This window comes from Macaca fascicularis, chromosome 17, assembly GCF_037993035.2.
Source record: "Macaca fascicularis isolate 582-1 chromosome 17, T2T-MFA8v1.1".
Lineage (NCBI taxonomy): Eukaryota > Metazoa > Chordata > Mammalia > Primates > Cercopithecidae > Macaca > Macaca fascicularis.
Window position 1 is genome coordinate 4957619 of NC_088391.1, and position 288358 is coordinate 5245976.

At 41.5% G+C, this 288358-nt stretch overlaps 3 protein-coding genes and 3 long non-coding RNA genes across 17 annotated transcripts; 3 read left to right on the plus strand and 3 right to left on the minus strand.

Annotated features, from left to right (window-relative positions):
• The first annotated feature begins 1296 nt into the window (after positions 1-1296).
• On the plus strand, positions 1297-9109 carry LOC102119794 (uncharacterized). The gene is made up of 4 exons (XR_006693576.2): positions 1297-1497; positions 5093-5130; positions 5469-6724; positions 8358-9109. It is a non-coding gene; the product is annotated as an uncharacterized lncRNA (long non-coding RNA).
• A 5328-nt stretch (positions 9110-14437) lies between these two features.
• Positions 14438-127457, plus strand: RNF17 (ring finger protein 17). Its single transcript, XM_005585492.4, has 37 exons — positions 14438-14584; positions 17739-17833; positions 25282-25373; positions 29025-29136; positions 30404-30484; positions 32568-32668; positions 41775-41946; positions 43128-43204; positions 43473-43547; positions 46805-47112; positions 48241-48330; positions 50211-50369; positions 53449-53638; positions 54424-54592; positions 57093-57283; positions 58993-59134; positions 74707-74860; positions 79381-79496; positions 80754-80874; positions 88926-89046; positions 90624-90851; positions 91523-91673; positions 91831-91949; positions 97256-97358; positions 98374-98489; positions 100773-101062; positions 106217-106380; positions 108480-108599; positions 109917-109997; positions 112373-112498; positions 113656-113715; positions 116181-116297; positions 118142-118310; positions 121641-121776; positions 124500-124689; positions 126701-126808; positions 127262-127457. Exons 1-36 carry the CDS (start codon positions 14455-14457, stop codon positions 126797-126799), a joined length of 4965 nt encoding a protein of 1654 aa, XP_005585549.3. The 5' UTR covers positions 14438-14454; the 3' UTR covers positions 126800-126808; positions 127262-127457.
• Positions 127458-130066: 2609 nt separating this feature from the next.
• On the minus strand, positions 130067-173007 carry CPAP (centrosome assembly and centriole elongation protein). Of its 8 annotated transcripts, XR_012426767.1 has the most exons (18): positions 171216-171316; positions 161744-162248; positions 161082-161205; positions 158906-159202; positions 156848-156956; positions 155924-156026; positions 154171-155791; positions 152746-152878; positions 147992-148157; positions 139482-139706; positions 136249-136333; positions 133291-133403; positions 132634-132698; positions 132326-132436; positions 131374-131514; positions 131212-131296; positions 131017-131137; positions 130067-130397 (listed from the first exon to the last, which is right to left on the minus strand). XR_012426767.1 is itself a non-coding variant. In XM_015439075.4 (17 exons), exons 2-17 carry the CDS (start codon positions 162185-162187, stop codon positions 130205-130207), a joined length of 4023 nt encoding a protein of 1340 aa, XP_015294561.3. In that variant the 5' UTR covers positions 162188-162248; positions 172950-173007; the 3' UTR covers positions 130067-130204. The 8 variants fall into 8 exon arrangements, 6 of the variants coding, with proteins under 6 accessions (XP_015294561.3, XP_005585557.3, XP_073877836.1 ...); XM_015439075.4 differs by lacking the exons at positions 133291-133403; positions 171216-171316 and adding an exon at positions 172950-173007; XM_005585500.4 differs by lacking the exon at positions 133291-133403.
• Positions 173008-187004: 13997 nt separating this feature from the next.
• On the plus strand, positions 187005-280561 carry PARP4 (poly(ADP-ribose) polymerase family member 4). Of its 5 annotated transcripts, XM_045377211.3 has the most exons (34): positions 187005-187057; positions 194675-194807; positions 196631-196832; positions 198126-198192; positions 199083-199158; positions 200257-200370; positions 203454-203603; positions 204436-204573; positions 205577-205750; positions 207285-207445; positions 212539-212676; positions 214408-214503; positions 220310-220493; positions 220725-220881; positions 222982-223106; positions 225246-225377; positions 226455-226541; positions 235915-236079; positions 236731-236777; positions 236926-237004; positions 238348-238485; positions 239590-239785; positions 241148-241215; positions 242491-242678; positions 244521-244620; positions 247108-247278; positions 247532-247612; positions 257082-257162; positions 258131-258226; positions 258837-258959; positions 266301-267359; positions 270143-270242; positions 274829-274961; positions 280173-280561. In XM_045377211.3, exons 2-34 carry the CDS (start codon positions 194676-194678, stop codon positions 280366-280368), a joined length of 5154 nt encoding a protein of 1717 aa, XP_045233146.2. In that variant the 5' UTR covers positions 187005-187057; position 194675; the 3' UTR covers positions 280369-280561. The 5 variants fall into 5 exon arrangements, 2 of the variants coding, with proteins under 2 accessions (XP_045233146.2, XP_073877834.1); XR_012426764.1 differs by lacking the exon at positions 244521-244620; XR_012426765.1 differs by lacking the exon at positions 241148-241215.
• On the minus strand, positions 256597-287017 carry LOC123569823 (uncharacterized). The gene is made up of 4 exons (XR_010582511.2): positions 286809-287017; positions 275134-275369; positions 272377-272479; positions 256597-256720 (listed from the first exon to the last, which is right to left on the minus strand). It is a non-coding gene; the product is annotated as an uncharacterized lncRNA (long non-coding RNA).
• Positions 257089-266353, minus strand: LOC135968067 (uncharacterized). The gene is made up of 3 exons (XR_010582512.2): positions 266276-266353; positions 261776-261882; positions 257089-257225 (listed from the first exon to the last, which is right to left on the minus strand). It is a non-coding gene; the product is annotated as an uncharacterized lncRNA (long non-coding RNA).
• Positions 287018-288358: the final 1341 nt, after the last annotated feature.

Here is a 288358-nt window from a genome sequence, read left to right on the forward strand (position 1 = left end):
AATCTCTGCCTTCTCGGGGTTGCCCTCAGTGTCGCTGCTGAAGAGGCCTCCGTCCTCCTGGTCCTTGCTGTGCGGGTCCCACGTCACTGCGTTCTCCTTGAGGTGCCGGCGGGCGTTGGTGAAGCTGGTGGAGACTGGCGTGAGGGTCATCATGGGCAGGGAAGGGTCTTCTCCTTCCTGAATTTGGAAAGCCAGGCCAAGGCCCTCGTTCTTGAGAGCTGCGCTCCCTCCTGCGCGTGGGGAGAGCAGGGAGGCGGGGACAGGAGACCTGAGCCCCTGGGCGCCTCTCCCACGTGTCCCCCAGTCCCAACACTGGACCTCTTCAGGTTCCCCGCAGAGAGGCCTCGTTCCCAGGCCGGGTGCGCCGCGCAGCGGTGAAAGCCGCCTTCGCAGCCCGCAGGCGACCAATGGGTGCCGTTGGCTTTCGCCCGGAGGAGGGGACGGGCGTGGGGGCACTGGCTGCGGCGGAGCGCGGCGGGGTAGCGGTGGGGGTCGTGCGGTGGTTATGGAGGGGGTCCATCCGCCAGCCCTGGGCTCTGGGCCAGCTGCGGAGACCGGAGTTTTTCCCCAGCACGGAGCCGCGCAGGCCGGCGACCCCGCCCCAGGGCTCTACTGCTGGGACAGCGCCCGCGGCGCCGCTCCCGCCCCTCTTCAGCGCAGTCTGCGCCTCTCGCTGGGCCTCGCCAGCTCGCAGTGCGCGTTTATGCTGCGGTAAACGCACTGAAGGAACGCACAGCTTATCTCATAGGGTTTTGAACTGATTTTCGGTACGCCAGCTGGGGTGTGCTTTGCCCATTTCCGATCCTGTTTCCAGAGAACACAGCTGCTTAGACAATCTGTTATCTTCGCGTCCTGCCTTCCTTTTGGCGCCAGAACATCCTAGAGATCAGGGGCCTCTCCCATGCCCTGGAACCATCCTCTCACTGTGCTGCTCTTCCTTGGTGCCCACAACAGAGCTCCCGAAGGCAGGCCTGGATCAGGGGCGACTGGGGCCCTGAAGTGAGATGGAGCAAGGCAGAGCGACCCTCGGGAGAGGGGCATGGGGCGGCCCTGTGCTTTAGACTCAGTACCCTGTGGCTTGAGGAGGTGACACTGTGTCGAAGTGCGGGTGAAGGGAGGACGGCTGAAGGTACATGCGGTCCCCGGGACCTCACAAACTCCGCTGACGCGGGTCACACCGGGGCCTTAGCTACGGCGGGGCGAGGCGGGGCGAGGCGGGGCGAGGCGGGGCGAGGCGGGGCGAGGCGGGGCGAGGCGGGGCGAGGCGGGGCGAGGCGGGGCGAGGCGCCCTGCGGCAGACAGGCGCGCTCCCTTCTGGGCGAGCAGGTGCGAGGCGCGCGCCATGGAACGGCCCTTAGCTGAGTTTCGGTTTGCGCGCAAACTGCCTGCCTGGCGGCCCAACGCAGCGTTTCCAGCCGGGACGCACAAACCTCGGGAGAGAAGGTGGAAGCCGCAGCGACTCTAAAGGCAGCCCCCGGCTGACTAAAGCTGTTCTTGGTACGGAAACCGAGGCCCCAGGGCCCTACCCAGCCTGATTCAGGTGAAAGGAGGGAAGCCTCGGCCGGGTACCGGCGTCGGAGCCACTGTCGGACCTGGCCCTGCTGCCGGGGCGGGTCTGCTGGGCCTCCCTCCCGCTCCGGGCTAGACCTGATGTCTCCTGCCTCTCGCGTCCGCACTGATCTGGGCTTTAACATTTTCTTTCCAGCCCGCGAACCACGCAGCTCTGGATTCCAGGCAGGAAGCGAGGGTCAGGGTCCTGGAAGAAAGCACCCCTGTCCTTGAATTATTCACCCCGAATTGAATTATCATGACACCCTGTGGCTTTGGGAAACCTCTCCACAACCAAGTGGAGCCACAGCCCTCGGCTAATGAGGGTAGAAGGTGGAATTAGATACTGATCAAAAGTGGCAGTAATTAAGGCTTCGTTTGATTTACACCTGGGGCACATGCGGCTCGTAGCCTAGATAGCCGGTGACTTAGAAATGGGTTTGAATAGAAAATCTACAAAAGTGTGTTAGCTGTAACTGCCGGTGGTGGCAGAAGCTTGTTCAAGACAAAAACAACAACAAAAAGGATTTAGTGTAGCCTTTTCACACGTAATTTAATTATTTTGGTAATCTCTTTTTTTTTTTTTTTTTTTTTTTGAGACGGAGTCTCGCTCTGTCGCCCAGCCCAGGCTGGAGTGCAGTGGCGCGATCTCGGCTCACTGCAAGCTCCGCCTCCCGGGTTCACGCCATTCTCCTGCCTCAGCCTCCCGAGTAGCTGGGACTACAGGCGCCCACAACCGCGCCCGGCTAATTTTTTTGTAATTTTTAGTAGAGACGGGGTTTCACCGTGGTCTCGATCTCCTGACCTTGTGATCCGCCCGTCTCGGCCTCCCAAAGTGCTGGGATTACAGGCGTGAGCCACCGCGCCCGGCCTTATTTTGGTAATCTCTTATTTTGCAGATTTAATTTGCATCCTTTTGTGTTTTCATTTGGTTTTAACTCACGAGTAAAATGGTAAGGTGACTTGCAGTGAGACTGAAATGTCTCCGTGGAGATACAGGACAAAACATATTAAGGGATAAGTGTTTTGCAACAATCTGTGCCAAGGGTTTGTTCCTCACAAGTGTAATAAGAACTAAAAGGTTTTTATTTTTTATTTTATTTTATTTATTTACTTATTTATTTATTTATTTATTTTGAGACAGAGTCTCACTCTGTCGCCCAGGCTGGAGCGCAACGAATGGCGTGATCTTGGCCCACTGCAACCTCTGCCTTCCAGGTCCAAGCAATTCTCCTGCCTCAGCCTCCTGAGTAGCTGGGAGGTACACACCAGGTAGTGTGCCACCATGCCCAGCTAATTTTTTTGTACTTTTTAAATAGAAACAGGGTTTCACCATGTTGGCCAGGCTGGTCTTGAACTCCTGACCTCAAGTGATCCACCCGCCTCAGCCTCCCAAAGTGCTGGGATTATGGGTATGAGCCACTGCGCCCAGCCAAGATTCCTTTTAAAATTAAAATGTACTGGAAGAGAAGTGTACCTTGCTCACCTTAAAATTATTTCCCTTAAGTTCATCTATTTTTGCACAACATTTGATATGAGGGAATTTTTTAAAATTACTGAACCTATTGTTACTCAATTTTGATTTGATATTCTCAGCAATATATGAGATTCCAGGTGACTTGCAGAAAGGTGAAAAGAAGGCAGCAGCACAGTTCAAACATTAGAACATTAGAACTTGCTTTTTTCTTTTTTTTTTTTTTTTTTTTTTTTTTTTTTTTTTTTGAGACTGGGTCTCACTCTGTCATTCAGGCTGGAGGGCTGTGGTGTGATCTCGGCTCACTGCAACCTCCCCTCCCGGGTTCAAGCAATTCTCCTACCTCAGCCTCCCAAGTAGCTGGGACTACAGGTGTGTACCACCAAACACAGCTGGTCTAGAACTTTCTGAGTAAAACAATTGCTTAAGATTTTAGAATCAATTTCCCTTATTCTTTTTCTCTTTGCAGTTAAAAAACAATGTCTAACCCACGCAATGAGCTTTTGACTATATACCTCATTTCAAAAGGAATATGAGATCATTGAGTTGGACCCAGAGAAACTGAACTCAGAGAAAACTTCCATTATCGAGAACCCAAAAGCTGATGGCCAGACAAAAGGATGAGAGGAAATGCTGGACCTCCAGTTTGTTATTAATTGCTCTTTTTTGTTTTGTTTTTTTATTGAGGTGGAGTCTCTCTCTTTCACCTAGGCTGGAGTGCAGTGGTGCCATGTTGGCTCACTGCAACCTCTGCTGTCCAGGTTCAAATGATTCTTGTGCCTCAGCCTCCCGAGTAGCTAGGACTACATGCATGTGACACCACGCCCAGGTAGTTTTTTTCTATTTTTGGTAGAGACGGGGTTTCACCATGTTGGTCAGGCTGGTCTCAAACTCCTTACCTTAGGTGATCCACCTGCCTTGGCCTCCCGAAGTCACCGTGCCTGGCCAATTGCTCTGTTTTTCATAAGGGACTCTGCCTTAAGCTCATTTTCATTGACCTATCATTTCTGGTTTGCTCTGGTGTGAAAATTCTCATTAATTTTTTTCTTCAGATTATCTCTAGTTCAGAAAAAATAAAATTATAAAATTTACAATTCATGTGACATAATTTTGATGGCATACTGTGGCCTGTCAGAGATTTCTTTAACATTCCTTTTTGTTTGTTTAGTTTTGGCTTTTGGTTTAAAGAGTTTGTTGAAACATGATTTGTATACTATAGAATGTATCTTTTAACATACAGTTCAAAGATTATTAGTAAATTTACTGAGTCATGCAACCATCACTACAGTCCAACTTTAGAACATTTTCATCACTCCAAGAAGATGCGTCATGCCCATTAGCAGTCACTACACATTTCCAGCCCCAGCCCTATGCAAACATTAATCTACTTTCTGTCTCTATACATTTGTGTATTCCAGATGTTTCATGTAAATGGAATTATACAGTATGGTAAACATATTTTTCATCTACTTATTTTTATATTCAACTAGGTTCAACATGTAGCCATAACCAAATATTTAAATTTTCTCTCTGGAAGCTTGAAAATATTTATTTTTCTTGATACTTACTTCTCCTTCTGATTTCTGTTTTCTATACTGAAACAGTCTTTTAAATGATTGCATTCATTGATTAATTCCTTATTTTTCTCTTCTAGAAGACCTTCTTTTTCACTCTCGAAACAGCAGCTTTGGATATTAATTACTATTTGTTCATTATCCCCTTTCTTATGAGCACCATCTAGTTGCTGTTCAAGCAACAGATTTTCATGTTGTAGTTGAGATATCCGCTCCTCTAATAGTCTCGCTTTCCTTTATTTGATGCTGTGTTTGGCTTAGGTCCTTTGGCACACTTTTTTTTTTTTTTTTTTTTTTTGAGTTAAAAGATAACAATTAGTTACTGAACAACTTTCTAAAGCTGGAATTAAATTCAATACCCTAAAAAGTAAACTCCATGAGACAAGAAGTTCTCACAGATAATTTTGTATTGTTCAGACGGCCAAATTAAGTCATCAAGGCCATCCCTAAAATGTGTTCGCTTTTTGACCTTTTTCTTTTGATGCTTTCTTTGCAGGCCTGTCATACTTTCTCCTTCCTAGGAAATTGCTGATGGTAGGTTTTCGCATCTTGTCTTTGTTGCATTGATCCATCATCGTCAGCAGATGTACTATTATATAGGTTTTCTGATACCTCTATTTTTTTTTTTTTTTACTTTTGTGCTGCTTCCTCCTTCAACCTGTGGTTATTTATTTTCACTTTTCTCAGGCCTTTCTTGTTCTTCCTCTGAAGTCACTTCTAAGTCTTGTTCTGCTCTAGATGTTTGTACATCCTTTCTTTTTACTGCATTCCTCACAACAGACTTTTCCATTTCAGTGGTAGGCTTCAAGGAAAGATGTTTTACAGGAGGCCCTTCTCCTTTTACCATATTTTTTCTTCTTTTTTATATAAAGGTTCAAGTAAAGACTCTGAAGCAGTCTCAGGGTTATACTACTTGGTAGTAAAAGTCAAGTCTTCATTATCTAGTTTACGGCATGAATCAACACACAGTTCTTTGAAATACTTAATGCAGATTCGTCAGAACTCCCTGAATCTTCTACACTTGCTCCTCCTTTTTTCAAACTTGCATTCTTAGATGCTTCTGGATCGTCATTTTGAAGACCATTTTCAAGTATCTTTTTTTATGTTGCAAAATTTGTTGTTGAATGCTAGTCAAAGCACCAGAAATTGCATAATTGTTTGCTGTCTGTACGTACATATTTTGAATAAAGACAGTAATATTTTGTTGAAGAATGCCGACTATACCTAATGAGCCATAATGTACAGCAGGCATGAGGACTGTTTCTCCCAACCTATCAACAGCATGTACATTTGCTTGTCACCAAAAATTCCAGCATTTGCTGTCTTTTGCAAACTGCAGCAAGTAAACGTGGTGTGTTTCCATCATTGTTCAGCACTTCAATATCCATATCACGGGAAAGTAGTTTTTCTACCAGGAATGTACTCTCATTATAGGACAGCACAGTGGAGAGCAGTGTTGCCGTAGATATCCACGTTCCGGCAGAATGATGCCACAAATCTCTTCCTGGCGATGTACAACCTTCTCAAAGGCGTCCCATTTTGTTTGTCACCAATGTCAATGTGGTATTTTCAGTTCACCAGGAGAGTCCCCACTTCCACATGGCCATTAGCACAGGCCAAATGTACAGCAGCCCTGTCCATCCACAGCTGAAGGGATAAAGAAACTGCCATACAGATACACACAGAATATGCTTCAGTCATAAAGCTTTAGGAAATCCTGTCATCCACAGCCACATGGAGAAACCCAGAGGACATTAGGTCCAAGAAAATGAGCCTGGTGGAGAAAGTCCCACACTGCATGATCTCAGGCATGTGGACTCCTAAAAGCTTTATCTACTGCCCGTCCACAGATGAAGGGATCAAGAAACTCTAATATATATTCACAAAGAGATAGTCTTTGGCCATCAAGATAATTAAAGGATGTCATCTGGAGGAACACAGACGGCCCGCCGAGGCTGCAGCTGCCTTGTCCTGCACTGTGGATGGAAGCCACTGTTCTGACAAGAGGCTGAGCTTAGGTGGTAATGCTTGCTACTGCTGTGCAACCAGGTTCCTGACAGGCCCGGGACGATACTGGTCCAGGGGTGGGGGACCCCTGCTCCAGATGACAGCCAGAGTAGTCTTAAATGTAAGTTGGATTGTTGGTTCCCTGCTTAGACCTTTAGCCATTTCCCATTTCCAGAATCTTTGGTGTGGCCTGCCTGGCCCTACTTAATCTGGCTTCTGCCCTCTCACTCTCCCTCCTTAGCCCCCATCATCTCATGCTACTCCCCCTCGCCCAGGCACTGCCCGGATATGTTCTTCTCCTTGGGCAAGAAGTACTGTGCATGCAGGTCAAATCTGAAAGGGACATTTCTTTCCTTAACGAGTGTCAGGGATTGGGGATGTGACTGATGATATAAGGGGCCCTCCAATCAGACTTTCCAGTCTAACCAAGAAGATAATAATTACAATGTTGATGCTAAAAAAGAAGATTCTGGCAAAATAGAACTTCTGAAGCATCATAAATCAGATGACTAATATTTGTGATCCCTTTTTAAATTTTCACGTGAAGAAGAATAGGGGATGTAACCGAAGAAATGAACTAAAAGTTCTTCTCTGTATTGAGAACCTAAGTGTGGGATGCTGTGTTTGGCTCTGGAAACACGTGGCCTCCTGGTACTTAATAAACAATTTACCTCCTGGTACTTAATCACACATGACCTGTATTAAAAGAGACACTTCAGTGCTGAATAGTTTGGTGCTCAAAGGGCAGGAGAGCCAGTTAGTGCTTGGAGAGGCATAGGGGGAAACCCTACCTGATGGCCAGGGACGTTGGGACTGAGTCAGTCCATGAACTGTGCTTGCCTGGGAGAAAGACAAGGAGTTGAGGGAGAGGAGATGGAGGCAATTCTAGGCCTGAGATGGGTCTGAGGATATCTGTGGGTAATAAGACCAATTAAGCTAGAGTAGAAGGGTCATTTGTGGAGCAAAAGATTGTGGATTGTGTTATACATGGAATTTCTTAGGCCACTGTGGCTTTTTAGTAGATAATGAAATCAATATAGAGGATCTTGTCCCCCATTAAAAATGTTTTGTTTTGTTTTGTTTTTTTGAGATGGAGTCTTGCTCTGTTGCCCAGGCTGGAGTACAATGGAGTACAGATTCTTTTAAAAAACACAAGTTAAAGATTGTGACAGAAATATGAAAACTAGCCGGGCATGGTGGCTCATGCTTGTAATCCCAGCACTTTGGGAGCCTGAGGCGGGTGGATCATCTGGGGTCAGGAGTTTGAGACCAGCCTGGCCAATCTGGTGAAACCCCGTCTCTACTAAAAATACAAAAATTAGCTGCGCTCGGTGGCAGGCATCTGTAATCTCAGGTACTCAGGAGGCTGAGGCAGGAGAATCACTTGAACCTGGGAGGTGGAGTCTGCAGTGAGCCGAGGTTGCACCATTGCACTCCAGCCTGGGCGACAGAGCGAGACTGTCTCAAAAAAAAAAAAAAAAAAAAAAGAAGAAAAGAAAAAAGAAATTATTAAACCTGTCTTAGTTTTGGTTCTTGGTTTAATCCAGTTCAAACTGGTCTAAGACAAACTAAAGGAATTCATAATAAGGACGTAAGAGTTTTGGTTTTGCTTTTGTTTTTTTCACAGACCCCAAGATTAGACATGCAGGCCAGGTCTCACATGTAAAGAATCAGAACACCTTTAGAAAGGCAAGCAGCGCCTCTCTGTTTCTTGCCTCTGCATCTCTGTGTGCTTTTGTTTCATTTTCTTTCAGGACCTTGTGCTGTGCACGAAGGTGGTATGCAATCAGAAGACGTCTGAGGAGACAAGTATACGTCTCCCACCACAACATTATATGATGCTTGGAGTAAAAACAGTCATCCCTGTTTCTACCTACAATTGTATTATTCAATAAAGATTGCTGCCAGACATGGTGGCTCATACCTGTAGTCCTAGCATTTTGGGAGGCCGAGGCCGGGCAGATCGCTTGAGACCAGGATTTGAGACTAGCCTGGACAACATGGTGAGCCCCCATCTCTGCAGAAATAAAATAAAATAAAATTAGCCAGGTGTGGTGGCCTGTGCCTATAGCCTCAGCTACTTGGGAGGCTGAGGCAGGAGAATAGCTTGAGCCCTGGAGGTCCAGGCAACAGTGAGCCATGATGGCGGCACTGCACTCCAAATTGGGTGACAGAGTGAGACCCTGTCAAAAAAAAAAAAAAAAAAAGATTGCATTATTCAATCTTTTTTCCCATATATAATTTATATAGTTACATAATTACATTCTAGTATTTGCATATACTGAGAACTACATATAATTTAGAATTATGCTGTTTTCACTTGTATATCACCTACATTTCCCTATATAGATATATAACATCTCTATTTGTCCTTTTCCACTTGACTGCTATGTTTCTCAGATTGATATACTGTGATCTCCTAAGCCAGTTACAGATTGATATGGATTTAAATTACTTCCTATTTTCTGTTTTATAAACAATAAACACTGTTATGATATAGTTTTCATTTTTGTTTGGTTTTTGATCATTTCCTGTGGAAGTATTCTCAAAGCTGAAATTGCTGAATTAGTGGGAATGAACATGGCTGTGTCTTTTTAAACGTTTTGTCAGCTTACTCTCAAAAAAGATTACACCAATAGGTATTGCCACTAGCAGTAGTTACGAGTTTGTCTCACCATGATTACAAATTTTCCCAAATTGGTAGCTTATTCACACTGATTGGAACATATGAGTTGTTCAATATTTTAGAATATGTTTATGGGAAAGCCCTTGAATAGATTAAGCAAGAACATATAAATATGTAATAAATTCCATACTGGAATACATCAGTGATCCTTCTAGCTCTGCATCTTGAAACCTAGTTAAGCTCTTTTATGTTGAATTCACCCTGATAGAGTTTTGGAAAATACTTGCTTTTTACTTCTGAAAGTTTTTGCAAAGGATTAAGTTTTGTTTTTCTGAAAAGTTTTGTCTCTGAAATTTTCTGCCTAGACTTTGGACAAGGTGTTCTATTAATTGTCAAATGCAATAGAATTTAATCACATTTTCCTTTCTAGGTTACTTTATAAGGTGTTCCTACAGGTCATAAAAAAATGCCCACAAGGAGCCAAATTACTTTATTCATGGGTCTAATATTGCTTTATAGTATTGCTATATAGGTTTAGATAATTATGTTGTTTTACCTTCAGTAGTCATATTTTGGTTATAGGTAAAGTCATTCCTAGTTAAAATAGTATGCAAAGCAAACATTTGAAATCACCATTATTCAACATGTTTTGCTATTACTTACAAGTAACAATTTACATTATTTTAATGTTGTAAATAGTTGTGGAATTTAGTCATTTTCTGTGTATTGAATTAATTACTGGCATTAAATAAGTATCTTCTCTCTTCAGTAGCTTAACTCATTTCCTGAATCTACCCATTTAATATCATGCTTTTGATTGGTAAAGTCACACATAAATATCTATTTTACTTTTTATAATATAATGTCATAAAAATAGGGAAGATTTTCTGACAGACATTAGCCAACTGGTGACATTTTTAGTGAGTGCCAAAAAGTAATATATGAATATATGAAACATCAAATGTTTAGCATAAACTTTATAAATAGCAGAAATTATTAGTAGAAGAAATTACATATTGTCTGCTAAAATAAAGATTAAAAATTGACTATATGAAAAAATATAGTTTCTTGAGCTGATCAAATAAATTGATTATAATTCTTCCTTGTTTTCTGTGTCTGTGGAAGTCATAGTAAAGCCAAAAAATGTATACCTTGAATTATGTTGGTTTTTTTTTTCCTTTATTGCTCAGTTTACATACATTTTTGTCCTCCTTTGAACTTACTTTCTCCAGACTTGGGTATGTCATGGGCATAAATCAAACCACTCAGATCCACTTCTGGAGGTTGATGTTGGTTTTCAAGCAGGTCCTTGTGGCATCTGTTCCCTTTCCATTGCTAGTCAGTACAGAGCTCACCTAAAAGCTACCAACCAGATAAAAGCTTCTGATGCAAAGAATTTGACAACCCATTAGCTAGAAAACTAGTTCCTGAATAACTTAAAATCGACCGAAGCCTTCCCCCATATGTAACATTGTTCTGCCATTCCCTTCATTTTTGCAGTCCTCCTCTGTATAGCCTTGGAAAACAGATCGGTGGGGTAGCAGTGAAAGACATCATGATACCAAATAGAAACAAGGACTTGGAAGACACACTGGACCTCTTAATTTCCAGGCCACTTGACAGTAGATACAGTTCCTTACAAAAGAACATGGCTTGATATTGGGAAAAGAGGGTGCTGGAGATGAGGGAAGATGAATTAGCCACCAAGACAGTTCACCTTGCAATTCAATCATTTAGATCTAATTGAAGAATGATTGTTGCCATGTTCCAGAACAAGAATGAAAGCCGTATTCCACAATGAAATGGCGAATTCATATCTTCTGTGTTAGATTCTAGGAAAAAAGGAAGTAAAAGAAATACAGAAAGGTCCTTGATTCACACCTTTCATCCCTCCCCATCTGCGCTTTATTCTTCCTAACTATAAATCCCATGCTGAAATTCTACTGTACTCAATAAACATATAATCATATTCAGGACTCTGCCAAGACAATATTATTCTTTTTTTTTTTTTTTTTCTTGAGACGGAGTTTCACTCTGTCACCCAGGCTGCAGTGCAGTGGTGTGATTTTGGCTCACTGCAACCTCTGCCTCCCAGGTTGAAGCAAGTCTCCTGCCTCAGCCTCCCGAGTAGGTGGGACTACAGGTGTGTGCCACCATGCCTGGTTAATTTTTGTATTTTTAATACAGACAGGATTTCACCATGTTAGCCAGGCTGGTCTCAAACTCCTGACCTCAGGCAATCCATCGGCCTCCCCTCCCAAAGTGCTGAGATTACAGGCATGAGTCACTGTGCTTGGCCAACAATATTCTTAAGTTTAAAGAACATATAATAGTTGGAAAAATTTATGAGCAGAAATATTTTAGAGGATATTTTGTTATATAGTATTTCTATAAATGTTCTCAAAATAAAATTTTGAATGACAATGCTTTCTGTATTTCCTCTTCTCTAGTTGGGCGGTTCTGTGAACATAAAACATCCCCTCCTGCTCTGATGTTTCGCTTTTTATATAGTTTGGATTAGTGTCCCCACCCAAATCTCATGTGGAATTGTAATCCCCAACCTTGGAGTTGGGGCCTGGTGCAGGTGATTGGATCATGGGGGTGGATTCTTCATGAAAGGTTTAGCACCACCCCTTTGGTGCTGTCTCCTGATAGTGTTCTCATGAGGTCTTCCTCCTGCTGCCACCATGTAAGACACAGCAGCTTCCCCTCACTTTCCACCATGATTGTAAGTTGCCTGGGGCCTCCCCGGAAGAAGCCACTATGCTTCCTGTAAAGCCTGCATAACCATGAGCCGATTAAAACTCCCTTATTTGTAAATTACCCAGTTCCAGGTATTTCTTTATAGCAGTGTGAGAATGGATTAATAAAACTTTCCAGGAAGATCATTTCATTCCCCACTCTTTGCCTCTTTCCATCTGCCCTTTATTCTTTATTGATTCCCCTGGTCTCTGACCACCCACCTCAAGTTTTTACCATATTTATTTTATAATCAATTGTTCCATGCGTTATCATGCTATAATATAAACACTTTTTATGATAATAGACATCATGACTAATAACTTCTGTTATAATAATGAGGATATCTGAAAAACATATTTTAAAAACAGATACACCATAGATATGACATCAATGGCTGGTGTAAGAAGAAGGTTCTAATTGGAAGCTGATACAGGAGATCAGTTTGTCTCAGAGCACTTAGTAACCTGAACCTCACCCAATACAAAGCACAAAGGTTGAAGAAGTGATAGCCCTTTTAGTGAGCTACCAGGGATTAACCACTAAATTTTAGTACCATTGCATATGGTATTTGTATATTGTATCTCTGAGTTCTGTGAGCCAAAGAAGAAAAGATTGATTTTTGGAGCAAGCATCTTTACCATGACTAGGCAAAATAAAAAAGAAATAGAAGTTAGAGTTGATAGATGTCCACTATCAAAAACAACTTACATTTGGCTGGGCATGGTGGCTCACGCCTGTAATCCCAGCACTTTGGGAGGCTGAGGTGGGCGGATCAAGAGGTCAGGAGATCCAAGACCATCCTGGCCAACATGGTGAAGCCCCGTCTCTACTAAAATACAAAAAATTAGCCGGGTGTGGTGGTGCGCACCTGATGTCCCAGCTACTAACGTGGGAGGCTGAGCCAGGGGAATCACTCGAACCTGGGCAGTAGAGGTTGCAGTGCACTGAGATTGCACCACTGCACTCCAGTCTGGGCGACATCTTAAAAAAAAAAAAAAAAGAAAAGAAAATGAGGAATATGGGCAGGCTTTATTCTTAGCAGCAAAAGGCAACTGTGCCACCTCCAGGTGTTTTGTCTGAAATACACCTGCCACCTTTCTACCAGATTACTTCATTCCTTGCTCACAAAACGTGTCATGCACTCTACTGCTAGTTCAAACTCCTCAGCCTGACACTCGAGATTCTCTGAAATTCTTCCCTGACATACCTCTCCAAAGAAGCTTACTTTAAGGAAACTCATACTCTGGCTAAATGGTGTTTAAATTCTCAAGAAGCCACTGTGTCTTCCGTCTACCTTCCCTCGCATCTACCTTCCCTCGCTGACGTGGTCTTTATTCTTCAAATCCCTTATTTCTTGTTTACTCCTATAAGTACTACCTACGTTGTAAGGTCTAGTGCAAACCCTATATCCTCTAGGAAGACTTTTCATACCACCGTAGACCATACTGACTTCATTTCTTCAGAAGGCAGTAATTCTTTTGTTTGTTTGTTTTTGAGATGGAGTCTCGCTCTGTCGCCCAGGCTGGAGTGCAGTGGCGCGATCTCAGCTCACTGCAAGCTCCGCCTCCCAGGTTCACGCCATTCTCCTGCCTCAGCTTCCTGGGTAGCTGGGACTACAGGCGCCCACCGCCACTCCTGGCTAATTTTTATTTTTATTTTTATTTTTAGTAGAGATGGGGTTTCACCATGTTAGCCATGATGGTCTTGATCTACTGAGCTCGTGATCCGCCTGCCTGGGCCTCCCAAAGGGCTGGGATTACAGGCGTGAGCCACCGTGCCCGGCCCAGAAGGCAGTAATTCTTATTATCTCTAACACACGTCAGGCATATAACACTTAGCTATTTTGGCGGAAGTTACTGGGTTTTTTTTAAATGGAGTTATATACCTCTCAAGCAGAATCCTGTTAGTTCATACATTCTTAACATCCCCAACCACTCTCGGCCCTCTGCCTTGTATGTTACTAGGCTCAACAGCAGTTAGTAATGATGAGCACTCCTTAATTTGAAAGCGTTCACTGCATCTACCCCAACAATGGCTACTGATGAGCTTCTCCACTCCAGCTCCTATTAGCCAAGCCCTGGATGCCCCCAGCACACAGGTTTAGGGCTTCTGGCCCTGACACATAATAGGGAAAGGGGACTGCTTCAATACAGATGATTATTATTTATAAAGTCACTCACAATGTAAGTAATAATATGCGACATTTTAATTTGTGATGATTAAAGGCGCTAAAGTGGTGACTCTTTGGGTAGAATGTAAAAGTGAACTGCCCTTAACGGCCACAAGGCGCCCCTTCTAGGAGTGGTACCTCCCAGGATAACGGAAAACAGCCCCAGCCCTATCAGGAGCAAGCTTGGGGGCGGGCTTTAACCTCCCGGCCCACTGTTTGGCTAGCTGCAGGTGCTGGCCTCCAGTGATTGGTTGCTGCCGCGAGGGCTGCCGGGACTAGCACTCGGCGGTTGTTCCAGAAGAAGAAGACAGCGATGGCGGCAGAGCCTTCGAAGACTGGGCCTTCCCGGTCTGCCTACCAGCGGATGGGGAGGAAGAGTCAGCACTGGGGTGCCGCTGACATCCAGTGCACCAGGTGTGGAAGGAGGGTATCCAGAGCATCCGGTGAGGAACCCAAGGGCCCACCTAGCGGGGAGGCAGCCTGGAGGGAGGGCTGGGGGCCAGGTGAGCTGGTGGGCGCGTGAGGCTTGCTCAGCTGCATCCAATCCTGGTGTCCCGGAAACTGCGTCACAGGCCTCCTGCAGCTGCCCCAAAAGGGCCGTGTTTGGGTTGGTTAGGGCGGCACCTGGCACCTTTCACGGCTTTCTCCACTTCCCCATCCAGGCCTCATCGACCCTCCAGCCGGGAGGATGGGGGCCTGGGTGACTTTAATCTACCCCTCACATGGCAGGTTAGCGGGTTCATGCAAAAGTAGACGTAAGTTGTAGCCCATTGTTTTGTCATGAAGAAGGAACGAAAGTTGATTTTCTTGTGTAGTTTTTGTTGTAGGAGTAACAAGTAGACCACTGTGAAATGGTTTTGGATTTTGTTGTTAGCGTTTTTTTGTTTCTGTGGGGTTTTGTTTGTTTGTTTGTTTTTTACATTATGGCTCACATTGGCCTAAAGCACTGTTTGGAAAATGATAGTTTCTTTTGTGCACCTTGTGTTGTGTGTGTGTGTTGGTCTTTATACGTGAAGGGAAAAATACACTGCATTACTATTGGTCTGTTCATCTATAATCTACTCAAGTGATCACAGGTTCAAGTTATTTATTTTTTTTATTAGTTTTTTTTTTTCTTTGAGATGGAGTCTTGCTTTGTCACCCAGGCTGGAGTGCAGTGGCGCGATCTCTGCTCACTGAAAGCTGCACCTCCCGGGTTCACGCCATTCTCCTGCTCTCAGCCTCCCGAATAGCTGGGAGTACAGGCTCCCGCCACCACGCCCAGCTAATTTTTTGTATATTTAGTAGAGACGGGGTTTCACCGTGTTAGCCAGGATGGTCTCGATTTCCTGACCTGGTGATCCGCCAATCTTGGCCTCCCAAAGTGCTGGGATTACAGGCGTGAGCCACCGCGCCCAGCTGATTCAAGTTATTTTAATGTAACTTAAAATACCTGGAGCTACTGAAAATTCATATTACCTGGTGTAATTGTTTATACTTTAAAAGTTAGGGTCATTCGATCAGTTTTCTCATTCTTGTCAAGATGGACTCTGAGATGTGAGCCTCTGCAGAAAAAGTTGTGATTTCAGTGGAGAACCAAGTTTCTCCTACTTGGGGTTTGATCACTGCTACCGTTACGTAGAAAATCTCCATTTTTGAATGAAATTAGAATTATGGAATAAAGTTCTAGAACACAACCTTCTAAAATGAGTACTTCTTTCATACATTAGTATTATGCTTAGAAAAACTAAGTTGGAGAAGTAGTGGTTATGTGTATAGAATCCTGAAAGTGCTTTTTAAGGTGTAATATACCACAAGTTATTTTGAGTTATTCAGTATCAGAAATTTTATAGTAACAGATAAGTGTTTTTATTTCTTTGGCGATGTTATCTCTGGAAGTTAAATAGGGCTTTAAAATTTACCATGGTTGTAAGCAAGTTTCAGGTATTTCAGTTGGCTGGGAAACTTGTAAAGTTTTTTAAAAAATAAAATAAATTCAAGGCCGGGCACAGTGGCTCACGCCTGTAGTTCCAGCACTTTGGGAGGCCTAGGTGGGTGGATCACTTGAGGTCAGGAGATCAAGACCAGCCTGGGTAACATGGGGAAACCCTATCTTTACTAAAAATTAAAAAAAAATTAGCCAGGCATGCTGGCGCACACCTGTAATCTCAGCTACTCCGGAGGCCGAGGCAGGAGAATCGCGTGAACTCAGGAGGCGGAATTGACAGTGAACCGAGATCGTGGTCCATCTCAGAATGAATGAATGAATAAATAAATAAAATTAATGCAATTATTATAATTCAGCAAGAACTCTGTAATTATTTTGCTAGTAAAAGATGACTGATTTTTATCTAGCTTTTTTCCCTTTTTGTTTTCTTGCAAAACTTAAAAAATGACAGCCTTTTGAAATTATGTAGCTAAAACAAATGTTGTTTATTATAAACTTCAAATTCTTTTTTTTTTTTTTTTTTTTTGAGACGGAGTCTCGCTGTGTCGCCCAGGCTGGAGTGCAGTGGCGCGATCTCGGCTCACTGCAAGCTCCGCCTCCCGGGTTCACGCCATTCTCCCGCCTCAGCCTCCGAGTAGCTGGGACTACAGGCGCCCGCCACCACGCCCGGCTAGTTTTTTGTATTTTTAGTAGAGACGGGGTTTCACCATGTTAGCCAGGATGGTCTGGATCTCCTGACCTCGTGATCCACCCGCCTCGGCCTCCCAAAGTGCTGGGATTACAGGCTTGAGCCACCGCGCCCGGCCTTAAACTTCAAATTCTTAGAGCATTTAATCATGATATTAGGTTTTCCATCAAGTTATGATATTTCCTTTCATAAATGCTAAGTTTGTGAGTTGTGGGTGTGTGATAATAGTAGCATCTGGCTTCTGGCCTTTCCAATGTCTTAAGTAATTCTAAGAGCACGGTCTTGCCAGTGTCTCATTTTGGCCACCGTTTTGGCCCTTCTTGACCACTTCACAGGATGGGAAATATAAAGTAGTAGATGGCAGTATGGTCAGTCAGGTAGAATGTTAGACTTGGAAACAGAACTAGATTGGAGTCTGGATTATACCATTTAGTTAACCAAATCTCCAAAATGCTATTTCATCTCTAGCCCATTTAACTGTAATATTTACAAATAACAAAATAAAATGTGTCAGAGCACAGATTCAAAGTATTCTAGGTACAAAATAGCTATCTGAATTAATGCAGTTGCTATTACATAGCTCTTTTTGGTTTTTCTTCTTGATTTTTCTTCCTCCTGACCTGAATAGTTGGTTACTCTTGATTTATATTCAATAAGTCAACCATTTCAAACTCTAGTAGGTATCTTTTCCTGTACAGTAGGATCCTCTTTGAATTTCCCTTTGATCAGTATTGCCCATTCAACATTAACACACCGTGGGCAGTTTAATCACAATAGAATTTCATCAGTAAAATTAGCCGGGTGTATTGGAACACACCTGTAGTCCCAGCTACTTGGGAAGCTGAAGTAGGAGGATCCCTTGAGCCCCAGAGGTGGAGGCCGCAGTGAGCTGGTGCCACTGCACTCCAGCCTGGGCAACAGAGCAAGACCCTGTTGCAATAATAATAGTCATCAAAATAATAATTAAGAATTTCATGAATAGGTCACCACTGTGAACTTCAATGTGGACATGCTTTTTGTGAACTATGCTTGTTAATGACTGAAGAATGCACCACAATTGTATGCCCTGATTGTGAGGTAAGTTTTATAATTTTTCAGATGAAACATATCACAACCTAATGTTAATGGTAAAGATACTACAGTAGTAAAAAATGCTGCTAGTTAGAAATTTAAAACTTGGCTGGGCATGGTGGCTGACGCCTGTATTTGGAGAGTGAGGCGGGCAGATCAAGAGATCAAGAGATTGAGACCATCCTGGCCAACATGGGGAAACCCGTCTCTACTAAAAATATAAAAATTAGCTGGGCCTGGTGGCGCACACCTGTAGTCCCAGCTTCTTGGTAGCCTGAAGCAGGAGAATTGTTTGAACCTGGGAGTTGGAGGCTGCAGTGAGCCAGGATTGCACCACTGCGCTCCAGTCTGGCGACAGAGCAAGACTCCGTCTCAAAAAAAACAAAACAAAAAACTAAAAACTTGCATTTTGCTGCTGAATCTTTAAGCAAACCTAACAAAAGATGAAACTTTTTCTATCCATTTTATAATTGTTTAAAGTGACCAGGAAAAATAAAAGGCTAAAGTCATGCACTTATTGGCCTACATATTTTGATTCTTTGGTGACTTCTGTGGAAAATTACATCTTTTGTTTATTTTAATGGTGTATATTCCTTTAAAAACCCTAGCCCCTGTTTTGCCCACCAATCCATGCAGCAAATTTTGAACTCTGCCTGCCCGTCAACCTTTGTATGTCATCAAATATACATTTGTGGAGATGCCATTCTATAACAAGGTAGAGAAGCAAAACTACTGCCTAAAATTTTTACTTCAGAAGCACTAAAAACCAATTCCATTAAGACTGAAATCTGTCCATAAGAATGAGATCAAATTAAGGATGTAAAATACAATTTACTTGATATCCTATTCATTTAATACACTTGTAAGTGTAGTTCAGTTTATATAGTATGTTCCTGCCAAGTTGACTCAAGCTGTTAATTCTTTTTTTTTTTGTTTTGAGTTGGAGTCTCACTGTCCTCCAGGCTGGAGTGCAGTGACCCAGTCTTGGCTCACTGCAACCTCCACCTCCCAGGTTCAAGTGATTCTCCTGCCTCAGCCTCCCGAGTAGCTGGGACTACAGGTGTGTGCCACCACGCCTGGCTAATTTTTAGTATTTTAGTAGAGAGGGGGTTTCACCGTATTAGCCAGGATGGTCTCTTGACCTGCTCTGTCTTATCTCCTAGGATTGCTAAGAATCAAATCTGAATCTCTTGACCTCGTGATCAGCCCACCTTGGCCTCCCAAAGTGCTGGGATTACAGGCATGAGCCACCGCGCCCAGCCAAGCTGTAAATTCTTAATGTTTTACTGGATAAATCAGATGATAAGGCTTTGTATCATTTGTTTTCTGTGGAAGTGTGGCAGACCCTATGGAGGCACAAGACCTAGAATGCAGTTCTCATTCTGTCAGTCTAGGCTGGGTTTCCTCATTTGTGAGATGGATATAATACCTGCTCTGTCTTATCTCCTAGGATTGCTAAGAATCAAATCTGAATTATGTAAAAGTTCTCTCTAAGCTTCCAGACTACTAAAATAACCCTTCATTGTTTAGGTTTGAATGAACTGGCTTGCAGCTTAAATATGGTTTAAAAAAACCCAAACCATATATTGTAATTAATGAAAGTTTAAATTGTAACCAAAAATTACATATTAGAAGCTGCCTATTTTGTGGGAAATTCTTAACCTCTTCCCTTTTTTTTTGACGTGGGGCTCCTTAAACATGGCTGGCTATGTGGTTAAGATGAAGTGAACCCCCCTCCTGTGGTTGTGGTGGTAGATCCCTGATGGATTCAGTCTTGTGGGTGAAGAATAAGTGAAGGGAAAGGAAAGGAGGAGGCAGCTGGAACTGTCTGTGTCCATATCCGTCCTGTTCTAATATTTAAAAAAAAAAAAAAAGACTTGGCAAATGATTTCACATTTAATATTCTTAAATCATTATACTTGTATTATTTTTGGGATTTTGGATAATGTGTGGGAGTGTTAATAGTGTGTTTACAAATACTAATTTTGATTTTAAAGTTGTGATAAATCTATTTTGTATCATTGACTAGTTTTGTTCTAAGAACCTTTTACTTTTAGAGATAAGTGACCTGTCCCATCTTCCATTCTTATTCCCTCATCCCCTCACCCACCTACTATTAGCCCAGGTAATTGACAAGTGACTATATTCGCATTCTTCAGACACACTGGTGAGCTGGGCCCTATTAAAAGAAGTCATTCAAGAAACCTTCCTGAAATTGTTACCACTCTTTTTAAACTTTAGATTTGTATTATTACCTAATATTTATTTGGAATAAGATATTCAGAGAATGGAAGAATCTAGTTTAAATTTAGTGAAGTCTGAATTTATGGAATATTTGAGGAATGTAGTTTATTACATTTGAATGAGGTAGCTTCCCCAAAAAAGTGAGATTTAGGTTCCTGTATTCACGTTAGACTTATAATTCATCTTTAACTTCGAACGCCTAGGTAATGCCGTTTATTTCAAACGTAAGCCTAAAATCCATTCAAGATTAATAGGTATCCTTTTGTTCTTATTTCTGAGTTTGGGCGAATGTCCTTTTATTTGACAGTCTTTATTTTTGATAGTTGAATGGTTTTTGATAACATCCCTTCTCTGCTATTGATTGATGTTAATGGTTAATCTTTTTATAATTTTGCACAGCAAAATGACAGATTTTTATTCAAGAGTAGGATCATACCTAGGTGCTGTTTTAGACATACTGGCATTTTATTAACTTTTGGACCTGAGTCTAAAATACATTGGGCCATGAAGAAAGGATAAATCATCCAATCAATAGATAATTAACATATGCTAAAATCCCATGATTGGAAATATTAATAATATAAAAATTAGAAATATAAACTAGAAAGAAATACAGATAATTGTGTAATCTTGGATAGGAAAGCATTGCTAAGCATATCAAATATAAATCAGAAACTGTAGAATAAATGCTTGTTAAATGTGACCACAGTTTTTCATTTACAAGCAACAAAAGCAGGCAAAACACCATCATAAATAAAATTTAAATGACAAGCTGTAGGGGCAAAAGAAAACCTTTATTATATATGTTACAAGTTAAGAGTCTTTCTGCAGTTTTTACTTAAAATCTTTTAAATCAATGTATTCAATACTTCCCTAAACTATCTGGAAGAAATGTCCTGCATCAAATCTGCTGATGATAGCATTAACCTCTTATTATGAAATGCTAAGCCAAAGTGTAATGAACTAGGAGGTATATAGAAATTAAGTTTTTAAACCCCAATTTTTTTGGGAAAAGGGACTTAAAATACCATTCAGTTCAGTGAGATTTGTTAAAAGTAACCAAATTAATAATACATGGCCACAAGTCGATGGTTTTAAGTACATGATACTTGAAACCTTGAAAGAACATCCTCTTCCCCACCAAAGATGTATATTTCACAAAAATGGGAGACTATAACAATTGGTAGTCTACTTTGTTTCTTTTAGCAACATTCATCTATTCTCATGAAAATAAGCACTATAATTTTCTTAACTAATCTCTTTATTGATAAACATTTAGTTTAAAAAATTTTTCACTATAATTGTGTACAATTCCTCAGCCTCATCTCCATCAGTAGATTCTATAATTTCTAACTCCAAAATAAATTCATATTTTGGGCTTGTTATATTTGTTTTAGTGTTTTGGCAATTTGATGTGAAAAAATGGCTGTTTCCTTGTTGTAAATTGTAATTCCCTCATGACCAATGAAGTTGAGCAACTTTTCGTATGTTTGACTTATCAGTGCCTTTTCTGTGTGGATCTTTAACAGATCTTTTCAGATCCTTTGGATCTTTTCCTTTTGAATTGTCTTTTTCCTGACTTGTTTGTTGTTTGCTTTTTCTGGAGACAGGGTCTTGCTCTGTTGCCCAGACTGGAGTGCAGTGATGTGATCACAGCTCACTGCAACCTTAACCTCTCCAGCTGAAGCAGTCCTCCGACCTCAACCAGCCCAGTAGTAGCTGGGACTATGGGGGAGTAACCACTGCACCCAGATAATTTTTTTTTTTTTGGAAGAGGTGGATCCTTGCTATGTTGCCTCGGCTGGTCCCGCTTCAGCCTCCCAAAGTGCTGAGATTACAGGTATTAACCACTGTATCCAGCCTGTCTTTTTCCTAAGTTGTGAGAGTACTTTATGTGATAGCAATATTAACATTTCATCCTGTGTAACGATTTTCTCCCAGCCTCTCACTTTTGATTTTGTTGCATTTAGCCATTCAGAAATGTTTCTTAACTAGTCATTTTTACCCCTGCTTCATGAATTCTAGGTGGGTTTTCTTTTTTGTTTTGTTTTGGTTTTTTTTTTCTGACTAGGCAGACCTTCCTAACTCAAAGTTACATATATATCTTCAATACTTATGTTTTTTTAAAAAAGTGTATGTTGGCCAAGCTCATGCCTGTAATCCCAGCACTTCGGGAGGCTGAGGTGGGTGGATCACATGAGGTCAGGAGTCGAGAACAGCCTGAATAACATGGAGAAACCCCATCTCTACTAAAAATACCAAATTAGCCAGACATGGTCGTGCATGCCTGTAATCTCAGATACTTGGGAGGCTGAGGCAGGAGAATCGCTTGAACCCAGGAGGCGGAGGTTGCAGTGAGCCGAGATCACACTATTGCACTCCAGCCTGGGCAACAAGAGCGAAACTCCATCTGAAGAAAAAAAAAAAGGGAGGGAGGTATATGTTTAATTATTTTATATTTTATGTGATGTAAGGTGCGGGTATACCTTTATTCTTCAGAATGATTGGCTGATTTTGTCATACCTTTTATTGAGTAATCCTTCTTCCATTTAATTGAAATCCCACTTGTATTCTATATTAAGTTCTCATAGAGAGTTGGGTCTGTTTCAAGGCTTTGTTCTACTGATTTATTGTGCTAGCATCCAGTGTTTTAATTATTACAGTAGTATTATAATAGTCTTATTAATTGGTGGAATAAATTTATGCTGAATTATATGTTAAAGTTTTTGCAGTTTTTGTACAATATATTTTTCCATATGTATTTTAGAATTGTATTAATTTCATATTAGATGATTCAGTCTTTGTCTCCAGGAACCTGGTATGATTCTCCATTTTTTTTGTTCTTGTTTTATGACCTCTAGCCAGGTGCGATTTTTTTTTTTAAGGTTTTCTTTACTTAGAGCTTATAGTTTTCTTGTTAAATTTTCCTAAATAACAGGAAAAGAAACAGATAACCCCATTAAAAAGTGGGCTAAAGGACATGAACAGACACTTCTTAAAAGACATACATGCAGACAACAAATATGAAAAAATGCTCACATCACTTATCAGAGAAATGCAAATCAAAACCACAATGAGATACCATCTCACAGCAGAATGGCTATTATTAAAAAGTCGAAAACTAACAGATGTTGTCAAGGTTGTGGAGAAAAGAGAATCCTTATAGACTGTTGATGGGAATGCAAATCAGCCCCTGTGGAAAGCAGTTTGGAGATTTCTCAAAGAACTAATAGAATGATCATTTGACTCAGCCATTCTATTATTGGGTATATACACAAAGGAAAATAAATTATTCTACCAAAAAGATACCTGTACTCATATGGTTATCACAGTATCGTTCACAATAGCAAATACATGGAATCAGCCTACGTGTCCCATCGTTGGTGGGTTGAATAAAGAAAATGTTGTACATATACACCACAGAATACTATGCAGCCATTAAAAAGAATGAAATAATGTCGTTTACAGCAACATGAATGCAGCTGAAGGCCATTATCCTAAGCAAATTAATGCAGAAACAGAAAATCAAGTACCACATTTTCACTTACAAGTGGGAGCTAAACATTGGCCATACATGGACATAAACATGGAAACAATAGACACTGGGGACTGCTAGAGAGAGGGAGGCAAGGGCAGAAAAACTTTCTGTTGGGTTCTGTGCTCACTGTTTGGGTCATGGGATCAACAGAAGCCCAGACCTTAGCATCATGCCCTACACCCTTGCCACAAACCTGTACACGTACCCCCTGAATCTAAAATTTTAAAGAAAGAAAAAGATAGTTTAACATCGTGGCTTATCCTTTAATTTATTGAGTGAAGATAAAGGACATACTTCAGCTTTACTTAATTTCCTTTCCTTTCTTTCTTGTATTATATTGTGAGGTTTCAATGAGATAGTTTGCCCAGTATATAGGACTTAGACACCCAAAGAATGATGTTGCATTTCCTTCTGCCTACTTCATTTTTCTTTCAGGTATCAGTTCATGATCTTGAGTGGCTTTTAAAATATGTGGAAAAAAATCAGAGACCACAGGACCTCAAATAAATGAACATAACAAAACTGTTCTCAGAAAAAAGTCAACCATGAACTATCCAATTTTCTTCCATTTCTAACTGCATTTTACTTGAACACTCTCTCGAGCAGGGATTTTTCTTCATCTAGTGTCTGTGGGCCACAGGGGACTTTAGGAATTCTATTGAACCACATGATTAAAAAAGTTTTAAATTGGCCGGGCGCTCAAGCCTGTAATCCCAGCACTTTGGGAGGCTGAGACGGGCGAATCACGAAGTCAGGAGATCAAGGCTATCCTGGCTAACACGGTGAAACCCCGTCTCTACTAAAAATACAAAAAAATTAGCCGGGCATAGTGGCGGGTGCCTGTAGTCCCAGCTACTCGGGAGGCTGAGGCAGGAGAATGGCATGAACCTGGGAGGCGGAGCTTGCAGTGAGCCGAGATCATGCCACTGCACTCCAGCCTGGGTGACAGAGCGAGACTCCGTCTCCAAAAAAAAAAAAAAAAAAAGTTTTAAATTAAATATTTTAGAGTTTTGAACATATATTACTAATTTTTATTCCTTTTTTTTGAAGTAGGGTCTAGCTCTTTCACCCAGGCTGGGGTGCAGTGGTGCAATCTTAGCTCACTGCAACCTCCACACCCTGCCCCTCCAGGTTCAAGTGATTCTCCTGCCTCAGTCTCCCGAGTAGCTGGGATTACAGGCACCCGCCACCATGCCTGGTTAATTTTTGTATTTTTTGTGGAGAGGGGGTTTTGCCATGTTGGCCAGGCTGGTGTTGAACTCCTGATCTCCGGTGATCCACGCGCCTCAGCCTCCCAAAGTCCCAGGATTACAGGCGTGAGCCCTCATGCCTGGCCTAAAATTTTTAAAGTAAAATTGAAAGTATAGCTAGTATTTGCTTTAGAGTTATGGTAGAATGAAGTGTTTTGGTCAATTAACTAAAAATTAATAATTGATTATTAATAATTAATTGACCAAGCTTAGTTAACTAATTCCTGATTGCTTCCAAAAATTAAAATGGGTCAAAACCTCATAAAAGCACAGTTTTCTCCTTAATTTACGGGGGATTTCAGGATCTTAAAGTTATCATTAACTTTATGAACAGCACACTTAAATAGTTATTTAGGTTCTGGATAAACAGAATTTATTGGATGACTTTCTTTGTTTTTTTTAAACCCTTATTTTGTCCTAAGGTTGCTACAGCTGTAAATACTAGACAAGGCTGCTATGCAATGGCTGGATATGTTAAAGAAGACTCCGTAATGGAAAAACGGCAGCCTAAGACGTATGTTCCATGTGTACTTATTTGAGTATTTAAAGTAAATGTGTTACTGAAATAGTTTTGGAATTATTGATAAAATGTCATTCTTAAATCTGCATTTCTAACCTACTGTTTATGGAATGCTCTTTAAGTTCATACTTCATCTTAGCTGTCAGTGGAATGGAGACTCCAGCTCTTTAAAGAAGAAGCATTTGTTTGTCCTTATTTAAAGAAAGAAAGAATGTTAATGATTACCACATCAAGAAAGGCTGAGAGTATACTGGCTAAAGTTACTTGTGCTGGATGAAAGGAAGTTATAGAGAAAAAAAAAAGTAACTTAGTTCTCTCTTGATTCTTTTTAAAAATTTTTAGAATTCGGCCGGGCGCGGTGGCTCAAGCCTGTAATCCCAGCACTTTGGGAGGCCGAGACGGGCGGATCACGAGGTCAGGAGATCGAGACCATCCTGGCTAACACGGTGAAACCCCGTCTCTACTAAAAAAAATACAAAAAACTAGCCGGGCGAGGTGGCGGGCGCCTGTAGTCCCAGCTACTCGGGAGGCTGAGGCAGGAGAATGGTCTAAACCCGGGAGGCGGAGCTTGCAGTGAGCTGAGATCCGGCCACTGCACCCCAGCCTGGGCGACAGAGCAAGACTCTGTCTCAAAAAAAAAAAAAAAAAAAAATTTTTTTTAGAATTCTAAGTTTTTTTAGAGACAGGGTCTCACTTTGTCACCTAGGCTGGAGTGCAGTGGTTTTGATCATGGCTCACTGCAGCCTCAGACTCCTGGGCTCAGGCTAGCCTCTCACCTCAGCCTCTGGAGTATCTAGGACTGCAGGCATGCACCACCATGCACAGCCAGTTTTTAAATTTTTTTTGTAGATGTGGAGTCTCATTGTGTTGCCCAACCTGGTCTCAAACTCCTGGCTTTAAGGGATCCTTCTGCCTCAGCCTCTCAAAGTGCTGGGATTACAGCCGTGAGCCACTGCACCCAGCTTGTCTTGATTCTTGAAAGTAGTGCAAGTATAGTACAATGGAAGACTTTGTGAAGGGTTGGTTTGAGAAGTGATTTATAGAAGGAAAAATAATACCTTTGGGGTTCTTTCATTCATTTTCCCATTCTTGTATAAACCTTTACATATGTATGCATTAATAGATTCTCTTTTTGAATTAGTAATTTTTTAAAAATACACCCAGCTAGAGATGAGTACCTATGTTACTGATTATTTCACCTAATTATTAATGCTTCTGTATGTCTTTCCCTGCTAGTCTGTAAGCCCCTTTAAAAGAATGGACCACATTTTATTCCTCTTTATATCTCTGGTTTGGGACACAGAGTAAACATGTAATGTTTATTACAGTACATGTTTGATTTTTGCAGCTTTTTAAGTGTTAAAGGATCTTCAGATCAATTTCCTGGAACTGTACTCCGATGGTAATTTGTATATAACTTAACTTTTTAAAGCATATTTAATGTGGTAAGTAGACAATGCAAGAAATAAAAAATAGGATTCTTTCAAGGAAGAATCTCATGTGGAACTTTCCAATTTTGTTAGTGGCACCAAGTATTTATAGATTAGCCCAGTTCCTTCTATTGCATTCGTTTTACTTCCTGCAGATTCTGACTTCCATAGTATCTCCTGTATCCATAACCTATCTTCATTTCTGCTGCCTTATTTAATTCTCATGTTCTTTTGTGTAGCTCCTTGTCAGACTCTTCCTTAACACTATAGTTGTTCATTAAGTATTCAATTAAAGTTCAAAATTATTCAGTCTAGAATCCCTGGCACTTCCCATTACCACTGTAGCTTCTCTTTCCAGACTTAAATGAGTACTTAGAAAAAAACAAAAGAATTGTTGTAGCCATTTTCTTGGGTGGTAAAACCACTTAGCTAAAGTCTGACAGCTGGTCATTCACAGAACCAGAATGTAAACCTAGGTTTATTGAATACCGGTACTGCTCCCAACTCCTATACCACTGGTCACTTCCTCCATGAAATCTGTGTAGAGTTATTAGAATAAATTTTGTAGAATCGTTCTGGCTCATCATATGAGTCCCCATGGAGTAGCCATTTTATCAAATTTAGGGTTCCCAAATTTGAACACCTACACGAATTAAGCAGATAACTTTTATTGGGTGAGGTCGACTGAGTTTAAACAATGAGTGGTGAGGATTGCGGTAGATGACAAGGGCTCACCCCCTCCAAAGGAGGCAGTTCCTACTCAGCTGTAGCCAATTATTATTATGTGTTAAGACCAACCCAATGTTGCCACATCTTTTTTTTCTCAAGACAAACCCGAGATCTGCACTTCTGTGTGAAATTTTCTGACACATGATGCGAGTCAAACCAGGTTGTACTCTTATCTAGATATGTATAATGTCTGTTAGAGTTGCAAAGTGAAATTTTACTTTCAGAGGTATATGAATCCATCTTAACCAGAAAGTACCCAAATTTGTTCCAAATAACCATTTAAAAAATTAAATTTATGTCAATTATACCTATTTTAGAAACTGCTGTTCTCTAAGATACAGTTTGGTTTTAAATGGTTGTATATTTTTGAATTATAGTAATCCTTTACTCATTTCTTTACTGATTTGTTTTTAGTATTTTGAAACAGAAATTCAATAATGGAATCCTTAGGGCTAATGCACTCATGTTTTTAAGAACATGAATATTCACTTTTCAGAGAATAGAATGTTTAAAAATTATATGGCATAGTATTTTTTCTCTGTAAGAATAACATTTAAACATCATAGTTTCTTCCATAAGCTATAAGCTGATGATTAACTCGGCAAACACTAGTTACTGTGTGCTAGCCAATATGGTGATGTAAAGATAAAAATAGCTGGACATGATGGCTCAGGCCTTTAATTGCAGCACTCTGAGAGGCTGAGGTGGGAGGATCACTTGAGTCCAGGAGTTCGAGACCAGCCTGGCCAATACAGTGAAACCCCATCTCTAAAATAGATAAATTAATAAATAAAACTCTGGCTTCTACAGACTAGAGAATGCACCAAACTTTTTCTTTGCGATTAACTTGCTTAGTTAAATTCATTACCTTTTTTTAATTCTACAGACTTGTTAAGTACCTTCTTTTTAATAGCTGGCATTTGAACGTATAAACACTTACTTTAATTGATAAGCTTATCACATTTCAGTGATTATCAACGTTTGTACCAAAAAATACCATGAAAGGACCAGTAATTAAGAAATTGAAATGCAATATATACTTTAAGCCATTATTTTTGGAATTAATTCACTAGACATGTTCTTATAAATCATACGAGTTATTTTTCATGGTAAAAATTGAATATAAGATTAAAACCATTACATTAAGTTGGTATTTAAAATAATGTACTTGGGCCAGGCACAGTGGCTCACGCCTGTAATCCCAGCACTTTGGGAGGCCAAAGCGGTTGGATCGCTTGAGCTTAGGATTTTGAGACCAGCCTGGGCAACATTTTGAAATCTCATCTCTACAAAAAATATAGAAGTTAGCTGAGTGTGGTGGCACATGCCTGTGATCCCAGCTACTTGGGAGGCTGAGGTGGAATGATCGCTGGAGCCTGGAAAGTCGAGGCTGCCATGAGCCATGATGGTGCCACTGCCCTCCAGCCAGGGTGACAGAGAAAGATCCTGTCTCAAAAAATGAAATAATATACTTGATACTTTTCAGGATAAAGAATTGTTCTCAGGACTTTAAGAAGACTGCTGATCAGCTAACTACTGGTTTAGAACGTTCAGCCTCCACACACAGGACTGTTTTGAACTCATCATCTGTAATGTTGGTATGAAAAATGTTGGTCATGAAGTATGATGAAGGCAAACATTTGACTTTGTCTCTAGTAGCTCAACTTTCTTCTCCTATAATTATAGATTCTTTTGGAAGTTTATAGGTAACAGAAGTAAACCCACCCTCCTACTTGAATCTCTTTTGTTCCATGCTTAGACAGTTCTCTTTTCTTCCAAGGCAGCCATTTCTACCTTTGACTGACTCTGTTTCAATGTTCTTGATATTTACTGTGTGTAGCTTCTTCTCTTTGAAACTAGTTATTGAATCCAGGTTCTGTGAAACATATAGAGCACAAGTTTTTAAATTTTAAATGTGATTTTTCACTTATTTTAGTGGCAACCAAAAGGCCTAATTACATTTGTTGTTGTTAATGTTATTGCCGAAGATTGAATTTTACCTTTTATCTACTCCTAATAACTTTAATGTATTAAGATTAGAAATAGAACAAACTCCAAAATGATGTTGAGTGAAGTATTAAGTTTTTGTGTTGAGATCATTAATGGAGGCCAAGCGCAGAGGCTCATGCCTGTAATCCCAGCACTTTGGGAGACCAAGACAGGCAGATCACTTGAGGCCAGGAATTCAAGACCAACCTGGCCGACATGGCGAAACCCCATCTCAACTAAAAGTACAAAAATTAGCTGGATGTGGTGATGTGGTGGCACACACCTGTAATTCCAGTTACTTGCAAGGCTGAGGCATGAGAATCGCTTGAACCTGGGAGGCAGAAGTTGCAATAAGTCGAGATAGCACCACTGCACTCCAGCCTGTGCGACAGTGAGACTCTGTCTCAAAAAAAAAAAAAATAATAATAATCATTAATGGGCTGGGGAAGGGGAGAAAGCACTTTAATCTTGCTAACTTTTCTTTCAAGTATAAATCTTAATGGAGTCAAATTATAATATTTTTTCCTTAACTATAATTTTTATATGTATACATGTATTGCTATGATAAATTGTTCAAGGTAGTTTTAAGTTAAAAAGATGATTACAAGGCATTATCCCATTAAAAAAAATCTTTAGGAAAAAAATCTGGAATGGTCTAACTAAAGCTCTAAAATATGAATGGTTTTTATCTCCAGGTTAGCAGGATTGAATATCATTTTTGTTGCTTGTTTTCACTTTTCTGTAGTGAGTCTATGTTGCTTTTGTAACCAAAATGGTAGCCTGAGTTTTTTGCAACTGTAATATATATATATATATATATATATAGGCATCTGTTTTTTAGTTTTATATTTGTATATGATTCCCCTCCCTTCTTAGGACACTAACACTGCAGAAGAAATTGATGAAGCGTTGACTACAGCACATCATAATTTTGAACAATTAAGCATTGCTGGAAAAGTAAGCACTTTGCAGGATTAAATTCTATCATGAAGTGAAGCACGTCCTCTTTAAGTGTGTACATTTGGATATGTTACCACTGAGGTTAGAGCTTAGCACTGAGTTATTAAGCATGATAATTTAAAAAAGAATGGAAAACTTTTCCCATGGCCTGCCAAAATTGGTCTTGCAGCATTGTTGTGCTAGGAACTTAATAAAATTCAAGCTTTAATAAGGAACTATGACTTCTACTTGCTGTGAGCTGAATTTTGTCTCAGAAGCATTGCAGATTATCTTTTCAACATTTGCTCGTTGTTTGGCTATATCCCCCTTTTGTGAGAAAGTCTCTTTCTCTCTTCCTACTCCACCTTCCAAAAGAGACTCTCTCATTTGGTGACACAAAACAAGTTCTTCAGCACCTAGCAACAAAATTTACAATTAAGGAGTTCAAAAGGTCATAGCTGATTATGTTGTGGCTGCTTTTTTGCATAGAAGGACAAGACATTTTCGATTGGCTAAGAGTCACTATCAAAAGTCGTTTCTCAAGAGGAATGAGATATACGATAAAAGTATTAAGATAGAAGAGTTGTGAGAGAAAAAAACAACATTGAGAGAAAAGGGGAAAAATAATGTCACCTGTGATAAGCAATAATTAGTACCAGATATAGTGGAGAAGAGCAAATCAGTGGTAAATTAACTGGAGGTTAGGACTTCAGTATCTGAATTTGGGAGAGTGGGGACACAATCCAACTGAAAACAGAGTATTCTCTAGCCCTCAGTATTCATGTCCTTCTCAATGCAAGATACATTCACCCCATCCTGACATCCCCAAAAGTTTAACCCATTCTAGCATCAATTGTAAGTATAAAAATCTCACCTGGGCTGGCTCACTTGGTCACGCCTGTGATCCCAGCACTTTGGAAGCCAAGGCAGGAGTTCAAAACCAGTCTGGTCAACATGGCTAAACCCCATCTCTATTACAAATTCAAAAATTAGCTAAGCGTGGTGGCACACACCTGTAGTTCCAGGTACTGGGGAGGGTGAGGCACGAGAATTGCTTGAAGCTGGGAGACGGAGGTTGCTGTGAGCCAAGATCATGCCATCACATTTCAGCCTGGTTGATGGAGTAAAACTCTGTCTCAGAAAAAAAAAAAAAATTAAAAATTAATAAAAATTGAAATCTCACCTTCTAAGTCACGTATGGGTGAAGACATGATATCCAATTCTTCCTAGGGCGAAATTCCTCTCCAACTATGAGCCTGTGAAATGAGACAAGAACTTACTTGCTTCTAAAATACATTGGTGAAACAGGAATAAGATAGACATTCCACATTCCCATTCTAAATTGGAAGAATCAGAAGGAAAGAGGAGGTCATGGATGTAAACAACAGTACTTAAAACTTCAAAAAATACTAAGATTGTGTAATACTTAACATTTTAATTCAAGTATGGTTTCTAAGGTTTTTTTTAATCCAGGGAGTCCTATCAAAGAGAAATTCAGCTACTTAAAATGACTTGTTTCCTGTAATGATAAAAAGGAATAAGAAAAAAACTTAGGACACTCATCAGTGGATTTTTTTTGGGTCTTGTTGCTGTATTATCAGTAAAAAATGTCAGCAAGGCCAGGTGGGGTGGCTCACACCTGTAATCCCAGTGCTTTGGGAGGCCAAGACAGGAGGATCACTTGAAGCCAGGAGTTCACAACCAGCCTGGGCAACATAATGAGACCTTGTTCCTCCGCCCTGCCAAAAAAAAATTAGTTGGACACGGAGCTGTGTGCCTGTAGTCATTGCTACTCAGAAGGCCAAGGCAGGAGGATCCCTTGAGCCCAGGAGTTCAAGGTTACAGTGAGCTATGCTCAGCCTACTGCACTCCAACCTGGGTAACCAAGTGAGACCCTGTCTCAGTAAAACAAACAAAAGGATATGATCTTACTTACAAATAGTAAAATTTAAAGTTGAACCCTGTGACTTACTCTATTTATATTATTATCTAATTACCTCATGTTGTTTTGAAGAGTCTAAAAAGTACCTTTTACTTTCAAAATTCTGTGAGTTCTACAAAATAATTCCAAAAGTAAGTCTTCGTCTTGTTTTTTTTCCAGGCGCTTGAACACATGCAGAAGCAAACGATAGAGGAGAGAGAGAGAGTTACAGAAGTTGTGGAGAAACAGTTTGACCAGCTTTTGGCTTTTTTTGATTCCAGGTAGTAACTTAAGAATCTAGACTCACTGAAACTGAAGTTTCTAACACTAACTTGTCATTGTATTCCTTTGTTTAGAATGAAGTAATGGGTAACTTTTAAACAAGTTTGGAAGTTGGTAGTCCTTACAGACTGATCTTTACAACTTCAAAATGAAAAATAATGTGTAAGCTTTTAAAAACTTTGGCTATTTACCTTCTGGTGCTGAAGCTAATGGTTGTTTGTTTGAGATGATCTTGCTCTGTTGCCGAGGCTGGGGTGCAATGGTGTGATAATAGCTCACGGTAACCTCAAACTCCTGGGCTGAAGTGAACCTCCCACCTCAGCCTTCAAAGTAGTTGGAACTACAGGCCCACACCACCACATCCAGCTACTTTTGTGGTTTTGTTGTTGTTGTTTTTTGTTTTCCGAGACAAGGCTCTCACTACATTGTCCAGGCTGGTCCCAAACTCCTGGCCTCAAGAGGTCATCCTGCCTCAGCCTCCTGAAGTGCTGAGATTACAGGTGTACAGCGCCGTGCCCAGCTGAAGCTGTTAACTGTTAAAGAAAAGAAGCTTGGGCCAGGTGTGGTGGCTTACACATGTAGGATTACACAGTGATCATCCTGTCTAAGCTACTTTGAGAGGCTGAGATGGGAGGATCCTTGAGCTCAGGAGTTTGAGACCAGTCTGGGCAACACAGTAAGACTCTATCTGTACAAAAAAAGAAAAAATCAGCCGGGCATTGTGCACATTACTGTAGTCCCAGCTACGTGGGAAGCTGAGGTGGGAGGATTGCTTGAGCCCAAGAGATCAAGGCTGCAGTGAGTGGGGATCCTGCAATACACTCCAGCCTGAATGACAAAGCAAGACCCCCACCTCAAAAAAGTAAATAAGCTTCTGACTTAAAGCAGTTAGCACAGAAAAAGATTTTCATAACCTGAATTATGTTGTGGAATTCTGTATACTTGGGAAAATACATAATTTTTTATACATAGTTCTGTCATTTAGTCATGTGCTTTTTTGCAACAGAGCAGAACCCTAATAGGCATTGCTAAATACCTTAAACTATTATATATTCATCACCTATTTAGAAAGCCATTTGACATATATTATCTTTGCTCACATGACGGAGGTACAGTAGATATTCCCTCCATTATGCATTTCAAGAAACAAGCTCTTAAAAATTGTAACATGCTAGGCCAGGTGCAGTGGCTCACGCCTGTAATTCCAGGACTTTGGGAGGGCGAGGCGGGCGGATCACAAGGTCAGGAGATCGAGACCATCCCGGCTAACACAGTGAAACCTCGTGTCTACTAAAAATACAAAAAATTAGCTGGGCGTGGTGGCGGGCGCCTGTAGTCCCAGCTACTTGGGAGGCTGAGGCAGGAGAACGGCGTGAACCTGGGAGGTGGAGCTTGCAGTGAGCTGAGATTGCGCCACTGCACTCCAGCCTGGGTGACAGAGCGAGACTCTGTCTCAAAAATAAATAAATAAATAAGATAAAAAAAATTGTAACATGCTCAAGGTAATATATTTAGTAATGCTATTTGTCCATTTGACTCTTAAATCAGTGGTTTTAAAAAAAATTTCCTAGCCAGGCATGGTGGCTTACACCTGTAATCCCAGCACTTTTGGGAGGTTGAGGCTAGCAGTTCACCTGAGGTCAGGAGTTCAAGACCAGCCCCTGCCCAGCATGGCAAAACCCTGTCTCTACTAAAAGTACAAAAAATTAGCCCGGTGTGGTGGCGGGCACCTGTAATCCTAGCTACTCGGGAGGCTGAGGCAGTAGAATTGCTTGAACTCGGGAGGAGGAGGTTGCAGTGAGCCGTGATTGCACCACTGCGCTCCAGCCTGGGTGACAAGAACAAAACTCTGTCTCAAAAAAAAAAAAAAAATTCCTAAGGATGCCTAGAACATAGGCTCAATCTATGAATGAATTTGTTGATACTCTATTCTCCATGTTGGTGCAATCTCACATTTGGTCTTTAGTTATAACATTCAAGTAATAGGTCATGTGCGTGAGTTTATTTTGTTACAGTAGTCAAATACACATTACGCAAATTACCTTTTAACTATTTTTTTTTCTTGGAAAGGTAATTATATTTTTTTCCTTTTAAGTGTTCTTAAGCATACAGTTTAGTCAGTTTAGTGGTATGTGATAATTCTGTTTAACTTTTTTTTTTTTTTTTTTTGAGACGGAGTCGCACTCTGTCACCCAGACTGGAGTGCAGTGACATGATCTCGGCTCACTGCAACCTCCGCCTCCCAGGTTCAAGGGATTCTTCTGCTTCAGCCTCCCGAGTAGCTGGGACTACAGGCGTGTGCCACCACGCTGACTAATTTTTTGTATTTTCAGTACAGATGAGATTTCACCATGTTAGCCAGGATAGTCTCGATTTCCTGACCTTGTGATGCACCTGCCTTGGCCTCCCAAAATGCTGGGATTACAGGCATGAGCCACTATACCCGGCCCCTTTTTTTTTTTTTTTTTTTTAAATACAAACTCTAACTCTGTCACCCAGGCTGGAGTACGGTGGCGCAACCTCAGACTCCCAGGCTCAAGAGATCCTCCCACCTTAGACTCCAGAGTACCTGGGACTATAGGCGTATACCACCACACCCGTCTAATTTTTGTTTTGTAGTGATGTGAGGTCTTGCTATGTTGCCAGGACTGGTCTCAAACTCTTGGGCTCAAGCCATCTTCCCACCTCGGCCTTCCAAAGCACTGGGATTATAGGCGTCAACCACTGTGCCTGGCCTGTGTTTAACTTTTTAAGGAACTGCCAAACTGATTTCCACAATGGTTGTATATACCATTTTACTTTCCCACCAGCAATATACTACAGTTCTCATTTCTGTACACCCTTACCAACACTTATTTTTTGTTGTTCTTTTTTTTATGGTAGCCATTCTAATGAGTGTGAAATGGAATATCATTATGGTGTGGTCTGTATTTTCCTAATGACTGATAATGTGCATCATTTATGTGCTTATCAGCCATTTATGTGTCTTTGATGAAGTAGTCAAGTTTTTTGTTCATTTCTGAATTGAATCATTTACTTTGTTGCTATTGGGTTGTAGCAATTCTTTGTATATTTTGGATATTAAATTTTTGTCTATATGACTTAAAATTATTTTCTCCCATTTGTAGGTTGTCTTTTCACTCTCTTGATAATGTCCTTTGATCCACAAAAATTTTTAATTTTATGAAGTCCAGTTTATTGTTTATTTTGTTGCTTGTGCTTTTGGTGTCATAATTCAAGATATGATTGCCAAATCTAACATCACGACGCCTTTTCCCTATGTTTTCTTTTTTATTTATTTATTTATTTATTTTATTTATTTATTTTTTTTGAGACGGAGTCTTGCTGTGCTGCCCAGGCTGCAGTGTGGTGGTGTGATCTCGACTCACTGCAAGCTCCGCCTCTCGGGTTTACGCCATTCTCCTGCCTCAGCCTCTTTCGTAGCTGGGACTACAGGTGCCCGCCACCACACCCGGCTAATTTTTTGTATTTTTAGTAGAGATGGGGTTTCGCTGTGTTAGCCAGGATGGTCTCGATCTCCTGACCTTGTGATCCGCCTGCCTTGGGCTCCCAAAGTGCTGGGATTATAGGCATGAGCCACCGTGCCCGGCCTGTTTTCTTTTAAGAGTTTTATAGTTCTTACATTTAGGTCTTTGATCCATCTTTTTAGTTAATTTTTGTTTATGGTATAAGGTAAGGATCCAGCTTCATCCTTTTGAATTGGATATCCTGTTTTCCAGGCACTATTTGTTGAAAAGATTGTCCTTTCCCCCACTGAATGTTCTTGGCACCCTTGTCCAAAATGAGCTCACCGTATATGTGAAGGATTATTTCTGGGATTTTTGTTTTATTCTGTTGTTCTGTATGTCTTTCCTGATGCTAGTACCATGCTGTTTTGATTACTGTTGTTTTGTAGTAAGTTTTAAAATCAGAATGTGTGAGTCCTACAACTTTGTTTCTTTTCAAGATTGTCTCTCAGGGTCTCTTAAGATTTCATGTGACTTTCAGGATGGACTTTCAATTTTCATAAAAAAATGTCATTGAGATTTTGTTAGGGATTGCATTGAGTTGTAGATCACTTTGTGTAGTATTGAAATATTAACAATAATAAGTTTTCCAATCTATGCCCATAGGATGTCTTCTCGTTTATTCATGTCTTTAATTTCTTTCAGTAATTTCATATACAAGTCTTTCGCTTCCTTTGTTTATTCTTATTTTATTTCTTTTGATGCTATTGTAAAAGGGATTGTTTCCTTAATTTTATTTTGGGATTATTCATTATTACTGTGTAGAAACACACCTTATTTTTATATGTTGATTTTTGTATCCTTTTTTGTTGAATGCATTTATTAGCTTTACTATTATTTTATGGCATCTTTAGGGTTTTCTACATGTAAGATCATGTCATCTGCAAATAAAATATTTTATTTCCTACCAAAAGATGATTTTACTTCTTCCTTTCCAATTTGAATGCCTTATTTCTTTTTCTTGTCTAATTGCTTTGGCTAGAACTTTGATTACTGTGTTGCACAGAAGTAGCAAAAGCAGGTATGTCTTGTTCCTAATGTTACAAGAAAAGCTTTCAGTCTTCACCATTGAGTATCATGTTCTCTATGGATTTTTCCATATAGGGTCTTTATTATGGTGAGGTAGTTGTCTTCTAGTTTAAGTGGTTTTATCATGAAAATGTGTTGAATTATGTCAGGTCCTTTTTCTGCATCAATTGAAACAACTACTTGCGTTTTTTGCTTTTTTTCTGTTAATGTGGTGTGTTACATCAATCACATGTTGATGTTTGTATGTTGAACTATTCTTGCTTTCCAGGAATAAATCCCCCTCGGTCATGGTGTATAATTCTCTTACTATACTGTTGAATTTGGTTTGTTAGTTCATCTGAGGACTTTCTATCAATAGTTATAAATGATACTGGTCTACAGTTTTCTTTGGTGTCTTTGTGTGATTTTGGCATTGGTAGTTTTGGCCTCACATTCGTGCCTCTTCAAGTATTTTGGAAGAGTTTGAGGAGGATTGGTGTTGATTATTACATGTTTGGTACAATTTACCAGTAAAGCTATCTGGTCCAAGGCTAAATTTTGTTGGGAGGTTTTTTGATTACTGATTCTATCTCGTTAGTCTTAAGTCTGTACAGATTTTTTAATACTTTTATGAGTCAGTTGTGATAGGTTATGTGTTTCTGGGAATTTGTCCATTTCACCTAGGTTATATAGTTTATGTACAGTTGTTCATAATAGTCTTTTAATCTTCTTTATTTCTGTAAAATTGATAGTAATGTACCCAATTTATTTCTGATTATAGTAATTTGTTTTTTCTTTTCTTTCTTTTTTTTTTGAGGTGGAGTCTCGCTCTGTCACCCAGGCTGGAGTGCAGTGGCATGATCTCGGCTCACTGGAACCTCTGTCTCCCGGGTTCAGGTGATTCTCCTGCCTTAGCCTCCTGAGTAACTGGGACTACAGGCACCTGCCGCCGTGCCCAGCTATTTTTTTTTTTTTTTTGGTATTTTTAGTAGAGACGGGGTTTCACTGTGTTAGCCAGGATGGTCTCGATCTCCTGACCTTGTCATCCGTCTGCCTCGGCTTCCCAAAGTGCTGGGATTACAGGTGTGAGCCATCACACATGACCTGATTCTCTTTTCTTTTTCTTTTTTTATTATTGTTATACTTTAAGTTCTAGGGTTCATGTGCACAACATGCAGGTTTGTTACATATGTATACATGTGCCATATTGGTGTGTGCACCCATTAACTCATCATTTACATTAGGTATATCTCCTAATGCTATCCCTCCCCCCTCACCCCTCCCCTGATTCTCTTTTCTTAGTGTGACTATACGTTTGTTAATTCTAATCTTGAAGACAAACTTTGGCTTTCGTTTTTCTCTTTTGTGTATTTATCTCCTCTCTCATCTTTATTTCCTTCCTTCTGCTTTGAGTTTAGTTTGGTCTTTTTCTAGTTATTTATGGTATATAGTTAGGTTGTTCATTTGCAAGCTCCTTTTTAAATGTGAGTATTTACAGCTATAAATTTCCCTCAGCATTGCTTTCATCGCATCCCATAAATTTTGTGTTCTTGCTGCATTTGTCCCAGATAATTTCCTAATTTCCCTTGTGATTTATTCTTTGACCTGTTGGGATTTAGGAGTATATTGTTTAATTTTTACATGTTCATTAATCTTCTGGGTTTTTTTTTCTGGTGTTTCTAGGTCATTCCATTGTAGTCAGAAAAGATACCTTGAAGGATTTCAGTCTTTAAGTTTATTAAGACTTATAATAAATGTTAATGAACATTAAACATTAGTCAGCATGGTCTAACATATGTTCTGTCTCAAAATGTTACATGCACACTGGAGGAAAATGTTTATCCTCATGTTGTTGGGTATAGTGTTCTAAATATGTCTGTTGGGTCCCATCAGTCTATAGTGTTGCCCAAGTAATTTATTGCTTTATTGATTCTGCACTGGTTGTTTTATCCATTATTGAAAGGGGGATATTGGAGTCTCTAATGATTATTGTAGACATGTCTGTTTTTCCCTTTAATTCTGCAGGTATTTGCTTTATATGTTTTGGGGTTCTAGTGTTGGTACATATATGCTTAAAATTGTTACATTAAAGTCTGTTTTGCCTAAAATTAGTAGAGCCACCCCAGCTTTTTAAATTATCGACATGTATTGTCTTTTTCCATCCTTTCATTTTCAACCTCTCTCTGTCTTTAGACCTAAAGTGAAATTTTTGTGACTGCATATAGTTGGGTCATATTTTTTATCCATTCTTCAGATTTGTGCCTTTGGATTGGAGTTTAATTTATTTATACTTAAAATACTGATAAGGAAGGATTTTTGCCATTTGGTTTGTTTTCTGTATGTTTTATGGCTTTATTTGTTGTTGCTTATTTCCTTCATTGCTGCCTTTCTTTGTGTTTACTTAATTTTTTCTTTTGTAGTCACAAATTTTGATTCCCTTCTCAATTCTTTTTGTGCATATTCTGTAAATAGTTTCTGTGGTTACCCATCAGGATTACATATGACATCCTGAAGTTATAACAATCTGTTTTGAGTAGACAGCTTAACTTTAGTTGCATGTAAAACCTCTACTGCTTTACGTATCTGCTCCCCTTTATTTTTTCGATGTCACAGATTACATTCCTCTATATTGTATACCCATTAAGATAGATTGATATTTTGCATATTTGTCCTTTAAATTCTATAGAAAATAAAAAGTAGAATTATAAATAAAAATTACACTAATATTGGTTTTTATGTTTGCCCATGTATTTACCTTTACCAGAGATGTTTTTATCATTGTATGGGCTTTGAGTTACTGTGTAGCCTTCTTTCACATTAACATGAAGGACTTTCATTAGTATTTCTTATAGGGAAAGTCTACTGGTAATGAACTCCTTCAGCTTTCGTTTATCTGGGGATGTTTTAATTTCTCCTTCACTTTTGAAGAATACTTTGACAGCTTTTTTTCTTTTGGTGCTTTTAATATACATTGCCTTTGGACCTCCAAGGTTTCTGCTGAGAAGTTGGCTGATAATCTTATTGAGGATCCCTTGTACTGGACAAATTGCATTGTTCTTGCTGCTTGCAGGATTCTCTTTGTCCTTCAGCAGTTGGTGTTCCTTGAGCTTATAGATTTATAGATTCATGTCTCATCAAATTTTGGAAGGTTTTTTGCCATTATTTCTTCAAATAATTTCTGTCTCTTTTAATGTGATTCCTATAATATATACATTAGTCTGCTTGATAGTGACCCACAAGTACCTTAGACTTTGTTCACTTCTCTTCATTGTTGTTTTTATTTTTTTCAGGCTTCATTATCTTAATTGTCCTATATTCAAGTTGGCTCATGCTTTCCTTCTGCCTGTCCAAATCTGCAGTAGAACCTTTGGTGGATTTTTAAAGTTACAATTACTGCAGGGTTTTCAATACAATCTGTAGAATTTCTGTTTGGCTATTTTATATAATTTCTCTATGTTGATATTATCATTTTGTCCCCTAGATCATTTTTCTGATTATTCTGTAGTTTTGTTTTGTTTTGTTTTTTTGTGAGACGGAGTCTTGCTCTGTCCCCCAGGCTGGAGTGCAGTGGCGCAATCTCAGCTCACTGCAAGCTCCGCCTCCTGGGTTTACGCCATTCTCCTGCCTCAGCCTCCCGAGTAGCTGGGACTACAGGCGCCTGCTACCTCGCCCTGCTAGTTTTTTGTATTTTTTTTAGTAGAGATGGGGTTTCACCGTGTTAGCCAGGATAGTCTCGATCTCCTGACCTCGTGATCTTCCCGTCTCGGCCTCCCAAAGTGCTGGGATTACAGGCTTGAGCCACCACGCCCGGCCCTGTAGTTCTTTATCTATGTTTTCCTTTAGCTCTTCAGGCATATTGAAGACAGTTGTTTTAAGCCTGTCTATTGAGTCCAGTGCCTGCGCTGCTTTGAGAACTGTTTTTACTATTCTGTTTTCTTCCTTTGAATGAGCATGTTTTTCTGTTCCTTTGTGTGCCTTGTGGTATTTTTGTTGAAACTGGGCATTTGAGAAAATAGCCACCTTCCCCAGTCTTTGCAGCTGGCTCTTAATGTAACAGTCCTTCACTGAGTGGTTGTGTGTGCCCTGAGCCTTGAGATCAGCCTGAGGTCAGGCTTAAGATCTTCTCAGATGTTTTCTGAGCATGCATCTTGCCTGGGCCTCAGTGTGGCGTGGCTTTTTCAATTCCCCTGTATGTACAACTGCTTTTATATGTCTTAATGTCCTAAAGAGTCTGAGCTCAGATTCTCCTCCTGGCCTTAGATGGTCTATTGTATGTCTCTACTTATGATCTCCTGCCTTCTACAAAATTTGCTTTTCTCTAATTAGCTGTAATACATTTTAGCTGTAATACATTTCAGTTCGATTTAATACCTCACTTACCATGTTATATGTTAATTTTATCAACAAGTAGAAGTACCCTTTCAGATAGAGTTCAGTTACTGTGTGCCTCATTTAACCGTATTATGTAAAATTCATCAACTACTGAACTTACTCTTCAAGATACTATAGATCTGCTTTTCTGTAAATATTTATGAAATACTGCAAAATAACTCTGGAATCTTAAATGAAGGAAAAAGAACTTGTGTGAAGAATTTGCAAGAACTACTGATGATTATCTATCAAATTTAATAAAGGCTAAAAGCTACATTGAAGAGAAAAAAAATAATTTGAATGCAGCTATGAACATAGCAAGAGCATTACAATTATCACCTTCTCTGAGAACGTACTGTGACCTGAAGCAGGTAATTTAATAGTTTACAATGTGAGTTATGTCTGTGGTAGCTTATTTTACATGCTTTGGAATATATTTAAGACAAGAATTTGTTTTTCAGATTATCCTAACCTATATTATTGTTTAGAATTCTAAATTGATGACAATATAGGTTAGGATAATCTAAGTTATAATAAGATAATGTTTGAAATCTAAGACAAACATTGTAAAATTTATATGGCCTTTTGTTATTTTTGACTAGTTAGGGAAATAGTGCAGTTAAGTCTTTGTAACACTTGATCTGAGAGCAAGTAAGGTGACATTGAGGTTAAAGTTTAGGTTTCGAGGACACCTGAATAAAAAAATGAGGACAAATAAGGGTAGCAAACTGAATGGGACTCTGTTTTGTTCACATTAACAATTTAGGTATGGCTGTCAACTCTTAACTTTAAAATTTAATTCAGAATCCTAGTCAACTTTCTCTTCCCATTCCATCCCAAAATGTGCAAGTCAAGAGACAGCTTCAGCCATCTCCTATCATCTAATCATGTGCCTAAGGGGCAAAATTGGGCAAAAAACCAAAAAATGTTTCTGATAGTTTGACAGGACAAGAGTAATCACAGGTATTTGCTGAGTTCTGCCTCACTCCATAAGGGCACAGATCTTGGCTGTAGTCACCTTTGACTCTTCAGAATCTCACTCCCCACGGCTAATCAGATGTATAGAAGAGACGCCATTAGTTTACCCGCCTCCAAAGTCTCTAACGTTAAATGAAAGGATTTGCCATGACCCTACTTGGCTAGGTGTCCCAGGCTTTAGTTCCAAAACAATAGTAGTCGTTTCCTGTGAATTACACGTGTGACACTAGAAAAAAGTGATAACATTTGGTCTTTATCCTAGTTAATCTAGTTAAGAAAATAGGGCAAAAAAGGAGAAAACACTTGAAGATAGCAGTGCAGTTGCAAAATCAATCTGATCAGTTTTCTCTGATCATGTAACTCTGACTTATTTCTTAGTGTCTATTGTTACCTTTTATACATATCTCCAAAATGCATAAACACTTATTTGTATCCCTTTGAGTGTCCCAAATTGGACCTGAATGCATTATTAATGAAATACCTAAAAGATACAATTTTACTTCTAAAATCTTACTGTTCAGCAATATTTGTGATAAGATTCACACATGAATGATTTTTTTTTTTTTAATTCTAGATTATCCGGACTTTGAAGTTAACATCAGATAGTGAATTAGCACAAGTTAGTTCTCCAAAACTAAGGAACCCTCCCAGGTGAGTAAGTCGTGGTTCAGGAGACAATAACAAGTATAAAGATGTGCTAGAACTTAAATGTATTAAAATAGCAAGTAATAATAAATTGAAATTTTGGGTCACAAATGTTTACCAAGTTAGCAACCAAATTAAGTATAGTCTGTGCTAATTTAGAAAGTTATTTAAATGTTTCCTTTTCAATTCATTAATGTCAGCAACTGATTTTTGTTTAGAGAACTTAGTAAATTTGTATTAGGACATTTATGTGTATGTTAATGTTTTATTATAGGTTGAGTGTGAATTGCAGTGAGATCATCTGTATGTTCAACAATATGGGAAAGATTGAATTTGGGGACTCAGCAAAGTAAGTATAAGCATGGTAACATGCCATTAATGTCTGATAGTACCTACATTATCTAAGAGACAGAAAAATTGATGTTTAGTGTAATTCAAAAGCTGAAAAATAAAGGACAAAATAGTTCCTATAGTTAAATTCTATGTATAATATTTTTTAAAAGGCCAAGAAGGTATCAGTATTCAGCAATATACATGTCAAAGTTATCTTTGAGATTGATTTAGTCAGCAAGCACTGAACACTGCTAGGCACTAACTAACACCCTAGATACTGAGATAAATGTCAAAGAAATTACAATAAGTAGAGGAAGAAGGGCATGTAAACAATAAAATGCATAATTGCTAGGGTAGTGTATGCAGAATTTACTTGAGGTGCAAAGCAAAGGAATGATCATTTCTTCCTGGGGTAACAGGACTTGGAAAGGTATTTTCTTTTCCCATATCTATTAAAATTAAGTAGCAAGTAGAAAGGAGGAGAAAAAGGAAGTAGGCATCTTATGGGCAGTGAATATATGGGCAGTGAAATAGCATGCTAGGTTCAGGGAATGGTGTATATAATTCCATTCTCTATGTCCCCAAGGATACATAGATTCTAAGTCCTAAAGACTTTGTATGCTGTCTAATGATGTTTGAACCTTATGATCCATGCTGTCCAATGTGGTGGCTATTTAAATTTAAACATAAATTAATTAAAACGAAATAGAATTAAAATCCAGTTCCTCAGTTCCATTAGCCCACATTTCAAGTGCTCAGTAGCCACATATCGTTAGTGACTACCTGTCTTATTCTATTTGTGCTACTATAACAAAGTTTAAAAAGAACAGATGTTGTTTATTATTCTGTAATTTACAAAGAACAGGTGTTTATTTGCTTGCAGTCCTGGCGGCTGAGAAGCCCAAGATCAGAGTGCTGGCAGCTTTGGTTTTGGTGAGGGCTCTGATCTCTGCTTTAAGATAGCACCTTGAATGCTGTGCCCGCACGTGGCAGAAAGCATGGAAGAGGGAAAAGGGACAAATAACTGTCCTCCCACGGTGGAAGAGCAGAAGAGCGAAGAAGGGCCTAAGCTAGTTCTGTCCAGACTTGTTGTAAAGCACAAATCCATTCCTGAGGGCACAGCCCTCATTACTTGATTATTAATTTCCCCAAAGGCCCCACCTCTTAATATCACCACAATGGGAATTAAGTTTCAACATGAATTTTGAAACATTTGGACCAAAGCACTGCTATATTAGACAGTGCGGCCTCTTTCCATTATCACTAAAAGTTCTGTTGTACAGTAGAGTTCTAGGCAGTAGAAAGCCACTAAAAGGTTTTAAGCATGAAAGTAAAAATAATTAGATTACATTTTTTAAGGATAATTCTGGTGGCCATTTGGGGGATTATTTGGGGTAAGAGGATGTTAGTGAAGGCTGAAGGATCACTTAGGCCATCATATCGGTAGACTCAGCAAATCATGAGAACTAAAACTTAGCTAATAGTACTGGATAGGGACTGAGAATAGATATGACAAATGCAAAATAGGGAAAATTAATAAAACTTAGTAATGTTTGAATGTGAGGCATGAGGAAAAGGGAAGCATCATCAATGGTTTGTTTACAGGGCTCGCTTTGGTGACTAAGTCGGTGGATTGTGGTATTATTCATCAAGATTAGGAATACAGGAAGAAAAGTAAGTTGGGAGGGGGAAGATAGTATGTTGAGTACTTACTGTTTACCAGCTTTCTGGGGAGAAATATGTACAGCTTAATTGTATATGAATGCTGAAACTTAGGAGAACTTGGACTTGATTCTGTCTGGGTTTAGGGGTAATGAGAATATAGATGTAGAAACCCCCCATAAAGAAGTAAGTTGGTTCATTGTAGGTGGATTGTTTCCAATGGAAATGGTCTCCCGAGAGAAGCGTCACATCTGTTACCTTAGGGAACAAATTAGTCTGGCTCACAGTATTACCATTTCAGAAGCACATAGGATGATGTATACTCTAAGCCAGGTAAATTCATACAAGCCGAGGTCACAGAACTGATGTGTAGTCAAAATGCCAGTTCGTTAACTTAATGGGTAAATACAATTGTAAACAGGGACTAGAACTGAGGAGCTAACTTGTCAGAAGTTACTTTTTTTGTAATCATTTTTGATTAAAGGGAATAAAATTAATCAAATAGCTTAATAGAATTAGGCTGAGATAGCTGATGAGATTCCTCTCCATCAGAGGGAAGACTTTGCCAGAGGAAGTGGAATACCAGTCCTTCGGCTCAGTCGTATTTCTCCATGCTTGGGAGAGCCCTGCCCCAGATTTACTTTTATAACTTGACTTTATGCTTACATGGATAACCAACAACCTTTGCAATCAATATGTTCTTCTTGACATTTTTACAACTTGAATATGGTTACAATCAAGCATTTCTAAGACACTAAAAACTACTCTGCCTCTTCAAGAATCTGTACTGATCTTCTGCTTTACATTTAACTCTGAGAGCTGCCTTTTAAATTCTTTCTTAGTTTTTAGGGAAAGTATTACTGTAACCTGCATGTACTGATTACAAATGATAGTTAAACTACGGGTTTGCACAGTAAGAGCAGGTATTCAAACAGGTCAAGGACAGTACCCTGGAAAGATACTAAAATTTAAAGCAGGGAAAGGGTAATCTGTAAAAGAACTTGAGACGGAGCAGACAGAAGTTGAAGGGGAACAGAAGTGGTGTCGTACAAGTCAAAGCAGAGGTTTATGACACTGGAGCTGATTAATAATGTTGAATGTCTCAGGTCTAATAAAAGTTATGAAAAGAGATATTTAGATTGCAAGGTTGTGTACATATATATGACTCTCAGGTATTTGGACTTCAACATATATCAATTTTACTTAGTTAAATGTATGTCCTCTGTTGGAAGAGGCAGATAAACATGTATCATTGCTAAGCCCAACTGGCTTTGTTGGTTGTTATTTCCACAGTGCCTTGTTAAACAGTGATCTGTGAATAAGCTAAATCCATCATGGAATAGCTAAAATATAAACTTCATGAAACCCAATCTTATCTCATTGTAAAATTTCTATACTTGTAGATTTGATAGCCTAAAAACCACCTGGGTATGTGGAGAAAATAGAAAAATATGGAGTAGAATGGATAAATAACTGGCAGTGGGTTAGTGGCTATTGAATAATCATGCCCAAAAGATTCAGATTAATGGCCATGGTGGAAGTTTCTAGTGACTTATGGTTGTACCATATACCTCTGTATTCATAAGCTTATGTCTCTGCATTTTTAAACAGATGTTATCCCCAAGAAAATGAAATTAGACAGAATATTCAAAAGAAATATAATAACAAAAAGGGACTTTCTTGTTATGATACATACCCACCACTAGAAAAGAAAAAGGTTGACATGTCTGTCGTAACCAATGAAGCACCACCACCTCCTTTGCAACCTGAGACAAATGATGTACATTTAGAAGCAAAAATCTTCCAGCCACAGAAAGACGTTGTTGCAACAGCATCCTCTAAAACCATTGCTGTGTTACCTCAGATGGGATCTAGCCCTGATGTGATAATTGAAGAAATTATTGAAGATAACATGGAAAGTAAGTAAAAATGCAAAAGCAGGAGGGAAACATCTTGTATCTGTAATTAGACACAGTTGGTACCTTTTTCGACCATGCATTTAATGAAACATAATTGCTGTTATAATCTTTTTTTTCTCTTTTTTTTTTTGAAATGGAGTCTCACTCTGTTGCCCAGGCTGGAGTACAGTGACTGGATCTCGGCTCACTGCAAGCTCCGCGTCCCAAGTTTACGCCATTCTCCTGCCTCAGCCTCCCGAGTAGCTGGGATTACAGGCGCCCGCCACCTCGCCTGGCTAGTTTTTTTGTATTTTTTTAGTAGAGATGGGGTTTCACTGTGTTAGCCAGGATGGTCTCGATCTCCTGACCTCGTGATACGCCCGTCTTGGCCTCCCAAAGTGCTGGGATTACAGGCTTGAGCCACCACGCCCGGCCTGTTATAATCTTATTCCTCATTATGAGTTAAAACCTGTTCATTCCATGCCCCTCCCCTCACATTTTCCAGAGCTGGATAATTTTTATTTTTGATGCAGTAATATAGCTAACCTCTGAGGTATAAATTAATATCTGGTTTAATTAGGGTATTTTGAGATTTTTTAGTGTTCTCACATATAAGCCTTGTATAAAAGATATAAATAAATGAGAGAGATGTGATTTGTGGACATAGTCTTATTACTTTCTTTGAATTAAGAACATCTTCAATCTTTGTTATGAGATTTAATATAAACTATCATGATTGTAATGTTGTCTATTTTATAACATTTAAATATATCACAGTTGTATTTAATTACATTTCCCATGTCAGTATTCTTTCCATTAACATGGAGTGAGATACTCTACTATGTAGTTTTACACTGATAGTCTCCTTTAAGACCATTTTTCAAGATCAGCTTTTATTTTCCCCTACCTGTTGTGTATTTTATTGGTTGACTCTCCAGAATTACATTTTTAAAAACACACTTCTTTCCACTGTATTATCATTGTTGTCTCAATTACTTAAGATACCTGTAATAACTTTATTCACTGATACAATGGGTGTTGCCATTCTAGTATTTTGCCAGTTTCAGTACAGGTTTTTAAAAACTAGCATGTCATTGTTAACATTAACATAGTTAGTACAAGTTGTCTTTATTTCTTATTTTGATGAAGCATGCAGCACCGATGATCTTGGGGAGACACCTAGATATCCAAAAAAGCCGCTTCAGAAAAACTCATCTGTTCCTTTTGGATCAAAAGCAGGTACTGTAACAACTGTCTGAGCTTGATGTAGTGGAGTTTACTGTATGTGTAGTAACTCTTACCTCGTGTGAGGTAGTAAGTAAAGTGAATTTCACTGATAACTAAAACATATTACTTTCTAATGTTAAAAGTTTTAATTCTGGGGCCAGACACCATGGCTCACACCTGTAATCGCAGCACTTTGGGAGGCCGAGGCGGGTGGATGATTTGAGCTTAGGAGTTCGAAACCAGCCTGGACAACATGGTGAACCCTGTCTCTACAAAGAAATACAAAAACATAAGTGGGTGTGGTGGTGCGCAGCTGTGGTCTCAGCTATTCAGGAGGCTGAGGTAGGAGGATCACTTGAGCCTGGGAGGCGGAGGTTGCAATGAGCTGAGGTCACACCACTGCACTCCACCCTGGGTAACAGAGTGAGACCTCATCTCGAATGAATGAATAAATGAATGTTTTGACTCTGGCAGAAATATTACCCCCAACAAAAAAATATTTTTTGAGACAGAGTCTTATTCTGTTTCCCAGGCTGGAATGCAGTGGCATGATCTTGGCTCACTGCAACCTCCTCAGGCTCAAATGATTCTCGTGCCTCAGCCTCCGGAGTAGCTGGGATTATAGGCATGCACCACCACGCTCAGCTAATTTTTGTATTTTTAGTAGAGATGGAGTTTCACCATGTCGGCTAGGCTGGTCTCAAACTCCTGTCCTCAAACGATCCTCCCTCCTTGGCCTTCCAAAGTGCTAGGATTATAAGCGTGAGCCATCGTGCCCAGCTAGGAATATTTCCAAAATTTATGCTTCTCTCAGATATCACCCCAGTTGTATGTATTTGTCTTTTTACCTCACCCTAAATATGGGCATTATTCTTTATATTTTCTATTGGATAGTTAAAATGATGCATTTGTTCAGTTTCTGTCATCTGTCTATACTTGGCTATATTCATTTCTACTCCTCCTAGTCTTTGTTTTTTAAACAGTTTTACCATGTAAACATTTACGTCATTCAAAAATTAAATATATATTAAAATATTATGTGAAACTTCCCCCCATCCTACTCCCATTCTATTCAGTGTCTCCATCTCTTCCAGATTTTCCTTATGCATTTACAAATAAACACACACAAATTATTTTTCCAACCTTCTCTCTCCCTCTCTCTCTCTATGTGGACAGCGGGGGTTCTTTTTTATACACAAAATGCAGCATACCACTGTTTTGTTTTTTGCATTCCTTCCTTAACATTATACTTTGGAGATCTTTTCATAATAGTGAAGACACTTGGCTTAAGAAAATTTTCTGACTGTCTTTACCTCTACTTGCCCCACCGAAAAGCCCGCACGTTCCCCTAAATGCTGCTTAGTGCTTCGGCTTTGCCTAAACATTTTTTCACATCTGATTTATAAGACTAACCTGATTTATAAGACTTGGGAGTCAGAGTGGCTATGAGCTGTATTGGTTCTATAGGTAGGGTATAGATGGAAGTGGCTTTTATAGGCTATCCTAGAAACCTAATCATTATCAGTAGGGGTTCTGAGTTCCAAATATGTTCATAAATAAACTGAACTTTTGTAATACAGTAGAGTTACAGCATATACGCAGACTTTAGAATCTTAACTATTACATGGACTATGATTCCACTTATTTAGCATATTTTGCAAGTAATATGAAGTATTTATAGTTCAGGTTACTAAAGAATTCATTGTTGAAAGTGATCCATTTGTTTTATCAATCATTTAGTGCTTGGACTACTTCCTGGGGCCTACGTGCAGTATTCCCAGAGTTCACAATGCCATAAGACACTCTTTTAGAGGCTATTAGCAGTTGTTCAGCTTTTGTGAATTATTTTCTAACTCATGATTTATTAACGTGGTTTAAACATTTTTATCCAGGTTCCGCAGAGCTAGTTTTTGTAAGCCATGTAATAGATCCTTGCCATTTCTACATTCGGAAGTATTCACAAATCAAAGACGCAAAAGTACTGGAGAAGAAGGTGAATGAATTTTGCAATAGGAGTTCACACCTTGATCCTTCAGACATTTTGGAACTAGGTAATGAAATATTAGTCCAAGTTAAAATATCAAATTTATTTAAATATTATAATAACTTGGCCAACCCACATAAGACTTGTTATAATATAGATTTTTACTCTTAAGTTCATTTGTTAGTAAGCATGAAAGTTTTAGGATTATTTAACATAAATTATTTAGGCAAATTAGCTAAGGATTAAGATGGAATGTTGGCGTATTTTTAGAGTGAAATATGTACAGAAACTCCATTACATATTAGGGCGAATTGCTTTTAAAACTACAAAACCTGTAACAGGTTATGTAGCCTGTCCCCTTGTCTCCATGAAGAACTGTGCCTCTAAGATGATTCTTTTTGTGTAACTCCAGTCTCTTGCTCGCCGTTGTGAGTGTTGGGGCTAGCATTGAGCACCTGAGATTCAGGAGACCCGTGGCACCCATTCCCAGTGCCCTACAGAGACTAATAGCAAATTCAGTCAGTCTTTTAATTGTGAGGACATGTGAATTTGCCATGCTTCAGGCTTTTGTTACGAGTATTTTTCTTATAACGTTGTTGACTGAATTTGATTGTACCTTAAAATATGATGAAGCTATGATTCGTTTGTATTAATAGAGTATTTTTCTCATTATGTTAATAGCAGTCAATACCTATGTGTAACTAATACTGAAAGTGTTTTATCTGTCTAGTCTTGATTGATAAGTTGTTTAAAAGTGTGATTCACTCTCAGCTCATCTGTATAGCCTTTCAGGATATCAGAAGAGTAGGATCATCATATACTTTGACAAAAATGAATAGTAATTCTAAAACTTAAAAAATAACATTTATTTTATGCCATGTGAGCTAGGAATATTAGGTTGTTAGTATCTAAGTGGAGGAAAGTGTAGTACTGAATTTAATTTTTGTGGTTGCAGATAATATGTCTAAAATGTAATACATGCCAAAAATAGCTGATTTTCAGAAAATGTTCTAAGAAAGCCAAAAGGCTGTGCTTTAAGTTGTTAATGATAATTATGTTGGCAAGGTAAATATAGCTGATTAAAACACTCATATTTTGAGAAATTAGTGATAAGGAAAGAAACGTGAATTGTTGATTTAGGAAAGGAGAGTATCCTCTTGTTCCCTTTTCCTGCCTCTGTACTTCATTATGAAGAACAATAAATGGCTTCAGCAGACTTTTATCCATTGAAAGAAAGAATAGTTTTATAAATATATACAGCAGGTCTTCAAATAACATCTCATTATAATTTTGATGAGAAAAAATCAATTCCTGGTTTGGGCAAATGTCTGTGTTGAGTTTGCACATTCTGCCCGTGTCTGTGTGGGTTTTTTCAGGTACTCTGGTTTCCTTGCACATCCTAAAGATGCACACATTAGGTTAATTGATGTGTCTACATTGTTCCAGTCTGAGTGGCGGGTGGGGGGTGTGGAGGGGAGGAGGGAGAGAGAGAGAGTGTGTGTGTGTTTACCCTGCGACGGAATGGTGTTCTGATCAGAATGGGTTCCTACCTTGTGCCCTGAACTGCCTGAATAGGCTTTAGCCACCCTCGACTCTAGAATAAGCGAGTTGGAGAATGAATAAATACATATATATTATCATAAAATTCATAAAGTATTTGATAACTATACAAATGCATGACAATAAATCATGCAGTACAAAAGCGCTCTGTGAATCCACCTTATTTATGATTGTTTTTGAACTGTGACGCCAGGAGGTACTCCTCACAATTCTCACTTTGCAAGCTGTAATTCTTTGAGTTAACCCACTACCACTATGACTGCCATCACTCACTGATTCACCAAAAATTGAATAAATATCTTTCTTGTTCATCTTTCTTAAATGTACGTGTAGCTCACACTTGTTTCAGTATTTAATATTAGAAGTGTTTGGGGTCTTTATAAGTTTGATGATATTTTTGTGACCAGAAATACATGTGGAAACTTAACTCTTGTTTATATTAATAAGCCTGTGTGGTAAGATTGGTTTTGTTATGCCATTTTGCTTAAAGTCACAGTTTCTAAGAATGTATCAATGACATTAAGTGGGGATTTACTATATTTTAAAACTAAGAATGTTGGTACAGTAGTGTAGCAAAATAAGAGAAGGGTCACTGACAAACTGACGACCAAACGTTTTGGTAGGACTTAAAAGGCTGCCTATAATGTGCTTTTCAACTATTCCTGTTGTTATTAGTGTATACAGAGGAGATTACACAGCATCTCTCTGTATATAATCAGTGATCAGAGTTTACCAGATTATTTCCAAAATATGTAGTTTAAATGGGCTCTAAGACTACCTGAGTTCTCCTGCTACTTCTTCTAAGTAGCCATGTGAGTTGGGCTAGATTAGTTTTTCTTCCTCAGTTTCCTCACTTATATGATGGAAACACTACCTTCGTAGGGCTGTTGTGGGGAGTAAGTGAATTCAGACAAAACAGAACATTTCTGAGCTCATAGTAAGCATTCACCTGTGGGCCTTTTTTTGTTTGTTTGATCTTCTTTTTTCCTGGTTATTAATTTGTAATCCAACTGGTCCCTGCAAAGGTCTTCCTCTACTGCTGAGTCCTTAATTCATCTTCCCTCTTCTCTGAACACCACTGGGTGCCAATTAATTTTGGCATTTCACAAGCTGCCTTTCATTGTTTTACTCTCACTCTCCTTTACAAAGAGAAGACAATTGTTTCTTCTCTCATTACGAACTTCAGTATGTGTTTGTCAGTAAGTGTACATGTGTACATGCACAAGGACAGATGGTATTGCTTGTAAGTACAGTGTAATTGTGGTAATTTGCTTGTCTGTATTCCTTTCTTGAGCTTCTTGATGGCAAGACAGTCTCATTCATCTTTGTTCTTATTGCTGATGAAGCAGGTCCTCATTAAGTGACTGCTAACTTAGTATTTGGATGTTTATCTCCCTATTTAGCTTGTTTCTGTATAACAGAAACTATCATAATATGCTGTATTATATCTTCATAGCACTTGAACACAGTGGTATATCATCAGTAAATAAATGAATTAAGACTTTCGTGGTAGAACTAACGTGTCTGTAAACTTACTAAATGTCTTTCTTGATAAATGTTGATAATGATTTGTTTCCCTCATTTAGGTGCAAGAATATTTGTCAACAGTATTAAAAATGGAATGTGGTGTCGAGGAACTATCACAGAATTAATTCCAATAGAGGGTAAAAATACCAGAAAACCTTGTAGCCCAACCAGATTATTTGTCCATGAAGTTGCACTAATACAAATATTCATGGTAGATTTTGGAAATTCTGAAGTCCTGATTGTCACAGGGTATGATATTTTATAATATGTATTCTTGGCCTGCTTAGAAACATTTTGGAGGAAGGTGGAGTCAAAGGATAAAGGAAATTAGAGGTAGAGAGAGTAATTTGTCATTCTTAACTTCCAAGACACGTTTTATTATTTTGCTCCACAGTTGTCTTGATACGTAAAATTTTATCATTTACCAGTATTACTAGATGGAGAGCTTAGAAAAGGAATTCCAAACTTAAGTACTCTTCTTATGTCACTTCTAAGCGGGGAATAATACACAAACTAATTCTTTCAAATAAAATGTTACAGTTAGCTACAGATGATTGAGTTAAATTTTTAATCAGACTTCTGTAATTTCATTAATGTTTTTTAAAGTGTCATGCTGTCTGACTCAGTGTCAGTATTTTAAATGGTTTTCTCTGTCTTCTAGGAAAATAATACAAACTGCTATGTTTCTGTAGTAAGGACCAGTATTAACCATAGCATGATCGCTTAGTGGTTATAGCTTTATAAATAAATAGATTTATATGGGGGGAAGTGTCATTGTCTCCTGTAAGCTCAGATTGAATGAATAGATGAAAGTACAAATGTGGCTGAGATTTCATTCTGTGGAGGAAAACAGTCTCTCTGCTTATAGAAGCTAAACTAAATCTATATAGTAAGAAAGTGTGAATTTGGAATATAACTTTCTAAAAAGTGTAACTTAAGAAAAATTATACTTAGAAATGCATACCTTCTGTGGGGGAAAACACATTTAAGTTTGAAACTTTACTTTTAATAAATATTACTTGAATTTCTCCTAGAGTTGTTGATACCCATGTGAGACCGGAACACTCTGCTAAACAACATATTGCACTAAATGATTTATGTCTGATTCTAAGGAAATCTGAACCATATATTGAAGGGCTGCTAAAAGACATCCAGCCGTTAGCACAACCATGCTCATTGAAAGACATTGTTCCACAGAATTCAGTAAGTGAGACTTTATTTTTTCCTTCAGAGGCTATTACAATTGTAGCTATGTGTTGCCAATTAGATTGCTAAGTATAGTCTCAGGGAACCACTAATCTTGGTAAATACATAGTGCATATTAAACTATTATTTCTTTTTTTTTTTTTTTTTTTTTTTGAGACGGAGTCTCGCTCTGTCGCCCAGGCTGGAGTGCAGTGGCCGGATCTCAGCTCACTGCAAGCTCCGCCTCCTGGGTTCACGCCATTCTCCTGCCTCAGCCTCCCAAGGAGCTGGGACCACAGGCGCCGCCACCTCGCCCGGCTAGTTTTTTGTATTTCTTAATAGAGACGGGGTTTCACCGTGTTAGCCAGGATGGTTTTGATCTCCTGACCTCGTGATCCGCCCGTCTCGGCCTCCCAAAGTGCTGGGATTACAGGCTTGAGCCACCGCGCCCGGCCTAAACTATTATTTCTAATAGAAAAGGAAATGAACTTCAGTTTCCACAATTGAAAATATTTTTAATGGGAAATTGAGTTGAATAAGCATATATTAACATAATGATTGGTTAAGAATCCAAGCAAACCAGTAATTTTGGAGTCAACTGTCCAGAGAAATAAGTTTGTGGTGTGGTGTGTGTTTCTCTACAGTATTTTCTTATTTCCATTGCCCTTTATTACTCTATTTAATGGCCATATTGCATTCTGCATTTTGTATTATTTATGAAAATCTGTTCTCCAGCAAGACTGTAAACTCTTTTTTTTTTTTTTTTTGAGACGGAATCTCGCTCTGTCACCCAGGCTGGAGTGCAGTGGCCGGATCTCAGCTCACTGCAAGCTCCGCCTCCCGGGTTCACGCCATTCTCCTGCCTCAGCCTCCCGAGTAGCTGGGACTACAGGCGCCCGCCACCTCGCCCGGCTAGTTGTTTGTCTTTTTTAGTAGAGACGGGGTTTCACCGTGTTAACCAGGATGGTCTCGATCTCCCGACCTCGTGATCCGCCCGTCTCGGCCTCCCAAAGTGCTGGGATTACAGGCTTGAGCCACCGCGCCCGGCCTGTAAACTCTTAAGAGACAGAAATTGTAACAATACATGTTAAGCAGTTCTATTCTTACAAGGTCTGTGAGAGCAGGAGTCTGTCTTTGCTCATCGTTGTATTCCCAGCATTTAGCAGATCACCTGCCACATAGAAGGCATTCAACACATATTTGAAATAACAAATAAGTTAATAAAAAAAGGAAACACAGAAGTAATAGCACTGGTGTTTTCTTTAAAATGGTGTTTTGTTTTTAATTTTCTCTTTTTTAACTTCTTGCATTTTTTACACTGAGTGGATTTTACATTTATAATCATAAAAAGTTCAGAAAGCTATTCTCTTTTTTGTTTTTAAGGAATTTCTGGTTTTGATCATGAATTTACTTTCGATATGGTACTTAAATGTTCAAAGATCAAGATAAAAACTTTTTTGGCTGGGTGTGGTGGCCCAAGGCTGTAATTCCAGCACTTTAGGAGGCTGAAGTGGGAGGATTGCTTGGGTTCAGGAGTTTGAGACCAGCCTGGGCAACATGGCGAGACCCTGTCTACCAAAAATACAAAAATTAGCCAGGCATGGTGATACACCATGGAGGCTGATGTGGAAGGATCGCTTGAGCTTGGGAGGCAGAGATTGCATGAGCTGAGATTATGCCACTGCGTACCGGTCTGGGTGACAGAGTAAGACCCTGTCTCAAAAGAAAATTTTTTTGCCCAGTGAGTGGATTTTTTTTTTTTAAATCACTTAAGTAGCATAAATCTTATGTATTGCTAGTAATGGAAACTGGATTAACTGATGATGATTGTAAATTTTTAAATTTTTTTTAGCCATACCTATATTTTCAAAATTACCTTTTGAATTTTCATCTAAGTGGAAAACAGAATACTTATTTCTTTCATTTTGAGATCTTTGTTTATAACCTTCATATTCCTATCCAAAAGTAAAACTAAATTCTAAAGTAAAACCTCGAGAATATATTTATAAAGTGAAGGTATATGCACATTGCACATTCATAAAGACTGCCCCTAAGTTTGTGGCCCTGGCTGTTTCTTTTTTTCTTTCTTTTCTTTTTTTCTTTTTTTGACATGGGGTCTTGTTCTGTCACCCAGACTGGAGTGCAGTGGCACCATCTGGGCTCCCTGCAACCTCTGCCTCTCGGGTTCAAGCAATCCCCTGCCTCAGCCTCCCGAATAGCTGGGATTAAAGGCACCCGCCACCATGCCCGGCTAATTTTTGTATTTTTTGTAGAGACAGGGTTTCACCATCTTGGCCAGGCTGGTCTTGAACTCCTGCCCACCTCGGCCTTGCAAAGTACCGGGATTACAGGCGTGAGCCACCACACCCGGCCTTCCCTGGCTGTTTCTTAATGTCTGTGGTTGGTTCATTTTGCTCACAGTTGCGTCTGTGGTTGGTACAGACCTAAATCCAGAACATTGTAACATTAGAGACACTTATAATTACTAATTACTATGGAATTTTACTTTTTTGCCCAGAATGAAGGCTGGGAAGAGGAAGCTAAAGTGGAATTTTTGAAAATGGTTAATAACAAGGCTGTTTCAATGAAAGTTTTTAGAGAAGAAGATGGTGTGCTTATTGTAGATCTGCAAAAACCACCACCAAATAAAATAAGCAGTGATATGCCTGTGTCTCTTAGAGATGCACTAGTTTTTATGGAACTAGCCAAGTAAGTAACTTATTAAAACTTAAATATTCTTTGAGATTATAGCTGTAAATAAGTAGCAGACTTTGCCTTTAAAAACCATGTCTCTAAAGTAAACTTAACATACCTGAAGTTAAAAATACTGCTTTTAAACTTTTCTAAGTACAGTTGTTGTCTGTGAAAACTGGATTCAGATCATTGGATTTAAGAAAATAGGCTGGACAGGGCGGCTCCTAACTGTAATTCTAGCTCTGTGGGAGGCCGAGGAGGGAGGATTCCTTGGGGTCATGAGTTTGAGACCAGCCTGGGCAACATAGCTAGACCTCATCTCTACAAAGACATACAGAAAGAAATTAACCAGGCCTGGGGGCCTGCACCTGTAGTCCAGCTTCTCCGGTCAGGAGTGAGGTGGGAGGTTTGTTGAGCCCAGGAGTTTGAGCTGTGCTCTTGTCACTGTACTCCAGGTTGGGTGACAGAGTAAGACCCTGTCTGTAAAGAAAAAAGAAAATTAGAAAAATTAGAGAAATTAAGGTAGCTCAAAATATAAAGTATGTGTAAATAACTAACATCTTTTGAACTCTTGATAACTTTATAAGCAGCTGTATGAGGGTTTCAAGAATTATAGCTTAACTTTTCCTAAATTTTCCTAAATTTTCTAGCCTTTGTAATGAGTTCATGATCACTACCCTATATTTAATGTATGAATCTAGAACAGATGTTTAAAGTTTATTTGTCCATCATTTCTTTTTGTTTGTTTGAGACAGAGTCACCCAGGCTGGAGTGTAGTAGCACAGCCTCAGCTCACTGAAACCTCTGCCTCCCAGGTTCAGGTGATTCTCATGCCTCAGCCTTCCAAGTAACTGGAATTACGGGCACACATCACCACTCCTGGCTAATTTTTGTGTTTTTAGTAGAGACAGGGTTTCACCGTGATGTCCAGGCTGGTCTTGAACTCCTGCCCACCTTGGCCTTCCAAAGTGCTGGGATTACAGACGTGAGACACAGTGCCCTGCCTGTCCATCATTTCTGATGACTTAAGTAACCATAGAGGTAGTCAAAGATTCTAATTTTTACCCTGGATGATTGGGAATGGAACCCAAGCAGGTTCCATTCTAGAAAAATAAAAGTCGTCTTGGAGCTGGAGGGGGCCACAGAGACCCTTCAGCTGACATCACCAATTGCTACCACAGACCACAGATATCAATGTAACACAAAGAACAGAAGCAGCTTTGAATCTAAGTGTGATGTGAAAGCCCAGCTCTAAAGTTTTGAGACTTGATACCTTTTTAACCTGGTTTGATAATTGAAGACAATACCGAGAAATATTAGAAGAAAGAAATTAGAAGATGAATGCTTTTGGTAAATAAGTCAGTACATGTGCAACTCCTTCCTTTAGATCAAGTCACTGAGAGAAGAGAGATTAAGAAAATGGCTTGGCCAGGTATGGTGGCTTACACCTGTATCCCAGCACTTCGGGAGGCCAAGACAGTAAGATCGCCTGAGCCCAGGAGTTCAGGGTCAACCTGGGCAATGTAGGGAGACCCTGTCCCTACAAAAATTAGCCAGGTGTGGTGGCATGCCCCTGTGGTTCCAGCTACTTGGGAGGCTGAGGTGGGAGGATTGCTTGAGCCTAGAAGGGTAGAGGCTGCAGTGAGCCATGATCACACCACTGCACTCCAGGCTGGGTGACAAGGTGAGACCCTGCTTACGCTTTTCATTATGCTTTTAATTAGGTTTAAGTCACAATCACTAAGAAGTCATTTTGAAAAAAATACTGCTTTACACTATCATCCACCTATTTTGCCTAAAGAAATGACAGATGTTTCAGTAACGGTTTGTCATATAAATAGTCCTGGAGATTTCTATCTTCAGTTGGTAAGTATATAATGTGTTTTTAAATGAAGTTTTTAAATTTTAATTAGACGTGTATAACAAGAATGAGTGTCTACTGTTAATTTTAGTTAGAGCAAACATACCACTGTTAATCTTCCGTACATTTAAATTTCTTAGTCGTTGCAACTTCAGACAAGTTCACATGATTATCATAAATTGAAAGAACAGTGAAGGATAATTAATGTATAAATGTTTCTTGCTACCTTCTGAAATCTGGAGACTAGGAAAGCATATAGAGTTAGGAAATAGAAATATAATGATAAAGTTTTTCTAACCTGTACATCTGAAAATTTGCTGATTATTAGGTGTTTTCTGAATTTGAACACAAAATAGACACAGATTAAAGGCATTTTGTATTGAACTTTGGATGTGTGACTGATACATGTAGATAGTAACAATAATAGTTCATCCTTATTGATTTCTGGGTGCTTTATATGATTTCACTCATCATAAGGCCCTTAAGACTTTAAGTGAATTAACTAATTAATCTTTGCACAATCCTGTGAGAAAGACACTGTTGTCTCCATGTGAATGTGGGGACCCTAACCACAGAGATGAAGCATCTTGCAACTGTGTGAAGGCTACACAGCTCTGAAAGGGTAGAGCCAGGATTGACCTAGGCTGTGCAGCCTCAGAACCTGTCATCTCAAGCATGTCAGCACCGCATCACACCGTAGTGGCTCCTCAGATGAGTTGTGGAGTCGGCTTATCTAAGTTAGGGTTTGCATTTATTCCTTTTGTTGATTTTTTACAGTGTCTTTTATGGTAAAATATACCTAACATAATTTTATAGTTTTTAATAATTGTTCAGTATACGATTCCAGTGCCATTAAGGACATGAAGTGTTGTGCCTCCATTTCCAGAGCTTTTTATTTATCTCAAACAAAAGCCCTGTACCTATGAAACAATCACCATTTGTTCTCCCCTAGTCCCTGAGGAACTTCTGTTCTACTTTCTGTCTCTCTGAAATTGCCTATTCTAGGTACCTCCTAAGTGAAATCATATACAGTGTTTCTTTTTGGATCTGGCTTCTTTCACTTCAACTTAATGTTTTCAAGGTTCGTATTATGTAGGATGTATCAGAATTTCATTCATTTATATGGCTGCATGATATTCTATGTATGGATATACTACATTTTGTTTATCCATTGATCTGTTGATGGCCATTTGGATTGTTTCCACCTTTTGGCCTATGTGAATAATGCTGTTATGGACACTGGCATAAAAGTATCCATTTGGGTCTCTGCTTTTAGTTCGTCTGGTATGTATAATATCTAGGAATGTTTGCTGGATTATATGGTAATTTTATGTTTAACTTTTTGGGGAACTGCCAAACTATTTTCCATAGCAGCTGCAGTTTTACATTCTTACCAGCAATCCACAAGGTTCCAATTTCTCCACACCCTCATGAACACTTGGTTTTTTTCTTTTTTTATTATTGTTATACTTTAAGGTCTGGGATACATGTGCAGAACATGCAGGTTTGTTACATAGATATACATGTGCCATGGTGGTTTGCTGCACCCATCCCCGTCATCTACATTAGGTATTTCTTCTAATGCTATCCCTCCCCTTGTCTCTACCCCACAACAGGCCCCGGTGTGTGATGTTCCCTCCCCGTGTCCAGGTGTTCTCATTGTTTAACTCCCACTTACGACTGAACATGTGGTGTTTGATTTTCTGTTCCTGTGTTAGCTTGCTGAGAATGTCCCTGCAAAGGATGTGACTTACCCTTTAAAGTCTGCATGGTATTCCATGGTGTATATGTGCCATATTTTCTTTATCCAGTCTATCATTGATGGACATTTGGGTTGGTTCCAAGTCTTTGCTATTGTGAATAGTGCTGCAATAAACATACATGTGTATGTGTCTTTTTTATTTTTATTTTTATTTTTTGAGACGGAGTCTCGCTCTGTCGCCCAGGCTGGAGTGTAGCGGCTGGATCTCGGCTCACTGCAAGCTCCGCCTCCTGGGTTCACGCCATTCTCCTGCCTCAGCCTCCCGAGTAGCTGGGACTACAGGCGCCTGCCACCTCGCCCAGCTAGTTTTTTTGTATTTTTTTTTAGTAGAGACGGGGTTTCTCCGTGTTAGCCAAGATGGTCTCGATCTCCTGACCTTGTGATCCCCCCGTCTTGGCCTCCCAAAGTGCTGGGATTACAGGCTTGAGCCACCGTGCCCGGCCGTATGTGTTTTTATAGTAGAATGATTTCTAATCCTTTCGGTATATACCCAGTATTGGGATTGCTGGGTCAAATGGATTTCTGGTTCTAGATCCTTGAGGAATCGCCACACTGGTTGAACTAATTTACAGTCCCACCAACAGTATAAAAGCGTTCCTGTTTCTCCACATCCTCTCCAGCACCTGTTGTTTCCTGACTTTTTAATGATCACCATTCTAACTGGCGTGAGATGGTATTTCATCGTGCTTTTGATTTGCATTTCTCTAGTGACCAGTGATGATGAGCTTTTTTTCGTATGTTTGTTGGTCGCATCAGTGTCTTCTTTTGAATAATAGCATTCTTAGTAAGTGTGAAGTGGTGTCACTTTGTGATTTTGATCTGCATTTCCCTAATGGCCGGCGATACTGAACATCTTTACATGTCCTTATTTATTGACCATTTGTGTATCTTTGAAGAAATAGCCATTCTAGTCATTTATCCATTTATTTTTTTAAATTTTTAAAACTTGTTGTTGTTTTTTTATTTTTTAAACACAGGGCTTCACTCTGTCGCCCAGGCTAGAATGCAGTGGCATGATCGTAAGCTCACTGCAGCCTCAATCTCCTAGGCTCAAGGGATCCTCTAGCCTCAGCCTCCCATATTGCTAGTACTACAGGCACACACACCACACCTGGCTAATTATTATTTTGTAGACACAGGGTCTCGCTAGGTAACCCAGGCTGACCTTGAACTCCTGGGCCAGAGTGATCCTCCCACTTTGGCCTCCCAAAGTGCTGAGATTACAAGCATGATTCACCATGCCAAACCCTTTGTCCATTTTTTAAATTGGGTTGTTTATTTTGCTGCTGGATTGTAGGAGTTTTATGTATTCTAGATACTAAATTCTTATGAGATATATGACTTACAAATGCAGTTGATCCTTGAACAAGTGGTGGTGGTGGATACCAACACCTGTGCAGTCAAAAATCTGTGTGTAACTTAATTTTTTTTTTCCTTTCTTGAGACAAGGTCCAGCACTGTTGCTTAGGATGGAGTGCAGTGGCAAGATCGTAGCTAACTACAGCCTGTAACTCCTGGATTGAAGTAGTCTCCTGTCTCAGCCTCCCAAGTAGCTAGGACTACAGGCATGCACCACACCTCGAAATTTTTTTTTTTTTTTTTTTTTTAGAGACAGGGTCTTGCTATGTTGTCCAGGTTGGTTTTGAACTCCTGGTCTCAAACAGTCCTCCTGCCTCAGCCTCCCAAAGTGCTGAGATTACAGGCATGAGCCTCAACGCTCAGTCTGCTTATAACTTTTGATTTCCACAAAACTTTACTAATAGCCTACTGTTGATTAGAAGCCTTAATAATATTTAAACAGCTAACATATATTTTGTATATGTATTTGATACTGTATTCTTAAAGTAAGCTAGAGAAAAGAGTTATTAAAAATCATAAAGAGAAAATATATTTACTATTCATTAACTGAATGTGGATCATTATACAAGTCTTCATGCCCATCATCTTTGTGTTGAATAGACTGAGGAAGAGCAGGAGTTGCTCTTGCTGTCTCAGGGCTGGCAGAGGTGGAAAAAATTCGCACATAATTGGAACTGTACAGTTCACACCCGTGTTCCAAGACTGGCCGTATTTTCTCCCATTTTGTGGGTTGTCTTTTCACTTTCTTGATAGTGTCCTTTGTTCCACAAGTTTTTAATTTTATGAAGACCAATTTAATTATTATTTCTTTTGTTTCTTGTGCTTTTGGTGTCATATCCAAGATGTCATTACCAAATCTGACATCATGTTTCTTCCCTGTACTTACTTCTAAGAGTTTTATAGGTTTAGATCTTTGATTCATTTTGAGTTAATTTTTGTACAAAGTATAAGGTAAGGGCCCAGCTTCATTATTTTGAGTTGGATATCCAGTTTTCCCAGCACTATTCGTTGAAAAGACTGTCCTTTCGCCATTGAGTGGTATTGGCACCCTTGTTAAAAGTGAAAGTTTATTTCTGAGCTTTCTATTTTATTCCATGTGTCTGTGTGTCTGTCCTTAGGTCAGTACTGTTTTGATTACTGTAGTTGTGTTGTAACTTTTGAAATCACAACGTGTGAGTCTTCCAACTTTGTTCTTTTTCAAGATTGTTTTGGTTACTCAGTGTCTCTTAAGATTCCACGTGACTTTTAGGATGGATTTTTCTATTTCTCCAAGAAATACAGTATGATATTGAGTATGATATTATCATTTGCTAATGTATTGAAACACAACTGATTTTTACATGTTAATTTTGTGTCCAGCAGCTTTGCTGAATTAATTTGTTCTGACAAGTGAGAGAGAGGGTGTGTGTGTATGTAATTTGGGGTCATTTTCTCATGTATAAGATCGTGTCATCTATGAACAGAGAAATGTCATTGGGATTTTAATAGGGATTACATTGAATTGTAAATCATTTTGGATAGCATGGACATCTTAACAATTTTAACTCTTATCCATGAACACTGGATTTTTATCATTTATTTAGATTTTATTTAATATCTTTCAAAGTTTTGTGTGGCTTTCAGCGTATCAATTTTTGGCCTCTTTGGTCAAGTTTATTCCTAATTCTTCTTTTAGATGCTGTTGTAAGTGGAACTGCTTTTTAAATTTCCTCTTCAATTTGCTCATTTGCTAATGTATTAAAACAACTGATTTTTACATGTGAATTTTGTGTCTGGCAACTGCGGAATTAATTTGGTAGCCCTAACGGGGTGTGGGTGTGTGTGTGTGTGTGTGTGTGTGTGTGTGTGTGTGTGTAATTTGGGGGAGGTTTCTTACATAGAAGATCATGTCATCCATGAACAGATATGTATACTTTTTCCTTTCAGGATGCCTTTTGTCTTTTTCTTACCTAATGCCTCTGGCTAAGATTTCCGATATCATGTTGAATACAAGATGAAAAAGCAGGCTTCCTCGTTTTATTCCTGTCTTAGGGGAAAAGCATTTGTCTTTGACCATTGAGTTTGATATTATCTGTGGGTTTTTCCCAAATGACCTTTACTATGTGAAGTAAGTTTCCTTCTGTCTCTTGTTTATTGAGTGTTTTTATCATGAAAGGGTCTTCAATTTTTCAGATTCTTTTTTGCAACAATTGAGATGATCATGTTTCGGTCTTTCCTCCTTCATCCTGTCAATGTGGTATATTACGTTGATTTTGGATTTTGTTTTATTTTCTTGTTTGTTTGTTTTGAGACAGGGTCTCCCTCAGTTGCCCAGGCTGGAATGCTGTGGTATGATCTCAGCTCACAGCAACCTTTGCCTCCTGGACTCAAGCAGTCCTCCCGCCTCAGCCCTCTGAGTTGCTGAGACCAAAGGCGCACACCACCACACCAGGCTAATTTTTAAAATTCTTTTGTTTTGTATATTTGAGATCTCACTATGTTACACAGGCTGGTCTCAAACTCCTGAGCTGAAGTGATCCTTTCACATCAGCCACCCAAAGTGCTGGGAGTATAGGCATGGGCCTGCTGCGTTGATTTTCATATGTCATTATCCTTGTGTTTTAGAAATAAATCCCACTAGATAAAGATGTATAATCTTTTTATCACAAATTTGTTTAACATCATTGTTGCTTTGGCATCCATTTTTAGGCCTAACATAAGTTGTTTGAAACCGAGTCATACCACCTCACCTTTGGCTTACTTAAAACTTTCCCTCCCCATGTGGCTGTTTGCAGTGTGGGTCACTTGTTCTACATCTCACTGACCCAGCATACCCCATAGCTGCTTACCACAATAAAACCAGAGTCAACACCAGAGTCATGCAAATAATTTCCCCCCTTTATGCATATTTTCTTTAAATTAGCCAATTCACAACCCCTGCTGGAAAGCCTTAAGAGATAATGCCTGTGGACCTTAATAATAACAGAATTCCATAGATTCACTCTTACCTGTGATTAGCAAAATGCTTCTTTTATTTCATGTGTTTTGTTTTGCTGTCTCTGTGTCTCACCTGACTGACATACACGTACCTAACTTTCCTCCCACTGTCTTAGAGAGTGGCTCTCTTGGTAGGAATAAACCAGACACAGGTCAGACAAGAACCACGAGGGCATCTGCTAGTATAAACAGGTTTCCTGTGAGACGTACACTTGGTCACAGGTCAGGCAACAAGGCATTGGCCCATTCACCAAGGTAAAGAAGTATCCTCTTTGGATTTACTGTAAACATCAGTGACCACCTCCTCTAGAACCTTGTCAGGGCAGGGTAGAGTTCATGGCCACTCTCCAGAGAGAGACCCGAAGACCAAGTTAGAAGAAAACAAAATCTCTTAATATGCTGAATTTGGTTTATTAGTATTTTGTTGAGGATATTTGCATCCGTATTGACAAGGGATATTGATCTGTAATTTTCTTATAGTGTCTTAATATGGCTTGGTTATGAGGGTAATGCAGCCTCTTAGAGTTAGTATTCCTCCATCTTTTAGTTTTTTGGAAGAATTTGAGATGGAATGGTGTTAATTCTTCCGTAAATGTTTGGTAGAATTCAGCAGTGAAACTTATCTGGTCCAGGGCTTTTCATGTGTAGGTGGTTTTTGAATCCTTTTTGAACCTCTTTACTAATTATAAGTCTACTCGGATTTTCTAATTTATGAGTCAGTCTTGGAAGGTTGTGTGTTTCTAGGAGTCTGTCCATTTCGTGTAGATTATCCAGTTTGTTGGCATACAATTGTTTACAATAATCTCTCATAATTTTTTACTTCTTGGCTGGACGTGGTGGCTCACACCTGTAATCCCAGTACGTTTGAAGGCCAAGCTGGGTGGATCACTTGAGGTCAGTAGTTTGAGACCAGCCTGGTCAACATGTCGAAACCCTGTCTCTACTAAAAATACAAAAATTAGTCAGGTGTGGTAATAGGCACCTGTAGTCCCAGCTACTTGGGAGGCCGAGGCAGGAGAATCGCTTGAACCCGGGAGGTGGAAGTTGCAGTGAGATGAGATTGTGCCACTGCACTCCAGCCTGGGTGACAGCAAGACTTCATCTCAAAAAAATAATAATTTTTTTTCCTTAAAATTGATAGTACTGTCTCCACTTTTATTTCTCATTTTATTAACTTGAGACTTCTCTTTTCTAGTTATTCTAGCTACAGATTTGTCAGTTTTGCTGATCTTTTCAAATAATCGACTTTTGGCTTTATTGATGTTGTTTCTTTATCCTGTCTTATTTATTTTTGCTCTAATCTTTATTATTTCTTATGCTACTTTTGGGTAATTTTCTCTTTTTTCATTGTCTTATGGCATATAGTTAGGTTGTTAATTTGCAATATTTTAAAATTGTGTGTGTAGCTGTAAGTTTCCCTGTTAGCACTGTTTTATTGCATCTCATGAGTTTGGTATGTTGTGTTTTCATTTTCATTTGTCTTGAAGCATTTATTCTTTGACCTGTTGGTAGTTTGTGGTGTTTAATTTGTACATGTTTGAATTTTGCAGTTTTTTGTTTTTGATTTCCAGTTTCCTTTCATTGTCATAGAGACAAATACATTTTATGATTTCAATTTTTTGAAATTTATTAAGACTTTTTTGTGGCCTAACATATGGTCTATTCTGAGAATGTTCTAAGTGGCCTTGTATGAAAAAAAAAAAGGTATATTTTACTGTTGGCTAGAGTGTTTTGTGTATGTCTGTTAGGATCTGTTAGTTTACGGTGTTGTTCAAGTCTTCTGTTTCCTTATTGATACTCTGTCTGGATGTTTTATCCAATGTTGAAAGTGGAATATTAAAGTCTTCTATTATTACTATTGGACTATTTTTTCTTTCAGTTCTGTCAATGTTTGCTTCATATATTTGGGTCTTCGATGTGTACTGCATAATTGCTTATAATTGTTATATCTTACTGGTGAATTGGCCTTTTTGTCAATTTATAATGTCCTTTCTCTCTTGTAAGAATTTTTTATTTAAAGTCTGTTTTGCCTGATACCAGTAAAGCCATCTCAGATCTCTCTTGATTACTATTTGCATGGAGTATTTTCTTCCATCCTTTGACTTTCAACCTGTGTATGGCATAAGGTATAAAGTGTGTCTCTCGTGAACAGCATGTAGTTGGATCATGTTTTTTTTTTTTTTAATTCATTCTGCCAATCTTTGTCTTTTAATTGGAGAGTTTAATCAATTTACATTTAAAGTAATTATTGATGAGGAAAGACTTCTGCCATTTGCTGTTTTCTGTATCTTATCACTCTTTTATTCCTCTTTCCCCCATTAGAGCCCTCTTTTGTGTTTAGTTGCTTTTTTCTTTTTAGTATGATGTATTTTTTAAAATCTCGTTTGTAGTTGTGTTAAAAAAACATAAAATTTATTATCGTAACCATTTTTTAGTGTAACTTCAGTAGTGTTAACCATATTCATATTACCATGCAATAGATTTCTAGAGCACTTCCATCTTGCAAACTAAAGCTATACTCATTGAACAACAACATATTTCTTCCTGCTTCCAACCTCTGGCCAGCACAATATTACTTCTGCGTTTTTATGAATTTTACTGTGTTAGATACCTTGTATAAGTGGACTCAGGCAGCATTTGTTTTTCTGTGACTGGCTTATTTTACTTATAATAATGTCCTAAAGATTCATCCATGTTGGCCGGGCGCGGTGGCTCAAGCCTGTAATCTCAGCACTTTGGGAGGCCGAGACGGGCGGATCACGAGGTCAGGAGATCGAGACTATCCTGGCTAACCCGGTGAAACCCCGTCTCTACTAAAAAATACAAAAAACTAGCCGGGCGAGGCAGCGGGCACCTGTAGTCCCAGCTACTCGGGAGGCTGAGGCAGGAGAATGGCGTAAACCCGGGAGGCGGAGCTTGCAGTGAGCTGAGATCCGGCCACTGCACTCCCGCCTGGGCGACAAAGTGAGACTCCGTCTCAAAAAAAAAAAAAAAAAAAAAAAAAGATTCATCCATGTTATAAGCATTGATAGAATTTCCTGTTTTAAGGCTGCATAATACTTTTTTTATGTATATACTACATGTTAAAAATCCCTTCATTTGTCAGTGAACATTTGGATTGTCTGCTGTAATGAACATGGATATTGCAAATGTTATAGTATTAGGTTTTGCTTCCCTTCTTGTTTCCTTTTTGTGTTTATCTTGTAGACTATTTTTTATCGTTAACATGGAGATTACATATAACATCCTAAAGTTATAACAATCCAATGTGAGTTAATCGAACATAATTTTAACTTCACGAAAAACTGTACTTCTCTGCAGCTGTTTTTCCAGTATTTTTGATGTCACAAATTAATCTCTATACTCTGTGTGCTCAATAACATAGATTTGTAATTTATACATTTGTCTTTTAAATCCTGTAGAAAATAAAGTAGAATTATAAACCAAAATTGCAATAATACTGACTTTCCCATTTACCCATGTATTTACCTTAACCAGAGATCTTAATATCCTCATGTGACTTTGAGGTACTGTCTAGTGTCCTCTCATTGCAACCTGAAGGACTTCCATTACCGTTTCTTACAGGGCAGGTCTAGTGGTAATAGAGTCCCTCAACCCTTGTTTATCTGGGACTGTCTTAATTTTTCTCATATTTTTGAAGGCTAGTTTTGCCAAATGTATAATTTTCAGTTGACAGGTTGTTTTTTTCTTTGGTACATCATATATCTCTCTCTCTTCCCATTTCCTTCTGGCTGGCTTCCAAGATTTCTTTTTTGTCTTTTTTTTTTTTTTTTTTTTTTGAGACAGAGTCTTGCTGTCTTGCCCAGACTGGAGGCACTAGCACGATCTCTGCTCACTGCAGTCTCTGCCTCCTGGGTTCAATTGATTCTCCTGCCCCAGCCTCCCTAGTAGCTGGGATTACAGGTGCGCACCTCCATGCCTGGCTAATTTTTATATTTTTAGTATAGACAGGGTTTCTTTTTTTTTTTTTTTTTTTTTTTTTTGAGACAGAGTCTTGCTGTCTTGCCCAGACTGGAGGCACTAGCACGATCTCTGCTCACTGCAGTCTCTGCCTCCTGGGTTCAATTGATTCTCCTGCCCCAGCCTCCCTAGTAGCTGGGATTACAGGTGCGCACCTCCATGCCTGGCTAATTTTTATATTTTTAGTATAGACAGGGTTTCACCATGTTAGCCAGGCTGGTCTAGAACTCCTGACCTCAGATGATCTGCCTGCCTTGGCCTCCCAAAGTGCTGAGATTATAGGCATAAGCCACTGCACCTGGCCTTTTTTTTTTTTGGAGATGGAGTTTTGCTCTGTCACCCAGGCTAGAGTACAGTGGTGTGATCTTGGCTCACTGCAACCTCTGCCTCCCAGGTTCAAGCAATTCTCATGTGTAAGCCTCCTGAGTAGCGGGGACTACAGGTGCCCACCACCATGCCCGGTTAATTTTTGTATTTTCAGTGGAGATAGGGTTTGGCTATGTTGGCCAAGCTGATCTCAAGCTCCTGACCTCAAGTGATCGCCCACCTCGGCCTCCCAAAGTGCTGGGATTACAATCATGAGCCCCCGCTCCCGGCCTGGCCTCCAAGATTTCTAATATGAGAGATTGACTTATAATCTTCTTGAGTCTCTTTGTATAAGACATGTTGCATCTCTTTTGCTGCGTTCCAGATTTTCTTTTTGGCTTTGCCTTTTTAGAGTTTGATTATGTGTCTTGGTGTATGACTCTTTGGGTTTATCCTATTTGGAGTCTAATAGTGTCTTAGTTCCCTGGAGCTGCTATAACAAATTACTATTAATTGGGTAGCTTAAACAACAGAATTTATTGTCAACAGTTTTGGAGTCTAGAAGTATGAGATCAGTTTGTCAGAAGAGTTGATTTCTTTTGAGGGGTGTGAGGGAAAATCCATTTCATCTCTGTGCTTCAGATTTTGGTGGTTTGCTGGCAATCTTTTGTGGACCTTGGCCTTTGCTGTATCACCCTGATCTCTCCCTTCATCTTCACATGGAGTTCTTCTTGTATATTTGTCTCTGTACCCGAATTTTGCCATTTTTATAAAGATATTAATCATATTGAATTGGGGCCTATCTTAATGACCTCATTTTAACATGATTATAAGGACCCTATATCCAAATAAGGTCATATTTGAGACACTGGAGCTTATAGCTCTCCGGCATATCTTTGAGGGAAGATACAAATCAACTCCTAACATTAGACTTCTTGGGTTGGTAGATTCATGTCTTTCTTTAAATTGGGGACATTTAATGCCATTTTAAAAAATAATTTTTTGCCTGTTTGTCTCTCTCTTCCTTCTGTGACTTCCATAATGTCTGTGTTGGTTCACTTGAGTCCCTTAGGCTTTGTTCACTTCTCTCCATTCTTTTTCTTTCTGCTTCTCAGACTCGATATGTAAATTTTCCTGTCTTCAAGTTCACTGATTATTTTTCTTCTTTTCACTCAATGCTGCTTTTGAACCCCTCTACTGAATTTTTTCTCCTTAGTTATTATACTTTTGAGCTCCAGAATTTCCTTTTTATAATTTGTATCACTTGTTGATATTCTCATTTTATTCATATATCATTTCCCCAAATTTCTTTAGTTCTTTGTTTTCCCTTAGCCCTTTTAACATATTTAAGACAGTTGAGTAGTTTTGATTCGCCTTTTTTTTTTCTGGTTGCACATGTCTGCATCTTCTTTATTAAAAGATATTTCAGAAAATATTGAAGCAGCTTCCTTGTCATCTCGTGCCAAGAAAGTTAAGGACATGGACACACATGTGGAGTTTAGGAGTGGAGGTTTAATATGCAGAAGAAAAAGAAGGGAGAACAGCTCTGTCTCTAGTGAGAGAGAGAGGGGCTTCTGAAAGGGAAAGACTGGCTGTCGGTGGATGTGCCGGATTTTATAGGCAGGTTTAAGGAGGTCATGTCTGATTACATAGGGCCCACAGATTGGTTCAGTCAGGTTTGATGTTTACCTAGCATGCCAGAAAGACTGGCCACCCTACCCTAATCTTATAATGCAAATGGACTTACCACTCGACTGGCACCATCTTGCGTGCTCCTTACTGTACATGTGGCTGACAAGGAGAGAAGGGAGGATGGAGCCACCATTTTAAACAGGTTTGGCACAACTGCTGGTATCTGTGTCTGCAGCTCAATTTTACAGGCTGCTGTTTCTTAGAAAATGATTTGGGGGCTGCTTTTCACTAAACAGGAAAACCTTGCTGAGGACTCCTTCCTGTATTCTCACTATCTGCCTAAGCAATTTCTTTTTTGTTGTTTTTGTTTTTGTTTTTGTTTTTTTTTTGAGATGGAGTCTTGCTGTGTCACCCTGGCTGAGTGCAGTGGCACGATCTTGGCTCACTGCAACCTTCACCTCCCAGGTTCAAGCAATTCTCCTGCCTCAGCCTCCCGAGTAGCTGGGATTACATGCGTGCACCACCACACCTGACTAATGTTGTATTTTTAGTAGAGATGGGGTTTCGCCATGTTGGCCAGGCTGGTCTCAAACTTCTGACCTCAGGTGATCCACCCGCCTGGGCCTCCCAAAGTGCTGGGATTTTAGGCATCAGCTACTGCACCTAGCCTCAGTAATTTCTTTTTAACTCCTATATCAATATGAAATGAAACCTAAAGGATCATGAATGTAAAATGAAGTGACAGAGGTCCCTGATGCAGTGACACACAAACTCCTGATATCAGTCAGTACCTGCAAGCCCTATTCAGTCCCCTTTCAGGATTACTGCTTACTTCTGGTTTTCAGTGAGGTCAGGAATTCTTGACACTTTGTGTCTGATCTTTACAGTTAGTTTCATGCTTTCATATGTTTTCATGTTAATGTCCTTTCATTTCAACTTTAAGAACTTATAGAATTTCTTGTAAGGCAGGTATAGTGGTGATGAACTCCCATAGCTCTTGTTTGGGATTAAAAGAGTTGTGCTTTTTTTAAAAAAAAAAAACAAACAGAAAACAAAAAAATGGAGTCTGGCTCTGTCGCCCACTCTGGAGTGCAGTGGCATGATCTCAGCTCACTGCAACCTCCACCTCCCAGGTTCAAGCAATTCTCCTGCCTCAGCCTCCCAAGTAGCTGGGATTATAGGTATCTGCCACCACGCCAGGGTAATTTTTGTATTTTTAATAAAGACGGAGTCTTACCATGTTGCTGGTCTTGAACTCCTGACCTCGTGATCTGCCCACCTCGGCCTCCCAAAGTGCTGGGATTACAGGTGTGAGCCACCACGCCCGGCCAAGAGAGTTGTTTTAAAAGCTGTAGTAGTTAATTTGTTTTGGTACTTTTCCAAACTGTTTCAAAGACCGTTGTTCCTTGTCATGTGTGATCACTGAAGTCCATTGTTTCTTTGGCTTGTGTTCAGCTAATGATTGACAGAGTTTCTTGAATGTCAGGAGCTGAAACAAACAAGAGACAGAGAAAGAGGAAGGTGCCTCTTTCCTAGACTTTGCAGACTAGCTCTTTGGTGGGCATTTCTTCGCCATTTAGATAGGCTGAGCCTAGGAGTCAGCCTGAGGTCAAAGTTAAAGTCTTTTCATTTCTTTTCTGGGCATGCATCTTGTCAGGGCAGACATGTGGCTTTGTAAACTCTACCATATATATGACTGCTTTTGAATGTCCTAATTTTGTAAAGATTCTCACCCCAGATTCTCCTCCTGGCCTTAGTATGTTTCTATTAATAAACTCCCCTTCCAAGCAGCTGCACTTATGCTCCCCTTTGCCAGTTTTACAAGTGGTCCCTACAATTCTTCCTGCCTGTGTTCTAAGTTATGTGAAGCAAAAACTAACTGTTTGCATCAGTCATGTAGGTATCTCCCAGACTTAGGATACATATACCCAGTAATTTGCATATAAGTTCTGGTCTGTTCCTTCTGATTCAAGGGAGGGAACTGAGAACTAGATTGCCACTGCTTAAGACCAGGACCATTGTCATTCTGGGAAGAGGGTAGGGTGAGGGCGAGTAAAAATACCACAAAACTTTCCTGCCGTTTAGAAAATTGCTTTTACTTCATTAGGCTTCTTGGTTACTATAAACTTTGGATTGCTTTCTAGAGATCTGATCTAATAAAGTTGGTTAAGACACTTTCTCATTTTTTCAATGTTTCTGTATTGGAACAAGAACTTAAAGCTTCCTAATCTGCTATTTTGTTGGCGTCATTCCTCTGCTGAATTTTTAAGTGTTCACCCTGGCGTACCTGTTACTGGAAGAATTTGTATAATAGCTACTTAGAAATGAAAGTTAAAAGAAAAGTAGTTTTAGAGTAATTTAAATGAAATAAGATAGGGATTCAGAAAATTTTCACTTTCATCATTATACTCACAAGAAAAAATTCATTTTTTCCATTGAAATGGATTTCAGAATATTTTTAACATTAATAATTGGTATTTGAAGAAATAAACTTATAATCCTTGATTTTTTTGGTAGTATAGGAAACTTTAGAAACTATTTTTTGATTATACCAGATAGCATCATTTAATAAAAGTCTGTATTACTAAAGAATGCAGTCATTCCACAAACCCTACTGAATTATTGTTGATTTAAGGAAGAATTATCAATTCACATTAAGATGGATGGTTGATAATAAACTGGATATTCATATAATGCCAAAGTAGCTCCACATAAATTCTTAAGACTTGGTTATTACAAGGGCGTAAACAGAACTACACATCGAGAGGGGTCAAGATCATCACTGCAATCAGTAAATGAATTTTAGCATATTAGTAGTCATTAAGTATTAGGCCTTGATGTGTTGCAACCTGAGTGAGAAAAAGCCACCTATGACACAGTCTAGCCAAAAAGATTTGCCTTGGATCCATCAAACCCTTAGTAGTAACTTTCAGCCTTTTGAAAATTCAGCAGATAGACCTTACTCCATGGAGGAATAAGCTAAATAGCAGCATGAGGATATAACCACATAAATCCGTAAGGTATGGGGCATTCTGCAGAAAAATTAGCTGACTGTCTTCAACAAGACATGTTCATTAAAAGTAGAGGACTGTGCTAGATTATAAAAGAGTTATGGAGATAACAGTCAGAAGCAGTATATAATCTTAGTTTGTAATGGGTTTGGATCAGTTAAGGAAAACTAAATGTGACCTAGAAATACTAGTTACTGAAACAGAAAAAGTGAGAAATGATAGAAAAATGTAAGTGATTGTGTATGTGGTAAAGTCTAGTTTTGGTAAAAACAAATATACAGGGAGTGTGTGTGTGTATGTATAGAAAAATGTCTTGAAGAATATATACACTAAGTTATCTGGCAGAATGTGACTTTATTTTTATGTCTGTACTAATTTTCTATACTGGTTCTGCAATACAATTTTGTAAAATAAATTACATAACACAATTGATAGATTTACATTCAAGTTTTAATGTTTTATAATTTCAGTGACAGTGCTTGTAATTCATTCAACACTTAACATTTTAAGTTTCTGTGAAATGACAGTGCTTTATCCCTTTATTTGCTAGATAGAGGGCCTGGATTTTTTATTTCTGTTAAAGACAATCGAGGAATTCTATAAAAATGAAGCTGGAGAAAATCTGGAAATCCTCTGTCCAGTTCAAGATCAAGTCTGTGTAGCTAAATTCGAAGATGGAATTTGGTACCGAGCAAAAGTTATCGGTAGGAGAATGCATGCTGTTTCTACAGGGAAATGTTATACTTCAAAACTAATATCATTTGAGTTGGTACCAGTTCAGTCTTGGAAGTAATATTATTTGATCTTACCATTTGCTCTGTCATCTCTCTTTAGAAAGCTAGTGATAATGTTGAAAGGTGAATTTATCTCCTGAGATTTTGTTTGACTTGACTAGAACTTAACCATTGGGAATCTTGCTGGAAAAGTAGTATAGATAGAACAAAGCAACAGAAATTAATTATTCAAAAACCGGTGAACTCTAGCTTCATGTTGACTGTTTGTCTGTCCCATGCTATTTTGATTGTCAAGGTACAAATTAAAGGTAAGTCCTTTGTGTCCTTTCTGCTTCCCTTCAATTTTAATATATTCTTCTTTCCTGGGAATTATTGACCGAACTACTAGTTTTCTTGGTGTATTTTTTCTACTTTTTATACATCCTCCTTAAGTAATTGATTCAACTTATGAAATAATGGGAAGAATAAAAAGTGGGATTGAAGACAGAAGATTTATGAAAATGGAGGTATTAGCAACAAAAATAGTAAAGTTAATTATTCCCCCGCATTGACTAAGACAGAACATTACAGACTAAGCTTTTGTGGGTTATTAAATTAGATATACCATAGGCAGTTTAACCCATTGTGTTGTTTATTTTACATTCTTTCTAGTTTGTAAATATGTCTTTTTATTATTGAAAGGGTGAAAGGCTGGGTGTGGTGGCTCATACCTGTAAATCCCAGTACTTTGGGAGGCTGAGGTGGGCAGATCGCTTGAGGTCAAGCGTTCGAGACTAGCCTGGCCAACATGGCAAAACCCCGTCTGTACTAAAAATAAAAAGTTAGCCAGGCGTGGTGGTGTGTGCTTGTAAGCCCAGCTACTCAGGAGACTGAGACACGAGAATCACTTGGTCCCGGGAGGCGGAGGTTGCAGTGAGCCAGGATTGCGCCATTGTGCCACTGTACTCCAGCCTGGGTGACAGAGCAAGACTCTGTCTCAAAAAAAAAGGCCGGGTGCGATGGCTCATGCTTATAATCCCAGCTCTTTGGGAGGCCAAGGCGGGCGGATCACCTGAGGTTGGGAGTTCAAGACCAGCCTGACCAACATGGAGAAACCTCGTGTCTACTAAAAATACAAAATTAGCTGGGCGTGGTGGTGCATGCCTGTAATCCCAGCTGCTTAGGAGGCTGAGGCAGGAGAATCACTTGAACCCAGGAGGCAGAGGTTGCAGTGAGCCAAGATTGTGCCATTGTACTCCAGCCTGGGCAACAAGAACGAAACTCTGTCTCAAGGAAAAAAAAAAAAGAGAAGTCGCCCAGCTAATTTTTTGTGTTTTCAGTAGAGACAGGATTTTGCCACGTTAGTTGGGCTGGTCTCAAACTCCTGACTTCAAGTGATCTGCCCGCCTCAGTCTCCCACTCCCAAAGGATTGGGATTACAGGCGTGAGCCACTGTGCTCGACAATTTTTTTTAATTTAATTTGATACTGTTTAAAATGTTTTTTCCATTATTAAGGTAATCTAAGATCTTTACAAGTTTCTCCTAATATATAATCAGTTCTGTTTTTGTCAAAACTATTCTTGCAACCTGAATTTTCTATCCTTCATTTGTCACCATTGATTTTAATTTTGTTAGTGGTTAGTGACTTGAACTAAAAATTTTCAAATGTGGTTCTTATGAATGTCTTAGTCTGTTTTGTGCTGGTGTAATAAAATACTACAGACTGGGTAGTTTATAAACAATAGAAATTTATTTCTCAGTTCTAGAGTCTAAAAAGTCTAAGATCAAGGCACTGTTTTGTTGAGGGCTTAGTCTCTGTTTCCGAGATGATGCCTTGTTGCTGCATCCTCCAGAGCGGACGGATGCTGTGTCCTCTGATGCCAGAGGTTCGAAAAAGGAAGGCAAGCTCCCTTCACCACGCCCTTTTATAAGGGCACCTAATCCTATTTATGAGGGCAGAGCCCTCATGACTCAGTCACCTCCCAGGTACTGCTGCATTAGGGATCAAGTTTCAACATGAATTTTGGAGACAAAAACGTTCCAACGATTGCAATGAAGATACCACTGTATAGTTTGGTAAATATCTTTGGAGCAGACAAAGGCATTTTTCATGACACTAAGGACTTCGCAACTGCTTTTCAAATTAGGATTATTGGCTTGAAAATGTTAACTATTTGGTGAACAATAAGGCCTCTGAAATCTTTGAGTAGTAACATTTGGGGAAGATGGAGTGTCCATGGTGCTCATTCTGCTGCTTCTTCATTTCTGTTAGCACCACTTTTGGGGATACTAATAGAAATGTATGTGTGATTTGTGTGGTCCATTTTCCTGTATCTTCTGTGGCCCTGTTGAACTCCACCTTGAAGATGATACTTGTTTTGGTGAATAGTAGCTCTTTTGCTTTTTATCTGCCTAATTTAAAAGTTAATGCTAAAAGACACACTCCACTTCCCTCCTCGAAGGCAATTACTTTTCATTCTTTCAGCTATTTTGTTGTTTACTTGTGTTCCTTCTTTTACTAATATGTAATACTTCACTTGACACTTCAATTTTAGATATTACCTGTTATTCTGTCAGACAAGTTTTGGATCTCCATAGCCCTTTTGTCCTCCTTTTTCTCTTTTCTATAGTTATATCACAATTTTTCATTAAATTCGTACTCTGTGTAAATAAAGCCATAAAGTATACTTCGTTTAATTCTATTGTGAGTTCATATTTCACTTTATTTTCTTTTAATTTGTAAGTGTATTTTTAGTAGTTCAAAACTATTTTCCATATGATTAGACTCTTCAGATGAATGTTAGTATGATTTTTTTTTTTTTTCTTAAAGCATGAAAACATCCTTTTTGAGACGGTCTTACTCTGTCATCCAGGCCAGAGTGCAGTGGAACATGATCATGGCTCACTGCAACCTCTGCTTCCTGGGCTCAAGCAATCCTCCCACCTCAACCCCCAGGTTAACCGGGGCTACAGGCACTTGCCACCACGCCTGGCTAATTTATATATATATTTTTGTAGAGATGGGGTCAAACTCCTAGGCTCAAGTGATCCTTCTGCCTCTGCCTCCCAAAGCACTGAGATTACAGGTGTGAGCCATCACATGTAGCCAGAAACATCCTGTATCTTCTCCAGTTGGGCTGCTTACCCCCTAGGCTTACTACACATTTTTTATTCTTGATATTTATTTCAGTTGGCCATAGGCCATATACTTCATTGTTCTCCAGTATTGGATCCCTTGTTTTCTGGATGCCATGTTTACCTCTTCAGTTTAATTCCCTTTTTCGCATGGAGCCATCTTCCCATAGTTTCTCCAGAGAACATAAATGGGGAAATTTGAGACCTTCCATGCCTGACTCTGTTCTTATTTGATAATTTAGATAAAACAATAACATTCTTTAAATTACTTTCCATATCCATCTATTTGTTTAAAACTACATTTCCATTCAGAGACTTTAGGAAGAGTAAGAATCTAATAGCATTGGTAGAATTGAGAACATCCTTCTAGCAAGGGGATTCCAGTGGAAGTGGGGAGAGATTACCCTCTCTTTTGGCTTTATAATAACATGTATCTTCTCAATTATCATGGATATCCCCTACCATAGGGCCTGTGTTTGAAGTGTCATCTTGAGTGAGTGCCAGTGCTGTGTCACTTGCTTCTACTTCTGCCAAGGAGCAGAGAATACTGGACTTTTTTCCATATTGAAATGATATATACTGTGTTAGTCTTTAACTTCGAAAACCATGTATTTTGAGTATTTTCAAAAAGGTTAGTGTGTGATGTCTTTTTAAAAACTTCTCTGTGTTTGAAACTTCCAGAGACGACTTTAAAGTATAGAGAGTAGACTGATATAGAGGTCTCTCTCTACTTGTTTTTTTGCAATATGCCCCAAGTACAATATTTTCTCAAAATTTCACAGATATTGTTATATGAATGAATCTTTAGTTTGTTGAATCTTTTGCCTTGTTTGATCACCTATTTTGACTGACAATAAACATGTATTAAGTGTTTACCTTGTACCTTTTGCTTTTTAAATCCTTCAAAAACATCTCATGAAATTAGATTATATTGGTATACCCATTTTGCAGATGAAGTAATGAGGCTTAGAGAGAAAAAATAACTTGCTCAGGGTAATATCTTAGAGATATTAATTAGCTTGCTTTAGGTCACATAGAATTTTAGTGATGGAGCTAGTGTTGTAAACTGGTCAGACTGACTCAAAGCCTAATTCTTAACTTTTAAGTCATACCACCTGCCATATGATTTTGTTATCCTAATTTTGGCTATCCTTTGTATATTTAAAACATACTAGTTTTTCATTCTTGCAAGTCTGCATTATGGATGATTTCAAGGTTCACATATTTGAAATTTTTTTACATTTTAAAAAGTATTAAGTTTGTATATTGAAGCTAAAAGTATTCTAATCCCGTTGGCTATAAACCAGTCGAAATTTTTCTAGATAATTCTGTTTCCTTTCCAAGTTTGTAATTTCTAATTTCATAATTTTTCAAGGATTGCCTGGACATCAGGAAGTTGAAGTTAAATATGTGGACTTTGGTAATACTGCAAAAATAACAATTAAAGACGTGCGTAAAATAAAGGATGAGTTTCTGACTGCCCCAGAGAAGGTAATCTGTTATTTCTAGGGCCAGAATATCAGCACAAATATGGAAGTCTTTTTAGAAGCTGTTGTCACCATAGAAATGTTAACTACCATTTTTGTCTAGTTTCTGATACAGGGACTGTAGATAAATGTTGCTATGGTTACTACTGAAGAAATAGTATGTATATCATGGCAAATAAGCATATTAAACATTAATTTGGTGTATTTGTGTCTTAAATACTTGTTGGCAGCTTTTAATATATCATTTTGAGATCATATATTGTGGTAAGAGTCATGTTCATGATATATCAAGTTAAAAATGCTTATCTCAGAAGTACTTCTACTGTGATCACATTTATGCCTAAGTATATATGTGTATACAATAGGGAAGCCTGGGAGAATATGTAAAAAACTGAACCTTGTTTATCTCTGGGGAGTAGTAGTATTCTGAAAGAAGGATGAGAAGGGGCCTTATTTTCTAATTTATATACTGTCTGTTGTGTGAGTTGTTTTTAAGCTGTGTTTTTCATTTTAGGAAATGTGTAGTATTATAGAAAAACATTTTAAAATACAAATGAGCAGGCCGGGCACAGTGGCTCATGCCTGTAATCCCAGCACTTTGGGAGGCTGAGGGCGGGGAGATCATGAGCTCAGGAATTCGAGACTAGCCTGGCCAACATGATGAAACCCCGTCTCTACTAAAAAGATACAAAAAATTAGCCGGGTGTGGTGGCGTGTGCCTGTAATCCCAGTTACTTGGGAGGCTGAGGCAGGAGAATTGCTTGAACCCGGGAGGCGGAGGTTACAGTAAGCCGAGATCACGCCTTTGCACTCCAGCTTGGGTGACAGGGCGAGACTCGGTCTCAAAAAAAAAAAAAAAAATTACAATGAGCAAAAGGGAGAATCACTCAGAATCATTGTTCAATATTTTTGTTATCTATACTTTCAGATGCATCTTTTGTGCTTTCAGCAGTTATAAAATCAGACTATAAATTATCCTGTAACCTTCCTTTTACAAGTAATTAATGTATCATAAGTGTCTATAATGAATGCTTGTTATTCCAGTATGTGAATGTGCAACAGTTCATTCAGCCACTCTGCTTTCAGTGATTTGTGTTTATAAAGTACTTTTACAGACATCTTCACACATGATTTGATTATTTCTAATATGTATTAAATTCAGACGTAAAGATTAGTTTTGTACACACTTAAATAAAACTTGAATTCTAAAGTAGGTAGAAATTAAATTTTTTTCTTAATGGTGAAACTTTGTCTGACCCAGGCAATTAAATGTAAGTTGGCCTACATTGAACCATATAAAAGGACAATGCAGTGGTCCAAAGAAGCTAAAGAAAAATTTGAAGACAAGGCTCAAGATAAATTTATGACATGTTCAATTATCAGTAAGTTCCATTTTTACTTGCTATGTAATCACATATGATTTTAAATAACATGAATAACATTTGTCAAATCTTAGAATAAATTCAGTGTGCCATCAGTAGTAGTGGTGAGAGATAAGATTTGTTGAGTATTAGGTACAATGGAATTATATCTTTTGTGGACTCTAAAGTCATCAGGACAAAAATCACCATAAAAGATCAAGTCACCCTTGACATGGCCCCTTGAAGGCCCTAAAGCCAGGAATTAGCTTCTTTTATTTGTTTGCATTTTTGTTAGGACTCTGTCCGTGTCCTTGACATAGTGGATGCTAACGTTTAATATCCAGGAAAGTGAGGGGAGGTGGGACATGATTGACAAATAGCTTTTCTTTGCCTCGCTGGCTTAAGCGAATTCGACTGTGGGTTCTCAGCATAATTTGAAAAAAGTTATTCCTTTTTTGGAGCAGTTGGGCCCAAAATAGAGTCTGACCACTAGCCCACAATTTTCTAACATAACAAGTTGTGAAAATCAACAGTTCAGTAGCAAAATTGGTTCTGAATTGGCATGAGGCTATATATAGTCTTTATCTCGTTTGTAGTGAATATTCTTATTTTACTTCAAGGTAATGTTTGTTTATGGGCTGCTGCCCCAGACTCTGCTGGGGGTATTAGATACACATACAGGATAGGTGCCAAGTAGCTTTTCTTGTTAGAAGAATTTTGAATTCTGAAACATGCCTGGCCCCAAGGGTTTTAGATAGGGGGATTGGGAATCTGGTTTGGTTTTTTTGTTTTTTGAGACAGGGTTTCATTTTGTCACCCAAGCTGTAGTACAATGATGTGAACAATGCCTCACTGCAGCCTCAACCTCCAGGGCTCAAGTGATCCTCCTGCCTTAGCCTCCCATGTAGCTGGGACCACAGGCACATGCCACTATGGCCAGCTAAGTTTTAAATATTTTTTGTAGAGATGAGATCTTACTTCGTTGCTCAGGCCAGTCTCGAACTTGTGGGCTCAAGCAATCCTCCCTTCTTGGCCTCCCAAAGTGCTGGGATTACAGGTGTGAGCCACTCTGCCTGACCAGGAATCTGTTTTTCATCTGATATTTTGATCAGTTCCAAAGCTGTAACACACACTGGCTGGGTTGGGCTTAATGAATAGTAGTGCAGGATGTATGAGACCATGTTTACTTAGCATAGATGTGTAGGACTTTCAGGGGTAGTTTTTACTGTATTCATGTCTTTCTTTTATCGTAAGACTATTGGACTATTCACTGTGAGGAAACTGGAGTTTAGAAAGTCATAACCTAGAAATGATAGTATTATCTCTGATAACTTATTTACTTCAGAGCAAGAAATTGTTCTAAAGAAATAGTGTCATTTAAGAGGAATGTGATTATACAGACTGTATCTTAGGCTATAGAAGTTTTCTATCTAGCTTCTCTGAAATAAACAAATGAATTAGTCCTTGAACAGTCCCTACTGATTTTGAAGTAACTTTAACCTGAGAGACCCATAGGTGGTTCACATCACAGGACTCTGTGCAGACAACCCCCAGTACCAGTCCAGGACCAGGTAGACTCTCTGGGTGGCTAGATCTAGAAAGAGACAACAATCCCTGTAGTTCAGCTCACAGGAAGCCACATCCATAGGAAAAGGGGAAGAGTACTGCATCAAGGGAACACCCTGTGAGACAAAAAAATCTGAACAACAATCTTCAGCCTTAGACTTTCCCTCTGAGAGAACCTATCCAAATGAGAAAGAACCAGAAAACCAACCCTAGTAATATGACAAGGCTCTTCAACAGCCCCTCAAAATCACATTAGTTCAGCAGCAGTGGATCCAAACCAAGAAGTAGTCCCTGATTTACCTGAAAAATAATTCAGAAGGTTATTAAGCTAATCAGGAGAGAAGGCGAAACCCAATGCAAGGAAATCCAAAAAACAATGTAAGAAGTGAAAGGAGAAATATTCAGGGAAATAGCTTAAAACAATAAAAAATTCAGGAAGCTTTGGACACACTTTTAGAAATGCGAAATGTTCTGGAAAGTCTCAGCAATGGAACAAGTAGAAGAAAGAAATTCAGAGCTTGAAAACAAGGTCTTCGAATTAACCCAATCCAACAGAGACAAGGAAAAAAGAATAAGAAAATAAGAGCAAAGCCTTCAAGAAGTCTGGGATTATGTTAAACGACCAAACCATAGAATTCTCTTCTTCCTCAGGAAAACATATTTAGGGAAAGAATTGAGGAAAACTTCCCCAGCCTTGCTAGAGACCTAGACATCCAAATGCAAGAAGTGCAAAGCTTGGAAAACATATTTGGGGGAATAATCAAGGAAAACTTCCCAGGCCTTGCTAGAGACCTAGACATCCAAATACAAGAAGCATGAAGACCTGGGAAATTCATCACAAAAAGATCTTTGCCTAGACACATTGTCATCAGGTTATCCAAAGTTAAGGATCTGAAGAGCTGTGAGAAGCACTAGGTAACCTATAAAGGAAAACCTATCAGATTACCAGCAGGTTTATCAGCAGAAACCCTACAAGCTGGAAGGGATTGGGTCCCTATCTTCAACCTCCTCAAACAAAACAATTTATCAGCCAAAAATTTTCTTTCCAGTGAAACTAAGCATCATATATGAAGGAAAGATACAGTCTTTTTCAGACAAATAAAGGCTGAGACAATTTGCCATTACCAAGCCACCACTGCAAGAACTGCTAAAATTTTGGAGCTCTAAATCTTGAAACAAATCCTGGAAACACATCAAAACTGAATCTCTTCAGAGCATAAATCACACCAGACCTGTAAAACAGAAATACAAGTTAAAAGGCAAAAACAAAAAAAACCAAAGTACACAGGCAACAAAGATCACCATGAATGCAATGGTACTCATATTTTAATGTTAACATTGAATGTGAATGACCTAAATGCTCATGCTCACATAAGAGACACAGAACCACAGAATAGATAAGAACTCACCAATCAACCATCTCCTGCCTTCAGGAGACTCACATAACACGTAAGGACTCACATAAACTTGAACTAAAGGGATGGGAAAAGGCATTTCATGCAAATAGACACCAAAAACAAGCAAGGGTAGTTATTCTTATATCAGACGAAACAAAGCAATGGCAGTTGAAGGAGACAGAGAGGAACATTGTATAATGGTAAACGGCCTTGTCCAACAGGAAAATATCATACTTTTAAATATATATGCACCTAACACTGGAGCTTCCAAATTTATAAGACAATTACTAATAGACCTAAGAAATGAGATAGACAGCAACACAATAATAGTAGGGGACTTCAGTATTCCACTGACATTATTAGACAGGTCATCAAGACAGTCAACAAAGAATGGATTAAAGCTATACCTTGGAACAAATGGACTTAACAGATATATACGGAACATTTCATCTAACAACCATAAAATACCCATTCTGTTCAACAGCGTATGGAAATTTCTAAGACCATATGACCTCAATAAATTTAAGAAAATTGAAATTATATCAAGCACTGTCTCAGACCACAGTGGAAGAAAACTGGAAATCAAAAGGAACCTTCGAAACCATGCAAATACATGGAAATTAACCTGCTCCTGAATGAGCATTGGATCAAAAACAAAATCAAGATGGAAATTAAAAATTTCTTCAAACTGAATGACATAATGACACAACCTATCAAAACCTCTGGGTTACAGCAAAGGCAGGTGCTGAGAGGAACGTTCCTAGCCCTAAATACATACATCAAAAAGACTGAAAGAGCATAAACTGACACTCTAAGGTCACATCTCAAGGACTAGAGAAACAAGAACAAACCAAACCTAAACCTGTCAGAAGAAATAACTAAGGTCAGAGCAGAACTAAATGAAATTGATTGAAACAAACAAAAATACAAAAGATAAACAAAAAACTGGTTATTTGAAAAGGTAAATAAAATTGATAGACCATTAGCAAGATTAACCAAGAAGATGAGAGAAAATCCAAATAACCTCACTAACAAACGAAGCAGGAGATATTACAACGGACACCACTGAAATACAAAAGATCATTCAAGGCTACTATGAACACTTTTATGCACCTAAACTAGAAAACCCAGAAGAGATGGATAAATTCTGGAAAAATACAACCCTCCTAGCTTAAATCAGGAGGAATTAGATATCCTGAACAGACCAACCCCAAGCAGCAAGATTGAAATGGTAATTTAAAAATTACCAACAAAAAAAAGTTCAGGACCAGATGGATTCACAGCAGAATTCTACCAGACAATCAAAGAATTGGTACTAATCCTTTTGACACTATTCCACAAGATAGAGAAAGAAGGAACCTTCCGTAATTCATTCTATGAAGCCAGCATTACCCTAATACCAAAGCCGGGAAGGGCACAACCAAGAAAGAAAACTATAGACTGATATCCTTCATGAACATAGGTGTTAAAATCCTTAACAAAATAGTAGCTAACCGAATCCAACAACATATCAATAAAGTAATCCATGATCCAGTGAGTTTCATACCAGGGATGCAGGGATGTAACATATGCAAGTCAATAAATGTGATACACCATGTAAACAGAATTAAAAACAAAAATCACATGATCTCAATAGATGCAGAAAAAGCATTCAACAAAATCCAGCATCCCTTTATGCTTAAAACTCTCAGGAATTCGGCGTACAAGGGACATACCTTAATGTATTAAAAGCCATCTATGACAAACCTACAGCCGACGTAATATTGAATGGGGAAAAGTTGAAAGCATTCCCTCTGAGAAGTGGAACTAGACAAGGATGCCCACTCTTACCTCTCCTCTTCAACATAGTATTGGAAGTCCTAGCCACAGCAGTCAGACAAGAGAAAGAAATAAAGGGCATCCAAATCGGTAAAGAAAAAGTTAAACTGTCACTGTTTGCTGATGATACGATCGTTTACCTTGAAAACTCTAAGGACTCCTCAAGAAAGCTCCTAGAACTGATAAAATAATTCATCGAAGTTTCCAGATACAAAATAAATGTACACAAATCAGTAGCTCTTCTGTACCCCAACAGCAACCAAGCGGAGAATCAAATCAAGAACTCAACCCGTTTTACAATAGCTGCAAAAAAATAAAAAACTTAGGAATATAACAAACCAAGAAGTCAAGACTGGAAAACTACAAAATACTGCTGAAAGAACTCATAGAGGACACAAACAAATGGAAACACATCCCATGGATGTGTAGAATCAATATTGGATGGGTAGAATCCATCTGATTCTACCATATTCCAATGGTACCCATATTAATGGGTAGAATCAATATTGTGAAAATGAACATACTGTCAAAAGCAATCTACAAATTCAATGCAATCTCCATCAAAATACCACCATCATTCTTCACAGAATTAGAAAAACAATTCTAAAATTCATATGGAACCAAAAAAGAGCCCACATAACCAAAGCAAGACTAAGCAAAAAGAACAAATTTGGAGGCATTACAATACCTGATTTCAAACTATGCTATAAGGCCATAGTCACCAAAACAGTGTGGTACTGGTACAAAAATAGGCACATAGACCAATGAAACAGAATAGAGAACCCAGAAATAAACCCGAATACTTACAGCCACTGATCTTTGACAAGGCAAACAAAAACATAAAGTGGGGAAAGGACACCCTTTTCAACAAATGATGCTAGGATAATTGGCTAGCCTCAGTAAGAGAATGAAACTGGATCCTCATCTCTCACCTTATATGAAAATCAACTCAAGACTGATTAAAGACTGAAATCTAAGAATGGAAATATAAAAATTCTAGAAGATACCATTGGAAAAACCCTTCTAGACATTGGGTTAGGCAAGGATTTCATAACCAAGAACCCGAAAGCAAATGCAATAAAAGCAAACATACATAGCTGGGACCTAATTGAACTAAAGAGCTTTTGCACGGCAAAAGGAATAGTCAGCAGAGTAAACAGACAACCCACAGAGTGGGAGAAAATCTTCACAATCTATGCATCTGACAAAGGACTAATATCCAGAATCTACAATGACCTCAAATCAGTAAGAAAAAGACAATTTCATCAAAAAGTGGGCTAAGGACATGGATAGACAATTCTCCAAAGAAGATATACAAATGACCAAAAAGGTACGAAAAAATGCTCAACATCGCTAATGATCAGGGAAATGCAAATCAAAACTACAATGCGATGCCCCCTCACTCCTGCAAAAATGGCCATAATAAAAAAATCAGAAAACAGTTGATATGTGGGTGGGGTGAACAGGGAACACTTCTACACTGCTGGTGGGATTGTAAACTAGTACAGCTGCTATGGAAAACTGTGGAGATTCCTTAAAGAACTAAAAGTAGAACTACCATTTGATCCAGCCTTCCCACTGCTAGGTATCTACCCAGAGGAAAAGAAGTCATTATTCAAAAAAGACACTTGCACACGCATGTTTATAGCAGCACAATTCACAATTGCAAAATCGTGGAACCAACCCAAATGCCCATCGATCAATGAGTGGATAAAGAAACTGTGAGAGAGATATATATATATATATATATATATACACACACACACACACACACACACGAATGTGAATGATGGAATACTACTGCACAGCCATAAAAAGGAATGAATTAACAGCATTTGCAGTGACTTGGATGAGATTGGAGACTGTTATTTTAAGTGAAATAACTCAGGAATGGAAAACCAATAATCATACATTCTCACTGATATGTGGGAGCTAAGCTATGAGGAGGCAAAGGAATGGACTTTGGGGACTTGAGGGTAAAGTGGGAGGGGTGTGAAGGATAAAAGACTACAAATATGGTGCAGTATATACTGTTTGGGTGATGGGTGCACCAGAATCTCACAAATCACCACTAAAGAACTTATTCATTTAGCCAAATACCACCTGTACCCCTATAACTTAATGGAAAAAAAATTTAAAAACCTTTTAAATGTATACTGTTATAACTCTTATAACTTGGTTAATATAGAATGTTGCTGTTGGTAATGGTTATCTTTTTATTTAGAATCATTCTGACTAGCAGCTACCAGCTGGAAAGGCATAGGCATATACGGATCTCAGTGCATTTTTTAGATATGTTTTCTAAAGAAATTTCTATCATATTTCAGATACTTATTGACCAATGTCCCTGTGCAGTGTACCATAAATAAGTAAACACACATGAGACGCAAGCCTTACACTCATTTAACTTCCAGTCTAGTTTAAGAAATAGATCTGATAAACAAAAAGAATTAAAAGTTAGATAGTTTGTCCTAAAAAACACAGGGACAGCAAAAAGTTCTAGTTAATTGAGGGCTCTAGATTGAGTTTTTCTTGTTTTAAACTTTGCGCCATTTTTATAAAAGCTGTAAACCTTTGCAGATGATCACTGGCCTGAGTTAACTTTCATTCACCTTGGTCCTCCTGGAACTTGGTTGAGTTCCATAAAAACAATTAAGAATACAACAGAACACTTCTTCAAATGAATGTATTTATATTTTTCTGAATCTAAAAGCTTTGAACTGATTTCTTTATATAATGGCACACAGTAACCTAAAATAAAATGTTCACTAATTTGTATATGTTACAGATAACACTGACAATTCATTTATATCTGCAAAATGCTACTTTAACTCCTAGCCACTATGACGTTATTCTACAAGAAATGTCATGTATGCAAATGAAAGAAATTAAGTTTCCAATTTTTTAAAAATTGCCTCATTTAGGCCGGGTGCAGTGGCTCAGGCCTGTAATCCCAGCACTTTGGGAGGCCAAGGTGGGTAGATCATTTGAGGTCAGGAGTTCGAGACCAGCCTGGCCAACATGGTGAAACCCCGTCTCTACTAAAAATACAAAAAAAAAAATGAGCTGGGCGTGGTGGCACATGTCTGTAGTCCCAGCAACTCGGGAGGCTGAGATAGGAGAATCACTTGAATCCAGGAGGCCGAGGTTGCAGTGAGCCGAGATTGCACCACTGCACTCCAGCCTGGGTGACAGACTAAGACTCTGTCTCCAAAAAAAAAAAAAAAAAAGCCTCATTTTGTATATTTTGTGACATCTTTCTTTCCCCAAATTTTCTTAATGGTTTCACAGAAATTCTGGAAGATAATGTGCTCTTAGTTGAGCTGTTTGATTCTCTTGGTGTTCCTGAAATGACAACTACCAGTATTAATGACCAGCTAGTCAAAGAGGGCCTAGCATCTTATGAAATAGGGTAAGTAGATATGTAAACTTTCATTGTTAGTTCATGTTCATATGTAACATTGTAATTGCAAGAAGGGAAACTGGCATATCGTTCCCCATTGGAGATGTGCTTAGACTGTAGACCTGGGAATTTTCCCTGTCCTGGACCAGAAAAAATAGAAAATAATTGAAGTCATTAATCTAATGAGGACTAGAGTGACTTTTCCCTCCATTACTAAGAAACTCAGAAACCAAGAGAAAGGCTCCTTGAGAATGCTTCTAAGGAAAGGAGACTGGTGTCTTATTTCTGCTTAGGAAGCCCCTTGTGACTGATTGAGAAAAGAATTCGGAAGAGAAATGGTAGGATGGAGAATAAGCGTAGTGGTAGAGTAGCTTACATTTCCATTTGTAGAAATGTTAATTTTCCGGGATTCAAGTGGATACTTGGAATGATAACCAGGCTTGGGCCATTGTGCTAATACTTACCCCAGACAGGCTCGTGGTTAGGGTGACCCCAGAAGCAGAAGAGTAGAGTGGTAGCAAGGACAGGTGGGAGGGTTTTGAGGTCAAGACAAAGAATTCTTCCACAGTAGGGACTTGTGTAGTGGGAGTGGCCCTGGAGGAGGCTGAGGTGGGCGGATCACTTAAGAAGAGTTTGAGACCAACCTGTCCAATATGTTGTAACCGTCTCTACTGAAAATACAAAGATTAGCTGGGCATGGTGGCGTGCACCTATAGTCCCAGCTACTTGGGAGGCTGAGGCAGAAAAATCACTTGAACCCGGGAGGCGGAGGTTGCAGTGAGCTGAGATTGTGCCACTGCACTCCAGCCTGGGTGACAGAGCGAGACTCTGTCTTAAAAAGAAAAAAGAAAGCCAGTATTCCGATAGCACCCACACGTGATGCCTGTCAGCATAAGCCAAAGAAGTAGTGACACCCCATAGAGGCCTGCCGTGACTCATACTAGTGTTAATGATCTGTGGCCATGCTTTCCTGCTCACTCTCATGCTGGAGGAGCTAGAATCAGTAGCTTTTCCACTATAGGTCTCAAATGAGAGCGGAAAAGAAATGAGAATAAACATTCAAATTAATGTTGGTCTGGGCTGGGCACAGTGGCTCACGCCTGAAATCCCATCACTTTGGGAGGCTGAGGCAGGCAGATCATGAGGTCAGGAGTTGGAGACCATCCTGGCCAATATGGTGAAACTCTGCCTCTACTAAAAATACAAAAAATTAATGGGGCATGGTGGCGGGTGCCTATAATCCCAGCTACTTGGGAGGCTGAGGCAGGAGAACTGCTTGAACCCGGGAGGTGGAGGCTGCAGTGAGCCAAGATCATCTCACTACACTTCAGCCTGGGTGACAGAGTGAGACTCCATTTAAAAAAAAAATTTTTTTTTTGGACTGAATCTTCTCCTTTCTTTTTAAAGTCAGGGTTATTGAAGTATAACTTATGTACAGTAAAAAGTTACCCGTTTTAGGTCCACAGTTAAATGAATTTTGACAAAAATAGTCATGTAAGCATCATCACAGTCGAGATATAGACCTGAGCAAATGCAAACAAATATTTTGCATACAATTCTTTTCATTAACTTTTGTTGTTTTTCAGGTACATCCTGAAAGATAATTCTCAAAAGCATATCGAAGTTTGGGATCCTTCTCCAGAAGAAATTATTTCAAATGAAGTACACAATTTAAACCCTGTGTCTGCAAAATCTCTCCCTAATGAGAATTTTCAGTCACTTTATAATAAGGAATTGCCTGTGCATATCTGTAATGTAATATCTCCTGAGAAGATTTATGTTCAGTGGTTGTTAACTGAAAACTTACTTAATAGGTATATATATTATATATAAGGAAAATATTGCAAATGATTTTATTCTTTATACTGTTTCAAATATCTAGAAGTCATAAATATAGATTTTACAAGCAAAATTATTTTAAGTTGTCTCTCAGCTAGTTAGAAGTATGAAAATAGGATATCTGTTGGCTTATTTCCCCTGTATTAGAATTTATTCATTCTACAAATACTTACTGAGGACCTACTTTATGACAACCAGTATTGTAAGTGTTAGGGATACCCTGGTATAAAACATAGACAAATCTTTGTTGTCATGTAACTTCAACTCTAGTAGAGGGAGAGAGAGTGAACAAATAAAATTTTTAGTGTGGCAGATGGTGATAAGGGAAATAGAAAAAATGAAATATTTGGGGAGGAAGGCACTTTTAGGAAGGTCAAAGAAGACCTCAGAGACAGCGACATTTGAAACGGGCCTCAAAGAAGGAGGGAGGGAGGTAAGCCACATGAGTGTCTGAGGGAAGTTTCTCTCAGGCAGAAGGAAAAGCTAGTTCAAAAACCTGAGGAAGAAATACACTTGTACATTCAAGGAAAAGCAAGGTGTCCAGCTTGGCTGGAGTGGAATGAGCAAGTGGGGATAGTAGAAAACATGTAGCCAGAGAATTATATACGAAAAGGTTTGGAAAGTTAAATATTTTTTATCTCTGTAGTTTAGAAGAAAAGATGATAGCTGCCTATGAAAACTCAAAATGGGAACCTGTTAAATGGGAAAATGATATGCACTGTGCTGTTAAGATCCAAGATAAAAATCAGTGGCGAAGAGGCCAGATCATCAGAATGGTTACAGACACATTGGTAGAGGTAAATTGCAGAGTTAAAAGTATAATTGTGAAGGTGAATGCATTTTTTATTTTTTTCCCCCAGAGTTAAAACAGTTTTCATTGAGTGTTTCAGTTTGCCAAAAAAATATTTCCAAGTGTTGTTTGTCTGTAGACTTAAAAAGTTATTATTTTCTTAGGTCTTGCTGTATGACGTGGGTGTTGAACTAGTAGTGAATGTTGACTGTTTAAGAAAACTTCAAGAAAATCTAAAGACAATGGGAAGACTCTCTTTGGAATGTTCTCTGGTAGACATAAGGTAGTTTTTAGCTCAGTAATTTTCTCATTATTTTAAATATTATTTTTAGATGGGTTCCTGTCAGTTTTAATTTTGCTAAGATATTCTGGAATTTTCCTAAAATCTAGTTAATTTTGGACTTTAAGAGGGGAAGAGAAAAGTTGGGAGCACATAAATTTAGTGGCATTAAGAAATAAGAGATTGGTGAGTGTGAAAGTATCGAGATAGAAATCAAACTGTTGAATATTAAAAAATTTTACTTTGAGGAACAACAAACACAAAAATAAATTGTATAAGTTTAAAATTGCATAGAAAGCTAAAAATATGTAAATTACCAAAAAGTCAATTTGTAAAGGATTCTGGGAAAATGACAGAACAGTTTGTCTGCTGGAATCCCACTATAAAAACAGCAACTTGGATAGTGAAACAGAAGACTACAGAGTCAATATCTACAGCAAAATCAGATGACAAGTTACTTCTGTGAGCCCTCAAATATTAGCAGGTGGGGTACACCATGAACCAGGACCTTTATAGTATCAACATTTGCATGGGAGGATTTGGAAGCAAGGCAGACTAGGATTCCAACAGCTCTGAGAATAGGAATCGGCAATGGTATTTCACTAGTTATGCAGGCCGATCTGAGAACAGCAGCCAAAACTAATGGATAAGGCAGGACGCAGTTCTTATCTGAATGCAAGAAAGAGGTCTGTAAATGTGCAGACCTTTCTATCCCATGATACTGGAGTCTTTTTAGCCACATAACCTCTTAAAAGTAAACTGAAACTCCTTTCCATGACCCCACACTGAGAAGAAATTGCTGGTAATAGAGTTCAATTTGAGCAAGATAAGCAGTGAAGCAAAGAAAAGAAACAATCTAGAAGAAAGGAGGGGAAAGGCCAGGTGAGGTGGCTCACACCTGTAATCCCAGCACTTTGGAACACCAAGGCAGGAAGATCACTTGAGGCCAGAGTTCAAGGCTGCAGTGAGCTATGATTGTGCTACTACATTCCAGCCTGACACAGTGGTTTTTTAACCTGTTTTTTAACCTAAATACAGAATTTTACAGTTATTCCTGCCACATTTCTTCTAATTGGTTTTGAAGCTCAGATATTTGATTTTGTTATTCCATGTCTAGGCTGCCCCGTCTAATGTTGTATTATCTGTAAATTTGAAAGCGTACCTCTGTCAGAGTTGTAGTCTACAGTTTATGAGCTAACTCCAACTAATATGCACTTGGCCTGCAGAATGTTTTTTGAACTTTGACATATTAACTGTTTAAAAAACTAGTAAATTTCACATAAAAATTTGAGTTTCTTTTATTGGCAAAAATTGGATATCTAGCCTCTAAGGTAATAATATTACCAAAAATAACTGGCCTTCCCCCAGAGGTTCAGAACAGTTGTTAACTTTTGTTAAATAAATCCTGGCTGCTATTCACGATAGAATACTAGATAAAATTGTACATATTGGAAACAGTTCTATCATTAAGTCTACTGGCAGATTGTTTGCTATTGCTTTGATACCACAGTTACCCAAATCACTTGGGGTAGCTTGTAGTTCTAGACCAGGGTGTCCAATCTTTTGGTTTCTCTGGGCCACGTTGGAAGAAGAATTATTGTCTTGGGCCACACATAAAATACACTGACAGTAATAATAGCTGATGAGCTAAAAAAAATTGCGAAAAAATGTCATAATGTTTTTAAAAAGTTTATGAATTTGTGTTGGGCTGCATTCAAAGCTGTCCTGGGCCACGTGCAGGCTGGACAAGCTTGTTTTAGATTGTCTCAAATTTGATCACTGACTTGAAGCCAATTGCATGTTATTTGGCTAAAAGACATATGCACATACACACACTTAGATATACATATATGTGCAGGCTTTTCAGGCATGGATTATAAATAGGAATATTAAAAATCTGTTTACCAATAAAGCCAAAAGATCCCAAAGACCCTTTCAACATTATTATAAAAACTTTAATGAACCTTTAAGAAATTAAAATACTGGTTTATCTAGCTTACTTATATCTTATCTGCAAGGATCTCATGAGAGAACTCCAGATACACTATACAATATACCTTAACATTTATTGTCTACTAGGATAGGCATTGTATGATGTGCTTTACGTGTGTTAGTTTAGTTCTCACAATAGTACCGACGTGGAACTATTATCATCTCCATATTACAATTGAAGAAACTTCATGATGAGAAATTAAGTACCTTATCCAAAGTTATTTATATAAATCTAGCATTGGTTTGATTTATCTGTTTTGAAACCTGATCTTTTTATTTTGTTTGTTTGTTTATGTATTTATTTATTTACTTTTTGAGACAGAGTCTCCCTCTGTTGCCCAGGCTGGAGTGCAGTGGCGTCATCTTGGCTCACTGCAACCTCTGTCTCCCAGATTCGAGCGATTCTCACACCTCAGCTTCCTGAGTAGCTGGAATTACAGGCGTGCGCCACCATGCCTGGCTAATTTTTATAATTTTAGTAGAGATGGGGTTTCACCATGTTGGCCAGGCTGGTCTCAAATTCCTGACCTCAAGTGATCCACCTGCCTCGGCCTCCCAAAGTGCTGGGATTATGACGTGAATCACCATGCCCGGCCTAAAAATTGATATTATAATAGGGTAGCGTTTTTTTTATTTGTTTTATTCCTTAGAGATCCTTGTTCTAATATGAATGATTCTAATATGAATCCTTCTTCTTAATGACCCATTTCTGTAATCTTACAGGCACCTCTTCTATTGTCTGTGATCACTGATGGTGACAATGGGACACTGTAAATCTTTCCAGTGCCCTGGAATAGAAATCTCAGCTCATATACTATATAAATCCTATCTTAGTTTTCACTTTGACATTAAATAGTTCAATCAGAATAATTGAACAGAATTATATCAGTCCCTTAATTGTGCCTAACAATACAGAGAATGTGTTTCTGTACATACTTCAAATGGTATCTTATGGACTGGAATGGAACACCATTGTCATTTTAAAAGCCTAATAATAGCTAACCTTTAAGAACTTCTGGGACCTGCATTAATGGTCTTAAATACACTATTTCACTTAATCCTGACAACAAATCTTAAAGATATAGATACTATTTATAGGTAAGGAAATTGAATCTTCAAGAGGTTAAGCATTTTATTATCCAGATAAAATCATCTGCTGACTGTTGAGTTGGGTTATAAACAAGGTCTGATCCCAGAAGCGGAACTCTAACCGCTGTTTTCCTGTCATTTTAAGAAATCCCTTTAAATAGATTGTTCTTAGGGTGATAAAATAGATATTACACTCAGTTCACCCTTTTACCATTCCTAAGTGTACAGTTCTATGACATTAAGAACATTCACGGCTGGGTGCGGTGGCTCATGGCTGTAAACCCAGCACTTGGGAGGCTGAGGCAGGCAGATCATTTGAGGTCAGGAGTTCAAGACCAGCTTGGCCAACATGATGAAACCTCCTCTCTACTAAAAATGTAAAAATTAGCTGGGCGTGGTGGTGAGCACCTGTCATCCCAGCTACTCGGGAGGCTGAGGTAGGGAGAATTGTTTGAACCCAGGAGGCAGAAGTTGCAGTGAGCCTAGATTGTGCCACTGTACTCCAGCCTGGGCGACAGACTGTCTCAAAAAAAAATAACAAAACAAAAAAAATCACATTGATGTATAGCATTTACCACCATTTCATCTTAAGAACTTTTTCATCTTCCCTAACTGCAATTCTGTATTCATACATTTTTTAAATGTTAAATTATTATTTATATCCACAATAGATCAATGGACAACCTTGATGTTACATTGATTTATACTTATATACCATCATAATAAATAAACCATAACTGGTTCCAAGAGTTCCTAACAATTTAAGCTTCTTAGCACATAAGAACTCTCCCTGGGCTTTACAATAAGTAGTATAGCACGTTCACGAAATCTTTGTGGCCAAGTTACGTGCCCAGTTGATTTGGTTAGTTCACTCATATAAGCCATGTTACTGTGAAGAGATTGACCAGGCAAAGCTGAGTGTGGTGGCATACATCTTTAGCCCCAGCTACTCAGGAGACCAAGATGGGAGGATCTGTTGAGCCTATGAGTTTAAGGCCAGCCTGGGCAACATAGTGAGGTCTTGTTTCTTTAAAAAAAAAAAAAAAAAAAAAAAATTGACCAGAATTAATTGTTTATTCAGTTAATGGGTTAGCTCAATGAAACTCTGGAACTAGAAACCATAGGAGAGCCTGTAGAGCCTGCAGTATGTTATCTGTAATCTCTTCTGTGTTACTAATTCCTTATTCGTGGGGATAGATTTGCTGGTTCGAGATATCTAAGGCAAAAGCTTGTCCAGCCTACAGCCCATGGGCCACATGCAGCCCAGGACAGCTTTGAATGCAGCCCAACACACATTTGTACACTTTCTTAAACAGTATGAAATTTTTTTGATTTTTTTTTTTTTTTTTTTTTTTTTTTTAGCTCATCAGCTATATTAGTGAATTTTATGTGTGGCCCAAAACAATTCTTCCAGTGTGGCCCAGGGAAGCCAAAAGATTGGACACCTCTGCAATCACTCAGTTCCAACTCTGCAGACTAAAATGGATGATGAAATCGGATACTCTGCATTTCATTTATCTGTCAAATATTTTTTGAGCATTTTTTAAAACTGTGCATTACTGTCTTGACAGTATTTGCTGAAAGCTTAGGCTATGATGCTGCTAAATTTTGGTCATTTAAAACTATTACCACATCTATCAGATAATGTAAAAAATTTTGTTCAATCAGTAATTAAAATTTCTGGTATTTCTGATATTTATGGGTAGCAATTCAAGTTAGATTTGAAATCCAAAGAACTTCCAAAAATGGGCAGTGGGATCATCATTACAAAGAGACTTTTTTCTTTCTATTAAATATTTCTGGAATGGCTCCTATGTGCCAGGCACTATGCTAGTCATTAGGGAATATGATGATGCACATAATACATCATCACTCCTGTTCTCTTGGAGTTTACAGTCTAGTTGACATGTATGAAATGTATATAATGACTTAAAAAGTATTTAAAATACACCTGTTTTTTACAGGTCCTCAATGTAGCTGCAGAAAAGATACACATAAATAAGTTAACATGTAATATGGGCCCTCAGTAAAATAGAGGGATGAAAAAAGGCTATGAAAATGAGGGGAAAATTGTAAAAATAATGTGAATCCATGTTTAAATTGTTTTTTTACTACATATAGTTGGCTCAAGCTATGAGTGTATATATGTGTAAATATAGTGTTTTTTTGTATATTTCACTATTGTATGCTATTTTTATAAAACAAGTTGCCACTGTTTTCTGTTGTAGACCAGCTGGTGGGAGTGACAAGTGGACAGCAACAGCTTGTGACTGTCTTTCATTGTACCTGACTGGAGCTGTAGCAACTATAATCTTACAGGTGGATAGTGAGGTAACAAGTTACAAGAGATATGTGCTGATGATCTCATTAGTGTTTCCATCAATTCCATTTGTTTTCTTTCTTGTAGAGAAAATAGCAGCCAACTATTTGGATTTTGTTACAAATTTTGTTGCTTTTATTTCAAAGTATAAGAGGCATATATCTTTTCAGACCACTTCAACAATATTCTTTGCTTTCTTTTTTCTAATTTAAATGTTTTATTACGTTAATGAGTAGAATTTTCTTTAATTCATTTTATTTTTACTATTTATGTGCTTTCTCCAGTTTTATACCTTTTTCCGTATGAAGCAGAATATATGTTTTGTAGTTCTTTCGCTTTTTGTAGGAGAAAAAAGGCACACCTTGGAAAATATATTTTGATTCTCTACTTTACAGAGAATACAAGAGAATAAAGAAACTTGTTAACTGATGTTGTATTCCTCACTTCCCAACTCTCCATTCTGTGACTGGAAAAAAGTTTCCAGTTTGATGTTTTTTCTTTAATTTCACCTTGACATTGAGGTCTTCCTGATGCGTTTCACAGAATAACTCTCTGTGCCACTCTCTTCCATGCTGTTTGCTTTTTTTGAGATGGAGTTTCACTCTTGTGGCCCAGGCTGGAGTGCAATGGCGCAATCTCGGCTCACCGCAATCTCCGCCTCCCGGGTTCAGGGGATTCTCCTGCCTCAGCTTCCTGAGTAGCTGAGACTACAGGCATGTGCCACCACGCCTGGGTAATTCCATATTTTCTGTAAAGACGGGGTTTCTCCATGTTGGTCAGGCTGGTCTCAAACTCCCGACCTCAACTGATCCGCCTGCCTTGGCCTCTCGAAGTGCTGGGATTACAGGCATGAGCCACCGCACTCGGCCCAGTGCTATTTTTTGATGTGTTTGGATATCAAAATTACTCAGTTGGGAATATTTCTTGCTTAAATAAATGTAGAAGAAATGCCTGTGAAATGTACATTGTTTATATGAAGATTTCATTTTGGTGTTTCATATTTACTCTGCTCTTAAATCACTGCAGGAAAACAACACAACATGGCCATTACCTGTGAAAATTTTCTGCAGAGATGAAAAAGGAGAGCGTGTCGATGTTTCTAAATATTTGATTAAAAAGGGTTTGGCTTTGAGAGAAAGGAGGTATAGACTTTTTAAAAAAATTTTGACATCAGTTTGTGATGGATGCCTCTGAGTTGCATGTGCAAATCTCCTTACTTGTGCTTTCAAGTCTGAATTGCATCTTGTTTGCTCTTAAGGATTTATAAACTGACCCTGAGGAGCCAGCTCAGAAATAGATTCCTTCAGTATTGCTCATTTCATTATTCAGGCACATCAGTTCTTGCACACTTAAGCCCCTTTACTGACATACTTTTATTATTTCCCCTCACCTTTGACATTTACACTGTAAACCAAAGAAAAAGAACAATGTAGTGGATACCAGATCTGAGCCCTTTGGTATCCTTTGCTTAAACATAAATGTGTAGGCTTTATTTTAGAAATTCTGGTAGGTATATACCTACTGGATGTATTTGTATGAAATGTAAATGTATTTATATGAAACAGGATGAGTAACAAATAAGTAATTGAACAGTATTTATATTTACAGATCCTTTCCGGTTCAGTGTTTGGAGTTTAAGCACCTTTGGTCCAGGGACAGGATCAGGATATGGTTGTGACCCTAGCTTAATCTTGTCTCTCTCTTTCTTTCTTTCCTTTTTTTCTTTTTTTGAGACAGAGTCTTGCTCTGTTGCCCAGGCTAGAGTGCAGTGGCGTGATTTCGGCTCACTGCAAGCTCTGCCTCCTGGGTTCACACCATTCTCCTGCCTCAGCCTCCCAAATAGCTGGGTCTACAGGTGCTCACCACCACGCCTGGCTGATTTTTTGTATTTTTAGTAGAGACAGGGTTTCACTGTGTTATCCAGGATGGTCTTGATCTCCTGACCTCGTGATCCGCCCACCTCAGCCTCCCAAAGTGCTGGGATTACAGGCATGAGCCACCACGCCAAGCCTCTATTCTCTCTCTTTCCAGAGACATAGAGGTATGTTGGAATTGGAGACACAAGTCCCAAGTAGCCACTTTGTACCATACGTGGCCAGATCACCATAGATGTGTTTGCCTTAACTTATATCTTACCTTATTCAGAACAAGGACCCCAGTCCTGATGAAATGGAAAGAGAATTTGAAGTCAGAAAGAAAGTGGGACATGAGGCTAGATATGGGAGATGCGGCCTGGGTTGCCCGGGCTTTGGCATACAACTAATTGCTTTGACTTTAGGCCAAAGCAATTCCTTGATAGAAGAAATGTTAGAATGGAAAATGCTAGGCAAGTTAATACTGCTGACATTGTCTGCTACCAGTTGTTACATTCTTTACTGTTTTTGTAGACTTAAACTACTAGCTATCTTAAGGTGGCGGTGGGTTGGGGGACTGGCGGGGTATTTGAGGAATTATGTGGCTGTTTCGTCAATACTTTGTTTCCCTTTATTGATTGATTGGTTGATTGATTGAGACAGAGTCTCGCTCTATTGCCAAGGCCTGAGTGCAGTGCTGTGATGTCAGCTCACTGCAACCTCTGCCTCCTGGGTTCAAGCGATTCTCACACCTCAGCCTCCCAAGTAGCTGGGATTACAGACATGTGCCACCATGCCCGGCTAATTTTTGTATTTGTAGTAAAGACAGGGTTTCACCATGTTGGCCAGGCTGGTCTCGAACTCCTGACCTCAGGTGGTCTTCCCGCCTCAGCCTCCCAAAGTGCTGGGATTATAGGCGCAAGCCACCATGCCCGGCCTTTATTTCCTTTTAAAAGTACGGGAGATGAGAAGAAATAGAAACTTGCCATAATTCCCCTAAAACACAGTCAATATTAATATTTCCTTCTAAGGTTTTATTTTTTTGTACAATAGGGGTACCTATTTTTTTTTAACTGGAAGAGAATAATATAAAGTAGAAAAACTGAGTAAATATAGCATATTACCACTAACACCTAATATATGAATAGTACTTTATTGTTTTTTAAGAGACTCATGTTTTCTTTGTATTTATGGATGCTAATAGCTTACCAGATGTCTGTTCTATGTGTGGACTAAATTGATAAATTGAAATCATCTTAAAGGTGTTGTATCTTCTAGTAATATTGAATTCATTGTACAATACTTGAGATATACACACGAAATTTTAAGAGAGCATAGTCTGTAAATATAGAAATTTAAAACATTTACTTAAATTTTTATTGCTTTTTCTCATCAGTCTCATAATTTAAAGTAGTTTTAATTTTAACTTAAGTTATGCTAGTTTTTATGTAACAAATTAGAGCAAATATTTTCTTTCAATTTCATGTATATCTGAAGGATTCTTTTTATGTTGTTTTACCCAGAATTTTATATTTGTTCATGTTTAGATGTGTTCTTTTTTGGATGTTACAGAATTAATAAATTAGATAACAGCCATTCATTATCTGAGAAGTCTCTGGAAGTCCCCCTGGAACAAGAAGATTCAGTAGTTACTAACTGTATTAAAACTAACTTTGACCCTGACAAGAAAACTGCGGATATAATCAGTGAACAGAAAGTATCTGAATTTCAGGAGGAAATTCTAGAACCAAGAACCGCTAGAGGGTATAAACCACCAGCTATTCCTAACATGAAAGTATTTGAGGCAACAGTCAGCTGTGTTGGTGATGATGGAACTATATTTGTGGTACCTAAACTATCAGGTGAGACTTTGTATGTTATGTAGGCTCTAGTTCTCTAAGAACGACAGGGATTGAAATACTGTGGGCAGCCTCTTTGAACGTTATTTTCACAAGGTTGTTAGGAGAACTAAGTGATTTCACACAATGCATGCAAAGTGCTTTTAACACATAAAAATCATTTAGTGCAGTTTTTCATTATTCTAACATAGCAGTGTTGTTTAATTATAATTATGTGAGTGCTATTCTCAGTATAAGAAGAAAGGAATTTGGAATTTTCATTTCCCACTATTATGGCAGATTGAACAACTCTCCCAAATAAGTCAGATCAGATGCCAATTTTTTAAAAATTAACATTTACTGAGTTGGCATGAAAGTAAAGAACATACCAAGCTCCAAAACAAAGTGAAATCACACACTGGGAGGTAAGCATGTTGCCAAAGAAGGCAATCACTCTAGAGTTGCTTCATAACTGTAGAACCTTGAGCAACTTTGATAACTACACGAAGTTAAAGGAAAAGGAAATAAAGGTCCAGGCCCTTTTACTCACAGTGGGAAATGTAGTAGGAATTCCTCACATGGAGATGGGATCCCAAAGGATGATGCCCACAGTGGGTCAATGTGCTGATCACATTAAAAATGACTAAAAGAGTTCAAATGAATTTTTTAAAGTTACTATAAAATGTTATTAATGTGAAAGAGTATAAAATGTATTATTTAAATAACAACATTAAGATGAGTAGCCATATACACATTGCCCATGATAAGAAGCAGCATCACCAGAACCTAAGCAGACTTGTGTGGCCCCACTTGGTCATGTCTCCTGTTTTGCCACCCACGATATAGCCACTTACCTGAATTTGCTAATTATCATTTCCTGTGTGCATCACTAAACAAATTTTTTAGGTTTTCCATCTTTCAAACTTTATGTAACCAGAACCAAAATGTACATATTCTTTTGTGACTTTTCATCAAATTGTTTGAGATTTGTCCACCTTGGTGCATCTCACTATATTTCATTCATTTTTTAATGAATTAATTCCTTTTTTAAATGAATTAACAGCATTTCCATGAATGATTATATCTCAGTATCTGTTCTATTGATGGACACGTATGTTTCTAGATTTTCTGTGATTACAAAAAATCCTACTGTGAACATTCTTGTACCTGTGTCTTGTTACACAGAGGCAAAATTTTTCTCGGGCACATAATCTAGTGAACAGAATTGTTGATCATTGGCCGGGCACGGTGGCTCATGTCTGTCATCCCAGCACTTTGGGAGGCCAAGGTGGGTGGATCACGAGGTCAGGAGTTTGAGACCAGCCTGGCCAACATGATGAAACCCCATCTCTACTAAAAATACAAAAATTAGCTGGGCGTGGTGGCACACACCTGTAATCCCAGCTACTCAAGAGGCTGAGGCAGGAGAATCACTTGAACCCGGGAGGCAGAGGTTGCAGTGAGCCCAGATCATGCCACTGCTTTCCAGCCTAGGCAATAGAGTGAGTGAGACTCCATTTTAAAAAAATGGTGGATCATTTCTAGGTAATGTCAAATTGTTTTTCAAAGTTGTTTGTAACAGTTTACACTCATCACCGCCAGTGCATGAAGAGTCTCATTACCCCACATCCTTGCTAACACTTAGTAAGGTCAGATTAAGTTCTACCAATCCTAGTGGATGTGAAATTGTCTCTCACTATGGCTTTAATAAATATTTCCTTCTTATGGGGTAGACATCATTTCTTGTATTTGAGTCATTTGTATTTCTGTGGTTTTGGAATGCCTGTCCATGTCTTTGCTTACTTTCCATTAAGTCATTGCTTTCTGATTCATAGTTCTTAATATATCCTGAATACTTACCCTTCTTGGTTTTTATGTGTTCCAGATATTTTCTCTCAGTTTCTTACTTGTCTTTTCAGTGTCTTTTGGGAGTTTCTGGATGAACAGAAGGTCTTAATGTAATTTTATCAATCTTCTTTGTTTTTTGGTTTTGTATCTCATTTTAAATCCTTTCTTGGGCCAGGCACAGTGGTTCATGCCTATAATCCCAGCACTTTTGAGAGGCCTAGTTGGGTGGATCACAAGGTCAGGAGTTTCAAACCAGCCTGGCCAATATGATGAAACCCGGTCTCTACTAAAAATACAAAAATTAGCTGGGCGTGGTGGCGGGCACCTGTAGTCCCAGCTGCTCAGGAGGCTGAGGCAGAAGAATCGCTTGAACCCGGGAAGTGGAGGTTGCAGCTGTGAGCCGAGATTCCGTCACTGCACTCCAGCCTGGGTGACAGATCAATAGTCCATCTCAAAAAAAAAAAAAATCCTTTCTTACTGTGATATCAGAAAGCTATTTCATTAGATGATCTTGTAAAAAGTGTTTATGGTTTTAGTTTTCACATAATGTATAAGCTATCCTGGAATTGAGTTTTTGGTAGATACGGAAAAGAGATCCAGTTTTTTTAATAGGTTTAGTCAGTAGTCCCAGCTCATCTGCTTAATACTCCACACATTCCCCACTGATCTGCAGTGCCAACTTTGTCAAAGATTAAGATTCCAGGGCCGGGCGCGGTGGCTCAAGCCTGTAATCCCAGCACTTTGGGAGGCCGAGACGGACGGATCACGAGGTCAGGAGATCGAGACCATCCTGGCTAACACGGTGAAACCCCGTCTCTACTAAAAAATACAAAAAACTAGCCGGGCGAGGTGGCGGGCGCCTGTAGTCCCAGCTACTCGGGAGGCTGAGGCAGGAGAATGGCGTAAACCTGGGAGGCGGAGCTTGCAGTGAGCTTAGATCCAGCCACTGCACTCCAGCCTGGGCGACAGAGCGAGACTCCGTCTCGGAAAAAAAAAAAAAAAAAAAAAGATTCCATATGTGTGTGAGTTGTTTCTGAATTTTCTGTTCTGTGTTAATGCTATTTATCCCTACACCAACACCAGTTTTTTCCTGAATATAGCCTATACTACTTTTACTATGTATACAAGTTACTTTGTTGTATATCCTGTAACGCTTGAAATCCACTGGATTTCTTGTTCTTCTTTAGGTGCATCTTGGCTCCTTAAATCGTGTGTTTTCTTCACTATACCCTGTTGTTTCTGTGGGACACACTGTGTGCAGAGTGTTGCAAGGTCACAAAGCAAAGGCAAAGTTAGGCTAGAGATGAGGAAGGGTAACTTTTTTGAGACACGCTGCAAACCCCATGGCTTTGGAAATATAGATAGATATGGACAGGAAAAAACACTGGAAGACGTTTTTAGAGTTAGGAGCTTTAGGGAAAGAACTTGTACAGAGGTAGGCATAGATAAGACAAAGGGGTTCAGCCTGGCTGGAAGAATAGAAGTAATGAAGTTTGGTAAGAATAAGGGAGTTAGGTATATGATGAAGTAGTTGTGTTTTTAGCATCATGATATATGAGGGCTGCCACTCAGTATTTTACTCTTTCCTCCATGATTTCAGTATTTTTGTGCATCTGTAAACCTTGGGATCCTTGAGAATATAAAAATCCTGGAGCCCCATTTTTTTGTATACGTGAGAGTGGCAATGGCACATGTGGTTGGCAGAATTTAGAACTTAGGCCACCAGTGATGATATAGACATCCTCAGTACTCTCCCATCATGGAAGAGAAGCAACATGAAACCAGCTTTATAGGCTGCTAAAATGACTGTTAGATCAGGACTAGCATAAATTAACCTGCTTTCCACCATTGTGTCTCCCTTATTTTCCTCACCTTGGGACTAAGATGCTGGAGATGTGGGTAGAGGGTTTCCAGATTTGTAAGACCTGTCACTTAGACAAGTTTGGAGGCTCTCTATGAAAACAGAATGCAGGCTGGGTGCGGTGGCTCACACCTGTAATCTCAGCACTTTAGGTCAAGGCGGGAAGATTGCCTAAGCCCAGGAGTTCGCGACCAGGCTGGGCAACATGGTGAGACCCCATCACTACAAAACATGCAAAAATGAGTTGGGCATGGTGGTGCATGCCTTGGGTCTCAGCTACTCAGGAAACCGAGGTAGGAGGATTGCTTGAGCCCAGGAGGTCAAGGCTGTAGTGAGCTGCGTTCATGCCACTGAACTCCAGCCCGGGCAGCAGAGTGACACCTTGTCTCATTTTCTAAAAATAAAATAAATACAGAAGTTTATATTTCTTGAGAATGAGAAAAGAAATCACAACAAATGACTGGAACTTTAGGAACCTTTGAGAATATTCAGGTCCCTCCTGAGATTTTTAGGCTTGTGTGCAAATGCTTCCTGACTATAACCTGGGCCCATCGGAGTAGTTGATAACTATAGCACTCGTAGGGCTTAGTGTCATTAGCTCCTAGTTAGTACCTGTGGATAAGGGTATGGTAGCTGTGAATTTACTGAAAATTTTCTCTCATTTGTTGATCTCCTAAATACATTTTTAAATTTGAAAGACAGAATAAAATGGGTACAATTGGCTGTTCTAGAAAAAATAACGTTTGAGACCTGTAGTAATAGTACTTAACCCAGGAACTTTGCTTGACATGTATAAATAGTCATTGTTCAAACTAGTAGCCTGTTATCTGCCAGGCAGTGTGCTGGATGCTTTACATCTAATCTTCCTGCAGTGCTTGATGATGCTGACAGGTACTGTTATTCCCGGAAGATGCTGTTACGCCCAGAATAGGTGGTGTTATTTTGGAAGGATAAACTGAGGCTTATTGGAGGTAAGGGAACTAACCACCCAAGATCACACAACTGCCGTAAGATTGGAATGCTGACTGACTCCAGAGCTTGCCTTCTGTGGTATCCGTTATGGATATATGTGGAAATCATGGGCCAATTAGCAATAAAAGCAAAATTGAAATTTTAATTTGTATCCCCATCATTATACTGTATCTGAGCATCAAGTAATATATAACCTGTGTTCTGTTTTACTTAGGGCTGTCAAACTGACCCTATTTTGAATTGGTAGTACTTTCGTATTAGGCTAGCTGGTATGTATTTAGAGCTCCTTATGATATTTGTACTCTCAAAATATAAGCAAAGATCATAATATTGTTTATATGCTGTTACTAGTATGTTTTAAAACGCACACAGATTTTTACCAAAGTTGTGTTTTGGAGACTGATTTTTAACTGTACTACTGAAGAGATGAAGTCATTAAATTGACAAATGATAGGGAATTTTCCTTAATGCTTTCTATCCTTAACACTTTTTTTCAGAATTTGAGCTAATCAAAATGACAAATGAAATTCAAAGTAATTTAAAATGCCTTGGTCTTTTGGAGCCTTATTTCTGGAAAAAAGGAGAAGCATGTGCAGTAAGAGGATCCGATACTCTGTGGTATCGTGGCAAGGTGATGGAGGTTGTAGGTGGCGCCGTCCGAGTGAGTCTCATGTTCTTTCATGACTATTCTAAGGTTAAATGCTGTAGCATTAAATAGTCTTTTGCATTTGAACACAAGAAAATTGGATTAAAACATCTTTTGATGAAAATCATGTAGGAACATCAGTTATGTTATACTTTTGTTTGTAATAATTTTTTGTGTTATTTGCAAATATATTTAGTAACCTGAATAAGCAAAAAATAGGGAGAGATTTGATCATTGGTTAATGGATGGACCACTGAGTTACAATTGGTAGCCCTGTTTCCACACATAGTATTAAGTAAAAGAGTGTTTTCCAGTATGTTAAATATCTCACTAGCAAATTTGTTTATGGCCCAGTTAGTTTTTCAGAATAACGACTAATTTACCTTTCCAGAATAATGAGATAACTAACACTCAGGTTTCATTCAAAATCTTCAAAAATAGCTATATCCTTTGAAAGATATGTGTGCGTGTGTGTGTGTGTATATATACACGTGTGTGTGTATATATACACGTGTGTGTGTGTGTGGAAAACTTTAGTTTCAATTGGAGTGAGGGGAGGAAAAGCTTAAGTGAAAAAGTGTTTTGTTTCCACCTGGACAGGAGTTTATTTTCTGTTTGATGATGATACCTAATGATTACATAGCACTTCAGGTTTTTTAGCTTCCTTCACCTATATGCATTTGTATTTTATAATTTGTTTACACTTATCCTAGACATAGATTATTATTCCCATTTTACTAAAAAGAAAATTGAAATTTAGGTTCAGTGACCTGCCAGGGTCACTGGGTAGTAATGCTAGAGTTAATATCCAAGCATCTGATTCCTGAACTTCTGATTCTAAGTCTTACGCTTTTTCTATTGAACTACAAACTTTTAATGGTTTTCATAGAAGTAAAATAGTTTCAAATTTGGGGTGAGTACTTAAACATCTGGATAGTTACAGGGGTTATCCGAGCAACTTGAATGTATGTGCAAAGTGACATACATTCACCTATACATACATTTGAGTTGCTCACATAACCCCTGACCTTTTTTTCTTTACAAAGGTAAAATGAAATTCAGTATTCATCAAGTTATCATACTTCATGAACTTTACATTTGTAGAATCAAAATAAATAAGATGGTGAACTTTTATAAAAACTCTCCTGCTGTCCAAATACCTGTTTATTTTAACTTACTTAAAAGAACTTTGATAGTTTAATCATCACCTTTTATTTTTTTCATGTGGTCACTTTACATTTTTAGTATGCACAATGGATTTTTCATTTCTTAACCTGGTATCTTTTAAAGTTTATCCTGTAATTCACATTAAGAAATAAACATCTCATGAAACCATACCTTAATTATCTGTGAGGTATTCAGACATTTTTGTTTAATTCTATTTTATTTTTTAATGGTAATTGCCAAGCAAATCCAATTAAACAGTCATATGTTCATTTCCTTATGTTGGGACAGAAGAAATAGTTTATTGGCATTCCTTATTCTTAAGACAATTTAGAAATTGAATTATCAAAATTAAAGCATTTCAAAAAGGGATTGTTCTTGAGGAATTTGTAAATCCAATAAAACCCAGTTTTTTTCAAAAAAAGTCTGATGGGTTATGTGTAAGAAAACCTTTTTTACCATGAGGTTTGATACACTATCGGAAGAGGGAGTAAATACAGTATTGCTTTTTTTTCCTGGGAATTTTAAAAATCCATATTTTGAACTTCTCATGATGTCTTTTATTTTTTTTGAAACAAGTTCTTTCTCTGTCACCAGGCTTAGAGTGCAGTGGCACAGTCACAGCTCATTGTAGCCTTGACCTCCCGGGCTTAGGCAATCCTCCCACCTCAGCATCCTGAGTAGCCGGGACTACAGGCCCACACCACCACAGCCAGCTGATTTTGGTATTTTTGGTAGAGATGGGGTCTTGCCATGTTCCCAAGGCTAGTCTCAAACTCTTGGGCTCAAGCAATCCACCTACCTCTGGCTCCCAAAGTGCTGGGATTACAGGCATGAGCCACCAAGCCTGGCCTATCTTTTTACTTTTTTTTCAAATAACAGGAAATTCCCTTTGTCCCCTAGCTTTTAACAATAAATTTTAACTGTGAATTTTATTTGGCCTGTTTCAGGTACAATATTTAGATCATGGATTCACTGAAAAGATTCCACAGTGCCATCTTTACCCTATTTTGCTGTATCCTGATATACCCCAGTTCTGTATTCCTTGTCAGCTCCATAATACCACACCTGTGAGTACATAATAATTTGTGGGATGATTAATTTTAAATATTAGTTTTTACTAATTTTTTTTAGAAATATTTAGAATGTAAAATGAAATTTCAGTTGTAACAAAAAAGTAATACAACACCAACAAATAAATTGCTAAGACAGCTAAACAGCCTTTATGAAGACAGTTACAAAATTAAACTGAAGGCTGTAAAACATGTGAATAAATGAAGAGATATGTTCATAAGTGGGAAGGTATAAGATTGCAAAAGTTTATTTTTTTATCAAATGAAATTACAACAAACTTGAAGCTGGAGATCAGATAAAAGAGTGCCTTATTCTGTTTTGCTGCGTAACAAATTAAGCTGAGACATAGTGGTCTAAAACAACAATAAACTTTCATTATCTCATACCGTTTCTGTGGTTCAGGGATTAGGAGTGGCTTAGCTGGGTTTTTTTGACAGAGGATCTGTATTAGTCCATTTTCACACTGCTGTAAAGATACTACGTAGCTAAACCTGGGTAATTTATGAAGAAAAGAGGGTTAATTGACTCACAGTTCTCCGTGGTTGATGAGGCATTAGGAAACTTAGACAGTTGTTGTGGAAGGTGAAGGAGAAGCACATACCTTCTTCACAAGGTTGCAGGAGAAAAAGAGATTGAAGGGGAAACTGCCAAACTCTTTCAAAACCGTAGCTCTGTGAGAACTCAGTCAGCGTGGGGGAAGCTGCCCCATGATCCAGTCCCCTCCCACCAGGTTCCTCTCTCCACACATGGGGATCACAATTCAAGATAAGATTTGGGTGGGGACACAGCCAAACCGTATCATGGTCCCTTCTGATACTGCCATCAAGATGTCCACCGTAAGTGTAGTCACCTGAAGGATCAGCTGGGGACAGAGGGTCCACTTGAGATGGTTGATGCATATTGCTTTGGCAGGAAGCCTCACTTCCTTTCCATGTGAACCTCTCCGCGCATAAAAACGTAACAATCACTATTCCTTAATGAATACACACTGCAGGTCTTGTACAAGCACTGCATTGGCATATTGGTCTTTTAAAAAAGTTTTACATGTAATATTTTTAAATGTAGGATGTGTGTGTGTGTTTTCTCACCTCTGGCTGAACAGGTTTATATTTTTAAAGCATAAAATGAGTACTCAAATTATTCATTTTTAAATGTTTTTATCATGTACCTATGATATTCTCTGAGAACTGCTTGTGTATTTTGTACTACTCTCCGATATTATTTGTTTATGGCTACTTTTGTATATCTTAATTTGCTTCCTGATCTTATTTTATGAAAGCATAAAAGAATCTGAGTTTATTAATCCCAAATAGGTTGGGAATGTCTGGCAACCAGATGCAATAGAAGTTCTTCAACAACTGCTTTCAAAGAGAGAGGTGGACATTCACGTCATGGTAATTTCAAGTATATATAGGTGGTATAAATTATTTGCCATAAAATATTATAATTAACATAATTTCAGGGATATTTTTGATAAGCAATGGTATATACCTTCTTATGGTGAATACTTGTTAGCATAAAAGAAACTACCAGTTTGGTTCCTAGGCTTGCTTTAAATAAGCCTGATTTTGAACAAGCTCCTGAGAACTTTCATAACCATTAAAGTCACTAATATGAAAGATTCTTTGTTAACAGCTTGTTTTGTTACAGGGAGCGGTATTAAATTGTTGGGCATGTTTATATGTAGCAGTTTCCAAGATGGTGCGGAACACTCAGCACTGTCTTAGGTACAGGCAGTTCAGGGAGTCTATCACGATCTGTGTCCTCAAAGCACATATCTGGTTAGTGCAACAAGACAAAAACCTAGAACATTTGCACTACAAAGTAACATGCCAAGAGCCAAGTGATTGGTTAAAAAAAAAAAAAAATTGGTAAATGTAATAGGAATTTAGAGATTGTGAGAATTGAGGTAGCCCTTAAAGATAGTAATGTTCTCCTGACTGGGGAAATGAAATGCACAAAGGTACAGAGAGACGTTTTAGGGAAAGGGTATAACTGTTGGACTCGAATAGTGGAGGTTTTGTGAGGAGTAGTGGTAGTGAATAGCATTCAGGAGAGGTAGGGGCCAGTTGGCGAGGTTGGTAGGGACAGCCTCAGTGGAGGTTTCTGAGCAGTGAGGTAATGAGATCAACCTGCAGCTGCTATGTTTGCAGGACCCGAGTGGGAAGATATATGGTAAGGAAAGTATTTCTGTATTAAAGGATGATGATAGAGTGATAAAAACCTAAAGGAGGCACAGACTCACTTAAATAAGAAAGTAGCTTTTGTTAGTACTGAGAGTCCCTCCCTGGTTACTTAGTCTCCATGGCAAGTCGCTGAAATATGGTAGAGATTGAAATTTTTAGTTTGTCTAGACAGCTTTCATTGCTGTTTTGCTTGACACAGAAGAACAGCTTGTGGTATAGCAAAGGCTGCCAGGTGTCTCAGAGACCATGAATGTGCATTCTACACAACCCAACTGACAGCAGGCCTTGCCCAGACTCACTCCTCTCACTTGTACACAAAGGGAGATGCTGACCGAGGGCCTCTTAGGTGCTAGCCTCTGCTGTAGGTCTGGACACACAGCTGGGGGGCTCAGCAGTAAGAAATCTGTGCCTTTCTAAAGCTTCCATTTCAGTGGTGGGAAAGAGAAAATAAACTATGAGGAATATTAGATAGTGATGGGTGCTAAGAGAAAAAAAACAAAGCAGGAAAGGCTGATAGGAATGGCATGGCTAGGGAGGAGGTTCCACTTTAAACATGCATCTGGGAAGATGTCACTGCAAAGGTAACATTTGAGTCAAGACCCTAAAATGGTTAGAGGACAGACCACATGGGTGCAGGGAGAAGAGTGCTGAGGCAGGAGCAGGGCTAGGCAGGAGGGGACTGCATTGGCAGAAGACTGAATGATAAGAAGAGAGAGGACAAGATCTGCTGGGAGGCAGCAACCATAATTCAGTGAGGAGCAGTAAAACAGTGAGGAGCAGTGAGTTTGGACAAAGGTGGTATCAGTGCAAATGAAGAGAATTGCTGTGGGTCAGCTTATCAGTTAGGGACACATTCAGTACCCAGTAGACTGTTCCGAGTCCCGCCAATTTTGGATTTTTAAATGAAACTTTATTTCTCCACCTCTGAACGTAACCTTTTCTTTCTCTTTCTACGTAGTGTAATTTGTTAGTATCATCTAAAGGCGATGTATTTGGGAATTGGGATTATATATAACTTAGTTATTTTGTGGTGAATAACTAGAAAACTCTAATGACTTGTAAGTGTATGTCACATAAACCAAAGTAGTAGTATTACTCCCTTATAGCATGTCAAAATACCAGGAAGAAAATTCTTTTTTTTTTTTTTTTTTTTTGAGACAGAGTCTCGCTGTGTCTCCCAGGCTGGAGTGCAGTGGCGTGATCTCGGCTCACTGCAAGCTCCGCCTCCCGGGTTCACGCCATTCTCCCGCCTCAGCCTCCCAAGTAGCTGGAACTACAGGCGCCCGCCACCACGCCCGGCCAGTTTTTTGTATTTTTAGTAGAGACGGGGTTTCACCATGTTAGCCAGGATAGCCTCGATCTCCTGACCTCGTGATCCACCCGCCTCGGCCTCCCAAAGTGCTGGGATTACAGGCTTGAGCCACCGCGCCCGGCCAGAAAATTCTATGAAATGAGTCACTAGCCAAACTGTCTAGTTAATACTGTTATATTGTCAGAAGCTAAATTTAATATTTGCTGACTATAAAAATGTCATCAAATGGAGTTTATTTTTATAATAATAACCTTTATTGAACTTTAAATAGGAATTACCTAAAAATCCGTGGGAGAAATTGTCTATTCACCTCTATTTTGATGGAATGTCACTTTCTTATTTTATGGCATACTATAAATACTGTACTTCTGAACATACTGAGGAGATGTTGAAAGAAGTAAGTGAACTATTTTTCTATAAAAATCTAAAGTGTAGAACAGACTAGTTAAAATGTCACATTTTGTCTTACACTATGTCTTAAATATGATTCTACATATCTGATCTATTAAGAGAGTCTAGAGGACTTACACATTTTTGCTGAGAAAGATAAATAAGACTGTGTCATGCTTTATAAGTGTCCTGTAAAAGACTTTAATTACATTAAGATTCAATCAGTGTTTCTGTACCTTCAAACCTAGTGTGATGCCCATGCTATTAAGTGTTGTTTGAATGTAGGGATGCACGTTCTAAAATCTCTATAGAATTCAATACCAGAAGAGGGCTCTTGCTCCAGGTCAAATATTTTTTCCTTTTACTTGACACAAAAGCCATGTATTACAAAATTTCTCTCATTTGCCTTCTCACAGGAAACCCAGAGGCACATTTTGAACTTAGCTTCCATTACTGGCTCATTCCTTGCCTGGTGCTTCTGTGGTTTAGTGCTTTAAAAACTATAGCCTGTTACAAGATATGGTTTCACATTTCAAGCTGCTATAAATCTTTTATAGGAATAGATTTTGCATCATTATATTTTATATCACAAGATATTTTTATTTCTAGAGTTGCAGTCTACTTTTTAGACTTTTTATATTCATTTTGGTGATAGTACACAACCAAACATTGTTCCATGGATAAAGAAAACTACTTTCTTCTCTCAAATAGAAATTGTGCTATAACTTTGTACCTGTAATCCTCACTGCCAGCTTTTTCTTTAAAGCAGAGGTGTGGTTGTGGGTGAGTGGGGGGTGTGTGTGTGTGTGTGTGTAAAAGAGGTTCCGTCCGTTATTAAACAAGTTTTATAAAGATTACTTAGTCTTTCTGTTCTAGTTGTACTATTCACTGTGAACATTTTAAAGGGAAAGGTAAGACCTCCCACTCTTACAATAAATGAATTAGCATTGACATACATGTGTTAACATACATTTGAAGTTTCTGATTGTTGAAAACTTAAGATGGTGAGATTATTCAGAACATTAGATTTTCCTGTAATTGATCTGAAATTAACAAATGAATACCAACAAGAAAATGCACCCAGTTTTTGTGGGGATGAAATATGGAAAGTACCTTAAAACAATATAGCTAAAGGTGATTTTACTCAATACTATATTATTTCAGAAACCAAGATCAGATCATGATAAAAAGTATGAAGAGGAACAGTGGGAAATAAGGTTTGAGGTAAGTAACAATCCAAGTATTTTGGAAACTTTGGACACTTCATTAATACAAAGGATCTGATACAGGACAGAAAGAGCTTTCTTTTATAACAGTTTTATTGAAATATTATTGATATATCATAGAATTTACCTATTGAATATACAGTTCAGTGGTGTTCAATATTGTTCACTGTTTTGTAACCATCACCACTATCTATTTCCAGAACATTTTATCCCCCCCAAAAGAAGCCCTGTACCAGCTGCAGTCATTCTGCATTCTTCCTTCCCTAACTTCACGACTTCTGTCCCTATGGATTTGCTTATCCTGTACATTTCATATAAATGGAATCGTATAATATGTGGTCCTTTGTCACTGGCTTTTCACTTAGCATAACGTTTTCAAGGTTCATCCATGTTGTGTGTAACAGTGCTTCACTCCTTATTGCTGAATCACATTCCACTGGATGGATATGTTTTGTTTACCCTTCATCTGTGGGTGGACACTGGATTGTTTCCGCCTTATGGTGATTGCGAGTAATGCTACTGTCTGATCAGGTACAAGTTTTTATGTAGACATTTGTTTTCCCTTCATTAGGGTATACACCTAGTAGTGGAATTACTGAGTCTATGGTAACTATGTTTAACATTCTAAAGATCTCCAAGACTGTTTTCCAAAGTGGCAGCATCATTTTACATGCATGCCAGTAGGGTGTGTGTAAGGACCCCCTTTTTTCCACTTCCTCACCAAATTACTACTTGTAATCTGTTTTTCTAGCCATTTTAGGATAGGCGTGAAGTGGCATATCATTGTCGACTTGATATGCTTGTCCTGGTGATTAGTATTGTTGAGCATCTTTTCATGTACCTATTGGCCATTTATAAATATATATATATATATTTTTTTTTTTTTTTTTTGAGAAATCCCTTCAAATCAGTTCCCCATTTTTATTTGGGTTATTTATCTTTTCATTGTTGAGCTCTAACAGTTCTTTATAATTATGCATGCAAGTACCTTATCAAATATATGATTGCAAATATTTTCTTTTATTCTGTGGGTTGTCTTTTCACATTAACGGATTTGAGAGAGTCTTGCTCCATTGCCCAGGCTGGTGTTGGACTCCGGGCCTCAAGCAGCCCTCCTGCCTTTTTGCAGAGTAGCTGGAACTAAAGGCATGGACCCCCACAGCCAGCTTTCTTTTCACTTTTTTGATAGTGTCCTTTTAAGTACCAAAGTTTTTAATTTTGATGAAGTCCAGTTTATCTGTTTGTTTTCTTTTATCACTTGGACTTTTTTTGTGCAGGAAGAGTTTACTTAAGTAAACCTTTGTAATTTATGAAAATAACATAACCTTATTGTAAATTGCCTATTACTTACTTAAAAAGTTCAACAAATTTCAACAGTGGCTGATCACTTTTTGCTGAATTTTCCTAGGTTCAAACTTTTTTTTGTTTTGTCTACCAGTTTGAAAACATTAAATAGTAATAAATTAACCTACAAATTTGAATATGATGGTTTTACTTAAGATAATTACCTTATTCTTGAAGAATAAGAACTTTTTATGAAGATATTGTGCCGGGCGCGGTGGCTCACGCCTGTAATCCCAGCACTTTGGGAAGCTGAGGCAGGTGGATCACAAGGTCCAGAGATCAAGACTATCCTGGCTAACATGGTAAAACCCTGTCTCTACTAAAAAAAAAAAAAAAAATACAAAAAAATTAGCTGGGCGTGGTGGCAGGCACGTGTAGTCCCAGCTACTCAGGAGGCTGAGGCAGGAGAATGGCGTGAACCCAGGAGGCAGAGCTTGCAGTAAGCTGAGATCGCACCGTTGCACTCCAGCCTGGGTGACAGAGTGAGATTCAGTCTCAATAAATAAATAAATAAATAAATAAATATATTGCTTGTATTTGCAGAAAAACATGCACCACATTTTTATACACATTTGCTTTTAACAGTTACTAGGTGCCATGGTCGTCTTGGGAATCACATAACTGTAGTATTCCTTATGCTTTCATGGGGCTTAAGAGAAAGCACACCATTCTGATGATTTTAACTTAAATTTTCTTTTAGCATTTCATGTATTATTTTAGTTTTTATTAGAAAGTACTTAAATACTGCAAAAATGTATAAAAGGAAGAGGGATGTGTTCCTCATTCTGCACCTCAAACACCGCAGCCCTCATTGGTGGCAGTTAATATTAACTATTCTTCTAGAATTGTATGTGTATGTGTAGATAATATGCATATCAATAAACATACATGCATTTTTTTGCACAAAACGCTTTAGAATTAGAGGACAAAAGAATACTAAAGATCTTTGATTGTCATCACATTTTGGTCCTACTGTAACAAAATCATTTTATGGTGTTCAGTATTTAAGAGAGCTTGCTTTCTGCTAATTCAAAACTAAATTGGCACCGTCATGAATTTTTATAATGTAATAGATTTTCATCCTCATTCTGAAATTTGAATTTTTCTGTGGTGTTTTAGGAATTGCTTTCGTCTGAAACAGACACTCCTCTTTTACCACCATATTTGTCTTCATCTCTGCCTTCCCCAGGAGAACTCTGTGCTGTTCAAGTCAAGCACGTTGTCTCACCTAATGAAGTATGTGATCTAAATGATTAGTTGGTGATGAAAAACATAACAATCTATCTTGGTCTTAAACACCAGAAGTGACTCTTCACTTCTCTATCTTCCTGATTTCAAATGTTGCAAATTCGTGATCTCTAGTTTGCCCCACCCTATAATACCCTCTTCAGATATTTGTTAATATTTAAGGCAAGTGTTTTTTAAGGACCTACTGGGTTCCCAGTGTTATGCTGCTTTATTCAATGTTATGCTCATATCCGATATTTAGATTTTTAAGGTGGAACCGTTTCTATCTATGAAATCTTAAACATCTTGCTTTCCTTCCTCTTCCCGCATTGAACTCTTCCACTTAACCACCTGGCTGACACTGTGTCCCACTTAACTAGGTTGGTCTGCCTCCCCTTAGGGTATAGCTCCATGTTGTTCATTGAGGTATCCCCAGAACCTAGAGTAGCGCCTGGTAAATACTAGGCACCTGGTGAATATTGATTGAATGATGAATAAAGGCACTGAAAGTTCAATTACTTGTCCTTGGCTAACAAAGAGAGGAAGAAATAAGTAGCTTCAGCAGCTCCTTCATAGGCCATTCTCTCACAGGCAGGGGAAGGATTTGCTTTCTAATTTCATCAGAGAGCAGAGTAAGTAGCATGTTATGCTGTATGTAGTTGCTAAACAACTATTGCTGGTTTTGGTAATTTTGCTTATTTATTGCTGCATCACAATTTACCCCTAAACTTAGCAGCTTAATACAAACACACATGAGGGTCAGGAGTCTGGGAGATGCTGAGTTAGGCACTCTAGCTCAGGCTCTCAGGAGGTTGCAGCCATGATGTTGGCAGGGGCTGCAGAAACCACTTTCGAAAAGACTCACATGGCACCACCTGGAAGGCTCTGTTTCCTGCCTGTGGCCTCTCCGATTGTCTGCTTGCAGCATGGCTGTGGCTTCCTGGCACATGAGATCCCTGGGACAGCTCTACCAAGACAGAAGCTACATGTCCTTATATGCCAGTCTCAGGAGTCACACACTGTCACTATAGTTGTGTGGTTTTTTCTATTTGTTTGTTTGTTTTGAGATAGAGGACACGTTTTGTCATCCAGGCTGGAGAGTGCAGTGACATAAACATAGCTCACTGAAGCCTTAATTTCCCAGGCTCAAGCATTCCTCCTGCCTTGGGCTCCCGAGCAGCTGGGACTACAGGTGTGTACTACCATGCCCAGCTAATTATGATTACTACTACTGTTATTATTATTAAACAGAGTCTTGCTCTGTCTCCCAGGCTGGGGTGCAGTGGTGCGATCTCAGTTCACTGCAAGCTCCACCTCCCGGGTTCATGCCATTCTCCTGCCTCAGCCTCCAGAGTATCGAGACTACAGGCGGCCGCCACCACGTGCGGCTAATTTTTGTTTTGCATTTTTAGTGGAGACGAGGTTTCACCATGTTAGCCAGGATGGTCTCGATCTCCTGACCTCGTGATTCACTCCCCCCCCCCCGGCCTCCCAAAGTGCTGGGATTACAGGCGTGAGCCACCGCGCCCAGCCTCAGGATTTTGATTCTTAGTAGAGATGCGGTCTCACTGTGTTACTCAGGCTGGTCTTGAACTCATGAGCTCAAGTGATCCTCCCACCTCAGCCTTCCAAAGTGCTGGGATTATAGGCATGAACCTCCATGCCCAGCCTAATCGTGTTGTCTTGATCACAAGATAAGTGTGGTAGGATGTGGGAAGGAATAGGAGGTGAATATCAGGAGGTGTAGAGGTCTCTGGGGGCATCCCTGGAGGCTGTCTGCCACAGTAATTTTGTCCACATAAATGCTTGAAATTCCAGAATCTGAAAGTTTTCCTTTCCTTCTCCCCACTTAGGTGTATATTTGCCTTGATTCTATAGAAACTTGTAACCACTCTAACCAGCATAGTGACACAGATGATAGTGGAGTCAGCGGGGAATCGGAATCCGAGAGCCTTGATGAAGCACTGCAGAGGGTTAATAAGAAGGTAGAGGCACTTCCTCCTCTGACGGATTTTAGAACAGGTATACTTACTACATTTGAATGAAACAGGATACTTAATAAAACTTGGATTTTGTTTTAATGGGCTGATGACCTTGGGCTCTCTCTAATGTTGACATTTGTCTTGTATTCACTTTACATGCATGATTTCCTGGAATCCTCGAGATGCCCAGAAGATGACCTCTTTCTCATTTTCTAGATAAGGAAGGTGAACTCAGAGACATTAGTAAACTCCCTTGGGGGGCACGTTCACGTTGCACAAGTGAGACGGTGTTGGAAAAGTGCATAAAGATTATTTTCTGAGTTTGAGGTTATCAGTAGCTGAAGTTGGAAGAGTTGTCATTCAGACCTTAATGGTCATCATTTTAATTACAAGCCACCTACGATAATCGTGAGGTGGAGGCTCAAAATATGACCTGTTCTGTCAGGTCAGATTTCTACTCTTTGATCTTTTCAGTCCATTCTTCCCATCTTTATTAAATGTGTGTGGCTCTCCTCTGAGGAAGATGTGTCCGGTTACTGCAGTATGTCATAGGGATGTATTCTTGATATTTTAGCAAAGGAAAAACCATCATCTTCATGTCTTACCAGTATTCCGTGAGTTTTGTGTTTGGTTTTTGAGACAGAGTCTTGTTTTGTTGCCCGAGCTGGAGTGCAGTGATGTGATCTCGGCTCACTGCAACCTCCTGCTCCCGGGTTCAAGCGATTCTCCTGCCTCAGCCTCCCAAGTAGTTGGGATTACAGGTGCGTGCCACCATGCCCAGCCAATTTTTGTATTTTTACTAGAGATGGGATTTCCCCATGTTAACCAGGCTGGTGTCAAGCTCCTGAACTCAAGTGAACTGCCCACCTTGGTCTCCCAAAATGCTAGGATTATAGGCATGAGCCAACTTGCCCAGCCTTTTTTTTTTTTTTTTTTTTTTGAGACGGAGTCTTGCTCTGTCACCCAGGCTGGAGTGCAGTGGTGCTCACTGCAACCTCCGCCTCCTGGGCTCAAGCAGTCCTCCTACCTCAGCCTCCTGAGTAGCTAGGATTACAGGCATGTACCACTATGCCCAGCTAATTTTTGTATTTTTCGTAGAGACGGGGTTTCACCATCTTGGCCTGTCTGGTCTCAAATTCCTGACTTTGTGATCCACCTGCCTCGGCCTCCCAAAGTGCTGGGATTACAGGCGTGAGCCACTGCGCCCGGCCCAGATGAGATTCTTTATTGTTTCACTGATGACTTTTTTTTTTTTTTTTTTTTTTTGAGACAGTTTCACTCTTGTTGCCCAGGCTGCTGGAGTGCAATGGCTCAGTGTCGGCTCACTGCAACTTGTGCCTCCCACGTTCAGCGATTCTCCTGCCTCACCCTCCCAAGTAGCTGGGATTACAGGCACGTACCACCTCGCCTGGCTAATTTTGTATTTTTAGTAGAGATGGGGTTTCTCCATGTTGGTCAGACTGGTCTCGAACTCCTGACCTCTGGTGATCTGCCCACCTCGGCCTCCCAAAGTGCTGGGATTAAAGGCATGAGCCTCCGTTCCTGGCCCTGATGAATTTATATATGAAAGAAATTGTCTATAACTCTTTAATTAAAATCACTTGAAATAAAAATCTTTATTCATTAGTCATGTATTTCAATGTCACTTGCCCACAAATAGAATTCTCTGTGAAATTACATAAAAAGCGTATGACATAAGGAAGTAGAACAAGATAGGAAACTGAGGCACATGCCATCACTCTGAAATCTAAGGATGTACAAAGGGAAGTGTATACCGTACTAATTTTTCCACAGTTTAACTCAAGCCTAGCACTCATTAGTACACTTTTTTTTTTTTACTGAGCTTGTGTCAGGTACCATGTTAGGAATACAAACAACAGTTCTGCACTCAAGAACAAGTGCTCTAAGCAGAGAAGAGACAGATAAACCAAGTAGAGTATGAAAAGAATAGCTTCTCTTAAAGGAGTGTGTGTAATGCTGTAGAATCAGGGAAAGCAGTGATCAGTTGTTAGGGCTTTGTTGGTCATGTTGGAGCTGGGCTTTGAAAGAAGAATGATAACTGCTCAAGGCAATGAATACCCTAAAAACTGTCAGAATGTTTTCTTGATGTTTATGATAAACATCATAAAAAAAGAAGGGCTCAGGAAAACACTCTAGATGAGGGGGATAGTCATAAGCTAAATAGAAGGATCAAAATTTTAAGTAATCCTGTTTAGGTAACTCATTGAGGAAATGTGGTAGAAGTTGTTTGGGAGAACAAACAACTGAAGACGCCTGTAAATTGTAATAAGGACTTGATATTACAGGCAGTTAAGGTGTACCATTAAAGAATTTTAAATAAGAGCAATGTAATTGCATTTTTAAAAATTTAATTCTGGTGGTCCCACAGCAAATGAATGGGAGGACAGAATGGAAGGCAGGAACAGCAAATAGTTATCATCCTTTGCCAAAGATGATGGCCCACGCTAGAAGAGACTAGGGGAGTATCAGAAGTTGGGGCAGTGGCAATATGAGCTAATAAGCTCATAATAAGAATACAAGAACTAGCAACTGAGAATGGGAGAAGTGCCTTTATTTAGTGAACAAAGACTTACAAAATACGAACAGAGAAAGAGAAGCCAACATAAGGCCAACTGTTTAGTGTTTAATTCTGGATGGTGAGCATATATTTGTTACATTTTCTTCTTTGTACTTTTCTGTATTAAACATTTTTGATACATAATTGTATATATTTATGGGGTACATGTGATATTACATGCATAGAGTGTGTAATTATCAAGACAATAGGGTATTCATCACCTCGAGCAGTTACTTCTATGTGTTGGGAACATTTCAAGACTTCTGGTTAATCTGAAATATACAATCCATTGTTGTGAACTAGGTACCTTACTCTGCTATCAAATATTGGAACTTATTCCTTCCAACTATATGTTTGTACCTATCAACCAACCTTCTTCATCCCCCAACCCCAAACACATGTATATTTGCCTTTTATGGCCTCGTGTGACCATTAATCTACTTGTTATCCTCATGAGATGCACTTTTTTAGCTCTCATATGAGTGAGAACATGCGATACTTGTTTTTCTGTGCTTGTCTTAGTTAATATAATGATCCATCCATGTTACTGCAAATAACAGGATTCCATTCTTTTTTATGGCCAAATAGTATTCCATTGTGTATATAATTAGCACATTTTCTTTATTCATTCATCTGTTGATGGACACCTGGGTTGATTCCATATATTGGCTATTGTGAGTAGTGCTGCAACAAACATGGGGTGCAGGTAGCCCTTTGATATGCTGATTTCCTTTGGATTAAAAATATTTAATAAAAGACCATATGACTTTTTCCCTTTTTCTGTCTTTCCAGAAATGCCTTGCCTTGCAGAATATGATGATGGCTTATGGTATAGAGCGAAGATTGTTTCCATTAAAGAATTTAATCCTTTATCTATCCTAGTACAATTTGTTGATTATGGATCAACTGCAAAGCTGACATTAAACAGGTTGAAAATAAATGTCGGGGTGTTGAATTAGGTTTCTTTTTTTAAAAAATAGTTTTCTTATTGAGAATATTTTGTCTCTTTTAAAAGAAAAGGGTTAATCTAAGGCTGTTTATAAATTGGGAATTTTTATCGAGTTAAAGTATACATAAAATTTGCCATTTTAGCTTTTTTATTTTCCTGAGATGGAGTTTTGCTCTGTCGCCCAGGCTGGAGTATAGTGATGCAATCTCGGCTCCCTGCAACCTCCGCCTCCCAGGTTCAAGTGATTCTCCTGCCTCAGCGTCCCTAGTAGCTGGAATTACAGGTGCCTGCCACCATCCCAGCTGATGTTTTTATATTTTTAATAGAGACGGGATTTCGCCATGTTGGCCAGGCTGGTCTCGAACTCCTGACCTCCGGTTATCCCCCCGCCTCAGCCTCCCTAAGTGCTGGGATTACAGGCGTGAGCCACCACACCTGGCCCATTTTAGCTATTTTTAAGTATAATAACTGGCATTAAATACATTCACAAGGTTATACAACTGCCACCACTTTCCACTTCCAGAACAATTTTGTTATTCCAAACAGAAACCCTGTACCTATTAAATAATAAGATCATAGTCCATTCTCACCTAATCCCTAGTAACCCATGGTCTCCTGTCTCTGAACTTGCCTGTTCTTGGTACCTCATATAAGTAAATTCATACAGCATTTGTCCTTTTGTGTTGGCTTATTTCAATAGCATAATTTTTAAAGATTCATCCATGTTGTAGCATGTGTCAGAATTTACTTCTTAAGGCTGAATAATATTCCATTATATATATGAGGGGGTCTTCAAAAAGTTCATGGAAAATGCATACTATGAAAAAACTGCATGGATTTCAAAAATTTTTCACCAAAATTTTGCTAACTTGTTCTAACATGTCTGAACAGGATCTTATTTGAGACACTAAAAAGGGTAAGTGCAACATGAATTCTGCTCATATTGAAACAACAACAAACATCAAATTTATGGTGAAGCTTGGGTGGAGGAATGGTGATACCATTTTTGCTTTTTAAAAACTTTATGGAAACAGTGCCCCAAAGAAAGCAGTTTACAAATGGATAACTTGTTTTATGAAGGGATAAGATGATGTTGAAGATGAAGCCCGTAGCAGTAGTCCTTCCACATCAATTTGTGAGGAAAAAAAAATGAATCTTGTTCATGCCCTAATTGAAGAGGACTGACAACAGCAGAAATAACAGCCAGCAGCAAAGACGTTTCAGTTGGTTCAGCTTATACAATGCTGACTGAAAGAGTTGAGGAAACTCTCCACTCAGTGGATGCCAAACCTGTTGGACCCAGCTCAGCTGCAGAGAGGAGCAGAGCTTTCAGTGGAAACTGTAGACAAGCAGGATGAGGACCCTGAAGCATTTCTTCAAAGAACTGCAATTGCAGATGAAACGTGACTTTACCAGTGTGATCCTGAAGGCAGGGCACAGTGAAAACAAGAGGCGGAAGTGGTCCGGTCAGAAATGGACTGGTCAAGAGCAAAGGTCATGGCAACCATTTGTTTTTTCTTTTTTGGATGCCGAAGGCATTTTGCTTGCCGGCTTTCTGGAAAGGCAAAGAATGACAACATCTTCTTAGGAGTGTTTGAGAAAGTTGGTCAAAGCTTTAGCAGGAAAACGCCTGGGAAAGCTTCACCAGAGTCCTTCACCACCACAGTGCTCCTGCTCATTCCTCTCATCAAACAAGGGCGATTTTGCAAGAGTTTTACCTAAATCATTAGGCATCCACTTTACAGTCCTGATGTGGCCCTTTCTAGATTGTTTTTTGTTTCCTAATCTTAAAAAGTATTTAAAGGGCACCCATTTTTCTCCAGTTAATAATGTAAGAAAGATCACATTGACATGGTTATATTCCCAGGACCCTCAGTTCTTAAGGGATGGACTAAAGGGCTGTTATCATAGCTTACAAATGTGTCATGGTCTTGATGGAACTTATGTTGAGAAATAAAGTTTACATTTTTTATTTTCATCTTAATTTCATCTTTCCATGAACTTTTTGAAGCCCCCTCATACAGTGTATACTACATCTCATTTATCCCTTCCCTGGAAGGTGGAACTTGGGTTGCTGCCCACTTTTGGCTCTTGTGGATAATGCTTCTATGAACGTGGGTGTACATTTATATCTTTGAGTACCTTCTCTCAGTTATTTTGGGTATATACCCAGAAATGGAACTGCTGGATCATATGGTCTATCCTAATTTTTGAGGAACCTCCATGCTCTTTCCCACAGTGGCTGCACTATTTTACATTCTCACTAAGAGCACAAAGGTTCCAGTTCCTGCACATCCTCACCAGCACTTGTGGTTTTGTTGTTTTATAGTAGTCATCTAGTAGGTGTGAGGTGGAATCTCACTTTGGATTTGATTTGCATTTCCCTCATGATTAGTGATGTTGAACATCCTGTCATGTGCTCGCTGGTCATTTGTAGATCTTTAATGTCCATGTTTATGTATGTTTTCTCCCATTCTGTAGGTTGCCTTTTTGCTCTGTTGTATCCTTTGATACACAGAAGTTTAATTTTTTAAGAAGTCCATTTTATCTGATTTTTCTCATTTCCTGTGCTTTTGGGGTCGTATCCAAAATAATCGCTGTAAAATCCAATGTTACAAAGCTTTTCCCTTATGCTTTCTTTCTAAGAATTGTATAGTTTCAGCTGGAAGAGAATTTTAATTTAAGAATTTCTTTTGTGACAGACTGTGCCAAATTCCTCCTCATCTTATGCGGTATCCAGCTCGAGCCATAAAGGTTCTCTTGGCAGGGTTTAAACCTCCCTTAAGGGACCTAGGGGAGACAAGAATACCATATTGTCCCAAATGGAGTATGGAGGCACTGTGGGCTATGATAGACTGTCTTCAAGGAAAACAGCTTTATGCTGTGTCCATGGTAAGTGTCTCAACCGGCCACAATTATTGTAAAGCTATTTCTGTGTCCACACTTTGTCAAGTGTTTCTATGCAATGTCTACATGCAAGAGTATACTGAAGCATATAAAGCTATATAGGATATAGTTTATATGTATAGCTTTACATATACATATAAAGCTTAATTTTAAGGCTTGTTAAAATGTCTTAGTTTATGTTTAACAAACTGCTTACCCCTATGGTGATATAAAATATCATTTATGTAATTAATAAAATGCTCAAGATGACTATCCCATAATTAATTTATAATAGGGAAACAAATATGCAAACAATTAGTGTGAGGTTGAATGAAATAAGTACTATAACAGAGCTATAGCTAACTTTGTGGGTGGGGGAAGTGTGAGAAGAAATGATTATTTGCATCTGGAGAGGTCAGGAGAGGGTGTTTGAGCTGCTGCTTAGAAGCCACTCAAGTATTTAACTGAATAAGTAAAACAGGAACGTGGCATTTCACCTGCATTCTAAAAGAAGCGTGGGAAAGAATGGTAGTTCTGGTCATTATAGAAAGGCTTGAATTATACTAATTGTACTAGTCTCATAATTGTACTACTTTTGAATTATTTGATATAGTAGAACCTGCATCAAAAGGTCAACTAAAAAACTCCAGACTGTTTCCTGTAAATGTTTTCTTGTTCTGAGGCTCAGCATGTCACAGTAGCCCACAGACAGAATCTGGCCTGTACCTTGTTTTATTTAGCATAGTGTTTTAAAATTGGAAATCTTACCCAGGAAGTCTGTATTTCTGGCCCTGATTAGATATTCTAAAAACTAGGAATCCTGGGTCTTCCCATCCCCCTGAAATGGCAGTCAGCTGAAAGCGTAGCAACAGCCCCTTAGACGGGAACGTGTAACGTGACGTTCAGTTCACCTAGTCCTCACTGCTGGTGTGCATCTCAACCTGCTTCCCTCCTTTGTGATTCCTGCCTGGTGCCACGATTTGGGGATTCCTGACACACTGGCTATGACACAGATGAGCTCATAATCAGTCAGCATGGTTCCTGGAAAGTGCTTTTTGAAAATCCCTGTATATATGCTATTGCATGTGCAGAGTGGTATGACTAGCTCATCCAGGCTTTCTCTCAACCTAGTGAAAATACAGACAGGGCAAGTATTTCTTATAGATATGTATTTTTTCACTTCTCTAATATTCAAAATTTTGTGAGTATATGAGGATAATCAGAACCATAGATATATGAGAGGATTTATTAAGGGAACTGGCTCACACAATCACAGGTGAAGTCCTATGATAGGCTGTATGCAAGCTGGAGAACCAGAGAAGCTGGTAGCCTGGGTCAGTCTGGAGGCCTCAGAACTAGGGAAGCTGACAATGCAGTTGCTAGTCCGAGGCCAAAGAGCCCCTGGGAGGTCACTGGTGCAAGTCCTACAGCCCAAAAGCCAAAGAATCTGGAGGCTGATGTCCGAGGGGAGGAGGAGAAAAGGTGTCCCCTACTCAGGAAGGAGAGCAGAGAACCCCCTTTCTGCCTGTTTGTCTCCCAGCCACCTGGATGTCCCTTGCCCACATGGAGAGTGGGTCTTCCTCTGTCCACTGATTTAGCACCAGTCTCCTCTGAAAACACCTTCACAGACACACCTAGAAATGCTTCACCAGCCATCGAGGCATCCCTCAATCCAGCGAAGTTAACAACTAATATTAACCATCACTGTCAGTTTATGCATAAAGGTATAATGCTGTGTGTGGAATGCAAATGACCTGTAACAAGGGATGGTGGTGGCAAAGCCCCCTGGCTTCATTTAGGAAAACCTTGTGAGAAGGAATTTAAATAGAGCAGAAGAATGGAAAGAATGGGGTTTTGCAAGAAACCACCACAGATGCCTTTTGGAAGCATAGAGTATAAAATTATCAATAGGCCCCTGAGAGAACGCCTTTTTCCACCTGTGTGAATGGCCAGATGTGAGAGGGAAAAGGCAGCCAAGACATACTGTTTTCTTGACAACTGTATCTTTTAATTTTAGGCTCCGGCACCAGAACAGATAGTGACATTATATGACGAAGAGCAGCATCCAGTTCATATGCCATTAGTAGAAATGGGGCTTGCAGATAAAGATGAATAACGCCTAAGTGTAAGTTCTTGTTCTATTCATAGCATAAGGCATGGGACTAGTGGAGATTAATGCTAGATTGATCAGAAAAGCATCCATGGATTTTCCTTGATTTCTCAAAGGAATGACAGCAACGCTCCCCAAGAATCTCTTCCAGATTTCTTCATAGGCCTTCTCACCTAGTCAGCACTAGTATCAAAGAGGCCCCTATCTGTAAGGACGTTTGGATGGGCTGTCATGACTCTCACAGTACCAGGGTACATGGGGACAGCAGGAGAGAGTGGGCACTGTAAGTAAAGCACATAAATACCCGCTAAGCACACAGAACTACTGAGCAGCCACCATCCTCATACCAAGTTACTGAAGTACGTGGGTAGCCAGCTAACTTTTTAATCTTGTCCATAAGGAATGATTCAGCTAGACTTGCACATTTACATTAAGTAAAGGTTTAAAATAACACATTTTGTTTTTCAGGTATACAGTGCAGAGCATCTATAGAAGCTTAGAAGAAAGTTTTCTGTTATGTTTAGACTATGTCTTACATTTAGACTATTTCAGGCTTAATTTTCTTAACTTGTTCAGCAATAGTGCTTTACCTCTCCTCATTTTTACATATCGAGCTGTTAGGAATTGTGTGGAAAAAAAAAGTTAATAAATGTTTGCTTCCAAACATTTGCTTGTTTTATTTTACCATAATTTCAAAATGAAATAGCTAAGACACATGAAAAAAATTTATTCATTTTATACGTAATGATTCAGCTTAAGAAGTAAGACATTAGTATGAAAAAGCTGCTCCCAAGCACATTCTCCCTGCATTCTGTAGAAGTGTATTAGTATGTTCTTACACTGATAGAACTGCCTGCGACTGGGTAATTTAGAAAGGAAAGAGGTTTAATTGACTCTCAGATACACATGGCTGGGGAGGCCTCAGGAAACTTAACAAACATGGCAGAAGGTGAAGGGGAAGCAAATCACCTTCTTCACAAGGTGGCAGCAGGGAGAAATGCAAAGCAAAGCGGGGGAGACATCCCTTATAAAACCATCAGATCTTGTCAGAACTCATTATCATGAGAACAATTGGAGATTTTGGGTGGGACCACAGCCAACCATATTAAGAGGTAAATACTACTGTTATGATTTGGTGTTTATCATTCATATAAAGGTCTATATAATTTTACTACATATGAATGCATCCATAAATGATACAGTATTGCTCTGTGTATTTTTTAATGTATCTGCTGTCACACAATCATCTTTTATTTTCTATTTTGTTTGCTATTTATCCATGTTGGTATGTGTAACTCAATTCACTTTTACTGCTGTATCCATCCGTGCACATAATTTATCCTGATACTCCTTTACCAGTTTTTTTCTCATAAATATTCCTTTAGGAGCCTTGTATACATGAGCAGTTTTCTAGTACATACAGTGATGGAATTTGCTGGGTCATGGGGTTACTCTACTTTTACAATTACTTTCCAACTACTTTTTTGCTTTCTGAACAGTATATTCTGCCAGTTTATCCCACCACTGGTTGTCTGAGCTCCGTGTCAGCACTTGGTGTCGCCAGACTGTTGCCAGTGGTATTAGTAAGAAAAGGTATCTCACTGCGTTATCTCGTTGAATATGCATTCACTGGTTTATTAGCTGGTGACCATTCTGTCACTTGTTTATTGCTTGTTCATATTTTGTCTATTTTTCTATTGAATTATTTGCAATTTTCTTTTTTTTTTTTTTTTTTTTTTTTGAGACGGAGTCTCACGCTGTTGCCCAGGCTGGAGTGCAGTGGCGCGATCTCGGCTCACTGCAAGCTCCGCCTCCCGGATTCCCGCCATTCTCCTGCCTCAGCCTCCTGAGTAGCTGGGACTACAGGCGCCCGCCACCGCGCCCGGCTAATTTTTTGTATTTTTAGTAGAGACGGGGTTTCACTGTGGTCTCGATCTCCTGACCTTGTGATCCGCCCGCCTCGGCCTCCCAAAGTGCTGGGATTACAGGCTTGAGCCACCGCGCCCGGCTTATTTGCAATTTTCTTACTGATTTGTAGAAACGATATATTCTAATCATCCCTGATCCGTTGTATGTCTTCGAGTCTGGGGCTTGCCTTTCCCGTTTTGTAATATCATTTGACAGAAATGTTCACTCATTTAGCAACATTTTTTCCTTTTTTTTTTTTTTCCCCCTTTGAGATAAGAGTCTCACTCTCACCTAGACTGGAGTGCAGTGGCATGGTCTCAGCTCATTGCAATCTCCGCCTCCTGGGTTCAAGCGATTGTCCTACCTCCCAAGTAGCTGAGATTACAGGCATGCACCACCACACCCAGTTAATTTTTGTATTTTTAGTAGAGACAGGGTTTCACCATGTTGGCCAGGCTGGTCTCGAACTCCTGGCCTCAAGTGATCTGCCAACTTTCGCCTCCCAAAGTGCTGGGATTACAGGCATAAGCCACCATGCCTGGCCTATCAATGTTTTCCTTTAAGGTTTGTGCTTTTTGTCTCATTTAAAAACCCTTACCTCTTCTGAGATAGATTATATACATATATATATATGTACTTTCTTTGAAAAGTTTTATTTTTCATATTGTTAAGTCACCTGGAATTGATAGATTTCATTAACAAAACCTGATTCATGGTGTATGTGACAGGTAAGGTCTGTCTAGACCAATCTGTAATTATATAAAGTTACAAGTAGGTGACTTGCCCATCCTTCAGGGACATCTTGCCTCCATGAGGCTACAGTAATCTCACTGTGATAAGATGAAGGTAGTGGAGGTCCATGGGTTAACACCGGCTACTCATCGTTCATGCCCCTTCTCCTCTCAGGTGTCCCATTTTGAGACATTACAGTGTCTGCCTTGTTATAACTTTTCTCCCCACTATGATTACTACTGGTTGTATGTGACCTATTTATATTCATCCACTGGTGTAACTCCCCATTCTATTATAATTAATGAACCTGTGTAGTAGATCAAATGCTTTAATTTTGGTACTAACTGAACATAGTAATATTTTGGCTACAGAGACGTGTTTACTCCTTGAGTACACTTTCTGTGCAAGTCCAGTGCTCTATGGCTGATGTGCCTGTGGGACATCTATGTAATGTACTTCCTGTACTTCTTGGTTTTTATAGCCATTTCTAACCAATAAACACACCCACTTATTGTAAAAACCTGTACACAGTTCCTAAAGAGTAAAAATGCTTTCCTTACTCTGTTGAAAGGCAGGCTAGGTGAATTATAAATGACAGCTATCATTGCATTTCAAAGAATATAAAAATGAAGATGCCACAGGATAAACATTTATTTTAGAATCCAATCTTTTCCCCACACATACACAATAAATTAAACGGAATCCACAATAAATGTACATTTTTTAACAAGAAAAATCAGTTACTGTTACTTCATGATCACACAGGGATCGTCACAGCTCCGTGTCCATTAGCACATTACCCTCCTTGTCCTTAACTCTTATCCGACCAGATCTGTACTTCGTTTCTTGATGACCGTTTGCATATACGGTTTTAACAGTGCCATCTGGGTATTCCCGTCTCTTGAACTGGGCAGTATGTAGTTCTCTTTGGCCATTATTAAACTCTATGAGTTTGTTGCCATCACTGTAAAATTTAAAATAGAATTTCTTTAAAAAAATAGAAAATAGGCAACAGGAAAACTATTGAAAAGTAGCCTTTTGATTCTGGCAGCTACTTCTGGAGACATCCCTTGGTTCTTTCCCCTGTACAATTGTGATTTTCTTCAGTGGTTCTGCTTCATGGTGCTAGTTCCAATTATCAGATTAGCATTTACATGTACCTGTTAAAAGCTTGTTTTAATAATTTATATTTTCACCACAAAATGCTTAGGGATTTTTTTAAACTTGTGTTCTTCCTCTTGTTTGTTATATGAAAATGGGCCCTTCTTTCACACATTTAAAAACCATCTGAGTGCTTGCTCTGTATCAGGTGGGGAAGACAGCCATTCCTGGGAAGGGGCATGATCAAACTTAAAATCTGTTTTGAAAGAATGGAACGAAAAAGCATCAAGTTGACTGCTTGACATGCCTATGGGACATTCATTCAAACTGAACCCCCTAATATGGATGTCGTGTGTCATCAGAAATGCAAGGCTGGGGCACCTTCTGAGCACAGTGAACAGCTGTCACACCGAGTGGTTTTTCTGTGAACATAATGGTGTCATACCGTTGTGCTCTGACAATTGAACATAATGCTGTCATACCGTTGTACTCTGACAATTGTACCATCTGGGAAAATGCTTTCTTCTTGTCCATCAGGAAATAAGTTTTTAACAGTCTGGTCAGGAAACGTGATTTCTTTTCTTCCATCTGGGAAATGTTTTTCTGTTTAAAAAGTTACAATAAATATTTTTTGAAGGAAGGGAAGAATTTAATGAGAGGGTGAAACAAGTTTGTACCTATTTGTCCACTTGAGAAATGTAAGACTTCCAGTCCCTCCGGGTACGTTGTGTGAGTGGTCTGGGCAGCTGCGTAGTAGTAGATCTGTAAAGACACACAGTCAGTCTGCCTTTTCTCCCGAGATGGTTAAGCTGTGGAGGAGAACGCCTCTGGACACATACCACTCTCTGGTCTGGCATGACCTGCTTCACATCACCATTAAAGAAAGTGACGGTGATGGTCTTCCCATCTGCACTCACTTCCTTCCGAGTTCCATTGGGAAACAGTATAACACGACACCCATTCTTATAAACCTTTTCCACCTAAAAAAACACAAGATTGTCACCTAAGGAAGATTTTCTCCTGACCAAGATATGCCTAATTCTCCTCCCAACTGCCGATTTTGAATTTCTTTGTAATAAAATGTAAAACATTCCCTCAAAAGATCCTTTATTTCATCAGAAGTAGCAAACTCGTGATTTTCTAATGTTCTCATTCCTTTCCATGTATTAGCTGGAATTCATCTAAAAAAAACCTTCCCTTATCAATGATTTGTTACCCTAAAGTAGACGTACAGGAAAGTCTAACTACTACTTTTGACTGTTGCTCTTTGTCCTTCTGTCACTCCTCAAGGATAGCAGTGAACTCTAACCCTATAATTTCAATAGAAATGGACCAGTTTAGGGTATTTGAAAAGTAAATTTTCCATAAACCTGAGGGAAAAATTCCCTCATCACCTCTAACCTGTATATATCCCTTTCCTCCTCATTCCCTTTAGCTGGAACCCCCAGGCAGTTTTCCCACTAAGAAACTTTCCTAAGCATAAGAATAAAACTGTGTTGGCTGGAGACGGGGAGAGAGGCCCCCGATTCAGGATCAGTGTAAGAAAGGCTGCAAGAAAGGAAGACCTAGAATGAACTGAAGCTTTTAAGAAGTGCCAAGGATTACAAAGGCTTTGGAGTAAGAACAAAAATCATACAGCGATTGTATGCCTCCTTTTGCTGAATCTCTGAACGAGAAATGGCATCTAAAGGCAAGTTATCCAAAGAGCCCTTATTTTAGATTCTATGTGTTTCAACTATTTTAACCAATGTTTATTTTTTTTAGAATTCATTATTTCAAAAAAATTTTAACCTTTCCATCAGGATGACTGATTTCTCCCTGTGTGTTGTGCTCTTCCTCTTCCTCTTTATATTCAGGATCTGGGAAGTTCAGTGGTTCAGGTGGCTCCCTGGGAGAGGCAGCCTGTAAGCACAAGACATTTTAGCAGCTCAAACCTCCTCTTACTTCCGAAGCCAGATTCTGATACTAGTGTTTACAAAATATAACATTTATAATGTTAAGTAAAAACTCTTTTACTTATGGCTTAGAAACTTAAGTCTATTCACACATTGATTTCAAGCCTGAGTAATGTATGTTTGAATATATAAAAACAGATTTACTTGTCCCTTATCCGAATTGCCTAAATCACGAGGAGGTGCAGACTTGGATCTTCGAGGTGGATTGCCTATTAGAATAAAATTGTCAGAGTTAGATTTAACAGTTAATTGAAAATTTTACTAGTATGATCAAACATTTCCTTAGTTCCTATCCTGTGAACTGCTGTCCTTTATCCATTAGTTAAGGATGTCTTAATGTTTTTCTTTACTAATTTGTAGTTCTCTGACACAGGTACTCAAGTCCTAGATGTCCAAGACAATATCTGTTCTCAGAGTTTACAATCCTGGGGAAGAGACAGGTGATCAAACAGCCTGACAGACAGACCCAAATGTATTTCAGAGACAATCACAAGGTGTAAGGTGCAGATAAAAGGCATCTAACACCTGTGGAATTTGGCTTCACCAAATAATGGGGTATTTAGTTAAAACATAAATGCCCTTGTGGCTGTGGTGTAAACTTTCTATAATATGACCAGCACACCAATCACATACTGTACCAGCAACACATACATTACAAAATAAACACACCTCCACCAACAACAAAGTGAGGTGAATCTCTCAAAATACACTGAAGTGCCAGTATTTTCATCCTGTGTGCCAATTCATATTGTAAACACTCAACTTGGAAGGGTCTCGAGCAAGTGCCAGAATCTGACCTACATGTTAAAAAGTGTAACGGAGCTGGATGTTACAGGAGAATGGCCTGAAGGAGGAGAGCGAAGGCAGGCGGTCAGCCAACAAGCTGCCGGGCGTGTGAGGCGGCTGTGCTGTGCCTGTGAGACAGGAATGGTTCCATTACACCACGGGAAACGACTGATTTGTAGGTCCCAAACTGCCACACATCAGCAATTTCATGATTCAGTGTAACTAACAGATCCAGAAAATAACATCCAAAGGATCAGTCTAGGGACTGCTGGGAGTGGATGGTAAAGGATAACAGAAAAAGTACTCGGAGTACACAGGCGTCTGGGCTTGAGCCAAGGGGCAGATGGCAGACAAGGCTCTGGGGGACAGCAGGAGTGCTCTGTTTGGGATGACACAAGAATGTCAAGCTTCACCCCCAGAGGTTATCTGTGCAAAGTTAACTATGACTAAAGCTGTATGACGTCATTTCTCATAACCACCTCTACAGAAAAGACTAGAATAATATTCCCATTTTATAGGCAAGAAAACCAAGGCTAAGTGGTTAAATAACCTGCCAAGGTTGTCAACTAATAAAAGGCAGAACCAGGCTGCAAAGCCACTGTATATCAAATTTAATTCTTCTCAGGCTGATTATGAACTAACTTTAACTTGAACCCCAAGTATCCACCAACTAGGCAGGATAAGGAGAGGTGACTGTGGGCATGGACAGGCTCCAGGTGCAAGCACACTGTCCAGAGGACTGTGTGAACCCACCTTGGAAAGTGGGGACAGAGGAAGCTAGGGGGTATACAGTGCCGAAATAGCTGGGTGGGTACTAGGGGAGGGATGTTGATGACCCCAAGAGAGGGAAAGAACTAAGAAGCACAGCCCAAAGGGAAAAGCTGAAAGTGAACTACTTTAAGAATGTAGGTTCATCAAAAGATACTATAAAGAGCAAAAAGACAAGCCACGAACCAGGAGAAGATACTGATTTGCAATATATGTAGGTTAAAAATATACCACTTATACCAGGGGGCCCCAAGCCCCGCCATATACCGGTCTGGGGCCTGTAGGAACTGGGCCACACAGCAGGAGACGAGCAGCGGGTGGGCGAGCCAGCAAAGCTTCACCGGTATTTACAGCAGCGCCCCATCACTCGCATTACCACCTGAGCGCCGCCTCCTTCTGTCAGATCAGCAGCGGCATTAGATTCTCGCAGGAGCAAGAGCCCTATTGTGAACTGCATGTGCGCGGGATCTAGGTTGGGGGCTCCTTGTGAGAATCTAATTAATGCCTGATGATCTCTCACTGTCTCCCATCACCCCCAGATGGGACCGTCTAACTGCAGGAAAACAGGCTCAGGGCTCCCCCTGATTCTACGTTATGGTGAGTCAAAATTATTTCATTATATGTTACAATGTAATAATATTAGAATTAAAGTGCACAATAAATTTAATATGCTGAATCATCCCAAAACCATCCCCCTTCCCCCAGTCCATGCAAAAATTGTCTTCCACAAAACTGGTCCCTGATGCCAAAAAGGCTGGGGACTGCTAATGTATACTACCAAAGTGAGCGCATGCTATTGGAAAATGGCACCAACAGACTTGCTTAGTGCAGAGTTGCTACAAATCTTCCATTTGTAAAAAACCACAGTATCTGAGGGCGCAATGAAGCAGAGCACGAGAACATGAGTATGCCATGAAGAGAAGCCATGGACTCCACGGAGGGCAGCTCTGGGCTGCCACTAATCTATGTCTTTAAGCAGGTGGTGGTAACCCAAGTATTTGCTTTGTAATTGTCAAATTGCATATATCTTTTCTAAATTTATTTCACGAAAATAATTTTTTAAAATTCCAGATTAAAAACTCAGATGTGAATGCAAAAGCGCACAGAAGAAAATGGTGTACTTACGGCCTGAGGATTGAGAAGAATTAAAGTCATGAAAACCAAAACCTATTTTAAAAGACTGGTAAAGTCAACATTACAAGGAAAAACGTTAAAAAACACAAACTGAAAAACTGAACCCAGATTGGGAGAAAATATTAGCAGTCCTTGTAACTGACAAAGGATTAGTATGCAGAATAATTATAAGGAGAAAACACACACACACACACACACATCCAAAATTTTAAATGGACAAAGGCACAGGCAGTTCACAAAAGGGGAACCTCAAATGCTGACTGAATGTAAAAAATGCTCACAGGGCCTTACCAGCTCACGGAATGAACCATCATTTTATATCAACTGGCCAGAATTTTGAAGTCTGGCCAGATCAAGTGTTTGCAAGTATGAAGAGCATACTCTGCTGACAGTAAAAAACTGGTACCACCATGGTGCAGAGCAAAGGGAAAACCTCCAGCTGACACGGCCCGGCATCTTCCTCTTCACATGTATCCTAGAGAAGCCACAGGATCAAGACACGCTCTGCAGCCCTCCTCATTAGCATCAAACCTACCTGCCCCTCAGCAGGAATGCTGACGCCATCTCTATAGCTACTAAACTCAATCCACTGGAGGGTCTGTGTGTGAAGATGGGTAAGTCATATGGTATTGAGAGAAAAATTGCAGAAGGACACACAGAATATGAAACAATACCACAAGCTTGAGTGTCCCTTACCCAAAATGCTTGCGAACAGTGTTGCAGATCTCCATTTTTTTCCCCAAGTTTTGAAATATTTGCAAATACTTACTGGTTGAGCATCCCTAATCCACATTCAGAATGCTACAATGAATGTTTCCTTTGAGCATCATTCTTGCCTTCAGAAAGTTTCAGATTTGGGATGCTAAACCAGTATATCAATTTATGAACACAACATGGTAAAAGAATTTAAAAAAAATAAGCATGGGCCATTATCAGGACAGAAATTAACTGGGGGAATAAGATGATGCAGAGGAGCTTCAATTACATTTACAATGTTTTATTAAGTTGGGTATAAACTCTTTATTCTTTACATTCTGAAATGTTTTGTAAAAAGATCATGCAGCCTCTTACCTTGCATTGGAAGATAATTTTTCTTGTATTTTTCTACCTGGGTTCCTGAAGAAATCTGATTGTTTTGAAATCGAACAGATGTGTTCTATAGCATAAGAGAATTTTTTATTTAAAATGAGTGTTAGTCTATTAATACACTAAGTAAAACTAATAAAACTCAGCTAGTGATGAGAACGCCGTGGGTTTTGTTTATTCATATTATTTTCATTTATACAATAGACCAAAACAAGCTGTTATTTAGGAATCCCTACACGCGCGCGCACACGCACGCTCCTTTTGACAAACATTCAAGTGAGGACACAGCAGGCAAGGTAACCTGAACCATCTCCTCTCACCATTACAGAGCAGGGTGCTCCCCACTCACACTCCCCCCAGGACAGTCCAGCTGAGCCCAGCTCTCCCCGAGACCACCACGAGCACTCCCTGTGAGGATGAGGTGGGGTGAGTCCTCTCTGCATCCCACCTCCATTTCTGGCCAAATCAAGCCCCAATACTACTTGCCCCAGCCCCCACCAGGTCCCTGCCTGCCAGATGATGCTTCCAGTGCTGTCCTTCTTGGTGTCCTACCTCAGTGGTCAACCCTAGAACTTGTTATTATCAATACTATCAACGTCTGCAATTATCAATAACCACAAAATTATTAATTTCAAGGCATTCTACTTACAAAAATCCAGAAGGTGGGGCATTCTAGAAAATAATCAGCCTGGTCTCTTCAAAAGTTAATGCAATTTAATAAAATGCTAAAGCATTTAGGGGTGAGATGCCATGATTCCTACAACTACCTTCAAATGGTTCAGTGAAACAGGCAGAACTATGGCAAAATGTTCCTAGTGGTTGAATCCAAGTGGGTACCCAGGTGTTAACTGCACATTCTTTCCCCTATTCTCTATTTTGGGAAGCTTTCACACTAAAAGGTAGGGGGCGGCGAGGAGCAGAATGCTACTTTCTCACTACTCTCCCGTCTTTGCAGCTCATTCTGTTAATTCCCTGGCCCTGACCACGCTCACAGCCGACAGACATGGCCCTGCGGGTCCTCGACCCCCAGTGCTTGCCATGTCCTGAAAGCCTCCGGGCCCACACTGTCCTCTTGCAGCTAAAGTATGCTCCGCAGCAGGCACTCTTGTCACACACACTGTTAGCTTCCCTCCCTCTGCTCACTTGGTGGCATTCACTTGGATGACCACAAGCTAAGAACAACATACGTGCAATTCTCGTTTTAAAATTTCAGTCTCTGACCCAGGTGGGCCCAGGTACAGCCATGAATCACTCTATTACCCCAGCCTCTGCTTTTGTTCACACAGATGACCTCTGGCTTTCTGTATCTCCTCCCCTCCTGCCACCTCCGCCCTCACAGAAGCCCAGGCTGTGCCTGCACCTCCCGCCTCTGGGCATGAAGGCCATTGCCTGGCCACAGCCTGCCCTCCACTCCCTGCCTGGACCCAGCTCCTCTCACTTCGCCAAGTGTGGTGCTTCTGCAATTCTTCCACTTCCTCCTGCATCGATATCTTCCTCTCCACTGAATCAGTCCAACCACTACACAAACACCTGTTAATTTTACCATCTTAAAAACAAAACATTTTCCCTATGGCCACTACCCTCATGTCCTTAATTTACTGCAAAACTACAAAGCTGTTATCTGCTCCCAGCCAATCAGGCTTTCCTCTTCAACACTCCAGGGAAACAGACCTTCTCAAGGCCCACAGTTCCTCCCACCTGGTAAACCCCACGGCCGGTTTCAGTCCTCTGAGCTGCTGCCACACCCGACACAGGCGGCCACTCTCCTCCTTGCAGCCTTTTCTTCACTTGTTCTCAGGACACCACACGGCCTCCTGGCTCCTGCTCTCTGGCTGCTCACCCACGCCTCCCTGCCTACTCACAGCCCTGCTGCCTCTCCCTGCCCCGTGCTGTATCACACATCGGATGACCCCGGGTGTCTGTCCCCAACCGGAGCCTGTGCTGCCGTGTGCAGCTGCCTAGTCGGATCTCCCGTGTGTCTTGTAGGCATTTCAATGTCCCCTGTCCAAGCCTGAGTTCCTGGTGGCCATGTGCTCCCTTCTTGCAGTTGCTCCTAGTCAGTGGCACCTTCGTGAGACCAACACACAAAACTAAGTTGAGGCCATTCCTGACTCCTTCCTTGATGTCACCACCAACCACACACACAGCTCAACGACAAACACGACTGCTTCTCTCCACCCGCCACCGCCACCCGGTCCCCCGAGCCCTACCGCGTGCCTGCTGTTGCCCACGCTCCCTTCCACCTGTTCCTGGTCTACAGCAGTCAGAGGTAAAGAGGCCTGGCCACCGTTTATTCAGAGCCCTCCAGACTCCCCCTCACTCAAAAAATGCCCAGGTGCATGCTGCCATCTGTTAGGACTCCCATCCACCGCCCACTGTCCCATCCCACCCCAAGGGCTGGCCCACCGCTCCTCGCCCATACTCCGATTGCCCCGTCCCAGGCCCACTCAGGCGCGGCTACAGCCTGGGGCTCCTCTGCAGGCTCAGGCGGCCACCCAGCCACTCCTCACGGCCACCCAGCCACTCCTCACATGCGCTTCCCAGGCCGTCCCACCCAGATGGTGACGCCACTCCACCGCCCTGCTTCTCCTGGTCTCATCACCATCTCACACACCACACGTTTTATTATTTGACTTATTACAGTCTTTCTTCCACCACTGGAATGTAAGCTTCATAAGGGTAAGGAATTTTGTCTGTTCACTGCTGTACCCCAAGCGCCTAACGCAGTGCCTGGCACACCCTGGTTGTTCACAAAGATGAATGAAAGACCAATTACTTGATTAAAAAGGGTCATATGCGTGCAACTCTCGGCCAAAATCTCCCCTGGTTTGTTTTAACAGAGATGATCTGCCTACTGTAGCAAACCTCCTCCACAGGAATTAGAGAAATGAGTCTGCCAAGTACCCGTGTATAGCAACGCTTGGACAATCTTTTTAGTTGTGGTAAAATAGGTATCACATAAAATTCACCGTCTTCGGCATGTTTAGGTGCACACTTCAGTGGCATTAAGGATCTCTGGGGTATACTGCAACCATCGCCCTCCCTCCAGCTCCAGGACACTTTTCATCTTACAAGACGGAAACTATCCATGTTCACAGTCCCTCCCCACTGCCCCCCAGCCCCTGGCAGCCCCATTCTACTTTCTGACTCTATGAATTTGAACGCTCAGATACTGAAGCTCCCCCGGCCTGACACAACCCACTGGCCTCCCCGCCTACCGCGAGCTTGTCCTTCTTCTCCACCTCAAGGCTGCGCTCTACGGCTTCTGCTCTTTTCCAGGCATCCAGTCGGAATCTTTCCATCACTTTTATTTCTTCCCTGAGGTCTGTGTTCTCTCTGACTAACATTTCTATCTGGCTTCTGAGACGGCCGTGTGTACTTGACCATTTGGTTTCCTTTCTTTTCAAATCTTCCCGTAAATCTGCTATTTGCTGTTTTAAAGTCTCTCAAAAAAAAAAAAAACAAAAAAAAAACAAAAAACAAAAAACATTACTACATTACCAGAATTAAGACAACAGAATAGACAGCCAGCAATGAAACAGAATAGCCAGCCAGAAAGGGAAGGCTTAGTCAGCAGACGACATTCTAAGACCACTGCGGTTTTCAGCAGCGAGAGGAGGGGATCAGAGTCTCACCACAGACCATCAGCAAACCTAATTCCAGAAGCCAGGAGAAAGGAAGGCAGACAGCATATGGGAGCTAACAGCAGAAAACTGCCATGACCTAGGAAAGACCTCACCTGAGCTATTAACCGAAAGGGATCCATGGGGGAGATCCGGAAAAGAAGAAATGCAACAGGAACTCATGAATAAGTGAAGGAAGAGTAGAGCTAAAGAATAAAAGATTCCAAAGTCAAAACTACCTGCCCTGAAAACTATCTGAAATTCATGAGAAGAAATAAATTTCCAAAAAATTGGTTGTTTTAGAGAGACTAAAATAAGGGGAAATGTCTAAAAGCAATTCGAGATCACGTGCAGCTGCAAGTGAAAGCGACTGACTGCAAGCCAAGGAAGGAGTAGGGCACCGAAGCCCATGAGTGGCGAGGCAGCGGGCGTGGCCCGGCCCATGACCTGCACCCAGTAACCCCTGCGGCAGCCACCCGGCGGCCTGGTGAGGATAGGGAGGACATCCGGGCCCCACCATAGAGGGCATGGACTTTGGATTGGGTGACATCAAGGTTCACGTCCGAGTTTTCTGACTTGAAAGCTTAAAACAAGGTCCACAACCTCCATGAACATCAGGTTTCCCATTTGTGAGACGGATTATGACCAATAAATGAAAACTTTCTGGTAAGCATTTTTATCCTGCAGGAAGATGGATTTCATACTAAAATGGTAAAATATAAGTCTAAATGGATGCAGAATTCAAGAGCAATTAATATTTACAAAATATCTGTTATCAGGCACTGTCACAGGCCCTTGCAATACTAAGAACAAAGCTCTATCTGATGAGGCTCACTCTGCCAGAGACAGTGGGAGGGTGATGGGAGGGTGGCCGGGGCAGGTGAGGGGGTGACGGGAGAGTGGGAGGGTGGCCGGGGCAGGTGAGGGGGTGACGGGAGAGTGTGGGAAGGTGGCCGGGGCAGGTGAGGGGGTGACGGGAGAGTGGGAGGGTGGCCGGGGCAGGTGAGGGGGTGACGGGAGAGTGGGAGGGTGGCCGGGGCAGGTGAGGGGGTGACGGGAGAGTGGGAGAGTGGCCGGGGCAGGTGAGGGGGTGACGGGAGAGTGGGAGGGTGGCCGGGGCAGGTGAGGGGGTGACGGGAGAGTGGGAGGGTGGCCGGGGCAGGTGAGGGGGTGACGGGAGAGTGGGAGGGTGGCCGGGGCAGGTGAGGGGGTGACGGGAGAGTGGGAGGGTGGCCGGGGCAGGTGAGGGGGTGACGGGAGAGTGGGAGAGTGGGAGGGTGGCCGGGGCAGGTGAGGGGGTGACGGGAGAGTGGGAGGGTGGCCGGGGCAGGTGAGGGGGTGACGGGAGAGTGGGAAGGTGGCCGGGGCAGGTGAGGGGGTGACGGGAGAGTGGGAGGGTGGCCGGGGCAGGTGAGGGGGTGACGGGAAAGTGTGGGAGGGTGGCCGGGGCAGGTGAGGGGGGTGACGGGAAAGTGTGGGAAGGTGGCTGGGGCAGGTGAGGGGGTGACGGGAAAGTGTGGGAGGGTGGCCGGGGGAGGTGAGGGGGTGACAGGAGAGTGGGAGAGTGGCCGGGGCAGGTGAGGGGGTGACGGGAGAGTGGGAGGGTGGCCGGGGCAGGTGAGGGGGTGACGGGAGAGTGGGAGGGTGGCCGGGGCAGGTGAGGGGGTGACGGGAGAGTGGGAGGGTGGCCGGGGCAGGTGAGGGGGTGACGGGAGAGTGGGAGGGTGGCCGGGGCAGGTGAGGGGGTGACGGGAGAGTAGCCAGAGAAGGTGAGGTGACAGGGCTGTGCGGGGAGGCAGCATGACATAAGCTGGGTGTCACTGAACATAGCTGGGGGAGGCAGCGCGTGTGGGAAGCAACAGGAGGGTGCCTGGCACTATGCCAGCACTGCAAGGGACCAGCACAGGTGACAAGTAAATGGCAGGAGGACTGGCCAGGGACAGGAAGGGGAAAGAGGCCCAATCACATAGGGACTGAGGGTCTTAGAGGAAGGCAGGCAGAGGCACACGGAGGTGTCTGAGCAGAGGGGATCCGCTGTCACCTGGAGCGACGCCACAGGGACTGGGTGAGAGCAGAGGCCAAGTCATTAACCCAGAGGTGGCAACTGGAATCTGAGTGGACTTTGTGTCAGAACAGCATGGAGTGGAAGAGCAAGAGAAGCCTCGAGAATGATTCGAGGCCTGTGGCCCAAGCACAGGGGAGGATGGCAGCAGGATGGACACCGGCAGACGGCTGCCGACGAGGCCTGGGGTTCGTGGTCCGGGTGGGCACAAGGACTCGCCAGGGGCCGTGTCAGTGCCATAGAATGACCAGAGGCCATGCCGCAGGGCGTGTGGCAAAAGAGCTGGTGACGTCTGGAGATCCAGGCACAGTGAATACGGGCAAGGCTTTTAAGTTTTGCTGCAAAGGAAAACACAGAGAGGGCTGCGGGGTTGGGTGAGTTGTTTGAAGAAACGCCAGCAGGCAGTAAAGACAGGAAGGGTGGGGAGAACGCGTGGTGGAGACAGAAGGTGGAGGCGGAGAGTGGGCTCCGTGGGCTGGACACGGGGATGGACTGGGTGGAGGATGAGACGCCCTCGGGGTGCAGAGGGAGGGAGAGGCCGCAGCCAGCGGGCGGAGACCCTGGGGAGGGGGGAGAGGAAGAGAAGGGAGCCCCTAGGCTGGGGGACTGGTGAGGGTCCAGACCCAGACAGATGGGAGACGAGCCGGGAGGAGAAAGGGGCAGCAGGAAACGACCTGTGGGGTGAAGCCAGTAGGCCTGGCTGGCGGGGGGGATCCGCGGCTGGGGAGCAGACTTCCGGCACAGCGCGAAAGCTCCGAGGCGTGGCCGGGAAATCTCGAGGTCCCCCAGCGTCATTACACCCTGCAGCGGCTCCACGTCCTGCTGGCCAGGCCCCGGTGAGCACAGCTGAGAGCCTGCGCTGTGAAAACGGGAAGAAAGGGCAGGAGCCAAGGCAGGGAAGACTCAGGGGACTCCCGACCTGCAGAAGGCTGTCAGCCTCCACAGGCTCTACACGCAGAGCGGCCCGGCTCCTGCAGCGCAGCGGATGCCAGACCAGAGCAGGTTTAAAAAAGAAAGCCAAGGCCGGGCGCGGTGGCTCAAGCCTGTAATCCCAGCACTTCGGGAGGCCAAGACGGGCGGATCACGAGGTCAGGAGATGGAGACCATCCTGGCTGACATGATGAAAGCCTGTCTCTACTAAACACACACACACACACACAGCCGGGTGCGACACACACACACACCCTGGCTGACATCATGAAACCCTGTCTCTACTAAACACACACACACACACAATTAGCCAGGCGCGGCGCACACACACACACACACACACCAGACACACACCCCTGGCTGACATCATGAAACCCTGTCTCTACTAAACACACACACACACACAATTAGCCAGGCGCGGCGCACACACACACACACACACACCAGACACACACCCCTGGCTGACATCATGAAACCCTGTCTCTACTAAACACACACACACACACAATTAGCCAGGCGCGGCGCACACACACACACACACACACACACACACCCTGGCTGACATGATGAAACCCTTTCTCTACTAAACACACACACACACACAGCCAGGTGCGACACACACACACACCCTGGCTGACATGATGAAACCCTGTCTCTACTAAACACACACACACACACACACACACACACACACACAATTAGCCGGGCGCGGCGCACATACGCACAGAGCTGGGTGCGGCACACACACACACACACATCCCCTGGCTGACATGAAACCCTGTCTCTACTAAACACACAAACACACACACAATTAGCCGGGCGCGGCGCGCGCGCGCACACACACACACACACACACACACACACACACACACACGCACGCACGCGCCGGTATTCCCAGCTACTCAAGAGGCTGAGGCAGGAGAATGTCGTGAACCCAGGAGGCAGAGCTTGCAGTGAGCCGAGATAGCGCCGCTGCATTCCACCCTGGGTGACACAGCGAGACTGTTTCAAAAAAAAAAAAGAAAAGAAAAAGAAAAAGGAAAGAAAGAAAGCCAAAACCAAATAGTCTTAAATAACCCGTTGTTCCAGAAAGCAGTGCTCTCAAAACGCCAAGGGCAGCGCTAAGTGGCAAGGGAGCCATGGATTTAAAGGGGCTCCCCCACTGGTCAAGTTGGGACCACTTAAATATCAAAATGGAAAATTTATAATTAATTAAAATAACCTGTGTGAAAAGCTATGACTCAGTAACGATGAATGTAAATGCCAGGAAGGCAGAAATGGCTAACTCATCATCAATTCCTCAATGATTACAAGTGTCTAGTACATAAGGGGTTCTCTTTAAATGTACTGAAAGAATACCCAAAATAAAATAATATTTTTTAACATAACTGTAATGTAAAGGAAGGTTAAATATGCCCTCCCCTTAATTTTGGGATGATTTAATAGAGTATCAAAAAACATAGGTTTGTTTTTCTATGAAGTATATATCTGTTTTTAAAGTATATTTTTGCACAGAAGTAGAGAGAAAGGTAAATATGGGGAGCTATGAATAAGCCAAACCGTGTAAGGAAGAAAAGGAACTGCACCAAAACCAGCAAGAAATAATGAATACCCAGGACCACACATGATAACCAGTATGAACTGGTTCCAAAACTTCAATCAACACCAGAAATCATATAAACCAACAAAGGCGAGCTCAAGAATGAGTTCCTGAAGAGGGAAGGCAACTCACCAGCCCAGCCCCTCATCACCCAACAAGCCCACTGATGGGCACAGCCCAGAGCTGCCAGCAGTGAGGATGTGCCCAGTCCTGCACGGTGCGGTGTGGCAGCCACCAGCCAGCCACAGGTGGCTACTAAGTCCTGGAAATGTAGCTAATGGGAATGAGAAGCTGACTTTTCAATTTACCTCTAATTATTTAAATGGAAATAGCCACACAGGGATAAGAGCTAGCAGCCTGGACTGCAGAGCCTGAGAATCAGAGAACACGTCGTGTGAGGGAAAGGCACCAAGTTGCAAGAAAAGAATACTCACGGCCGGGCGCGGTGGCTCAAGCCTGTAATCCCAGCACTTTGGGAGGCCGAGACGGGCGGATCACGAGGTCAGGAGATCGAGACCATCCTGGCTAACATGGTGAAACCCTGTCTCTACTAAAAAATACAAAAAAACTAGCCAGGTGAGGGGGCGGGCACCTGTAGTCCCAGCTACTCGGGAGGCTGAGGCAGGAGAATGGCGGGAACCCGGGAGGCGGAGCTTGCAGTGAGCTGAGATCGCGCCACTGCACTCCAGCCTGGGCGACAGTGCGAGACTCCGTCTCAAAAAAAAAAAGAAAGAGAAAACCCACGTTATTCACCTAACAAAGTACAACAACAAAAAGAAGTGTTTGCTCTGGTTTGAATCACCTTGAAAGAAGCAGTCAGGATCAGAGGTATGAGAAACAGCAGAAGGAAAACAATCTATCTCATAACCTTGGATCAGTGATCTAAGGAGGTTATTTATTTTTTCCCTTCGGATCTGGTAAGATTTTCATAACACAGCAAGGTATTTAAAATATCTCTAATTCTAGGAGATCCAGAAAGAAAAATGAAATGACAAACCCATCATGTATTTTAGAATAGGCTATGGTTTTTAATTCAGTTAAGTTTTCTGAGAGCAGAATTTGTTATAACTACTGTTTCAAGTATATGGCTTGTTCACCAAAAACAGCCATATTAAATTTGTAACTATAATTCAGATTGTTTAAAAGAAATTCAATTAAGTTTAATATCAATTTTTAACCTCTTACCTATCAAGCAGAGAACAAAAAACCCTCTAAGAATTGCTAGTAAAACTAAAAATTAATTAGCCAGCCATGGTGGTGGGCACCTATAATCCCAGCTACTTGAGGGGCTGAGGCAGGAGAATCGCTTGAACCTGGGAGATGGAAGTTGCAGTGAGCTGAAATTTAGCCCCTGCACTCCAGTCTGGGCTATGAAGTGTTTCAAAAAATAAAAATAAAAAATAAAACTGAACTAAAATTTGGCATGATGTTTATGGAGGGATAATCTGGCAATTTGTATCAATGTACATACCTTTAACCTCAACATCTCACTTGTAGGAATCCATCCTAGAGATATACTCCAGGACATAAGCTACATGAGGACAGGGATTGATTGGTTTTGTTCACTGCTGCATTCCCAGTACATGCCTGCTACACAGCAGGTCCTCAGTAGCCATGTGCTGAATGAGTAAGTGGGAGAATGATTGTGAGAGGTCATATATGCACAAAGTTATTCAGTACAGCCCTTCTTGGATTCTTGTAAACAGAAAAAGAACAGAAATACATAGTGCTTAGGTGAGTAAATTATGGCACATACTACAATTCTATACAATAATAAAACAAATAAAGATGTTCTGTTAAGATACATCATGATTTCAGTAGACTATCATTAATGTTTTAAAAAAAACACCACGAATATATGTATGTACTTTCTAAGAATTTCTCTGGAAAGATATGAGATTGATAACACTGGCTGCCTCAAGAGAGGTGAATTACAATGCAAACAAACCAACTGTAAAGATACCAAGCAACTGGAAAATCTGAATATGGACTAAGAATTCATTGATACTATAAATTTTGTTATAGGTGTGACAAAGGTATAATTCCCCCCACCCCGCTCAGTGGACGGAGTCTCACTCTGTCACCCAGGCTGGAGTGCAGGAGCATGATCTTGGCTCACTGCAACCTCCTCCTCCTGGGTTCAAGAGGTTCTCCTGCCTCAGCCTCCCATGTACCTGGGACTACAGGCGCACCACCACACCTAATTGTTTTGTATTTTTCGTAGAGATGGAGATTTGCCATGCTGGCCAGGCTGGTCTCAAACTCCTGACCTCAAGTCATCTGCCTGCCTCGGCTCCCAGAGTGCTGGGATTATAGGAGTGAGCCACCGCCCCCAGTCAATAGTCTTATTTTTTTAAAGGTGTCTTTCTCAGAGAAACATACTAGACTATGTATAGGTGAAATGAGCAGATGTCTGGGATTTCACTTTTTAAATTCCAGATTAAAAAGCAAAAAAAAGAGTACGAGGCAAGAGAGATGAAATTAGAAAGACAAAATGATACCTTTATGTATTTTTGAAATTTTCCATAATAAAAAATTGTTTTCAAAAAACAACTGAACAGGTGGCCAGGGCAAGGGTGAGGGAGAAATTTCACCACACATCTTTTTGTAACTTTTGAATGATAATATACTTATATTACCTTTTGAAACAAAAGTTTTAATATTGCCAACATCTAACATATTAGAGTTAATAAACTAAGTATTAACCAAAACATAATAGTACGTTTCTTCCCACAAAAATTAAGAGAGAATTAAAGACCCTGAGCACCGTGCTGTTCAATAACTCAAGGTGTAGGTGTGCAGACCAGGATGGCTACACGAGACAGGAAGAAAGCAAAGGAAGGAACTCAGAAATGCTAGTAATTAAAATACAGACAGTGGAGTTTCCATTTTATGCTAGAAGCAATGGATAGCCATTTAAAATTTCTCTTTTGATAAGTCTTAACTTTGATGAAGTCCAATATATTCATTGTTTCTTTTATAGTTGTGTCTTCTCTTAGAAATCTTCGCATATGCCAATGTTGTAAGTAGATTCACCTATTTTTTTCTAGAAGGTTTATAGTTTTAACATGTCCATTTCTAACTATGAAATGAACAGGACTGATAATCTGGCCTATCAGTTTATAAGTTTTAGAATTAAAGACCTGGTTATTTATGGTCGTAAATTATGATAAATGAACAGAACTAACAGTATTTGGTGGTATGTGGTAGGTCAAAAAGATTAACACAACATTATGCCGGTGAATTTCCAGCTCCAGGCTTGTTAATTCATCTATGATATTATCACGGTCTTTTCTAGGAAGCCTTTACTAGTAAGAAAAGAACTGTTATCTTCTACTCTTTAAAACTCAAGACTACAGAAGACATTCCTGATGCACTGTCTCAGACAGATTATTTGCTGAATGAATGAATGATGGATTGATACAGGTTTGCTATGACATAAGAAATAACTGAGATTCTTACAAGATTGTCACCTTTACTAACTTACATGAATATAACAAAGAGCTAGCATACCTGTATTTCTTCACGTTCCTTTTTATCTGGAAAAGTTCTTGCAGCTGTAGAATACTTTTCAAAAACTTTACGTTCCTTTTGTAGCTTCCTCATTTCCTCCTTTTTAAACTCTTCTATTCGAGCTAATTCTTTTGCTTTCTGTTGTTCAAAGTCTGCAATTTCTTTCCTAAAATGACCAAATTATGTTATCACCTAAGGAGACCATCTTGGTGCGGTGATGTGCAGGACCTGCTGACAGGCTAGTAACTGCTAGTCCCGGTGAATTCATCTTCAATCCAGAGGCCTGAAATAACAGCCAATCCACTCACCAAAGCATTCGTCCAACAAGCATTCACTGGGTGCCTACGATGAATCAGGCATTCTACAAGGTGGTGAGGAAACCACAGGGAAAAAAACAAACATTCTAGCTGGCACAGTGGTTTATGCCTGTAATCCCAAAACTGGGAGGCTGAGGCAGGCCTGAGTCCAGGAATTCAAGGTTGCAGTGAGCTGTGATCGCCTGGGCAACAGAGAGAGACTCTGTCTCAAAAAAAAAAAAAAAAATTATTCCCATGCAGCTTCTTACATTCTAAAGGAAGACAGATGATAATAAAGAAGGTAAATAAGTACATGGAATATTAGAAGCATTAAAGAGAAATAAAGCAAGGCAGAAGTTTAGGAAATATCAGAATGGGAGGGTGAAACTGCATGTGAGGGTTATCCTGCTGAGATAATATGAGGGGTTCTCTTGCTGAGATAACATGAAGGAAACCTGAAGAGAATGAGAGAGGCGGTCACAAGGGTGTCCACACACAGCAGTGCAGGCAGAGGGTGCGGCAAGTGCCAAAGCCCTGAGGCAGGAATGTGGCTGAGGTGTTCAAAGAACAGCCAGGAGGCCAGTGTGGCTAAAACAGAGTGAGCAAAGGATGGGTAGCAGGAGAAGGTGTCAAAAAAGGAAACAGCCCAGGCACGGTGGCTCACTCCTGTAATCCCAGCACTTTGGGAGGCCGAGGCGGGCAGATCAGGTCAGCAGCTGGACCTGAGGTCAGTTCGAGACCAGCCTGACCAACATGGAGAAACCCCCGTCTCTCCTGAAAATACAAGATTAGCCGGGCATGGTGGTGCATGCCTGTAATCCCAGCTACTCAAGAGGCTGAGGCAGGAGAATCGCTTGAACCTGGGAGGTGGAGGTTGCAGTGAGCCGAGCTCACGCCATTGCACTCCAGCCTGGGCAACAAGAGTGAAACTACATCTCCAAAAAAAAAAGGAGGTGGCCTTGATCAGATGAACTACCCAAACACAGGATGGCTATGGATGTGTGTGAAGAGCACAGACATGGGCAGCAGAGAGACCTACTAGGAAACAATTTTAATAACCAGGGAAAGCCAATGGGGCCCTGGTCGAGAGTGGCAGCTCTGAGGCAGTGAAGCAGTCGGGTTAGAAACGGACTGAGAGAGCAAGAGAAGACTCAAGCACGACTCCAAGATTTTCCACTGGCCAAATGAAGAGCAGACTCTCATGCCGAGACAGGGAAGAAGAAGAGAAAAGTAAGTTCAGGAGGGAACGTCAGGAGCTCACTTTTTCTAAATGATCAATTTAAACATTCATCAGCTCTCCAGGTAGAGACAACAACGAGGCAGTGGGATAGGAGATGTGGGTGAGAGATCTGGATCTGGGGCATAACAGCATTTAAAGCCTCGACACTGGACAAGTCTCTCCCTGCCTCACTGGAGGGACAGCAGACAGATAAGATACTCTTACTGACTAAATATGCAAAAGGTCGACAGTGTGCACACAATCATATAGTCAAAGCAAACACTGGGGGAGGAATACTTGTGGCACATTTGAGAAAGTTTAGTATCCTGAAAAATGAGCAAAGGTCACAAAGAAAGTTACGAAGTAAACACAAATGACCGCTAAATATTAAAGCATGCTCAACTTTATCAATAATTAAAGAAATGCAAACTTCAGCAGGTGAAAGATGGTATAATTACCAGGTTGGCAAGATGTGAAAGACTGCTAACGCTCAACTCCAGTGATGGGGAAAGGGGTGAGAAGAAGCCTCAGATGCTGACTGGGGCAACAGACATTCTAAAAATTTATCACAAGGAAGTATATTTTTAAATAGAAAGTGCCTCATACATACGATGATATTCCCCACAGAATGATTTGTAATAGTGAAAAATTCTAAACAAGCTAAATTTCCACTAACAGATTAGTCACAGTAGCATTAATACAATACAGTCATTTCAAGGATACAGAAGACTAGGGTGTGCTAATAGGGTAAGATGTCTATTACGTTGTTAAAATAAAAAGCAGGGCTGGACATGGTGGCTCATGCCTGTAATCTCAGAAATTTAGGAGCCCAAGGCGGGAGGATCACTTGAGCCCAGGAGTTCAAGACCAGCCTAGGGAACATGGCAAAACTCCGTACCTACCAAAAATACAAAAATTATCTGGGGGTGGTGGCGCATGCCTGTCAGGAGGCTGAGGTGGAGGATGGGTTGAGCCCAGGAGGCAGAGGTTGCAGTGAGCCAAGATTGTACCACTGCACTCCAATTTGGGTGACAAAGCCAGATGCTGTCTCAAAAAAATAAAAATAAAATAAAAAGCAGATTAAAGACCCCATACAGCAGAGTCCAGGGCTCTGCTGAACCGCACTGCCTAGGCTGCCACTGAGGCTCTGTCACTAAGGAGGTAAACTTAAAAAACTTTCTTCTCAGTGCATCAGTTTCCTCGTCTGTAAGTTGGGAAGAATAACACAATGTCTAAATTTGAGGACTGAATTTTTCTTGGAACAAAGCAAAACTGACATAGGCAAAATGCTTAAAAAAAACACACAAAAAAACCCAGCCATTATCTTATGATTTAAATGTTCTTTAAAAGAAAAAGGTCCATTTTGAAATAATGAAGTAGAGACTTTTTTTTTTTGTTTTTTTTGAGACAGAGTCTCGCTCCGTCGCCCAGGCTGGAGTGCAGTGGCCGGATCTCAGCTCACTGCAAGCTCCGCCTCCCGGGTTCACACCATTCTCCTGCCTCAGCCTCCCGAGTAGCTGGGACTACAGGCGCCCGCCACCTCACCCGGCTAGTTTTTTGTATTTTTTTAGTAGAGACGGGGTTTCACCGTGTTAGCCAGGGTGGTCTCGATCTCCTGACCTCATGATCCACCCGTCTCGGCCTCCCAAAGTAGAGACATTTATTTAAAAGTCATCTTGGGTGGAGAAGGGATTGGAATAAGTTCCACATTTTACCCATCACTACTATAATAAGTATATATTTACAGTATGTATCAGCAGAAAAACAAAGATGTTTCAATTAAAAAATAATAAATTTTCAGAATTTGATTTTTAAGCATAGTGCAGAATACAGTATAGTAACTGAATTTCCTTTTTAAGTGGATTAATAGCTCTCTATAACCCTTTATCTGGAACTTATGGGCCAGGTGTGCTTTAGAATTCCTATTTTTCAGGTTTTTAGAGAAGAAACACGGAAGAGATGTCAAGGAAGACGGTGGAGTAGGAAGCTCCAAGAATCACTCCCTCCACCAAAGCCGCTATTGAACTAGCAGCACCTGTGAGAACCAACCGCTTGGGAACTCTGGACACTAACGAAAGCCCTGCAGCGTCCTGGCGAGTGCTAAAGAAAAAAGAGGCTGGGAAATCTGGGCGAATGTCAGCATTTGCATAGCAGCTACCATCTCCTAGATCCAATCCCGCAGCAGGCAGCCATGGGAACTACAGTTGAATGAATTTCTCCTCAAACGTTAAAGTAACAAAACCAAAAAACAAAGAAATACAGTGTGCATGTGACATATAATATCCCCAACAAGACCCAGAGCAACATCTGGAATAAAAAGTATTGGTGTTTCTGCAATAGAACTTAGTACTATTCACAAGTACAATTTAAAAATGCCTACATAAAATGTATATATGTAATAGAAATAATAAACATATATAAATAGTCTCATGTAAGTTCAGTTCAAGTTTCGCTAACCAATAAGGTCGGGTGAGATCATGACCTAGGGTAGGAAACGATATGTCCTACTATTGACTGCTGTAGGTGGAGCTGTGTCCTCGAAAATAATATGTTGAAGTCCTAATCCCTGTGAAGGTGACCTTATTGGAAATAGGGCCTTTGGAGATATAAGTAAGATGCCAGTTAAGATGAGGTTATACTGGAGTAGGGTGGGCCCTTAATCCAGTATGACCCTATCCTTAAAAGAGGCACCAAGACAGACACACACACAGACGGGAATGCCATGTGAAGACACGGACAGAGGGAAGATGGCTGTGTGACCACAGAGGCGGAGACTGGCGTGATGTAGCTGCAATCCAAGAAATACCAAGGAGTGCCCCAAACCACCAGAAGCTGGACGAGCCAGCATGGCCCGCCTGGCTGGTGCATGGACTTTGGACTTATAGCCTCCAGAACCACAGGAAAATACATTTCTGTTGTTTAAAACCACCTAGGTGGGAATACTTTGTTACAGCAGCCCAGAGAAACCAGCACACTAACTAGGGAAGGTACCACAGCTCCAAACTGCTTTTCAAATTTTAATATATGCTCTCTCCACTAAGAAAATTCCCCTTCATACACATCATTGACTACACTGGGTCATTTTATTCAGTAAAAAAACGTATATGATAACAGATTTCGCCTCCTTTTCAGTTACATTTGCTGGATTGATTTAAAATGTTTCAGACTGTTTACAGATGGTCTTAAAGGTATAACTGAATCACAGAGTATTTTTTCCCAACTTACAGACCCAAACGTACCTGAGTTTTTCCAAGGCACTTTCTCGTTCAATGCGAAGTTTAGCTAAAGATGCGTTCTCGGCTTTAAACTTTTCTATTTCTGTTTCCAATTCAATAATTTTCTCTCTCAAAACCTGGGATCGAGCATTGTCACCTATGAAATAGGCCATAAATACTGAACTTCACAAAAGGCCTTACTGCAGCAAAAACACCAACTAGCTAGTAACACTAAGAACCAAGAATATGGCAAACATCTGTGCCATTAAAATGCATTAGAAACAATGCTTCAAATATGAAAAGGAAAAATATTAAACCTAACTTTCCTGAGGAAATCAGTGTGTATTTATGAATTAATCTACCTGAAAAGAGTATTGACCTGATAAGGAATCAACATGATACACAAAAAGAAATCATTCAAATCCATTTTTAAAAGACCGATATATATAAATAGCTTAAGAACATGAATAAGTAATCAACAAAAGATCTAAAGAGCTAATCAACACCAAAATCAGTTTACCCCCTACTACTAATCAAATAAATGCAAATTAAAATTTTTTCCCTTTATCAAATTTGCTATTTAAAATGTAAAATAGCCAGTGCTTCTGTCCTTCAATTCAAAGAAGCATTTCATCAGTTAGTACTTTTTTAGAAAAGAAATGTGATCCACAAGGCTAAAGGAATGAGGCAAGTCATAAACTCCGTCATATTAAAACTACATAGAAAAAATGACTGGAAGGAAATATCCCAAAATGGCATAGCAGTCACTTTTGGGTAGTTAAGTTGTAAATATTTTTGCTTCTATATTTTTTAAGCTTCCAAACTTTGTACAAAAAAAATTACTTTTAAAATCAGAGTTTTTGAAAAATAACGTTATAATTTCTATTTTAAAGCACCTATGCTCTGCTAGGCAGTCAGAGTTTATAATACAATATAATGGAAAGGAATCTTCCAGCGTGAGTTTAAAAAGTTCGTTACATCAACAGAAACACTACACATCTATTAAATGGAATGAGGAAGATGTGTATATGCGGTAGAACAATCTTAAAAATTTATCATAAGCAAGGTGCAGGACAGTACGCAAAAAGCATATTTTCATTTGTATAGAAAGGTAATTATACACAAACTGACACATATGCTTTTTTATGCATGGACTCTTTAGAATACACACATGAAATGGTAATACTGGTACCTCTAGAAGGGGGACTTGAACCAGGTCTGGGGAAGAATGGAAACGTAGAAGCTTTGATGTTATCTCACTTTATTAAAAAGTAATTAATTTTAAAGCATTATATCGACCCACAAAATAAATCAAATTTTTACAATCACCCATTAATTTGACTTCTATTGAGCAATAAGGAAAGTTAGGATTTTAAGTATTCTGACAGCATACCGATAAATGTTAACTTTCTAACATTCCGATACATATTTTATAATGCTCTGACTCACCAGGTGGTTGGTCTTGACTTATGTTTAACTTGGGTTCGGTTCCCAAGTGTGAATCTGACTTCGGTTTTGGTTTCAAAGCAGGAAAGAATTTCATCATCAGCTCCGATGTAGGAGGAGGACTTCCGCTCCTCCTGGACTTGCTCAAGTCTTCTCCCCTCTTGACTGGTGCAATCTTCCTTTTTATTGTTTTGTCCAAGACACCTGTTTCATTATTAGGGTAGCATGTCTGCGGCGTCCCGTAAGTGGATTCATTCCCAAGAGTAACGTCATGATTACACATGTTCTCTTCAAGGTCAGTCCAAGTTCTCTCATCATCAAAGTCCATTTTACTCATACTTAGGGATGAGGGTCTTGCAGGCTCAGATGCTTTGTGTTTTACGCTTTCTATGACAGACTCATCGCTACTGTCATCTTTATCAGACAAATCCAGATCGACGTCTCTCCTTTTATCTTCTTGGGCCCCGGTGTCCTTAAAAGGCCCCTTACCATCACAGATGTGTGGGCTGTCCTCTCTGCTGCTGAAGCCCCTTCCTCTATCCTCAGTTGAGGGTTTTATGGTGATATCAAGCTGTTCCTCAGAGTCACTGCTACTGTCACTGTTCAGAACACCTTCATCGTCACCTGCATTCCATTCCGTTTGATTTTCAGAAGTGCTCTTTTGGACGGCTTTCCTACTGACTTTACAAGGCTGTTCCCTCGATTCATCAGCTGAGGACAGTGAACGGAGTTGTTTGGGTGTGACTTCACACTCACCGTCCTTCTCACGTGCAGTGTGGTCCAAACCCTCACCGCGGCTACACTGACTAACGGGATCTGCCGGATTTGTCTTCTGTGGCGCAGCTTTGACAGGGGTGGAAGACATCCGGTGACCTTTGCAGATCTGTTGATCCCTTTCTAAGATTTTCAGTACAAATGAGGAATTACTAGAAAATGATATTTCATCAGCAGCTTGTTCTAAAAACAAAAATTCATCTAATTCCAAATTTTCCTTTTCCTTTTCTCGTTCCCAAGTCTCTAACGTTTTCTGAAGAGAAACATCAAGAGAAGATTCAGACTCTTTCATGGTCTCCCTCATGGGGCTCTTGGAAGCCAGGCGGCTGGCCGGCCCCGCTGAAAGAGGAGGTCCGTCTTTACCTGGTGTCTTATTCCACCCTGTGCAGCCAGTATCGCAAGGTTTTCGACTCTCAGGCACATTTTCTTTATTATTAGATGCGACTCTTTTATCAAATTTGATCTGGTCTCTACATTGCCCATCGCATTTCTTCCCTGTGTGTATTTTCAGTCCTGATGGAGAAAGACTTTTCCTGTCACTACACTTCAGCACTTTCGGCTTCTGACTGAGGGCGACAGAACCACTCTTGGTTCCAGCTTTACTCTCCTTTTTAAGGGCAGGGTTGTCTGCACACGGCTCCTTATTTATGAGAGCGGTTTTCCGCTGGAGTTGCTGTCTATCCATTTTAAATAGTGGCTGGTCCTCGGAAGTGCTCTGGTTAGTCACTAGTTTACTTTCTTTCCCTTTTTGAAACTTAGATTTAGCATTAGTAAATCTGGCTAAACCTTCTCCTCGTTTTAAAAATGGTTTTTTTGGTTTTGCTTTGATTGGCAGTGGTCCTTCTGCTTCCTAAAATATAAAATAATAATATTTGAATTAATTTTTGTATATCCAAGTCATCTCAAAGTTATTTTTAAGGCAAATTATAGATAAATCTCTAAAGCCTTAGAACGATTTAATCAGAAGAGCACAATTGCTCACCCTCAGCTGTTTTTGCTTCAGTTCTTGCTCTTCCAATCGAATTTGTTCTTCTAAGTAGTCTTCAAAGGTCTGTTTCCTTTCTCTAATAGCAGCTTTAATGGGCCTAGTTAGAAACACAAAGTTATTTAACATGCAAATCATAATGTGTGAATATTTTACACTTAGTGTCCCTGGTATAGAAAACCTTGACAACACGGAGAACTAACTTTTCCCAAAATCAGCGCCTCCCTTTGAGAAGCTAACAAAAGCCACAATCCCTCTCCACCCCTTAAAATACAGAAACACACAACACTCTTCACAAGACTCTGGAGTCCTAAGAACCCTTCTGAAGTCCATCTATCGACTACAGATTAACACATGGAGTAACACATTCAGCAAATAACTTTAAAATGTATTTCAAAAATAGATCACTAAACATGCATTTTTTTAATTAAGAAAGGCCCTTAATGTGAGTGAAGTAATAATCAGAAAAGTCATTTTGTCCATATCATTATATTCAAAAATGTTGAAATAAATTTTTTAAATAACTTAGTTAAATGATAAAATACTTTATCTTTGCCATATTTTAAAATTCTGTAACTGATTATGCAATTATAATTAATAAGTGACACCAAATGGGAGATGCCAATACTTAATTTTTCCCTTCTCCAAAAATAGGATTTAACTATTTGAGAGAAATTGATTTTATCCAGATGTTTCTCTTAAGTGAAAAAGCTTTGACAACACAATGTCAAAGCAGCTTTAACTGACATATCTCCCAACCTCCTTTGCTGTTGACAGTACATAAGAGGTTGTATATTTAACCTGATACTTTAAAGCATCATCAAGCAGAAACAAGAAAAGTACAGATCTTTCAAACAAGTGTTCAATAACAAAGGCTGTTTACTAAATAGTCACATTTCTCACTTTCCACATGAACAATACCTTTCTTCAATATTAGCCACTTCTGAGGAATCATCATGTTTTTTTAAGTTCTTAACATTAGCTTCCTGAATTTGTTCTGTCATTTTCTCCCAACATAAAATACTTTCTCCTGAGATAAAAATTAGGAACAATTTAGCTCAAGAAAAGCATATTAATGTCTTAAAACATGAAAATTTTACAAGTTACTATGCTAAAAAAATTTTTAATTAAAAGTGATGTATGTCAAAGATTTTACAACACTCAAGGAATTCTTTAATATAATTACAAGAAACTACAAAACTGCAATTAAGACACCTGAGGTCGGGTGTGGTGGATCACACCTGTAATCCTAGCACTTTGGCCAAGGCGGGAGAATAGCTTGAGGCCAGGAATTTGAGACCAGCCTGGTCAACACAGCAAAACCCCACCTCTACCAAAAAAAAAAAAAAAAAAAATTAGCCAGGTGTGGTGGCACATGCCTGTAATCCCAGCTACTTGGGAGGCTGAGAGCAAGCAGAGGTTGCAATAAGCCAAGATGGTGCCACTGTACTCCAACCGAGGTGACACAGCAAGACCTTGTCTCAAAAATAAAATAAAGACACTTGACATTCTTCAAAAGGTTAATGTCACGAGGAAAAAAAGTGTGGGCTTTTCTAGAGATTAAAAAGACTAGGCCAGGCGCGGTGGCTCAAGCCTGTAATCCCAGCACTTCGGGAGGCCGGGACGGGCGGATCACGAGGTCAGAAGATCGAGACCATCCTGGCTAACACAGTGAAACCCCGTCTCTACTAAAAAATACAAAAAACTAGCCGGACGAGGTGGTGGGTGTCTGTAGTCCCAGCTACTCGGGAGGCTGAGGCAGGAGAATGGCGTAAACCCAGGAGGTGGAGCTTGCAGTGAGCTGAGATCCGCGCCACTGCACTCCAGCCTGGGCGACAGAGCGAAACTCCGTCTCAAAAAAAAAAAAAAAAAAAAAGACTAAAGAGTTATAAGAATCAAGCATAATACATGAACTTGACTGGATATGCATGAATCTGATTGGATCCTTTAAAAAAAAGCACCTTTAAAAGGCATTTTGGGATAACTGTGGGAATTCCAAAACGAACTTAAATATTAAGGAATTATCATTAATTTCTTTAGATATAGTAATAGCACTGTGGTTAAACAGATGTCCTAATTTTTACTTGATGCATACTGAAATATTTGGAATGAAGTAACAAGATACCTGCATATTATTTTCACTGAAATGGTTCAGCAAATTATACACAAATAGAGGTAAAGATAAGGATATACATATAGAAGATATATACACACACATACATACATTGATAGAGTAAATACAGCAAAATATTAACCGCTGTATCCAGGTGGTGGGTATATCAGTAATCACTGCAGTGGTCTTTCAACTTTTTTAGATGTTTGAAATTTTCCAAAACAAAAGGCTAGGGAAGCATGTTGTGTAAAAAAGAAAAACATATGTGAGCTTTCCACACCGATGAATTAACTCTAAATTAGGAACAAGGCATGAAGGCTGGGTGCAGTAGCTCAGATCTGTAATCCCAGCACTTTGGGAGGCCAAGGCAGGCAGATCACTTGAGGCCAGGAGTTTGAGACTAGCCTGGCCAACACGGTGAAACCCCATCTCTACTAAAAACACACAAAATTATCTGGGCGTGGTGGTGCATACTTGTAATCCCAGCTACTTGGGAGGCTGAGACACGAGAATCACTTGAACCCTAGAGGCAGAGGTTGCAGTGAGCCGAGATTGTGCCACTGCACTCCAGCCTGGGTGACACAGCGAGACTCTGAATCAAAAAAAAAAAAAAAAACACGCCACAGGGGACAAGAAAAAAATAACCACACAGAGCTATCAGGGTAGCATGTGCCTATAGTCCCAGCTACCTCAGGGGCTGATCGGGGAGGATTACTTGTGCTTAGGAGTCTGAGTCCAGCCTGAGCAACACGGCCAAGACTCCATCTTTGAAAAAGTAATTTTTAAAGAAAAACCACGGAAAGGCTTGATCTTAGGACAAGTTAGTAACACTGTAAGTACAGAAGAGGGAAACACAAGTAGCTCACCTGTAGGATGGTTACGGTTTTCTTCTTTTAAATTACTTTTTTCCACAGGTGCTTCTTGACACTGTGCCTCAGAAAATAAATTAGGAGAAGCACGTTTTGAAGTTAAGACAAAATCTCCACGAGCAGTTCTACAGAAGTTACTTTGCTCATGGGATAAAATGTTGGAAGCGCATGTTTCTTCCTGGGTTGGGTCTGGGTAGACATACGATGGGAAGCAGCGTGTGGCGCTCTCTCCAGTGGTGGCATTTCCTGGAGATCTGTGCTTCTGGCTCTGATCATCAGGCAGTACACTCAAACCTTGCAATTAAGAAAAGCAACAAAGCTGATGACTTCCTTCAACATTTTCTTTTCTCCCCAGTAGTGACCCCACCCACAAAGGCTTCTCCGCAGTGATAAAAGTATCTTTTCCCTTTATTAGGAAATGGTGATTAACAAAACCATTGATTGATTGAGACAGTCTCGCTCTGTCACCCAGGCTGAAGTGCAGTGGTGCGATCTCAGCTCACTGCAACCTCAGGTCACTGCAACCTCCACCTCTTGGGTTCAAGTGATTCTCGTGCCTCAGCCTTCTGAGTAGCTGGGATTACAGGCGTGTGCTACCACGCACAGCTAATTTTTTATATTTTTAATACAGAGGGGGTTTCACCATGTTGGCCAGGCTGGTCTTGAACTCCAGACCTCAGGTGATCCGCTGACCTTGGCCTCCCAAAGTGCTGGGATTACAGGCGTGAGCCACCATGTCTAGCCTGTTTTAATCTCTAATACAGTAAAAGTTATTGATAAATACAGCCCATATAACAAAAGTTATTTGGGGCTCTCAAACATTTAAGAATCCTAAGGGGTCCCGAGACCAAAATATTTGAAAACCACTGCCCCAAAGCAAAATGCTCCGTGACTGAATGAGGCTAGTTCTTACATAAGTAACTTTGAATCAGCTTTCCTGTCATTCTGTCATAGTGCTGGTTCTACCTTTAAAAGTATCATAGCTGTTATTTACGTGATGTTGATTATTCTTTGTATGTATTCCATAAAGAAACCCTAAGCCATTCAACTATTTTAAGGCAATGTTTTCTATATTCTCTGAGGTAAACATCCAAATTCCCTAAACCATTGTTCATGTGCTACAATTCTCACAACCAAGCCCCACCCTACCCCTGCACCCAGCCTCACTCACTTGCCAAGTCTTCTTTTTCTTGTATTCTCAATGCCCAGCACAATCTCTGAGCAGAACAGGTGCTTTCCTGGGTCAGTAAAGTGTATTTCTTAAAAGTAGCACCAAGAAGCAAAGCAAACACATGGCTCCAACCTCAGTTTTTTTCAAACTGTGGGACACAATCTATAATTCTGTCATCAGATGTAGCATTTTTAAAAATGATGTAGAATTAGAATAAACAAGATAGAAAATGTCCTCACTACCTGCCAGGAACACCAATAAGGACTGATGACATGAAATTGCTGTCATTATGAGTCATGGTTTTAAACATTTTTACCACTACAGAGTGTGGTCAAGACACTTTCAAACCACTGCTCCAGGTCACATTTCCAGTTTTCTTTCCTGATTGGCACATGATGCTTTCCGTTAACTGACAGGTCACACAACGGGATACTGTCATCTCTACCCCAGAAAATATCTTTGGTGTGGTTCTTCAGGTGAACAGAGTGGCTTCTACGTATGTTTACCTTTACGACACCCAACAGCTTTCATTCATCAGGCAGGGGTTGGATACCAGTAGTAGCTCTAGACCAAATCTGACTTTTCTTACATTGGACCGTTTTTGGGGGGGCAGGGTCTCACTCTGTTGCCCAACTGGAATGCAGTGGTGCCATTATAGCTCACTGCTGCAGCCTCAAATTCCTGGGCTTAAGCAATCCTCCCACCTCAGTCTCCAGAGTAGCTAGGACTGCAGGCATGGACCACCACACCCAGCTCATTTTTTTTTTTTTTTTTTTAATGAATAATCATGAATGCCTGAAAGCAGGGCAGGCACACACCAGAATGCCGCAGCTCCTTCTTGTTCCAGTTATATTACAACTCTACCATTTCACATTTATCTGCTTGGCCCTTGAAGAAACTGGAGTTTACAACACGTGATACAGGAACAATAGAAATAACCTGTCAAACAACCACAGGTCGGAAAAGTGCGCTGTACGGAGGCTCCGTGCAGGCAAAGCATACCTGGAAGTGCGCACTGCCCAGACGCCACGGCGAGCAGCTTCTCTCGTGCTTCCATGAGTCTCTGGAGTTGCTCCAACTGTTGCCTCTTCAATTGCTCCTGCTTCTTCTGTTGAACTTCTTTCAGCTTTTTTCATACAAAATTAATTTTATTAAATCAACTTTACATTTCTTCGTGGACGCCTTGTTCCCTTAATTCCTCCCATCTCCCTCCTCCCATCTTTCCTGGTAAGAAGCTTTAGACAGGGATCCCTAGGTAACTAAATCAGCCACCAAAAATCTAAAACTCAAATCCTTACGAAGGAAATCACATCAACTATCTCAACTAAGAGACCGAAACAGTCATATAAATCCTTTGATTGTTAAAATAGGATGGGCTTCAGTAGATCATCCCAATGATGTACTGTTTTTTTCCCCAATACTTGAACAACCATTTCTTACTTTTTGCCAAATGAGGTAACAACTTAAAGTTATCGTAAGTGCTATAATTATATTTTACATATGAAACACACTTTAATGTTTCACATTAGACAAAGGGCCAAATCTGGTATTCTGAGGATTTCGGAGTGAAGGGGAAAAACAAGAAGACCTGGAACAGATGACTTTATTACATAAACAGAAACCTGCAATGACATAAACCCACAGTAGCCCAAACCCTATTGTACCTGTTCAAGTTTTTTAAAAAGTGGGTCTTTATAAGCCCCTTCTTTGAATTCACTCGCAAGATCTGGGATGAAGTCATTTTTGTTCTCTTCCTGGTGTCCAGGAGCATCGTGACATGCCACTATCTGTGGTCCCTTTGTAATGCGAGGAAAGCCTGTATGGGTTTCAGATTTATCTGACTGTGGTTTGTAAGGGCTGTTTGACTCCAACTTCTGTTCTTCATGAAGTGAATCTTCTTCATTTATAAAGCTGAAGCTATCAGAACAATGTGTGCCTTTAACAGGAAAGCTGGTAGAAGTGTCCACAGCTGCTTGCTTCTCTTTGTCTGCTTCCAAAACAGGAAATCCACGATTTAATATGACCCCAGCCCGAGAAGGATTGGTCATCCACTGGGTTAGGAAGTTCTGCCCACTGTTTAACTCTGAAGAGGTTGGCATCAGGAACATCTTAGTCCAATGACACTATTTAAACAATGCAAAGGCTAGAAGAGCTACTGATTTCCAATACCTGTAGACAAAGATAGCCAACAAAATGTATTAGGTAAAGCCATTAGATGTCCTACTCAAAATAAGCCCAAATCTCAACCCAGCATAAAAATGTCCTCAATATTTCATATACAAAATACCTGAACTAGCGAAGCAACCGGGCATTGAGCTACATTTTTTTTTTTAAGTCTTAAAAATAACCAAATTGAGTAGATCAAAAACCTAAGATCCTTTTTGACCTAAACATTCAATTACTAATGATTTTATACAAGTGCTAGATTAGTTGAACTAAACTATGGAAGATAAAATACCTTAAGTTATTCACTTAAGAAAAAAAAAAAAAAAAGCCGCTATCAGATATTACCCACAATAAGCACTTTCTTGCTTCTGGCCCTTGTTTAACATTGTTTCTTTGCCCAACTGGTGAACCTGTTTTCTCCCTAGTTCTAGAACAAAAGTTACCACCAGCACCTGTGGCTTTACCTGGCAGTGTTACACCTGTCCCTTCCTCTCTCATCTCCCTACTAACACCTCACCCACCAGATAGCCCCTCATCTGTATTCCTAGAGGTAAAATAGTGACGTCACTCTTCTAGCACTCATCTCATTAGTGGTGTTTTGCTTTCACCTTCATTACCAATCCGTGAAGTTCCTTGAAGGTATCTATATATTCACTACTGCCAAGCACCATGTCTGCCAGGTAGGAGAAATGTAATTCTTATGGCATGAGCCAATAAAAATTACATTGGCTCATGCTAGAACTCTGTATGAGTTATCAGACTTTAAAATTAACCAAATTGCTAGTGTAACTTTGTCACCATGTGATAGATATACTTAACCAGGACATCAGAGAAGACAAGCCTTGCCTCTGTGTGTGTCTGATTTTACTCAGCTAACATTTACTGGGTTCTTATTCTGTGCCAGATACTGTTTTTGGCCCTGGGTACACAGCAGTTCATAAATCAAAGTCTAGTGGGGAAGACACACACACACTCACACACACACACACACACTATACAGTATGTTAAACAGAAATAAGTGCAAAGGGGAAAAATAAAAGCCATGTGGGAAAAGGAGGTTGTAAGTTTAGACAGGGTGGACAGGGTCCTCATTTAGAAGGGAAAATTAGGGACCAAGGGAAGGAGAAGGTGCAAGTTGTGCAGCTATCAGGGGCAGGATAAGACCCCGCCCCCCAGCCTTCCTAACCTTCACCTGCAGGACATTCCCGCTGATACCCTATTCCTCCAGAAACCCCCATCACCATTATCTACCTATTTAAACCTATTACATCACTCACCACTGGAAGCCCTGCGACCCAGAGCCAGGCTTCACTTCTTACACACTAATCCCCACACCTCACTCTGCTCCATCTCCCAAACATCCGAGCCCCAAACACCCACAGTCCATCATCAGCAAAATCCTCATTATCCTCAACCTCTTGTCTGAGCACTCCCTCACCTTCCTGAGAACAGCTGTTTCTATGGAGTCCATACTCCAGTACCACTGAGCCTTGAGACAAAACATATATTCTTATTCCTCTTCTCCTTCCAGACTACACTCCTTTTCTAGACCATAAAAAGCAATTTTACTTGGGAGTTCTGAGGTGGCAGGATCGCCTGAGCCTAGGAGATCGAGGCTGCTGTAAGCAGCACTCCAACCTGGGCAAGAGAGCAAAACCTTATCTCAAAAAATAAATAGGCTGGGCGCGGTGGCTCACGCCTGTAATCCCAGCATTTTGGGAGGCCAAGGCAACCGAATCACGTGAAGTTAGGAGTTTGAGACCAGCCTGGCCAACATGGTGAAACCCCGTTTCTAACAAAAATACAAAAAAATTAGCCGGGTGTCAGGGTGCATGCCTGTAATCCCAGCTACTCAGGAGGCTGAGGTGGGAGAATCGCATGAACCTGGGAGGCAAAGGCTGCAGTGAACCAAGGTCACACCACTGCACTCCAGCCTAGGCAACAGAGTGAGACCCTATCTCAAAAAACAATAAAGAAATAATAAATTAACAAGCAATTCTGACTCTCATATGACCAAACTACACAATCTACTACCCCTCCTTTATTGTCTACCAACCTCCAGAGATCAATGCCATCTTCTCCCTCATTTCCTAACATTTCCTGGCTGAGCACCTGAAGAACAGATTTGCCATTTACTGAAAGGGGGAAGATGGAGGACGAAACAGGTTTGGGGGAATCAGAGACCAAGAGTTGAATTTAGGACATTTTAAGATGCCTATGAGACATGCAAGTAGAGACACCATGTCAGCAGCAGCTGGATGCACCAGAATGCAACTCATCAAAGAGGCCAAGACTGTGAAGCATAGATTTGGACATCCTCAGCATAAAGATGGTATTTAAAGCCTTGACACTGGATGAGATCACTGAGGGATTGGGGGTAGTCAAAAAGAGAGGAGGCGGCCAGGTGCAGTGGTTCACGCCTGTAATCCCAGCACTTTGGGAAGCTGAGGTTGGTGGATTACCTAAGGTCAGGAGTTCGAGACTAGCCTGGCCAACATGGTGAAACCCCATCTCTACTAAAAATACAAAAAATTAGCTAGGTGTGGTGACGGGAGCCTCTAATCCCAGCTACTCAGGTGGCTGAGACAGGAGAATTGCTTGAACCGAGGAGGCAGAGGTTGCAATAAGCCGAGATTGCGCTATTGCACTCCAGCCTGGGTGACAAGTGCAAGACTCCATCTCAAAACAAAACAAAACAAAACAAAAAAACAGATAAGCAAAAAGTGTAGCGTGCTTGAGGCTAAGTGATGAAAGTGTTTTGAGAAGGAAAGAGCTATGCTAAATGCTGTGCACAGATGAAGGGTAAGGAGAACTGAGAACTGAACTCGGAATTTGGCAAAGCAAAGGTCATGAGAACTTCAGTGAGAGCAGTTGGGGACAGGGAGAGCAAAAGCTTGAGTGGAGAGGATGCATGACAGAATAAGAAATTGAAGACAGTAGACAGCTAACACCAGGAGTTCTGTTATAAAAAGAAGGAAATACATAGGAGAAATAAAAGCATGTTCGTAGGCTGATGAAGATGGAGAAAGGGGAGAATTGCTACAGTCATGTTCTGGAGAAGATGGGAAGAGTCTAGTCCCAAAGTGGAATGACATCTCACACTACTTTCCAGACACAATTCTAGACTTTATAAAAAGGGCAATGTGGAGGCAAACAAACATGTATGTCATTTCATACTTGGTGTCTAAAAAACAGAAACATATGAAAAGTATAAACAGAAAAATACCGATGCTGAAACATTAAAATGGCACATTGTCACTCCACTGAAGACATGGAAATGAAAACAGTAACGACATTACCATTTTTTCTTGCCCTCGGTGGGCAAAGACTGAAAACTGGTAATACCAGTATGAGAAACAGAAACTCTTTTTGGCTTTTGTTTGTTTCTTATCATTTAACTTGAAGAAACGCTGAGGATTCACTGAGCGAATGAACTGGGACAACATTTTGAAGAACAATACGACAATATCTAGCCAACTGTAAATTCAGAGGAACTTTGACTCAGCAACTTCACATCTAGGCATTTTGTCCCACAGTTATACTGGCATAAACTCACATTTGCAATAAACTGAAAGTAAATGTCCATTAACAGGAGATCAAATAATCATGGTAATCATATTACACAACTGTTAAAAAGAACAAGTAAGCTCTTCACTGATACAGAAGTAATGAATATATCCAAGATACGTTGCTAGTTACAAAGTGCACAGCAGTGCGTATTATAAGAAATAAAGACAAAAAAATACAATTACATGGACCTATGCATCTAGTACAGTTAGTCACGTGGCTACTGAGCATTTGAAATGTGGCTAATGTGACCGAAGAACTGAATTTTCCATTTTAATTAAAGTTAATTAAATTTAAAAGTGAAGTACAAAATATTTTTCTCTTAAACACTTTATTCTCTTGGTAGGACTACATTTCACTTTAACCACTGCATGGTATAAGATGCTGCTGTCCTGAAGCCCGTGTCAGTGTGCATTACCCCCCCAGATTGCAAAGAAACATGTCTGCAATCTCATCAGTGTCAATGGACTGATTCTGTTTGAATAATTTGTTTTCAACACACGGCCATAACACTGTTAAGTGTTTATTTGAATAGTTTCTGAAAACAGTGCAAGTTACGGTGATCTGTTTAAATTGTAATTGGTAATTATCTTGGTCCATTGTCTGCTGCTGTAACAGAATACCAGAGAAGAGACTAGGTAATAAAGAAATTTATTTCTCACAGTTCTGGGGCTGCGAAGAACAAGAGCATGGCATTGGCAACTGGCAAGGGTTATCCCCATGGGGGAAGAGTAGAGAGGCAAAAAAACAGCCTGTGAGGGAGAGGCTGTCTTTTATAACAAAGCTACCCCTGAAATCAGTAACCTACTTCTGAGATAACAGCATTAATCCACTCATTACGGTAGAGCCCTCATGACCTAATCACCTTTTACATTTCCCACCTCTCAACACTGTTGCACTGGGAATTAACATTCCAACATGAGTTTTGGGGCAGACATTCAAGTCATAGCAGTAATTAAGTTGAAATATTTAGTATTTTAATTACAGCATAATTATTTTTCTAGTTTGAAAAATAAGTATGAACAATTTTTAAAATTTAAAACAAAGGTACACTTAGATTTTCAGTTGCGTGGGGAGTTCTAAGTGTAACTCTGACTTCTCCAAAACTTAACCGCCAACAGCCTACTGTTGACTGGAGGCCTTATCGACAACAGGTAAAACATATTTTGTATGTTATGTATATTATATACAGTATTTTTACAATAGTGTAAGCTGGAGAAAAAATGATAAGAAAATAATAAAAAATACATATTTATTGGTTAAGTGGAAATGAATCATCATAAAGGTGTTGACTTCATACTTTGTGTCTAAAAAACATAAACATATAAAAGATACGCAGGGAGACCTTCATGATGATCCGCTTCCACTTAATAGTAAAGGTCTTCGTGTCACTAGCCCTCACATTGGACTAGGACGAGGAGGAGAAAGGGCTGGTTTCGCTGTCTCAAGGGTGACAGAAGTGGAAGAAAATCCAGGCATAAGCGAACCCACAAAGTTGAAACTCACGTTGTTCGAGAGTCAACTGTAATTAGTCACCTGTATCAGGACTAAATATCCAACAAAAAAATGTTTTATGATTTGGAACAGAATCTGAGCTTTAGCTTTGGCCAGTTATAAAAAAGCCTGGAAAGAAAGAGGCTGAGGAAAGAGAAATGAAAAGAAAAAAGAAAATTATTTTCAGATGAAGAGAAGGTAAACAGGTTATCTGAGTTGAGGAAATTGTTAGACTATTGTGCGATTTAAAAAGATATTTTAATTAAAAGGTTATAGATGTTTTCCAAAAAGTGAAAAATTTTCAACTAAGTGACCAACCAATTGTCCACAGACCCTTCTACTAGTATCCAGGTTCAAAGCTGTAAAAAATTACAAGCACTTGCCTTTAGCTTTATCTGTGTAATGCAATGAGAGACTGACCAATCACCAATTTAGGTGTGTTTTATCTCAAAGATTACCCGAATTTACAAAGAGATATCAATTCAAAGCCTTAAAACTGAACCTGTGGCATGGATGTTTTTTAACTTTTTTTTTTTTTTGAGATGGGGTCTCTGTCACCTAAGCTGGAGTGCAGTGGCATGATCACGGCTCAGTGCAGCCTGTACCACCCAGGCCCCAGTGATCCTCCCACCTCAAGCCTCCGGAGTAGCTGGGACCAACAGGCATATGCCACCACACCCAGTTAATCTAATTTTTTGTAAAGAGTGGTCCCCATATGTTGCCCATGCTGGTCTCGAACTCCCGGGCTCAAGCCATTCTCCCACCTTGGCTTCCCAAACTGCTGGGATTACAGGCGTGAGCCCCTGCGCCCCAGTATTTTATGTCTGACAGAAGAATTTCAGCTAGATATGAAAACATTAGTTTTTTGTTTTTTTTTTTCCCTGAGACAGGGTCTCACAATGTTGCCCAGGCTGAAGTGCAGTGGCACAATCACGGCTCACTGCAGCTTCAACCTCCCGTGCTTAGGTGATTCTTCCATCTCAGCCTCCAGAGCAGCTGGGACTACCGGTGTGTGTCACCATGCCCAGCTAATTTTTTTTTTTGTAGTAACGGGGTGCCCCTACGTTGCCCAGGCTGATCTTGAACTCCTAGGCTCAAGCCGTCCTCCTGCTTCGGCCTCCCAAACTGCTGGTATTACAGGTGTGAGTCACTGTGCCCAGCCTAAAAATCAGTTTCTATCATGACAGATGGTGTCATTTTATAAGGCAAAAAATCTGAATGTAATGGGATTTTACAACAAGAGACTGCTATTTCCCTCACTGATTCATTCCCCTGTATAACACACATTGAAAATTCTTGTGTTCGGTTTTCTGAAGCATCATCCATGAATAGTATCATAAATATAATTGTTAAAATTGTTCAGTATGTACAAATGCTATCAACTGCCAGTTTAGAGAACTGTTAAAAGAAACAGCAGACAGTGAACGTAATGATGCTGTGTTTTTGCCACTGCTCCCTGGTTGAGTTGTAGAAGAGTTGTATAAAGGCTTATGTACTATTAATTGCAACTGAAGATTTTCTTGGAACAAGATGATTGCCTGCCAACCATTTAATAACCAAAAACAAAAATGCCAATGTGATGTACATTTTTTCACCGTATCACACTTTGAGAACCACAGCTATTCAGGCATTTATAAAAACAAAAACAAAAATTGCTGCCACAGCCAGTAACAAAAATAATGATGTGTAAACATCAGACAAATGTATATGTTTCCTTTTTTTTTTTTGAGATGGAGTCTCACTCTGTCGCCCAGGTTGGAGTGCAGTAGTGTGATCTTGGCTCACTGCAACCTCAGCCTCCCGGGTTCAAGCGATTCACCCGCTTCAGCCTCCAGAGTAGCTGGGACTACAGGCGTGCACCACCATACCTGGCTATATATATATATGCTATTTTATATATATATATAAAGTTATATATATATATATAACTTTATATATATATATATATAACTTTATATATATATATAATTTTTTGGTAGAGATGGGGTTTTACCATGTTAGGTGGTTCTCAAACTCCTGACCTCAAGTGATCCACCGAGCTCGGCCTCCCAATTTGCTGGGATTACAGGCATGAGCCACCGCGCCTGGCCCGTGTTTCCATAGATATGAAGCTGAAGAACAGGCAAAATATACCCATAGTTATAAAGGGCATACTGCCCGTTATCCAGGAAAATGGAGGCTGTTCTGACTGTGTGAAAGCTGATCATACGAATTGGGTCACTCTTGTCATATCCAACTAAACAATCAAGAAGGGAAGAGGGAAAGGCACTCAGGACACATAAGTTTGCTCCTAGAATGGAATTCTCTGCCAGTCGGTATGCTGAAACTGCCGGTGGTAACCTGAGACCAGTCTGATCCACAGATGCTGGGGTAGCTTGTTGCAATTCTAGGATTAATTTTGCCCGTCACCATGGCCCACTCCGTAGGACCTGCTGCCTCCCCAGAACCTTAGGAGAACCAATGAACTTTCTCAAAGAGCGACACATACAACAATTCTCTTTTTTTATAAAACCTCCAGCTTTCTCTTTGCTCTTTGGACATACAGAAGGCCACCTGGTCTGTACGCCTGGAACTGCCATTCTTTCTTCCCAAATAAATTGGCAAATTTAGAGATTCATCTCCAAATTTTTATTTTGACTTCAACAACTGGGAAGGTTAATACAGGGGGTGGATACATTTGGGCTGTACACTTAAGATTAGCGCACTTTACTGGATATCTGTTATTCCTGAATAATTTGTAAAAACTTTTTCTAAGCAAATTGATTGTTTTTCAGTAGGACACCAATCTAAAAAAAAATGACTTTTTTTTTCCTCAAAATCAACCACGTAACTTTGCTTAATTTCAATGACTTAGCAGATAATCTTTTGAAAGCCAAATTCAGAAGAGACAGACTACAAGGTCATTTCATAATACGGAAAACTAGAAAAATTCCCTACTAGACTGACAAGTGCAAGGAGTCTTGAGATGCAGCACCCAGACATCTGCATCTCCCCCTCCAACTCCGACCAAAAACACCCTCTATACCTCCACTTCAATTTCATGACCGTGATCTTAAAAACATATTTAATGTCAGCATGAAGTATAAAAACAGTTTAACCAGAACCTGCTATTACTGATAGTGAGGTCTCGGTAAACGAAGCATTGATAATATGCCGAGATAGGATTAGTATGTGGATTCAGACTTCACAGATACCAAAATCTAAAGGACACGGGTGCACATGTATGTCAAACTCATTAAATCGAATGCATTTAAACATGTGCCATTTTTGTTGTATAGCAATTATACCTAAATAAAACTTTTTAAAAACATAACAAATTGACAGCCTTGAAACCTCCAGAGAGCGCTATGTAAACATTCTTTAAAGCAAAAAAAAAAAAAAAAAAAAAATCTTTGCACGGTGAGGGAGGAGAGTGGATACAAACAGCAAATTCAAAGCCACTCTTAGACCGTAAAAAGTTGGCTAGTTCGTTTGGGAAGCGATTTAGCAGTCCCCTAAAATACAACACGTCCTCGAAAGCCACGAATCCACACGAAGCTTCAAGAGAAAAGCCCTTGACAAAGCCGGGCCAGACCGGCCCTGAGGACAGCCAGCAACGCTACTTCACCGCCCTGCTCCACGGGACTGCGGCGGCCGCGCTGCCCACAGGAACGCAAGTCCCGCCACAGCCAGGACAGACAGACAGACACCCCAGAGAGGTCGGCTTCCCCCGCTCTGCGAACAAAGCAGCGCAAACGGGCGAAGCCACTGAACTGCCGTGAACCACAGTGCGCCCCAACGCCCCGCTCCCTCCACGCCCCGCCGAGCCAAACCCGAGGGCCGAGCGGAGCCCTGCCAGCCCACCGCCGTCCCTCCCCGGCGCGGGGCCACGGACAAAGAGCTCCTCCGCTCCTTTGGCCCACAAATTACCGCTCCGTGAAGGCCGGGCCGCTCAGTAGCAGGAACCGACGCCTGAATCTCCGCAGCATTTACAAATCAGCCGCCACAATCACCGCCTCCGTCGGAGCCCCGCCCCCGTGCCGAGGGCCTGTGGGAAGCGAGGTTCTCACCCGCGTCTCTGGGCTAAAGCGCAGGCACCGCTGAGCCCAGGGAAACTACAACTCCCAGTGACGCCACAGCGATGGGCGTTGCCCGGCGGGGGACGGACGGCTTGCCGGCTTCCGACTAGCAGCGGGCCAGTGGTGGCGTAGGCGGGCGGTGCGGCGGGACGGAAAACCGTTTCCGGGAAACACCTTCCGTGGTGGACGTCGCTCCGGGCGCCGACGCTTAGAAAACTAAAGGGAGCGCCTAAGGGAGCGATGGATCTGCCTGTTCCCAGCAAAGCAGGGAGCATAGAGGCTCAACACTAACCTAGAGCCCGACGCTTTAGGAGGTGTTTTGGGGTTTTGTTTTGTTTTTTTCTATTTGCGTATGGTCTATTTTGTCGTTTTTTTTGGTTTGGTTTTTTTCTTTGTTTTCCACTTTGGCTGAGTGTGACTTAGTAAAGGAGAAAAGGGGCAGTCACTACACCATTTCGTAAGACGAAGATAACCCCGTAAGAATTCACTCCAAAATAGGCATAGCTCATCGCTCCTCAAATGGCTGATCGGTGCTTTGGCAGAGTGTGTCCCTTAGATTCGGAAACTAGTTTGAATACTGACAGTGCAGAATTAAAGAAATTTGTTTTGTTTTAACTGCCACGGCCCTTTCATCTAGGAAGTTACAGCACGGTGAGTTACCGCAGTTCTACATACCTGGCTTCTGTGTCTGATTAAACAGCAGGGCCCAGTAAAATGTTTAAAGAAATCAAAAAAAAAAAAAAAAAATCAAATGAAGTGCCATTTATAACCGTTACAACTGAAACAAAGACCGCGAGTTAAAGACAATATTTCACAGAAATGTGGCCCTTCAAAATTTGTTTTGCTTTCTACTTCAAAAAGAGTCTACTTCTCTAAATCAAGATTTTGGTTTTGCTTCTTTTTTTCAATTTTTCTTTTTTTCATTGCGGGTGAGGAAGCTAAAGCCGGAGACTTCCAAGATCACACAACTACTTAAGATGCCAGACAAGGCCCCGATCTTCCTTTTCATTTAGGATAGCTCTTTGGCTTGAAAGCGCACCCAAAAGACTCATCATTCTTCCTAAATGTGTTTCTTTAAGGATAGTCACAATAGCCTTCTTTGTGCCTGTATTTTATTCTTATGTTTTTATTTTAATATAGTATGTAATGCCACATGGTTTGTTGACTGAATAAATAAATGAATCTTTTACCACACTCAAGTCTTAACTGGTTGTTAAATTAAGGTTCTGATATGTAAGTTTTCACCTGTAGCCCATGTAATTCTCAAGACTGCCCACTAAGCTTGAAGGGTCCAAATCCCTTACAAGGTGGAAAGGCTAGTGGGGAGGAACTTCCAGCTTCTACTCTGCCAGACAAGAAAAAGTTCTGCCTTATCAGTGGTTCCTATCTTTGTTGCATCTTCAGATGGTGCTGTAGAGAAAAATTAGACCAACAGTTGCGGCACAGGGGTTTTCATGCCAGATGACCCATTCTGACAGTTCTTTATGACATCACAGGAGTCAAGCGAGCACTCCTGTGTCATGGTTAAGAGACCAGGATTTGGAGTCAGGCAGACCTGGGATCAAATCCTAGCTTGATAACTTACAAACAGCTTTGTAGTCTTCAGCACTCAACTTTTCTGAAACCAGTCTTCTCATCTACAAAACAGAGGTGGATAATAATGAGACCTTCATAGGACTGTCAAGAAGATTACATGAAAAGAAAGAATATATGAAAACGTAGTATAAAACCTCCACGTAGTAAAAAGTCAATGAACAGGAGGTGTCATCTTTAACGTGAATTTAACTGTTGGTGAACGCTTGACTACCAAAGCCTAGCTCTGTGGGTCATGTCAAATGCTGTGCAAGATAGAGTAATACGGTATTCCCAAATTATTAGGAAATCATTCTTTTTAATTATTTATTTTTGTGGAGACAGGGTCTCACTCTGTTGCCCAGGTTGGTCTCTAACTCCTGGGGTCAAGCAGTCTTCCCACCTTGGCCTCTGAAAGTGCTAAAATTACAGGCAAGAGTCACTGTCCTGGCTGGTAATAATTATTTTAATCAAAGCTGATCTGAATGACAAAGAGTTGACAGCTTTTCATTGCTGGTCTGATGGTAGCAAGTGTCCACTGTATCCAGAGAGGTCATGTCAAGTGCAGTGGCTCACACCTGTAATCCCAGAACTTTGGGAGACTGAAGCAGATCATTTGAGCCAATATTTGAACATTAGCCAGGCATAATGGCATACACATATAGCCCTAGCTACTTGGGAGGCTGAGGCAGGAGAATCACTTGAGCCCAGGAGTTTAAGGTTATGATCACACCACTAGACTACAACCTGGGCAACAGAGTGAAACCCCCAACTCTTCAAAAGAAAAAGAGTGTGGGAGGATGTCAGGCCTTGAGCCCAAGCCAAGCCATCACATCCCCTGTGACTTGCACTTAATACGCCCAGATGGCCTGAAGTAACTGAAGAATCACAAAAGAAGTGCAAATGCCCTGCCTCGCCTTAAGGGATGATATTATCTTGTGAAATTCCCTTTCCTGCCTCATCCTGGCTCAAAAAGCTCCCCCACTGAGCACCTTGTGACCCCCACTCCTGCCCGCCAGAGAACAACCCCCCTTTGACTGTAATTTTCCTTTACCTACCCAAATCCTATAAAACGGCCTGATCCTTATCTCCCTTCGCAGACTCTCTTTGGAGTCAGCCCACCTGCACCCAGGTGAAATAAACAGCCATGTTGCTCACCCAAAGCCTGTTTGGTGGTCTCTCCACATGGACGCGCATGACATTTTGGTGCCGTGACTCGGATCAGGGGACCTCCCTTGGGAGATCAATCCCCTGTCCTCCTGCTCTTTGCTCCGTGAGAAAGATCCACCTACGACCTCTAGTCCTCAAACCCACCAGCCCAAGGAACATCTCACCAATTTTAAATGGGGTAAGCGGCCTCTTTTTACTCTCTTCTCCAACCTCTCTCACTATCCCTCGACCTCTTTCTCCTTTCAGTCTTGGCACCACCCTTCAGTCTCTCCCTTCTCTTAATTTCCTTTCATTTTCTGGTAGAGACAAAGGAGACACGTTTTATCCGTGGAACCCAAAACGCCGGCGCCGGTCACGGACTGGGGAAGGCAGCCTTCCCTTGGTGTTTAATCATTGCAGGGACGCCTCTGATTACTCACCCACGTTTCAGGGGTGTCTGACCACACTGCGGGGATGCCTGCCTTGGTCCTTTACCCTAAGTGGCAAGTCCCGCTTTTCTGGGGGAGGGGCAAGCACCCCAACCCCTACCCTCCCTGTCTCTACCCCTGCTCTGCTTTTCTGGGGGAGGGGCAAGAACCCCGACCTCTTCTCTCCCTGTCTCTAACCCTTCTCTGCTTTTCTGGGGGAGGGGCAAGAACGCCGACCTCTTATTTTTGCGACCCAACCTCTTATTTTTGCTCCCTGACCTTATTTTTGTGACCCAACCTCCTATTTTTGTGCCCCAATACCTTATTTCTGCTCCCCGACCCCTTTCTTGCTTTTCTGGAGGGCAAAAACCCACGAACTCTTTCTGTGTCTCTACTCTCTCTTCTCCGGGCTTCCCTCCTTCATTCACCATGGGCAACCTTCCACCCTCCATTCTTCTTCTCCGTAGCCTGTGTTCTCAAGAACTTAAAACCTCTTCAACTCACACCTGATCTAAAACCTAAATGCCTTATTTTCTTCTACAATGGCGCTTAACCCCAATACAAACTCAACAGTAGTTCCAAATACTCAGAAAACGGCACTTTCAATTTTTCCATCCTACAAGATCTAAATAATTGTCGTAAAATGGGCCACTGGTCTGAGGTGCCTGACGTCCAGGCATTCTTTTACACATCGGTCCCTCCCTAGTCTCTGTTCCCAATGCAACTCGTCCCAAATCTTCCTTCTTTCCCTCCCGCCTGTCCCCTCAGTCCCAACGCCAAGCGTCGCTGAGTCTTTCCAGTCTTCCTTTTCTACAGACCCATCTGACCTCTCCCCTCCTTGCCATTTTTTCCTGTCTCTGCTCCCCCACTCTATAATCCTTCTACCACCTCCCCTCCTCACACCTGGTCTGGCTTACAGTTTCATTCCTCGACTAGCCCTCCCCCACCCGCCCAGAAATTTCCTCTTAAAAAGTGGCTAGAGCTAAAGGCCTAGTCAAGGTTAATGTTACTTTTTCTTTACCCGACCTCTCCCACATCAGTTAGTGTTGAGGCTCTTTTTCATCAAATATGAAAAACTTAGCCCAGTTTGTGACCTGTTTAGCAGCAACCCTGAGATGCTTTTCAGCCCTAGACCCTGAAAGGTCAGAAGGCCGTCTTATTCTCAATATGCATTTTATTTTATTACCCAATCTGCTCCCGACATTAAATAAACCCCCCAAATTAAATTCCAGCCCTCAAACCCCACAACAGGACATAATGAACCTTACCTTCAAGATGTACAATAATAGAGGCAGCCAAGTAGCAGCTTATTTCTGAGTTGCAATTCCTTGCCTCCACTGTGAGACAAACCCCAGCCACATCTCCAGCACACAATTCCGAATGCCTGAACCGCAGCTGCCACGGGTTCCTCCAGAACCTCCTCCCCCAGGAGCTTGCTACAAGTGCCGGAAAGCTGGCCACTAGGCCAAGGAATGCCCGCAGCCCGGGATTCCTCCTAAGCCGTGTCCCATCTGAGCGTGTCCCATCTGAGCGTGTCCCATCTGAGCGGGACCCCACTGGAAATCGGACTGTCCAACTCGCCCAGCAGCCACTCTCAGAGCCCCGGAGCTCTGGCCCAAGGCTGACTGACTCCTTCCCAGATCTTCTCGGCTTAGCAGCTGAAGACTGACGCTGCCCCATCGCCTTGGAAGCCTCCTGGATCATCACAGATGCTTTGAGTAACTCTTAAGTCCTTCCCCTTCTTAATCAATACGGAGGCTACCCAATCCACATTACCTTCTTTTCAAGGGCCCGTTTCCCTTGCCTCCATAACTGTTGTGGGTATTGATGGTCAGGCTTCTAAACTTCTTAAAACTCCCCAACTCTGGTGCCAACTTGGACAACATTCTTTTATGCACTCCTTTTTAGTTATCCCCACCTGCCCAGCTCCCTTATTAGGTCGAGACATTTTAACTAAATTATCTGCTTCCCTGACTATTCCTAGGCTACAGCCACACCTCATTGCCACCTTTTCCCCCAGTTCAAAGCCTCCTTCACATCCTCCTCTTGTACTCCCCCACCTTAACCCACAAGCATAGGATACCTCTACTCCCTCCTTGGTGACTGATCGTGCACCCCTTACCATCTCATTAAACCCAATCACCCTTACCCCACTCAACGCCAATATCCCATCCCGCAGCACGCTTTAAAAGGATTAAAGCCTGTTATCACCTGCTTGCTACAGCATGGCCTTTTAAAGCCTGTAAACTCCCCTTAGAATTCCCCCATTTTACCTGTCCTAAAACCAGACAAGCCTTACAGCCTTACAAGATCCACACCTTATCAACCAAATTGCGTTACTTACCCACCCCGTGGTGCCAAACCCACATACTCTATCCTCAATACCTCCCTCCACAACCCAGTATTCTGTTCTGGATCTCAAACATACTTTCTTTACTATTCCTTTACACCCTTCATCCCAGCCTCTTCGCTTTCACTTGGACTGACCCTGACACCCATCAGGTTCAGCAAATTACCTGGGCTGTACTGCTGCAAGGCCTCACGGACAGCCCACGTTCAGTCAGGCCCGAATTTCCTCCCCATCTGTTACGTATCTCGGCATAATTATCATAAAAACACGTGTGCTCTTCCTGCTGCTCGTGTCCGGCTAATCTCCCAAACCCCAATCCCTTCTACAAAACAACTCCTTTCCTTCCTAGGCATGGTTAGTGCGGTCAGAATTCTTACACAAGAGCCGGGACCGTGTCCTGTAGCCTTTCTGTCCGAACAACTTAACTTTACTGTTTCAGCCCAGCCCTCATGTCTGCGCGCAGCGGCTGCCACCGCTTTAATACGGTTAGACGCCCTAAAAATCACAAACTATGCTCAACTCTCTACAGTTCTCATAACTTACAAAATCTATTTTCTTCCCCCAACCATCGCTCAGGACAATGCTTATGCTGATAAATTAGCTAAAAAAGCAGCTAGCATTCCAACTTCTATCCCTCACGGCAGTTTTCCTCCTTCACATCGGCCACTCCCACCTCCTCCCCCGCTGAAACTTCCACCTATCAATCTCTCCCCACACAAGGCAATTGGTTCTCAGACCAAGGAAAATATCTCCTTCCAGCCTCACAGGCCCATTCTATTCTGTGGTCATTTCATAACCTCTTCCATGTAGGTTACAAGCCGCTAGCCCGTCTCTTAGAACCTCTCATGTCCTTTCCATCATGGAAATCTATCCTCAAGGAGATCCCTTCTCAGTGTTCCATCTGCTGTTCTACTGCCCCTCAGGGACTGTGCAGGCCCCCTCCCTTCCCTGCACATCAAGCTCGAGGATTTGCCCCTGCCCAGGACTGGCAAATTGACTTTACTCACATGCCCCGACTCAGAAAACTAAAATATCTCTTAGTCTGGGTAGACACTTTCACTGGATGGGTAGAGGCCTTTCCCACAGGGTCTGAGAAGGCCACCGCGGTCATTTCAGACATAATTCCTCAGTTTGGCCTTCACACCTCTATACAGTCTGATAACGGACCAGCCTTTACTAGTCAAATCACCCAAGCGGTTTCTCAGGCTCTTGATATTCAGTGAAACCTTTATATCTTTTACCGTGCTCAGTCTTCAGGAAAGGCAGAACAGACTAATGGTCCTTTAAAAACACACCTCACCAAGCTCAGTCACCAGCTTAAAAAGGACTAGACAATACTTTTACCACTTTCCCTTCTCAGAATTCAGGCCTGTCCTCCGAATGCTACAGGTTACAGCCCATTTGAGCTCCTGTGTGGACACTCCTTTTTTTTTTTTTTTTTTTTTTTTAGACGGAGTCTTGCTCTGTGCCCCAGGCTGGAGTGCAGTGGCGCGATCTCGGCTCACTGCAAGCTACGCCTCCCCGGGTTCACGCCATTCTCCTGCCTCAGCCTCCCGAGTAGCTGGGACTACAGGCGCCCGCCACCTCGCCCAGCTAATTTTTCTTGTATTTTTAGTAGAGACGGGGTTTCACCGTGTTACCCAGGATGGTCTCGATCTCCTGACCTCGTGATCCGCCCGTCTCGGCCTCCCAAAGTGCTGGGATTACAGGCTTGAGCCACCGCGCCCGGCCGGACACTCCTTTTTATTAAGTCCCAGTCTCATTCCAGACACCAGACCAACTTGGACTGCACCCCAAAAGACTTGTCATCCCTACTGTCTTCTGTCTAGTCATACTCCTATTCACCACATTCTCAACTACTCATAAATGCCCTGCTCGTGTTTACACTGTTTCTCCAAGCCATCACAGCTGATATCTCCTAGTCCTTGGGCACTCTCTAATTAGATGTCCTAGGTCCTCCCAATTCCTTCAATACCAGTTTTTTCTCCTTCTCTTACCTTGTGTCTTCCATTTAGTTTTTCAATTCATACAAAACCGTACCCAGGCCATCACCAATACAAATGTTTCTTCTAACGACCCCACAGTATCATCCCTTACCACAAAATCTTTCTTCAGCGTAATCTCTCCCACTCTAGGTTCCTACGCCACCCCTAATCCCGCTTGAAGCAGCCCTGAGAAACATCGCCCATTCTTTCTCCATACCACCCCCCAAAAAATGTTCGCCCCCCCCAACACTTCACACTATTTTGTTTTATTTTTCTTATTAATATAAGGCAGGAATGTCAGGCCTCTGAGCCCAAGCCCAGCCATAGCATCCCCTGTGACTTGCACGTGTATGCCCAAATGGCCTGAAGTAACTGAAGAATCACAAGAGAAGTGCAAATGCCCTGCCCCGCCTTAACCGCTGACATTCCACCACAAAAGAAGTAAAAATGGCTGGTCCTTGCCTTACGTGATGATATTATCTTGTGAAATTCCTTTTCCTGGCTCATCCTGGCTCAAAAAGCTCCCCCACTGAGCACCTTGTGACCCCCGACTCCTGCCTGCCAGAAAACAACCCCCCTTGACTGTAATTTTCCTTTACCTACCCAAATCCTATAAAACGGCCCCACCCTTATCTCCCATCTCTGACTCTTTTTGGACTCAGCCCACCTGCACCCAGGTGAAATAAACAGCCATGTTGCTCACACAAAACCTGTTTGGTGGTCTCTTCACACGGACACGCGTGACAGAGGACATCAGGGCTAGCCTCGCCAAGGGATGATCCCTGTAGGAGATTGGTCAGAGTGGTGGGAGAAACTATAGGGAAAGGAGCAGGCCTTCTGAGAAGTCGGAAGGCACTGCATAGGTTCGGAGGAGAATAAGCTGAAGGCAGCTGTTCTCCCACCCTGAGGCAGAGGCAAGGAGTAGGTACCAGGAAGCATGGGGGAATTTATCCTAAACAGGCTTGTTTACTTACATTGACCAGCAGCTGACCTTTGATCATCCAGGGGAACAATAACGTTAATTGCCTGCAGATTGTGTTTGCTCCAGGCTTTCAGCATTATATCTGTACTGAATAAAAGCAAGCAGCTCCAGCTGTTCCCCTGGTCGCTCTCTGGCCACTAGTGCGGAGCAGTCCCCTAGCTGCTGTTATACTGCATACCTGCGTCTGAGGACTCGTTTCATCCATCGCTCGGCCAGGGTCTGTGGGACAGACCCGGTAGCCGGTGCCCTGTGTGAGGAATGCTGCCACGGATCACGACGGTGAAGAGATAGCGTGGTAATTGGTGCCCGCTCAGGATTTCCAAGTTTGAGGGAATTTTCAACCTAGGCTTTCATCTTGCGACAACAGTTATCAGCTCAACAGCAACACTAAATGTAAGTATTGAAACAGCTGCTTAAAGCTAGCGGAGCCTCGGTCTTGGAGGCTCAATTAAGGGGCCTAATACAAACTTGTTTTCAATAACCCATGGTTCCTGGAAGAAGGCATGTTAGACCAAGAGCTCTGGGAGCAAGTGGGGGGAAATCTTAAACGACATCACGCACAAGGGCAACGGGTCCCAGTAACATCTGTAACGTTATGGGCCTTAGTCAGGGCTGCTCTGGCCCCACTCTACACAGAAGAGCCTAAAAAGGAAAGGGAAGAGGAACCATCACCTACCTTCCCACCTCCTCCTCCCTCAGCCCCACTGTCACTGGGTAAAGGTGCCACGGAGGAGACAGAGGTTCCCTGAGCCCCCTCCCCCAATACATTGGAATAAAAGACAAGGGATACACGGCAGTTATGGGACCCTGTCTTAGGCAAGCGGCATTAGAAGAGGAGCTCTTGGCCTGCCTTGTGATGCAAGATCCACAAGGCAATCAGGTATATGAGCCCATCACTTTCTTTTTTTTTTTTTTGAGACGGAGTCTCGCTCTGTAGCCCGGGCTGGAGTGCAGTGGCCGGATCTCAGCTCACTGCAAGCTCCGCCTCCCAGGTTCACGCCATTCTCCGGCCTCAGCCTCCCGAGTAGCTGGGACTACAGGCGCCCGCCACCTCGCCCGGCTAGTTTTTAGTATTTTTTAGTAGAGACGGGGTTTCACGGTGTTCGCCAGGATGGTCTCGATCTCCTGACCTCGTGATCCACCCGTCTCGGCCTCCCAAAGTGCTGGGATTACAGGCTTGAGCCACCGCGCCCGGCGAGCCCATCACTTTCAACACCTATAAAGAGATAAGAAGGCCGGGCGCGGTGGCTCAAGCCTGTAATCCCAGCACTTTGGGAGGCCGAGGCGGGCGGATCACAAGGTCAGGAGATCGAGACCATCCTGGCGAACACCGTGAAACCCCGTCTCTACTAAAAATACAAAAAATTAGCCGGGCGCGGTTGTGGGCGCCTGTAGTCCCAGCTACTCGGGAGGCTGAGGCAGGAGAATGGCGTGAACCCGGGAGGCGGAGCTTGCAGTGAGCCGAGATCGCGCCACTGCACTCCAGCCTGGTCGACAGAGCGAGACTCCGTCTCAAAAAAAAAAAAAAAAGAGATAAGAAAAACCATTAGAGGAAACAGCTGCTAGCCTATTTACAAAAGGGTTAATTGAGGCCATAGCAGACAACATCCATATGACCCCATGGGTCTGGTCAGTGCTCGCTCAAACAACTACAGAGGCCAGTCAGTACCTCCTCTGGAGGGCAGAATATGATGAGTTTTGTGAACGACAAGCCAACCAGAATCAATTGGCTGGGCAAAACACATGGGTCACTCAGAAACAAAATTGTTGGCACTGGAGAAGTGCACCTAGCCAAGCAGAGTGCACGCTCTCTAACATGTCGCAATTTGGAGGGAAGAAAAGCAACTATACAACCTCTAATCATGCCCACCCCTGTTCATCTTTGGGAATGGCTATTAGCCCAATCGGAGGGGGGGGGTGGGGGTCACTATGCAGAGCCCTCTCTAATAGTGGCCACTGTTGTAATTCCTGCCCTACCCCTCACATGACTGTCTCAAGATCCTATTCAGGTAGAACAGTGACCTTTCAAAGGGAGAGAAATTATAACAAACCCATGTATTAATTGAGGAACAATTAAAAGCTGACCATATAGAACCAGCAAACAGCCCTTGGAATTCACCCATTTTCGTCATTCCCAAAAAGTCTGGTAAAGGGAGACTTTTGCATGACTTACATGCTATCAATGCTAATTTGCAACCTGTGGGGCCCCTTCAACAGGGGCGCCCTTCCCCACAGTGATTCCTCGAGTTTGGCCTGTAGTCATTATTGACTTAAAAGACTGCTTTTATGCTATTCTCGCAAAACAGGACAGATAAAAATTTACGTTTACAATACCAGCTATCAAAAATGAAAGGCCAGCTCCCCAATTTCACTGGAAAGTACTTCCTCAAGGAATACTGAACAGTCCTACCATGTGTCAGTATCATGTAAATCAGGCTTTGCTCCCCAGTAGAAAAGAATTTCCTAACTGCAAGATCATCCATTATGTGGATGACAGCTTACTGGCAGCCCCGACAGAGCCAATACTTTTGAATTTATATGCCTCTGTCAAAAAGAATACACAGTTAAGAGGCTTAATCATAGCACTTGAAAAGGTACAGCTGTCCTCTCCTTGGAAATACCTTGGATATGTACTAACATCCCAGTCAGTAAGACCTCAGAAGTTTAAACTGAATAATAACCACAGGTTTGTTTACTTATGTTGACCAGGAGCTGACTGTTGATCATTCACGCAGGTGACCCTTCCCTGAAGGGGGAACAATGTTAATTACCTGCAGATTGTGTTTCCTCCAGGCTTTCAGCATGATGTCTGTACTGAATAAAAACAAGCAGCACCAGCTGTTTGAGACCACGCACTCTTTGGCCACTAGTGCCCAGCGGTCCCCTAGCTGCTCTTAAACACTGCATACCTGAGTACTCCTTTCAGCTGTTGCTCAGCCAGAGTCTGCAGGACAGCCCCGGCAGATTTCCAAGCCCAGGTGATCCGGGCTAGAAAGGGGAACTCCAGCAGGTTGGGGAGATGCATGTGTCTGGCTTCTAGGCAAACCATAAGAAAACCTACACCCTGCTTCACCTGCAGGAAGAGTGAAGGAATTCTTCACCGAGGCCAGAAACAGATTTCTAGAATGACTTCAGTAAAGAAGTTTCTTATTTTTGAGACGGAGTTTCACTCTTGTTGCCCAGGCTGGAGTCCAGTGGTGCGATCTCAGCTCATTGCAAACTGTACTTCCCGAGTTCAAGTGATTCTCCTGCCTGAGCCTCCCGAGTAGCTGGGACTACAGGCGCCCACCACCATGCCCAGCTAATTTTGTATTTTTAGTAGAGATAGGGTTTCTCCATGTTGGTCAGGCTGGTCTTGAATTCCTGACCTTGTGTGATCTGCCCACCTCGGCCTCCCTAAGTGCTGGGATTACAGGCATGAGCCACCACCCCTGGCCAGTAAAGAAGTTTCTAACAACAATGTTGGGTGCAAAGAGACTTTTTAAAAAAATCTTGGCACTTTGATGTAGGTAAATCTATTGCTGGTGCATTGAACTTACAACAAAAGATCCTGGAAACCTAATGGGTCTATACAACAAAGAGATTATCACATCTTCTACATTCTAGAATGCCTGACCAATGATGTTGAATAGATAGTAAAGGATTTCTAGCTTGAATCTTTGATGCGATAACAGCGGAGTAATACCATAATAGTTTTCACACTTGCATTTTTGGTTTCTTTAAAAACAGCAATAATTACATAGTAGTTTGATGGTTTTTCAAGCGTTCTATAGGTTTTTATTACACTTTTTTTTTAAGATATGATGACTCTATCACCCAGGCTGGAGGGCAGTGGCACAATCACAACTCACTGTAGCCTCAACTTCCAGGGCTCAAGTGTTCCTCCTGCCTCAGCCTCCCAGGAAGCTGGGACCACAGGTGTGTGCCACCACACCCAGCTAATTTTTTTTTTTTTTTTTTTTTTTTGTAGAGATGGGGTTTTGCCATGTTGCCCAGGCTGTTGTTGAACTCCTGAGCTCAAGCAATCCACCTGCCTCAGCCTTCCAAAATGCTGGGATTACAGGCATGAGTCACTGTGCCTGGCATCTCCATCATTTCTGCAGGATAGTTTCGACAGATATAGAATTCATGGTTGCCAGTTCTCTTGTTTTCTTTCAGCACTTTATATCATCCCACTGCCTTCTGGCTTCTGTGGTAATAAATTGGCTGTTAATCTTACAGAAGGTCCTTTGTTATGTAGTGATCATTTCTGTCTAGCTGCTTTTAAGCTTCTCTGTCTTTGGCTTTCAACAGTTTGAATATTAATATAATGCTATTGTGAACTCCTTGAGTATATCATACTTAAAGTTCATTGAGCTTATTGGAAATGTTACATTATGTCTTTTATCAAATTGGGACTTTGGGGCCACTGTTTATTCAGTCACTCTGAACACTCTGCAAACACTCTGCATTCTTTTTACCCTCTTATTTCTGGGACTCCCATTATCCATGTGCTGGTACACTTGATGGTGTCTATAACTCTTTTGGACTTTGTTCTTCATTCTTTTACTTTCTACTCCTTAGACTTAATAATTTCCATTGTTTTCTTTTTTTTTTTTTGAGACGGAGTCTCGCTCTGTAGCCCAGGCTGGCGTGCAGTGGCCGGATCTCAGCTCACTGCAAGCTCCGCCTCCCGGGTTCACGCCATTCTCCGGCCTCAGCCTCCCGAGTAGCTGGGACTACAGGCGCCCGCCGCCTCGCCCGGCTAATTTTTTGTATTCCTTAGTAGAGACGGGGTTTCACCGTTTTATCCAGGATGGTCTCGATCTTCTGACCTCGTGATCCACCCGTCTCGGCCTCCCAAAGTGCTGGGATTACAGGCTTGAGCCACCGCGCCCGGCCAATTTCCATTGTTTTCAAGTTTGCTCATTCCTTCTTTCACCTGCTCAAATCTGTTGTGCATCACTTGTGAATTTTTCATTTAAGTTATTGTACTTTTTAAACTTTTCTTTTTTTTTTTTTTTTTAAGAGACAAGGTGTTGCTCTGTCACCCAGGCTGGAGTGCACGAGTGTGATCATAGCTCACTGCAGCCATGGACTCCTGGCCTCAAGTGATCCTCCTGCCTTAGCCTCCTGGGTAGCTAGGGTCACAGGCATGTGCCACCATGCCCAGTTAATTTAATTTTTTTGTAGAGATGGGGTCTTGCTATGTTGCCAAGGCAAACGCTAAGCCTCAAGTGCTCCTCCTGCCTTGGCCTCCCAAGATGGTAGGTTTACAGGCATGAGCCACCATGCCTCATCCTATTGTACTTTTTAACTATACAATTTTGTTGGTTCTTTTCAGTTCCAAAATTTCTGTTTGGTTCCTTTTATAATTTCTATCTCTTTATTAATCTTTATCTTTAAAATAATTTCAACTTTTACTTTAGATTCAGAGGGTGCATGTGCAGGTTTGTTACTTAGGTATAATTTGTGGTGCTGAGGTTTGGGGTACGATTGAGCCCCTCACCCAGATACTGAGCATTGTACCCAATAGTTCTTTCAACCCTTGCCCCTTTCCCTCCCTCCTCATCTAGTAGTCCGCAGTGTCTATTGTTGCCATCTTTATATCCATGGGTACCCAGTGTTTAGCTCCCATTTACAAATTTGAACATGCGGTATTTGGTTTTTCTGTTCCTTTATTAATTCACTTAGGATAGTGGCCTCCAGTTGCGTCCATGTTGCTGCAAAGGACATGATTTCATTCTTTTTATGACTTCATAGTATCCCATGGTGCATATGTACCACATTTTCTTTATCCAGTCCATTGTCGATGGGCACCTGAGTTGATTCCGTGTCTTTGGTATTGTGAATAGTGCTGTGATGAACATACTAGTGCATGTGTCTTTTTGGCAGAATGAGTTTTCTTTTGGATGTGTACCCAGTAATGGGATAGCTGGGTCGAATGGCAGTTCTGTTTTCAGCACTTCGAGAAATCTCCAAACTGCTTTCCACAGTGGTTCAACTAATTTACATTCCCACTGATAGTGTATAAGCATTTCCTTTTCAGTACAGCCTTGCCAGCATCTGTTGTTCCTTGACTTTTTAATAATAACCATTCTGACAGGTGTAAGATGGGATCTCATTGTAGTTTTTTCACTTCTCTGATGATTAGTGATGTTGAGCTTTTTTTCATGTTTGTTGACCATTTGCATGTCTTCTATTGCATATTCTCTATTTATTGAGACCTTGTTCTCCTGGTTCTTTCAGTTATTTTTCTATGTTTCCCTTCACTTTTTGTCAATGTTTAAGACAGTTTAAAGTATTTGTCTAATAATTCCTATGTCTGTGCTTCCTTGGCTCAGGGACAATTTCTGTTCATTTCTTTTTTCCTTTGAATTGGCCATTTTTTAACTTATTTTTTTTGCATGCCTCATAGTTTTTTGTTGAAGATTGGACATTGTGAACATTATGATGTGGTAACTCTAGGAATCAGTCTCTCTCCTCCCCTAGAATCTCTGGTTTCTTGGACAACCCTATAGAGTAGGTTGTAATGATGAAACTTGAATTACCTTGTCCCCAAGCCCCTCCGTAATAAATTGTGGAGTCAGGATTCAACGCCATACCCTTTCCACTCTATTCTCTACGCTATCCTTTCTATTCTCATTTTATTCAGTATCCTAAAAATCTGAATCTTCCGCATTGCTTTATTCCCATTTCAGTGAATCTCAGATCTGTATCTCCAGCCCCCGCCTCTCTTGAATGGCGGATAAATATATTTCCAACTGCTTACAAACACTATCACGAATTTCAAACTCAGGAAGGCTTAAACTAAATGTATTATCTTATTCTCCTGTTTGCCCAAACTTTCCCGAAATTTTTTTCTTTCCTACCCTTGTGAATCCCTTCCATTTCTCAGTTAAAGGACAGCACCATCCACCCACCTCTCCCAAAGCCGAGCTCTGTATTAATCCTCATTGGCCAAATCCCTCCTGAAATAGGAAACTGAAACAAAGCCCTGAACCCTCCGGCTGATTTTGGAAGAGAAACCCCGCCAGAGACCGGGTCCCGCTCCCCACCGGGCGGACCCGATTCCAGGCGCGTTCTGGTGACTGTCCCCGCGTGGGACGCTGCGCTGGCCTGGTGCGGGGCGGGGTTCCGGCGCAGTGGCGCCCGCCCAGCCCCGGGGCAGGGAGAGCCTAGAATCCGGAAGCACGGAGTGCCAGGAGCGGAATCGGAGCGCCGGGAGCCAGCGGGATCCTCTGGCAGGTGCGTGGGCGCGGCGGGGTCGGGGGCTGCCCAAGGTCCCTGCAGTCCTGGCCAGGAAGTGGCCCGTGTGCTCTGCGCGGCGCCTTCTCCGCCAGTGGCTGCGCCCTTGTCCTGCGCGGCGTCGGCGCTGGGGGCCTGATGGCGCTGTGAGGCCCGGGGCGGACGAGCTAGTGCAGCCAGCGCGCTCGGGAGGGATGTTGCGGTCGTTCCGCTCAGCCCCGCAGCGCAGCCCGGGTGACGAGAAACTGGGTGCGGTGGGGGGCGCCCACCGGAGCCGGCACTCACACCAAGTCTCCGGACCCCGGGCGGTGTGGTTCGCAGTAGAATGTGCTGTTTCTTGTTTCCTTTATGCCAAATGGCCTTCTTTCCTAAAGTTAGGTTTCAAATTGTGCAAAAGTAAGGGGGTTTGGTGAGTAATCAGGAAGTCCCATCTGACCCCGTATTGGGAACACCGTGGTAGAAACAATGTGTTTGTTGAGGTCCAAAGTTGAAAACCTCTAACTCAGTCAAGTAATTCCTGGTGGGAGGGCCAAATGATTCACCCAGGGGTCGAGTTGGTAGATCTCAGCTTCTAGAAAACCAAGGCGCTGCTAAATATTCAAGCCCAAGCACTTTCGATTCTGGACTGCTGCATGACAACAATTATATGACAATGTCCAAGCATAGTGCTTTGATAAAGGGGAAATTCGCTCTGAGTATGTGCGTGTTGCAGATTATTTCATTACATCTGACTTCATCATTTGTTGAGTAAACATTAGGTCCTGTCTGTGTGCGTAGAGCTACTGTAAGTCATAGGAGTGGAAATTAAAGTAGTACGTTTGTTGTTTAAGGGTTTAATAATCCCATTAGGAAGGTGCATTACTGATGCCATTTGGGTCCAAAATGCGAATAGTGTCAGAAGGCTTTTCTGTAATCCTGGGCTTTAATGGATGCACGTGAGAGTTTTTAGTAAGCAAGCTTTTATTGAATGCCCACTGTATATCAAAAGTGATCTTAGCGTGCGGTGACTCACACACTTTGGAAGGCGGAAGCTCCAGAATCAAGGCTACCCAGAAAGGGACTCCTTGCGGTTTTGCCAGTGCTAAAGACAAAGACCTGTGAAGCAGGAAGCCCCTTGATTCCACCTACACCAATGGTTTGTGGATAGAGCAGCCAGGAGTTTGTGAGGAGGCGTGCTGAGGGTTTCTTAGGAACCGGGGCTGTGCCCTGCTGTCTTTGGACGGAAGACACTCTGTGAATGCTATTTTGGGAAGAAGCTGGGAAGAGGGACAGGCTGGAGTGACTGCAGATTTGCCTTAGAGAATAACCAGCCCCTAGCTCTGTGTCTGCCACATCTCATGTCTGCATAATCAGCGCTGATGAAAACATGAACTAACTCTGTGTTTAGAGAACATTTTGAAACAAGGAAGAACTGGTGGCGCATGTCGGTTAGGAGCTGTTAACCCAGAAGAGGCCTGGCTTTTTAGAGAGACTAGAGATGAATCTGTGGAAAGAGAGAAGTCAAGGCCTGACTTGAGATTTCACGAAGCCCAAAGTGTGCCTTTCCATACCTTCCATGCAGCCACAGGTGCTAAGAGCAGACTGCAGATTTATGTTTAGTATGTTTTTACTCTGGGCCGGGCACGGCAGCTCACACCTATAACCCCAGCACTCTGGGAGGCTGAGGCAGGAGGATCGCCTGAGCCCAGGACTCTGTGACCAGCCTGGGCAACATAGTAAGACCTGACTCCAAAAATAAGCTGGGCATGGTGGTGCAGGCCTGGGGTCCCAGCTACTAAGGAGCCCGGGGTGAAAGGATTGCTGGGAAGGGAGGCTGAGGTTGCAGTGAGCTGTGACAGTGACTGCACCACTGCACTCCAGCCTGGGATACACAGCCACACCCTGCCTCCAGTAAAATAAAATGTTTATACTTTGATTTCACAACTGTGTGTATGTACTTAATGCCACTGAACTGTACACTTAAAATGGTTAAGATGGTAAATTTTATCTTCTGCATGTTTTACCACAATGTTTAAAAGGCTAAAAAATGTTTATACTCCTTGATTCACTAATTCCACTTCTGGCCATCAACTCTAGGGAAACTATGACAGAGATGTGGCCAAAAAATATATGTACAAACATTTTAATTAAAGTGTATTTCAAATAGTGAACACTTAAGTAACCAAGTATCTGATGACTTGGGGAAGGATGAAATAAATGCAAAGCTTATGTAACCACTAAAAACACCTTCAAAGAATATTTACTGACATAGGGAGAATATCACTGAAAGCTAAATAAGCTGTGAAGGTGAAAGTCCTATTTAAAAAGTAAAATAAGAGCAACTGGCTATAACATTGAATATAGAATATTAATAATTTAGAAAATACAATGATACAAGAAAGAATAATACCAGAAAAAATATTAAAATATCAACAGTGGGGGCCAGGTGCGGCGGCTCATGACTGTAATCCTAGCACTTTGGGAGGCAGAGGTGGGTGGATCACTTGAGCCAGGAGTTTGAGACCAGCTTGGCCAACGTGGTGAAACCCCCATCTCTACTAAAAATATAACAATTAGGTGGGCGTGGTGGCGCGTGCCTGTAGTCCCAGCTACTTGGAGGCTGAGGCACAAGAATTACTTGAACCTGGGAGGCAGAGGTTGCAGTGAGCTGAGATCGTGCCACTGCACTCCAGCCTGGGTGACAGAGCGAGACTGGCTCAAAAAACAATCAACAGTGGGGTTATTTCTGGATGAAGGGATCAGGTGCTTTTTTAAAAACAACTTTATTGATATGTACAACTATTATATATCCAAAAAGTACTATTTAAAAATGTATTGGGTACAATTTACATACCATTAAATTTACTCATTTTAATTGTACAATTCAATAATTTTTTTATTTTTTTTATTTTTTTTTTTTTTTGAGATAGGGTCTCTGTCACCCAGGCTGGAGTGCAGTGGCGTGATCACAGCTCACTGCAACCTTGACCTCCCAGGCTTAAGTGATCCTCCCACCTAAGTCTCCTGAGTAGCTGGGACCATAGGCATGTACCACCATGCACAGCTAAGTTTTGTACTTTTTGTAGAGAGAAGGTTTTGCCATGTTGGCCAGGCTACTCTCAAACTCCTGGTCTCAAGCGATCTGCTCCACTTAGTCTCCTGAAGTGCTAGGTTTACAGGCATGAGCCACATTGCCTGGCCCAATTCAATAATGTTTAATAATTTAGCAAGTTGTGTACCATCACCGCAGTCTAGTTTTGAGCATTCCCATCATATTAGGTGCTTTTTATTTTTTCTTCATAGTGATTAACTTTTAACACAAAAAAATTGTTCAAACTTTGATTCAATAGTTCTAGTTAAGTATTATTTTCTAAGATGGCTGTTGGAGATGGAAACAAGGATTTGCACATAAGGATGTTCATCACAGCTTTTTATGATACCAAAAATTAGAAATGATTTAATTTTCCAACAATAACTCATTTACAGTCCATATCTGATAGTCTCCATTAAAAATGTTTTCCAATAATATTTAATGACAAAATGCTCAAGATGCTGACTGGTAACAGCGAGATAGGTAGTGTAATTTCAGTTTTGATAAAAAATATAGTCTGCAGCTGGGCGTGGTGGCTCATGCTTGTAATCTCAGCACTTTGGGAGGCTGAGGCGTGTGGATCACTTGAGGTTGGGAGTTCGAGACCACACTGGCCAACATGGTGAAACCCCATCTCTCCTAATAATACAAAAATTAGCCAGGCATGGTGGCAGGCGCCTATAATCCCAGCTACTTGGGAGGCTGAAGCAGAAGAATCGCTTGAACCCGGGAGGCAGAGGTTGCAGTGAGCCGAGATCTCACCACTGCACTTCCATCTAAGTGACAAGAGCGAGAATGTCTCAAAAAAAACAAAGTGTTAATAATACATAGACCTAGAAAAAAGCCCAGAAGAAAAATGCAAAACAAGATGCTAACGTAGCCTTAGGTTTTGAGATTTGTTTTGTTTTGCTGTTATACAATTCTGTATTTTTCATATTTTCGACAGTGACCATGAATCACTTTTCCAGGAAACACTTTTTAAACAGGTCAGAGGATTTTACACATCCAGGACCCATCAATGTCCTGGAAATTATTAAAGAGTCATTAAAGGCTTTTAGTGGTTTTTGTGTGTGTTGTTTTTAATTGTCAGAGATTACATTGACTAGCATAGATTAACCTAAATAATGTGGTGTAATCTTCTTTTTTTTTTTTTTTTTTTGAGATGCAGTCTCGCTCTGTCACCCAGGCTGCAGTGCAGTGGCCAGATCTCAGCTCACTGCAAGCTCCGCCTCCCGGGTTTACGCCATTCTCCTGCCTCAGCCTCCCGAGTAGCTGGGACTACAGGCGCTGCCACCTCGCCCGGCTAGTTTTTTGTATTTTTTTCAGTAGAGACGGGGTTTCACCGTGTTAGCCAGGATGGTCTCGATCTCCTGACCTTGTGATCTGCCCGTCTCGGCCTCCCAAAGTGCTGGGATTACAGGCGTGAGCCACCGCGCCTGGCCCGGTGTAATCTCTTTTACGGTACCCCTCATTTCATCCCTCCTATCTCTGCACAGATGCTGATTATTGAATGTAAGAGGCAGTCAGCAAATGAAACTTTTACATACTAATGTTATGGAAAGGCAGAATTACATCAAGAGACTTCAGTTTAACTGGACCTCAAAAGAAAGATTTAAAAATATGAATCCTTAATATGTTCATTCATTGTGTCCTGGATGGGGGAGACAGCATGGGGTGAGGAAGGGCTGGGGGTCCCAGGGAGAAGAACTATAAGATATAACAGCATGTGTCAAGACTTGGAGGACCAAGCTGTGGGTTTCTTCCTCCTGAAGAAAAGGCCAGTGTGGCCAGGAGGGAATGAGATAGCTGCTGGCCTTGAACCATGATAAGCAATTTGTATTTTATCTGAAATGTAATTTAAAACCAAAAACCAAGATTCCTCAAGCTGCAGCGTGGAGAAGAGATTGAACCGCAGGCGCAACAGGAGTGGGAGCCGGTCAGGATGAGAGGGCGTGGGCCAGGGTGGCAGCAGGAGGGACAAGTTCTATAGATTGGGGCTGTATCGGGGGCTGTGATGGAAGAGGTACAACTGGCAGAAGGAGATGGGGCTGCAAGGAGTCAAGAATAGCACCTAGTAGTTGTCTCCAGCCAAGAGGGGAGGAGGAGGCCTGGGCTGGGTATGTGGCGCCTCTGTGGTACCAAGGAGACCCAGAAGTGAGGTGTCACGGAGGCACTGGCATTGTGTCCTCAATTGGGAGCCCAGGGAATGGGCTCCAACACACACAGGGCAAAGGGCCTAGGTAGGGCGGGGCCTCCGGCCTGTGGGAGCAGGAGGTAAAAGGGCAGGCAGAGTAAAGGAGAAATGCGGAGCCCAACCGCGGTGCAGGGCTGTGGCCTTGCAGCGACTCAGCTTAGTCCCAAGACGCGCGGGGCCGCAGCAGAGAGCCTGCCCTGCCTACCCAAACTAACACAGGACCTGCAACCGCGATCCTCAAACTAGCACAGAACTTGGGAACCGCTTTGCCAAACTGCAGCTTACTTTGGGGGAGCCTGTTAGACGTGACTCCTTGCTTTTAAAAATTGACAAATACTGGTCTGGGCAACGTGGTGAAACCCTGTCTCTACTAAAAATAGAAAAAATTAGCCGGGCATGGTGGTGGCGGGCGCCTGTAGTCCCAGCTACTCGGGAGGCTGAGGCAGGAGAATTGCTTGAACCCAGCGTTAGCACAAACTGTAACATTTTGTAAGCTTCCCGCTGTTTTGCAGACCTTGGTCAAGGTGAAACAGTTCTCCCGGGTTGGGGTGGTGAGAAACATCCTTCCCAGCCACCTGACCACAAGGCCAACAAAGACTCATCTAAAGAAACATCGCTCTCATCTCTTGCTGGGCAAAGGTCCAAGGAACACCACGATAACATCCCGCCTGAATAAGGGCCAGAACCCTTATTCCGGGTTACAAATCAATACAAATCATGCGAACATCTTATTGATATCCTGCGGGGCAACAAGCCATACTACCCAGACTCTTCCCGCCCATACCTATACGTACTGTCAGCCTGTAGGCAGCAGTGGGCTCTGGCATTAGGCTGCTCCCCTACTTCTGTAGGTTTTATGCTGGACATAAAGCCTGCATTTGCAATCTCAGTCTCTCAATCTCTCAATCTCTCTCTCTTGCTCTCTCGCTCTCTCTCTCTCGCCCCTCTGTATGCGTGTGTGTGTGTGTGTCTGTCTGTCTGTCTTTCTTTAACCCTCACCTTTCCTTCCCGGAAGGCAGAGATTGCAGTGGGCAGAGATTGCAGTGAGCTGAGATCTGCCACTGTACTCCAGCCTGGGCAACAGAGTGATACCCTGTCTTTAAAAAAAAAAAAAAAAAAGAGCCAGGCGCGGTGGCTCACACCTGTAATCCCAGATTTTTGGGAGGCCAAGGTGGGCAGATCGCTTGAGGTCAGAAGTTCAAGACCAGCCTGGCCAACATGGTGAAACCCCCGACTCTACTAAAAATATGAAAATTAGCCAGGTGTCTTGGTGGACACCTGTAATGTCAGCTACTTGGGAGACTGAGGCAGGAGAATTGATTGAATCCAGGGGGTGGAGGTTGCAGTGAGCCAAAATTGCACCAGTGCACTCCAGCCTGGGTGACAGAGTGAGATTCTGTCTCAAAAAAAAAAAAAAAAAAAAAAAAATTTACAAATAGTGGAAATTAAACCCAATTTTTCACCATGTATTAATTTATTGTTAAATACACATTTCAATACAAAATTGAGAATGCATGGCATAGTAAATGAATTAAATTAATCCAGGCTGGGTGTGGTGCCTCACATTTGTAATCCCAGCACTTTGGGAGGCTGGGTTTGAGCCCAGCCTGGTCAACATGGTGAAACCTCCTCTCTACTAAAAATACACAAATTAGCCACGTGTGGTGGTGCGCACATGTAGTCCCAGCTACTTGGGAGGCTGAGGCAGGAGGAGGCTGAGGCAGGGGAATCACTTGAACCAGGGAGGCGGAGGTTGCAGTGAGCTGAGGTCACACCACTGCGCTCCAGCCTGGGTGACAGAGTGAGATTCTGTCTCCAAAAAAAAAAAAAATTAACCCAAATGCAGAATATATATGTGTGTATACGTACACATACATATTCCATTTAAACATAGTTGTATATTTTTATTACCAGTTGTTCAGTTTTTCCCCAGAATGGCCTAACAGAAACCCACATAAAGAGTCTTTTTGAATGCCTAGAATTAAGTATAAAAAACTCAGGGTTTCACTATCAAATAATGTTAATTTTTAATTTAGAAGTAAATGGTTCCGTGTTCTGGAGTCACACACTTGATCTGTAACTGAAATCTGTCATGTTTTTATTCAGATGTATATTATGAGCCTGTACAAAGGGATTTTTGGTGTTGTAATATCAATCATAAAAGCTAGAAGTGATTCTTAAACCAACACACATGTTGCAAGCTAGGATATTATTCAGCTTTTGCAATGTTCAATTGATAACATGATTACAATATCTTTCTTAAGATAATGCCCAATTTTCCCACAGTTTGCTTGTATAATCTAAATTCACTGTCAATTATATTTACTTAAGAGAGTAAACTTTTTTCCTACAGGATGATGATGGGAATCTTTGCAAATTGTATCTTCTGTCTGAAAGTGAAGTACTTACCTCGGCAGCAGAAGAAAAAGCTACAAACTGACATTAAGGAAAACGGTGGAAAGTTTTCCTTTTCATTAAATCCTCAGGTATTTCCAAATGTCATAAACTACAGTGTGATAAAATATCGCGCATTTGGGGATCGGGGTCTTGGTTAGAAGAGGAAGCAGAGATTAGCAGCAGGAGACAGTGAGCTACTCGAAGTTCATCAGGAGAGGCTGTGACATGGCCCATCGGGAGGCTGGGCCCCGAGAGGCAGAGGAGGCCCAGCCCTGTCCTCTCTCTCTTCCTTGAACTGCAGGACAGTCCCACATGTCCTATGAAATAGGATATTACTAGAGCACAGCCAAATATGAAAATAGAATTTCAGACCAGCCATATCTATTCTTGAAGGAGAAAAGTCATAGTGCACGGGATTTGCAAAAAGTGCACTGTCGTCACTCACCAGTCTGTCCACGCTGGAGTGATCCACTGGTGAGCCAGGTTCCTGGGGGCAGAAAGAAAGACATGCAGTGCAGACTCATCTTCGCAGTGTAGCTTCTGCTGTTTGTTTTGTTCATTTAAAGGCTGCAGGAATCTACTTTCTGCCTCTTGAACTTGTAAGCCTGGCAGTTCAGAATAATAGGATTTTACAGCTGGATGAAATCTTGGAAATAATTCAGTCTAACCTCCTCTTTTTTAAACCACCTCACTGTAAGAAGTAAAAATAGAAATCCAAAGGCTCTAGGTGCCAGACCGGCCTGTCCCTGTCCTCTGCTGTTCCCTCTGCTGACGGATTGATGAGCTGACTCAGCCTGCTCCTCCCTGGGCCTCAGCTCTGGGGCTTGGCCATAGTGAGCCTCATCTGTTCTGTGAAGCGTGTTCAACTCCAGCTGAATACCAGAAATGCAGTGTCCCTGTTTACTTCCAATTCAGGTAGAATTGTATATACTTCGCTTATACGGCTTCCCACACTGAGCTGTCTCACCATATCTGTGGACAGATGAATAATTCATGCCTGCTCTCCCTTCTCAGTTTGTCTTCTGTGTGGAGAACTGCCAACCTGGTCTCTCCTCTTTAGAAACTCACATACTGTGAGTGCAACCTTGTGGAAGTCAATGTACATAAACATGTGAAATGTGCATCCCAGCTCCTGTAGAGAAGGAGGCAGCTCTATATGTAATGATGAGGAACAACTGCCAAGATAAATTCAGTGGAAAAGCCAGCACGGAAGAGGCTGAGTAGCACGCTGCCATGTGTCTATGCACAGTGTAGCTCCACAGGATTTGTGAGGAGCAAGTGACAGCAGGTGCCTCTGCAGAGAGGAACTGGGAACAACAGGATGAAGTTAACATGTCATCATTTTTATTTTATTTTTTAGATATTCTACAATGTGAATTTACTGTTTATTAAAAAATAAATAATAGTATAAGCTGGGCATAGTGGCTCATGCCTGTAAACCCAGCTGAGATGGGAGAATCACTTGAGGCTGAGAGTTCAAGACCGGCCTGGTCAACATAGCAAGACCCCATCTCTACAAAAAAAGAAGATTTTTTTAAATTACAAATTAAAATAATGAGTAACCTCTGAACCTCCGTTTCCACTACTAAGAAAATAATTGACCAAGTGCACAAAGATGTGTACATGAGGATAGTCATCACAGCATTGTTTACAATAATGAAAATTTAGAAATAACCTCCAGGGTTAATCAATTATGGTACATTTGTATCCATATTCTTTAAAAACAGTTGAGTTTTAAAATGTTTGTGTAACTAGAAACTTTGTTATTTATAGAGGTTTTTAGAAATTTGAGAAAAATTATCACAAACTACCTTAAAACAAGACTTTTTAAGGGTGAAGATTACAGATACAAAAAACTTACTGAAATGTTGTTTTTCCTGATGCATAATGGATTGACTCTTTTTTTCCTTAGTGCACACATGTAATCTTAGACAATGCTGACGTTCTGAGTCAGTACCAGCTGAATTCTATCCAAAAGAACCACGTTCATATTGCAAACCCAGATTTTATATGGGAATCTATCAGAGAAAAGAAACTCTTGGATGTAAAGAATTATGATCCTAATAAGCCCCTGGACATCACACCACCTCCTGATCAGAAGGCGAGCGGTCCTGGTAGGTATCTCATAGCAAGCGTTTAATGTATCATAGGTACTATAGGACACACTTGGGTTTGTCAAAGATGACATAGACAGAGAATTGACCAGAAATACTACAAAAACAGACTTCTCTTACCTCAGCAAATGGACAGAAAAATAACAAAGGACAAAAGACTACTTTAGCAATGGAAACAGATTTCTTGATATCCAGCCTAGTACGGTCAGATTCAAAATGGCCACAAAACACTGATCATCTCAGAAAACCTGATTGTGATTTTAACTAGGGGAGGGAAAAGCCTTGGTGTTAAACAGTGGTTACTACAACCTAATGACTGGAAATGTGAGGACCAGCATTTTGCTAAAGAAATTCTTTCCAAACAAAAGATTGTTTCCCCAACAGAAACATATTTTCTTTATAAACCCAGATTTTATTTTGGAAACTGGCCAAGAAGAAAGCCTTTGGACATGAGAAATGCACTCTTCCTAGTCACATCAAAAATCGAACAGTTCTGATAAATACTAACTTACAGTAAGCACATGGTATGTGTTAGATACCGTAAGGACTTGGCAGGGTAGAGCCTCCTTAGACAATCGTCCAGAAGGGCTGCTGCAGTCCCAGCACATGTCCCAGCAAATGATAGTTACAACAGAAATAGACAAAATAGTAAACTCCTTTCACATTGAAAACATATTGTATGACAGCCAGCATAATTTACTCAGATTCCAAATTACTACAAATACACTGATGATCTTTGGAATCTTGACAGTATAAATAAAACTGGAAAGAAGTCCTCACATGAAGAGTTATTCCTATATATCACAGTGCTCTAGATGGTGTTACTGTTTCTCTGTACAAAAAGTATGAAGCAAAAGCTCATGTAGAGCCCCTGACTTTCCCTCTTCTAAGCTAGAACATCTCCAGCTCCTTCGCTCGTGATGTGCCGACTCTCGGGAACTCATTCTGATCCTGTGCACTTTGTACTCTTCAAGAGGAAAGTGCCCATTGAAAATTGTACGGCTCTCTGTGAGTTTCAAATAATAACAGATGAGAATTCTCCTGATATGCCTGTTAAGATAGAATTAGAGGATGTTCTCACTATCTTGTAATGTTATACTTTCCTCTTACAATGTATACCTTCCTCTTATAATAGTATACCTTCCTCTTTTCCCACCGGGTTATCCTTAGATCACCAAAATTGTAACGAATTTAAGGATATATTTATGAATCTTAACAATTCCAGCACTTAGGTTAAGGAAATAGAATAAGCCTTTGGGCAGTAAACAAGTGTGCTGTTTGCTTTAATTCTAGAAGTGAAAACAGAAGGTCTGTGCCTGGACAGTGCCACAGAGGAGGAAGACACTGTGGAACTCACTGAGTAATTTTCTTCTTTCTGATTCCTGGGACTCTACAGAGTTTGCAAAATCTTGTGTAAACCTCAAGCACAGTATTAAAATTCTGTTTGTAGACTTTTTCATATTTTATTTTGTGTATATAACTCTTCAGTGATTTTTTATTTGAGTCTTTTTCTTCAACTAGTATAGTGATCATTATTTTAAATTCTCAGTATTAAATGAGATTGGGTGCAATTATTAGATTAAAAAAAAAAACTATTTTCATCCTATTACTTTCCTGAGCAGCCTTTAGAGTAAAGACAGTTTGTTACTTTTGCCTGATATTTTCAAAAATGGAAATAGCAACAGCCTTCCTCAAATGGAGTACGGGAGTCTAAAGTTCTATATGGCTTCTTAAAGCACACGCAAAACATTGGGTTAACTAGGCATCGCATTCAATCTTGTTGTATTTGTTAATAATAGTGTTTAAAGAGAAGAAAATACAAAATGAAAAGTACAAATTATGAGAAGTTCTGACTCCTTCATTTTAGAGAGGAATGGACTGTGGTCTGGAGAGGAGTGACATAGCTTCTAAGGGTCAGATCCAAAGCAGACACAAGTAGCCCATTCCCAGAGTGTGTGGCCCACTTCTTTCTGCCTCTGCCTGTGCTGCGTGGACACCGTCTTCCCGTGCAGTCGCTACAGTACTGGGTATCTGAGCTGGAGAATTATGCAGAGGAGGCATCCAGCTCATTTCAAATGATCTTTTAACAATTTCTGGAACAGCTAAGGAGGCCTTAGGGACTTACCATGTATTTTGTAAGGAATCTATCATATATTTTGTAAAGATGTACAAGAAAAATTTTATGAAATTCTGTTTAACCTAAAATCCATTTAATGTTAAAATTTTAATTATATGCTGTACAAATTTCAGGTTTGGTACAGAGAATGTTGAAATTCCTCATCTTCCTCAAGATTTTGAAGTTGCAAAATATAACACCTTGGAGAAAGTAAGAATCTGGTTTCCAGTTAGCCAAAAAAAAAAAAAAAAAAAAAAAAACCTGTTTGAATGTCTTCTGATTGTTTTTCCTATTCAATCATTTTCTCAGTTTTGAAAAATTAGGCATATCCTGAATATCATATATTCCTTAAAATATGAGTTGATTTTATTTATTTATATATTTATTTATTTATTTTTGTGGAGACAAAGTCTCACTATGTTGCTGGTCTCGAACTCCTGGGCTCAAGCCATCCTCCCTCTTTTGCCTCCCAAAGTGCTAGGAATACAGGCATGAGCCACTGCATCTGGACCTGATTTTTAATAGTCAAGAAAATGTTTATGTTTATAAATTAATGTTTAAATTTTTAGTATTATAAAAGTAATGCATGTTCATAGCAAAAATTTTAAACAGTATAAAATATCAATACAGCATTAAAATAAAAGTCCTCTTCCCTGTTATTAACAGTTTCTTGTATCTGGAAAGGGAAGGTTTGACACTAAGTATTTACACTATGTTGCATTTCCATCCCTTTTGTGTTACAAAAACAAAATCTTTTTTTTTTCCCCCCACAAAGTCATGCAAATGAAAATCAACACTAGTGTCTGGTGTGGCATCACTTGCCTACAGTCCCAGCTACTTAGAGGGCTGAGGCAGGTGGATCTCTTGAGCCCAGGAGTTTGAGGCTACCCTGGGCAACATGGCAAGACCTTTGTTTCTAAAATATACGTATAGATATAAGGTATATAGACACTACCCTTCAAAGTGATGTTCCATTTGTATTTTGAGATATGTTAATAAAATGTAACTTGAAAATAACATTTCCCTCTTTGATAAAGAAAACATGAAAAACGGTATGGTGTAAACATATACAGATCTATTTATGGGATGGTAAAAACACAGGAGGGAAACATAACAAAATATTAATACTGATTGTATTGTTGTCGTAGGATTTTAGGAGATTTTAATTTTCTTCTTGATACTTTTCTGTATTTTCTAAATTATATCTCTAAATGAGCATATTTTATAATTATAATCAACATTTTCAAATGGCACATGTAGTTTGGTGTTTCCCGAGTGCAGCTTCTGAAAGCACATCCTATTTTCCAGGTGGGAATGGAGGGAGGCCAGGAATCTGTGGTTGTGGAACTGCAGAGTTCGCGGGACTCCAGGGACTGTCCTTTCCTGATATCCTCACACTTCCTCCTGGCTGATGGCTTGCAGGTAATGCTGTTTATGTTGATTCCTATGTGTTTATTGACCTCTGTTCATAACTCATTTCAATGAACCAGCCCGCCTCCCAACCTTTTTCTTCTTACCTGGTGTCTTAGCTCAGGCTGCTGTTAATAAATGCAACAGGCTAGGGAGCTTAAACAACAGACATTTATTTCTCACAGTGCTGAAGGCTGGAAGTCCAAGGTCAAAGTGCAGCAGGGTTGATTTCTTCTGGGGTTAGTCCCATTGTTGAGGTCCTGGGAGTTAGGACTTCGGGATATGCATTTTGTAGGGGTATAGTTCAGCCATAACACCTGGTAAGTAATTTTGTGAAGGGGAAATGTGTTCTCTTTTGGAGTGTGGGAGGGGAGGACCTCACCCCCTGAGTAGATCAGCACAGGGTCCCACTAGAAGGGAATGTTTACTGGGTGCAGGGTGTACAGCATTTTTGTTCTTGTTCCACATCACTTCTGGGATATTTTCCTGATATTTACACCTCTGAAAGCATTCCACTGATACACTTCATTAAGCACCTGCTATGTACCAAGCAATCGACTAGGGCTGACACTCAAAGATAAAAATAGCTTCACAGCCTGGCCCTCAGAAATCACTGCCTAGAAAGAAAAACACTCATCGTTACAATCCACTGTGACAATTCCAGTCCTGAATATATATATATATGAGGTATTGAGGGCTCCAGGTCACAGAGCCCTGGGAAAAACAAGGGAGGCCCAGCAGAGGCCATAACCTTTGCCCTAGGTCAGTATCAGGTCAAGAGCACAGTTCCAATCTAAAGCAATCATGAAACAAAAATAAATTTAGAATTAATGCCTGAAGTTCAAATAAAATGCTGCAACACCCACCAGGATGCCTTCTCAAGTAGACATTCAGAGTTACAGATCTATCTTTTTATTTTCTTTTTCCCTGAGACAGAGTCTAGCTCTGGTGCCCATGCTGGAGTGCAGTGGTGTCGGCTCACTGCAACCTCCGCCTCCTAGGTTTAAGCGATTCTCATGCCTCAGCCTCCCAACTAGCTGGGATTACAGGCATGCGCCACCATGCCCGGCTAACTTTTGTGTTTTTAGTAAAGACGGGGTTTCACCATGTTGGCCAGGCTGTTCTAACTCCTGACCTCACAATCCGCCTGCCTTGGCCTCCCAAAGTGCTGGGATTACAGGCATGAGCCACAGCATCCTGCCTACAGATCTGTCTTGGGCCAGGAAACAGTCACTTCTCCGTGGGAGTGGCCCTCACAGAGGTCCACACAGTCTCCAGGAGCTTTTCCCTTTGTTCCCACTCTGAGTGTCAGCTCAGGTACAAGAGAAAGAGACTCGCATCAGGTGGATGTGAGATCCACTTGGCTTGGAAGCCCCACCCCACAAGAGCCCAGAGCTCTTGTAACATTGTCATAGGTTCCATATGCCCTTGAGGGACATACCCAGTTATACGAGTCACTGCTCTCTGACACGCCCAAAGCTTGGGTTTCCCACCATGGAACCCGCAGTCTCAATGCAATTTATCAATGAGAGGCCACAATTCCATACACAATTTTGCCTACTATTACAGCTGACATGCCGTCTTTATCAGATTTCCACGGGAACAGAGCTAGAAAGCGAATCTATGGTCAAATATGTCCAAGAAGGAGAAGGGGTTTTGTTAACCTCGCACCCTGAAATGTATACTGTATTTTGTGAAGGATTCAGTTGTTTGGGTAAGAAGGAAGTAAAAATGAAGGTGAAAAACATGATAGAATGTGTTACTGTTTTCTTCATTGAGAAAGAAAACTGTAGCATTGTATAGGCCAGGACATCCCTCAGGGTGCCTTCCTCCCTTAGCAAGCCCACGTCTGTGTAGAGCACCCCTTGGGAGAGCCTGGTTTGCTGAGCACAGAAGCCTGTCCACCTTGATAACAGTGTGCCTTAGCCTGCCGTTCTGCTGAAGAGGATTTTCCAGCTTGCCCTTCTGCTTAATAAAACCATTTTGATGGGAAGCTTCCAAAATTACGTTAAACTTTACCTTCTTCAATGGAGTGACTTCAACAGGCCCTTCTTTTTTCCAGGTTTCAGAGGCGTCCTGCAGCCCCCCCATCTGGGAGGGTGGCTTATGGGTATCCTGAGTAGTGTGGCTTCCCAGGGGGCCACACCCCCAAGCCAGGGGCTCAGCCAACACCTACAAGGACACCAGGGCTGTGAGCTGGGGCAAGTTCTCCCAGATTCTCCTGGGATTAATGTTAGCATCACTGCCCACTACAGGAGCAGGAGTTTCCCAGAAAAGCAGAAAGTGCCGCCTCCATGGGCAGTTTGGGATGAGGGAGGAGCTGGAGCCTTTAACGCATGCGCGACTTAGTAACTTTCCTGCCTGTCCGCTGACTGTGATTTCATTTTCGCTGGTTGCCTGTCTCTAACAGTTCTTCCTTTCTGAAGTATTTTTCTTTTCCTCTCCTCCCCTGATTTTTTTTTCTCATTTCCAAAAAACTGGAAAGCCAGATTTCAAAGCTAATCAGAATGTTTGTAAAGAGTCTATAGACTTGGAAGGAAGTTTTGAGTGACTTTCCAGTGAAACAAACGATCTTTTCTGTCTGCTGTGCGTTCTCAAGCTTTTTGCCATTACCTCCAGGTTTTAGGCTATTAAGAGTTTAAAATTTTGGTAATTCTGGCCAGGCACGGTGGCTTACGCCTGTAATCCTAGCACTTCGGGAGGCCAAGGCGGGCAGATTGCTTGAGGTCAGGAGTTATTCAGGCCCACCTGGTTGAAACTCCGTCTCTACCAAAAAAACACAAAACAAATTAGCCAGGCGTGATGGCGCCTGCCTGTGGTCCCAGCTACTCAGGAGGCTGAGGCAGAAGAATTGCTTGAACCCAGGAGGTGGAGGTTGCAGTGAGTCGAGGTCGTGCCACTGCACTCCAGTCTGGGCAACAGAGCGAGACCCTGTCTCAAAAAAGAAAAGAAAAAGAATTTAAAATTTAAGTAATTCTTTGAAAAAAACTAATTTCTAAGCTTCTTCATGTCAAGGACCTAATGCTTTATTTATGTTCAATAAAACTAGATATGTAAATAATTACTGTACTTTTGCTATACACCATAATTTACAGACTAGAAGACAGTTTGCTATAAAGAAAACCTCTGAAGATGCAAGTGAATACTACGAAAATTACATCGAAGAACTTAAGAAACAAGGATTTCTACTAAGAGAACATTTCACACCTGAAGCAACCCAATTAGCATCTGAACAATTGCAAGCAGTAAGATTGATTTATAGTTTTTTAATTATTATATTTTTAATAGAAATGTTTTCTCTATTACAAATAAAAAACTGGGCCAGGCTTGGTGGCTCACGCTTGTATCCCAGCACTTTGGCGGGCCAAGGCAGGAGGATCACTTGAGGCCAGGAGTTCAAGACCAGCCTTGGTAACATGGAGAGACCCATTTCTACATAAACTGAAGAACATTAGCCAGGAATGGGGGCGTGCCTATAGTCTTAGCTACTCATGAGGCTGAAGCAGGAGGATCACTTGAATCCAGCAGTTTGAGGTTACAGCGAGCTATGATCATGCCACTGCACCCCAACCTGGGCGATACAAGACGACCCTGTCTCAAATAAATAAATAACTGGCAGGAGGGAAGAGGAGGAGTTCAGAAAAGGAAATGTGATCTCATAGAAAGGCATGGAAGTTGAGTGGCGAATGCGTTTTAGGACAAGCCACGAGACTTATTGCCTATTTCAGCAGCAGACGCTCCCAGCTTTTGCGAGACTTCTTTACAACTTAGGCCATGAGTCAAGGGTCCTTAACCCCGACTGCATGTGTTGAATACCACTGACGGGCCTAGAGCTTACAGGGTGAAGGAAAAAATAGAACAGGAAGAAAAGGGGGTAGGAAGGAATCAGAGAAGAGGGAATGGAGGGAGACAGAGGGTGGATCCAGTAGAGAGAGGATTTAGTTACCTGGCTGGGGATGACTCCCCTGGGCTGTGATTAATTATGTCTCCTCACACCTCTGTCCGTTGGCCCATGTGAGTTCTACACAAACTCACACATGATGACTTTTTGGTGGCGTTTCTATTTTCTTGTTGCAGTTGCTTTTGGAGGAAGTCATGACTTCAAGCACTCTGAGCCAAGAGGTGAGCGATTTAGTAGAGATGATTTGGGCAGAGGCGCTGGGCCACCTGGAACACATGCTTCTCAAGCCAGTGAACAGGATTAGCCTCAACGATGTAAGTCGGTGTGTCGCTGAAACAGAATGTGAGAAATCTGCCTCCTGGTTGATTGGTTTCAGCAATAACACGTGTGTTTGCATGCTGGTCTGACTGCTCTGGCATTCATTCCTAAATGTTCTTTCCTTGTACCCTGATGAAAGGGACCACTAACAGCACTAAGGAGAAAACCTTCTGAGAAACCTAGACATCGCTGTCTGTAAAATGTCAGCCTCAAGAGCTGATCGAAGGCAGGCTTCTGGTGCTGGCCAATTAGGAGGACTGATCCTCTGTGCCAAGAGGTTTGCAGGAAGCTGAAGGGATATGGATGGTCTTGGTCCCCAGTCAGATGCCCAGACCCCAACCCATTTCCTAGTGACTCCACAGTCTCCCACCTTCTGACCATCTGAGGAAAGGCAGGCATGCCTCCAGATCACCAGAAAATGTTCTTCCCTTCTTCATTAAGCATAACTGCGTGGAAAGAGCAGACAAAATAAGATATTCCCAATGGTACAACTTGTGCAACTGCATTGTTGTATTGAAATAATACGGTCAGTTTTCCTCTGTGGAATTAAACTAATTTATCTCAAGGAGAAAATGGCTAACTGGGGTAAAGCCCATGAAGTACTTGTGTAATTAGAAACATGTTCAGGAGGTTTGTATCCCTGGTCTGATTCTGACAGCTTTCTAAATGTCTCATGTGAAAAGCTAGTCTATCACAGTTGCGTTAGTGTTTCTCTCTCTGTGTATATGTATGTAGATGTATCCACATATGTATAGAAATACAGGACTCTGGTTCTTTTCTCTAGTAAAACCGAGCCCAGTTTTGCAATAATCCTCATGGCATCATTACCACAACTAGAGGCGTCTCCAATAAAGATGAGCATTTGCTTTGTGATGGCTGTCCAGTAGAAAATGGAGAGTCTTGACATGTCCAACAATTATTCGTATAGTTTTGTGCGTGCTCCTTAATTTCTGTATGAAGATTTCATTTCATTAAGCACGTATGATCTTCTTTTGAAAGGTGAGCAAGGCAGAGGGGATTCTCCTTCTAGTAAAGGCAGCACTGAAAAATGGAGAAACGGCAGAGCAATTGCAAAAGATGATGACAGAGTTTTACAGACTGATACCTCACAAAGGCACAACGCCCAAAGAAGTGAACCTGGGACTATTGGCTAAGAAAGCAGACCTCTGCCAGGTAAACCTCTGAAATACAGAATTCAGTTTATTATAAAATATGTTGAGGGTGGGGGTCTTTAAAAATCATAAAATTGTCTCCAGAGTTGTGCTAGAAAATAGATTGTTGAACCATTTTAGAAAGCCCTGGATCCTCATGAAAGTTACTTAAACCATATTTTCAAATGTGAATATGTTGGCACAGTGACATAAATGCAGAAATAGGTTTAGAATTGCTATCTTGTAAACTAACTTTTCAGACCTTGGTATGAGTTCGGATCCTCTCTGCAGAAGAAATGGGAAACTGCAATTGACTGAAACAATGAGGACATTTACGACCTCGGACAATTAGAAGTCCAGCTGTGGGCTGCCTCCTGGCCCAGGTCACCCCGAGACTCAGTGTGTCAGTGTCATCATCAGGGTCTCAGCCTCCTTCCATCCCTCTGTACTTCCTGTAGAATGACGGCTCTGCTCTCAGCCCAGCTCCCTCATGATCCACATATGGCTGCAGTAGTTCGTAGTATCCCATCTGTAACAGTTCTTTTTGTGTCACGTAGAGGAAGCCCCTGGCAGACTTATAGTTCTCTGGTCAGAATGGAGTCGTGTGCACAATCTCAAGCCAGTCACTGGTGAGGAGATTGGAGCCACTGTGGCTGCTCAGAAATGGGCCACCTCCTCTGAGCTGCCAGGAGAGAAAGCAGGCTCAGTGAGTAGGGGAAGGCAGCCACAGCAGCCAACCCTGCCCTAGACAAGGCCGAAGTCACTCTCTTGGTCCGCGTTGCCTCATCTGGGCATGCAGGGATTGGGCCAAGATCAGAGATTCGTGTCCTAGACTTCAGAGGAGTTTATAGATGTGAAATTTTGCATGTTTGGGAAATAATCACTTTCAACAGATTCCCAGAGGAATCAGTAATCCAAAATACGGAAAGAACCGATCAATGAGAAAATATAAGACCCTTCCAAATTTAAAAATCTATGATTTACCTAATATCAAACATAAAGAATCTCAGTCGGCCAGTCGTGGTGGCTCACGCCTGTAAGCCCAGCACTTTGGGAGGCCAAGGCAGATGGATCACCAGTCAGGAGTTCGAGACCAGCCTGGCCAACATGGTGAAACCCTATCTCTATTAAAAATACAAAAAATTAGCTGGATGTGGTGGCATGCACCTGTAATCCCAGTTACTCAGGAGGCTGAGGCAGGAGAATTGCTTGAACCCAGGAGGCAGAGGTTGCAGTGAGTCAAGATCGTGGCACTGCACTCCAGCCTAGGCAACAAGAGCAAAACTCCATCTTTAAAAAAAAAAAAACTCAATCATCAGTGTTGCTAAGAGTGAACGTATGGTGCCCATTCAAATGCAATTCAGGAGGCTAAGGTAGGAGGATCGCTTGAACCCAGGAGGTTGAGGCTGCAGTGAGCTATGGTCATGCCACTACACTCCAGTGTGGGTGAGAGCAAGACCCACTTTTCCCATCTTTTTGAGAAAGTGTTAATGTAATATAAATATTAATTTTGATATGTGGTGATTCTGACATCTGTCTATTATTTCCACCTACAGCTAATAAGAGACATGGTTAATGTCTGTGAAACGAATTTGTCCAAACCCAACCCACCATCCCTGGCCAAGTACCGAGCTTTGAGATGCAAAATTGAGCATGTTGAACAGAATACTGAAGAATTTCTCAGGGTTAGAAAAGAGGTTTTGCAGAATCATCACAGGTAAGCATAAAGGAAATATCTCAGGATCTGTTATGATATAATGCTCTTTGAGACTCTGTTAAGAGCTGATTACAGTAATTACCTACATAATTTAATCTTCAGCAACAAGCCACAGTAGCGGTGGTATGATGACAAATTACTTTTTTCTCTGTTCGTAATGGTGCCTGGGGCAGTCTTCTGTGCTTGAAAATACTCTCTGTATTCCACTCTGATTTCAAGGTTACCTAATCTTGTTGAGGGTTAAATTTAAAAAATTTAAATCGAAAGGTGTTTGAGTTTGTATGTTGTAGGTTATTACAGAGAAAAAGCCACTTACACTAAGATTTAAACGCGCAGGAATATGGGTATGGCGTCTTCTAACGTGGCCTCTCTGTGGCATGAAAAACTGCACCTGAAAACCTGGAAAACACGTTCCTAAATACCAGTTACACTTGCGCCCTCACTCACTGTGCATGCCCGGGGTCCTGTGCTGATGGGCATTCTCCAGTAACACAAACATGATGGACCACCTGCTCAGACGAGCCCTCACTGGGTATCAGCACCCGAGGGTCACTGCGGCTGAGTCTGTGCCCAGCTGCTCCGTTCGGAAACTCCATTGTGTGCTTACTCTCGAGCATGGGACTGACTCTTGTTGACCTGGTGGTTCATTCCATTGCAGCAGCTCCTCTTCATCAGCTTGGCACAGCCCTTACAACGCATGGCGGTGAGTTGTAGCCGCATATACCAGCTTATGAGAGCCAGTTGTCAACATTTAAGAGATGTGGTGAGCTGGTTGTTAAACCATGGGTAGCTTGAAATTGGACACAGGGAGGATTTGCACCATGGAAATCAGCAAATGCTGCAAATCAGGGCTGTGTGGGGCGTTGCTGCTGCTGTTTAGAGGGCTGGTTTTCCAGAGCCCCACTAAAACCACACCCAGCCACCCTTACCTTATGGCCTGACTCAGACCCGTCTACAATTATGTTCTACTTTCCTTGATCGTCCTCGAAATCCTTTCCCCAAACCACTTCACATCTACTAAGATGGCTATGATTTCTTTTTAATGGAAAATTCTAAGTGTTGGTGAGGATAGAGAGAGACTGAAAGCCTCACACATTGATGATGAGAGGGAAAAATGATGCAGCCTCTGTTTGATGATTCCTCAACAAATTAAACATATGATTATGATAAGTCCCAGCAATTCCACTTCTAGTTCTATACTCAAAGGACTTGAAAGCAAGTACTTAAATAGGTACTTGTACATGAATATTCATAGCAACACTATTCATAACAGCCAAAAGGTGGAAATAACCCAAATGTTCATCAACAGGGAAGTGGATAAACAAAATACGATATGTAATAGAATATTATTCAGCCATGAAAAAGGAATGAAGTACTGACACATACTACAAATGAGTGAACCTCAAAAATATTATGCTGAGTGAAAGAAGCCACATATTGTACGATTCTGTTTATATGAAATATCTAGAATAGATAAATCCATGGAGATAGCAAATTGCATAGTACCATGAGAGGGAGGGATGGGGACTGACAGCCGAAAGGTACAGGTTTTCTTTTGGGCAAATAAAAATTTTGGAACTGAAGGTGTTGATTACATGACATTTTGAATGTTCTGTACTAAATACTACCGAATTGTACACTTAATAGTTAATTTTATCTTTTTTAAATTTCACTTTAATTTTTTAAAAATCTGGACTGGGCTTGGTGGCTCATGCCTGTAATTCCAGCACTTTGGGAGGTCGAGGTGGGCAGATCACTTGAGGTCAAGAGTGTGAGACCAGCCTGGGCAACATGGTGAAACCCTGTCTCTACTAAAAATACAAAAATCAGCCAGGCGTGGTGGCACACGTTTGTGGTCCCAGTTACTCCAGGGGCTGAGGCACAAGAATCGCTTGAACCCGGGAGGTGGAGGTTGCAGTGAGCCAGGATTGCGCCACTGCACTCCAGCCTGGGAGACAGAAAAAGACTGTCTCAAAAACATTCATTCCTACAGACCTTCTCCAGATTTTGTTTTTATACGTAATCAAATTCTTTTGGTTTGACTTTTGACCCTCCCCTAGGTGTCTGCTGAGATCTATACTAATTAAGAATCCCCTGACATGGAAGGTAGAATCGGGAGGGCAATAAACTTTCTCCAGGAAGACAGGAAGAGCCACATCAAGCCGCGGGAGTGGCAGCTGCAGTTCAGCCCTCCAGGGCTACCTGAGCAAGCCCGTGGCCAGCCACCCCACCCCCTAAGTACAAAAGCAGTCACACGACTAAAGTGGGCTTCTTCCTAGGGAAAGATCCTGCTGCTGTGAAAAGTTAGATTTTCTTCATTTCATTTCACTAATCATGATTTCTTTATATTACTTTTTTTCTAGTTATAAAACTCATGGTCTTTGATAAAAGCTTAGAAAATATCTAAAAATATGAAGACGATTAAAAAGCACTCAACATCTCACCACCCAGAGACAACCCAGAGATAATATAACCACTGTTTTTTTTTTTTTTTTTTTTTTTTTTTTTTTTTGAGACGGAGTCTTGCTCTGTCGCCCAGGCTGGAGTGCAGTGGCCGGATCTCAGCTCACTGCAAGCTCCGCCTCCCGGGTTCACGCCATTCTCCTGCCTCAGCCTCCCGAGTAGCTGGGACCACAGGCGCCACCACCTCGCCCGGCTAGTTTTTTTTTTTTTTTTTTGTATTTTTTAGTAGAGACGGGGTTTCACCGTGTTAGCCAGGATGGTCTCGATCTCCTGACCTCGTGATCCACCCGCCTCCGCCTCCCAAAGTGCTGGGATTACAGGCTTGAGCCACCGCGCCCGGCCATTTTTATTTTTATTTTTTGCAGAGAGCAGATAACCAGCAATAACTTAATTTGCCTGATGATGTTCCTTTTTCTTTTTTCTTTTTTTTTTTTTTTTTTTGAGACGGAGTCTTGCTCTGTCACCCAGGCTGGAGTGCAGTGGCCGGATCTCAGCTCACTGCAAGCTCCGCCTCCCGGGTTCACGCCATTCTCCTGCCTCAGCCTCCCGAGTAGCTGGGACTACAGGCGCCCGCCACCTCACCCGGCTAGTTTTTTGTATTTTTTTAGTAGAGACGGGGTTTCACCGTGTTAGCCAGGCTGGTCTCGATCCCCTGATCTCATGATCCGCCCGTCTCAGCCTCCCAAAGTGCTGGGATTACAGGCTTGAGCCACCGCGCCCGGCCAACCACTGTTAACATTTGGGTGTAGAACATAACCCAGCCTGAATCACCCCGATGCTGCTCACCCCGGGGGTGTGCTGAGCCAACTCTGTGAAGGAAGAGCCCTGGTCTGGAATATTTGCTGAGTTCTGGGAAGCAAATACTCCCACCATAGCTAATGTCAAGGTACTGACCTGAGGCCACTGGACATGGGGTTGGGAGATGTGCCCTTCCTCCCACCACAGCTGCCCTCAGCCGTACCCCAGTCTCCCCCCACCACTGCCCCATCTTAGCTACCCACTCAGAGCCAGTGTGGGGTCTCTCTGTCCCTCATCCCCACATACCCGTGTTCTGTCAATTCTGCCTTCAAAGTGTCCTTCATCCGTCGGGTCACTTCCGTTCACCTCGCCGCCATCTTTAATCCGGGTCACGTTATCCCGTCTACAACGTCCTTCCGGATGTTCTCTCCACTCCTGCCCCGTCCACCCCGTAACAACCAGTGAGGGCTTCAAATAGACATTTTATGGCGCCACATTCCAATACATGTCACCTCCCAAGAGAGGCCTTTCTTGACAGCCCTCTCTCCAAACCTGGTTGGTTTTCTAAACAGCACTTAAAAATAAGGTCTTTGATAACTTTTTTTTTTTTCTTTTTCTGAGACGGAGTCTTGCTTTGTCGCCAGGCTGGAGTGCGCAATGGCGCGATTTTGGCTCACTGCAACCTCCGCCTCCCAGCTTCAAGCAGTTCTCCTGCCTCAGCCTCCTCAGTAGCTGGGACTACAGGTGTGCACCACCACGCCCCACTAATTTTTGTATTTTTAGTAGAAATGGGGTTTCACCATGTTGGCCAGGATGGTCTTGATCTCCTGACCTTGTGATCTGCCTGCCTCGGCCTCCCAAAGTGCTGGGGTTATAGGCGTGAGCCACCATACCCGGCCGATAACTTTGTTTTCTTTGAGACAGAGTCTCGTTCTGTCACCCAGGCTGGAGTGTGGTGGCATGATCTCGGCTCACTGCAACCTCTACACCACCCCCTGCTCCGGGTTCAAGTGATTCTCCTTTCTCAGCCTCCTGAGTAGCTGAGACTACAGGTGTGCACCACCATGCCCTGCTAATTTTTGTATTTTTAGGAGAGATGGGGTTTCACCATGTTGCCCAGGCTGGTCTTAAACTTCCGGGCTCAAGTGATCCAACTGTCTTGGCCTCCCAAAGTGTTGGGATTATAGACCTGAGCCACCACGCCCAGCCAGAAGTTGCATTCTTTTTTTTTTTTTTTTTGTTAAGAGACATGGTGTGGGCCGGGCACGGTGGCTCAAGCCTGTAATCCCAGCACTTTGGGAGGCCGAGACGGGCGGATCACGAGGTCAGGAGATCGAGACCAGCCTGGCGAACACGGTGAAACCCCGTCTCTACTAAAAATACAAAAAACTAGCCGGGCGAGGTGGCGGGCGCCTGTAGTCCCAGCTATTTGGGAGGCTGAGGCAGGAGAATGGCGTAAACCTGGGAGGCAGAGCTTGTAGTGAGCTGAGATCTGGCCACTGCACTCCAGCCTGGGTGACAGAGCAAGACTCTGTCTCAAAAAAAAAAAAAAAAAAGAGACATGGTGTGGCTCTGTTGCCCAGAACAAGAATTATACATTCCATATACTATTATATATTTGACAAAATTGGGATCATACTATGTATAAAGTTTTGTAATCTACTTTTAAATTTTATATTTTACTGTATGCTTTACTACATATCCTTATTTGTTTAAAGAATTTGATTTTTTTAATACCTGCATAATACTTCTAAGATATGTTGTGTTGTGACTCATTGACTCGGTTTCCTGATAATGGACATTTGGACTCTTTTGGGATTTCTTCTGCTATAATGACTTTTTGTTTTGTTTCCAATTATGTAATCTAAAGGCTTTTCTTCTAATTTTTACAGCAAGAGTCCAGTGGATATCTTGCAGATATTTAGAGTTGGCAGAGTGATCGAAACCACAGAGTTTCTGAGCAAACTTGGCAATGTGAAGCCCTTGTTGCATGGTTCTCCTGTACGAAACATCGTAGGAATCTTGTGTCGGTAAGAGTAGCCATCTTTATTTTTCAAAAATTTCAGCCTCACAAACGTAAAGTGTTTTACTTTTTTTTTTTTTCCTACTTTTTTTCTATATTACATGGGACTTTTCAGTTAAAATCAGCTAGCTTACTGCATTCTAGAGAGAATTGCACAGTTTATAGTGAAGTGTGTGATGTAAATTACATATTTATGGCTGGGCATGGTGGGTCACACCTGTAATCCTAGCACTTTGGGAGGCTGAGGCAAAAGAATCACTTGAGGCCAGGGGTTCAAGACCAGCCTGGAAAACCAGCAAGACCTCATCTCTATTTTGAAAAATTATGTATTTATCATTTTTAAAATGTAGTACCTAGGTATGAATTGCTTCTTGCAGACTGTATCATAAGAAGAAAAGTGATTCTATATTCATGACTCTTCCGTGTGTATCTAATCTAGGGATAGCCCAATATTTAAAGAGAAGAGTCCAGAAATTAGAGTGCTCACCAGGCAACATGAGCTGTTTATTTGAAACTTAACTCTAAGATTCTGTTTGCTTTGAATTACTACTTAATATTAGGGCTGAAACAAGTCACAGGAGCAGGAGAAAATATAATTAAATGTAGATCCATTAATTACTCAGAAGAAACTTAAAAAGAAACATACAAGATCTACCTGGGGAAAAAAAAGAAAAAACAAAAACCCATTAAACTGCTACTGAGGGACCCAGAAGACAACTTGCGTTAATCAGAAGGATGCCAGTTTTTCTTGGATTAATCTATAGATTTAGTGCTATCATGATAAAATTACCAAAAAGATTTTTTTAAAGAAGTGAAAAGCTGATTCTACAACACATTTTTTTTAATTTTGAAATTACCAGAATAATTCTGGAAAAGAAGCATAATGAGGGTGACATTAATATTAAACACAAGTGAACTCAAAAACACAGAAGATTTAGGATATGATACAAGTAGATCTTATCTCTGTGGAAGAAAGACAAGTTCTTCAATACTATCTATAGAGATGAATGGGTAACCACAAGGAAAAAATATAAAGTTGGACCCTTACCTCATTTCTCATACTTAAACTCCAGATAGAGCATATATTTAAATATTTAAAATTAAACCATAAAAGTATACTAAATGAAAAATGGGAGAATCTTTTAAAAATAATCTTTACATAGGTATGAACTTTTTAAGTAGGACCAAAACCCAAAAGCTGTTTTATGAAATTCATTCAATCTCCTAATATGAAATTCAAACAAGCCGGGCGCGGTGGCTCACGCCTGTAATCCCAGCACTTTGGGAGACTGAGGGGGGCGGATCACAAGGTTGGGAGATCGAGACTATCCTGGCTAACACGGTGAAACCCCGTCTCTACTAAAAATACCACAAATTAGCCAGGCGTGGTGGCGGGCGCTTGTAGTCCCAACTACTCGGGAGGCTGAGGCAGGAGAATGTTGTGAACCTGGGAGGTGGAGCTTTCAGTGAGCTGAGGTCGCATCACTGCACTCCTGTCTGGACGACACAGCGAGACTCCGTCTCAAAAAAAAAAAAAAAGAAATTCAAACAATAGATGTTTATATAATAAAAGGCAGAAATCTCCCTTTACTTGTGTTCCTAGAAACAACTATGGTTTCACCCTGATTGCAGAGTTATCTGAATGCCAGAAGTTCAGTAGGAACCTGCCAAAGTTCTGAGCGAGGCAGAGATGCAGTCAGCGTTGGGCTTACACCTTATCCTGCCCTTCTCTTTTCAGAGGGTTGCTTTTACCCAAAGTAGTGGAAGATCATGGTGTGCAAAGAACAGACGTCGGAAACCTTGGAAGTGGGATTTATTTCAGTGATTCGCTCAGGTATGTTCGATCCTTAATCACAGAATCGTTACTACTTGCTGTGTGTTTTCTTTTGTCTCTCCTTGGTGAGGGAGTTTCTCAACAAAACACAGATTTATCTATTATATATGACCTCAATATGCCTGGAATACTATTTCACCTTCAACATCCTTGATAATGTTTAAATCTGCCTTTGGGTCAGACATGGTGGCTCACGCCTATAATCCCAGCTCTTTGGGAGGCCAGGGCAGGAGGATCGCTTGAGGCCAGGAGTTTAAAACCAGTCTAGGCAACATAGCGAGACCCAATCTCTACAAAAAATTTAAAAAATTAGCTGTGCGTGGTGGCGCTAATAGAAACTATAGTTCTAGCTACTGGAGGGGGCTGAGGCAGGAGGATCACTTGAGTCCAGGAGTTGAAGGCTGGAATGAGCTATGATTATGCCACTGCAGTCCAGCGTGGGCAACACAGTGAGAAGAACTCCAGGTACATCATCTGCCAACCTCATAATTGGTATTGTGACATCATTTCATGTGAGGAAACAGACTCAGGGAGGTCAGGGAACTTGCCTAAGGTTGCAGAGCTAATTAAAGGGTGGAGACTGAGTTCAGGCCCAGGACAAAGGATAATGATCCAAGATATTTAAAAGAGTTCCTACAAATCAATAAGGAAAAGATAAGCAGCCCTGTAAGCAGATGTGCAAAAGACTTGAATAGAAACTTAATAGCAAAGAAAACGAGCTGGGGCCAGGTGCAGTGGTTCATGCCTATAATCCCAGCACTTTGGGAGGCCAAGGCAGGTAGATCACTTGAGGCCAGGAGTTTGAGACCAGCCTGGCCGATGTGGCGAAACCCCATCTCTACTAAAAATACACAAATTAGCTGGGCGTGGTGGCGTGCACCTGTAGTCCCAGCTACTCAAGAGGGTGAGACAGGAGAATCGCTTGAACCCAGGAAGCAGCGATTGCAGTGAGCCAAGATCACACCACTGCACTCCAGCCTGGGTGACAGAGCAAGACTGTGTCTCAAAAAACGAGCTGAGTGCAGTGACACACACCTGTAGTGCCAGCTACTGAGGAGTTTGAGGCAGAAAGATTGCTCAACTCCAGGAGTTTGAGATTAGCCTGGGCAACACAGCAAGAACTCATCTCTAAAAAAAACTTTTTAAAATTAGCCAGGCATTGTGTCATGCACCTGTAGTCCAAACTACTCAGGAGGCTGAGGCAGGAGGACTGCTTGAGTCCAGCAGTCCAAGGCCACAGTGAGATATGACTGAACCACTACCACCAGCTTGGGAGACAAAGTGAGACCCAGTCTCTCAAGACAAAAAAAAAAGGAAAAGAAAAAGAGAGCACGGTAATAACAGAACACTGGAAACCATGCAGATGTCCATCGACAGTGGAATGGAGCTGTACGTTTTGGTGGAGTCCCACATGAAGTCCTATCCCACAGTTTAAACAAGTGGACTGTGGCTACACATGTCAAATGGATGAGCCTTAAGACCTTAGTGGAGCAAACGTTACTAGATGATTCTATATACAGGCATACCTTGGATATATTGAGGGTTTGATTCCACACTACTGCAATATACCAAATCAAACACAGTTTTGGTTTCCCAATGAGTATAAAAGGTTTACACTTTAGTCTATTAAGTGTGCAATAGCATTGTGTTTTAAAAAAACAAATGTACATACCTTAATTTTAACATACTTTTTATTTTTTATTTTTTATTTTTTTGGAGACGGAGTCTCGCTCTGTCGCCCAGGCTGGAGTGCAGTGGCCGGATCTCAGCTCACTGCAAGCTCCGCCTCCCGGGTTTACGCCGTTCTCCTGCCTCAGCCTCCCGAGTAGCTGGGACTACAGGCGCCCGCCACCTCTCCCGGCTAGTTTTTTGTATTTTTTAGTAGAGACGGGGTTTCACTGTGTTCGCCAGGATGGTCTCGATCTCCTGACCTCGTGATCCGCCCGTCTCGGCCTCCCAAAGTGCTGGGATTACAGGCTTGAGCCACCGCGCCCGGCCTAACATACTTTATTACTAAAAATGCTAATGATCATCTGAGCCTTCAGTGAGCCATTGTCTTTTTGCTGGTGGACGGTCTTGTCTCAGTGTCGATGACTGCTGACTGATGAGGGTGGCGGTTGCTGAAAGTTGAGGTGGCTGTGGCAATTTCTTAAAACAAGACAACAATGAAGTTTGCCTCAGCAATCGACTCTTCCTTTCATGAAAGCTTTCTCTGTAGTATGAGATGCTATTTGATAGCATTTACCTACCATAGAGCTTCCTTGAAAATTGGAGTCAATTATCTCAAACACTGCTGCTGCTTTATCCACTAAGTTTATATAATATTCAGAATTCTTTGTTGTCAGTTCAACAATGTTCACAACATCTTTACCAGGAATGGATTCCATCTTAAGAAACCACTTTCTTCACTCATTCATAAGAAGCAACCCCACATTCATTCAAGTTTGATCATGAGATTGCAGCAATTCAGTCCCATCTTCAGGCTCCAATTCTAATTTCCGTTCTCCTGCTGCTTCTGCCACATCTATAGTGACTTCCTCCACTGAAGTTTGAACCCCTCAAAGTCACCCAAGGTAGTTAGAGTAAACTTCTTCTAAATCCCTGTTAACACTGATATGCTGACCTCCTCTCATAACTCATCAAATGGTCTTAAGGGCAAGGAGAATAGCGAGTCTTTTTGAGAAGGTTTTCTTTTTTTTTTGAGACAGAGTCTCGCTTAGTCGCCCAGGCTGGAGTGCAGTGGCGCGATCTCAGCTCACTGCAAGCTCCGCCTCCCGGGTTCACGCCATTCTCCTGCCTCAGCCTCCCGAGTAGCTGGGACTACAGGCGCCCGCCGCCTCGCCCGGCTAATTTTTTGCATTTTTAGTAGAGACGGGGTTTCACCATGTTAGCCAGGATGGTCTCGATCTCCTGACCTCGTGATCCGCCCGCCTCGGCCTCCCAAAGTGCTGGGATTACATGCGTGAGCCACCGCGCCCGGCCGAAGGTTTTCAATTTACTTTGTCCAGATCCATCGAAAGAATCACTGTCTATGGCAGCTATGGCCTTACAAAATGTATTCTTTTCTTTTTAGAGTTGGGGTCTTGCTCCATCATTGCCCAGGTGAGAGTACAGTAAGATGTAAACATAGCTCCCTGGAACCTCAAACTGCTGAACTCAAGTGATCATCCCACCTCAGACTCCTGGGATTACAGGCATACGTGGCCAACATGTATTTCTTTTCTCTTTTTTTTGAGATGGAGTTTGCTCTTGTTGCTCAGGCTGGAGTGCAATGGCATGATCTCGGCTCACTGCAACCTCTGCCTCCCGGGTTCAAGTGATTCTCCCGTCTCAGCCTCCTGAGTAGCTGGGATTACAGGTGCATGCCACCACGCCCGGCTAATTTTTGTATTTTTAGTAGAGACGGGGTTTCCTCATATTGGGCAGGCTGGTCTCGAACTCCTGAGCTCAGGTGATCTGCCTGCCTTGGCCTCCCAAAGTGCTGGGATTATAGGCGTGAGCCACTCCGCCCAGCCCAAAATGTATTTCTTAAATAATAAGACTTGAAAGGTGAAATTACTCCTTGATCCATGGCTGCAGAATGGAAACTGTGTTAGCAGGCACGAAAACAACACGCTCCTTGTACCTCTCCCTCAGAGCTCTTGGATGACTGGGCGCTTTGCCAGTGAGCAGTTGTATTTTGAAAAGAACCTTTTTTGTTGAGCAGATCTCTATATTGGGCTTAAAATTCAATAAGCCGTTCTGTAAACAGATGTGCTGTCATCCAGGTTTTGTTGTTCCATTCATAGAGCACCGAAAGAGTAGATTCAGCACAATTCTTAAGGGCCCTGAGGTTTTTGGAATGGTAGGTGAGCACTGGCTTCAGCTTACAGTCACCAGCTGCATTAGCCCCTGACAAGAGTTATCCTGTCGTCTGAAGCCTTGAAGCCAGCCATTGACTTCTCTAGCTGTGGAAGTCCTAGATGGCATTTTCTTCCAATAGAAGGCTATTTTGTCTACATGGAAAATCTGTTGTTTAGTGAAGTCACCTGCATCAGTGATCTTAGCTAGATCTTCTGGAGAACTTGCTACAGCTTCTACATTGGCTTTGGCTGGTTCACCTTGCATTGTTATGTTATGGAGATGGCTTCTTTCCTTACACCTCAGACAACCTCTGCTAGCTTCAAGCCTTCCTTCTGTGGTTTCCTTGCCTCTCTGAGCCTTCATAGAATTGAACAGAGTTGGGGCCTTGCTCTGGATTAGGCTTTGGCTTAGGAGAATGCTGTGGCTGGTGTGATCTTCTATGCAGACCATTAGAATTTTCTTCACATCAGCAATAAGGCTGTTTTGCTTTCTTATCATTCCTATGTTCACTGGAGCAGCACTTTTAATTTCCTTCAAAAATTGTTTCTTTACATTTACCGCTTGGATAACTATTTGCCACAAGAGGCCTAGCTTTCAGCCTGTCTTGGTTTTCAACATGCCTTCCTCACCAAGCTTAATCATTTCTAGCTTTCGATTTACAGTGAAAGATGTACAACCCTTTCTTTCACTTGAACACTTAGAGGCCACTGTAGGGTTATTGTTAATTGGCCTAATTTCAATATTGTTGTGTCTCAGAGAAGAAGGAGAGAGATGAGGAAACCAGTGGTCAGTGGAGTAGTCAGAACACACAAAACATTTACCAAGCTCGCCACCTTATGTGGGTACAGTTCGTTGTACCCAAAACAATTTCAATAGTAGCATCACAGATCATTGATCACATATCGCCATTACAACTATAATAAAAATGAAAAGGTTTGAAACATTGGGAGAATTACCAAAATGAGACACAGAGACACAAAGGAAGCACATGCTGTTAAAAAAAAAAAATGGCACCAGTAGACCTGCTCAACATGGAGTTGCCACAAATCTTCAATTTGTAAAAAAAAAAAAAAAAAAAAAAAAGAATATCTGCAAAGTGCAATAAAACGAGGTATGCCTGTATGTGCAAGGCTCGAAAACAAGCAGAAGTATACATTACATTGCTGAGAGACATAAATCTTTGCATTAATACTATGAAAGCAAATAGGCCAGGCACAGTGCCTCCAGCCAGTAATCCTAACCCTTTGGGAGACCAAGGTGGAAGAATTGCTTGGGGCCAAGAGTTCAAGACCAGCCTGGGCAACACAGTGAGACCCCATAGCTACAAAAATGTTTTTAAAAATTAGCCGGGCACAGTGGTGCACACCAGTAGGCCCACCCTCAGGAGACTGAGGTGGGAGGATTGCCTGAGGCTGCAGAGAGCTGTGATTGTGCCACTGCACTCTATGATTGCACCACTGCAGCTTGGGTGAAAGAGTGCAAGACCCTGTCTCAAAACACACACACACAAAGGAGAAAACTGTTATAAAAAGGAACACAGTAAAACCTCTCCAACCTACCCAGGATCCCCTCTGTGGCTCCTTATGGAATAAATTCCACATGGGAAAAAAAGAGAAAATAATATACACAAAAATCAAGATAGTGATCAAATGACCTCTGGGTGGGAGAGAAGGTGAGCTGTGAGTTGAGCCCAGGAGTTTGAGACTGCAGTGAGCTATGATCGTGCCGCTGCACTCTAGCCTGAGTAACAGAGCAAGATTCTGTCTAAAAATAGAAGAAATATTAAATAAATAAGTGCATAATAAAGTTCTAAATTGAGTCGTTGGAGATATTTCAATAACAGGAAAATTTAGAACAGTTTACCAGGAAAGTCTTTTCAATAATATTTCCTGTTTATGCAATAATATGTTATTAACAAGTCACTGTAAGCTATAAATATGTGTTTATTTCCTTTCGCATTCAGTACAAGTATCAAGTACTCACACCCGGGAGAGACAGATGGCACCAGACTCCTGCTCATTTGTGACGTAGCCCTCGGAAAGTGTATGGACTTACACAAGAAGGACTTTTCCTTAACTGAAGCACCACCAGGCTACGACAGTGTGCATGGAGTTTCACAAACAGCCTCTGTCACCACAGACTTTGAGGTATTTTTATATTAAGGAACAAGCAAAGAGGGTCTTGAATGCTCTAAGAAGAGCCTCAGTTTTTTGCTCCTGTTTTCATTAAATATGCTTAAGTTTAAATAATTGTTAAATATTTACTGTATGAATTCAACATTTTCTAAATTAGCAAACATGCTTTTATGAAAACATCTGCCAATACAGGTTTTTTGTCACTATTGTTTTTAATCACGTACTGATTTCTGTTTGCTCTAGGATGATGAATTTGTTGTCTATAAAACCAATCAGGTTAAAATGAAATATATTATTAAATTTTCCATGCCTGGAGATCAAATAAAGGACTTTCATCCTACTAATCATACTGAATTAGAGGAATACAGACCTGAGTTTTCAGATTTTTCAAAGGTTGAAGGTAGGACAATTTTCTTGAATGCTGTTTTATGTTATTATGTTTATAGACCTGAAATGTTATATTTTCAATGGAATGTGTATTTGCATTTGTTATATCTATGACCTCATCCATAAGTATTTCATTTCCTTTCAGTCTCAAAATAAGTTTCCCACAAATTTCTCTCAGTGTTAACATCAGTCAAACTCCTCTGCCTAATATAAAAATAAAGCACTTAATTTTAAAATATATGTATTTCTTTTTTTTCTTTCCTTTTCTTTTTTTTTCTGAGACAAAGTCTCACTCTGTCCCCCAGGCTGGAGTACAGTGTGTGATCAAAGCGCACTGCAGCCTCAAACTCCTGAGTTCAAATGATCCTCCTGACTCAACCTAGACAAGGTCTCACTGTGTTGCCTGGGCTGGCCTGAAATTCCTGGCCTCAAGTGATCCTCCTGCCTTGGTATCCCAAAGTGCTGGGATTACAGATATCAGTCACCATGGCCAGCCTCATTTCCTTTTTTATCTTGTATACATGAAAACCAGGATGCTTGAGAAAGGTTAAGCGATCTCAAAATTCCATGTGACTTCATTAACACACTGAAGTTGAGCTTATTCCCTTCAGGAATAGCCAAGGCTAAAACCTGCGGAACCTTGCTAAGATGTCAAGGTGCAGAAAGTGTGATGGGGTGGGTAGAACACACAGCAGAGCCGCTGTGGAGTCAGGAAGCCCGGGGTTTCAGTGTGGCCCTGCCGCCCTGCAGTCTTGAAACTGCATGACCTTTTGCGGTCCACCTTCTCTCCGATGGGAATGAGAGCAGTACCCGCATGACAGAATTGCTGTAAGGGCGGAAGGGGAAACTGGAGGCACTGAGTAAATTGTCATGTGTGGTGTACGTGTTAGCCGTAGTAGTGCCAGCATAAACAGGATATTCACTTCTCAGAGTATCATGAGCCCAAACAATTACAGTGTTAATTAGTAGGACTGTAAGAACACATTAACATTTTTGACCGTGCTCAAATTATTTGTTGTCAGAAACGCGTGTGTGTTCGGAGGTGGCTCCAGTTTTTTCTCTGGGAGTCATTAAGTGAAACTTCTGGCAAGACACTATGTATTTTTATTTCCTAACCTTATCTGTGTGTTTGTACCACTTTAGAATAGGATGTGAACGTTTTTCAATATGCGCCGTAGGAGTTGATTCAGTCTTCCTTGGATTGAAAATCTACGTTGTTTCATGCCATCCCAAAATGCTCGTGTGGCACCATAAATAATAGTGACTGAGCCCTTCCACACTACAAGCCAGGGAGTGCAGACACCTGGATTCAGGCTTCAGCCACACTTGAGACAGTCTGAAGACCTCTGTGTATTTGTGTGTATGTTTAAATGTATGTCAAGTAATGCTGTGTTTTCAATAGGACACCCCAAAGTCTCTACATTCAAAAGGCAGAAGAGCACATGCCTGTAGTCCCAGATACTTGAGAGGTGGAGGCAGGAGGATTACTTGAGCATAAGGGTTCAGAACCAGCCTGGGCACCATAGTGAGACTCCCATCTCTATCAAAAAAAAAAAAAAAAAAAAAAGAAAAGAAGAAAAAAAAATTTAAGCAGAAGGGTCTTTAAAAAAAAAAAAAAAAAGGCAGGCCATGTATGGTGGCTCACACCCACAGTCCCAGCACTTTGGGAGGTCAAGGCAGGCAGATCCCTTAAGTCCGGGAGTTCGAGACCAGCCTGGGCAACATGGCTAAACCTCATCTCTATAAAACATACCAAAAATTTAGCTGGGCATGGTGGTGCATGCCCGTAGTCCCAGCTACTCAGGAGGCTGAGATGGGAGGATCACCAGAGCCGGAGAGGATGAGTCTACTGTGAGCAGAGATTGTGCCACTGCACTCCCACCTGGGTAACAGAGTGAGACGCTGTCTCAAAAAAAAAAAAAGAAGGCACTTCCCATTTTTCTAATGTGGGTTCACTTGCTTTTCAGAATTGGCTATTGAAAATCATAAAATCCTATTTGTCCAATTTCCCTAAAATATAATGCATGAAGGCATGGAAAAGGAATAAAGATCAAGACAACAAACATAGACAGGGATGGTTTTGAAAGCTAATGGTAACATTTTTAACGTTTAGATTACCAGTTACCAGATGCCAAAACTTCCAGCAGCACCAAGGCCGGCCTCCAGGACGCCTCTGGGAACTTGGTTCCTCTGGAGGATGTCAACATCAAGGGGAGAATCATAGACACTGTAGCCCAGGTATGTTTTCTGTGGCTTTATGACACTTAAACTACATGGATATAAACCATACATGCGAATTTGATAGCAGTTGCATGAGCTAAAGGGAATAGATACATTTCTAAAATTCATTTATTCAAAAGCTATTCACTGAGCACTCCATGCCAGGGAGTAGCTAGGCTCTGAGCATCCAGCAATGCACAGTACCAAAGCTCCGCCCTTGTGGAGCACACACTGTTTGGGGGAATAGGCAGTCACCATGATGAAAGAGTGAAACACATGACACGTTAGATGGTGACGGGTGCTGAAGAGAAAAATGAAAGCAGGAGGGGATAGGAGCTGTGAAAGACGGGGCCTTTGAACCTGTAAACAGAATGGCTGAGGAGGCCTCCCTGAGAAGGTGACACCTGCATACAGACCTGAAGGAAGTGGCGGCTAAACCGTGTGGACATCGGAGGATGCTTATTCCAGGCAGCGGCAACATCACATGCCAAGGCTCTGAGGTGGGAAGGAGGAGGATCTGGTCCAGGCATGCCAAGGAGACGCACTGTGGCTGCAGTGGGGTGGAAAGGGGAGAGTGCATGAGGACTGAGTCAGAGAGGTGAGGGGCTCTCACATCAGCACACAGGTCATGCTGTCCTTGACTGTGAGTGAAATGGAAGCTTCTAGATGTTTGGCAGAGGAATGACATGAACAGACCTGTTTTAACTGGCTCACTCCGGCCACCATGTTAGGAACAGTAGGAAGAGGACCAGTGGAAGAAATATTAGGTCACGTTCCCTGGAAAGCAGACTCTGGATGGAATTTGTTTTCAGGAAGCCTGTGGGACTGTGCCTGTGGGAGCTGCACCTGTGAGGGAGTGAGGGAGGCAGGACGTGGCCAAGGAGACAACAGACTCCTCAGATGATCTTGGGGGAAGCTCTGGGCCAGAGTGGTCCTTGAGAGAAGGTCTGAATCAAGGCAAGGGGGCCGGGCTTTGTAGCCCCACTGGGGCCAGTCCTGGGATATAGGCTGCTCCAGGGAGGGGTCAGAACCTTGGCTAAGGCAGTTTGTCTTTGGCTGAGGATGGTTCCTGGGGAGACGCCCCACAGGTGACACTCCTAGCAGTCTCAGTCCTGAAGGGGACACAGCGGGCGCAACGTCACATCACGTAGAGGAGATGATTGACAGAATTCAGTTAAGGGACCTGGTGATGTGGAGAATAATGTGTGCAGTGGGGGTGTAGGAAGTGATGGAGTCTGCCAAGGCCTGAGGGAGACCCTGTCTCAAAACAACCAACCAACCAAAAAAACCAGGTTGTTGAAAGAGAAGGAACAAACCCTACCTTATTAAATTATCTGCACTAAAGCTCACAAAGAGCATGAAATACCAAGTGAGTAAGAACTGGTCAAAGCAAAAAGACAAGCATCGCAGGAGGTTATTTAATGCAGGTGCTGGGGCCACAGCCAGGAGCTCGCAGCAGGTTCATCATCCACAGTCACAGGATGGAAGGCAGTGCCAGGGGTGCCAGGTGGCCAGATGCAGTGGTAGAGCTTTCTCTCGTGTCCCGTCCCCATCAGCAAATCTGACTGGCTCTGCCCTCCCGCCTTTTCCTGAATGAAGGAGTGATGAAAACAGTCTGTTGGAAAGATTAATTAGATAATACAGACAACAGAGAGGAGTAGAGAAGACTTGATTCTGGAAGAACCAAGGCACAGAGAGATGAGGAGCTAGATGAGGGCTGTGTGGAGAGGGGGAAAGCCACAGAGAGGTCCCCAGGAGGAAATGCCAAGTCCTGAGAGCCGATAGGATAGAAGGACTATTCTGGAATCGTTTCCAGCCAACATGGCACTAAGGAGGTATCAAAGCCCACAACTCAAAAGGGGCAATTTTCCAGCTGTCTTAACAAGAGCTCTATCGCCTGTGCTAAGTCAGTGTTGGTAAGACAGACTTCAAGTGGCTTCTGTTCCAGTCGGACATGTATGAACCACCTAACCGTGGGACTGGTACCTTTTATCACATGACACTGGCTCTCCATTGCAGAAGTGAAGCCAGGGTTGGGACGTGATACAAATTCAAGGAAATTCAAATAAATATGCAAAATCATTTTCATTCGTCCTTGTTCCTGCACATGTAGTCCATGTGGTCTCATCAGATGTATGGCTTTTTTTTCTTCTTCAGGTCATTGTTTTTCAGACATACACAAATAAAAGTCATGTGCCCATTGAGGCAAAATACATCTTTCCTTTGGATGACAAGGCCGCTGTGTGTGGCTTCGAAGCCTTCATCAATGGGAAGCACATAGTTGGAGAGGTAAGGCGAGAAGATGCATTGTGCCCGCTGTCTGCTTTCAAAGTCAGCTTCCATTTCCCAGAACCTTTGTTTTCGGAGTCCCCATGGCTATAAGGTTGAGTAGCAGCCTTGTCATAAAACAAGAATATTCTTTGAAGAACCAATTCTTGCACAGTGAGCCTCCCTCAAACATCCCTCCCTGATGAAGGGTTTCTACCCTTATCTGTCCAATCTTCATCATCAGTGTCTTGCACATTCTTTGCCTTGGCACTGTAAGAGTGATTTCAGCATGAAAAGTTTAAGAGGGCTGGGTGCGGTGGCTCATACTTGTAATCCCAGCACTTCGGGAGGCTGAGGCAGGTGGATCACTTGAGGTCAGGGATTCGAGCTGAAATGAAAGCTATTATAACTTTCTAAAAAATATAAACAACAGGCCGGGCGCGGTGGCTCAAGCCTGTAATCCCAGCACTTTGGGAAGCCGAGACGGGCGGATCACGAGGTCAGGAGATCGAGACCATCCTGGCTAACAGGGTGAAACCCCGTCTCTACTAAAAAATACAAAAAACTAGCCGGGCGAGGTGGCGGGCGCCTGTAGTCCCAGCTACTCGGGAGGCTGAGGCAGGAGAATGGCGTGAACCCGGGAGGCGGAGCTTGCAGTGAGCTGAGATCCGGCCACTGCACTCCAGCCTGGGCGACAGAGCGAGACTCCGTCTCAAAAAAAAAAAAAATAAATAAATAAAATAAACAACAGTTGATTAATTCTTTGTTTATTGTAAGGATTAGTGCACAGTTACAATTATAAACTACAATTTCCCAAATTTAAAATAATTATGTTTTGTTCCACATAAACTCCCAACCAAAAACAAATTTTTCCACTATTGATTCTGAAATATTCTGATCGCAACTGAAAGAGACTCCTCTTCAGTTGACCTTTCCTGGTTCAAGTTCTTACCAGATAAGTACATTTCGATGATCACTTTATTTACGTTTCCATTCACCTTAGACTCGGTTTTTAGTTTTTGCCTGAGTTCTAATAAACATTGATGTTGTTTTCTTCATTAAAGTCTGAAGGAATGATTTAAAAATCATCTTTTCCAGATTAAAGAGAAGGAAGAAGCCCAGCGAGAGTACCGAGAAGCCGTGACCCAGGGCCATGGCGCTTACCTGATGAGTCAGGATGCTCCGGTATGGCTTGGTGTGCGCGCCACGTGCGTACAGGAGAGGGAAAGAGAGTTAGAACAGGATTTGAACTATGAAATCCATGCTAGAGGCTGAGATAATTTACACTGTTGTAGGCCCCAGAGTTTCACTTGCTCTAAGTAAGGGGAAGCCACACCAGTCAGACCCATTTGACTTATCTGAACCAAGGAGGAAATGGCGTCAGCAATTCCAGACAAACAGGAAGAGCTAGGCCTGTCATTGGGAACCGAGTTTTCCAGAAGGAATGACAGAGAAAACGATAACATTTGAGGTATATAACTTTCATCTGCTGCTAAGAGTGTGATACATTGGCTGGGCGCAATGGCTCACGCCTTAATCCCAGCACTTAGAGAGGCTGAGGTGGGCGGATCACCTGAGGGCGGGAATTCGAGACCAGCCTGGCCAACTTGGTGAAACCCCATCTTACTAAAAATATAAAAATTAGCTGGGCGTGGTGGTAGGCACCTGTAGTCCCAGCTGCTGGAGAGGCTGCAGCAGGAGAATTGCTTGAACCCGCGGGGCGGAGGTTGCAGTGAGCCAAAATTGTGCCATTGCACTCCAGCCTGGGCGACAAGAGCGAAACTCCACCTCAAAAAAAATGAAGAGTGTGATGTATTTACAGTTTTCCTGGAAGTAAGCTCACCCAGCAGATGGTCCAATCATAAAGCAGGGAGGCATTTCTGCCGGGTCCTACTTGGGCCCAGTTCCTGTGCTTTTAGGTGATTCACTTTAGCAGGGACGTGACCTGGACAGCGTGGAAGTGGGAACAGCTGGCAGGTCCACTGGACTACTTTCCTTAAATATCAGGTGTTTCACGAGGCCTCTGGCAGGTGCTAGATTGCGTGTAGTCAGTGTCTAACTCTAGTGCAGGTATTTTAGTTGTTTTTGCAGATGGGGCCATATGTTTGAGTATCACCTCTGAGGGTGACACATGGCCATGGTGTTCTGAAAATTTAACATTTGCTGGGGCTAGGGGCACATTCAAGATTAATATAGCTCTAAGGGGTAAATTATTGGTCTTGACATCTAAGATATCCACTTGCAGGATGGGAATAGGCAATGAAGAGGTGATTATTGAACAGTTAACAATGCTAGCTCTATATATGGCCAAACTGTGTGTATAGAAGCCCGGGGTTCATTTGAGAGGCTGCCACTTAATATCAGGGTGTCTTCCTATGTGAGTTGGTAAATGTTTCCTCCTAAATACTTACATATTTCCCTAGGAATATAGTCCACAAGAAAACAGTCTTCACAAGAGATATTACCTGTGGGTAAAGTCTGATCAGAACTATTGCTAACCCAAGCCTTCAGGTCTCCCAGAATGTGTTTGACATCTTGTGACTATAATGTTCTCATATCATATGGTATTCATGTGTTGTTATATAAATACCATATATGCCAGGTGTATAACAATACCATGTGTTGTTATATAAATACCTGTAATCCCAGCACTTTGGGAGGCCAAAGCGGGAGGATCACTTGAACCCAGGAGTTTGAGGCTGCAGTGAGCTGTGTTAACAACACTACACACCAACCTGGGCAACAGAGCAAGATCCTGTCTCTAAACAAACAAACAAATCTTAGCTTAGGAATCCCTCCATCTAAGCTTTTCCTGCCTGCCCCCAGGAAAGACCTGTGGTTTCATTTTCCCATGGCCACCTGGACATATTTGTCTTATAACTCTTAATATACTGTTTGTAAAGATAGAGGTCTAGCTTGTAATCCCCAATATTTAAGTGTGGAAGTAACAGAAAAGGATACTTAATGGTAAAATAAAGAGAAAATTGTGGTGCTGAAACCAAGGATGAAGACAGTGCCCGCCTAGGACGACTTGTGTCCTCCTCATTGCCAGATTAAATGGCAATGTGTCCAAGACTTCAATTTATGTGACTATTTGATGATTTTCTCCTTTTCAAAACATCTAGACTGACTTGTCACCATAACCCTATACTATCTAGATAGCATACTATTGAATTTTGCTGCTTTATCCAATCTGATAGTTTCTGCACTTTGTATTGTTTAGGTCATTTTTATTTAATACAATTACTAATCTGGTCAGATTTATATCTACGATCTTGCTAGTTGTTTTCTATTTGTACCATTTGTTCTTTGTTCCTTTCCCTCTCTCTTCCTACTTTCTCTTGTTTTTTAAATGATTCCATTGTATCTCCATGATTGGCTTATTAATTCCATCTTTTATTTATTTATTTATTTATTTTTGAGACAGAGTCTCACTCTCACCCAGGCTGGAGTGCAGTGGCGTGATTTTGGCTCACTGCAACCTCTGCCTCCCAATTTGAGAGATTCTTCTGCCCCAGCCTCCCAAGTAGCTGGGACTACAGGCACACACCATGACACCCAGCTAATTTTTGTATTTTTAGTAGAGATAGGGTTTTACCATGTTGGCCAGGCTAGTCTCAAAACCCTAACCTCAAGTGATCCTCCTGCCTCTGCCTCCCAAAGTGCTGGGATTACAGACATGAGCCACCATGCCCGGCCAGTTATATCTCTCTTAAAAAGTTTTGATTGTTGGCCAGGTGTGGTTGCTCATGCCTATAATCCCAACACTTTGGGAGGCTGAGATAGATGGATCACTTGAGCCCAGGAATTCAAGACCAGCTTGGGCGACATGGTGAAACCCCAAATCTACAAAAAATACAAAAATTAGCTGGGTGTGGTGATGCATGCCTGTAGTCCCAGCTACTTAAGGGGCTGAGGTGGGAGGATTACTTGAGCCCGAGAAGTCGAGGCCGCAATGAGCCATAATGGTGCCACTGCACAGCCTGGAAAACAAAGTGAGACCCTGTCCCAAAAAATAAAAAAATTAAAGTTTTGATTGTTGCTCCAAAGCCACATGTTAAATATATGTTAAATATGGTAGCCACTTATTATATGTGGATATTTACATTTAAGTATAAAATAAAATGTTTCATGTGGCCAGTGGCTATCTTATTACTTAGTGCATAGAGAGAATATTTTTATCATCATAGAAAGTTACATTGGTCAGCACTGCTTTAGGGTTTACTACTATATACATCTTTAACTTACCACATATAGCCTACAGTATTATACTACTGTATACATAAGAACCTTACAACCAGAATACATTACATTACAACCAGTATACGTTCATTTCTTTTTTCCCATATCCTTTGCGATATTGTTGTCATGTATTTTATTTCTTCATATATTGTAAATATATTGTAAATATTCAACTATCTTTTTTTTTTTTTTTTTTTTTGAGACGGAGTCTTGCTCTGTCGGCCAGGCTGGAGTGCAGTGGCCGGATCTCGGCTCACTGCAAGCTCCACCTCCTGGGTTTATGCCATTCTCCTGCCTCAGCCCCCCAGTAGCTGGGACTACAGGCGCCCGCCACCTTGCCTGGCTAGTTTTTTGTATTTTTTAGTAGAGACGGGGTTTCACCGTGTTAGCCGGGATGAACTATTCTTTTTTTTTTAAGTTGTAGGATACATGTGCAGGACATGCAGGTTTGTTACATAGGTAAACGTGTGCCATGGAGGTTTGCTGCACCTGTCAACCCCTCACCGAGGTATTAAGCCCCACATGCATTAGCTGTTTATCCTGATGCTGTCCCTCCCCCAGCCCCCCAACAAGCTCCAGTGTGTATTGTTCCCCTCCCCGTGTCCATGTGTTCTCATTGTTCAGCTCCCACTTATAAGTAAGAACATCCTGCGTTTAGTTTTCTGTTCCTGTGTTAGTTTGTGAGGATAATGGCTTCCAGTTTCATCCATGTTCCTGCAGAGGACATGGTCTCATTCCTTTTTATGGCTGCATGGTATTCCATGGTACATAGGTACCACATTTTCTTTATCCAGTCTATCATTGATGGGCATTGGGGTTGATTCCATGTCTTTGCTTTTGTGAATAGTGCTGCAACGAATATACACGTGCATGTATCTTTATAATGGAATGATTTATATTCCTCTGGGTATATACCCATTAGTAATGGGATTGGTGGGTCAAATGGTATTTCTGGTTCTAGGTCTTTGAGGAAGACCACGCTGTCTTCCACAATGGTTGAACTAATTTACATTCCCACCAACAGACTAAAAGCATTCCTATTTCTCCACAGCCTTGCCAGCATCTGTTATTTCTTAATTTTTTAACAACTGCCATTCTGACTGGCATGAGATGGTATCTCATTGTGGTTTTGATTTGCATTTCTCTAATGATTAGTGATGTTGAGTTTTTTTTCTTATGTTTTTTTGGCCACATAAATGTGTTCTTTTGAGAAGTGTCTGTTCATGTCCTTTGCCCACTTTTTAATGGGGTTGTTTTTTTTCTTGTAAATTTGTTTAAGTTCCCTGTAGATTCTGGATATTAGACTTTTGTCAGATGGATAGATTGCAAAGATTTTCTCTCATTCTGTAGGTTGTCTCGTCACTCTGATGATAGTTTGTTTTGCTGTGCAGAAGCTCTTTAGTTTAATTAGATCCCATTTGTCAGTTTTTTGCTTTTGCTGCAATTGCTTTTGATGTTTTCCTCATAAAATCTTTGACCGTGCCTATGTCCTGAATGGTATTGCCTAGATTTTCTTCTAGAATTTTTAGAGTTTTTGGTTTATATTTAAGTCTTTAATCCATGTTGAATTATTTTTTGTGTAAGTTTAAGGAAGGGGTCCAGTTTTAATTTTCTGCATATGGCTAGCCAGTTTTCCCAGCACCATTCATTAAATAGGGAATCCTTTCCCCATTGCTTGTTTTTGTCAGGTTTGTTGAAGATCAGACAGTTGTAGATGTGTGGTGTTACTTCTGAGATTTCTATTCTGTTCCGTTGGTCTATGTGTCTATTTTTGTACTTGTACCATGCTGTTTTGTTTACTGTAGGCTTAGAGTATAGTGTGAAGTCTGGTAGTGTGATGCCTCCAGCTTTGTTCTTTTTGCTTAGGATTGTCTTGGCTATACAGGCTCTTTTTTGGTTCTGTATGAATTTTAACCTAGTGTTTTCTAATTCTGTGAAGAATGTCAATGGTAGTTTAATGGGAGTAGCATTGAAGCTATACATTACTTTGGGCAGTACGGGCATTTTTATGATGTTTATTCTTCCTATCCATGAGCATGGATGTTTTTCCATTTGTTTGTGTCCTCTCTGATTGCCTTGAGCAGTGGTTTGTAGTTCTCCTTGAAGAGGTCCTTCACTTCCCTTGTTAGCTGTATTACTATGTGTTTTATTCTCTTTGTAGCAATTGTGAATGGGAGTTCATTCATGATTTGCTTCTCTGCTTGTCTGTTGTTGGTGTATAGGAATGCTTGTGACTTTTGCACATTGATTTTGTATCCTGAGATTTTGCTGAAGTTGCTTATCAGCTTAAGAAGCTTTTGGGCTCAGACAATGGGGTTTTCTAGATATGCGATCTTGTCATCTGCAAACAGAGGTAGTTTGATTTCCTCTCTTCCTATTTGAATAGTCTTTATTTTCTTTATCTTGGCTGATTGCCCTGGCCAGAACTGTGAATACTATATTGAATAGGAGTGGTGAGAGAAGGCATCCTTGTGTTATGCTGGTTTTCAAGGGGAATGCTTCCAGCTTTTGACCAGTCACTATGATATTGGCTGTGGGTTTGTCATTAATGGCTCTTATTATTTTGAGATATGTTCCATGAATACCTAGTTAACTGAGAGTTTTTAACATAAAGCGATGTTGAATTGTACAAAGACCTTTTCTGTGTCTAGTGAGGTAATCATGTGGCTTTTGTCTTTAGTTCTGTTTATGTGATGATCAACTATATTTTAAAGCAATTAAAAATAAGGGGAAATGTCTCTACGTTTATTCTCATTTTTACCGTTTCTGGTGCTCTTCATTTCTTTGTACAGATACAAAGAAATATTCCTTCCGTTTGAAGAGTTTTCTTTATTTTCTTTTTCTAATGCAAGTGTGCTAGCGAGGAGTGCGCTCCTCTTTTATCTCACAAAATCTTTCACCTTCATTTTTGAAAAATATTTTTTTGCTGAGTATGGGATTCTAGGTGACAGTTTATTTGTTTTCCTTTCAGCATTTTAAATATGTTGCTTTATTTTCTTCTGGCTTATATGGTTTCTAACCAGAAGTCAGCTCTAATTCTTGTGTTGTTCTTCTATATGTGAAGGTATCTTTTTTCTCAAGCTATCTTCAATATTCTCTTTATCTTTGGTTTTCAGTAGTTTGACTATGATGTGTTTATGTTATTTTTAAAATGTATTGCTTATTTTGCTTGGATTTCTCTGAGTTTGGATTGTCTCACATTCATTTTGGGACAGTCTTGACCCTTATCTATTGAAATATTTCTTCTCCCTCATTCTGTCTGTCTCTTTCTCCTTCTGAGACTTCAATACATATGTTAGACCATATTTGATATTGCACCACAGCTTTTGGAGCTCTGTGTTTTCGCTTTTATTTCTTGTTGCATTTTATTTTGGATAATTTCTATTGACCTAGCTTCAAGTTCATTCATTCTTTTCTCAGCTATTGTCAGTCAGCTGATAGGCTTGTCAAATCCTTCAACTTTGATAGTGTATTTGTTTCTAGCATTTTTGACATTTAAAAATATAATTCAGTCTCTCTAATGAAAGGTTCCATCTGTTCATATGTATTCCTCACGTTTTCTGTATGTTTTTTCATATATTAATCATAGTCCTGTCTGTGGCAGTGTCACGGTTATCTCTGGATCTGCCTGTCATTTTTTCCTTGCTTTTTAAAAAGTGTGTATTTTGGAATTTGTGATTGAATGTTGGACATTGTGCGTAAAAGAAGAAGAGAGACTGAAATAAATGGCATTTATGCCCAGAAATGGCAACTCCTATTCTTTCAGACTAGTGTAGGGGTTGAAGAGCTGAAGGGGTTGAAGAGCTGAGTTTCAGTTCTGCTGTTATCAGTACTCTCTGTTGTTATTATTCCTCTCGGTCTCAAATTCCTCTAGTGGTGGACTGCCACTACCTTGTGCCTCTTGGGTCCTGGATCCAGAACTATTCTCATTGAGGCTCATTCTCTGCCCCCAGCTTTCAGCAGACCCTGCACACTGTCCGACAGAGGTGGTTACAGCCACCTTCCCCTCCCCCAGTGCTAGGCTGCCGTTGCTTGATGTGCTGTACTAGGCTCCTGGTGGGGCAGGGGCATTCTTCTGGTTCAGCTTCAGTCTTAGGCAGGGCCTGCAGTCCTGGACCTTAGGGTGGGAACTTCTTAGCACTCCTGTTCGTTGTCCTACCTTAGTGGCAGCCAAATTCTGCCTTGTGTCTGTTAAGAGTTGTTTGGGGGACAGTTTCCTGCCTTTCCTCCAGTTGTAGCAACCCCTGCTTTGTACTAGCGCAGGGTCCTGGGCCTAGGAGGGTGTCATCCCCTGCCCCATGGGGAGGTGGCTGTTCCTCTCTGAAGCAGTGGAACAGAAAAAGAAAATAAAGAAAACTCTTCAAGCACCTGGGCACGGGGCTAGTAAGGAAGGCTTCTGATCGATCCCTGGTTTATTTCTGCCCCTTCCCCGCAGCTCTGGAAGTGAGAGTTTGCTGCCCCTCCTCCAGCAGCTGGAGGCTTTTGTTTCATGTGGGGTAGGGATCCAGGGAAGTGGCCCCAGCACCTCCCACACACCTGCTCCACTGAGAGGTGCTCCACCTTGGTCTCCTGTCCTGCCCAGCCTTTCCAGTGGGCCCAGTGGAAGGCTGTGGGGATGTGGGGAAATGCCTGTGAGAGAATGCAAACTCCCCTTGGGTCAGGAGCTCCCAATTATTCTAAACCAGCAAGCTCACCCACCCTCAGCTGGGAGGAGTTCACACAGTTCCTGTGTCCCATCTGTCCCCTCTTTGGAATTCAGTTCTCTTGGTTGATGAGTTCAAGACAAGTTATGATTGTGTAGATTGCCTGGTGTGTTACAACAGAAGTAACATTATCTGCATCCATCTATATCCTACCCAGAAACAGAACTGCAATCCCACTCTATTTAAAGTGGCAGTCTCTCAAATGAACCCCAGGTGTTTATACATACATTTCTTTTAAGGGCTAGCACTATTAAGTATTTAATAATCACCTCTTTATTATTTAATTCCATCCTGTAAATGGATGTCTTTGATGTCAAAAGTAACAATTTAACCTTTAAGCCTAAATTAATCCTAATCTAAATAAAGAAAATTTTCATGATAGTGTGGTCAATTAGAATGGTGAACATAGTTGGGGATGTTGAGAGGATCTCTGCGTAGTTATCCGAAAAAAATGTATCTAGCCTCTTTTTTCTGCACTAGCTAGTCATGGGCTTGCCGCCTTGTATAGTGATTATCAACATCCCATTAAAAGAAAGCTGAAGACTTTTTATTTAAAAATAACATGATAGTCTGGGTGTGGTAGCTCACACCTGTAATCCCAGCACTTTGGGAGCACAAGGTGGGTCACTTGAGGCCTGGAGTTTGAGACCAGCCTGGGCAACCCCATCTGTACAAAACTATTTAAAAATCAGCCAGGGCCGGGCGCGGTGGCTCAAGCCTGTAATCCCAGCACTTTGGGAGGCCGAGGCGGGCAGATCACAAGGTCAGGAGATCGAGACCACAGTGAAACCCCGTCTCTACTAAAAATACAAAAAAATTAGCCGGGCGCGGTGGCGGGCGCCTGTAGTCCCAGCTACTCAGGAGGCTGAGGCAGGAGAATGGCCTAAACCCGGGAGGCGGAGCTTGCAGTGAGCCGAGATCGCACCACTGCACTCCAGCCTGGGCAACAGCGTAAGACTCCGTCTCAAAAAAAAAAAAAAATCAGCCAGGCATGGTGGTGCGTGTCTGTAGTCCCAGCTACTTAGGAGGATGGCTTAGACCTGGGGTTTCAAGGCTACATTAAGCTATGACTGCACCACTGCCCTCCAGCCTGGATGACAGAGCAAGATCCTGTCTCTAAAAAATAAATAAATAAAAATAAAAATAACATGAGAAATTACCACAGGGTAAAATAATTAAGCGAGGGCCAAGCTTAGAAAAAACTGCCCTGTTCTACAGCTGCTGGCGAAAGTGGTGTTGGGTGCCGTGGAGGTCAGGGAGGGTCTTCGAGAAAGGGCTTTGTGGAGGCTGTCTGTGCAGCAGGGCCACCCGTGCAGGGAGCTCACACGTCGGAGCCCCCGGGGCAGAGTCCGTGAGTGCCTCTTCCCAGTTCAGCTGCCAAGGGGGCCCCTCTCCGTCTGCCTGCCGCGGACATCACCCTGTTCCCATCACTGGTGAATGGCTCCAGGATTCTCCGCTAGCCTCATCAATGTGTCTTTTAGGTTTTATTACTGTTTTTCTGAGGAAGAATTTGGCAGGTTGTCGTTCAAGTTCCTTAAGAAGTACATGGAGTCAGCTGGCATATAATGGGTAGGATTTCAAGTTGCACGCTAAGTCATATGTTTCTGTTTCAGGACGTTTTTACTGTAAGTGTTGGAAACTTACCCCCTAAGGCTAAGGTTCTTATAAAAATTACCTACATCACAGAACTCAGCATCCTGGGCACTGTTGGTGTCTTTTTCATGCCCGCCACCGTAGCGCCCTGGCAACAGGACAAGGCTTTGAATGAAAACCTTCAGGTTTGTACGCATAAGATTTGAAGAAGCATTTTGGCGGCAGTGGAGGGGGAGTGGTGGAGGGCTGTGGAGGAATTTATGCATGGGGAGAAAAACATGTAAAATAATCTTTTAGGCATAAAGTCAATTTTACTGACATTTATGCATTTAGATACATTATGTGTATAAAATGAAAAGAATAAAAGATACAGATATGATCAGTAAGCATATTGTTATTCTGCTTAATCACTCAAAACATGTTATATCTGTAGTGCATGTTCATCATGAAGAACTAGGTAAGCACAGAGAATACAAATAAGCCAAAATAAGAAAATTAAAACCATCCTTTATCCCATCGCCCAGAGATAGCTACTAGTTAATTCTTTGGTATATCCCTCCAAACTTCCTACTTTGTATGCACAGCACATGTATAAAATGTGTGTGTGTGTATATACACACAGACATATGTAGAGTTTAAAATCTCTGTCAAAATGGTCAGTTGTATTTTAGAAGTTCCTGTCATTCCATGAGCAAACTTTCTGTGTTTCTCTACTTGAAAGTGAAACCAGCTGTCTTGCTGACAGTTGTGGCCTTGCCAAGATTACATTCAGTTTAGAGTCTCATTGTGAAACTTAATATATGCTTAGTTATACAAATATGTTTTTCTTTTAACAGGATACAGTAGAGAAGATTTGTATAAAAGAAATAGGAACAAAGCAAAGGTTAGTACCTAAAATATAAAACCTGTCAATTAATCATTCAATGTATATTAGTTTTCTGGTTTGAATTTCCATTTAGAATTGTTTGAAATAATTTCAGATAGAAATTTAAGATCGTAGACTGAGACAACTTTCTCTTCATTTTTGGTAGCTTCTCTTTGACTATGTCTATTGAGATGCCGTATGTGATTGAATTCATTTTCAGTGATACACATGAACTGAAACAAAAGGTTAGTGCATCTTTGATTTGTTAAGAGCTCTTATTTTAACACTACTTTTATCTTATCAAAGCAATGCATGCATGTGGTTTCAAAGTGAAATAATGCTAACAAAAGCTTCTAACAAGAAGCAGCAGTCCTGCCACTGATTCTCCCCAGACCAGTTTCCAGAGACAGTGAATCACTTGGAATATTTGAGGTGTTTCTTTGATTTTGCCTCCAATTTTTAAATATTATTTTTTAATGATTTTTCTTGATTCACCTGTTTCAGAAATTATCTTTTGACTTCCTGTTACGGAAGTTGGATGTGTAGCTCTTGCCCCCTCCACCCACCTCACTCCCTACTTTTCCTCTCCCCTTTATTCCAAAAGACCTGTTTCACAATAGTCAGTGTTTATTATGTAAATGATGTTAACCACTGAGCCAAGAAATGTATAATATTATGATGAGTTTTCTTGTTTGTTTTGTTTTTTGAGACAGGGTCTTGTATCTGTCACCTAGAGTACAATGGTGCAGTCATGGCTCACTTCATCCTTGACCTCCTTGGCTCAAACAATCCTCCTGCTTCAGGCTCCTGAGTAGCTAGGGCTACAGGCCTGTGCCACCACACCTGGCTAACAAAAAGAAAAAAAAGATTGCAGAGACAGGGTCTCACCATGTTGCCCAGGCTTATCTCAAAACTCCTGGGCTCAAGGGATCCTCATCTGATGTGCCATCTGCTATACCCAGATAAGTCTAACTGAACGGGCAGATCTATAATCTTTGGATCCGGGGTTTGAGACTGTTTCACACGTACCTAAATTTGACTATGTGAATCAACCTTAGGATTGCAGAAGGGTGACTAATATGCTCATGGTCTTCTAAAACCTGCATTTTGTTATTTTGGTTTCTTTGTTTTGTTTTGTATGTGTGTGTTTTTTTTTTTTTAGATGGAGTTTTGCTCTTGTTACCCAGGCTGGAGTGCAGTGGTGCGATCTTGGCTCATTGCAACCTCCACCTCCTGGGTTCAAGCGATTCTCCTACCTCAGCCTCCTGAGTAGCTGGAATTACAGGCTCCCGCCACCACGCCCGGCTAATTTTTTGTATTTTTAGTAGAGACAGGGTTTCGCCAAGCTGGCCTCAAACTCCTGACCTCAGGTGATCCACCCGCCTCGGCCTCCCAAAACACTGAGATTACAGGCATGAGCCACCGCACCCAGCCTACATTTCATTATTTTGGAATTTACCACTACTTTGTTGATTCTTAATAGAGTTATGTAAGCTATGCAAGGGTTTGCTCCGTGACAGGTAAGTGCAGACTGCTAATATGGTGTCACTCCATTACTCACCTTGTTGTGGTGGTGTTTGTTTTGCAGCGCACAGACTGCAAAGCTGTCATCAGCACCATGGAAGGCAGCTCGTTAGACAGCAGTGGATTTTCTCTCCACATCGGTTTGTCTGATGCCTATCTCCCAAGAATGTGGGTTGAAAAACATCCAGAAAAAGAAAGCGAGGTATACTCCTTTTTACTTAGAAATAGGAGACGCTATTGAAAAAACGTTTCAGAATAAGTTGGTTAAACTTGCAAATTATTGTCTTGAAAAACTAGCATTACAAAATGAACTCTCACACCCCAAGATTCTACAACTAAAAATATTTATGATATCAAGTATTCCAAACTTCTGACGTTTCATCCAAAACCCTTATGTGGATGATTTGCCTGTACATACTGGCATTTTTACCTTAAGCTCCACCAAAAGAACATGTTCTATCAGACATTACGTTGGGTATTCTGTATACTTTTAAAATACTGATACTGGAAAAACAAATAAGCAATTACTTGTGGTTGGTAATAAGATCATTTTGTGTGGCTGTGACAGAGTCTCTTCCTAAGTTAAAATGAAAATAGAAACTTAGGCCAGGTGCAGTGGCTCACACCTGTAATCCCAGCACTTTGGGAGGCCAAGGCAGGTGGATCACTTGAGCCCAGGAGTTTGAAGCCAGGCTGGGAAACATAGTGAGACCTTGTCTCTATAAAAAATTAAGAAAAAAAATTAGCCAGGTGTGGTCACACACACCTGTGGTTTCAGCTTCTCAGGAGGCTGAGGCAGGGCGATCGCTTGAGTCCAGGAGGTTGAGGTTAAAGTGAACTGTGATCGTGCCACTGCACGCCAGCCTGGACAACAGAGGGAGACCCTGTCTCAAAAAAAAAAAAAACGTATGTGATAGTACTTAAGTACTGGTTAATTAGTGGAACAAAAGTTATGTGTGTGTATTTTAGTAATCACAATGGCATGTATATTCCTCTTAGAATAGTGTGTATGATATATACATAAATATATATATATTTGTTTTATAATGTTGATGCTATATGATTTTTCAGATGTTAACTCTTGACCTCTCAGAAGTTTATGTCTTCTCCATTGGAAACTCCCAGTTCTAACATTCTACTTTTGCCTGGAACTCCTAGTAGGCCATCTTGTTGTTAATTACATCTCATTCTTTCTGTTTTTATAGCATTAGTTTACCTCACTAGAAAGTTTTGGAGTTTTCTAAGTAGACCTTTTCCAGTTGAAGTGACAAGAAGCTCCAGTCCAGCACCTTCTTTCTCCTTTCAGGCTTGCATGCTTGTCTTTCAACCCGATCTTGATGTCTACCTCCCTGACCTAGCCAATGAGAGCGAAGTGATTATTTGTCTCGACTGCTCCAGTTCCATGGAGGGTGTGACATTTTTGCAAGCCAAGCAAATTGCCTTGCATGCGCTGTCCTTGGTGGGTGAGAAGCACAAAGTAAACATTATCCAGTTCGGCACAGGTGAGTGCGCTTTGGCCCTGGTCCTGCGTGTGCTTCCCCATGTGAATCACACTCTGTAGAACTGACAGCTGTGGGTGCCTGACCCCGCCTATGCAGTGAGGAGCAGCCTAGTATGAAACTGAAGAACAAGAGCTCTGGAGCTGGACCCCCTAGGTCCAGATTCCAGCTGTACGACTCACAGGCTCTGTGTGTCACCTTGGGTGTGCTACTTGAACTTCTGGTGCCTCTGTTTCCTCATCTGCCATCTGAGGATAATTGTCCCTAACTCACAGTGTTGCTGTGAGGAGGACTGAGCTAATATATGTAAAGGATTTTTAAACTGTGCCTGTTCCACAGTAAGTGAGATATAAATGCTACTATTGCATTAGCAACTGAACCAAATGCAAAACCCTTGGTCTGTTGAGTAGGAGGTCCCACGTCTAAGGACAAAACATTTGCCATCAGCACAGTCATAGAAAATCTGTAAGGAATGGTCTCAGGAAGCATCCAGCCAGCACCGCTAGAAGGGAGGTAGTGCCACCCTCCAGGTGGGGCCCAGGGACATCTCAGCCACCAGAAGGCAGCACCTCGGGGATGAGAGGTGCGTAGAGTGGACTGAGGGGACAGTCCTGTCCTATTGATTCTCATCCTCTGCGCCATCCAGCAGAAGGCCCAGCCCCTTTTCCCCAGAGGTGCGGTCTGCTGCTGCTGCTGGGACCGAGGTCGGATAAGCATGGGGAGTGCAAAGGGCATGAGCAGAGACTGTGGCCTTCCAGGGGCCAAGCTGCTCAGGCCATCGCAATGCCCTGCACCTTTGCACAAGCGATCTGCATGTACACATGGAATTCGACTCAACATTTTGCACAGTAAAGCACCACAGTTTGAATGCTCTATGATGTATTATTTAGAAAAGCAGTGTGGCGATTTTTTTTTTTTTTTTGAGACAGAGTCTTGCTTTGTTGCCCAGGCTGGAATGCGGTGGTGCAATCTCAGCTCACTGCAACCTCTGCCTCCTGGCCTTAGCCTCCCCACTGGCTGGGATTACAGGTGCCCACCACCACACCCAGCTAATTTTTGTATTTTTAGCAGACACAGAGTTTCACCATGTTGACCAGGGCTGGTCTTGAACTCCTGACCTCAGGTGATCCACCCACGTCGGCCTCCCAAAGTGCTGGGATTGCAGGCATGAGCCACCATGCCTGGCCTGTGGTGAATCTTTTGTATGTTAAAATTATCAAACAGTTTTCTAAAAAGGAAGATGCACACATAAATATATAACATCCTTTACGACAGCCGTGATGGTATGAAGTAACATGATTGTTTGTTAGTGGTCAAGCAAGTGAACGTGTGGAAGCAGCACCTCATGCTGATCTTATTACACAGGTTACAAGGAGTTATTTTCGTATCCTAAGCATATCACAAGCAATATCGTGGCAACAGAGTTCATCATGGTGAGTGCAAGAGGCTTCCTGTGTCTCTTGGGTCTTTTCCTACCACGCTTTAGGGGGACCTCCAGGGTTTAGGCCCCTCAGACCACCATCAGAGCACCCCTAGTCCTGTGCTTTTTGTATATTGGTGGGGTCTTTATTTCATTAATTAAAATGATAATAAACTCATTAAGGAAAAATTGGAAATTAAAAAGAACAGAAAGAAAAAATCCACCCATGCCCTACCACCCTAATGCAACTAGCATTAACAGCTTTGAGAAGTTTTCTTCTGTCCTTTGTTTTTTTTCCTCTTGAAATGCAGCCAGCTTCATCTAAATGAGTTAAGGTTTAAAAAAAAAAAAAGAAAGAGAAAAGAAATGCTGGGTGTGTTGGCTCACACCTGTAATCTCAGCACTTTGGGAGGCCAAGGTGGGTGGATCACCTGAGGTCAGGAATTCGAGACCAACCTGGGCAACATGGTGAAACCTCATTTCTACTTACAATACAAAAAATTAGCCAGATGTGGTGGCAGACACCTGTAATCCCAGCTACTTGGGAGGCTGAGGCAGGAGAATCATGTGAACCCAGGAAGTGGAGGTTGCAGTGAGCCAAGATTGCGCCACTGCACTCCAGCCTGGGCAATGACGGAGTGAGACTCCATCTCAAAGAAAAAAAAAAAAGGAAGAAAATAAAATAATAATAAAATTAAGCAAACTGAGACTGACCAGCTGCCTCAGCCAGGCTGGCAAATCCAGGGCTGATTGGATGGGACATTTCTTCCCGTAGACGTCATAGTCCTCTGGAAACTGTAAAAAATCAAATAAGCATGAGGTGATAATATTATAGTTGGGAGGCCGAGACGGGTGGATCACGAGGTCAGGAGATCGAGACCATCCTGGCTAACACGGTGAAACCCCGTCTCTACTAAAAAATACAAAAAACTAGCCGGGCGAGGTGGCGGGCGCCTGTAGTCCCAGCTACTCGGGAGGCTGAGGCAGGAGAATGGCGTAAACCCGGGAGGCGGAGCTTGTAGTGAGCCGAGATCCGGCCACTGCACTCCAGCCTGGGCGACAGAGCGAGACTCCGTCTCAAAAAAAAAAAAAAAAAAAAAAGTTACTGCGTGACATCAAATAAACTAAAAGGACATAAGTTTAGTTGTTTCACAAGTGTATAATTAGGGAAAGAAAATATTTTCAGTGTCACTATCTCTCTACACTGTCCTTAGATGTGTCAGTGATGACAGCAAATGGTGACTGTATCCAACAAGGAGAACATAATCTTTCACTTCATTTCCTCCAGTCGGCCACACCTACCATGGGGAACACAGACTTCTGGAAAACGCTCCGATATCTTAGCTTATTGTACCCTGCTCGAGGGTCACGGAACATTCTCCTGGTATCTGATGGGCACCTCCAGGACGAGAGCCTGACGTTGCAGCTGGTGAAGAGGAGCCGCCCCCACACCAGGTTATTTGCCTGCGGTATCGGGTGAGTCTCAGAGAGCTGGTCACACAGTCCAGACCCACGGGGAGGTCTTCTTGTTGGCCTGCACAGAACTTTTGCAAGCTTGGAAGTTGACACTAGAATACGGAAGCCTTACAGCACAGAGGGATGGGGCTCTGGGCTCCCGGCCAGACTGCCTGAGTCTCAGAACCTGGGCTGGCCACTCATTAGCTGTGTGACCTGGGGCAAGTTCCTTAACCTCTCATCTGTAAAACCAAGATGATCATGAAAATACCTACGTCCTAGGGTTGCTGAGGAATAAATGAACTCATACATAGAAAGCACTCAGAACAGAACTGACCCAAAAAGCACCAAATCGATATTAGATGTTATTATTTAGCATAAGAATCCATATCTAGGCCGGGCGCAGTGGCTCAAGCCTGTAATCCCAGCACTTTGGGAGGCCGAGACGGGCGGATCACGAGGTCAGGAGATGGAGACCATCCTGGCTAACACAGTGAAACCCCATCTCTACTAAAAAAAATACAAAAAATTAGCCGGGCGAGGTGGCGGGCGCCTGTGGTCCCAGCTACTCGGGAGGCTGAGGCAGGAGAATGGCGTGAACCCGGGAGGCGGAGCTTGCAGTGAGCTGAGATCCGGCCACTGCACTCCAGCCTGGGCGACAGAGCCCGACTCCGTCTCAAAAAAAAAGAATCGGTATCTCTAGCTTGTCCCACTGGCCTGGGCGCACCTCCTCACTGGCTGTGCTGGACTCGTGCTGAGAGCACATGACCTCCAGGCAGACCTCACCGGGCTGCTAACGGACAGAAGCTGTAGCTACCAGTAACCCACGTTAAGGATCTTCTAGTCAATGTTATGATCATCACCAGTTAATATGGGGGGTAAAGACAAATCCAGTCTTTATCCATAGGTTGAAAAACATCTTGGAAATTATTTTCATAAGCTCTTTTTCTGAAAAATAATTGATCTTTTCTTTAATATTTCAGGAGGAACTCCTCTAAGCAAGGAGTTCTTGATAGTTGTAGAACTGTTTTTTTTTTTTTGAGACGGAGTCTCGCTCTGTCGCCCAGGCTGGAGTACAGTGGCCGGATCTCAGCTCACTGCAAGCTCCGCCTCCCAGGTTCATGCCATTCTCCTGCCTCAGCCTCCCAAGTAGCTGGGACTACAGGCGCCCGCCACCTCGCCCGGCTAGTTTTTTTGTATTTTTTAGTAGAGACGGGGTTTCACTGTGCTAGCCAGGATGGTCTCGATCTCCTGACCTCGTGATCCGCCCGTCTCGGCCTCCCAAAGTGCTGGGATTACAGGCGTGAGCCACCGCGCCCAGCCAGTTGTAGAACTGTTGTAGAGAGAAAAGTAATTGGGCACTTGTCATTTAAATGGCAGAGATGCCCTTTGCTGGAGTGCGAGTTGCTTCTTTATGCCTTTTGCTATGTTGATGTGTATCAGATTTTAAGAGGTAGACTTTATTCACTCTTTGCCAGCTCTAGGCCTTTGGGATCAGATTCAGGCAATATTGTTATTGATGGAAATTAAGTTGATATCTTTGTCAACATTCTGATATCTTATAGGGTTGTTTTTAGGGTCATCTGCTCCCTCCCTCAGTGAATTGGAAGTGAAGAATTTCAACTTTTTTTCTGTTTGAAGGACAAGTCAGTCCTCTGATAGATGGGAGCTTAAATTAGCCAGACTTTCAGATGTTTCCTCCTATTACCTCTTTCTCTGTTTAACCTCAGCTACACACGAGTACATTTCTTCCCCACGTCACGTCTCTCCTATTGAGCTGTGAGCTTTCTCAACACTGTTAACATGTACTTCAAAAATATTTCTCCAATGTCTTAAAAATTAAAACATGTGAAATGTAATCAGTCCTACAGCAAATCGTCACATCCTAAGGATTTTGTCCCAGTGTGGTGCCGGAGTATTTGAATATTTTAATGCAAAATCCAAGCACAGTTGGAGAAAACAGGTATGTTTTTTAAACATCTGGTGTTATATTTACATTTGGAAATCTCACATTCTTCCAAGGCTGAGAAATAGGAACATCTGTGTTTCCTTGAGTGAGAAGGGAGCCATAAAGAGGCAAGTGCTGCTGCAGGTGTGAGCCCTGCCTCAGGACGGCACTAGCGGGAACTCAGGAGTTCCTCAGCAGGTCATTCTCCCAGCTCATAGTTTGATTTCTGCCTTAAAAATGATGGACTGATTTTTTAAAGTGAATTATTAAATATGTTTTGCTGAAATTAATTTTCCTTATGATAAAATTTAGCATTTTAAACTTTTTTTTTTTTTTTTTTGAGACAGAGTCTCGCTCTGTCACCCAGGCTGCAGTGCAGTGGCGCCATCTCGGCTCACTGCAAGCTCCGCTTCCCAGGTTCGCGCCATTCTCCTGCCTCAGCCTCCCGACTAGTTGGGACTACAGGTGCCCGCCACCAACCCCGGCTAATTTTTTTGTATTTTTAGTAGAGAAGGGGTTTCACCGTGTTAGCCAGGATGGTCTCGATCTCCTGACCTCGTGATCTGCCCACGTCGACCTCCCAAAGTGCTGGGATTATAGGCGTGAGCCACCGTGCCCAGTCATTTTAACCATTTTTAAGTGTACAATTTAGTGGTATTAGCTACATTCACAATGCTGTGCAACCATCACTGTCTTCGAACTATTTCATCAGCCCAAACAGAAACTACATACTCATTAAACAGTAACTCCACATTCCCTCCTACACCCAGCGCCTGCTAACCACGACTGAATGTTCTGTCTCTATGACTTTGCCTATTCTGAGTATCTCATATAAGTGGAGTCATAGGACATTGTTCTTTTATGTCTGGCTTATTTCACTTAGCATGATGTTTTTAACGTCTATGTTGTAGCATGTGTCAGAATTTCCCTTCTTTTTCAAGCTGAATAATATTCCATTGTATGGAGAGACCACATTTTGCTTATCCGTTCACCTATCAGTGGCCACTGGGGTTGTGTCTGTCCTTTGGCTATTGTGAATAATGCTGCTATGACCATGGGTATACAAGTGTCTGTGTGAGTCTGCTTTCGATTCTGGATACGTGCGTAGTGTGGGATTGCTGGATCCTATGGTCGTTCTGTGTTTCGTTTTTTGGGGAATTGCCATGCTATCTTCCATAGCAGCTGCATCATTTTACATTCCCACCACCAGTGCACCAGGATTCCAGTTCTTCCACATCCTCACCAACACTCATCATTCCTTTCTTTTCCATATTGACTGAAATCAATCAGCTTTTCTTTGGTTTGTTTTGGTTTTTGAGACACAGTGTTGCTCGGTCATCTAGGCTGGAGTGCAGTGATGCAATCCTAGCTCGCCACAGCCTTGACTTCCTGAGCTCAAGTGATCCTCCCACCTCAGCCTCCAGAGTAACTGGGACTACAGACATATGCCACCACTTTTTTTCTATTGCTTTTTATTTGTTTGTTTGTTTTTTGTTTGTTGGTGTTTTTTGAGACAGGGTATCACTTTGTCACTCAGGCTGGAATGCAGTGGTGCAACCTTGGCTCACTGCAGCCCTGACATCCTGGTGTCAAGCCATCTTCTTCCCTCACCCCCGAAGTAGGTGGGACTACAGGCCCACACCACCACACCTGGCTAATTTTTTGTATTTTTTGTAGAGACAGGGTTTCGCCATGGGCCCAGGCTGGTCTCGAATCCCAAGCTCAAGCAGTTTTGTGTGCCTTGGCCTCCCAAAGTGCTGAGATTACAGGCATGAGCCACTCTGCCCAGCCAGCACTTTAATAACAGCTATCCCACTGGGTGTGAAATGGAATCTCACTGTGGTTCTGATTTGCACTTCCCTTATGACTAGTGATGCAAGCATCTTTTCATGCACTTGTTGGCTTTTGTGTATCTTCTTTGGAGAAATAGCTATTCCAGTACTGGAATCTACTCTTACCAAGGTTGCATATTAGTAATTAGCTAATGGAATAATTTCAGGATGCTTTGTAAATGTAAAGGTTGTGATCATGCTATTATTTAAAATTCTAGCTGGGCATGGTGGCTCATGCCTATAACCCCAGCACTTTGGGAGGCTAAGGTGGATCACCTGAGGTAAGGAATTCGAGACCAACCTGGGCAACATGGTGAAACGCCATCTCTACTAAAAATACAAAAATTAGTTGGGTGTGGTGGCACCGACTAATGCTGGGGGCAGGAAAATCACTTGAACCTGGGAGGCAGAGGTTGCAGTGAGCCAAGATTGTGCTACTGCACTCCAGTCTAGGTGACAGAGCAAGACTCCATCTCAAAATAAAATAATTAAAATAAAATAAAATAATGTTTAAAATCTTTTCGGGAAAGTGCCCTGTAGCAGGAGGGAGAGAAAGTACTGAAGAGTTATACAATTCCCAAAGAATAGAAGGTATACTTTGTTTTTAATGTGAAGTAACTATTTGCTGGATGGAGCATTGAAAGAGAAATAATTCCTGTTTTATAAATAGATAGAAGACCAAATGACTAGGCTATGTTCTCCAAGCTGCCACTCTGTCTCGGTCAAATGGCAGCGACTCAACCCAGATGCGCCTGAGGCCCTGCAGGCCCCAGCCCAGGTGCCGTCCTTGTTTCGCAATGATCGACTCCTTGTCTACGGATTCATTCCTCACTGCACACAGGTAAGAAGGCACAGAGTTTGTTATTCTATGGGAAGACCAATGTATTTTGCTATATTTTTTCTGTCTTCTTCCCTCCCCTTCTCACCAGCAGATTTTCTTCTTCTGGGAACATAGCTGGTGGTTAGCCAGGGCTTTGGGGAGGCTTCTAACTTTCATTGAAAGGGGAGAGGAAATCACCAAAAGAATTTCTGTTAAACCAAGACACTGCAGAGTGGAAAGGCTAATGAGGAATTTATTTTTTTTCCCATTTCAGGCAACTCTGTGCGCACTAATTCAAGAGAAAGAATTTTGTACAATGGTGTCGACTACTGAGCTTCAGAAGACAACTGGAACTGTAAGATTCAAAACCTAAACTATCGACCCATTGTTTGAAAGTTATGATGTTATATTTCCATATATGATGCTCTATGTCAAGCTTGTCCAACCCACGGCCCAGGGCAGCTTTGAATGCAGTCCAACACAAATTCGTAAACTTTCTTTTTTTTTTAATTATATTTTAAGTTCTAGGGTACACGTGCACAACGTGCAGGTTTGTTACATATGTATACATGTGCCATGTTGGTGTGCTGCACCCATTAACTCGTCATTTACATTAGGTATATCTCCTAATGCTATCCCTCCCCACTACCCCCTCCCCACAATAGGCCCCAGTGTGTGATGTTCCCCTTCCTGTATCCAAGTGATCTCATTGTTCAATTCCCACCTATGAGTGAGAACATGTGGGGTTTGGTTTTCTGTTCTTGCGATAGTTTGCTGAGAATGATGGTTTCCAGCTGCATCCATGTCCCTACAAAGGACACAAACTCATCCTTTTTTATGGCTGCATAGTATTCCATGGTGTATATGTGCCACATTTTCTTAATCCAGTCTGTCACTGTTGGACATTTGGGTTGATTCCAAGTCTTTGCTATTGTGAATAGTGCCGCAATAAACATACGTGTGCATGTGTCTTTAGAGCAGCATGACTTCTAATCCTTTGGGTATATCCCCAGTAATGCGATGGCTGGGTCAAATGGTATTTCTAGTTCCAGGTCCTTGAAGAATTACCACACTGTCTTCCACAATGGTTGAACTAGTTTACAGTCCCACCAACGGTGTAAAAGTGTTACTATTTCTCCACATCCTCTCCAGCACCTGTTGTTTCCTGATTTTTTAATGATTGCCATTCTAACTGGTGTGAGATGGTATCTCATTGTGGTTTAGATTTGCATTTCTCTGATGGTGAGTGATGATGAGCATTTTTTCATGTGTCTGTTGGCTGTATGAATGTCTTCTTCTGAGAAGTGTCTGTTCATATCCTTTGCCCACTTTTTGATGAGGTTGTGTCTTTTTTTCTTGTAAATTTGTTTGAGTTCTTTGTAGGTTCTGGATATTAGCCCTTTGTCAGATGAGTAGATTGCAAAAATTTTCTCCCATTCTGTAGGTTGCCTGTTCACTCTGATGGTAGTTTCTTTTGCTGTGCAGAAGCTCTTTAGTTTAATTAAATCCCATTTGTCAATTTTGGCTTTTGTTGCTGTTGCTTTTGGTGTTTTAGACATGAAGTCCTTGCCCATGCCTGTGTCCTGAATAGTATTGCCTAGGTTTTCTTCTAGGATTTTTATGGTTTTAGGTCTAACATTTAAGTCTTTAAACCATCTTGAATTAATTTTTGTATGAGGAGTAAGGAAAGGATTCAGTTTCAGCTTTCTACTTATGGCTAGCCAATTTTACCAGCACCATTTATTAAATAGGGAATCCTTTCCCCATTTCTTGTTTTTGTCAGGTTTGTCAAAGATCAGATGGCTGTAGATGTATGGTATTATTCCTGAGGGCTCTGTTCTGTTCCATTGGTCTATATCTCTGTTTTGGTACCAGTACCATGCTGTTTTGGTTACTGTAGCCTTGTAGTACAGTTTGAAGTCAGGTAGCGTGATGCCTCCAGCTTTGTTCTTTTGGCTTAGGATTGTCTTGGCAATGCGGGCTCTTTTTTGGTTCCATATGAACTTTAAAGCAGTTTTTTCCAATTCTGTGAAGAAACTCATTGGTAGCTTAATGGGGATGGCATTGAATCTATAAATTACCTTGGGCAGTATGGCCATTTTCACAATATTGATTCTTCCTATCCATGAGCATGGTATGTTCTTCCAGTTGTTTGTGTCCTCTTTTATTTCACTGAGCAGTGGTTTGTAGTTCTCCTTGAAGAGGTCCTTCACATCCCTTGTAAGTTGGATTCCTAGGTATTTTATTATCTTTGGAGCTATTGTGAATGGGAGTTCATTTGTGATTTGACTCTCTATTTGTCTCTTACTGGTGTATAAGAATGCTTGTGATTTTTGCACATTGATTTTGTATCCTGAGACTTTGCTGAAGTTGCTTATCAGCTTAAGGAGATTTTGGGCTGAGACAATGGGGTTTTCTAAATATACAATCATGTCATCTGCAAACAGGGACAATTTGACTTCTTCTTTTCCTGAGTACCCTTTCTTTCTTTCTCTTGCCTGATTGCCCTAGCCAGAACTTCCAACACTATGTTGAATAGGAGTGGTGAGAGAGGGCATCCCTGTCTTGTGCCAGTTTTCAAAGGGAATGCTTCCAGTTTTTGCCCATTCAGTATGATATTGGCTGTGGGTTTGTCATAAATAGCTCTTATTATTTTGAGATACGTTTCATCAATACCGAGTTTATTGAGTTTTTAGCATGAAGGCTGTTGAATTTTGTCAAAGGCCTTTTCTTCATCTATTGAGATAATCATGTGGTTTTTGTCTTTGGTTCTGTTTATGTGCTGGATTATGTTTGTTGATTTGCGTATGTTGAACTAGCCTTGCATCCCAGGGATGAAGCCCACTTGATCATGGTGGATAAGCTTTTTGATGTGCTGCTGGATTCGGTTTGCCAGTATTTTATTGAGGATTTTTGCATCGATGTTCATCAGGGATTATTGGTCTAAAATTCTCTTTGTTTGTTGTGTCTGTGCCAGGCTTTGGTATCAGGATGATGTTGGCCTCGTAAAATGAGTTAGGGAGGATTCCCTCTTTTTCTATTGATTGGAATAGATTCAGAAGGAATGGTACCAACTCCTCCTTGTACCTCCGGTAGAATTCGGCTGTGAATCTGTCTGGTCCTGGACTTTTTTTGGCTGGTTAGCTATTAATTATTGCCTCAATTTCAGAGCCTGCTATTGGTCTATTCAGGGATTCAACTTCTTCCTGGTTTAGTCTTGGGAGAGTGTAAGTGTCCAGGTAATTGTCCATTTCTTCTAGGTTTTCTAGTTTATTAGCGTAGAGGTGTTTATAGTATTCTCTGATGGTAGTTTGTATTTCTGTGGGGTCGGTGGAGATATCCCCTTTATCATTTTTTTATTGTGTCGATTTGATTCTTCTCTCTTTTCTTCTTTATTAGTCTTGCTAGCAGTCTATCAATTTTGTTGATCTTTTCAAAAAACCAGCTCCTGGATTCATTGATTTTTTGGAGGGTTTTTTGTATCTCTATCTCCTTCAGTTCTGCTTTGATCTTAGTTATTTCTTGCCTTCTGCTAGCTTTTGAATGTGTTTGCTCTTGCTTCTCTAGTTTTTTTAATTGTGATGTTAGGGTGTCAATTTTAGATCTTTCCTGCTTTCTCTTGTGGGCATTTAGTGCTATAAATTTCCCTCTACACACTGCTTTAAATGTGTCCCAGAGATTCTGGTATGTTGTATCTTTGTTCTCATTGGTTTCAAAGAACATCTTTATTTCTGCCTTCATTTCGTTATGTACCCAGTAGTCATTCAGGAGCAGGTTATTCAGTTTCCATGTAGTTGAGCGGTTTTGATTGAGTTTCTTAGTCCTGAGTTCTAGTTTGATGGCACTGTGGTCTGAGGGACAGTTTGTTATAATTTCTGTTCTTGTACATTTGCTGAGGAGTGCTTTACTTCCAACTATGTGGTCAATTTTGGAATAAATGCAATGTGGTGCTGAGAAGAATGTATATTCTGTTGATTTGGGGTGGAGAGTTCTGTAGATGTCTATTAGGTCCGCTTGGTGCAGAGTTGAGTTCATTTCCTGGATATCCTTGTTAACTTTCTGTCTCGTTGATCTGTCTAATGTTGACAGTGGGGTGTTAAAGTCTCCCATTATTATTGTATGGGAGTCTAAGTCTCTTTGTAAGTCTCTAAGGACTTGCTTTATGAATCTGGGTGCTCATGTATTGGGTGCATATATATTTAGGATAGTTAGCTCTTCCTGATGAATTGATCCTTTTACCATTATGTAATGGCCTTCTTTGTCTCTTTTGATCTTTGATGGTTTAAAGTCTGTTTTATCAGAGACTAGAATTGCAACCCCTGCTTTTTTTTGTTTTCCATTTTCTTGGTAGATCTTCCTCCATACGTTTATTTTGAGCCTATGTGTGTCTCTGCAAGTGAGATGAGTCTCGTGAATAAAGCAAACTGATGGGTCTTGACTCTTTATCAAATTTGCCAGTCTGTGTCTTTTAATTGGACCATTTCGTCCATTTACATTTAAGGTTAATATTGTTATGTGTGAACTTGATCCTGTCATTGTGATATTAGCTGGTTATTTTGCTCGTTAGTTGATGGAGTTTCTTCCTAGCATCGATGGTCTTTACATTTTGGCATGTTTTTGCAGTGGCCGGTACTGGTTGTTCCTTTCTATGTTTAGTGCTTCCTTCAGGATCTCTTGTAGGGCAGGCCTGGTGGTGACAAAATCTCTAAGCATTTGCTTGTCTGTAAAGGATTTTATTTCTCCTTCACTTATGAAACTTAGTTTGGCTGGATAGGAAATTCTGGGTTGAAAATTCTTTTCTTTAAGAATGTTGAATATTGGCCCCCACTCTCTTCTGGCTTGTAGAGTTTCTGCCGGGAGGTCTGCTGTTAGTCTGATAGGCTTCCCTTTGTGGGTAACCCAACCTTTCTCTCTGGCTGCCCTTAACATTTTTTCCTTCATTTCAACTTTGGTGAATCTGCCAATTATGTGTCTTGGAGTTGCTCTTCTCGAGGATTATCTTTGTGGTGTTCTCTGTATTTCCTGAATTTGAATGTTGACCTGCCTTGCTAGGTTGGGGAAGTTCTCCTGGATGATATCCTGCAGAGTGTTTTCCAACTTGGTTCCATTTTCCCCCTCACTTTCAGGCACACCAATCAGACGTAGATTTGGTTTTTTCACATAGTCCCATATTTCTTGGAGGCTTTGTTCACTTCTTTTTACTCTTTTTTCTCTACACTTCTCTTCTCGCTTCATTTCATTCATTTGATCTTCAATTGCTGATACTCTTTCTTCCAGTTGATCGAGTCAGTTACTGAAGCTTGTGCATTTGTCATGTAGTTCTCGTGTTATGGTTTTCATCTCTATCAGTTCTTCTAAGGACTTCTCTACATTGGTTATTCTAGTTAGCCATTCGTCACATCTTTTTTCAAGGTTTTTATTTTCTTTGCACTGGTTACGTAGTTCCTCCTTTAGCTCTGAGAAGTTTGATCGACTGAAGCCGTCTTCTCTCAGCTCGTCAAAGTCATTGCCCGTCCAGCTTTGTTCGGTTGCTGGTGATGAGCTGTGTTCCTTTGAGGGGGAGATGCGCTCTGATTTTTTGAATTTCCATCTTTTCTGCACTGCTTTTTCCATATCTTTGTGGTTTTCTCTGCCTTTGGTCTTTGATGATGGTGACTTACTGATGGGGTTTTGGTGTGGGTGTCCTTTCTGTTTGATAGTTTTCCTTCTAACAGTCAGGACCCTCAGCTGCAGGTCTGTTGGAGTTTGCTTGAGGTCCACTCTAGACCCTGTTTGCCGGGGTATCAGCAGCGGAGGCTGCAGAAGATAAAATATTGCTGAACAGTGAGTGTTGCTGTCTGATTCTTGCTCTGGAAGCTTCGTCTCAGAGGTGCACCCAGCCATGTGAAGTGTGGGGTGTCGGTCTGGGGGATGTCCCCCAGTTAAGCTACTCAGGGGTCAGGGACCCACTTGAGCAGGCAGTCTGTCTGTTCTCAGATCTAAACCTCTGTGCTGGGAGATCCACTGCTCTCTTTCAAAGCTGTCAGACAGGGACATTTACCTCTGCTGAGGTTTCTGCTGCTTTTTGTTTAGCTCTGCCCTGTCCCCAGACCTGGAGTCTACAGAGGCAGACGGGCCTTCTTGAGCTGTGGTGGGCTCCACCCAGTTCGAGCTTCCAGGCAGCTTTGTTTACCTACTTAAGCCTCAGCAATGGCAGGCACCTCTCCCCCAGCCTCGCTGCCACCTTGCAGTTAGATCTCAGACTGCTGTGCTAGCAATGAGGGAGGCTCTGTGGGCCTGGGAGGCTCTGTGGGCATGAGACCCTCCGGGCCAGGTGTGGGATATAATCTCCTGGTGTGCCGTTTGCTAAGACCTTTGGTAAAGCGCAGTATTAGGGTGAGAGTTATCCAATTGTCCAGGTGTTGTGTGTCTCAATTTCCTTTGGCTAGGAAAAGGAATTCCCTTCCCCCTTGTGCTTGCCAGGTGAGGCGATACCTCGCCCTGCTTCACCTCTCACTAGTTGGGCGGCACCCGCGGACCAGCACCAACTGTCCGACACGCCCCAGTGAGATGAACCCGGTACCTCAGTTGAAAATGCCGAAATCACCCGTCTTCTGTGTGGCTTACGCCGGGAGCTGGAGGCTGGAGCTGTTCCTATTCGGCCATCTTGCCATAAACTTTCTTAAAACTTTATGAAATTTTTTTGCAAGTTTTTTTTTCCAGCTCATCAGCTATCATTATTGTATTTTATGTGTCACACAAGACAATTCTTCTTCTTCCATTGTGGCCCAGGGAAGCCAAAAGATTGGATACCCCTGCTGTCTGTACTTCCTGTGTTGTTTTCCTGTGTTGAAATTTCATTACACAACATGGAGATGGGCTGTATGTACAAATGAGTATACTTTCCTTCAGTTTCTAACACAGCCCTTCTTCATCTGGGGTAGTTGGGTCTAGGTGTGTCTATATGGGCATCAGTGGGTGGCAGTAACTGCAATAAAATATGCCATTTAGGCCGGGCGCGGTGGCTCAAGCCTGTAATCCCAGCACTTTGGGAGGCCGAGACGGGCGGATCACGAGGTCAGGAGATCGAGACCATCCTGGTTAACACGGTGAAACCCCGTCTCTACTAAAAAATACAAAAAACTAGCCGGGCGAGGTGGCGGGCGCCTGTAGTCCCAGCTACTCGGGAGGCTGAGGCAGGAGAATGGCGTGAACCCGGGAGGCGGAGCTTGCAGTGAGCTGAGATCCGGCCACTGCACTCCAGCCTGGGTGACAGAGCGAGACTCCGTCTCAAAAAAAAAAAAAAAAAAAAAGAAAAATATGCCATTTATGCATGGAAATTTTGCTAGAGAGGTTCGCAAAGATGTTCATGACTCAATAAAAGTTACATGCCACTGGCCTACTGATGCTATTTAGAAATATTGGTTATAATATTTCTATTATATTATAGAATAGATATAATTCTATAATATAATAGAAATTATAATATATATATAAATGGACTAAGGGTAGATCATATTGTATATTGAGGATGTGGGTTATTTTCCTTTTTTGATTAAAGCAACTGAATTATGAAAGAAAAAATTCCTGTTTCCCCAATACTCACACCATTTCTGGTTTCCAGATATGTGTTTTTCTCAACCAATTCTCTGACACCAGTTGCATGTCCTACAATTTAATTCAATTCTGACACTAGCCACCTGGGGTTGGCACAGACCTCACAGGTCTCACGGGGTGAGGGCTCAGTCCCACAAGACTGGTCCCCACTCCAGACACCAGTAGCAAGTAGCGGGTCCCCAGGTTACCCACATTTCTGGTCAGCTCCAAGTCAGTGTTTCCACAACCCTTTCTCAGGTTCACTAATTTGTGTAACAGCTCACAGAACTCAGGAAATGTTTACCTTAGTATTACTCATTTTTACAAAGAATATTATAAAGGATACAAATTAACAGCCAGACGAAGAGGTATATAGGGTGAGGCCCAGAATAGTCCAAGCACAGGAGCTTCTGTCTAACATACAGTTGGGGTGCACCATCCTCCTGGCACATGAGTGCCGACCCAGAAGCTCCCTGAACCCCTTTAGGTGGGATTTTTAAGGCAGGTTTCGTTACAAAGACCTGGTTGATTAAATCATTGGCCATTGGTGATTAACTGTGCCTTCTCTGGAGGTTGGGGAGTGGGGCTGAAAGTTCCAGTCCTCTAATCATATGGTTAGTTCCCCAGCAACCAGCCCTCATCCTAGGGCCTTTCAAAAGGTCACCTCATTAACATAAACTCAGGTGTGGTTGAAGGGTCCTGTTAGGAATAACAAATATATATATTTCTTATGTCTGTAGGGAAGTTCAAACTTTCCCTCTGAAGTTTCCATGTTTGGTCTATAAAATAATCCAACAATAGATGAACAGGGGAAAAGACATGCAGATTTCGTTATATGTGCAAGAGCCACATGAGACTCAAAGAAGGGCCAGATGAGTGAAGTTTTATACTGTACAGAGGCGGGTAGGTGGGGACAGGTTGTAGGAGGAATAGGGGAGGAAACACATGGTGAGCAAAGGCTTCCTTGTGATGCAGATGAAGTCTGGCAGGCAGCAGCTCTCAGAGAGAATAGAAGCACCTCTGGTAACAGTTTCTCTATGATCCCTTTAAAGTATCAGACTTTAGCCTCTTATTCCTGGGAGTTCATCTTTCCTAAATCTGGATAAGGCAGATAAGGGGGTCTCAGAGAAAGCCTGTTTGCATCTGCTGTTTACTTCACTGACATAGGATTCCTCTGCAGATGCAAATATTCCCTACAAAAGGACTGCTTTCCAGAGCTACTCTGTGTCTGCTGTCCCTCTGAATAACATCTCAAAATATGCCAAAGAAAGTATCTTTTTGGGGTGGCCTATTTTAGCTTTTTTTGCATATCACAATATCACAAATTATTACTAAGAAGTTTGCGATGTTTGCCCTGGTACTGAATCCACTATAGTTTGGCCTTGAAAGTTCCTAGCCTATATATGCTATCTATGTAGTTTTTTCTTCAAAGGAGTGTTAATGTAACCAGATAAATAATTTCCCAGACATTGCTGGGTTTTTTGTCAAAAATGTATTGCTTACTTTTCAGCATTAAATCGGTATCACTGACTTATTAGTTGCCAGTGACTTATGTATAGAACTTAAGCTCAATATTGCTTTAAAAATTAGATCTTTGTGGGTAACGATAAGGGAGAATAAATTAAAAGAGTATTTTTAGAAGTTAGATCTAAGGGGGAAAGAAGGTAAAATAATTTTACCTGGGAAGAGGTCGTTTTCCATAAAGGCACAGCAAGTTGTTCTTCCTCTGTGAGAAGCAGCCTTATCAATCACAAAATTACAAGAGTTGGAATTAAGGAAAGTTCCGTCTCTCAGTTGTTGGAGAGGAAGCACCTGGTGGGGCAGTCCTCACCCTGCAGAGGGCAGGCCATGTTCATGAATGGGCATCCCAGCACCAAGGCAGTTCTTCCTATGGTAGAAAAGAAGTTTTGAATTTTTTAAATAAAATGAATCAGCAAAATGGCCTTTTATAGAAAAAGCAAAACTCTAGGGACAGAAAAGAGATGCGGAGCTGCCAGGGCTAGAGGAAGCTACACAGGGGCACACAGGAACTTTTCAGGGTAAAGAGAATGTTCTGGGCCTTCACTCCAACAGTGGTCACACAACTGTATACATCCCCTAAGACTCATCAAACTGTATATTTAAAAGGAGTGCATTTTACTGTATGCAGTTTATACCTCAATTTTTAAAATGATGTTCTTTGCACGTCTTTTATTAGAAGCCATATGAATCTTTTTTTTTTTTTTTTTGCCTTTGCTGCTTAAACACAGATGATCCACAAGCTGGCAGCCCGAGCTCTAATCAGAGATTACGAAGATGGCATTCTTCACGAAAATGAAACCAGTCATGAGGTTTGTTCTTTCCATTGTAAAAACGATTAGACATTCTTCTTGAGCGTTCTTACACTGATTTATCTGTGGAAATGGAAAGTGAGGCCAGCTGCGTGCAGACTGTGGCGTCAGGGCATTCATCACCGTATCTGTGACACTGTGCCCGGGATGTGGGGTGTGTGGTAAATGTTTGTTGAATGAATTAACAGAATAGTGGATGGCAGTGGTTTCCGGAAAATTCTGTCATGTTTTACTCATCAGAAAAAGTCCGAGGAGGGCTCAGAGAACACTCGCTGAGCGCCTGTAGTGGACGTCACCTCAGATCTCTCGTGTGGTAGCGTTAGTGTTCCCGTCTTACTGAGGAGAGGCCTGCGTGTGAAATGCTGAGTGACCTGCCAAAGTCCACCCGACCCCCCCGTGCTGTGCAGACCAGAGCCTCAGCAGAGGGGCCCTCAGCCAGGCCTCCGGGACTGCCCGCTGTTCTCTCAGGGATGAGACCTTCAACAAGGCTGCACGCGTTAGTCCTCAACGCCATCCCCACAAGAAGGTGCCAGCGTGACAGCAGGCCTTAGAGACCCCCACAGTCAGTTCTAGTGACAGACAGTCACCTGGTGGTCTCCCTATTCCCCTCAGATGCCCCTGGCTTGGCAGCCTCTGTGTGCTGTTTTGTTTAAGGCCCCTTTGTCCTGAACAAGTCATTGCGTCTTTCCAATTCCTCAGCTTTAAATTGGGAGCCACAGATGGTGAAAGAATGAGGAAGGCCACGGCCTGCGAGAGCTCTCTGTGAACTACGGGGAGCTGAATAATGGAGAGTGACAGTTTCTATGACTAAGTCGGTGCATCTCATTTTAAAGGAAATATTGAGCCACCGATTGAGATGGGACCTGCAATTCAATATTCAGTCTGAAATATATGAATCTTAAGATGATTTATTGACATAGCTAAATAAAAACAAAACAGGACATGACTTATGTTTTATTCTATCCTAGATGAAGAAACAAACCTTGAAATCTCTGATTATTAAACTCAGTAAAGAAAACTCTCTCATAACACAATTTACAAGCTTTGTGGCAGTTGAGAAAAGGGTATGTATTATTGTTAATTCGAGATTAAATTATTTTATTTATATTTTCACATTAAGAGAGTTACCCTTGCTTTGATGGTGAATGACGACTCCCACGCCCTGGGCCTGTGAAGCGTGGGGTGCAGACAGGCCAGCAGACCCCACAAGTCCCAGCCTCCTAGTCATGGGGGGCTTCGGTGTTGGGACTTAGGGTGATCTTTCTAAATGACTTGAGTATGTTATCATTTTTAATGTTATAATCATTAATAGTTAGCTAATGTGTATTTTTCAGATATAATTTTGTTACAGTTTTGGCACTGATCGTCTTTTATTAATCCAAGACCCTCAAAAAATAGAAAAGGCCTGGATTCCCTGAGAGCCCCTTCCCCCTTCATAAGTTTAAGGAAAAATTCACCTAACGTGCCCAGCACAGTGGCCAGCACCTGCCAGCGCTCCGTGAAGAGGAAAGCGACTCCACCTCCCCACTTTCCCTCACGCTTGTGGCGCATGGCACACGCCCCAGTCCCACACACCAGCGTATCCCACACCAACACCCACAGGCTTTAGAGTGTGTCGTCATCATTTAATTGGTTAACGTCTGTTTGATTTAATCTATTTGTGATTCAATATAGGATGAGAATGAGTCGCCTTTTCCTGATATTCCAAAAGTTTCTGAACTTATTGCCAAAGAAGATGTAGACTTCCTGCCCTACATGAGCTGGCAGGGGGAGCCCCAAGAAGCCGTCATGAACCAGGTAAACGCTGATCACCAAATAAGCTGATATTGTGCTTTTGTTTGTTCACGAAGATGAAGGGAACCCTTTGCTAAAATGGCTCCCTTAATACCTATACATGAAGAAGTTGTTGTATCCCTGATGATGGAAAATATTCACGCATTTATAAAATGTTGAATGACATCATGTTGCATTACAGAGACTTCACAATGTATGAATGGAGCTGTGTAGACAGACTTCACAATGTATGAATGGAGCTGTGTAGACAGACTTCACAATGTATGAATGGAGCTGTGTAGACAGAGACTTCACAATGTACGAATGGAGCTGTGTAGACAGACTTCACAATGTATGAATGGAGCTGTGTAGACAGACTTCACAATGTATGAATGGAGCTGTGTAGACAGACTTCACAATGTATGAATGGAGCTGTGTAGACAGACTTCACAATGTATGAATGGAGCTGTGTAGACAGACTTCACAATGTATGAATGGAGCTGTGTAGACAGACTTCACAATGTATGAATGGAGCTGTGTAGACAGACTTCACAATGTATGAATGGAGCTGTGTAGACAGACTTCACAATGTATGAATGGAGCTGTGTAGACAGAGACTTCAGGGCGTATGAATGGAGCTGTGTAGACAGAGACTTCAGGGCGTATGAATGGAGCTGTGTAGACAGAGACTTCAGGGCGTATGAATGGAGCTGTGTAGACAGAGACTTCAGGGCGTATGAATGGAGCTGTGTAGACAGAGACTTCAGGGCGTATGAATGGAGCTGTGTAGACAGACTTCGAATGTATGAATGGAGCTGTGTAGACAGAGACTTCAGGGCGTATGAATGGAGCTGTGTAGTACCAAAAGAGAACACCTGTGGCTACGCTTCTATCATGGGCAAATAGATTGTCAGCCAGGAAGCTAAAGTCATTTAGGTAGTGTAATAGGTTTGTCATGAAATTATCCATAAAGTGCTATCTAATAATCTAAATTCACCACCAATATTTCTTAAAGTTTATAGTGCTTTATACTGTGGCCCTTATAACCAGAAATATAATAGAAATTGAAAAATGTGGCTTAAATAAAAATTGGAAGACAAATTCAAAAGCAAAGGAACAAAGCAGTGCTGACAACACTCTTGGGTCTCTAGGTTAAAAAAACTAAAATTTCCAAAATTTAAAAATTTAAAATCTGGTCAGGCACCGTGGTTCATGCCTGTAATCCCAGCACTTTGGGAAGCTGAGGTGGGAAAAATCACTTCAGCCCAGGAGTTTGAGACCAGCCTGGGCAACAAAGGGAGACCTCATCTCTACAAAAAGTTTCTTAGGGCAAGCGCAGTGGCTCACACTTTTAATTCTAGCACTTTGGGAGGCCAAGGCAGCAGATATCTTGAGCCCAGAAGTTCAAGACCAGCCTGGGCAACATGGTGAAACCCTGTCGCTACAAAAAAAATAACAAAAATTAGCTGGGCTTGGTGGTGCATGCCTGTAATCCCAGCTACTCAAGAGGCTGTGGCGGGAGGATGCTTGAACCCAGGAGGCAGAGGTTGCAGTGAGCCAAAATGACACCCCTACACTCCAGCCTGGGTGACAGAGCAAGGATTTGATCATAAATAAGAAAATAATACATGAAAGATGTGCAATCTCGTTGCTAAAAGAAGTTAAAATGTAAACTGCCATGAGATTCCTTTTTATTTTTTAACTGTGTCAGGTTGGCAAAGATCACAAAAGGTAGATGATTGAAAGGCAGTAAAATATAGTGGTTAAGATCACAGGCACTATGGCCAACTGTTCAGGTCGGAACCCCAGCCCACACTTCACTCTGTGGGACTTGACCTTCCCTGTGCTCCAGTCCCAATGCGCTAGTGGGGAGGGCGATAAAATCCACCTTAGGTGGTTATGAAGAGTTCTAAGACCATTACAACACACGTCTAGCTTGTGGCAGATATTCGATAAATATTAGCTGTACTTATTATTCACCAAAGCGTCTGAAATGGGCACTGTTGCCCAAACAGATGGGGCAGAAAGCTGACAAGTGGCCTTGGGTTTGCAGGGATACTTGCTTTCTTTTTTTTTTTTTATTTTAATTTTTTTTTTTTTTTGAGATGGAGTGTTGCTCTGTCACCCAGGCTTGAGTGCAGTGGCATGATCTCGGCTCACTGCAACCTCCGCCTCCTGGGTTCAAGCAATTCTCGTACCTGAGTCTCCTGAGTTGCTGAGATTACAGGTGCGTGCCACCACACTCACCTTATTTTTGTATTTTTAGTAGAGATGGGGTTTCACCATGTTGGCCAGGCTAGTCTCGAACTCCTGATCCACCTGCCTTGGCCTCCCAAAGTGCTGGGACTTCAGGCGTGAGCCACCGCCCCCGGCCTTGCTTTCTTACAGTGCACCCTTTTGTATATTTTGAATTTCGAACCATGGGCACGGATTGCCCATGAAAGAAAAATAATACTTTAAGCCAACACAAGCAAAGAGTTTGGGGAATCAGGAGAAGTTGGAGGTACATTCAGCCAGGCTTAGGCAGCCCTGCAGGCTCACCCACAGGCAGGGCAGATGTTGGCAATATCGTGGGCTCCCACGCTGGTTCAGACTTCCAGGTCAGCCAGAGAACGGGGCTCAGGGCTGCTTGAAGGAAAGCGAGGGACCAAGCTGAGGGGCTGTGACCTGTGGCCTCTCTGTGATGGCACAAGGGGCCCTTGGAGTGCATTGTTTTGGAAAAAAAAAACCTGATATATAATTAAGAATCAGTTTGATGATGTATAATTAAGAATCAACTGTTTGTCCTTGAAACAAGAGAGACTCACTATTAAAATGGGCCCTGGAAAATATATACTTACCTTATATGTGTTTCAAAAACACACATCCAGAAGAAGCTCTGAAAATGGAGATGGTCATGGTTGCACAATAGTGTGAATGTGCTTCGTCCCACTAAACTCTAAAATGACTAAAATAGCAAACGTTGTTATATACATTTTTCCCACAATAAAAATTAAATTAACAAAATAAGAGAGATGCCGCTACGCTCTGCTACACACATAAGTACTTTGTTCACAGAAAAGGTCTGGAGGGATATATGCCAGAGATCAGATATAACATTCTGTATGGTGTTTATTTTCTTCTTTGTGTCTGTCTACTTGTGTCTGCCTGTATTTTCTAATTTTCTCATAGTGCACGTGTGTTGTTTATAGATTTTTTTTTTTTTTTGAGACAGGGTCTCACTCTGTTGCCCAGGCTGGAGTGCAGCGGCACAATCATAGTTCACTGCAGCCTCGACCTTCTGGGCTCTAGAGATCCTCCTACCTCAGACTCCCAAGTAGCTGGGATTACAGGAGTGAGCCACCATGCCTGGACTGTTTATAGAAATTTTTGAAGTTATTTGGTTCTACATTAATTTACGTTTTAATACAGTGTGGTGATAAATTATTTCATAGTATATTTGCCAATACTTTGGATCTTAATACTTCCAGATCCAAACATATCAGATGAAAAATATTATCCATTAGCTTGATGACTTGAAAATTTATATTAGCTGCAATAATTTTTTTGAATGCACCCATCTAATTTAGCAAAAATGTCAAGCCTCTGTTACTCTCCCTCAGTATCTGTTTTACTAAAATGTGGCACCTGCAGCATTCCGCATGGAGTCATTCCACCGAATTCACTAACAGAAGCCAGCCACGATAGAGCCCGGGACAACCGGGTCTGTTTGTTCCTTCCCGACTCACTGAAACTTGGGGTATTTCCTTATTTGATACGTCTTCATTGTGAAATGAGACCTTCCAGGGAGTGCAACACCTTTTCTGCTGGGACATGCTCAGCAAGAACAGCACTCTGTGCTGGGTGCTTGTGTCCTCCCGCAGCTACCCCTGGGCTTAGGCTCAGTGTCTTCTGCACCAACCCCGAGTCCACTTTGTTCCCTCCCGCTCATGAAAGCACATTGAGAAGACGCAAGAGGCAGAGATTTTTAAAACCTAGCTCCTAATCCCAGTTTTTAAAGTAAATCATTTGTAAAATTCAGTGCTATAACTCTTAGCAAGAAATTGAAGGCACTGAAGCTGAGGGTCCAGAGCCCATGCTGTTCCTTAAATCAGGGATCTCCAACCCCTAGTCCGTGGCCTGTTAGGAACTGGGCTGCACAGAAGGAGGTGAGGGGCGGTGAGCGAGCATTACCGCCTGAGCTCCGCCTCCTGTCACATCAGCAGTGGCAGTAGATTCTCATGGGAGCCTCGAACCCTGTTGTGAACTGCGCATGGAGGGGTCTAGGTGCTCCTTCTGAGAATCTAATGCCTGATGATCTGAGGTGGAATCATTTCATCCTAAAACCATCTGCCCCACCCTTGTCCATGGAAAAATTGCCTTCCATGAAACCAGTCCCTGCTGCCATAAAGATTGGGGGCCATACCTTAGGTGATCAAGGTGGGGAAGGGAAAGAGGAAGCAAGTGAGTGATTTTGGCCAATAGAAGAATCATAATGAGGCCAGGCACGGTGGCTCACACCTGTAATCCCTATACTTTGGGAGGCCAAGGTGGGTGGATCACCCAAGGTCAGGAGTTCAAGACCAGCCTGGCCAACATGGTGAAACCCTGTCTCTACTGAAAAATACAAAATACTATCCAAGAAACAATTTTATAAAATTAAACAAAAATAACCCATATTTCTCAGTATGATTCTTTTTTTTTTTTTTTTTTTTGAGATGGAGTCTTGCTCTGTCACGCAGGCTGGGGTGCAGTGACTATTCACAGGCTCTATCACAGAGCACTACAGCTTTGAACTCCTGGCCTCCAGCGATCCTCTCACCTCAGCCTTCTGAGTAGCTGAGTAGCTGGGATGCTCCACAATACCTGACTTAATCAAATTTTTGATCTTTGCAAATCTTACAGGTGAAGCATGTTGGTTGGTGACTTGTTTTTGTTTCTTTATGAATGAAGAGGAGCATGTTTTATATTCTTACAGCCCTATGTGTCCCTTCCTGTGTGTTATCTGTTCATGTCTTTTATCTTTGTATTGAGATTTTAGTCATTTTCTTATTTATCTTAGGAAAGCTTTCTCTGTTAGAGAAATTAGCCCTTTGTGCTATGAGTTGTGAAAATCTGTTTCCCAGTTTTCCACGTGTTATTTTGATGTTGCTTATTATCTTTTTGTCATGCAGATTTTTTGATGCAGTCAAATTTTTAATCTTTGTGTTTCTTCTTTTTGTTTAGTGTTGTTTTGCTTTTCATCATGCTTAGAAATACCTTTCCTAGTCAGAGATTATACTTTAAAAAATTTTCCCACTATTTCTTTAAATAGTTTTATGTTTTCATGTTTACATTTAATTTTTCATCCGATTGAAATTTATCCTGGCATAGGATAACAGATATGGAACCAACATTTTTCTTTTCCAGATGGCTACTCCTTTTCCTCCTGTTGACTTGAAATGCCACCTTCATAATGTAGTAATTCTCAGTTTTAGGAGCTATTGCTGGACTTGCCTACTCTGTTCCTTGATTCATCTACTATAATTATTGTAATTTTATAAGTGACTTTAATATCTGATAGTTCTAGTCTATCACTATGGTCTTTTCCAGTTTGCCTCTCTAATTTTTAAAAATTTAACCTCTGGTTAGCATTATTTTTAAATATATCTTTTCATATGTTCTATAATTATTCAGATGTATACTTGAAATTTGACTGAGTTGGGAAAGGACTATTCCTTTTTTAAATAGTTCATATTCACAGGTAAAATTACAGGCTAATTATTTCAAAAATATCAAGGTCTTGTCATCCATATAAAACTGGATTTTAAGACCGGGCATTGTGGCTCAAGCCTGTAATCCCAGCACTTTGGGAGGCTGAGATGGGCAGATCACGAGGTCAGGAGATTGAGACCATCCTGGCTAACACAGTGAAACCCCGTTTCTACTAAAAAATACAAAAAACTAGCCGGACAAGGTTGTGGGCGCCTGTAGTCCCAGCTACTCGGGAGGCTGAGGCAGGAGAATGGTGTAAACCCGGGGGGTGGAGCTTGCAGTGAGCTGAGATCCAGTCACTGCACTCCAGCCTGGGCGACAGAGTAAGACTCCGTCTCAAAAAAAAAAAAAAAGAAAAAAAAAAAAAGCTGGATTTTATACATGCAACTTTTAAAGGAACACTCTTTACATTTAGATTGAAACAATAATAGTAATACAGCATCCCTCAAAATTTGTTTTACATACATATTGTTCATATTCTGGTATAATTATATGTTCATTTAATTACTTTAAAGCTTTTGGCTGGACACAGTGTCTCATGCCTGTAATCCTAGCACTTTGAGGGGCCAGGCTGAGACGATCACTTGAGCCCAGGAGTTCAAAACCAGCCTGGTCAACATAATGAGACCACATCTCTACAAAAGAATAATTTAAAAATTAGCCGGGCGTGGTGGCATATGCTCATAGTCCCAGCTACTGGGGAGGCTGAGGCAAGAGGATCACTTGAACCCAGGAGTTCGAGGCTATAGTGATTGTGATTGCGTCACTGCACTCCAGCCCCAGGCAACAGAGCAAGACTTTGTCTCAAAACTAAATAAAGCTTTTGAGAACGTTCTTCTATTTTCTCATTTTCTTAATATTGCTGTAAAGCAGTATAAAAGACCGGAATAATTTACTTCAAATGACTGTCTCGTTTGAGGCCTAACTTACACACTGTGATGCTGCTCATTGTAAAATCTTGGGCAAGCCACTTCTGTGCTCCGCAGTTCGCTCCTGTGTAAAATGAGGGGTGTTTAAAATCCCACAATTCCAAGAACTGCGAGAGAAGTCTTTCAATATATTGATTGCTGATATTCTCTCCAGGTCTCAGCTTCCACGTCTAGAAAAAGAGGGCCTTGTACTAAAATGATCTTGAATGTCTCTGATGACATTATTTTCTCTCTCTCTCTCTTTCTCTCTCTTTCTTTTTTGAGACAGAGTGCTGCCCTCTCACCCAGGCTGGAGAGCAGTGGTACAAATCTGCCCTCATAGCTGCCTCAGCTTCTCAGGCTCAAGCACTCCTCCTGCCTCAGCCTCCCAGATGGCTGGGACTATAGGTGTGAGCCACGACACCTGGCTAATTTTTTATTTTTTGTAAAGATGGAGCCTCGCTATGTCGCCTACGCTGTCCTCAAACTCCTAGCCTCAAGCGATCCTTCCTCCTTGGCCTCCCAAAGTGCTGAGATTACAGGCGTGAGCTGCCGCACCCAGCACTGGTGTTATTTTCAACATCCCAGCTCACATCGATGATCCTGATTCTGGATGAGCAACTGCCTGGTGGGTGGGAAGTCAAGTGCTAGGAAGAATGTTTGCTTGATTGTGCTTTTTATTCTGTGTTTTCTCCTTACATTAATAATTCTCTCTTCTGGGCAGTCTCTTTTAGCATCCTCTGAGTGGCAAGAAGTACGTTCATCCAAACGGGCTAAAAGAAAAATGAAATTATCTCAGCCAAAAGTTTTTGAAGATTTTGAAGAGGATGGCTTAGATGTACTACCAGCTTTTACATCAAGTTTGAAATGTGAAGGTGTGGAAAAGCTGTTGGATTTAAGTCAGACAGAGTCATGTAAACCAACAGCAACTGAACCACTATTTAGGAAAGTCAGTCTACTGGAAACATCTACTTCTAGCCTTTTTCGTGTTTCTGCTCCAGCCTTTGGTTCCTCTCTTCCCCCGGCTGCCCGCTCTTACAGTCCTGCTTCCATGCCTTTTGCCTCCCATGGTCAGGGAGCTGGTTTTGGTTTTGCTCCTCCTCCCAGACAGTTGGCTGCATCTCTATTCAGCCAAGGCCCTGTGCCTGGCAGTTGTGCTGACTGGATCCCACTGTTGGGATCTCATCCCACAGGACCTCTCCAGAACGTACCTTGTGTACCCTTCTGTGGCTTTCCTTTTTCAGAGGGCTCATTGAGCTCCACACAGCCTGCTCCGCCACCACTTCCTGGAGGCTATACCCCCAGGCCTTCTGCTGGCACCTTCCCTGAGCTAGATTCTCCCCAGCTTCATTTCTCTCTTCCTACAGATCCTGATCCCATCAGAGGTTTTGGGTCTTATCATCCCTCTGTTTCCTCTCCTTTTCATTTTCAACCTTCCGCAGCCTCTTTGACTGCCAACCGTAGGGTGCCAATAGCCCCTGCCTTACCTAAGACTCTTTGCAGTCAGTCCTGGACTACCCCAGTAGATCTCTGTCTTCTAGAAGAATCAGTAGACAGTCTCGAAGGAAGTCAGTTGCCTGGCTTTGGTTTTCAAAGTTTTGAAACAGAAAGTCATGAACTATCAGAAGTGCTTCTAGACAGCTGCTTTTTACAAATAAAATGTGATACAGCAGATGACAGTATCCCATGCTTTCCGGAAGTAATAGAGGAGGATGAAATAGTGTGCACACAACACTGGCAGGATGCTGTGCCTTGGACAGAACTCTTCAGTCTACAGACAGAGGTATGTGTCTTATTTCTCCTTAAATCTGTGATTAGCTGGCTTCATAGTTTAGAACAGTGCTACTCAAAGCAGCCGGTCAAGGAACTGTCTGTCGTCAGTCTGTAGTGAAGTAAGGGGCTTGTGCACTGGGGTATAAGTCATACTGCTTCTTTCATTGAGGAACTCTTGCTACAAAACAAAACAGACAGCTGAACGAAACAGTGTGCTTGATGCTGGCTGGTGTTTCTCTACCAACATTAGACCAGAACCTCATGCTGGTGAATGTTACTATTCCTCACATGAAAATGAACATCCCCGAACAGATGATGGGGTGAAATCTTAATTTCCTAGATTCTAGAACTAATGGATTGTAATCCATTTAAATTTCCCACTGTGAAGTACAGCACAAGCACTTGTACATATACTCTAAATATTTTCACATAAGGTCATGGGAATACAGCTATTGTTCAGCATGTATATTGTGTTAGAGCTTATCATTCCGTTTGTTATGCTAATAAACACCCTGTAGATTTGGCTTCTGCACTGGTACTAAGACCCAATCTTGCACCTGCGATTATTTGTTTTGATGTGAAGTAGTTTAGTGAAATGGAAAGGCCTTGATGTAGCATAAAAGTAAGTGTGAGTCCCAGCCCACTTTGTGATTTGGGGCAAGTCAGGTAACCTGTCTGAGCCTCAGTTTCCTCATCCATATAGTGGAGATAATGATAGTGTCTACTTCACAGAATGGGTTTGAGGTTTAAACAGGATAATGACAGCTGCCCAGTTTCCCTACTTGAGACAGTGCACGCACAAGCCTGCCGCGAGCATACTGCCGGTGGTCAAGAGTGTGGATCCCATGGCCACTCCTGGCTCTGCTGCTGGTTAGCTATGTGACTTTAGACAAATTGCTTCACCTTTCTGTGCCACCATGTTCTCATCTCCAGTGTGGGTGTGATAATAGTTGTTGGGGTGATCAGACCCAACACCAGGTCATGGAGGTGACAAAGTCTGGTGGAGTCAAAGGATTGAGAAAAAGACAGTTTGAGAGAGAAAGGTGGGACACCAGTGGGCCATCGCTATCATGGAGGCTATGAAGGCCTCGAGCTCTGGGAGCCCACAGTATTTATTGGTAATCCAACAAAGAAACAGGCGGTGGGAATGTGGAGGTCGAAAGGACACGTTGCATTAAGCACATGATTTACAGCTGTGATGGTTTAGCATTTATATGGAACATGTTCTGCTACTTGAGATAATGGGAATAGGAGCCTAGGAAGGCTAGAAGCAAGGAGCCAGCAAGTCTAGACACATTCCAGAGGACATTATGCAAGCCCTGCCTCAGTTTCCCTCTCAATACTCAGCTTTTTCCCAACAATAGTACTCCGCAGGAAGTGGCTAAACATATAAAAGAACAGCACTTGGTACCAGTTCTCTATGGGTTGGTACATACTATTACTGCTGTCATTTTTCAAGGTATTGCCATAGATTCTTCAACCTGTGCACCTGCCTAGGGCCACACCCTGCTTTCTGCTCCCTGTGTTAGTTTCCCTAGGGCCTGGATTCTGTCTCCTTTGAGGTTAATATTCCCAAGCTCAGGCTTAGCACACCCTCCTCTGCATGTAATGGGGCAGGCAGATGATGGGGGGTGCAGGGAAGGTAGTTTTAAAGTACATGTTTAATGTAACAATTTTATACTTAGAAAAAAACTGTCATTTTCTTATTTCAGACTACATCAGGGTACATTTTTAGGTTAAACAAAAGGAATCATGCTGGAGGTCATAGGCCTGTATAATACAGGGCCTATGACTGACAATTGGATATGGTATACTTAAACATTTGCTAAGAGGTCTATCTTATGTTAAGTACTCTTTCCACAAAAGGGAACAAAACAAAACAAAAGGGGTGGAAGAAAAGTTCTGGAAGTGGTGGCTGAGTTTATGGCATTGATAAGTGATGGTCTGATGGTTTCGCGGGTGTGTACTTATCTCCAAACACATCAAGTTGTATACATTAAATATTGGTGACTTTTTGTAGGTCAATCATATTTCAGTAAAGTGGGATTTTTTTAAAGAGGGAATCATGCTATTTAAAAGTTTGAGAAATACTGGTTCAATGCTTATTGCTAGTTGACAATGCAGTAGGGTGACTCTAGCTAACAATACATTGAATACGTCAAAATAGCTAGAAGAAAATATTTGAAATGTTGCCAACACAAAGACATCATAAATGTTCAAGGAGATGGAAATCCTAAATACCCTGACCTGACTATTTCACATTCTATGCATGTATTAAAATTTCATGTGTACCCCAAAATACGTACAAGTATTATGTATCAATAAAAAATGAAATAAAGCATTGCTAGAAGAAAAAAAAGTACCACTTAAAACAATCTCTACACATGAACCTCTTCCCACACTTTTTATAAATGCCAGCAGATATGTAGTATTCATAGCATTTATGAGGTGCCAACCAATACTATGTCACTAGTGTATGAAGAACTTTATTTTACAGTAATAAAAATATTAGAAATGCTTTGATTAACTGAAATAAAATTAATGGAAACATATTTATTACATAACTTTTTTCATTTAATTTGTTAAAATTTTATTTTAGATGCAGAGGTACATGTACAGGTTTATTACATGGGCATACTGTGTGGTGCTGAGGTTTGGGCTTCTAATTATCTTGTTGCCCAAGTAGTGAACATACGTTTTTCAACCCTTGCCTCTCTCCTTCCCCCACTACATAACTTCTTATGTGATAAAATGTGAATAATATAACTTGCATTCGTTTTCTTAATTTTGTAGGATGGCTTCTGGAAACTTACACCAGAACTGGGACTTATATTAAATCTTGATACAAATGCTTTGCACAGCTTTCTTAAACAAAAAGGCATTCAATCTCTGGGTAAGTCACTATCTTCCCATTTATTAAGTCATTATTTTCACTCATTCATAAGCATGCTCCTAATTGTTATAAACTATTTTGTAAACTAGTGTACTAATGTAATAATTATGAAAGTTATATTTGAATGGAATTATATTTAACCATCAAAGGAAATGGGAGATGGGTTTCTAGTCATATTTTTGCCACTAATTAGGGTATTATCTGAGCAAATTTATTAGCATAAATAGCACCAACTGCTATAAAAAAAATCTCAGAAGCTTAACATAATCAAATATTACTTTCTTGTCCCTATCACAGTAAAATATCAGTCAGGAAGAAAGTTCCACTGATGTGGTCATTTAGAGACCTTGACTCCTTCCATATTGTGACTCCCCCATCTTCAATATATGTCTTTAAAATTATTCTGGTAAGAGAGAAGAACAAATATTACCCTGGCATCGTCCCCCTGCTAGACAAGAGGAAGAACACTAGTCACATTGCCCCATCCATGTACGAAGGCCTGAGAAATGTACAGTTAAGCTGTGTGTCCAGGAGGAGAAAACAGCTCTGATGAGCACCTAGCCAGCCTCTGCCAGAGGCAGTTGTTCAACCTCTGGATCTGTTTCCTGTCATGACAACACAGGGGATAGGTGAGGAAGTCCTGAGCATCCTTGACCCAGCAAGTAGTTTAAAGGTCAAATGCTAGCCCTAAGACAGGAGCTGTTTGTTTGTTTTGAGACAAGGTCTGGCTCCATTGTTCAGGTTGGAGTGCAGTGGTACTATCTTGGCTCACTGCAACCTCCACCTCCCAGGCTCAAGGGATCTTCCCACCTAAGCCTCCTGAGTAGCTGGGACTATAGGCACCTGCCACCATGCCTGACTAATTTTTGTATTTTTTTTTGGTAGAGATGGGGTTTTGCCATGTTGTCCAGTGTGGCCTTGAACTTGTGAGCTCAAGCAATCTGCCCACCTTGGCCTCCGAAAGTGTTGGGATTACAGGCATGAGCCACTGTGCTCAGCCTGGAGATTTTTTTTTTAAATAAAATACACATTATTAAACAACTAGCCAATATGCATGGATAGACAGAACAGCAGTGTCTCACTGGCCCACCATCACCTCTAAAATGCCAGAGTTTTCATATTCCAGGCTGGGTGAGTGGGCAAATGCATAACCTGTTTGACGTGACCTGCACTCGGCCGAAAAGGAGTGATGACAATTTACTTGAGGAGTGAGTGAGTGTTCCTGGAATAATAGAAGAGCCTGTATCTGACTAACTCTCCTGCCAATAACAGTTACTAACTTTGAAGAAAATGTTCAAAACCATTCTTTGAAGGCCAGGAGAATAATCAAAAACAGGCAGAAACTAGAGTGAACATAATCTTTGAAAGAAAGCAAGCCAACTAGGTGGGCTCTATGTGTATCCAGCTTGTCACCTAAAGGCATTTCTCAGCTCATGAGACACAGTGGGAGGTTTGAACTAAAACAGAAAGTCTTTCTGGGATGAGGACATGGGGTTGGAGTTTGAGGTTGCCAAAGTGGCTGGAAGTTAAGGATTAAAATCCTATAAAGGAGGGAACCACAGAGCAGGGAGCTCTGAAATCTGCATCCAAATGCCCCTCAGATCCTTGGCTCTCTCCTAACCTATACATATACAGGGTGCAACCTCAAGGAATCCAGAAAAAAGCAACAGCTGGGAAGCTACAGAGCTAACCAGAGATTGCAGCTGCTGCCTAGTACTGGCCAGAGTTTAGAGTTCAAGTTGCACCAAATCGGACATTATGAATATCTTTCCATTGAAACCGTAAAAGGGTCATAAGGATCATATCTCATGATCAAGGACTATACCCCAGGACAAAGGGATAAGCCAAAATAGACCCATCCTAATAAAGCCTAAAACAAAGCCTACACAGGATCCACCAGAACAAAACTGAACACTCTTTAGAGTAAGATAGCATAGCTGAGAGTCTCTACGAGGTGTCATTTTTAATGTTCAGTATGGAATGAAAATTTAACATATGAAGAAGCAGGACAACGTGACTTGTGATCAAGGGGAAAATGGGCTATAAATGCTGACCCACAGATGACCCAGATGTTAGAATTAGCAGACACAGACTTTAAAACTGCTTTTAAAAATATAGTGAAGGATTGACTTACCAGAAAAGGATGGAATGGGTGAATAAATGGCAGAATCTCAGCAAATAGATGGAAACTATAAGGAAGAACCAAATGAAAATCCTGGAACTGGAAAATATAGTATCTGCAATGAAAAGGTCATTGAATGAGCTTAACAACAGAATGGACAGAACAGGAAAAAAAATCATTTAATTCAATTGACAATGTACTCAATAAACTTATCTAAACTGAAATACAGAAAGAAAAAAATAGAATGAAAAATGAACAGAGGAGCCAAGACTGTGGAATGATATCAAAAGATTTCACATTTGTGTAACTAGGGTTTCAGAAAGTGAAAGGGTAGACAGAAAAATATTTGAACACTTTTGTAAAACTGATCAAAAACAGCACCTTCCAGATCCAAGAAACTCAGCAGAACTCCAAGCACAATAAATACAAAAATGACCACATTTAGATAGGCCAGAGTCAAACTGTTGAAAACCAAAGATAAGCCAGGCACGGTGGCTCACACCTGTAATGCCTGCATTTTGGGAGGCCAAAGCGGGCAGATCACTTGAGCTCAGGATTTCGAGATCAGCCTGGCCAACATGGTGAAACCCCATCTCTACAAAAATACAAAAGTTAGCCAGGCATGGTGGCGTGTACCTGCAGTTCCAGCTACTGGGAAGGCAGAGGTGGGAGGATCACCTGAGCCCTGGGATGTTGAGGCTGCAGTGAGCCATGATTGTGCCACTGCACTCCAGCCCAGGTGACAGAGTGAGATAAAAATTCAAGATAAATATATTGTCACGTGAGGCTGGAGCTCAGGGAAGAGGTCAGAATTGGAAAAGACAGGGAGAATTCTCAACGTGAGTAGTATTTAAAGCCTGGCTCTGGATGAAGTCACCCAAAGAAAGAAGGTAGTCTGAGCAGAGCAGGTGCTAGGACCAGCCTGCCACACGACAGTGTTTAGTGTTCAGACTGGACAAGAAACAGCAAAGACGCTGAGAAGGAGCGGAGAAACAAGAGGAAAACTGGAGAAAATTGAGTCACAGATGCAAGGGGATGGGATTTCATGGATGTAACTTTTCCATGGGCTTTTCCTGTGTTTCTCTGTATTGCTGTGTATTGCCTGTGTTATTTTTCTGTAAGCATGTGCTTTTCTGCCTTTCTTCCTCTACATAGCCTCAAGCTGTCTGATTTTTTTCTCTGACTTGTTTTTATATCTGTACCCAACTTTGTCTTGTGTCCTCTTCTTCGTTTCTCTTTTATCATCCCTTCTCCTTCTGAATTTGTTTTTTAAGCGACGCTGATACACATTAGGCATTTCATCAGTTTACTATTTATTATATTATTCTTGGAGTTGTATGCTGCTTATTATGAATATTGCTTAAAAATTAGTCTAACATTTTGTAAATAATACCCAAAAAATAAGCCACAAAAGAATCCAGCAAATTAAACTGCTTTGTCTCCATTGATTTTTCTTTTGTGGGACAATGGCTTGGTCTTGTTATTTTGTTTTTAAAAATTTATTCAATTCCTTTTTTCTCTACTAAGAACATTATATTACTTAATAAAAGCCCTCTTATGAGCAGTTTTGGCTACCTCAACGATGTAAAAATTAATGGTGTATATGCAGATATGTGCATACTCTGCAAGGTCCTTTTGTCTTTTCTCAAAGTAATTGTATATTCTTAATTATAAGACAGAGATTTGGTTTTTTTTTTCCTTCCCTAAAACTGTTTTTTGGCTGTGTGCTGTGGCTCATGCCTATAATCTCAACACTTTGGGAGGCCAAAGTAAGAGGATCACTTGAGTCCAGGAGTTGGAGGCTACAGTGAGCTCTGATCACACAGACTGCACTCCAGCATGACAGAGCGAGCCCAAAGAAAAACAAATGGCATTTTGATGGGTCTCTCAAAAAAAAAAACTGAAAAAAAAACAAAAAACAAACAAAAAAAGCTGCTTGCATTTTTTAAATAAAAATGGGTTGTTAATTCTGAGTTCAACACATGTAAACATTCATTTTTCAATTTTGATATTTTGTAATATACTAACATATCTTGGATACCTATAGGTACTAACCACTAGAAATAATTTGATACGCCAGTGTAACTGGTCATATCTGTTGTTTATCTGTTGAATATTTAAGTTTACTCTTCTAAGCTATTTGTAACAGGAGCCTGAAAACTGGATTTCTTTCATTGAACTTCATGGCTCTCTGTGTGAAGATGGCAAGCAAGGGGCACTCTGGGTACAGTCCAGTTTCCTGACGACCATCAGGATAATATGATAGGCACGTGGTTCCAACCGTCCTCATTTTTTATTTAAATAGCAGGCTAATTAAGGACCTTGAAGAGTATTAGAGAGTTTCATGATCTGCTCATGTACTGTGATTTAACCATATTATAATTATTTAATGGGAATTTTATAAACAGGCACAGTTTGAGATGCAGAATTCCCAACGGACTTAATGGAGTTTGTTTCCTTTTAGGTGTAAAAGGAAGAGAACGTCTCCTGGACCTAATTGCCACAATGCTGGTACTACAGTTTATTCGCACCAGGTTGGAAAAAGAGGGAATAGTGTTCAAATCACTGATGAAGCTGGATGACGCTTCTACTTCCAGGTGGCTTTAACTATAGTATTATGTAACTTATTTAATAAACCTTACAAATAGCTATAGGGAATTATCTTTCATGTGTAGACTACTTTATAAGTATGTAGGAAGAGAATTTGTTTGCAGGTGACAGCTTGCCCACAGTCTCCTGTGGCGGGCAGGGCTGATGTGGTATTTGCACCTTGGGCTGCACAGGAAACAGGCTCAGAGAGTTTTAGTGCAGCTCCTGCTGGAGGCCGGCACTTCTGGCTCTGGATGTGGTACCCTTCGCTGCAGTGCGCTGATCCCCGGCGCTGGAGCCCGGCGCTTCTGGCTCTGGATGTGGTACCCTTCGCTGCAGTGCGCTGATCCTGGGCGCCTCCAGAGGACCCACAATATGACTGTTGGGCCCAGCCCTGTTCCCAACAATGGCAGGGCCTGAGACAAGAATACAAATGGAGGCCGGGCGCGGTGGCTCAAGCCTGTAATCCCAGCACTTTGGGAGGCCGAGACGGGCGGATCACGAGGTCAGGAGATCGAGACCATCCTGGCTAACACGGTGAAACCCCGTCTCTACTAAAAATACAAAAACTAGCCGGGCGAGGTGGCGGGCGCCTGTAGTCCCAGCTACTCCGGAGGCTGAGGCAGGAGAATGGCGTAAACCCGGGAGGCGGAGCTTGCAGCTTGCAGTGAGCTGAGATCTGGCCACTGCACTCCAGCCCGGGCTACAGAGCAAGACTCCGTCTCAAAAAAAAAAAAAAAGAATACAAATGGAAACCCACATACTATATGTCTAAGTATTTAAAAGTTATAAATCAAACTAGCAAACTATTAGATTAAATGTGTTCTAATCTCCTACCTTGGCAAATACAACTTCATAACCACCTGGAAGGCCAGGTTCAAATTCAGCCGTTGGCTGACCCCTAGGACCCGAAGAGGCCTTGCATGCACACATGAATACCCCACCCTACCCATCAAAATGCCATCCAGACCCCATGCCAGTGCCCCCTCACCCCAGCCACCTTGCAGCACCAGTGAGATAGCAGCACTGTTCAAACTCAGGGTGACAGACCCAGGGAAGACCGTGGAAGTGGACTCAGGGCCATGTGGTCAGGGATGCTGGAGTTGCAGGGTCTAAACAGGAGGATATGGGCTCTGGGGTGGGCACATTCTCTTGTCCCTGCAGACCCCCACCCCATGGCGAGAGGGGCAAGACCAGAGCAGGATCCCTCTGACATACATATATATAAGTGTATACATACACATATGCACATACATACACATATACACATATACATACATACACATGTAATTGGCTTATGTTCTTTTAAAGGCAAGATAAGGGGAAACTAATCAAACTAATAAAAATATTATTGCAAGGGGGGTTTGGTAGAGGGGACAAGGATGGAAGCTAAGTTTCTCCTAGTGTGCTTTGTTTTGCAGTTTTGACTTTGGAACTATGTAAATATTTTACATAATAATGGATAAGATTGATATTTATTTATTTATTTATTGAGATCATCTGGCTCTGTCGCCCAGGCTGGAGTGCCGTGGTGCAATCTCAGCTCACTGCAACCTCCGCCCCCTGGGCTCAAGCCATCCTCCCACCTCAGCCTCCTGAGTAACTGGGACTACAGGTGTGCACCACCATACCCTGCTAGTTTTTGTAATTTTTGTAAAGACTGGGCTTCACCATGTTACCCAGGCTGGTCTTGAACTCCTGAGCTCAAGCAATCCTCCTACCTCACCCTCCTGAAGTGCTAGGATTACAGATGTGAGCCACCGTGCCCAGTCTGGGTATTAATTTAAGGTGACTTAGTACATAATTTGACTATATCTCCCTAGTGGGATAGTACCTAAGGATTAAAAAATATTACGAAGAAATCTCACTGGGAGTAGCCATGGTGTTAATAATACTTTTGATTTGTTATTTTGGAAGGTAGATATTAATATTGTTAGAAACTAATATGTATAAAATCAAATAAACGAAACCCCTTGATTTCTTGAATTAGATCAGAGAATAGAGGAACATGTTACATGACACCATGCAAATGCAGTCAGCAAAGTCTGAAATGTGGGGAAATAAATGGCAAGAGAAAAATAAATAGCAATAGAAAAAAAAAGGTTGAGGATCAGAACTTGTAAATAAACCTTTAGAGACATATCAACCAAAAGCAAGGGTAGACTTTGTTTAGATCCTGATATGAACAAAACCCACTGCATTTAAAAAAATGAGACAGGGAAAATTAAATTAAATTAAATTAATTTAATTAAATTTAATTAAATAAAATTTAATTAAATAAAATTTAATTGTTTAATTAAAAATTAAAACAATTTTTAAGTGTCATGATTAAGAAAAAGTTCTCAAACACAAAACAGGTGTTCAGGAAGTTCTGGGCTAGGCAAATTGGCTCATGCCTGTAATCCAAGCACTTTGGGAGGCTGAGACGGGAAGATCACTTGAGCCCAGCAAGATCAAGCCCAGGAGTTTAAGACCAGCCTGGGTAACCAATGAGACCCCCATCTCTACAAAAACCTTTTTAAAATTACCCAGGCATTGCTGGGCACAGTGGCTCACACCTGTAATCCCAGCACTTTAGGAGGCCAAGGCAGGAGGATTGCTTGCTTCAAAGAGTTCAAAACCAGCCTTGACCACATAGAAAGACCCTGTCTCCACAAAAAAATTAAAAATTAGCCAAGTGTGGTAGTGTGTGACTACTCAGGAAGCTGAGGTGGGGGGATTGCTTGAGCCCAGGAGGTCGAGGCTGCACTGAGTTGTGATCCTGCCACTGCACTCCAGCCTGTGCAACAAAGTGAGACCCTGTCTAAAAAAAAGGAAAATCATAATTTACTATATGTAATGTACACTTCCATTTTTAAAAAAGCAATACCTTTTCATTAGTTTGCCAAGAAAGATAACATTTTATTTTATTTTTTTTTCTATTTTAGGGGTTTTCTTTTTTTTGTTTTTATTTATTTTTTGAGGCCAGGTCTCGTTCTGTCACCCAGGCTGGCATGCAGTGGCATGATCTTGGCTCACTGCAACCTCCACCTCCCAGGTTCAAGCAATTCTCATGCCTCAGCCTCCCGAGTAGCTGGGACTACAGGTGTGCACCACCATGCCAAGCTAATTTTTATACTTGTAGTAGAGATGAGGTTTCGGGCCATGTTGGCCAGCTGGTCTCGAACTCCTGGCCTCAAGTGATCTGCCTGCATTGGCCTCTCAAAGTTCTGGGATTACAGAAGTGAGCCACTGCATCAGCCTAATTTTTGTATTTTATTTTAAAATAAACCAGTGCCACTTGCCAAGAGAATTAATTAAATGAATATCAAAGAAAAAACACTTTGAACAGCTAGGAGAAGGGACTAACAAATTAGTATTTGACTTAATAGGCACATCCAAAGAGGCACTTACTCTATTTAGATCATTGCCAATTATTAATATTATAGCTGTTAGAACAAGTATAAACTTTGAACCTGCTTTTGAACTGTAATATCACAAAGTATTAAAGCAAGATTTTCAAAATTGATCAAGTATATTCCAGCATATTGCTCTTACCACATTACTGCTATTGTGCCAGCAAAATGGTTTGTTGGCACTTTAGTACGTAAGACAAAATAATTTTAGACTGGGCATGGTGACTCATACCTGCAATCCCAGCACTTTGGGAGGCTGAGGCGGGCAGATCACGAGATCAAAAGATTGAGACCATCCTGGCCAACACAGTGAAACGCTGTCTCTACTAAAAATACAAAAATTAGCTAGGCATGGTGGCACGTGCCTGTAATCCCAGCCACTCAGGAGGCTGAGGCAGGAGAATCGCTTGAACCAGGGAGTCAGAGGTTGCAGTGAACTGAGATCGTGCCACTGCACTCTAGCCGGGTGACACAGTGAGACTCCATCTAAAATAAATAAATAGATTTTTTTTACTCCCTGTTTATTGCATATTTGAAGCTTTTTCTATATTTTCTATTTCAAGATGTACGTAACATTGATGTAGGAGCACATTACATGGGGGTGTAGGCACAAGATTTTCTTACTAGTGGAATGGTGAACCAAAAAGTATAGAGGCCACTGGACTGAAGGAGGCCAGCTGAATTAGTGAAAATATTCAAAGCCAGTTTTGTTGTTTTCAGCAGTTAGTAACTATAAGTAGATGAATATTTACCAGGAAACATTGGTCTTTTACCCACTTTGGCATGCTTCTTATTTAGTATGTTCATTCCGTCATGACATTCAGTGAACATTTATTGAGTGCCTACTGTGGACCAGGGACTAGTAAGCATGTTAAGTTTATATGCTTTGTTAATTTCCACCACAAACCCATAGGACCTCATGTTATTCTCGTAATAGAGGAAACTGAGATTCCCAGTGTTGAATGAAAGCCACACAGTATCACATGACCAATATCATGTGATTGCAGAGTCAGGACTCAAACCCAGCTCTTAACCACCACGCTATACTGACGGCCCTTTCCCAGTTCACAGGGAAAAATCGGGAACAGGGAGAGAATTTTCAAAATATTAAGTTTCCCCCATAGAATTTTCTGAAGAACTTTGGTGTATGTTGCCACTTGTTCACCAACAAGTTCTAGCAGATGATAGAACAAGTGAGGAAGTAGCTAATTAATATTAATTAACAATCTCAGAATTTTTCTGAGTGTTGAATAGACCTGAATATTCAACAGTCTCAAATATTTGACACCATTTAGTGGACACAGACTTGACTCGATATGCTTATTCTACCAAGTTATTCCTGGTTTACGTGACACAACTGAATATATGCCAGTTTCATGGCGGACTCTCAGATATTCTGAAGGTACCTAATCAAGTTGGTACAGTGGGAAGGAGAGAGAAACAGCAGCCTCATTTGTAAAACAGTACTTGAGTTTGTGTGTGAAGAATGGATAGGATTTAGATTGAGATGCATGGAAAGGGGACAACCATAAACAACTGTAAAGAAGCTGGAACTCGAGCTGTCCTGTAGGCAGCAGGGATGCCTGGAGGCACGTGGAAGCCGGGAAGTGGTGGGCACGGGACACTTGACAATGCAGTGAATAAACTCAAGGTCAGACGGGTAGAAGAAGTCCCGTAAGATGTCAAGGAAAACTGCTTTTATTAAATATCTTAATTTTTGGCAGAATCATTTTGTCTGATACAATGTGATGGGTTTAGTACCATATTACATTTCACATGTTGTTATATTCTGAAATCTGAAACATTTTTTTTTTTTACATCTAGGAATATTCCCTGGGCTTTTGAGGCTATAAAGAAAGCAAGTGAATGGGTAAGAAGAACTGAAGGACAGTACCCATCTATCTGCCCACGGCTTGAACTGGGGAAAGACTGGGACTCTGCCACCAAGCAGTTGCTGGGACTCCAGCCCATAAACACCGTGTCCCCTCTTCATAGAGTCCTTCATTACAGTCAAGGCTAAATCAAATGAAACTGAATTTTAAACTTTTTGCATGCTTCTATGTAGAAAATAATAAAATGATAATAGATGCTTATAATGAAACTTCATTAAAGTTTTATTCAGTGTAGCAATTACTGTCTTTAAAAATAAAGTGGAAGCAGAATTACTTTCATCAACTAACAAGCAATAATAAAATAAAACTTAAAATATTTCAGTTTTCTGTGTCTCCTTGTTTTTTGTTATTTTTTTTTAATATTTTTTATTTTTTTGAGACAAAGTTTTGCTCTTGTTGCCCAGACTGGAGTGCAATGGCGTGATATCAGCTCACTGCAATCTCCTCCTCCTGGGTGCAAGCAATTCTCCTGCCTCAGCCTCCCCAGTAGCTGGGATTATAGGCGCCTGCCACCACACCCTGCTAATTTTTTGTATTTTTAGTAGAGACAGGATTTCACCGGGTTGCCCAGGCTGGTCTCGAACTCCTGACCTCAGGTGATCCACCCACTTTGGCATCCCAAAGTGCTGGGATTACAGGCATGAGCCACTGCGCCAGCCTGTTGTTGTTGTTTTAGAGATGGTCTCAATCTGTCTCCCAGGCTGGAGTGCAGTGGTGCGATCATAGCTCACTGCAGCCTCAAACTCATGGGTTCAAGGGATAGTCCCGCCTCAGCCTCCCAATTAATTGAGACTACAGGCATGTAGTCCCACCCAGCTAATTTTGGGGTGTACTTTTTGTAGAGATGGGGTCTTGCTATGCTGCCTAGGCTGGTCTTGAACTACTGGCCTCAAGCGATCCTCCCACCTCAGCCTCTGAATGTGTTGGGATTACAGGCATGAGCGTCTGCACCCAGCTAGTGTTTCAGAGCTTTAAGGTGCTGAGAGATGCTTGCTTCTGGATGGTCCTGGGAGCCTGTGTCCTCACATTCAGGAGTCCAGTGGAAAGCTGGCTCAGCTGGACTGAGCAAGCTGAGAAGAAACATGGTCTTTTGTAGGGGATCTGTCAGGGTGGTGGGAGAAATTATAAAAATTAAGTTGTAGGAAATAGACACAAACCTTCTTGGAGGGTCAGGAGGTTTGCATAGCTTCAGTAAAAGATTTGGCTGAAGGCAGCTGAATTCTCTTAAAAGCTTAGGGCATGGATACATAGCAATGTAGAGGAGTTTAAATAGCTTATTTACTCATGTGCTCCTAAGACTGACCTTTGATCATTTGTGGGCACATGACTGCTCTCTACTCAGAAGGTCAGCAATGTTAATTACCCTCTAGTGGTGTCTACTTGAGACCTTTGTCATTAAATCTGTACTGAATAAATGCTTGGAGCCCCAGCCTGTCAGGGCCATGGCTGCTGACTCTTTATAGCACCCTCCTCGGTGTCTGGGAGCTGCCCAGTCCCCTAGCCTGCTCTTTCATGGGATACCTCTGTCTGAGTGCATTTCTTCATCCGTCACATGGCCAGGGTGTGTAGGTCACCCCCAGCAAGTTACTGACAGTTTGAAAATTACACAGGATTGGTTGCTGAGTTGGATATTTTAGTCAACATTTCTTAAGCCCATGCCTCAGCAGTAGTTGACTTTTGTCTAAAGGGAGAGAAAGAAATTCTAGTTTTCCCAAACGTCCAATGCTCCAACCAAAACATACTGAATCAAGATTTCCAGAAGAAAATCCTGGCAACTTGGATATTTAATAAGTGCTCCAGATTATCAAGCACATTTGAACACAATGGCCCAGGTGGCCGTATCTCAAAGTGTGAGTCTGTGAACTGGCACTGTCTGCCTCACTCGGGAGCTCATCAAGACAGGCAGAATCTCTGGTCCCATTCGAGGCTATTGAATCAGAAGCTGCATTTTTATTTAGCAAGGCCCCCAGGCGACTCCTGTGCATGTTTATAGTTGAAGGGCTAGTGGACTGCGGTGACAGGAACATATTTAGTGCTTGTGCAGGGCCTTGTTTTAAGAACCCATGATGCTTGTGCACAGTGGAACATCCCATCAGTCCAATTGCTGGGAGAAAAGCTGAGGCAAGACTTCTAGTCTGGTATCATATGAAAAGAGCCTTGGAACAAGTTATGAGTCCAGAGTTTAAAACCTCTTGTGGCCTATGGAATACCAGGCTCTGTGCTTAAGAGTGGAAGGCTGCACTACAGCCTAAGCCCAGGGCATAAAGCCCCTCGTGGCTTGGATGGAATCCAGGACTCAGGGCATAAAACCCCTCAGTGGCCTCTGGAATGTGTCCAGACTTGCTGGCTCCTTGCTTCTTGCTCTCCCAGGATCGTAAATTGATTGTATTTTCAAAACAAAAAAACAACCCCATTAAAAATGGGTAAGAGCCAGGCGCGGTGGCTCAAGCCTGTAATCCCAGCACTTTGGAAGGCCGAGACAGGCAGATCACGAGGTCAGGAGATCAAGACCATCCTGGCTAACACGGTGAAACCCCGTCTCTACTAAAAAATACAAAAACACCTCGCCGGGCGAGGTTGCGGCGCCTGTGGTCCCAGCCACGCGGGAGGCTGAGGCAGGAGAATGGCATAAACCCGGGAGGCGGAGCTTGCAGTGAGCTGAGATCCCGCCACTGCACTCCAGCCTGGGCGACAGAGCGAGACTCCGTCTCAAAAAAAAAAAAAAAAAAGGGTAAAAGATATAAACATACACTTCTCAAAAGAAGACATACCAGTGGCCAACAAACATATGAGAACATAGAACTACCGTTTGACATTGCAATCCCATTACTGGGTATATATCCAAAGGAAAATAAGTTCTACCTAAAGGACACATGCACTGTATGCTCATCTCAGCACCACTGACAATAGGAAAGACATAGAATCAACTGAGGTGCCCATCAATGGTGGACTGGATAAAGAAAATGTGGTACATATACACCATGGAATACTACACATTCATAAAAAATAAAATAAAATAATGGCTGGGCTCAGTGGTTCACGACTGTAATCCCAGCACTTTGGGAGGCTGAGGCGGGTGGATCACCTGAGGTCAGGAGTTTGAGAGCAGCTTGGCCAACATGGTGAAACCCCATCTCTACTAAAAATACAAAAATTACCCGGGCATGATGGCGGGCACTTGTAATCCCAGCTACTTGGGAGGCTGAGGCAGGAGAATCGCTTGAACATGGGAGGCAGAGGTTGCAGTGAGCCAAGATCGCACCATTGCACTCCAGCCTGGGCAACAAGAGTGAAACTCCATCTCAAAAAAAAAAAAAAAAAGAAAGAAAGAAAGAAAAGAAATCATGTCCTTTGCAGCATCATGGATGCAGCTGGAAGTCACTATCCTGAGCAAATTAATGCAGGAACAAAAAACCAAATACCATATGTTCTCACTCATAAGTGAAAGCTAAACAATGGGTGCTCATGGACATCAAGGTGGCAATAATGGACACTGGGGAGTTCTAGAGGGGGCTCAGCAGAAAATGGCACAGGTTGAAAAACTATTGGGTCCTATGCTCAGTACCTGGATGATGCAATCAATCATACCCCAAACCTCAGCATCACACAATATTACCAATAAACCTGCATATGTACTTCCGAATCTAAAATAAAAGTTAAATTGTACCAAAAAACTAAGCTCAAAAAGAAAAAAAAAAAGTCCTTTGCCCGTTAAAAAACAAATAGTAAAAGAATACAAGAATCATCCTATATCAGAAATCTGTATTAATGCAATTTATCATATTCATTGATTAAAGAAGACATACCTTACAATTATCTCAATAATGCAGGAAAAAGCATTCACTAAAATTCAGCCTGCACCTGTGGCTTTAAAAATTAACAAACACTAGGAAACCTCCTTAACTCAACAAAGAGAATCTACCAAAATACCTACCAAGAACACCATAATTAATGACATAATATTGACAGCATTTTCTTTAAAGCCTGGAATTAAACAAAAATGCCATCTGTTCACTGCTTCCATTTAACAATATACCGCAGAGCCTAACCAGTGTAGAAAGTCAGTGTAGCAAGTAAGTCTGTAGAATAACTCCTTAATCTAATGAGAGAGTTTAGGAAGATTTCTAGATGCAGGCTCAACATAAATAAAAATTAATAGCTAAATCAAGGATGCAGGTTGAAATCTTTACAGTAATTACTAAAAACAGACAACGAGTATATGACTTCGAAGGTAATGACAGAGGGTGAGAAGGAAAAAATTACATTATTAAAATTCAATCAAATGAAAACAGAGTATCAGTAGGAATATAGAAGAGTTAAATAAAATAATTAACAAATAGATGTACATAGAATGCTGTTCTCAACAATGCATAATACGTGTTCTTTTCAAATGTACAGAAAACATTTGACGATATCGACCAAATTCTGGGCCATAAAGCAAGTCTAAACAAATTTCAAAGAACTAACATAAAAAAATACATAGTATGTTCTGTGTCCACAACACAATATAATCAGAAATCAAAAATTTAAAGATAAATACGAAATTCTCAAATGTTTGGAAATAAGGAATTATACTTCTACATAACTCATGAGTCAAAAAAAAAAAAAAGCACAGTGAAAATTGGAAAACAGTTTGAACTAAGTAAAATAAAAACACTGCAAATAAAAATTTATGGGATGAAGCTAAAGCAATTCTTAGAGGAAAACTTAAACGGTAAAAAGAAAAGAGAGTGGTTGACACTCTAAGAATTATCCATGTCAAGAAGTCAGGAAAAGAACAAATTAACCCAAAGAGTACAGAAGAAAATACGAAATATAATAGTAATTGATGAAACAAAAAATAAATAAAAAATAGAGACCACCAATAAGGCCAAAAATTTGGTACTTTTAAAAGACTAGTGAAATTGACAAATCCCTGGTGAGACTAATGAAAAGAAAAAAAAGGAGAAGGCATCAAGAAAGCAATGTACGGAATAAAAAAGGGAACACCTCATAGACATTAAAATGGAAAAATGATATTGTGAACAATTTGATGTCATGACATTTGCAAAGTTAGATTAAATGGACAAATGCTGGGAAAACTATAATCTATCAAAATGGGCAAAAGAAATAAAATTATTAAAAAATTCTATATATGGAATTGAGCCATAATTTAAAGACTTCTCTCCAGAGAAAACTCTAGGCCAATGTGCCTTCACTGGTGAATTTCACTGTACACTTAAGAAGGAAAAAAATCAGCACGCATAAATTCACCCAGAGAATAAAAACAGAGAAAATGAAATCTAACTCATTTTACGAAGCCAAGATTTGAAAAAAATATGAGAAAGGAAAATTATAACCAATCTCCCAGATGACATGAATTTGAAAATCCTAAACAAAATATTAACAAACAGAATCTGGCAATGTAATAATAAAATAATTTAATAATTTAATAATTATTTAACAAAATAATACAAAATAATACAGCACAACTAAATTATGTTTTTTTCCAGGAATGTGTTGGTTTACCACTTAATCAATTAACCACATCAACGCAAAGATTCAGAAAAATCTTTAAAAATTCAACATCCATTCATGATTAAAAAAAAAAAACTCTTAGCAAACTAAAGGAATTTCTTTTTTCTTTCCTTCTTTTTTGTTTGTTTTGTTTTTTGAGACAGAGTCTCACTTTGTCATCCAGGCTGGAGAGCAGCTGTGCGATCTTGGCTCACTGCAACCTCTGCCTCCTGGGTTCAAGTGATTCACATGCCTCAGTCGGAGTAGCTGGGATTACAGGCATGTGCCACCACACCTGGCAAATTTTTGTATTTTTTAGTAGAGACAGGGTTTCACCATGTTGCCCAGGCTGGTCTCAAACTCCTGGTCTCAAGTGATCTGCACCGCTCGGCCTCCCAAAGTGCTGGGATTACAGGTGTAAGCCATGGTGCCTAGCCAAGAAATTTCTTAATCTGATAAATGGTAGCTAACACACACACACACACACACACACACAAACACAAAACATACACACACACATTCGTAAAGCAATTGGAGAGACGTTGAAAGCCTTTCCTTTAAGAATGGAACTGTATGTTGATGGTTGCTATTGCCACTTCTAATTCTACACTGTACTGAAGGTTCTAGCCAGTGCTAGGGGAGAGAAATCACTGAAATGGAAAAAATACAATTTATTATTTTCACATGATGTAATCATCTATCATAAAATCCAAAAGAATCTATAGATAAATTAGTAGAACTCGGCCGGGCGTGGTGGCTCAAGCCTGTAATCCCAGCACTTTGGGAGGCCGAGACGGGCGGATCACGAGGTCAGGAGATCGAGACCATCCTGGCTAACATGGTGAAACCCCGTCTCTACTAAAAAAATACAAAAAACTAGCTGGGTGAGGTGGCGGGCGCCTGTAGTCCCAGCTACTCAGAAGGCTGAGGCAGGAGAATGGCGTGAACCCGGGAGGCGGAGCTTGCAGTGAGCTGAGATCTGGCCACTGCACTCCAGCCTGGGTGACAGAGCGAGACTCCGTCTCAAAAAAAAAAAAAAAAAAAAAAAGACTCTCGGGGTGTCAGGACTTACCAAAAGATGAATGAAAGTGGGGAATGCAAAGAGCTGGAGGCTTCCTCTGAGCTCCCCGTTTGGATGTAAATGGCAGTTAAAGGTTCAGTAGGAAGAGCTGGGAGCAGGTCTGCATCTTTGTCAGGTGTGGCGGAGGCTGCTGGCCTGGATTTCCGTTCTCCCACTTAACATCAGCTCTCATTCTTCTTCCTTGGGAGACTGTGAAAAGGAAAACAGCTCAGGTTTCCAAATGATATATATTGCCTCTGTATAAACGTCAGAACTAGGTTTTGTGAGGACAAAACTTTATGTAGTTGCAGGACCCTTTTTAGGAAAAGAATACAAAACTACAAATGCAAGATTAGGTTCAAAAACAAATTTAGAATGAGAAAGACATAATCATATTTTACTAATGTACAAAAGCTGACAAATTCCAAAACATCGCCCAGAGCCTTGGATGGGGTGATGCAGCAGAAACAATCAGCTCCGGAAAGTCCCCGGATGCGCATGCGTCTTGGTGGGCCTGGCGGGGAAACATTCCCTTCAGGCCAGATCCAGCCATCCCGCTCCGGGCTGGTATTAGGTCAAGAATGAAAAGCAGGGAAATGAGCCTGGCAAAAAGAGAACTTTGGTTTCTCCTTTTGGGGAAGAGACTATTTAAAATGCGCACACATCTTCCATTAAGAGGCAGCAGAACATTTTTTTATCTGCTCATTTTTATAGTCCTAAATGTTTTTATGATCAGAACATTAAAAATAAAATAGAAGGGACGGCCATTTTCCCACTATGGTTGTTTGCATAGCTGACTTAGTGTGGGCCGCTCCTCACACGCGGAGCTCAGGGCACCTTCCTCGTGGATTTCCCACCACACCCAGGCACTGTGCTGTCCCCTCTCCCCCAGGCAATCCTCTCACCACCGGCATTCCCTCCTGCTTCGTGCTGCTTCCGAACCGCTTGTCCTTCATCCATGGCTGTTCCGAAAAACACCTGAGTGCTTTTATAAAACTCTTTAAAGTTCCACCTGGAGATTCTAAGTGACATTTTCCTCAAGTGGTGACAGGTGATAACATGCTAGCAGCCCTCGCTCGCTCTTGGCGCCTCCTTGGCCTCCGCGTGCACTCCGGCCGCTGTGGGGGCCGCTCTCTGCAGCTGGCCGAGGCCGGAGCCGGCTCCCTCTGCTCCCGGGGAGGTGTGGAGGGAGAGGCACGGGCGGGAACCAGGGCTGTGCGCCGCGCTGGGGCCTGCGCGGGTTCCGGGTGGGCGTGGGCTTGGCGGGCCCACACTCAGGGCTGCCAGCGGGCGCCTGCTGTGCTTGGTCTGAGGCGGGTCCGGTGCATGGACTGCCATTGCCTCTTCGTGGGGTCGTTGGTCACGATGGCGGGTCTCCATCTCTTTCTCGCTTCCCCTCTTTTCCTCTTGGTTGTCTGGAACCCGGGCTGCCGGAGTGCCTGCGCTGGGTGCCCCAGGGTGCAGCCGGGAGTGCCAGTGAGGTGAGGCCAGCTGGGCTTCTGGGACCTGTGGGGACTTGAAGAACTTTTCCCTCTGGCTAAAGGTTTGTAAACACACCAATC

Bases quoted from the DNA above. Each gene is read 5' to 3' on its own strand.
- CPAP (XM_015439075.4), bottom strand. From the start codon at position 162,187: ATGTTCCTGATGCCAACCTCTTCAGAGTTAAACAGTGGGCAGAACTTC. The intron at 161,206-161,743 runs GTACAATAGGGT...GTATGAAAAAAG, and splicing joins TTTTTAAAAAACTTGAACAG to CTGAAAGAAGTTCAACAGAA. The intron at 131,297-131,373 runs GTATGTGTCCAG...GTGTCTTTACAG, and splicing joins TCATGCCAGACCAGAGAGTG to ATCTACTACTACGCAGCTGC.
- PARP4 (XM_045377211.3), top strand. From the start codon at position 194,676: ATGATGATGGGAATCTTTGCAAATTGTATCTTCTGTCTGAAAGTGAAG. The intron at 198,193-199,082 runs GTAATTTTCTTC...TACAAATTTCAG, and splicing joins GACACTGTGGAACTCACTGA to GTTTGGTACAGAGAATGTTG. The intron at 258,960-266,300 runs GTAAACGCTGAT...TCTTCTGGGCAG, and splicing joins AAGAAGCCGTCATGAACCAG to TCTCTTTTAGCATCCTCTGA.
- RNF17 (XM_005585492.4), top strand. From the start codon at position 14,455: ATGGCGGCAGAGCCTTCGAAGACTGGGCCTTCCCGGTCTGCCTACCAG. The intron at 29,137-30,403 runs GTATGAAAAATG...CTCCCTTCTTAG, and splicing joins ACTCATCATCTGTAATGTTG to GACACTAACACTGCAGAAGA. The intron at 32,669-41,774 runs GTAGTAACTTAA...TCTTAAATGAAG, and splicing joins TTGGCTTTTTTTGATTCCAG to GAAAAAGAACTTGTGTGAAG.